General features: G+C 41.8%; 8 protein-coding genes, 10 non-coding genes and 1 pseudogene across 27 annotated transcripts in view; 10 read left to right on the top strand and 9 right to left on the bottom strand.

The window, feature by feature from the left end:
- Positions 1-8,749, bottom strand: part of TBX19 (T-box transcription factor 19) — a 14,258-nt gene extending 5,509 nt beyond the window's left edge. The window contains exons 1-4 of the mRNA XM_072347412.1: positions 8,662-8,749; positions 8,239-8,465; positions 2,564-2,828; positions 572-706 (exon numbers count right to left, since the gene is read on the bottom strand). Coding sequence (XP_072203513.1) covers positions 572-706; positions 2,564-2,828; positions 8,239-8,435 — 597 coding nt within the window. The 5' untranslated portion in view covers positions 8,436-8,465; positions 8,662-8,749. The remainder of the gene's footprint in view (positions 1-571; positions 707-2,563; positions 2,829-8,238; positions 8,466-8,661) is intronic.
- Positions 8,750-13,670: 4,921 nt separating this feature from the next.
- SFT2D2 (SFT2 domain containing 2) lies at positions 13,671-23,695 on the bottom strand. The gene is made up of 8 exons (XM_072360611.1): positions 23,537-23,695; positions 23,235-23,321; positions 22,982-23,067; positions 22,243-22,324; positions 19,338-19,373; positions 19,164-19,222; positions 18,493-18,522; positions 13,671-18,163 (listed from the first exon to the last, which is right to left on the bottom strand). The coding sequence occupies exons 1-8, from the start codon at positions 23,597-23,599 to the stop codon at positions 18,124-18,126; spliced, it is 483 nt and encodes a 160-aa protein (XP_072216712.1). The 5' UTR covers positions 23,600-23,695; the 3' UTR covers positions 13,671-18,123.
- Positions 23,696-25,706: 2,011 nt separating this feature from the next.
- TIPRL (TOR signaling pathway regulator) lies at positions 25,707-33,116 on the bottom strand. Its single transcript, XM_072326416.1, has 7 exons — positions 32,883-33,116; positions 30,446-30,625; positions 29,529-29,628; positions 28,501-28,632; positions 27,986-28,081; positions 27,224-27,286; positions 25,707-25,971 (listed from the first exon to the last, which is right to left on the bottom strand). The coding sequence occupies exons 1-7, from the start codon at positions 32,981-32,983 to the stop codon at positions 25,819-25,821; spliced, it is 825 nt and encodes a 274-aa protein (XP_072182517.1). The 5' UTR covers positions 32,984-33,116; the 3' UTR covers positions 25,707-25,818.
- A 496-nt stretch (positions 33,117-33,612) lies between these two features.
- GPR161 (G protein-coupled receptor 161) lies at positions 33,613-43,791 on the top strand. 2 transcript variants are annotated; one of them, XM_072339601.1, is made up of 7 exons: positions 33,613-33,683; positions 34,695-34,805; positions 34,899-35,310; positions 35,582-36,306; positions 37,955-38,059; positions 40,181-40,312; positions 41,005-43,791. In XM_072339601.1, the coding sequence occupies exons 3-7, from the start codon at positions 34,943-34,945 to the stop codon at positions 41,250-41,252; spliced, it is 1,578 nt and encodes a 525-aa protein (XP_072195702.1). In that variant the 5' UTR covers positions 33,613-33,683; positions 34,695-34,805; positions 34,899-34,942; the 3' UTR covers positions 41,253-43,791. The 2 variants fall into 2 exon arrangements, with proteins under 2 accessions (XP_072195702.1, XP_072195708.1); XM_072339607.1 differs by having other exon boundaries at positions 33,619-33,683; positions 40,181-40,300; positions 41,005-41,583.
- Positions 43,792-44,238: 447 nt separating this feature from the next.
- TTF2 (transcription termination factor 2) lies at positions 44,239-61,212 on the top strand. Its single transcript, XM_072337981.1, has 23 exons — positions 44,239-44,283; positions 44,367-44,478; positions 44,715-44,801; positions 45,285-45,351; positions 45,854-46,825; positions 47,580-47,706; positions 48,356-48,544; positions 48,777-48,934; positions 49,051-49,132; positions 49,402-49,515; positions 50,194-50,344; positions 50,957-51,062; positions 51,314-51,504; positions 52,274-52,427; positions 53,150-53,241; positions 54,108-54,190; positions 54,795-54,934; positions 55,644-55,814; positions 56,275-56,333; positions 57,173-57,326; positions 58,887-58,969; positions 59,980-60,054; positions 60,811-61,212. The coding sequence occupies exons 1-23, from the start codon at positions 44,256-44,258 to the stop codon at positions 60,950-60,952; spliced, it is 3,537 nt and encodes a 1,178-aa protein (XP_072194082.1). The 5' UTR covers positions 44,239-44,255; the 3' UTR covers positions 60,953-61,212.
- Positions 61,213-62,437: 1,225 nt separating this feature from the next.
- TRNAL-CAG (transfer RNA leucine (anticodon CAG)) lies at positions 62,438-62,520 on the top strand. Its single transcript has one exon. It is a non-coding gene; the product is annotated as a tRNA-Leu (tRNA).
- A 358-nt stretch (positions 62,521-62,878) lies between these two features.
- TRNAI-AAU (transfer RNA isoleucine (anticodon AAU)) lies at positions 62,879-62,952 on the top strand. Its single transcript has one exon. It is a non-coding gene; the product is annotated as a tRNA-Ile (tRNA).
- A 189-nt stretch (positions 62,953-63,141) lies between these two features.
- TRNAT-AGU (transfer RNA threonine (anticodon AGU)) lies at positions 63,142-63,215 on the bottom strand. Its single transcript has one exon. It is a non-coding gene; the product is annotated as a tRNA-Thr (tRNA).
- Positions 63,216-63,488: 273 nt separating this feature from the next.
- TRNAS-AGA (transfer RNA serine (anticodon AGA)) lies at positions 63,489-63,570 on the bottom strand. The gene has a single exon. It is a non-coding gene; the product is annotated as a tRNA-Ser (tRNA).
- A 216-nt stretch (positions 63,571-63,786) lies between these two features.
- On the top strand, positions 63,787-63,860 carry TRNAI-AAU (transfer RNA isoleucine (anticodon AAU)). The gene has a single exon. It is a non-coding gene; the product is annotated as a tRNA-Ile (tRNA).
- A 243-nt stretch (positions 63,861-64,103) lies between these two features.
- On the bottom strand, positions 64,104-64,175 carry TRNAH-GUG (transfer RNA histidin (anticodon GUG)). Its single transcript has one exon. It is a non-coding gene; the product is annotated as a tRNA-His (tRNA).
- Positions 64,176-64,309: 134 nt separating this feature from the next.
- TRNAD-GUC (transfer RNA aspartic acid (anticodon GUC)) lies at positions 64,310-64,381 on the bottom strand. The gene has a single exon. It is a non-coding gene; the product is annotated as a tRNA-Asp (tRNA).
- A 992-nt stretch (positions 64,382-65,373) lies between these two features.
- On the top strand, positions 65,374-65,445 carry TRNAD-GUC (transfer RNA aspartic acid (anticodon GUC)). Its single transcript has one exon. It is a non-coding gene; the product is annotated as a tRNA-Asp (tRNA).
- Positions 65,446-65,623: 178 nt separating this feature from the next.
- On the top strand, positions 65,624-65,697 carry TRNAI-AAU (transfer RNA isoleucine (anticodon AAU)). Its single transcript has one exon. It is a non-coding gene; the product is annotated as a tRNA-Ile (tRNA).
- A 323-nt stretch (positions 65,698-66,020) lies between these two features.
- Positions 66,021-66,092, top strand: TRNAD-GUC (transfer RNA aspartic acid (anticodon GUC)). Its single transcript has one exon. It is a non-coding gene; the product is annotated as a tRNA-Asp (tRNA).
- Positions 66,093-66,696: 604 nt separating this feature from the next.
- CPOX (coproporphyrinogen oxidase) lies at positions 66,697-74,254 on the bottom strand. Its single transcript, XM_072340390.1, has 7 exons — positions 73,774-74,254; positions 73,549-73,695; positions 73,031-73,141; positions 72,045-72,186; positions 69,542-69,760; positions 68,097-68,201; positions 66,697-67,224 (listed from the first exon to the last, which is right to left on the bottom strand). The coding sequence occupies exons 1-7, from the start codon at positions 74,174-74,176 to the stop codon at positions 67,137-67,139; spliced, it is 1,215 nt and encodes a 404-aa protein (XP_072196491.1). The 5' UTR covers positions 74,177-74,254; the 3' UTR covers positions 66,697-67,136.
- A 9,493-nt stretch (positions 74,255-83,747) lies between these two features.
- On the top strand, positions 83,748-84,105 carry LOC140252470 (inhibitor of growth protein 3 pseudogene; annotated as a pseudogene).
- Positions 84,106-110,448: 26,343 nt separating this feature from the next.
- Positions 110,449-150,184, top strand: ST3GAL6 (ST3 beta-galactoside alpha-2,3-sialyltransferase 6). 9 transcript variants are annotated; one of them, XM_072350772.1, is made up of 12 exons: positions 110,449-110,588; positions 110,759-110,925; positions 128,328-128,427; positions 129,205-129,273; positions 130,545-130,622; positions 134,018-134,121; positions 135,437-135,500; positions 141,986-142,081; positions 143,668-143,854; positions 144,555-144,692; positions 147,603-147,755; positions 149,356-150,184. In XM_072350772.1, the coding sequence occupies exons 3-12, from the start codon at positions 128,339-128,341 to the stop codon at positions 149,434-149,436; spliced, it is 1,059 nt and encodes a 352-aa protein (XP_072206873.1). In that variant the 5' UTR covers positions 110,449-110,588; positions 110,759-110,925; positions 128,328-128,338; the 3' UTR covers positions 149,437-150,184. The 9 variants fall into 9 exon arrangements, with proteins under 9 accessions (XP_072206873.1, XP_072206863.1, XP_072206920.1 ...); XM_072350762.1 differs by lacking the exon at positions 110,449-110,588 and having other exon boundaries at positions 110,601-110,925; XM_072350744.1 differs by lacking the exon at positions 110,449-110,588 and having other exon boundaries at positions 110,911-111,104.
- A 5,258-nt stretch (positions 150,185-155,442) lies between these two features.
- Positions 155,443-240,987, bottom strand: COL8A1 (collagen type VIII alpha 1 chain). The gene is made up of 5 exons (XM_072350833.1): positions 240,896-240,987; positions 225,133-225,263; positions 185,842-185,954; positions 159,443-159,758; positions 155,443-157,792 (listed from the first exon to the last, which is right to left on the bottom strand). Exons 4-5 carry the CDS (start codon positions 159,753-159,755, stop codon positions 155,886-155,888), a joined length of 2,220 nt encoding a protein of 739 aa, XP_072206934.1. The 5' UTR covers positions 159,756-159,758; positions 185,842-185,954; positions 225,133-225,263; positions 240,896-240,987; the 3' UTR covers positions 155,443-155,885.
- Between the last annotated feature and the right edge of the window lie 27,770 nt (positions 240,988-268,757).

The following is a 268,757-nucleotide window of genomic DNA, read 5'->3' on the forward strand; positions in this document are numbered from 1 at the left end:
CTGTGGGACTGTGAACCCTCTTGAGAGAACTGAGAAGAGAACCAAATACAAATCAAATACAAAAGCCAGGAGATATGGCATATGAGCAAACAATTGTCACAATCCAAATTATCCCTCAATTCCAACTTTAGGGTTGGAAAATAATTTTCCTTTAGAATGATATGCCTTTCCAGAATTGTATGCATTTCAAGGAGAGGGAAGAGCTAAGATTATCATTAAACTCATTGGTCATTGTTATAGAAAGATATTTGATCTGACTGTAGGGTTTTCTTTTGTGTGTTTTTCTTTTTTACAGTAAGAGATTGGGATGCCAGGACAGATGGACCAATCTGTAATAAGCAGTGGTAAAATATGAGGCTAAATCTGGCTTAGTACTGCAGAGCCAGACCCTGGACTGAATAGTTTTCAACTACAGAAAAAAGACAGTATTAGACTGGATGGAGCATTACACTGCATGCAACTAGTGGCGAAATGAGGAAAGAACCGGTCTATTCACACTGATCTTGTAGTTAATAGGCTTCTAATATGTCTCATCAATGATATTCAAGAGCACAGAGTGGCATCTGCCTACCTCTTCATTTTGGTAGGCAGTCACAGCTATGAACTGAGTCTCAGGGAAGGAACAGTTCATCACCATCCGGTGGGGACCTCCTACACGAACTATGTGTACTTGGGGCTCATATTTATGCAGTGAGTTCAACATTATCTGCAGAAAACATAACAGAAAGACCTCAGTGACACTCTGTATCTGTCGCACAGCTGTTTTTTTTTCATTCTTGCACTATAATAGACCAGATTAACGCTCTCCAGTTTATTGTTATTGAAAGCAGAAGGGCAGGTGCCTTCCTAAGTCCTAGCAAACCACAGAACTGAACAGAGTGGGCTTGGATTTAAAGATTTTGATAAAGCAGCATATGTGTTAGTAGCCATGGCTTTCATACCACTGGGCTTCCACTGCACTCAAAGTTGTTCAGGCAGTTAAAGGGCAATCTCTGTCCTGCTTCTGCTATCTGAAAGAGTCAGAATTATCAACACAGGAAACAAGGCCAGGATAGAGCTAGGGTAGTCATCTCTCATCTTTCTGGGCAAGATTTACCTAAACAAGCCTTGGCAAATGTTTCTACTCTAACATTTAAAGCTATGCGTAATGGTAATTCTACAGAATACCTCCCTCAGGAAGCCTGTTTCAATTACTTAATTATCTCTAATGCAACAAAATATATGTAAAATTAAGAAAAGAGTGTATTTTGGAATGTGCTATGTGCATGTATATAGGCAGAACAGGAGCCAATAGCTGACTAACAGTGCTTTCTGCTAATACTTCCTAATGACACCACAAAAGGGGAAGCTGAAACACAGCGGAGGCGTGGTTTACCTTAACACTGCTGCCAAAACTTAAAACAAGGAGAGCTTCAATTGTTTGCCATTTAGTCAACTTTTCTTTGGATTGTCTCTCCTTTAGCTTTTCCACCTTTCCTTTCTACTTCCTCCTTCTTCCTTTGCCCATATATGCAGATCTTGTTCTCCTGTCTTTCCCCTCAAGGTTTCTTAGACCTTCCAAGTTGTCTTTAAGTTGTTCCTGTCCCTCTCTTTCTATAGTGCATACATTTGGGTTTTTAACTTTTCTAAGGTCCTGGATGCAGGATTACAATTTGCAATTTCAGATCTTGTTCTATGCTACACACCAAGTCCCGCGTGCCAATTCTACGTGTTACTTTATGAAAAGTCAGGTCATCTTTCTGTTCTTCAGCCTCTAAAAACTGAGATAATTTCCTACCTAATTAAGTCACTAGGCTTACGAAGGTACCTCACAAACCAAATTGAAATAATGGGTAGAGAACATACAAAATTTATGTGAAAAAAATAAATTCTGGGCTGACAAGTATCATCCCATGTGGGAGTTTTGTGCAAAAACAAGCAAACAAAAGGTCTTGTGCAATATTTTATCTTTAGATGCATCATCAAAAACAAAACACGAAGCAAAACTAATTTTCCCGTTTGCATTTTTAAGGGGTTCAAAGAGAAAGTCACTTATTTCTGGTACATGTGGTTTCTTTCCAAAGGCCAAAGCTGATTCAATAGAATATTGATAATTATCATGATGCAGAAGCAGACATAGTAATTATTTCATTTAGGAGCAGCCTTTTATTCTGCTATCTGACTCCTGCCAACATTCCACTTACACCAAACAACATGGGGGAGCACAACAAAAACCTAATACCCGTGACCATTCTTTCCCCCTTCTCTGAAGTCCTATGTAAAAGAAAAAAAAACAACCACCACAGCACACAAGACCAACTCTCAAAAGCCCCCTGATGATTAAGTAAACCACAGCACTCTGTTTCTCTTAACATCAAGAAGTCCATTAAAATCTGAAAGCGCCAATTAAGGCCTGTTTATTCCTGTTTACATGTGGCCTCCAGAGAATAATTGGCATCTGTGGGTGAAGAGGACTGTAAGGGCCTCTATAATTACATAAATGCACCCTTGATATTTCTTGATTGGTAGGTGCTTGCAATCGAAGCCAAGAGGTGTATGGGGAAACATCAGGCCATACCCATACCTGCCCGCTCCCATTGAGCTTGTTGGTAAGTTTGACTTTGCTGAAGGAGATGGCAGCTTTCATCCAGTGGGCCCCAAAGTTGGGAGAATCTGGGTGGATGTAGACACAGCTGTGGTTTGGCGGCTCTGGTTTCCCAGCTGGCACCCATTCTCCATTGACATACTTCCAGCGGTGGCCATCAGTCGGGGCAAAGTCTAACAGGAAAGAATACATGGCATTTGGGTCCAAGCCTGATACGCTGATCTTCAAAACAGGGAACATCCGCCTGTTCAAGAAACAAAAAGCGAAGATACCATTAGAAACTGGTTTTGAAAGCCTCGTCTTAGTGAGTTTGTGGCCAGCAACCCACAGATTAGGTCAAGCTAAAAAACATCCTCCCTCCCCATCTCTCCCTGTACAGCTAAAGAAAAGTCTCCTGAAGTTTAATCTTTCTTTTTATTTTTACAATTTTGGAACAATATGTTGCTGCTGAAGCAGGGCACTCAGGAGGTCTTGATCTAGTTTTGTGAACGTGTTTTATTTACCAACTCTGCACAGTGTCAGCAGCATCTGTTGGATATGGACATGCTAAATACATCCTTAGGTCTGAGACAAGAAGGCATGATTGAACAGACTCAAAGATGGTAGAAAACGTGAAGCTGAACCACAGATTAACTGCATTCATTACAGAATCCCGCAATAAATTGCAATTTGATGCTTTTATTCTCCTCCAGAACATTGTCCAGCGGCCAGGTTCTACTTTGTCTCACTCTGCATATATCCTCTAAAATCACCTTGCCATTTCCAGCCTTTAGGACATAATCCCAGGCAGATAAGCATCACAATATACAAAGATTTTTCTTCCTTCTTTGGAAGAGATGGCTCCATGGTCTCTGTGAGCTAAATGATTCACTTTCCTCTGATTCATTTCCTTTGGTTTATCTGCTAAACCCCAGAATCTGTCACTTAAGTAATAGTTTCCAGGTAGCAATACTCAAGCGCACTAATAATTTGGCTTCATTTACCTTGTGTAAAATTATTTATTTCCTTTATCACGGTTAGTAAGCATGACTTAATATTTAGTAACATGCCTTTTACTGTAGTTTTCTCCCTTTTTTAAAAGAAGTATTCTCATACTGTTCCACCGTCAGTCAGTATGAACATTTCCAGTTTGAGAAGTCTGGTCCTTGCTTTCCAACCCGCACTTGGCAGTTCTTCCAGTCATCTGCTCCCGTCCTTCCATATTCCTCGTCCTCATCAGTTTGATCACATTCTTCCACTTATAGCTCTACCTTAGATGCAATGCTGTCCATACTAAGAGCTCTGAACGTGGATCATCCAGACTTCCCACCACCTTGTGCATATAAAACTGAAATACTGTCTTCATTTAGTCTTGGGAAAACACTTTGAAGCATCTTTGTCTTTGATTCCAATGCCCCTTTTTCTTAACTCCCTTCTATTTATTATGCCTTCCTTTGTAAAGGAGATTTGCAGCATTTCACAGCCAGACTTTTGTCAGTTTTCTTTCTTTTCCAATACCTGTGATTACAGCTTTGAATTGGCATCTCAGTGCCTGAACAAGTCTATGGCAAAGGAATTAGTAGGGCTCTCTCAGTTTCAGGGACTGGGAAACGTAGCAGAACAGACATTTCCCATCAAAGATACCTTACTCATTACGTTTCTTAGGTTGTGGCATCATACACATCATTACATGGAAAATTACTGTAGGTGCTATATGTCACCTCCTACTGTTCATATATAATCAGGAGCCCTTCTGGCCCCGGAGACATCCACACCGACTTCTGGAAACCAACTATTTGCCACATTTTTATGCACACGACATTAAATCTTCAAGCTTCTTTTCTCTAGATATAGAAAGATTAGTTACGTCTCAGCCACTGCCTGAGGTCCATGGTCATGGTAGCTCTCTAGGCTTGGTTCGGTCGCAGTGCAAGATGTTCAAAATACACAAGAAGGGAATTGAAAATTCACTCCCTCTCCAGTGACACCAAAAGGCCCCTGCAGGCTCCACCTGCAGACTGCTGACCATCCCCTTTGCCTTTTAGGACATGCTACTCACTTCTTACCTTTCTAGACATACATTCAGCACCTTCTGCACACTCACTCTGAGAAAGTTTCCATTTAGTATGAGTACTTGGTGACTCAGTGCCAATGCAACACTTGAGACAGATATGTTGAACCATGATCTTTCTAAGTAGAAATTTAGCCAAGAATCTATCCACTACATTTAACATGTCTTTCTGACCAGGCTCCCCCTCCTTTCAAACAGGAACATGACTAAATTTGTGTATGTGCTGCTCCCTGCACAGCCAGGTTACCTGCAGCCCACCTTCAAAGTAACAGGCTTACATATTTAGCTGAAATTGAAACAGAGGGGAAAACATCCTCAAACAATTTGGTTTTGCCAGATTTCTCAGAATGATTTGTTAGTTCTTCTGCACACAATGCAAAATTCTCTGCCTTCCTACTGGAGAGGCTTTAGTTTATCCCCAAGAGAGCAGAGTCAGCATCAACTCTAACCTCCTGTACCACACAAGTTACAGCGTTTTCCTGTATTAATCTCTGCTGTACACACAATCCCTACCTCATTTGGATCAGCATGCTTTGATTGTACAGGCATTAATGATGGAATACCTACCACCTCACTTGCTGAGCAGACAAATGGCTTTACTGTTCAAACTGCATGCTGTAGCATTGCAAATGAAAGTCCGAAACAAATTTGTTTCAGTCAGACTTTATCCCAATGATCAGGTAGGTGCACATGTGACCTCTGCTACTGCAATAGTGGAGTATTTCAGTCTTTTACATTTATTTAGAGAAGATCTGCTACAATTACTTCACGGTACAAAGCTCGTGTGGGAAGATGTTCGGTATCAAATCTGCATGCGTAGTAGCGAGTAAAGCTGCTTTAGCATTTAAGCCTTTCCCCACATCCCTCTCCATGTCTCTCTGCATTGACCCAGTACTGATTCTCCCCACATATAAAGAGGAATAGTGCACCTTCCCTGCCTCCACACAGTAATGTGGATGTTTCGGAATACCGCATAGCTGAAATGGTATCAACACTAGAAGAAAACTTGCTCAGTGAGCAAACGGGTTGTGTAAATGTTGAAATGCCAATAGAATATGATAAATCTGAGTAAAACAGGAGACTGATTCTCAGCACATCATCTGCACCCTTTGAGATACATCTTGTGATACAGTACACAGTTCAATTTTACTGGTATCTGTCCTGTTAAAAACACATCCATCTTCCCTTGTACCTGCTTGTTTTGCTGTGGTGGGCGATTCATATAATGAAGCACAGTGCAGCTATGGAGAAGTTTCTATGTATTAACAGTGAAGGTGGTTCAGAACATTTTGGGATCCTCGCTATGAATTAGGGATGACTCAAACACAGCAGATAGAAGCGTGCATACTAGAATCTTACATTTGAGGACCGTATCAGACAGCCTTTCATTCTCTGATAACATTCCCACATCGAGTTTCAGTTTAATTTCTGAATTTGTGCAGAAATACTGTTAGCAAAACCCTCCTTCATTCTCAGACACCCAAGTTCAAACTGGCTTTTCCTGTTAATCTCGGAAAACAGTTTTTGAAAGTGCTCACATATCCTTCAAGAAGAATGCCCGAGTTGGTTCTATTGCTGTAAGCAGCAGCAGCAGAATTAGGTCAATGTTTTTCCCTTTAAAGACTGTCACTGAAGAATTCTGAGCCTGAAAAAAAAAGTTCAGGACTCACAGGAAACTGTCCCAAGTTTGTCTCCTTTTGAAAAGCATGGAGTCGTTCAGAGGGTTTTGCAGCAGTCGCTGTCTATTCCATTTTTTCATTGTGCCCGTGTGTTTGTTAAGGGAAAACACTTTCAAAAGTGAAAGAGAGCCCTTTATTTTTGTAGTCACTAATGCTACAGGAACTTCATTACAAGGGTTCATGCAGATTGCTAAAATACTCTTAAAAAGAATTCAGTTTGAGACTGCTACAGTTTGATCAGATAGAAAGAACACAAACCTGCCCCCACTGGCAATGGCTTTTGGCAAAATAAGAGCAAGCTGATTAGGACAGCGCTAAGTTAGAATGAAGTAAAATAAATAAGCTTCCACAAATAAAATGTAACACTGCCTATTCAAATAATGAGGGATTTTTCTTCTCAGCAGCAGCATAAAAATCTTCTGTACTTGCACTCACCTGGACATTTTAGAGAGAAAGAGCATCGCCTGCCATCACAACAGACATTAGCAGCAGGGAAAGAAACTGAAAATAAAATAACCCACAACCTGCTGGTGAGGCACGATCCTTTGAATCCACCTCATTCGTTTGGTGCAAATTTATTCTCATCTTGGTTACTTGTGCTGATAAGGAATCGGTTTGAATCTACCTTATGTTAAGTGAAAATCCACTCCGAAGTTTGCTTTAGCCTAAAAGCAACTATAAGCATTCAAATCAAGCAAAAGCAGCTTCTTGGTGAATAGAAGAACAACAGAAGACAGCATCTATCCTTATAGGTTCCTAGGAATCAGAGTGGCAACGAGCAGTGATATTTTGGGAGCAGAACTGTTCTCTTAGCAGAAGAACCTTGCTGAGCTAACAGACAAGATTTTTCCCCTTCTAATTGCTTTCATCTATGTCCCTCGTCAGGCTACAGGCAATAGCAATCTCGTCTGCAAGTTCTGTTCAACCAAAATCTCGGCAGAACTGATGGAACTCACACCATGTGAGTAAATCTTTTCTCTTGTCTCTTAATCCTGCTCTCCCGTGCAGATCTTCCTTGTGAAAGAAACATGCATGGAGGGAGGGATAGGAGGGGGTGGCAGAGGTAGCAAGAGTAAAGTAAAAACCTCAGTACTACTGTACAGGAAAACTTTCCTCTAGTTCCTCTAGTATCCTCTGTTGCCTTCCCAGTTCAGTGCAGAGCCTCTCTGGAGAGCCTCCCTTCAAGCCAGTATCCAACTCAGAATTAACATTCTTCTCTCCAGGTTTTTGCTCTCAGAAAATAGTAAGATACGTGATCCCCTTACATCCCAATGTTATCTTTTTAAAGCTCCGCATGTCAGCCAGCATTCTACAGTGGTTACTGTGTACACAGCGGAATGGTAACAGTGGTTACTGTGTACACCAGCAACAATTACAGAGTGATACAGTTGTGGGACCACACAGATCTGGACTACACACACAAGCCACAGAGCACAGCTGGATTGTATCCCTTTCTAGTACACATTGTGCGTGCAAACTGTTAATCTCCAAAGCCTGAGAAACAAGAACAGCAACAGGGGGATAACAGCACTGGTCTGCTTCTGTACAGTCCTTTGAGATCTACAGGTAGGGATGCAGTGATAAACGTTATTGACTGGTAGCACAAGAAGCAATCCAGAAAATTTTGAGCGATACTGTCCACTCCTTGGTGAAAGTTCCCTATTTGTCAGTGTATTTCTCCAGCATGTTTCACAAGCAAGAATAAAGCGTGACACAAATGGTTTTGCAGAAAGGAACACGGACACCCCATTCTGTCCCTACTTTGCTTTTAGGGGTCCAGACTGCTACATGCTCACTGCAGTTCTCTCTAACCTAGACGCACACTACTTACTATTATACCTCCTTCACACCTGCACTCACCTGGACATTTTCACACCCCCGGCTGTCACCCACCCTTAGCCCACAGTGCTACACAGATCACTCACCTGCCATTTTTGGTCACAATCATCTCGTTGGTGACTTCTCTGAATCTCTGCCAGAGGGTTGCATCCTCTAAAACAACCTGGAGCTGCTTCTCAGTGGGGTCACCTTTGTCTCTCCCTGCTCGGAGTTCGCTCTCCACGACGCTGAGCAGCCTGGAGACAGTGCAATCACTGGGCTTTTTGCAACCCAGGTCTGCCATGACGACTTTACAGCCAGAAACTTCGGGTGGCTGTTAAAAGACAGAAATCGGAAGCTAAATCAAGAAGCAAGTCAGATTGTTGGGCACAGCCCTGAGAAAGGTGCCCTCCTCGCTCTTTTGCCACTGACTAGCCCTTTCCTCTGGAAGTCCCAACGGGCAGTGACACCAGCGCGTGCAGGTTTATGCACACACTCCACACACAAAAAAAGGACTATCTCCTAATTACCTGTCAGACGGTCAGGTGGGTGGCAGGCTGATGACTCAATTGGCTGCCTTGAAAGAAGAGTCCTCCATCCAAATTAGCATGCTTTTATCTTTTTTCAACCTGAAGTGGGTCTAATTGTTCTGCTTGAGAACCAGGTTTCCATTAATGAAAATTATTTCATTTCCAGACTGAAACAATGCATGGAAATTGCATTCCCGCTGATGCGGACTCTAGCTGAAGGAGCTAGAAACAGTCAAGACAGTTAAACAGAGAAGATAGTCTTAAAGATAGAAGAAGATAGTCTTATTTTCACCCAGCATGCTGGATAAACACACTAACTTCATCACTCAACATCCTCCAAGTTCCTAAATTAATATGTTAGATAGTAAAAGGAAAAAGTAGCACCCCTACACTCCACTGTTGATGTCTGCTTTGTCCATCCCTTGGTCCCCAGCTTCATTCACAAAACTCCTGCAGCACCTTATAAGTTCCTTAACTCCCCTCTGGTTGCATTTCTAGGGACAGATCCCACACTTCTGAGGCTGGGTATGGGCATAACTCTCTTGAGGCCTGGCACTGCTGACCTATGCAAGATCTCTTCATCCAAAAGCTCCCTCATTGTTCCTAAAACCAGAATTCCCTCTCCTCTCAGCCTGAGACCTTATCTGGCAAGTCTCTTCGAACTGCGTATACTTTCCATGAAGGACAGTTGTAAAAGAAGCCACTGTTTTAACCAAGAAATCCATCAACTTCAGCAGTGAGACAGGGATCTGAGAAAACTGGGTCCAGTTCCATGCTAAAGGGTTGAGTGAAGGTTAAGTTATGTGAATACCACACCCAAGAGGTATCATCGCCCCCACTGGCAACAGCCAGAGCTTCTAGTTGCCTCCTTTCATTGTTAAGCAAACGAAGAATGTATATTAAAACCTATAGGATATTTAGGTACTTTGAAGTGTGCTGCTTGGCATCTGGAAAAATAATTGCTTATCAGATAACGTGATGTAACACTGAATAGATCAGTGTCTGGGCTTTCCTTTACAAATGCTCAGAAAGCAGAGAGGAGCTCTATCATTTCTCCCTGCACATGCTACACGAGATCAAATGGCATAGCAAACACATAAGAGACCACAAAATACTTGTTTGCTTTCATTATATTACAAAATGTGAATGAATCAGAGCTCCATTGTTATTGTATGCTAGGAAGTTTTTGGGTTTTTAACCAATAAGAATGGATTTTAACAGTTATTTGTGGCTGCGGGAGAGACACAAAGGCATTTTCTTTGTAGTACCGTATTAAAACTTGCATCCTCCGCAACAATAAAATGCAGAGATGCCAAAAGTAAGTTACACTTGGTTGCTTTCAATTACCACTTAAGGTGCCTGATCATCGAAAATTTTCTCACAGAAAGAAAAACACCTCTTAAAATACTTCATTTCCACACAGTTTTAATGTACAACTTTGTTACCATGGCTCAAGCTATATGCAATCTCAGTATTTTCCAAGAAGTGTAGTTACCTGTTGTTGGCTAATGGGCATAGGCCAATTGCTGGTTTTGAGCATGGGGAAGGTATTTCAGCTCCTTTGGGCTCTAAGGGCAATTGGTGATGCATGTCACAGTACATTCACAAGGCACATCTCACCACCGATGTAACTTTATAGCCCAGAATTAGCCAAAGAAATAACAAATTTGCATGCATGCCAGAGAAGCCATCAGCCTGATATAACCAGACCAGAGTTTACTCAAAAATACACATCCAGACCTATATGAATCTCACCTCATGCACTGGTCTCCATCACATCATACACTGCCTCTGCGTTACATACAGACTGTTGCCATGAGGAGGATCTACAGGAGAGAAACCAAAGCGATAGATTCATAGAGTTGATTGCTTATTGTTGACTTTTGATTTCTAGAAAATACTATGGGTGGGAATCCTTCCTACAAATAATTGGCCATTTTGAGGAGACACGCTTTACATTTTAAATGTCTCCTTTGTTCACCTAAACAACAAACTTGAATACTTCCCAACCATCCCTTCTCCTTCCTACCTTCTCAAGAGATGAATTTTTCCAAGTCTGCAGATGCTGAAAATGAGACACAAATGGATTAACATCACTAGATACTCCTGGGACACAAAGAATAACCCATTCTCAGGTATCAGATGGGTTCTTTCTTAGCTGGAAGCCTTCTCATACTTGAAATTTTAAGTAAAAGGTAACTGGACTTACCAAGTAATAGAGTAACAAGGTGACTGACAGTCACTGCCACTGAAAGTAGGACACAGCGTGAATTCGTCCTCTTGCACTTGCCATCTGTAGCTGTGCAGTTAAACAAGTAGATGGGTTTGGATGTCTCAGGAAGTAGGAAGTGTTCGTACCAAACATGCAACATTGAAAACTTCTTCTGAAACCCCAGGGAGAGAGCCGGGTGCTACTGACCAGGAAGCGGCCATCTTGTGGCTCACAGCCACCCAGAGCTAACCCCTTCTAGTCACAAGTGCAAGTACAACACTTAGAGACACCTCTAGTTGTGTGCAGGACTTACCAATAAGAATTCAGTGACTTGTATTTCTAGTTGTGGCGACAAGATCTGGAAACAGCAGGGACAGAACAAACCTGAAACACTGAAATTTATTCACCAAGTTCCAGAAGTAAAAAGCGAGCGCGCTGGTTTTGACTTCCTAATTAAAATAATCCTAAAACCCGTTCCTACCACCAGCTGGTGAGATACAGCGGAAGAAAAAAGAATAGAGAAAAGGTAATTAAAGAGGCCCCTCCTTGCCTTGACACTGGATAGCTGTTTTTTGGCCTTTAGGTGCATGTTTCCAAAATAAGCCAAACCTTCATGATGCGATGCAATCACAGAGAACAAGACTCACACTTTCCATCCCCAGAGCTCTCAGTGGAGCACTCAAACAACTCAGCGCCCCTGAACATTTAGTCCCAACAACACAGGGAAACGTAACCTCTATCACCATGACACTCCCAGGAAATCAACACCGATTGACGACCAAGGAATAATTACGAGAGGATAAAAAGACAGCTGCTTTCCCTCTGTTTTTAATCACGGATCCAGCCCCTTAAGAGATTGCTGGGTTAGAAGAGACTTAGAGAAGATTAGCCTTTTCATTAATGCCGGGGTGGTGGAGAGGACAGTTTCAATAACTTCAGCCAGGTACGTTTTAAGCAGTTATTCAGTCTGCCTGCTCAAGTAGCACCTCCCTGTCTGCTTTTATGATCAACATCAGCTCAGAAAGCACGGGAAGCTTTTCAGAGCAATTTTTCTTCTTTCTTACACACAAAAAAGTCCTCATCTAGTCAGATTGGTGATACACATAAATGTATTACAGAAAAAAAAAGTAATAATGCATACAGTTTGGGGCACCACAAGATAAGAAGGGCATAAAACCATTAGAGAATGCAAAAGGGGACTATGAGGATGGTGAAGGATCTGGAAGGGAAGGTGCGACAGCAACAAGGCCGGAGGGAACAGCATGGAGCTGTGTCAGGGGAGGGGCAGTGGGTGTTAGGGACAGGGCCTGCACCACAGTGTGGTGGGCATGGAACAGGCTGCACAGGGCTGTGGGCACAGTTTGCATTTTGTTCTGGTTTGGATTTTGGATGGTACTGTATGGGGCCAGGAGCTGAACTTAACAATCCCCATGGGTCCCTTCCAGCTCGTGATGTTCTGTGATACCAATAATAATTATACATGGCTGAGATACTTGCTTCTCTCAAAAGTAACAAGACTTATACGCCCTATTACACACAACTAGAAAACACAAGAGCAAATACTCACAACAAAATAATTTGTTTTCACTTCACATATTTGGAAGTGACATCCCTTCATGGATGCACTGAAATCATGCTGGCCAGTCCATACTTCTAACGTACCATTTTCCAGCTACATCAGTGTTACTCCTCGTTTCTGCAGATTTTATATCACAAACCCTCAGGAATAGCCTCTTCTAGAGATGCCACATGGGAGCCTGAGGAAAACTTAAAAGGGTTTTAAATAGGTTGGCTTAAAATAGCAATCCCAAAGATTGGATATTATTATTATATTGGCAGCTTAGATATTCTATTCCATCTCTAATTAATCTGAAGTTTCCTTCAGAAAAGAAAAAAAGGGAAAACAGAGGTTTTTGCTTTCTTCAGGAGTTTCTGCAGTTCAGTACAGATGGACATTTACGATCCTTTACCCTGTGGATACTGCGACCAAGACTGAGCTCAATATGAAATAAACAAGTAAGCAAAGGGAAAAAATTCCAGCTACATGCATCCATAAAGCACTCTCTTACAAATCAGACTTCAAGAAGGAAGAAGGGGAAAGGGTAGACATGAGGTGTGTAGCAGCCTTCCAGTAGTCTCATTGCTAAATTCAAATCAATCACGGATTTGCTTCCAGGGTGCTGGTATTCACAGCCTCTCTAAGCAACCTGTTCCAGCTTCTCACCACCTTCACAGTAAATAATTTCTTCCTGATATGTATCTAGTCTAAATCTGTCCTCTTCCAGTTTAAAACCATTTCCTCTCACCCTGTCGCTAAGTGCCCTTATAACAAGTCCTCCCAGGCTTTCCTGTAGGCCCCCTTCAGGTACTGGAAGGTCCCCCTTGAGCCTTCTCTTTTCCAGGCTGAAGAGCCCCAATGCTCCCAGCCTACGTACATAGTGGAGGTACTCCAGCCCTTTCATCACCTTCATGGCCCTCGGCTGGACCCGCTCAAACAACTCCAAGTTATGCAGGTTGAACTAGGCAGAGAAAACAAAGCACTAAACATTTAAAGAAAGGATCTATTGCATTTGTAGGTTTAGATTCATACTCATAGCTGTCTTGACAAGAAAGTTAAACGAGACTCCCCTGGTTCCTGTAAGCTCTACTCAAACAGATAAAATATAAGCCACTAGGTTTCTGCATTACTGAATGACAAGTCTCTTCCATTGGGAAAAACAACACAACAAAACTGGACCTTCCTGTGAAGCAGTCATCGTCATTACAACATCCAAATTCACCGCAAGAGCCATTTGTTGAATGCAATTACAACTTTATTGAAGAAAAAAACAGCACTCGTAAGTGAGGGCTTCGTTACAGAAAAAGTTCTGAAAAGAAAATTATTTATCAAAGTAGAAATCAAACAGTGCAAATACACAGAAAAGGAGCAACAAATAGAATCAGTAACAATACAAAACATCGTGGTGAAATTCTGAGAGTCCGGGTTTTATTTTACAAAACAATTCCCACAGCTGTTAAAAAACGTGTTGTCAAAAGACAGCAAGGCACACACCTTTAAGAAAATACACCATTTTTGTGCTTTCTATCCTACGTGGTCAGTATTTGCTATGCTTGTAAACATCAACAGTTAAGAGAGACGTGTGTTTATGTGTCATCCTCCTCCTCAGTTTTGAAGTCCAAAATAGCAACAGTCATCTTGTCTTCATCAACACGACTAAGTACCAAAACAGATTAAGAACCACTTTCATGAACTCAACAATCTTAGTACACAGCAAAAGCACTCAACCCTCAAGGATCCATGTTTATCCACAACGGAGTTTCCTAAACATCAGCTTCAGACTGCATCTAAGGGACAGCAGTCTAAGTGTATTACAGGCACAGCTAACATCTGCCCACAAGTTAGAACCAGTCCAGGCCTACCCTCCTGCACCTTGCTGGAAGCAACGACTCCCCTCTACTAAGGATTTAAACAAAGCCTTATGAATTCTATTATTTTTTTCATGATTTCTTAAAATTCTTTTAAATCCATTCAGAAATTTCTTCCTTGGGTTTCAGAGCAGCTCATGGGCAGTCTTACTACAGCAAATACTAAGCAAGACCACCTTGTTCACATCAGCATGGTAGAACCATCTCAGACAGCATCAGTATTCACAATCACACCAACCAGAGCAAAACCCTGGAGTGATGAAAAAAAAATCCCACATTTACATGTTCAGAATCTCAGTGCTATGGGAACAAACACCCACCGTCACCCATTTCCATTTCTACTGTATCTGAAAAGTCAGCTGATCCCAGATACGCACATTTCATGCTAAGGCTGCTTGGTTACAGTGACAGTACTGCAAAAAAAGAAAACAACCCCAAAAGTCATTGGGCAAGTTGACCAACAGTGAGGCTTTCAAGAAGTACTTACTGGTAGAGCACCAAACTCTGCTGAGATGGGCATCCAACTTTCTGAAGAAAGTCAGCCTTGAATTAAGTGCTGTAGGCAACTGCATAAGGCCTTTATTAAGGAAGGAGCCTTACAATTTAAAACACAAATATCTCTTTGCAGCAGAGTGCACACGGCAAACGTTTCTGACATGGAGGATGTTACAATAGAAAGCTAGAGGGCTTTAAAAAAGTCCACCACACTTTCTGGTAAACAGATAACCAAAGCTGATGAAATCAACTCCAAGCATATAGAAGTCTTGATGACAAAAATGGTATAACCTAATTCAGACTGAAACTGGTCAAGAGGGAACGCGCATATTAGTTTACCTATCAATCATATAAATTATTTTTAACAATATAGATGTGTAACAAGATAGAAGAATGTTCTACTGCTATACTTGGCAACAGCCTGTGTACAACTATCACTATATACGTGATTAGGAATCTACAGTGTTTTGCTCTGATAAAGAGGAACTACCTTTAAATCAAAACTGCTTGTAGATGAAGTGACAAACCCTGAGTAGTTTTCACATATTGACAAGGGCACAGTGAAACTCCGCTACCACCTGACCTTCACAAAAATAGAATACAGCACCAGAAGGCAACACGAATCCTAACAGCACTACGGTGATCACTTATGTCTTTGCCATCTCCTTTGGAATTCCCTTCCCTTCTGGGCACTATTGCTAAGCCTCGCGTGCTATGCAGTCAAATAAACCTTTGTTCTTCTTTATTATTGTATCAAACTGTGGAATTGGAATTACAGCTTTAAAAAAAAAGTGTGTGTGAATCCATTCAAGTTTACCATTTCTTGGTAGTGAAAAAAGAAATTCCTTCTTCCAAGTGGCTGAGCTCACAACACTAAAAGGTCCCACTTAGCTATAGTATACAAGTTGAAAAAGCAGTATGCAGCATACCCAAATCTAGTGTTTTTACAATGAAAATGCTAGAGAGCCATGGTACTACAGCCCTGCAAAAGCTAGTCAAGGACTAAGCAAAAGGCTTTTTCTCTTCTAATCTGAACTATTAAAAAAACCCAAACAAAACTGAACTAAAACTCCATTATGTTGGCTGCTGATAGGCCTGAAATGATTATATAACTTAACAGAACTTTCCCAGGGGAGGGAAGGAAAAAAATACCATAAGCTGTACTTGTAGAGTTCTTTGGGAACACCCAGAGATATTAAAGCTAAGCAAACACTGGGATGTGAAAGGCATGAGAGTTGTACTTCAACTGGTCTTACACAAAGGAATTCTGTATATATTATCCAAGCCCTAATGGAAGCCTGACCTTGACAGGCCCTTTGACAGATACACGTTAGGTTTTGAAGCTACTCCCTCATTAAAAAAAAAGTCTTACATCCATTTAGATATCCAGAGCCAGGGAAAAAATGTACAGGCATTCTTTAATTCTCAGTCTCTCTTGGGCCTTTAACTATTTATTTAAAAAAAAGAAAGTAATACTAATAGTCAATGCAGTCATTTCAACACTAACTTCCAGAGCCTACGGAAAGAAAAAAATAGCAGTGGGAAACAGCACTTGGGGAAGTCATCCCACAGAACTGATTCATCTCAACGTACCACATTTTCAAGAAGGCAATTACTAATGGCTCTGTAAGAGTACCACCAGCCAGCTGGAAACAGAGAAAGCCTCTTGAAGTTCCCCCTTTTCTATCCTGAAAAGATACTTTTTTGTTTGTTTGTTTTTAGAGAGGATCCTCATGGGGGGTTGTTACCATGTTTTATAAATTACCAGATGGACAATTAATGTTTAGAGTTAACTCTGTTTCTAGTAACTTTCTGGCAACCACAGAATTATTGTGCTTCACTGTGGGCCTGTACTATATTGCTGAACAGATCCTGGCTTTTGCTGCACCATAGTCTTTGTGGTGCAAGTCAAGGACATGCTTGCTATGCAAATATAATGCAGTTAGATGTCTAAACTCTATGTAGATGAGGAAAGAGGATTCAGATCATACTGAAGTTCACTGGCTAATGATCTTCACAGCCATCAGTTCAGACAGCTTGCTAATAGGAAAGGCAAGAAATGTTAAACAGTATCCAACGTAGTACAAGCAGGAACCTGCATTCAGATATTAAAACTAGTGATTGCTGAAATGGTCTGGGAGTACATGATTACACATAGCTCAGAAGAACGGGGCAATGGCCTTGGAACCTGGATACTGACCAGTCAGTGCTTGTTTGAAGCTGGCAGCGAGACTGCTGCATGCTTCCTTTGGTTAAACAACCACAGAACAATAGAAAGCTGTACTTCCTTCTCAGAGCAGAAGATATTCACAAGTGCAGAAGAGAATTTTAGGATCAATGAAATTGATTTCACTTACAAAAAAGGTTCAGAAGAAAATGTCTTTTGCCAGTCCTGGACTTGCTTAAACACCAGCCTGCTTCTACCTTATCAACAGGGACTTTGTCCTTTGAGAAAGGACACATACAGGCTCTTTCTCAGCTTACCAGTTGTGCCCTCAGCCTCACACTGTTCCTGTGCTACAGCTGGAGAGAAGAGAACCACATCATTTCAAGTGATAAATTCACTTCCTAGCTTGAATGTATTGCATTCAGCTGGAGTCAGGGCGAAGAACACATTTCTGGCAACTAAAAAGCTTGATTAGCGTAATTTTGCAAGTGCTTCTCTTGCAGGAACCAATCTTTGCAGATGAAAATGTCCCTTCCATGTATTTTAAGAAAACACTGCCAATCTAAACTGGAAACCATTTTTTCATGTAAGAAAACAAAATCAAACATTCCATAAATACTCTAAAACAGCCTTTTCATTTGGAATTAAACTTTGTGTAAATATCATAGGCCTGAACTGTTGCAAGAGAGGCAGAAATAGAACACCAGTATTCCATTATCTGATATAAATAGTGCAAAGATTAAGTGATGTAAGGCTACGACAAGAGTTCTCAGGAAGGAATCAGCTAGCAAGAGATTTCTTTTTCTTCTTTGAAAAGGAATCCCACCATGGTCCCACCACAATCAAGGTCTCCATTTTACAGACTTCACCTGTTACTCTGTTAATTTTGCAAAACCAAATAATTTTATATGAGAATTATCACAACAAAGTCTGAGTCTCAGCCCAGTTCTTCCTCCAGGCTGAACTTCATTTGGTCACGTGAGTGCTCTGTCCTACAGACACCCAAACCATGCAATTGCATTCACTGCATTTAACACAAGGAGCCTCTAACAACCAGCCGAAAGGCACGCATTTAGGACGGAAGTAGCAAAGTACATACACAGTGATCTTAACACAGTTCTGCTATGATTCCTAGAAGTCTGTGAAGCGTCCAGCTTTCCTCTTAGGACAGACAGACAGACACACATTTCTTCACAGCATCCCTATGGGCAGGAGAAAGAAAAAACCAGTCACCTTGGTTAGCTGCTGGACGACTCACTGCATGCTGGTGCAGCACCACCAACACTCACACCTTTAGAGATCAGCTGACCAGCTGTTAACTTTGCTTACATGGCTTGCATGACTTGCACAGGCAAGCACCCTCCACCAGAGAAGAGGCTCAGTCCCATTATTAAGCAACTACAAGTATTTCCTCCCATTAAAACACTGCCGTGAAAAAGCTTAAATCCACACATTACAGTGCTCCCATATAGAAATCTTTGGTACCATGAAGCTTCAAGACAACAAAAGGTATGGGAGCAGGGAAACTTACCTTGCATATGGTATGAAGGAAATGCTGTACCTAAGAAGGAACATCATAAAGGTTACTCTTGTCAGATTACACTGGAGTCACAAAAAGCATAACTGTGTTGCTCTAAACAGGGCTTCAAGATACAAAACTAAAGTGAAGACCTGACGTTCTGAAGAAGGAGCATCATTGCAAGTAACCTTAGCTCAGCCTCACTGAGAAATGGCAAAATGAGAGGGCACGCTGCAGAGGCAGGTGAATCAAGTGTTCCTGCCCCAAGCAGCCCTCATGTTCCAACACCTACAGGGAGATAAAACTGCTTTTGAGGGCTGGCTAAGCCTCCCTACCCGCTCCTGTACTAATTCAATAGCATTTTACAGACCATACTGTAACTTAAAGAAAACTGATGCTTAACTTGATTGGCACATCTGGGTCATTTGACCTAACAAGTACAGAGGCTCAAAGAAATTAAACACATTCAAAAGGAACCTCTTCCAGAAGTGGAAGGAGAGAACAAAGAGCAGTAATACGTCACCTCTTCATAGATGCACTATCTTGCATCCAGGGGAACGGTAGGGTACAAAACCTTCCTTCCCTTTCATGCATCCACGCTCAAGTCCCACACACAGTCCTTCTATTTACTCTCAGTTACTCCTAAGGCCAAGTGAGGTGCATGCACAAGGGAGATCACTTACCATGCCAAGGCAAAAAACTGTAAGATACAGAAAAGGAGCGCGAGTCCTTCCTTACGCCACTGAGGGAGAAGGGCAGGGGGAAGGGGAGGAAACACAGCAGCCAGTGAGACAACCATGCAAGAATCTCTTAAATATACTCCAGTATATATACGCATACGGGTCTCAAGTACTCACCCAAAAAGCAGAACACAGCGTTAATATGAGACACAACTGGAAGAAAACAGATGATTTCTATTAAACATACAAACAACTCTCCAGTTTCCACAGATATTCTAACACTGCAGTGGGTACCTTCAGAGACAGATAACATAATTTCATAGTTCTATCCAATGACATATGAGAGCTCCCTGTATTTAAAACGCTTGTGCTACTATGCTTTTGAAGCAATGGGAAAACACCAGCCTGATATGTCCAGACAACGCATTAATGTCTGCAAAGGAGCAAGAGCAGCAGATTTCCATACTCATGCAACACCAGCACATTCTCATACACTTCTCAGCGGAGCAGGTATTCACTGCATTTCAGCTTTTAGCACAAGTCAGACCTGCCAGTTAAGACCGTTTCTTCTGACGCTGTATGTGTCACATTTCCTGTTCATTCTTAAGGCCACTACTGTAATGAAACTAGAGGTAATTACTGAATTAGTAGAATCAGAGAATCATTTTGAGTTGGAAGGGACCTTTAAGGTTATCTAGTCCAACTTCCCTGCAATGAACAAGGACACCCACTGCTACATCAGGTTGCTCAGAACCCCGTCCAGCATGACCCTGAATGTCCCCAAGGAAACCACCACCCCTCTGGGCAACTTGTTCTAGTGCCTCACTTCCCTATATCCAAACTCTCTCTCTCTTCTTTTAGTTTGAAACCATTTTCCTTTGTCCTATCACCACAGACTCTCCAAGAGTCTGTCTTCTTCTTTCATCTTTAGACACTAAGAGGCTGCTCTTAGGTCTTCTCCAGGTTGAACAGCCCCAGCTCTCTCAACCTGTCCTTGTAGGAGAAGTGTTCCATCCCTTGGATCATTTTTGTGGCCCTCTTCTGGACACACTCCAATAGGACCACATCTGTCCTGTACTGAGGACTCCACATCTGGATGCAGTACTCCAGGTAAGGCCTCACCAGTGCAGAGCAGAGGGGCAGGATCACCTCCCTCAACCTGCAGATCACACTGCCAAGGATACAGCTGGCTTTCTTACATCCTCCAGCTTGTGGGGAATACACTGATAATGGGGGTTGCCACAACCCCGGTGCAAGACCTTGCACTTCAATTTGTTGAACTTCACAAGGCTGACCTGGGCCCACTGCTCAAGCCTGTCCTGGTCCCACTACATGGTATCCTTTCCCTTGGGCATGTCGACCACACCACACAGCTTGATGTCATCTGCAAACTTGCTGAGGGTGCACTCGGTCCCAGTGCTGATGTCATTGACGAAGATGGTAAAGAGCAGCAGTCCCATTACTGAGCCCTGAGGGACACCACTTGTCACTGATCTCCATCTGGACAAGGAGCCATTGACCACTCTGAACAGGCTCTCACAACCAGTTCCTCATTGATCAAACAGTCCACCCATCAAATCCATGCCTTTCCAATGAGAGGAGATGTTTGTCAAAGGCCTTACTGAAGCCCAGATAGATGACATCAGTGGCTCTTCCCTTGTCCACTGATGCAGTTATGACATCATAAAAAGCTACAGGGTTGGTCAGGCAGGACCTGCCCTTGGTGTGCCCATGCTGGTAATCCCATATTACCTCCCATTCTTCCATGTACCTTAGCATAGCTGCCTGGAGGATCTGCTCCATGATCTTCCCCTGCACTGAGGTGAGTCTGATGGCTTAGTAGTTCCCTGGGTCATCCTTTCCACTCTTAAAAATTCTCATCAATTAAAGTCACAACATACTTTCAAGTGCTTTCAGGTATTGCTTTGTAACATCCCTTTTTAACACATAGCCCAACACAGCCATTCAAACAGGCACTGTTTTCTTTTTACATTACACTGTGTCTTTGGGAACTGGTAGTCTATTTCAGATCATCTCCTGTTTTACTACTACTAGTAGAAGATACTTTTTAGTATCTGATCATGAGCATACATGGTCAGCATCCTAAGCTGTATGTGCTGCTTGTAGCTTCACAGATGTTTAAATACAAACTACAAAACGTGAATGCTCTGAAGCCATTCACAGTGAAAAACGGGAGGAGTTTCCTGCAGGTTAAATCACCTTCTTGATTTTAGACTCTCCAAGAGAAAGTACAAGAGCTTAAAAAGCCTGAAAGCACTTTAAACAAGTGGAAATCTGAGAATTACCAGCAATTCTTCCCCACAATAAAAGACTGTCCACAGTTCCCATCTTCAGAAGATGAAAACTGAAAGGGCTGACTTCAGCTCAATGCTATGTTTGCAATTTTGTTGTGCCGCATGCATTTCAAAACCTGAACCTATCAGCCAACTGAGATGACGTTATGTTTAATGCAAGGTCACCACAGCACAGGGATTCCACCCCTTTTTGCTGTCAGAAACAAATATTTTATCAGGGTGGAAATAGCAACACTGCTTTTTAGAGCAATCATATAGAGTATAAATACAAAACTATGCAAGATAAGACACACCTACCAACTTCCACAGTGCGACTCTAAGAAAGCAGCTTCCTGCCTTTCATCTTTAAGCAACACGAAAATACCATGACATGACATCAAGCACCCTAAAAACATTTGTGCAGGACTTACACACAGCAGCTACAGATACTTAATGCTTATTTAGTGTTAAGGGGTTCAGCCCTTTCTTACAGGAAAGTGCTGGTGCTACACACACCTTGCCACCACAGTGTACAGAAAGAACTCCACCCACAACATATCCTGAGACATACATCACACCCTACAAGGAAGGGCTCAATAGTTGGGCGCTGGAATGGGCTGCCCAGGAAGGTGAGTCACCATCCCTGGAGGTGCTCAAGAAACATTCAGATGTTGGACTGAGGGATGTGGTTTAGTGGGGAAATACTGGTGGTAGATGGACAGCTGGACTGCATAATTTTAGATGTCTTCTCCAGCATTGGAGTTAAAACCGAGTCCTTTGATACTTACTAACATAACAACAGTAGCAATCAATCGGGTAGGCTCAAACATCTTTTTCAATTGTTTCATCGGTCCCATAAGAAAGAGAGTGCTGTGGAATGGAAAAACAAAACAAGATGAACATCTAAGGCGTTAAAGGCAAAAGCGAAACCAAGCCAGACTCCTGAGGAAGGGTGTTTATTTTGTAAACTTTTCTGTTGTCACATGGGATACCAGGACACCGTGTTGTTATGGCAATCAGTGCACAATGAAAGAGAAGGGATATACAGTGAGACAAGATCCATCCCTGCTCTCCTTTGTCTAAGCTATTTGTTGTCTAACTTTGCAAATATCATAACCGAATGACTAATCCTGGAAGAAGCCTCATGCTGAAGCACAGATCAAGGTCAGCTTCAGTTTGACCATTCCAACAGATGCTTTTAACCCTCTCTTTGAAACCAGCAGCCACAGAGGCTGCATGGATTGCCAGGCAATTCATCTCCGTTCCTCTAAAAAAAGTTGTTTTCACACCTGCATCCATTCTCTGAACCCCACTTAGAGCACTGAGGATTCATGGTGCATCAATTAGACAAGGTGAAAGTCGAAACTACATGATCATTGTGGTCCTTTGCAACCCAGGCCATTCTATGACTCTGTAGATCTCCATAAGCAAATGTGCACACTCAAACAGGTTGGTTTTTACTACTTCCACACAGGTTGGTTTTTACTACTTCCACACCTACTCCGAACTAATATAAAAGATCATTACCTTCCAATCGATGCAATGTTCCCCAATGTGTAAAATGCTGCAAAGAGAATCAGCCCTTTCCTTGGTACCCAAAGCAGACAACTGCCCTACAAAGGAAAAGAGAAAGAGAAAAGTGCATGCGTTAGCATTCTCGTTAGCGATTAGCTTGCTGTAACTAACTGGAACCAAGCCTGGTGCTCTCAGGGACCCAGAAACCTCAGCCTGGGTACAGATCCTCGCGGGCCCTGCCCAGTTCAGAACAATCAGCGCTTACCAACAGGGAGAACACGCATCCCAACGCAAAGCAAGCGATGAAGCCTTTCACTCGGGTGCCCCAACCCAACGAAGTCGCGTCGATAACCTGCAAACGAGGAGGGCAGAAAGCGGGCGTTACCGCCGTTAGTTACCGCTACAACCCCGCCACACACCGCGCTCCTCAACTTCCCGGGGGCCGCAGCTCGAAGGGACGCCGGCTGGCGGTAGAGGCCCGGCGGCACAGAGGCCGAGGAGCGGCCCTGTGCTTTCCTTGAGGCGGCGGCCCCCGCGAGGCGGCAGGTGCCGGTAGCGGAGCGTTACCTCCGCCAGAGCACCGGGCTCCTCCGCGTCCCGGCCGCTCAGCACCCGCTTCAGTTTATCCATGCCGCCCGTGCGCGGCCGGACGGCTCTCCCCCTCCGCCCTGTGTACTACGAGCCCCGGCAGGCCCCGCGCCGCCTCGCCTACCTGCGCCCGGCAGGTGGGGGAAGGCCAGCGGCCGCGCGGGGCCTGCTGGGGCGTGTAGTCGGCGGGGAGGAGCGGGGCAGGCGGTGCGGCCTATCCCCGCCGCCCAGCTCCCCGCTTCTGAAAGCCGCTGAGGGGGGGCAGGAAATGGCGGAGCCCGGCGCCTTGCGGATGCCCTAACCCAGGCACAGGCATCACTTGCCGTGACTTCAGTTTATTTTACTCAGAGAAGAACAGGGCTGTGAAACGTCACGTATATTTTATTTATTAACATACAAGAATATAAATTGCCGTGTGTTCAGCTCGCTACAAAACAGCTGGAGAATCACCCCGCGCCCCCCTCCCAGCGTTACATATCCACAGCAGTACCTTTCTCAGACGAAGCTGTACCAAAGTTTCTCTCACTGCTTCTTGATAATCTGTGCGGTGTAAGAGCAGCAGGGATGGTGGTCTGTGTTCTGCTTTGTGCTAACTGACTTCCTAATGACGTTCTTGTGATTTCTCCACTATTCGTGTTCCACTTAAATGCACGGCACCCAAAACAGATGGATATCAGAGCTATATATTCAGGATTCGAGTCTATTTGACTGCATCAACAGGTCACAGATTAGTAAGGACGATGGAGGAGGTCAAATACACATCAACTAAACATGCAGAGCACCCTTTTCAACACCAGGTGTCAGTTCCATAGGTCCCTCCCAACTAGACTCCAGCTCAGAGAGCTTCATATTAGCATCACAGAGTAAACCCACATGGTAATTTTCATTAATGAATGCAGTTATAGTTTCCTTTGTGTTAGCACAACATCAGCTCTCCTCTCAATTACCACCAGCTTTGACTTTAGATTGTGCTTTTATAAGCCAGTAAGGCACATAAAATAGCAAGTTCTTAAGAGGAAAAGTGCCCTGATACACTCCCACCAGCAAAATATCTCTTCTCTCTGTTGTTCCCTTCCTTTTCCTTCTCTGCTCGGATCCCTCTACCACTGGAGGAGACCTCAATAATATTCAATTTCCAGATGAATTTGGATCGCTTTCACTCTGCATTCAGTTCCAGCCAGATAAACACTTTGTCCTGACACTGCAGTCCTTGGGAACCAAGCGCAGTCACTTCAATAGTAAAGCCCTTTTCATAAAACCATCAGCACTGTCTTTAAATGAAAGCCATTTCTCAAGACGTGGTTAAGAGAAACAACCCACCCCGAAACTTATTTGAAGACACACAGTGTAGAATAGGAAGATTTAATTAAAACAGTCCATGTCATCAGAATCTACATATTCTTATTAGCCCCTGTCCAATCAAAAGGCCTGCTTTTTGCTCCAGCTCTCAGCTTCTTGCACCTGAGTGTAAGCAGCAAACTTAGACAAGCCTGTTTAGCTCCCCCCATCTTAGACCAATGTAATTTAAGATTTCCAAAAGCAACGGAATTACTTAAAAGCTTAATCCACAAAATGTGAAGATAGAACAGTGACTGCACACGTGATCACGCTTCTATTGATATCAGAACTTAAAGATCATAAATAAACCAACATTATGCACCTGGAATCCACGCTAGCATCCTTTTGAAGCTACGTCAGCTCCTCTTTCTCAAATTGCAAATACCAGCATCTTGGAGGGACTGAAAACAATAAATGTCCTTTCTCCCCAGCCAAGAAGTAACTCGATGGGTTATCAGCTTGCAGCAGGAGAAGCCAGGCAAAGTCTATCTCAATTTTTACCGTAGATGATTTCTCCATAGAAATAAAATGACACCAATTTTATGACTAACGTTGCTGCTTCAGAGACTAACAAAAACTTCCTGGAAGCGTTTGCGTTGGATGGCCCAGACAACAGTCCTGCCTCACTGGTGAAATGAGCAGAACCCCACACTCTCTAATTGCGTAAGTCCTTCTCCAGCGCCACTGAAGACTGCAATTTACCACCGCTCAATCATTAACTCCAGATACAGGTTTAAAAGAAACAAACAAAAAAAGACAGAACAAACATCAGCAAAACTTTCTTGAAACGAGTTCCGTTTTCTTTCAGGGCTACAGAAAAAATAGCCAAATTCTTTATTCCACTAGTAGTGAAAACGCACCCCCCAGTAATGCCTACATGATCACACCATCTCCAGTCTAATTCAGTCCAGATAGAGTCACATTTATTTTGACTTAACACACGTGGTTTCCAGTGATGCCTCCGGATTATTAGATTCCTGCGTCCCTGGGAACTCTAGTTTTTCACATATTGTCTCCTTTATGGGTAGATACTGAGAGATCTCGTTAGGTTCCGTGAACAGGGAAGGCGGCACATGCTAAGGAGCAAAAAATTGAGATGAAGTGAATGAACAAAAAGGAAAGGATTCCAAAAAACAAATAATTACGGACGGCTGATCTTTACCTGATTTAAACACCTCGAAGTCACATGGCACAGAGAAATTTAGATTACTACTTCAAATATAACACATATGATCTCTTACTTCTTGAGTGTCATCAGTAGGTTAAGGAAAAGTATTTCATATTTCTAAATAACAGATTTTGTCTTCACACAAAAGTCAGAGACGTTCCAAAACATCTACAGTGTCCATATTTCAGTGCTGCACACTGTCATTTTGAGAGTTTAATTCTGGATGAGACCAGGATGGCCACAACAGATTTAACGTTTAATGTCTTCTGGTCATCGCTGTACATTCCCCAGAGCTACTGGTAATTGATATTGATATGTCAGCCTACATCTTGGTTTGAAGAAGCCCGGTACAGACAATGTTCAGCTATTTATGTGGAATAGTAACCGAGTGGATTTTAATTTTGCATCTGAAGCAATCAGTTGGTCTAAGTTGCTATCTTTCCCTCTAGATTCCTGCAGATTACGCAGCTTCACACACAGATGTTTGTCAGGACAAAAAGAAAACAACCACAACCTACACCAAGTGCACAACTTTCTAACAACATCCCATAAGCAAGAAGCATAGAGATATTTAAGTACATTAAGTACATTATTTAAGAACATTAGTATCACATTAGTCACATTTTACAGGTGAAGAAAAAAGGGAGGGTACCTACAAATCATACATTGGGGAAAGAATAAAATGTCCATGTTACAACTGTAGACGTGCCACAAATGATTCCGAGTTACTGCTCAGGTTTTAAGATAAGCTATTAAAATTGTTCTGAGAAAAAACCCAAATGAATCTGTAGCAGCAAACAGATTCTGACTTCTAAGACAGGTTGTGAGCACACAGCCAGCGCTGAAATTCAACATCACGAGGAATGGGCTACCTGGTTTTGTGACTGAGCAGTTCCAAAATAACAACAGAACCAGCTATTCACTCAAAAGTACAAAAATTAACCCAATCCCATGTATTGTAAATGGGATCACTGAATCACATACAAAGGCCAGTCTGCCCTGAAATGCCTAAAATAGAAACTGCACATGCAAGAGGACCTCTCCTCTGCCTGGATTACCAGCCTTTCAGAACAGTTACTGACAGACAGTGTTTTCTTTGTGGACCATTAAAGAACGTTAAAAAGCAGACAAGGAAAAAAACAACATCAAAAACGTAATACCTTTAAACTTGATATTTTGCTTTCTCTCGATGTATATTCTCGTAACATATAAGCCTTGTCAGACTGATGGGGAAAAAAAAAAAAAGACAAAAATCATTACCAAATTATCAGGGTGCAAAACAAGCACTGTAAAAACACCAAATTCAGGAAACATTTGAATGTGACTGACCACGGATCTTCAGCACAAACGGACATTCAGACTCCCAAAGAGAAAGAATGGCACCTTTTCCAAAAGTCACCTTTTTGCATGCAAGAATTTGAAAGCTTATGACTGAACGTGTTTGTCAGCCTTCTCACACAGCTCCTGCATCAGTTCATCATCAGCAAATCTGCAATGTTCTGTCTTACTGATGGGATACCTGAACTCAGCATGGCAAAGATAGTTCTCTGCAAGGTTAAACTTACAGTCATAAATACTAGACGAGCCAAAACGAAAACAACCCACCCAACCCTGTAACAACAACATCACACCATTTACTGTTGTCTATTTTTTGTCTTGTACTGCCTCTCTAGACTGTGCCTGTCAAATATATTTAAATCATTATTTAGCATAAGCTATAGGCTACTCTGCTCATATAATATCTAGCACTTGGTTGCTACTTCAACACCAACATAACAAAATAAACTTAAAAGTTCAGTTTGGGTAACCTCCATGCCCCAAAGCATCAGTACTGAAGTATAGGAATATCAGCAGGTCTTCTCTGAAAGCAACACTGTAAGTGAGCATCTGTAAAACATTCATAATGGCGAATGAAGGCTTACCTCGTGATGAAGCCTCGTGTCATTCATCCTGATAAGAACTCCATCAACTCGCAAGAAAAACCTCAACAGCACAAAAAAGCTGGAAGGCATCACTCTCTGGAAATACAAAGATGTTCCATTTAGCACGTTACAGAGTTTAACTTTAGCCATGTGTTTACTTGTATCACAAATTCACAATGGAAAACTATATAAGCGAGCTCTCAGGAGTAAAATTCCTAACTTGGGTTGGTGATAAACTACAGCTATCAGTGGGCAGCAGAGCAGGCTGTTTCTAAAGAGCTTAGGGATGCAGAAAGGAAGACAGACAAGCAACTGACAAGCTCCCTAATGCAAGGGACAAAAATATTTCAAGACAACCATTTTCAGTAACACCAATTTAAAGAGCAAGAGTAAAGAAATGTTCATTTTAAACTCTAGAAGGAATAAAATGCAAAGGAGTAACTACATTGTGCTACATCAGCTAGCTGGGTCACCGAGCCTCTTGTATTCACCTCTCAGTGAATACCTCTACTCACTATTTTTACACTCAAACTTGACACTCCGTGATCATGAAGTTCGTCTTCAAACAGAAGCACTTCTTCAAAAAACATGATTTGTTCCCTGGCTTTCAATTTCTCTGTATTTATATGTTCTGTTGTAGGAACAACCTAAAGAGAAAGTTGAATAGTTAATATACTAATTTGCTGTCCAACTGCACGAAGTCTGCCCTGATCGTTAAAATCCTCTATTTGCTAGCTTCTGAAGGAAAAAGCTTTCAGAGCACTACGCTTAAGACACCCAGAATTCTAAGAGGCAAAGTTAAAACTGAAGCCAAAGTTTCCAGGAGGAAACACTGAGCAAAGCAAGAACCGAGAATGGAAAGTTCTACATAAACTGTCATCTGAGTACAGGTTTTGTAGCCTTCAGCAGCAAGCTGAATTTGATAATATTCAAAGATGCCTTATGTTTAACATGCAATTGAGACCTTCTGGGTTGCAGTTTTCCACGCAATTGGCTCTTCTAGCCAACTGCAAACCCTGAATTCCAATAAAGCCTTCCCACAGAAATCAAGTAACAAGAGCTCTTCCATCTTGTGCTCTACATGTGCTCATACATTTCTGCTGCCTAAAGAATATGGGCCAACAAGGCAGCTTACTTTTATGCCGCACATTTGATTCCAGAGTAACTCTAATGATCTGTAACCAGCACAATCCTGGTGAAGTAATACAGATTATCTGCTTAGTAGCAAGCAATCTGTATACAGTAACGAGAAGCTGGGAACTTTAACCTTATTTTCAAATAAAGTCAAGGGAGGGCCTGTCACTTAAATTACTGTTGCAAAAACAAACAAACCAAACAACCACTAAACCTGAAGTTTTTTTAATAAGCCGTAACTAAGAGAATATGATGAGAAACATGAAAAACTGAAGGTATACTTTGAAGTCAGAAATTAAGAACCACGCAGAATTTATAAAAGCCTACTGACAGGTTCAAAGCCAGAAAAGTGCTCTGTGTTTGACTGACGCAACACGTAATCAGCATGCAACAGGGGAAGAATGCTTACCTTTAGTGTTGCAGTATCTCCCAGCAATGTTCCTTTGTAGTCAGTTGTGTAAGTCCAATCATAAGGCTTGACAACTTCCTTCGTGTGCTCAGTCTCACTCCTCAAGAAGTGAAAAAGAATAAAGCACGCTTTGTAGTAACTGTTAAAAACTTACAACCTCACATAAGGTTATAGGATATCCACACTCATGTCCTAACTATTCAAGAGAAAGAGTAGTATTATCTGTACTGGACTGATGATGTCAAGACTTCAGCACACAGTATTGGTTCTTCTGCAACAGCTGTTTTCAGAGGGAATTAGAAAACCATTGCCCAGATTCCTCTGCTAACATTGCATCGGGCTTGTGAGGCAAAATAAGCATTTTTAAACACTGTTGAAAAGTCTGTAGTTCACAAGTATTGCTTCAGTAAGTAGGCAATCATCCTGCTGACAACACACAGCAATAATGAACAATGTTACCTGCTTTTAAGACAGCTTTCATTTCTCTCCTTGACTTATTCCTAGGAGCTCTGCCACTGATTTGGTGAATACTAAGCAGTACAATAAGTTCTCATGCACAGTGATTACCCTAAGGCTAAGATGTTGAACTACAGCATTTTGCACTTTTGCACACCAGTTTTGTAACATGCAAGCCCCCGTGAACCTCAATTAACAGAAACAGAACTAAACCATGTTCAACATGCAGTTAGTTTTAAGAAAGCCAGGAAGCAATTGAAAAATGCAGCTGACCCCCAGTGATAGGATGACGATGGCAAAAAAAAAGAAAGCTAAGTGATTTCTACCATCACACACTGATTGCATCAGAGGCAGAACTAAATACAACACGGTCTTTAAGAGTCATTTGTTGCTTTAACTACTTTATAACAGTTCTGCATACAACACACCAGTACTTGCCCTGTGGTGATAAAATACTGTACCTGCTCTCTTGCCACTCCTCTGCACAAGCCACTTTGATCATACCTTGGCAATTATTGACACATTTTAAAGCATCTGTTGCATTGAACTCAATTCCAAAACCATGTTCATGCTGTATTCTCAGGATATTGTCTCCAAACATCATTTCTGGCAGGGAAGGCATGTGCAATTCTTCAGCCAGTCTGCAAAGAAAAATAGCAGTCCAATTAGGAGACATCAGTCAGCCACAGCTGAGTGAAAACAATGTGTTTGTAAGTATTCTCTAGAGCACAGCATGCGACAAGACACACCATCAGTATGTCTTAAAAACACTGTTACCCTTCCAGTTAATCATTTCACATGAGTTGCAGAATCGATGACCCTAAGTTTTCCACCGCAAGGTTATTCCTAAAGCTTGTCTTCTCCATCAGGAGAGCACAAAAGGCTCAAACACAAGAAAGAAGAAAAAACAAACAAACAATAAAAAGGTGGTAAGGATGAAGTAGCAGATTTCAGCCTGTTGCAGACAAACCTCTGCATGGACCAAGAGCTACTTTCGCAGATAGTCAGAAAGTTTATGAAAGGGTACTTATTGTCAGCAAGTTTTAACTCATTACACAGCAGTTCATACTTCCAACTTAGAAGGGCACAAAACAGAACCTGAAAACAACCATGGCGGAGCATGTTAAAAGCACAGTGCAGAACACACACCTACTTTAGGTTTAGGTTAGAGATTAGGAGGAAGTTTTTCGCACAGAGGGTGGTGACACACAGGAACAGGTTGCCCAAGGAGGCTGTGGATGCCCCATCCCTGAGGCATTCAAGGCCAGGCTGGATGTGGCTCTGGGCAGCCTGGTCTGCTGGTTGGTGACCCTGCATACAGCAGGGGGTTGGAACTACGTGATCATTGTGGTCCTTTTCAACCCGGGCCATTCTGTGATTCTAATGCTCTACTGACTCCCCAGCTTTGTAGAAAACGTATGCTAGTACTCATAACATCCAAGCATGAAAGCTGTGGAACCAAATGAACTTTTTGAACAGAATAAATACAATTCCTGCAGAAAATATAAAGCCATTCCAGCTTACATTTTGTTTTACATCTTTTTTTTTTTTTTTAATATACATACATTGTATAAATATATACACACACAGACAGCATTTAGCCAAATACATACTTCATACACTTCCGCCATTCCCACCCTACCGCTAGGTGCTTTATTCATTAAGATTAAGGAGCTTGTGTATAACCAATCTACCTTTGCTTTTCTACCTTTTTCAACACATTGTGATCATCTCAGCATCCCTGAAAGTCCTCTAAAAAGACAGAGGTAGTTTCTGAAATGTTACAGAGGCAACTGTTTAATTTAAAATAGGTACTATGAAAGAAACTGAGTAGAACAGAAAACATGCACAGCAGGTAGGCTGCTTTCTAGACTGGCAGTTGAGCTCTCTCTCTTGCTTAAACAAAAAGAGTTAACGTTCTCTTGAACTTTATTCCTAAGATCTTCATTTTTTAAGAGACAGCATTTTGTGAAGTCAGTCTTGACAAACACATCAGAGAAATGGGGCAGTGCAGTAACAGTTCTCCTCCTCCTGCAGGACACGGGCACTGCTCAATTGAATGCTGAATCCTCTTCACAGAGGAATCAGTACAACACAGGATTCGAGTTTTCTTACCTGCAGCTACAAAAACCTGCCGGATCATTAGGGAAAAGCAATTAGGGAAGATTATTGTATTGAGCACAGAGTAAAAAAGAGTAACACTATTCCCACATGTCTGGAAGTGGATATAAAGTTTAAAAAATGAGCATAACGCTGCTATAATACACATTAAAAAATGAAGTTTACTCAGCTTATTATAATCTAGAAAGAAAGTGTAAATTTTCACAACAGTGGACACACACACAAATAGAAAAACTGAAGGCAACACGACTGGATTTTTCCCTCACAGCTCCCCATAGACTTATTCTGGAAACCGAAGCCTAGAATTATCTGTCAAACTCAGCTGCCACCGAGGTCAGCTACGGCCTTAACAGCTGAACCGTTCAGCTCCACATTAGCAAATCTGACTTAAGCACTCAAAGCTGACACAGCAGCATTGCATCCAGCGGTCTGACAGCAGTGGGAATTACTGCTGCAACCAGAAAGCAAACAATACATTTTTAATGAAGCCCTTTATGTTATTATGCAGTAGCTTACAGGATATGTTATTATGCAGGAGTGTGTGCACCACATATAAAAGCATTTTAATGGTCCTTAAAAGATAATCAAGAAAATCCAAGCTTCCAGCCAGCCTGACGGCTGCGGGCCGGACCTCCAGCACCGTGAATCAGGAGGTTCTGAGAGCTGTCCGTAAACGAAACCAGCTCAGACTCTTCAAGAAGGAACACCAACTATCCGCCAGATGCGGCTGTTCCCCCGAGTAGCTCCGCTCCCATAAGCGCCCCGTTCCCGCCTCACCTCTCGGCCTGCGCCGACTTCATGATGTGCGTGCAGACGGCGCTCAGCTTCCACGGCCCGAAGGTGAAGTCGCGGCGGCTGCTCTGGAAAACGGGGTGCATGGCGAAGGCGGACAGCGCGACCCCACCGAGGAGAAGGCCGGCAGGGGCAACGGCGGCAGCTCACCCTCGCCCGCCCTTCCCGGCCCCTCACCGCAACAGCGCCCCGCTGTTCACTCAACTTCCGTTTCCGGGAGAGCGGCGCCGCACGCGCAGGCCGGAAGCCATGCAGCAGCGGGATGCTGCGCTGTGGGGGCGGGCGGTGGCCGCTCGTCCCTCCGCCTCTGCCCCACTTACGTCGGCGCCCGGCCGGGGAGAGGCCCTTACAAGTGACCGTGTGTGACGGCACGGCGAGCTCCGAGTCCCGCGTGGTTGCGGGGAACGTTGGAGCTAAGGACGGGCGGTGCGCCGCACGTGGTTGTCCCTCGCACCTTCGGCCGCACCCGTACCGCGCTCCCTAGGAGGCGGCAGCGGCCGGCGCTCGGGGCTGGGAGGGCGGTTGGCCGCGCTCTGCCCCTTGCTGTGCCCGCTAACGTCTCCCTGTGTAAAACTAGCCTGGTCAGCGGGACCTGTCAGCCCTGCTGCAGAACCACGCCAACCCCGCGGGTTGAGCCCCTCCCGGCGCAGCTCGCACCCGGGGGCGGTGCGAGAGAGAGAAAGGAGGCGGTGGGTGGGTGGGGAGAGGGGCGAGCGCGGGGCGGGGGCATGGCGGGGCTCGGCCGCCGACACCCGACACCTCCCGCTCTGGCGGAGGCGGCGGCGGGTGAGTGAGCGCAGCGCGGCCGTGCGGGACGGGGCGGCCCCCGGGAGAGGCGAGGGATGCGCGGCGTGGCCTAAGGGAAGCGCTCCGTTCGCTTCTTCCCCACCCCACCCCGGCCTTTGTTCGCTGCCGGAGGGAGCGCGGGGGCAAAATGGAGGCGATCCCCCGGCCCTGCCCGCCGGCATTGGGGTGCGTTCTCCTTCGGACGGGGTGGGGGCGGGACGGGGCAGCCCCGAGGAAGAGCTGAGCTGTGCGGCATCAAGCGTGGCCACGCAGCGCCTTCAGTCAGAGCCGTAGGGAAAGCGCAGATAAAAAAATGACTAAAAGATGGCTCTGCGGCCTTAACGGCGCTCCCGCGGCCGCAGAAGCCTCCCGGGTGAGAGAGAGGTGCCCCCAGCGCTCCCTGTCCTCCTTGGGCTTCAGGTGGGCACCGTGGGCACGTCGGGGGAACTTCAGCCCCTCTGTCTCCAGAGGGTGTGAATAGCAACTCTCCGTAGTGAAGTTGAAACCAAACTTTTGTTTTCGTATTTGCACTTTAAATGTTATTTGTTCTGCTGTGTTGGGCTGCAGATGGGTGTGGGATTGGATGAAGGAGGTGGGAGCACAACTGAAGAGCTTGGGGGGGAACATCGAGATTTTGACCAAAGGAGGTGGTGAGGCAGCAGGCTGGAATAAGTGCAGTGATCCCCGAGCCTTTGGACATTGCTTGAAAACTGTTAAGAAAGAGTCAGCAGGATCTGAGTAGCCAGACATCCACAGACACCAGCAAATGCTGGATATGCAAAACAAAGCGGAACAGTCAGGATCGAGTGGCCAAACTTAAAGAAGAAAAAAAAAGAAAAGTTAACCTTCCTTCAAATAATCAAAGATTCAGTTACATTGCTGTCAGTTCTCCCAGCCTAGACGTACAGCTGGCTGGTATGGCTTAGAAAATAAATTACTAAGAAAATCTGTGAATAAATGCTAACTTTCTTTTGTTTCCTCCCATTCCACTTGCCTCTTTCTGTCTTTCAGATAGCTTCTTCCCTTTTCTAGGCTTGGCTCTGCTACCGACCTCCAGCGTACCCACTGGCAATCTCCTGCCCCTTTGGTTTCCCACCTAAAATGGTTTCCCGCGTCCTACAGGTAAGGTTTAATTGATGCAGACAAAAGAGTCTTTGGAGAGAGCGTGAGGAAATGTTGCTGGAAAATTTCTAAGCGGTGTTGTGCTGCTTCTAGGTGCTCAGCATGCCTTGGCCGCTCCTGCTCTGCTCACTCTGACCATGAGCAGCAATTCTTCCCTCGGCAATGGGAATGGTCTGAGGAACCTTACCACGCAGGAAGACGGTGTGGTCAGAGTCACTGAAGCCATCGCTATAATTGTCATCGCTGTTTTCATCTGCTTGGGCAACCTCATCATTGTTGTCACCCTCTATCGGAAGTCTTACCTTCTCACGCTGAGCAACAAGTTTGTGTTCAGCCTGACCCTCTCCAACTTTCTGCTCTCTGTCCTGGTGCTGCCTTTTGTCGTCACCAGCTCCATCAGGCGGGAATGGATCTTTGGAGTCGTTTGGTGCAATTTCTCAGCCCTGCTCTACATGCTGATCAGCTCAGCCAGCATGCTTACTCTTGGACTCATAGCCATAGACCGGTAAGTGGCTTTTCATAATGAGCGGTAACTAATTGCGCAGTCATTCCATAGGGTCACTTATTGGCTGTAGGCTGGAGAAGCAGTGCTGTGGATGACATTGCAGTTGCAATGTCATTTTCCTTCAGTCCCACATGAAATTTTGACACGGAGAAGAAGAAAACACTGTCATTGATAATATAGTAGTATACATTATATAGTAGTATACATTAACATCATTCCAATATGGTTTTTGCTGTTCATTGTTTGTGACATTTTTGTTGTTGTTCACCAGGTACTATGCTGTCCTTTACCCTATGGTATACCCGATGAAGATTACAGGCAACAGAGCAGTGGTGGCTCTTGTGTATGTGTGGCTACACTCCCTCATTGGCTGCCTCCCTCCCCTCTTTGGTTGGTCGTCTTTGGAGTTTGACCAGTTCAAGTGGATGTGTGTGGCAGCGTGGCACAAAGAGGCTGGTTACACTGCCTTTTGGCAGGTCTGGTGTGCGTTGTTGCCTTTTGTGGTCATGATGATCTGCTATGGGTTCATATTCCGGGTGGCGAGGATTAAAGCCCGCAAAATCCACTGTGGCAGTGTTGTCATTGCGGAGGAGGACTCCCAGAGGAACGGGAGGAAGAACTCCAGCACCTCCACGTCCTCCTCAGGAAGCCGAAGGAACGCTTTCCAAGGGGTTGTCTACTCTGCCAACCAGTGCAAAGCTTTCATAACCATCTTGGTTGTCATCGGTGCTTTTGTTATTACGTGGGGACCTTACATGATAGTAATTACATCAGAAGCGCTTTGGGGAAAAAACAGTATTTCCCCTGCCTTGGAGACGTTAGCTACGTGGTTGTCCTTTTCCAGTGCCATTTGCCACCCATTAATTTATGGACTGTGGAACAAAACGGTGCGCAAGGAACTACTAGGAATGTGCTTTGGGGATCGGTATTATCGTGAGTCGTTTGTTCAGCGGCATAGGACCTCGAGGTTATTCAGCATTTCCAATAGGATCACAGGTAAGACATTCTTAGTACCATTAAGAGCAATTCTTCATATCTGTGTCCAGTTGGCACGGTTCAGAACTCTGTAAACAAAGTGGGATGTTTCTGGAGGCTTCAGCAACCTTGTTTGGCTTATCACAGACGCTTGAAAGGAGAATGTACTTTTGGTGGGAGATAACTTCATCCTCTTAGCCCACTAAAGTTTTCCCTGCCAGAGAAGATACAGCAAATAAGTGAAGAAAAATAAGCTCTCTCAAACTCTTCTCATGTAACTGCTGTTTTGTTCTATAGAGATTTAAGCAATACTGACTGCACGTTTTGTGAGGGGGTTCAATCACCCTCCCTGAAGATTTTGAAGAGCTGTGCAGGTGTGGCATTGAAGGGCATGGTTTAGTTGGCGTGGTAGTGCTGGGTTGATGGTTGGACTAGATGATCTTAGTGGTCTTTTCCAGATTCTATGGTTTTGCCCCATATGCTGCACACTAGCTCCATAATACAGCGCTTTCAGATTCACAGATGTTATACTGCTCTTATTGCATTACAGTATTTCTGTAAGCTCAGATTTTATGATTGTGAAGAAGAGATCCTAAACACTGTGATACTGCGCAAAGCAGTAAACATATTTGGTGTGTCCCTTAGTTGCAGTCTGAGAGCTTCAGCTGCTCCGAACTTCTTTAAGTAGTAATGCAATGAAATTCTGATTATTAATTTTTTAATTAATTTTTTTATCCTTTTTCTGGTCCTGCTTAGAATCTTCCCCCCCCCCCCAAAATAAAAAGACATTTTCATGGGGTTCCTTGGGACATTCCAGTCAGAGGTGATAAATAAAGTTACCTAACTGGGAAAATATATAAGGAAAGGAAGAATGGCAAAGCTTCTGTTGTCTTTTTGCAACCTGGAGTCGCTGTTAGAAACTCCCATCTAAAGGAAGGAGTTGTGCAGCTGCATCACATCACAAGCTGCAAGTGATTTCTAATTCTCTACCCTTTACCAAATCTGTATCCTGGAGGTGATGGGGATGAGTACATTGGAAAGTGAGGTGGGAGGGAAAAGATAGGAAAACTTTCTCTTTCCAAGTGATAAGAAACTGATGATAGTTTCAAATGTATCGGGCGTACCAGCTGGATAGTGATTAAAACACACACACACATATATATATCTTTGTGCAGAATCCAAAGACAGCACTTATGTAAGAATCCTAGATTCTCCTCCTTCCCATATATGAGGATTAGAAAGAAGCCAGCTCTCTCAGTGCCCTGGTATTGCTATTAAATTCCTTGCTGTGCTAATGGCCTGTCTCACCTGCTGGTGGCCACCAGGCAGTTCTCTGGATAGAAGGTGTCTGGCAAGTGATCCCATCTCTCTGGGTGTGTGTGCTCAGTGTTCAGCCTGGCTTGCTGATAAAATGTGCAAATGGAGTGGGAGAGAGATGGTGTGGGTAGAAGAGAGGCTTGCCATATGGAAGGACTCCAAAGATACTTGAAAGCAACTCGCCTTATATTTCTACTTATAAGATGGAAAGTCCAGATGCTGCGCACTCTGGAAGAGCAGAGTAAGTTTTACAGATGTAAGAGTAAACAAGGTGGTAGAGTTGGTATGATTGTAAGTTCTTACTCTTATAGACAACCATCTACTGAGTAATGAGCATGAAACTCTCTTGCAGATTTGGGACTATCCCCTCATCTCACTGCCCTCATGGCAGGTGGGCGGCCATTAGGAAACAGCAGCAGCACAGGAGATACGGGTTTCAGCTGTTCACAGGATTCAGGTAAATAAAGGCTCTCGCTCTGTCAGGCAGGAGTTTGCACTTGTAGCTTGGCAAAACTCTCTGGGATAATCAGTGTGTTTACATACTCAGATGTCTCTTGGTGGATGGAAAACATGAAGAATCCGTTCCAGCTGTCACAACAAAATTGCTGCAGTTCTTTTCCTTCCTTGCTCTCAATATGTCTACTTGCAAGGAATAATGACCCTCCCTTGCTAATGCTTCCCGGGAACGGGGCGTACCACTTATGATTTTCTCCTTCGGTTTCTGTCATTCTTCTTGAACTTTGCGTGTATCTGCAAGGAACAGAGCAACAGAGTGACGTGGAGAATGCTTCTCTGATTCCTAGTTTGTAATAGGCTTTGTCATGTTGACCCTACAGTCTAAACATAACTGCATCAGATGGTTTCAGCTTGTGATTGTGTCACTACTTAAGATCTTTCGACTGAAGGTAGTTTGGAAAAGGGAAAAAGAGTTTTGACAGTAACTTTCTATGCAAAACTGTAACTAGATTTTTCTGGCAATTATTTCAGCTACCACTCCTTAACTGAACTGTAATTATTTTAAAGAGTAGTTCTGTTCTATAGACACCAGAGGGTGATCTTTTAACAATTGCTTGGTACCAGAGGTTTGTTTCTTACATTTCTAAGGGAAACGTATGGAGCTGGGTTTTATTCAGGCACTCATTTTCTGCTGGCGTTTTTATGCCTGCTGTGAGTATTCTGCAACTGTGTGCGACAAATGAGAGTAACGTCACGTGAAACCTGTTTTTGTCTGAAATCATTGTGTGTTACCACCATTTGAGGAATGATACCGAGCATCTTAAATGAACAAACCAAGTTTGTACCTTAGGCTATTAGACGTTCTGCTTCAAGGAAGAAAATATTTCATGTATATATCAGTAGGAGTCAACTGTTTTCGGTAGGCAGGCTCATACCCCAGCTGATCCACAGAACAACACAGAAAGTTGTTAACTTGCTTTATGCAACAGCTCCTTGTGTCCTTAAGGGAGTCATATGGCAGCACACGCACATTTCACTTTATACAGTGAACTGATAAACTTTTTATCAATGAATTGTCAACAGACACTAGACCTATGGAGAGGTATGTTGTCTAGACATGCATTTCCAGCAATGTCTTTCTCTCACTTTCTGTAAAATTGGCACTGGAAACATGTCCTTATTGTAAAAAGAATAGATTTGGGAACCAAAAGTATTGAAATGAATGTAGAGGGATGTGAAGTCACCACCTGGAGGAGTTAAGAAACCTGTGAAGACTCTTTGTCCCAGCCTGGTGCCATGTCACGGGATGCCATGAGAACAGTGGTAAAGATTACGCATAAGGAAGCTGTGCCTTGCAACACTGGCTTCTCTGAGGGCTGCTCTCAGCGTTGTGTTGGCATCTCCCCAGAATGCTTGCTCTGCCTCTGTCACCAAGATCACAAGGATGGACTAAGCTGCAGTCTTGCAGTTTGTATGAAAGCACTGATGTCAAGGTGAATTTCCTTGTGCTCGTACGCTGTTTTATATCGAAAAGATGCAAAGCCAAATACAGAGAGGTGAAATAACTGATAAACTGAAACCATTTTTTTCCTGCTAAAATACACTTAATGGAAATCAAAATAGGTTGTGAAAAACTGAATTGTAGAGGGAAATTCTCCAATTTGGATTTCCACTGAGGTCTGATTACAAGCAGGACATTTGGCAGCTGTTGTCTGCCCCTGAGGTGGTCATGGGCAGCCTCTGTCCTGATCAGTTGTGGAAGATGTCCTTGGCCTTACCCTTTATTTACAGAAGGCAAGGTTTCACCTTTGCATGATGTTCTATTGATGTTATAATCTCTGCAGCTGAACATTTTGGAGCCACTTGAGGTTTTATATCGCTAATGAGAAAAGAATTCCAAATCTTTTCAATGAAAACTCCAACCTCATTCACTTTGTGTGCAGTAATTAATTAAAGCTTAAATTTGCCTGCAAAATCTGGGTTTAGGCATCTTTTGGAGGAACTGTTGCAGACTGTAAAGATTTTGCCCCCACTTAACATTCTGGTTTCTCTCTTCGTGTGATTTTGTTCTTGTATCTGAGCATTGCACCTTTTCACTTTGAGAACACTTGCTTTGTTTCAGGAACAGACACGATGCTCCTTGAAGACTATAGCTCAGACGGCCCTTCTCTTCCACATTGTGTCTGTCCTCCTAGAAGAAGGAGTTCAGTGACATTTGAAGATGAAGTAGAGCAAATTAAAGGTGGGCTTAGGGGTAAGTATGAAAACGCTCAGAACAAAATACTTTACCTTCTCAGGAAGTCTCTCGGGACCTTTAGAATTGCCTGAAACTGTATCATAGAATCACAGAATGGCCTGGGTTGAAAAGATTCATTGATCTAAACATAATTGTGTTGTGTCTATTTTTGTTTTTAACTTTCTTGACTGGGCACATTTCTCGGTAGATATAGCTGGAAATGGATGAATCGTGCAACTTTTTTTCAGTCAGCTCATGTAGATCCTGCGGTAACAAAGTGTTACTGTGGTGATCTGGAAGTGTTGCGAGGTTAGTTTAAGGTAGACTGATAGTATAAGCTAGAAGTCTTGGTAATGAATGACTGAATTTACTGAGTAATAAATTATTGTGGTCAATGCACAAATGAGCAGAGTACCTCAAAGCATCGAGTACTGATAAAACCTAGCTCATTTTTACAATTATGAAATAATAAGAGTGCACATAGATCAGAATCATAGAATGGCTTGAGTTGGAAGGGACTTCGAACATCAGATAGTTCCCTCCTGTTGTGGGCAGGGCTGCCACCCACCAGCTCAGGATGCCCAGGGTCCCATCCAACCTGGCCTTGAACATCTCCAGGGATGGGGCAATTACAAGTGAGTTGATATTGAAGCCTTTGGATGGCCAGGCTGTTTGTTCTTATATACTGTTCTTTGTTTTTTCCCTTTCAGAAACTGCAAAGAATTCCGTTCTTCACGTAAAAGCTGATGTTCATAAATCTCTGGACAGCTACGCATCCAGTTTAGCGAGAGCTATTGAAGCTGATGTGAAAATCAGCTTGTTTGGGGAAGGTGCTTTACCAGGAGCTCTGTTTCCTGTGCGGACTCTGCCAGGAAGCGGAATGAACACACGGCGTGCCATCAGGCCCCATGCTAGTCAAAGACTTCAGCTTCAGAGCATCGATGAAGGGAACATTTGACAGAAGGAAAAGAACTGAATGAAACCACTAAGCAGGACCTACCATGTCTGTTACTGTTTTAACAGAAACAGGATACCTCGTTGGGACGTTTTCAGTGTTTTTTGAGCACTTGAATGTCAGTTGAATACTTGCATCAGCATTTTGCAGCAGTATTTACTTATTGTTTAGGGTGCTATTGGACTCCTTTTTGCCACATCTTAAGCCTGTCGTGCAGAGCATAGGAACACGGAGTTTGGTTTTGTCAACCAAATCATTAGTCCATTGAATCACATTGTCTCGTTTTGGCCGTAGCTGACACAGAAATGAAAAATGAAAAGTATGTGCAGTGTTTAATAATTGTAGTGACCCTTTTCTGAACATTTGGATCATCCATTTATACTTGATAGCTGGAGTGTTCTGATGAGAGCTTGTACATTGGTTACTACATGCAGCCTTACTATCAAGATTCCCAAATAACAGAGCATGGATTTCACTAAGGGACGACAGTTGATCTTTACAGGGAGCTCATATACATTATGATTCTTCTTACCCTAGCTAGTAGATATTTCTGGCCGTTTGTCAGGCTGCTAGGTATGAAACCTAATTGCGATTGCTTCTGCTTAACGAGACACCAGCTTCTCCAGATGCAATGGGTGGAAGCAGACCAGTGTTGGAAGTATCACAGAAGTATTAGAGAACACAACATTGCAGAGTTCTTAGTTTCTCTGAGAACCGCAATTCTCTTCCCTGCTTTTGCTTTGACTAAAAGATCACCCTACAGCTTCAGGAAGCTTGACAGGACATAAGGTATTACCACTTAAATCATATGTGCAGGATTCATCTTTTCTATAGAAGGAAATTCTATGGGTTATTTTTTAATCATGAGAGAGTGTAGAACTTAATAGTTACCTCAGTGCGTATATTTTTCGGAGTTTTAATTCATTAGTCTCTAGAATAAGACCGTTTAGCACTTACATTGCACCTTGCACATTCTAAGCACTGCACAGAATTTACCTTGTTAGGCCTGTGTGAGAGGGCTCATCAGCCCCGCTTGCCAAAGAAGAGGAATGCAGCAACGGTTGAGTCAGAAATGAAAGCAGCTGCAAGATGGAAAGATTTGTTATGAAAAGAGGGACGAAATGGATCTTATGAGAATGCCTAGTGTGAGGAACCTCTCTGTGCCTTCCTAGCCTGGACCTTTTCGTCCTTTATGGAAGTTACTGCCCTGCCTTAATGTTTATTTCAAGGAGATGGATCAGTAAGATATCCATTTCTTGAGTCAGTTTCTTGGGTGTCAGTAGCAAATGGACTTTTGGACCAAGGGCTGTATTTGTTTACTCTTATGTCTATTCCCCACTGTCTCTTTTTTTTTCTTAGAAGTGATCTGAGTTTTCGCATTGGATTCTTTGGAAATTGGAGGCAGACTGTTTATATCTGGTCAAAAAATCAAGGGCATGGTTGTTAAGTTATGCCTGCTTGCAACTTGCTCAAAGGCACAGAAACAAAAATAAAGTAGGTTTTGAGGCAAAGCCTCAGGTCTGTACTGATTTTAGATATCATTTTTGTCCATCTTCTCAATTCAGAAATACATTTCAGCACAAGCTTATGTCTATCTGTGGATAAAGCAGCTTGTCTTTGAACTAGCCTCAATCCATGACATTCCCACATAAGATTTAATTGCATGCTTAAAATTCAGTACATGGTTTGCTGATTAAGAACAGGCTCTTAAATCAAGAACACTTAAGTACCGTAAGATGGCTCTTTGAATAATGCAGAATGAAACGAGCTGTGGACTGGATGGAAAGCTGATGTTCTGAGCAGCAGTGTGTGTGTACCAGCTTCACACGCCTGTATTTCTTTTCACTTTTTGTGTGTTGGTTCTTTGGGGCACTTCAAAACCCAGATCCAACTGTTTGCCAGGAAATGCCCTGCGCTGAGGTTGTTATTGCTGTCATTAATGCTGCAATTGCAGTTGTTCATACTGGTCAGCGCTCCTTAAGGTATGTGCTTCCCTCAGAGGGCTTGAAGTGTTTTGTCTGCATCCCTTTTCTTTCACATTCCTGCTTCCAAATTAGTCGAGTCAAGTGCCTTTGAATGCAGAAAGGGCAAAGGCGGGTGAAGACCGTGCAAGGCCAAAACTAGTGGGGTATTTAGAAGCAAAAATGTTCCTGTCATGTGTGAATGCACAAAATCAGCTGTTTTCTAAAAAGGACATTTTTCACAATGATGCTGAGCCAAATTCAGTCTTCAGGCTGATCAGCGAGGCTGTGGCTGTTCACACCAGTACTGAATTGGGCTCTCAGTGTTCATTTCACTAATCCATTATTTAGTATGACCGTTGTTAGTATTTTTGCTAATGAAATTATAGCCTCTCTGTATTTCTGTTATTGCCAGCATCACTTTGTCATAAGTTAATGCAGTAATGCACACAGTTTGTAAGATTGTATCCCTCCCGTCTTAAATACAGAAGGAGAAAGTTTCTAATGGTCCAAGATGTTTGTTTATAATTAATTTGTTTATAGTTAATTTTAAATTAAAGCTACTTAAAATGCTTCCATGTAAAAAGAAATATATTGAGCTTAGTGTATCAACTTGGCAACGCCCTCCGGTGAAGAACGTGTCCCTGTGTAGGAAGGCTGTGTGGCGAGCCCAAGGGTCTCGGCGAGTCAGGAGGAACACCAAGCTTAACAGTAAGACAGCTTTCTCAGCTGAGAGGCGTAAATCGGGGCCTCCTTCCTTTAAATGCTCGCAATTGTGGACACCCAAGTGAAAAGCAGGCGGCTTTTCGAGAGCTGGAGCGCCTGAGGCGACCGTAGGGGTGCCGGCAGTCCCGCCCCCTTGTCCGCGTCAGCCAATAGCAGTGCCGCCTCCTCCCGCCCTGTCGAAAAGAGGAACGGAGCGAGGGGCGGAGAGAAGTCAAAGCGCCGAGGCGATTGGCTGTTCCGTCCCGATTGGGCGGTCCATCCGCAGACTCTCGGTGTGATTGGTCGGTTTGCAGGGAGGGGGCGGGGCAGTTGTGCGGCGATGGAGGCGGTTGTGTGCGCGGAGCACGGTGAGGGGCGGCGGGGTAGGGCGAGTTTGCGGGCAGGTTGTCGTTGTCGTGTCTAATTCGTGTCGCTCTTCAACCCCCTGCAGGCTCCCTCTGCCTTCTGAAGACCGGCGTCCGCGATGGCCCCAACAAGGGGAAGAGCTTTTACGTCTGCGGGACGCAGGCCCCGGCGCCGTGCGGCTTCGTCCTGCCGGCTGAGTGCGTGCGGGGCCCGAGGGCGGGAGGGACCGAGGAGGGACCGAGGGGCTGAGTGAGCTGGAGGGCTTTGGATGTTGACTTCAGGGACATTGGGCGTCGTGTCAGGAGTTCTGGGCTTTATTTTCTTTGCTAAATGGTCTTTGAGAAGGTTCTCCGAGTGTTTTGTCCCAAGGCAGTCTTTGGGCTGTCGCTGCGCCTTTGGTGGCTTGTGTTTATTTTTCTTTTCCTCGTTTCAGTGTTCCTCCTTCGTACTGTTTGGTCCATGAGGGGTACATGGTGGAGCTGCAAATCCTGGTTCAGCAGCAGCTCAAAGATGAGTACCAGTAAGTTCCTATGAGTGAGAGGTCAAAATTGGCCGTACAGATGTGGATGTCTGGAACTGCACAGGGATGGCTGACCTGCACATCCCTTCTACAGCTAAAAAATGGCCTCAGGTCTTGAGGCCTTTGCTTAGTCTTTTCAAAATGCTCAGGTTTTTTATTAGTGAATGGGGTCCCGGGCAGCCTGATCTGGCAGGTGGCAAACCTTCCCGTGGCAGGGGGTTAAAGCTTGATGATCTTTAAGGCCCCTTCCAAGCTAAGCCATTCTGTGATACAAAACAACCCCCCCATATCCTAAGGAAGTATATTCAGAGAATAATAATTGGGTAGCAAGCTTTGTTACCATCATTCATGAGTTTGGTATGCACAAGTCTGGATGTGAAGCTCAGATCCAATAACGTTTTCAGTGCCACACCAGTTTTTAAGGAACAGATAGGGCTCCTCTAATGGCACTTTCACTTCAAATCTTGCTTTATTCTTTTGTAGGTTGTTTTACCGATGCGTTAACAGTAAGTTGAATGGGAAGAAATGGTGTGGAAGTGTGCCATGGCAGGTATGAGTGTTTCCTTTATATCGCAGTGTCACCTTATTCCAGCATGACTTCATTCTAACTGCTATAATTGCCTCCGAGATCACATAGTGAGAGACTTTGTGTTTGCCAGTAGAAAACCTTATTGGTCTGTTGTCCTCCATTTGAGACTTCTGACTGCTAAATTGTGGGAAGTAATCAGTGTTCTCCAGTCTTCCAAAGCAACCAACCAAACAAAAAACCCCACAAAAATAACCTTTGGGTTTGCTTTCCAGCCATCCTCCTTTCCTGAGAATAGCGCTGTTAGGACTTGATCCCCAGAAGCCATGGGAATAGCTGAGGGAGCAGGAAAACAGCAATGTTGTCTCTTTTTTTCCTTGCAAAATGTTTATCCTGCCCCTGCTAAATTGTAGGAAAGATGATGTTTGTAGAGAATGAAGCCTTGCTTGAAGTAACTGGATTGTGTGTCTAGTTAACTAGCTTTATTACTGGCGTATTAGCACTTAGCTACTTATGTGTATTGCAGGATTCAAAAGCTGCCAAAGCATCGAAAAAGTTAGAATCGCAGCCGAAGGCGGCACCTGTCTTCAATCCCAGTGGCCAAAGAAATCCATTCAAAGTGATAGACAAAAATTGTGAAGCATCATCCTGGAAAGAAATTAAGCAAGGCAGTGGAGGGGAAAGTAAAGCAAAAGGAGTCGAAGCGGAGAAGGATAATGTGGTGGAGTCACATAAAGAAAAGAAGTCCAGCTCTGGGTCCTCCACAGAAAAGGAACATCTAGAAGGGCTGAAAACTGAAAAGGAACAATCCAAGGGGCGCAGCAGTGGTCCAGAACTTAAGGAAAGCACAGTATCCAAATCTCAACTTTGTCCTCCTGAGACTTGGAAAGGGAAAAACAGCCATGAGGATAAAGAGAAGTACGGAGGAAGTGGCAGGGAATCCAAGAAATCTGAATGTGTGGAGAAAGAGCCAGATGGCAGAGCTGAACTCCTCCCAGTCAGTTTTGAAAAGCAGAATACAAATAGCAAGTGTCCAGAGAAAGAGAAGTATAAGGATAAAAGCTTAAAAAACTGTGGGGATAGGAAAAACAGAGAGAAAGAATGCACTGGTGGGAAGAATGGAGAGATGAAACCAATGCCCAAAGAAAACGCGACTTCCACAACAGTACCACAAGTGGCATCACAGTGTGCTCTACCAAAGCAAGGAGCAACAGCAGCACCATTCAAGACACAAGTCAGGCCAAGTCTGGAACAGCCTGCTGATGAAGTTTCTGACAGTGACAGTGATGAAGCAGTACTTGTTTATTCCTCATCGGATGAAGGTGAACCTGAGAAATCAGTTGAGGCTTTGCAACCAAGCGTGGCTCCTGCAGGAGCATCAGGGAAGAGTACCCAGGAGATGTCTTTGCTAGGAGCTGCAGCATCGCTTCACATGGAAGGACCACAAGACCCTAAGGCTCTTCGTAACCATCTGGAAATCCAGCTGAGGCAGAAGAAGGTAACTCATTTACCTCTTATTCCTTACGTTGTTTTGTTTTCTACTCAAGTTGACTTCCTTCACTTGCGACGGCAATTGTAATATTATATCCCAACAGAGTAGAACTGCTGAAATATTTGGAGCGTGTGAGAGAATGGGCCATAGGGAGGGGAATAAAAAAAACATGCCAGTTTTTTTTTTTTAAGCCACTTATGAGACACTGACCCCTAATGTAACCATCTGCATTTAGATGTGCTTAATTTTAACTTGCCTGAGTTTGTGTGTGCCTTATATTTAGTTTGTGTAAGATGTAACTGTGCAGCCAGCTTAGACTTTTTCAATAATGTTTTTGTTTCTCATGGGCTTGTGTAGGAAGAGTGATGTAGCCACGAAAACCTGCACTAAGATTAAATAAGCTTTCTGTCTGTATAGAGATGTGCAAGTAGTTTGGATGCTGGATGCTTTGTGAGATGTTAAGATCATCCGAGCTACTTGATTACCTGGTCATCCTGTTTTGTAGGACTATGATCCCTGCATCCTTCCATCTTTTCTGAAGTATACGAATGGCTAATTTCCCTTCTGCTAAAAATACCATTTAATTGCACTAAATGGCATGTAAATGCTTTTGGAGGTTGTAGAACTGCATTCAAGTAGGAATTACTGCGGTAGAGGATGAATGTTTCTGAACCTTGATTGTTCCCTACTTGGCAGAAGGCTTGGTAAAGCACATTCAGGTTTGGGGTTCATTTTTGTTGTTGTTTGTTTTCCTTTGCAGAGTACCTTGGCTACAGTGAACATTCAGGTGCTGCCAGATAAAGGGCAACGGTTAGTAAAGCAAGTACAGGATTTGGAAGCTGCACTCAGTGCTCTTAACATTTCAACGACAGATACTACAGAAAAAGGTAAGGCTACTTTTTTTTTCCCCAAAAAAACTTTGCAAAATGTTTTGTTTCTCTGAGAACTGGGCAGGTAGGGTTTAACTTCAACTTTGTTGCAGTGTGGAGTTATGCTGCTTATGTAGGAGGTTGGTTTTGGAATCTGTGTCTGGACATAAAAATTAACGTGAGCAAGATAAGCAACTTCTGGTTACTCCAGACAACAAGCAGTCGCAATGCCTTGTGCAAGATCTGATTTAAAGCAGGATTCTTCTCCAATTCTTCCAAGGGAGGGAACGAGTCAGATTTCTTGAGCCATTTGGTTTTGAAAGATGTTTCTGACAGGAACTGTGGAACACTGGAAACATTGTGCAGAACTGACCTTATGTAGGCGTTAATCTGATCACAGTTGCAAAGCTCGCTGTGTTTGTATAAACTATACACTGAGGCCTGAGCTGAACTGCATTGGCTGTCTAGCAGGACCAGGCTAAGAGCATGCATGTGAACAGCTGTGGTGGCTCAGCCAGTGTGCTAACCCACTACCTTGCTGTTAGATCACTGTGGCGAGTTAACCTTTTGCAAGCCATTGGGCTAAATGAAGACCCTTCTTTGGGCTGTAAAGCAAGGCTATGAGCTCCATTGTGCAACCTTTTCACCCTGCAATTCCTTTCTTAAGGGGAGAACAGTTCAAGCAGTGGCTGTTGTGAGGAACCTTTGCCTAACTCGTTCAGCAGACCAGGTGGTACGAAGCTGATAACACCGCTGCCTCTTGGGGATCATAAGGCAGGGACCTCTTCAAGCTCACACAGTCACCCCTCTGCTGCGACCTTGGGTTCCAGTGAATATTTTGGCCATGGTTTTGGAAGTAAGTATTGAAAGCCTATTCATTAAAGAACTCTGACAAGGACTAGGCCTGACAGAATCCCGCCAACTGTGTGTATGTAACAGTTTCTAAACCTTTTTTGTTAGCATGAGTTGCATATTTTGCCCTGGGCATCTGTAGCTAAGCTACTGCAATAAATGCTTGAGATGAAAAACCTCCAAGGGAGAGTTAGCTTTCTAAAAAACACTTCATATATAATACTTTATCTTTTCAGTGAACTCTGGTGTGCAGAATCTGTATGGAGGAAGAATGACAGAAAACCGAATTAAGGCTGTGCACAGTGCAACAAATGATGCTATTAATCATCTTCACAAATGTCTAGAATCCTGTCCAACAGAGCAGACGGTAGCTGAGGATCCCTCCGGTTTGAAAGTGAGTTGGCAAGGATGGATTGTAGTAGGGCAGCTCAGCTGGATGATTTGCTACAGGAAGCAGAAGCGTCTGAACTTCTCAAGGTGTTGTCTTCTAATTCTGTCTCATCCTCTCAGGTTCCATTGCTGCTGCACCAGAGGCAAGCACTTGCATGGCTGCTTTGGAGAGAGAGTCAAAAGCCATGTGGAGGAATTCTGGGTGAGTGACAGAATGGGAAAGTACCTTTTTGAGGAGAAGAGATAGAACAGCAAAAACTTGACATGTAACTTATTCTGAAACTGATAGTTATTTTGTAGATGCATAGAGGGACTATTAACCCATTACTGTATTATATCCTGAAATAGACGTGTATTTTTGTTTTCAGTATTGCCAGGGCGTTTGCTGCTCTGGTAGTTACTTCAGCGTAGATGTGAGTTAGGCAGGCACATTTCTGTTGGTCATTGTAACGTGCATGTCTCTCTTTCCAGCGGATGACATGGGCCTGGGGAAGACTCTAACGATGATTGCTCTAATTCTGACCCAGAAGCAGATGAAGGCAGAGAAGGGAAGCAAGAAGTTAGAAATGTGGCTGTCCAGAAACGGTACAGAATCATTTATATTGTACAATACATGCGTTCTGATATAATGCCATTTGAAATGCATAAAGCATTCTGGTTGTAATTTTTGTAGGTTAAAGCCTACTAAACCAATAAGCTGTCTGCGTTTACTTCCCTTCTGTAGGAGCATCCCATTGGGAGTAATTTTTACTGTAGTCCCTTGCAAAGCCTTTTGCTAGCTCAGTGGCAAGTGATTGAGTGAGTGTAGGATTTTCCAGCTCATTACTTTATATACTGCAAGCATTTTTGTTGGTTATTTCACCAAATCAGGTAAAACCTGCATATGCAGTATTGAAAAAATACTGGATGTTTGCATCATTTTCTTAGCGTGAGGGCTTAAGTGACTCCTCACCCCTCTGTGACTGATCTTTTTTCCTTCTCTTCGCAAGATTATTTCTTTGTTCGCAGAGATACAGAGTTTTTTGTTTGGGTGTTTGTTTTTAAGAAAAGTTATTGCTTCTGTGTCAACAACCTGTCACTGTCCCCATATTCATGCAATGACTCGGGATGCTTTCTTTGTGTTTGAAAGTTTCCTTTTTCTTTTAAACGTGGCTCCAAATGGTGACGTCAGTCCAGTTTTCTTAACTGTTGTGACTGTTGGAAGTTTTGTTTCTGTGGAATGATGTGAAGATGCTAGAACCTGCCTGCAATATTTTCTTGCAGATTCTACTGTTATCCCTTCATGCGGCACTTTGATTGTTTGTCCTGCATCCTTGATCCATCACTGGAAGAAAGAGATTGACAGACGTGTGGCCTTTGGAAAACTGAGGGTCTACTTGTACCATGGGCCAAACAGAGATAAACATGCAGAGGTGTAAGTGCTAAATTGTAAACATGACCAAGAAAAGTTAAATACAACTTAACAAGAGATTATGTACATCAGAGTTGAAATTCATTGGTGGTAAAATGTTGGAAGAACCTAAAAGGGTCAGGCTGCTGTCTGCCATCATATTTTACATAGCAAAGCCTTTACAACCTATACCCATGCCAGGTGGTTCTGGTGCAGGCTGTTATTACTCCTGATAACAAAAACAGTGTATGTCTTTTAATGCACATCTCTTGCTTGCAGAGAATAAGTAGCAGTTTCTTCCACACTTGTGCTTTGTAGTTATATTATCATCTTTATGTGTACACCTGAAAATTTTCTATACCACTTCAGGCTATTCTGAGCAGCTTTTCTGCATACCACATTCACATGTGGTGTGGATTCTTTGTCTCTTACTGCCTTCTTGAATTTATGTATCTACATTCAGTGTCTAGTGAGACCTGAGATAATGGAGACCGTCTGGCATTCCTGCAGTGAAGTTCAGTCTTCTATAGAATTGCATATAGCTCTTGTAGAACCATGTTGTTCTTAAACCTTGAGCTTTGCAAAATGGATTCTTCATTCATTCTTGCTTCTGATTCTTACTGTTCCTTGATGCAGGCTCTCTGAATATGATGTTGTTGTCACAACCTACAGCCTTATCTCTAAGGAGGTTCCTACGAGCAAAGAGGAGGGGGAATTCCCTGCTAAGGACCATGAAGTGGGGGTGAGAAGCCATGTTGTTGATAAAAGATTGTCCTAATCTTTCTGTTTTGAGGTGATACACAATGTTATTGTTTCAGGGAGCACCCAATGCTACAATGAGCAAAGGACAAGAATCATTTTTCCATAAGTATACTATTGTGATTGCGCAATAAAAACAAAGTCATGAGAGAAAGTATTGTGAGGTGCAGAGAGGCACTTTAGATTGCCTAGTAAGGTTATTGCTCTATGTTAAAAATAGTCTTTTTCTTTCAGAGCGGGTCATCTCCCTGTTCCCCTCTGCTCAGAGTAGCTTGGGCTCGAGTTATATTGGATGAAGCTCACACTATTAAAAATCCAAAGGTTCAAACCTCCATAGCTGTGTGCAAGCTGAGAGCTGGTGCCAGATGGGCTGTCACTGGAACACCAATACAGAACAACTTGTTGGACATGTACTCTCTTCTGAGGTGAGGAAACTGACTGTATGTGAGGCACACAGATAGGGCTCCAGTTCCAGTGATTCTTCATTGACAAAGTGCTGAAGTTGTTTCTATGTTGGAGTGATCCCTGAGGTAAAAGGGATAGTGAGGCACAGGATGTAAATGAACCAACCCATGTGCCTACTGCTGTGTGAAACTATTCTGCTTTCATGGAAGAAAAAGGGAAAATTACTTAAGATCTCCTATGTTTTCAAGGAGAATATCCACAAAACCAATGTTAATGATCAGAATTTTTGTGCAGTAATACTTGTTCCTAATAAGTCTTTAAAGAGAGATATGCTATTAAGTGGAAAACTGGCTTCTCTAAGCAAATGATCAACAGGTTAAACTCTATGTTCCCTTGTTGCTGAGGAGAAAAAGTAAATGGTATTGGAGAACCAGAAAACTTGCACTTAAAATTAATTTTGGAGAGTTGAAATTAATTTTCAATTAAGAGGTACGAAATTTGGAATTAACAAATGGGGAGGCTTTTTGGCAAGTGGATGTGCTTCTTGGTGTGCGTTGTTTGAGTCATAATGGGCTAAGAGGATGTTATGGGTACAGAATCAGAACTTTTGCTATGCTAGTGATGGTCAGGCCTTTGACCAAACAAGTTATAGATGTCATTGAAATGGAAGTGTTTGGTTGCTTCTTGCTGAATTAGAAATCGTTTGCTTTAAATAACAAGGAATTTTGTTTTGGTCGCTCAGGAGTAACTGAAGAGCTTGGTATGAAGTTTCTTTACCTTCTGTTTTAGGTTCCTACGTTGCTCTCCTTTTGATGAGTACAAGGTGTGGAAATACCAGGTAGATAACAACACTAGGAAGGGAGGAGATAGACTAAGCCTTTTAACTAGGAGCCTCTTATTACGGAGAACTAAGGACCAGCTGGATTCAACTGGAAAGCCCTTGGTAAGACCTAGACAATCATCTCATCACTTTCCTTGCAGCAGCCAGTTAACTCTTCACATGCATATGTTTGCTAATGGGTGGGTTTTCCTGTCTGCTGCACTTTCTTGAGCAAGAGGAATAAATCCCTGTGGGATGCTGTCTGCTTATCCAGAATGCAGAGATATATGGGAAAATGAAACCTTTTAGTTATAAATCAAATGCAGAAGAGAATGTGTCAAGCAATTGCAAGTAGACATCCACATAATAGTGAGCTAATGTAGGTCTCTGAGCCAAATCTCTGAATTAAAACTGCAGTGTGAAATGGGTTTGGTGTGTACTGGGGCATTGGCTTTCTCCATTATTCCTTAATTATTCCTATTCTGTTAATCTGAGTTATAGGTTATAGTTTTGCTTACTGTCTGATTCTGAATGGGAAGCTGAGAAGCTACTTTGGCAGTGCAGTAAATTAATTCCTCAGTCATAGCTATACAGCAGCCTATCCGTAGTTTTCGTGCCTTTTGATATGACTTGGAATAAAGATTTTCATCCTGAGTGTTAACCAGGTTACTCGGAATTCTGTGCATGTCTGTGTTGTGTCATAATTCATTAATATAAATGACTTCATAGATAGCTGTTTTTTTCATTAGAGACATTGAATACTATGTTAAATATTGGGACACTGGTTTTTGTGATGCTGTATAAGATATTGTTGCAAATGTATATCTGGTGCTGTCTATCTTCAGGTATCTTTGCCACAACGTAGCATGCAGTTGCATCAGTTAAAACTTTCAGCAGAGGAGCAGTCCGTATACAATGTGATCTTTGCAAGATCCAGGTATGAATGTGAAAAGAAATACAATACGTTGTGATTTTGTTTCTTACTGATATGAAAAATTAGAATGGTTAATCCATTTTAGATGAGAAAATCTTTTGGACAAGCTCAGACTATTCTTTCCCCATTTCTGACTATTAGTCAAGAGTAGAATTGCAGAATAGTTTTCATTGGAAAAGAAAATGTGGTTCCAGCCCTCCTGCCATGGAGGAGCACTTGGAACTGTGACAGTAATTCTTAAACAGTGATGTCCCAGCACCTGTGTAGAAGACAATTTGTCTTCTGTACCTTGTGATATTATATGGTCTGAAGTTATGCTGGCCTCTCTAGGTGGCTGTAAAGCAAACCAGCAGCACCTTGTGTTCTCATGGGGGTCTCTTTCACCAGTGCTACTGTAGTCTTCTTTCCTTGTAACTGTGTAATTAAAGATATCCTTTTGTATTTTTATGAAGAGTGCTGTCCACTGGGCCATGGCTCTTGTTATACTCAGGGTATTCTGATAATCAGACTTACTAACCTTATGCTTTCCAAAAGCACGTTTGAAGAACTGCCGCTTGCAACACCAGGGGCCTAGGTTCGAATCCCCCCTGTGGCGCAAGTGGTAAAACTGCCGCGCTGCTGCACAGAGGGCTCGAATCCCGGGGGTTGGACTCAATGATCTCTAAGGTCCCTTCCAACTCGCACGATACTATGATACTATGATCTTGTTAATATACACTCCTGAAGTCCGAGTTTTGTTTAAGGGAGTATGAGAAAGTAAATAATTAAAGAAACGCTCCTTAATTCACCATCAGCTTGCTTGTTAAGCTCAAGTGCCTCTTGCCTTTTTTCTTGCTGTAAATTCCACAGTCTTTATCTTATTTTTCCAGGTCAACGCTACAGTCCTACCTAAAGCGGCAAGAGCAGAAAAATGAAGGCAAAGAGCATGCTGGGAATAACCCATTTGAGAGAGGTTTGAGCATGCTCTCCCATGAAAATAATTGCAGAAGTAACTCTTAAGTGCACAGTTAGTGAGGAACAAACCTGGCCCCATGGGGCATCAAGATTTAGACATTCTTAGGAAAATGTTTAGCTGCTTCCATGCTCTTGTAAAGAATCTGGCTTGGGGCTTGAAGCCCCTGTGACACCTCCTCCTGCTTAGCTTTCAGGGAAGTCCTTTTTAGTTATTGAAGAATCTGCCAGTCTGTCCATTGGCTGTGGGTAATAAAGGAAGGTATGAATCAAGGGATACCAAAGCAATTATCAAAGTTTGTTGGTATTCCAATGGTCTGTTCCCACTTTTGTGGCTCTGGGAAATTTTCTTAACTTCCCTGGCTCTCCTTCTGAAATAAAGGTGTGATTGCCCAGACAAGAAGTGTCAGTATAAGAAATGTAATATTTTGATTTGTGTTGTCATCTGGTTTTGTTTGTTTCTTTGTTAGTTTTGCTTTTTTAAGGGAGATTGAGTACCCGTGTTAAATCAAGTGTTTGTTTGTGTGCTGGTTAAAAATGCTTGCTGGGCAGTGCTTGGAAGTGCCTCCAAGATCTCTTGTTGTTCTCTGTTCCTTCCTTGGCAGTTGCACAAGATTTTGGCTGCAGTCAGAAGGAATTCCTAGCAAGCTCTCAAAGTGCTTCCCAAGTCTCAAGTACTGCCCATGTCTTGTCTATGCTGTTGAGGCTCCGTCAGTGCTGCTGCCATCTCTCCTTACTGAAAGTGGTAATTGCATTGTGTTGCAATAGTGGTGGTGTGGAGGGGTTTATTCAAGCGTTTGTGTAATGCAGTGAACTTTTTAACACTGTTGGATCACTTACCTAGGGGTTTATGAATGGACACATTCAGTAGGGTGAGTGTACACCTTAGAGAGTTTCCCAGTATGACCTGTGAGGGGAAGCTGTGGCTCTGGAAATAGCTTTATTCACATCAAATAAATAAATAAATAGGCTTTTAATGGCAAAGGATAAGTCTTGATCTTAACCAAATCTTGAAAAGTGTTTAAGTCCACAAGTACAGCCTTTATCAATGGCTTGTGTGTGACTGAGTTCAGTAAGTGCCTTGACTGAAGTTACCTCGCATTAAGGAGACTGATCTTTCAGAAGCTTGTTACTCTGCAGTATAAAGCAGCTGCCGAGTAAATCCAGATTCCTAGAGAAAGAGCATAGATTTATCCCCTAACAAATCTTGAGTGATGTGGGATGATTCTGAGACCAGATCACAGAAGATGGCTGGCCTCATATACTTGCCCTACAAATCCTACTTGGGCTGGAATATGAGGATAATGTTTCTTTATGGTGTTGTATCCATATTGTGTAACATAGCTCCTTTCCAACTTGTTGACCTCAGCAGACATTGCACAGACTGTAGAGAAGCACTGAGCTTGATCTCTGGCTTGGCTGACATCTCTTACTATATTGCATTTTTCTTGCAGGCTCTAGACCAAGTTAATTTGACCAGTGAAGGCCTTTCTCTCTCCATTGAGGAGCAACTTGGTGCTTTGACCCTGTCTGAGCTTCAGACTCCTGATTCCAAGTCAACAGTCTACCTCAATGGCACAGCTTTTAAAACAGATCTCTTTGAAATCACCAAGGAGAGCACCAAGGTATTCTGATCTTCTGGCCTCCCTTGAGAAGCTTGGTTTCAGAACTTCTCCTTTTAAACTGTTAATGAATTGTCACACGTTGCTAATTGCAAAGCTGACAGTTTAGGTGTAATCACAAGTTTGCATCTCTATTAAAGCTATGAGAACTTGATGCTGATAAAACATCAGTGAAAATCTTGAGCACTGGATTCATAACAGGCTAGAAAATGGTTAGGTGTGAGCGTGGTGCTTGTGCAGAGCATGAGGAGAGGTTGCAGTAACTTCTCACAGAAATGCTGGACTTTGTAAAATGTGTTTGTATGACTCCGTTTCTTACTTACAATTATGAATGTATCTTGAAAGTCTGAGCATGGTAAAAGATAGAGGTGAAGAGCTATTTTGATCACTTTCTGTTTCGTGAAGAATAGTTAAGCACGACCTAGGTTATGATACCGAGCAGACATATTCTTTTTTCTTGCAGGTATCTCACCTCTTAGCTGAACTGAAAACTATTCAGAGTCACTCAGAGTCTCAGAAAAGGTTTGTAGATGTCCCCTTTTATTAAGTCTCATTGACTGAGAGAAGCATGTCTTTTGACAGCGTTTGTAGTTTAAAACAATTGAATACAGACTCCAGGAACGGTGAAATGGGGAAGCTACTACAACATATGAAAGATGATTGAGAAAAATCTAATAAAATGTAAGAGAGCAAGTTAAGAAGTAGAGTAGTGTAAACGTAGCAGGGGAGTGCGTGAGGAATATTGAGCTTTGAGGCCCAAGCAGACTCTTTTCCTCCTAAAATAGGATTGAGAAGAATTTGGTCCTGCTCCTGGGGCTTTGTGATTGTTTTTGGTAAGCGGTGTTGAATGCACTTAGAGATATGTGGCTGGAAAGTAGTAACAGTTGTGTCATTATGTACAGGGCCTGGGGGGCGCAAGCTCTCTTCAAAAGATTATTCCTACCAAAAGAATGAGAACACCAACATTAATTCCATTCTCTCAGAAAAAACTTAGTGAACGATGACCGCCTTCCCTAGTGTTTAATCCAAAGAATGTGGGGAGAGAGAGAGAGACCTTGAGAAATCCAAGTTTGGTAGAAAATGCTACAATTTGAGATTGGTGGCTGGCAATGTAAAATCCAAAAACAGTGGTGAAAATAGAGTTACTTTGACTCAAGTTTGTTGGTTATTAGCCCTGTGCAGCAGATTGTGTCACTAAACTTAATAGTGAATCTATTTCTGAACTGGGAGGGGACTTCTGCGTCCAGATTGCAATTGGGAATAGTGCCTGTCTCACTGTCCTCTTGGGTGAGACACTGCAGTAACCAAGCTCTCAGACTACACATAGGATCTCTTCTAAACTCCTTGTTCTCTTTCTCCAGTGTTGTTGTGTCTCAGTGGACAAGCATGCTGAAAGTTGTGGCTGTGCACCTCCAGAGACTAGGGCTGAAGTATTCAATACTGGATGGCTCTGTTAATCCTAAACAGAGAATGGATGTGGTAGAAGAGTTCAATAACAATCCCAAAGGGCCTCAGGTATGAAATCACAGCAGGGAAGCAGTTGCTGGTACTGTTATGAGCAGTTACAATAGGTGACTTCATGATTTCATTTACTGCCACTGCTTTCATTTAGAATCTAGATGTCAAGATCAACAGGGAAAGGGGTAGCTGTAAAAAAACATATGTAGAATTCTTGACTAGGAGCAGTTGTGGGAAGTTCCTTTGGATGTTAACTGTTCTGAACTGGACATCTGACTTAGAAATTAGTACAAAGGCTGTCCAAATCTTCAGTGTTTTCAAAAGATGTAGTGTATAAGCTATGGGGCCAACTAGCTCCACTCAGAACAGATTGGGTGTTTCCAACTCCTGTCGCTGCACTGGAGGATTTCTCTTTCTTTATATCCCCTGCTTGCCAAGGAACCTGTAAGATTGTCTTGCTGTTCTGCAGCACTGCAGATACCTTGTGCCAGGCTAGAATCTTTTTTGAGAAGAGAGGATGACAGTTCAAACTGTGAATGAAGGCAGGTTAAGAAGAACATATCTCACCCCAGGATAAGAACAGGGAGATAGGAATTGGGGTGGGATTTCAAAATAAGGTGACCTCGCTGTAACTTCTTTCACTGTCAAATATTTTGTTGTTTTTTTTTTTTAATGCTAGTGAACTACAGTTCTGTCCATGAAAATAGTTCCTAGTTTGTTTTTGCCAAGAGAAGGAATCTTGCCAAACATCTAAAGAAGTCTGAATCCAAATTCATTATTCATAGTGGTACACTTTGATCTAAACACTGACATTGCTGTAATTTAGGCAGGACAGGCTGCCTCTTCCAAGGGCAGATCTGTGACTGGGAGGGGAGTAAGTGATGCATTAGCTTGTTTAAGAAATCTGGAAAACAAATTGCTATCTGGAAAGCATCTTTCTCCTTCTGGATTCGAACGTAAACAAAAGACAACTTGTACGAGCTATATGAGTAGCTAAGTTCTTAAACAAGATCAGTGTTTTTAACATACTAAGAAATTTAGCAATAAAAATATATAACAAATAGCTCTGTACTTAACAAATTCACTTCTTTTCTTGCTGTACAAGAATCTTCTCTCGATTGATCACCTGTTGTCTTCCCTTTCTTCCCAGCTACTCATCTTTTTCTAAGCATTAGGTTATGTGTAAGCAATGTGAAATGAGTGGCAGGCCATTTCAGTCCACTTGCTTGTGTTTTAAGTAATCCTGATTCTTAATTCATAGCCAGTGCTAATTGGTGCCACTGTTGGCAACAGGCTGTTGTCATCAGAAAGGCCAGTCACTTAAGTGGGGCATAGAGAGACAATGAACTTTGCAGTTCTTTCTCTAGTCCTTAAACATTTGTCAGTATAATAGATATGGAATGTCAAGCTTGTCTCTCTTAGAGCCCTAACTTCAGTGTCCAGCCTTCTGTGCCTCATTAAGTAATATCTGGCAGGCTTCCAGACACATAATAAATAGATATATAGATATATATGTATAAATAGGATAAACAGATCCTTTGGTATGGACTTTATTTCAAATTAATGTGGCATATATGAAGCATTAATTTTCTCTTATCTCTGTTTTGGCCTTTGAAGGTGATGTTGGTCTCTTTGCTGGCTGGAGGCGTTGGCCTGAACTTGACTGGAGGAAACCACCTGTTTCTTCTTGATATGCACTGGTAAAGAAAACTAAGATTTCCATCTATGTGGAAGTATGTAGGGCACGCTGCTTTCTTCCATACCACGTGTGTTGTGACTTCTGATACAGCTGAGTAGGAAGGAATTGTTCAGCTGAGTGTAAGGGCTAATGATTAAGTTGTAGAGAAGTGTTTTACTACGGCCTTCTTCCAAAATACTCTATCTCGGATTTGTCTACCCAGTGCTCACAGCCACAAAGTACAGTCCTGCTGGGCAAAAATCCCTGGCTTTAATTTCAAGAAGCCAATAAATAAAGGTGCAGTAATGCCTACAGGGAATTTGTATTGAAATAAATAAGATTGTCTTGAGAATCATCGGTAAGCATAGCTAGCGTACATTGGGTTTTACAGAGCTATGAAAACAGTACATATGAGCTCCTGATATTTATGCTGTCCATCGTCATTCAGAACTACATTTTATTTAGTTCTATTTTTTACTACCCATTTGTGAGTGGGAACCTCCAAAGCAAGCTAACTTGCTTTTCTACGTAATCTAGCTATCGGATTGCATTAAGGAGATATTTCTACGATAAGGAAGCGACTCCCTCTGCATACCAGCCATTTCTTATGTAGTATGTAATATGTAATATTTTTGAGCAAAAGCCTTTTTCAGGGGATTTGCCTTCCTGCTTCACTCTTGGCTCAGCAGCTACTCGGCTTCCTGTCAGCATTAACTATTAGTCAGAAGTGAGGGGCTGTATGGAACACTGGTTTAATTCAGATGGCTGATTTTATGTGGAGTTGCAGCAGGTTACTTCTCTGGGAAGTAAAGTAACCTTCCTGGTTACTGGGTAACCTGCGAAGGAAATAGTGTTGGATGCATATTGCTAGTAAAGCAATATGAGGTAAGCTGGGAGGAGGCTGTAGTTCTACAAAGGAAGGAAACAGAAGGCTCTGGTGGTAGTAAAAAGAGAGCAATGTAAAGGCACCAGTATTTCAGTAATTCCTGAACACAGCTCAGGGGCTTATGTGAGCTGTTTCTTTTCTTGCAGGAATCCTGCACTCGAGGAACAGGCCTGCGACCGCATTTACCGTGTGGGGCAGCGGAAGGATGTTGTGATACACAGGTCTGGACCTCTCAGCAGTAAATGGAGCTGCTAGTCATGCACTGTCATGTCTGGCTTTAGCTTGTGAAACAGCACCCCTTTCTTTTGAGGCTGGTTCCCTTATGTGAGGCTGGGCACAAAGTCAGACAGTGGGACTGTGAGTTGGGCACTCAGAGAAAGTGCACATTGTCTTGGAGAATGCAGTTCTATAACTAAGCATTGTAGGATGGTTGGGAATCTCATGGCAATAAGCACTTGAAGATGCTTCTTGATGTTTCTTAAATTGCTATTCCAGAGGTAGCCACCATGCTTCCTAAGCCTGGACCTGTCTAATATAAGTAACATATAGAGCGCTTCTAACAAGTAACAAGGTTGGCTTATAGAAAAAAAGCTGCAGTATCTGTAAGGTTAAGGTAGGGAAAGATAGCTCTGTTATTGTGAACACACAGCCAATTCAAAGCAACTGAAATCTGAGACACTGATTTGTGTATAATGCTTTTAGTGTAATAGGTGGCATCTGTTATCAAACCACCATGATGGGAATTTATCACCAACTTACTGTTGCTTCAGATGGACAAAGTTGTTGAGGCTTAAATTACATCAGATTTGAAATGCTGTAATGTCTATGTGGGAACTGCTATTTTTGGTGGACAGGTCTATTTTTGTCAGTCACATACTAAGCCATTAATATTTGAGACAAACTTGTGGACATTCTATACATCTATAAGCTGTAATTCTTTTCCTAGCAGTTGATGTGATGTGGCTTTGGATTTTCAGGTTTGTCTGTGAAGGAACGGTAGAAGAAAAGATCGTACAACTCCAGACCAGGAAGAAAGGTCTCGCCCAACAGGTGCTGGCAGGCAAAGGGGAAACCTCCAAGCTCACTCTGGCTGACCTCAAAAATCTCTTTGGCATCTAATTGTCCTTTGCAATAGAACTGGAAAGTGATATGATACCTTCAGGTAACTGAGCAGACAGGACTGCTGTGTTAAGGCAGTTATTTTAAACAAATAACTACATTTTATAACCGTTCTAGAAAAAAAGAAAGGTTGCCAACATTGGTAATGTAGTTCAAAAATGAGATTGTGTATCCAAAAGTTAATAAAATTGATATAAATTAAGCTATTTTTAAACACTTTTAGGAAAATATTAAAAGCAAACATTTGCATTTTTCTTGGATTCCTGTGTGTTTTTTAGTTAGAAAACTTTCTTTCCTCTTCAAGACAGGCGGAACTGTCCGAAAGTCCCAAAGGACACAGTGAGAGAGATGAGTGTGAGGGAGGCAAGATCAGAAAGCAAGCAAGCTGGGTTGGCTTGAAGAAATCAGGGGGAAAAGAAAGTCATTTTGAGGATAATAGTAAGGACAGATGATAGCAGCTTTGGAATGTGCCAGTAACAAAATGAAGGATGTAGGGGAATACTTTTTTTCATTTTTGCTTCTCATAAGGGCTTTTTATATCTAAGTGAAGATGCAGTTTCTCTACTGTGCTCAAAATGTTTATTCAAGCAGAGGAGTGGGTTTCTCTTATGTTTCTATGAGACAGAAAACATCCTGAGTTTCTGATTATTTCATTATTCTAAGTATTAAATAGAGTGAGGTTTCTCAGTGCAAACCTTTCATTCCATAGAATCACAGAATGGCCTGGGTTGAAAAGGACCACAATGATCACGTAGTTCCAATCCCCTGCTATGTCCAGGGTCACCAACCAGCAGCCCAAGCTGCCCAGAGCCACATCCAGCCTGGCCTTGAATGCCTCAGGGATGGGGCATCCACAGCCTCCTTGGGCAACCTGTTCCAGTGCATCACCACTCTCTGTGTAAAAACCTTATCCTGCTACATCTCACCTCATGGATTTATTCAACACGGATTTATTCTTTCTTAAGTGCTGCTTTTTAGTTATTCAGTTGGAGATGATTTTCAAATCCTGTATGTCATATCAGAAGCAATATGTGCAGCTGACTGATAATTCTATGCAAATATTCTTCATTGGTAGCAAAATTTCCCTGCTCCCATCTCCCCCTTCTTTGTAACTACAATATATTCTGCTTTCCAATTGATTATTCATTCATGTATGGCTCAGCATTGTTCCTGAGAGTTCCCTGCCTTGCTGGGGCCTTTGAATACCAGAACATACATTCAGCTCAACAAAACAGGAAGACTGTGGACTAACTTTCCAAAACCATTTTGAGTTGGAAGTTTACACGAGTAGAACTTGGGTTATCACTTCTCCCTTTCTTACATACCTGTCTGAACTGAGCTCGTATCCTCGCAGTGACTGCAAGAAGGCCAGAGGCTCTAACAGAAACGTTTGCCCACCGGCCCCCAGGGCAGAAGGAATCGAGGCGGCGAGGCGATGGGGTCGGGCAGGGCCGAGGTGGGCCGGCTGGAGCGTGCCGTCAGCGCGTCAGGATGGCCGAGCGGTCTAAGGCGCTGCGTTCAGGTCGCAGTCTCCCCTGGAGGCGTGGGTTCGAATCCCACTCCTGACAACCGTTTTCTGCTAGTTTTGGGTTTCTTTTTTGTTTCTTTTTTTCCCCTTTGCTCCGCGGGCGCTCGGTTGTGGGGCCGCGAGACCGCGCCGATACGGAGGACGGGCGGAAGGCACCGGAGGGCAGGGAAGGCACAACCGAACCCCAAGGGGGTTGCGAAGAGGGCATTTCGCAGTGCGGCGAGCGGGTGGGGCAGGGAGGACGCTTCGCCGAAGAAACACGTTATGGCTGAGCTTTTGTTCCTGCCGTGGGCAAGGTGCTGCCCGACCGCCCGAGGGACTGCGGCGGTGGGCGCGGAGACACCAGGGCCCGAGCTGGAGAGCGGGATTGGAGGCGGCGTTGAGTGGGGAATCAACGTGGCCGGTTAGCTCAGTTGGTTAGAGCGTGGTGCTAATAACGCCAAGGTCGCGGGTTCGATCCCCGTACGGGCCAGCTAGCGTTTTGAAACCTTGTGGGAGTTTTTTTTTTTATTAATACAAGTCAAAACATCGGCACGCTGGTAGAAAGTGAGGGACACCCCCGAGGTGAGACCCGGGTAGGCACCTCAGCCGCTCTGCCAGGTGCACAACAGGCGGCGGCCGTCAGCGGTTATCTTCGGCGACAAAAAACCGCTGCCCCCACAGGCACCGCTGGGATTCGAACCCAGGATCTCCTGTTTACTAGACAGGCGCTTTAACCAGCTAAGCCACGGCGCCGGGTAGGCCGCCACCGTGTGGGCCGCGCCCCGCCCAAATGGGCCGCGGTGCGGTTGTGGGGGAGGGGCCCGCGGGACGGGCGCGGAGAAAGGGGGGGCATCGCAAAGAGCAGGGTGCCGTGCTTCGAGACGCCTTTCGGGGTGGGCCGGCCGTAACTCTCCCACTTCGGAGAGAAAACGTTTGTAGGAGAGATGCGGGAAAATAAATAAAGAAAGATACCGAGCGGTGCGCGAAGGAAGGCGGCGGCGCCGCTGGGTGGAAAAATAAAGGCTCCGTAGTCGGCAGGATTCGAACCTGCGCGGGGGGACCCCAATGGATTTCTAGTCCATCGCCTTAACCACTCGGCCACGACTACCGCACACTGCGCCATTTTGGCCTCCCGCAATTGAGCGCGGCTCCGCACCGTGTCTCCGCTACCGCGTGCAGCCCCGGCCCTTACCCCGATGGCACCGAGCCCTCCGGCGGCCCCGAGCCGTCGGCAGCCCGTGGAAACGCGCCGTGTGTGGGCCGGGGAGCGGGGGAACGGCGTGTGAGGCCGGCGGTTGGGGGCGTGGGGCGAGGCCGTTCGGTGGGCCGGTTAGCTCAGTTGGTTAGAGCGTGGTGCTAATAACGCCAAGGTCGCGGGTTCGATCCCCGTACGGGCCACTACGACGGTTTCACTTTTGTTTGTTTGCTTTTTTTTTTCCTCCTGCTTTCGCGTTTCCTGTCAGAAACCACCAACCCCGGGCGGCGCCGGCCCAGAGCTCGCCAGCTGCGTCCCGCCCAGCCAGCCGAAGGGAGCGTGCAGCTCGTCCCAGCCACTGGCTCGGCACGAAAATATATACAAAAATAACATACGGAAAGGAAGAAAAAAAAACAACAACAAAAGAAAAAATGCAGCTTTTTTTCTGCCGTGACTCGGATTCGAACCGAGGTTGCTGCGGCCACAACGCAGAGTACTGACCACTATACGATCACGGCCTCTTTGTGCCCGGCGCCACCGCCGCACACGCTGTGGCGCTGTGCCGCCATCTGCCTCCAGCGCCGCCGCCGGCGGGACGCGCTGTGAGCAGCAGGGATCAAAAGGGTAGCGGGATGCAAAACGGCAACGCTGTCTCCCCGTCGGGGAATCGAACCCCGGTCTCCCGCGTGACAGGCGGGGATACTCACCACTATACTAACGAGGAGAGAACTGATGGTGCGCCTCGCATTCCGAGTGCCGTGAGGACGCGGAAGGGCGGCAGCTGCGTTGCCGGGCTGCCGTTTGGCTGCTTGTGAGACGGCTGAGGAGATTGTGACGTGCAGGTTCTTCATCTCTTCTCACTCCAGATCTGTGGCTGTATCCTCAAAGAGGAGATTCTGGGGAGACCTCACTGTGGCCTTCCGATACTTGAAGGGAGTGTATGAACAGGAGGGGGAAAGATTGTTTACAAGGGAAGATAGTGATAGGACAAGGGGGAATGGATTTAAACTGAGACAGGGGACGTTTAGGTTGGATATTAGGAAGAAGCTTTTCACTCAGAGGGTGGTGATGCACTGGAACAGGTTGCTCAAGGACATTGTGGATGCCCCATCCCTGAAGGCATTCAAGGCCAGGCTGGATGTGGCTCTGGGCAGCCTGGGCTGCTGGTTGGTGACCCTGCATATAGCAGGGGTTGGAATTACATGGCCATTGTGGTCCTTTTCAACCCAGGCCATTCTGTGATTCCTCATGGCAGTCATCTGGTTTTGAGTGAACAGCTGTGACGCAGTTGTGTGCTTTCTCTGTGCAACTTCTATCTTTCTTTTGCCTCCTAAATGTGTTATTTGTATTATCACATTTAATGGTAGGCGATACTGGTGGGAAAGAAGATGGGTGAGGGACCCAGCTTTGCACTCATACCACCAGCTGATGAAGCTAAGGGCTGGAGTTTGGTGACGGCCTCCTTCACTACTAATTTTCCACAAGGTGGAAGGGATTCCAACCTATTTCCTGTCTGTTTTCCCAGCGTTTTGTTTGTACACGTTGTCTAAGCGGCTTTCTTTCCAGCTGGGAGGGATCCCTGGTTTCCCACGGAGGCTGGCACAAAGAGGGCGGCCATTTGCGTCCCCTCAAGGTTAGCGGGATCTCCTCACACATCGGGCTGCTTTCGCGGGCTTCTTGTGGCAGGCTGGCAGGACGGCTGTGAGCGTGCCCAGTTCCTCGTTAGTATAGTGGTGAGTATCCCCGCCTGTCACGCGGGAGACCGGGGTTCGATTCCCCGACGGGGAGATGGCTTTACGTTTTGGTCCTGCAATGTAGTGCCCCACGAGTAATTGTGAAGGGACTTTATGCCGCGCGTAGCAGCGAGAGGTGCAAATATCAGGTTTTTGGGACATTTTGCTTTCTCCCTCACCGGGCCTCGGAAGGGCCGCTGAGCTGTGGATGCAACAAAATAGTTGACTACAGGGGCCGGTTAGCTCAGTTGGTTAGAGCGTGGTGCTAATAACGCCAAGGTCGCGGGTTCGATCCCCGTACGGGCCAGCTAGTATTTTGATGCTGAAGATGGTTTTGTTGGATTTCATTGATTACTGAGGAAGAACTGCAACACACGTTATAACGTTTCCCTACGGAGAAGTATGCATGCTTCCTGCGCAAGGTGTTTCTTTGCAGAATGGAGAGAAAAAGCAGCAGGTCCGGGACGGCCATCCGGCTGAGATGTGAGAGTGGCCATCAGTCCCGCAGGGCCGGAATAACCAGCTGGGTCAGTTTAGGGTCAAACCTGCACGGAACCCATTGTGCCACCTCACGGCTCGGAAGCGCTGACGTCATAGGATGTGCCAGCGGGAGCGGCTGCTGTTAACTACTCCTCGTTAGTATAGTGGTGAGTATCCCCGCCTGTCACGCGGGAGACCGGGGTTCGATTCCCCGACGGGGAGACTACTGTTTTTTTTCCCGCAGGGCAGCTTTTAGCTTTTCTCTTTGAAGGAATCAAAATACCACTTAGTCCTGTTGTCAATCCATCACTACTATGCCCTCGATCCGTGTCCCTCAGTGCCACAAATGCAATAGTGAACAAGGCACAGAGCCTACCCTTTGGTCTTGATTAGGTACATAAAACTGTCCTCAGTACCTCTGTCCAACCTATCCTGATCCACGTGGAACCTTCCTCCCGCTTGATGTCAGCTGCAAGTTACTGAGGATGCACTCAATCCAAGTTCACAGTGCAGGCAGAAAGAGCAACCAGAGCAGCCAGGTCTGTGCAGGAAGCCCAGGGCCACATCCAGCAGCTTCCTGACCAACCCAGCCCTTCCTGACAAGGAATGGACAGAGAGGTGGTGTTGGTGTGGTTTATCACAGATGAGACAGAACTAGGGAGAGCAGCACTCAAGAGCTTCTCTTTAAAGCATACAGCCAACTATTGCAGCCAGCGGGCACAACTAGGTGTGGGTCCTGGTTTCCACTGTTCCCCGCCTCTGGATGAAACATGGTTTTACTTGTCTTTTTCAAAGGCTCATGAAAGCAGATGTAAAGATTTAAAAATCATACCAAATATTCATTTTATTCTTTAAAAAAAGTATTTCTAGAGCATCCCAACATTATTTCTCAAGTAAGCAGTGCCATGTAGGCACAGATAGTGCTTTAATTCCACTGGGGGAACGCTTCACAGTAGTTGAACATTTTCAATCACACACAAATCGGTTGAAGTTGATAAGCATGCACACTAGCCCTGGGAGGGTATCACCAGTCCTTCACAAGGCAACATCAACAAGGGATGACAACATCAGCTGATCACTCTTAAAGAAAGAGGTCACATATTTGCAAGTTACAACAAGTCTACAGCATCATCATTAAGGCACCAGGTAAGAGTATAAATAGCTATAGTAAGACGCCGTGCAGCAGCAGTTCAGAGGATCTGGCTTGCAGGCTTTCCTCTTCTTCTGTAATGGCTCAGTATAAGCAATCCACCTTCACGATCCACGTCAGTGCACCCAGTCTTTGGGATTGCGGAGAACCTCTAGCATTTTAGCTTCCTTTGAGCTCTCTGGAGGTGTGTTCATGTATTCCCACCTGCAGAGAAAGGGGAGACACATTCAGACTGTCCTGCTGCCTGCAGTTGCCTCTCCTAAGGATGCAAACCTACAGGCCTAATAACTGAACATTACTAGGTGCAATTTGATGTTCTAAATTAGTGCACAGAGAGAAAATACCCACACATTGAGACACTGGGTTAAGTGCCCAGATAAGACTGTGGCGTAACAGTTCTATGAAAAAGCCAACTCAAAACCAGCAAGCAGCATATTAGGGTTAATAATAATGAACAAAAACATCCTTTTGCCACAGTACGAATCAGCAGCACACCTGCATCTCAGATATACAGCTTCTGTTGTCTGATCCTTATCCCCAGCTCAGGAAGGACAAAGAAAACTGCCCAGAGAAAAGTGGCAAGTGTGATGAAAAGTGTGGAGCAGCTAATGTACAAAGACATAAAAGGAGGGGCACTTATCAGCTTGGAAAGTAGGCAATTAACATCAGAAGTCTATGAAATAAGAGCTGTTACAGAGAAAACAAATGAGAAGAAACCCTGAGGAGTCAAACAAAGCTGCAAGTAGAAAACAGAGAGGCACCTTCTCAAACAATATACAGTTAAACTGTAAAGCTCCTTGCTTGTCAAGACTGCCAGAAGTTCACCCAAATAGGAAGCAGGGGATATCTATCAAGAGGCACTAAGTAGGCATTAAGAAAAGCATCTAAACCATATGTTACTGGTGAATGAGTGAGCATAGCGGAAAAGACCTGCATATATTTGGCTACTTCTTGTATTGGGCACGAACCAACCAGTGTTAAGAGACTAGAAACCAAAACAGGCCATTGATTTAATCCTATAAAGTATGTTAGTAAAAGCAGTCCCTACCGATAACTCCATACAACTATTCCCTTACCTTGCAGTCAATGGAAGAGACATAAGAATGCTTTCAATTCTCGATCCTGGTGTTAGCAGGCCAAATTTTGTGCCTCTGTCATAAACCAAATTGAATTCCACATACCTATGGGGAGCAAAGATACAGCAGAAAAACATGTTTATTATCAGAAGTTGACTGCGCTTTCTTCAGATAGCAGACCAAACAGAAACAGATTTTCAACCACAATGAGTGTCAGAATGAACCCCACTTCAGAGCCAATTGTTCAGCATACAAACAGCAGTGACAACTCAGCCTGGTTTATCTCAACAACCAGAAAGGAGGTATTAGCACCTAAGAGACAAACGGGAAGAGAGGAATCCTTACTATTTGCAAAAACAGACAGCTCTGACTAGCCCAGTAATCTGCAGACTGGTTCAGTGCAATAAGCAGGCTGAGCTAGTCCTGGATGCAGCTTGAAGCAGCTACTTCCCCTTATAATCTAACCAGGTTTGCTAAATTCCATTCACAGAATGGATCTGGAAAGCCCAATGCTTCAAGAAACAGTTCCACCAAATTAAGCATATGTGCCTATTTGGGTAACTGTTGCAGGCCAGTGATTGAAACTTGAATGTTTATGCCTTTTTCATGCCACTTTTACAGGTTTCTTTGCAGAAAAGGCAGCAAGCAAATAATTCCTATTTCTGCAGAGAGCACATACATGATTTCTCCATATGCTCAGATAGGAAAGAGACAAGAGTAACTACCGATAAACTTAAGCTTTTGCAGCATTAATAGTCCTTCATTGTAATACACATCCTCTGAAGTCTTTTAAGTTCCAGTGACTTTTTGCCGCCACAGAAAAACAAAACCCCTCTGTATCTTTGTTCCTTTGCAAAGGGTTCATGGCATACTCATTTCAATGAAAGAGAAATATCAGAGTAAGTATGGAAGAAACTGAAAGCACCTTTGGGTACAGTAATTCAGTGCCCTTCTGGGGTTTAGCTTCACTACTGAATAGTAAGCACGACCCCCTTACCCTTACGGTCCTCATGTGACAGGGCATATCACTGGTCTGCAGAAGGTGGAATTCAGGGCACCGTGCACACATGCACCCCTTTGCTTGTTAGAAAATGCAGCTACTTCTCTTGTTTTTTGTTGTTTTTTTTTAAAGGAATCTGAGAGAAACAGTGGCATTTTGTATGGGTTGCTTATGCTGTTGCAACACAAGAGAGTGAGAGGAACAGATGAGGGTGTGCTGGTACCTTTTCTACATCCTCCCCAGCAAGCTAGCATTGAATACTGAAAATTGTTCTGTACACAGAAATGTTGCAACTCTGAAGTGTTTGAGCAAACTTACCCCACACCATGACAGGATATAAAATGCACTTGAGGACATGAGCCCCGTGACCATGAAGAACTAGCTCATCTTATTCTACCCACTCTCATCCGCCTCCTGTGTATTCTTTTGTACCTTTGATACTCACCGTCCTCTCCGAAGCTGCTGCCACAGTTTCTCCTCTGGTGTATAGGAGTCATGGCAGTGCTTCTTCACAATGGGAACATAAGAAGGCACAACAGCTTTGGCACAGCTCTGTACAAACTGGAATGCTTCCTCCTTGGAAGGAGAGTCCACATCATCAAAGAATATGCCTCCAATCCCTCTTCGTTCATCACGGTGCTTGATATAGAAGTAGTCATCACACCTAGATGGGCCAGCAGACAGTTATTAATAGGACCCACAAAAAAAAATCTCTTAGCTGCTACCCGGCACAGGACAGCACTAATGAAATATTGATGAGATGCCAGTTCTTACAGTACCAGGTGCCTCACTGTTTCACTGACTGTTACAAGCAGTATTGTGCAGCCCCGTGCACTGAAAGCTCTGATTAAATGGGCATTGCAAAGCTGTGGCCACTGAACTTATAAACAGTGGCAAATGTTTTCATGTGTAGTCATCTAATATTCATCTGATCCACCTTCTCTACCTACAAGGAGCAGGGATATCCGATTTCAAAAGCTCACCCTAGGAGATCTTTCTAGATTTCACTCCCTGAAATATATACAGATTCCAGACTATTTGTCCAGCTTTCAGACAAATGTGAAATAAATCTATGAACTTAGAAATAATCTATTCTTTTTGCTATTATTGTGGAAAAAAAAATTGATTTTCTGCATCAAAACTAAAAATAAAATAAATCAGCAACTCAAGACTGGATAAAAAAAGCCACTGTCAATTACAGAGAAGGAGGGGGGAAAAAAAAGTGAGGCAGCCTTCCTTGGAAAAACACTTTATAACAGTTTAAGTTTGGAAGATGGAGTCATTCTAGCAGTGGCTATTCACAGCTCAATGTCAAGTTTATGAAAGAATATGTGCAGTTTATCCTATAATGAGGAGGAAATTATTCTGTATTTACTGAGAGCGTGTAGGTACACAATTACTGTAAGTCACCTAATTCACTGTATCCATGCCCAACTTGCAGTTGTTTGTTTAGGCAACCATGTCCTGCAAGTCTTCACCTATAGGGCAGTAACAGAAGGGAAGCAGAACCCAGCAAGAAGGAAATCCTGTCTTCCTTTAGGACTAGCACACCATACATGTGTCCATCCGCAGTCACTGATAATGAGCAATGCAGTGGCACAACCATAGAAGGAGAGACAGGCAGATAGATAACCTAGGCTATTTTTTTTTCACTCACTGAGATGATCAGCTTTTTTATTTTATAGCAGCGGGAAGAGTTTGGAAAAAAGGCTGAGTCAAAAACACAACCTGACCAAAGTTTTAAAGCTGGATCAGGAAGGTGATGTGATAAACATAACAAGACCTTTTCTGGTTGAGAAAAGATGGAAAAAAGGCAATACGAATTAGTAGAAGCACAGAGGAGATTCACAGTCCTCCAGCAATGAGAACGCCCTACACAGCTGTTGCTTACAACAAATGCTCATGCTGGGATCGGGAAAACTGCTTTTGTCCACTGGACACAATGGACAAATGTCTTCCTTTGAGCTGCCCTCAAACTAAGAACAGACATCCATCTCTCTGATCTCCAGCTGCCGGCATTGCTTGCCTCCTTGTCCTGCAAACAACATGACCATTAGGGTAGGCATTCTGAACCAGCATGTAAAAAATTCATCAGACAGACTGTAATCTTAACATTTTAAGGTGTGCTCCTGGACTAAGTGGTTCACACCCAAGCTACAACACCCACGTTATCTCCAGTCCTCAGGCAAGACCTGGTAGATGACAAAAGGCTAACGGTCCTTTCTGGATAGCATAGCTGGCAGCAGATAGGATTATCAGAGACAGAGCAGCAAGCCCCTGCACTGAGCAGGAGGGAAGGATCCCACCAACTACATCTCTCAGCTCAAGAAGAACATTCAGAGTTCACATCTTTAGAGAATACGCTGTTGAACACTATGTGAACGTGTCACCGGGAACAAAACTACAGCTTCATCAAAATCATGAGGCCTCTACATTAAGGAAAAACACCTTTACCTGCACTGCAAAACATAAAAATAAATAAATAAAAAACAATGAAAGACACTTTGAATGCAGAATAACTTGAGTGGAATTTAGTCACACACATTTACCGTGAGTTCACTGTAAGCAGGATAAGTGCAAGTTCAAAGCCCACAGAACTCTGAGGCAAAAAATCTCATCCTAGTTTGACACCAGAGGGTAAAAAGAACATTTAAGATGCCTAATGAGGTCTGTGGCTTACAAAATCTTGTAGAGGCAGCTTATTTTTTTATCCAGCTTACAGATGTAGGATCCCAGCTGTCAGCTCTCTCAGGCTTCTGTAAATAAGAGACTGCTTCAGACTACATTTTGTCCCAGAGCGTGTATCTGCTGACTTTCATTGAGGTCTGCTGAGGCTTCCCAGAAGGCAGAAGTGAACCTGCTGTTCCTAGAATACACTTAATTGGCAATTTCTAATGCTGCTTTCTGCTCTCACAAAGTTCTGGAGTCTGAGTATCTGTCTCACATACCATTTCTTATACTTGGGATACAGCTTCAGATCATGCTTGTCACAAACTTCTTTCAGCGTCTTATGGAAATGTACAGCATCTTCTTCATTCAAGTAAGTCGGAGTGAGGTCTGTTCCGCCACCAAACCACCACTGTTTAGTTCCTATAGGAGAGAGGCAAGCAACAACGTTAAAAGAGAACAAGCACAAACCAAAAAGCCCACCTTCCAAACAGAAATACGCTGCTGGTGGTTCACCGAGAACAACTATTGTATGACACAAAATAAAACCATTATGCCGTGATAGCCTTAACAAGCCATGAAAAATTTGAGGTCAAGGCAATGCAATAACCAGGAAAATATGAAACTAATTTCAAGGCAGCGAAAACTGCTTGTCGGATGCTCTACAGCATCTGATAGAGTAACAAGCCTATTATACAAGGGCTGCCCAATGCTACTGTCACTGTTACCTCTGCTGGTTATATAAGACAAGAAAACTGCAACTTCTTGGATACTTCAGTAATCCAGAAACATTACTGCATATCAAAGAAAGGAAACATTATTAAACCCAGGGGAAGTAATCGGTTAGAAATCATCCCAAATGCTCTGGCAACTTAATTCAAAGCCTCTCTGAAGCTTCCAATCTGAATGATGGGTGTATGTGCAATCACAACGCACAAATGACATCCCCATTCTAGACTGTACTGCATCAACAGCAGCATGTTGCACAAACTCAGGGAAAAAGGCAAGTAGAGGGCTGTTTTCCTGACAGCACATCCTCCCAGCTTTGGAGACCAAGGTTGTATGTACCCTAATCAGAATGCTCATCAGTCCTTCACAGACCTTTCTTCTATTGAACTCTAGAAAGCGGTGCTTCTCTGCAGCTTCTTGGCACAGCTGGGAAAAAAAAGCCCGCTGGTTCTTGTCATCTTAGCCTAGCCATGCGTTCACAATTCCTTCATATGGTGTGGTACTCGTCAAGTGTGCTACGCCGCCTTATAGTTCTTACCATCGGCTTCCTCAATTTCAAAGTATCTGTAGTTGAAGTGCATGGTTGGAACGTGAGGATTCTTTGGATGGATAACGGAGCTTACACCCATGGCACAGAAAGGCAGTTTTCCTAGGTAAAAAGATGCACAGAAAGAAAATCTATAGTTCTCCAAATACCTTCATTTATTGCCTTTTAAGGAACATTGCTATCTATCCTTAGTTTTCAAGCTGTCATTCGGCTACAAGAGAATTTCACAATCATTACTGTGTGAAATTTGCTTCTTGTCCACATATTTCTACGTGTCTTGTTAAAGGCCTTTTTCCTGCATTTGTCCTAAAAATGCAAAAAAGGGAATAATTACAGAATCGTTAACATAGGAAAAGACCTCTCAGCTCACCTAGTCCAACTGCCAACCCACGCACACCAACCACATCCCTCAGTGCCACATCTCCAACACCTCCAGGGATGGTGACTCCACCACCTGAACCTCCCCTGAGCCCCCTCCTTCCCTCCCTCCCCATTCGCGGCCCCCTTACCGTCCTCGGTGGCTTTCAGGGCCTTCCCCCTACTCCTCATCTGCCGTGCCGCCTCCTCGGAGAGCTGCCCGAACACCACCGACACGTTCACTCCGGCCTTCTCGAAGACCTCTCCGTCCTGTAGCACACAGCTGATACCGCCTCCGCCTGCCAACGCCGCACCGTGTCACCGAGGGCCGGGAGCACCCCGCGCCCCGCCGCCCCCGTCCAACCCGTCCCCCGCACCTTCCTTCCTCTCCCAGGTGTCCACGGCGAAGGAAGCGCCGGGGTCCAGCGCCGCCAGGGCGCGGCACACCTCGGCCTGCGTCTCCATGATGAGCAGCTCCATGCGGCTCCCCAGCTCCCGCCGCCGCCGCCGCAGCTCCCGCAGCCCGCTCACCGGCGGTGCCATGAACCGCCGTCGCATCTCCTCCTCTTCTTCCTCCTCGGCCGCCGCCATGGAGGCCCGCCGCCGCCACAGCCCCAGCCCCAACCCGCCCAGCGCCCCCGCCGCCGCCAGCGCCCAGCGCCGCCCGCCTCGGACCGCGGGGACCCCCGGCGGCACGGAGCCCAGCCAGCGGCGGGACGCGACGGACAGGGCGGGCGGGGCGCGGGAGGCCCCGCGGAGCAGCTGCGCGGCGGCCGCCATGACGGACACCAGCGGCGCTCTGCCGCCGACCGCGGTGGGGCGGGATCCCAGCAGAGAGGGCAGGGCCGGGGCGGAGCGGATGGAGCCCTGCAGTGTGAATATCGTCTCGTATTTTCAAGAAGACCATCCCCAGCGTTTTCTTGTTTCTTCTCATGTCTTGTGGCTTGTTCCACTCGGTAGGAGTCTTTATAGGGCAAGAGGCGCCGGGGAGGTCATGAGGAAATGTTTGTTTTCAGGAAGAGTGATAGAGCACTGCGTAGAGAGGTGGTGGATTCGTTGTCCCTGGAGATGTTCAAGAGCCATGTAGATGTGGAACTGAGACATGCTTAGTGGGCATGGTGGGGACAGGCCGACAGCTGAAGTAGGTGGTCCGAGAAGTCTTTTCCAACCTTAACGATTCAGAGTCTGTGAGGGTCAAATTACAACGTCTACATAGTAATTATGCACGGCAGTCTGTGTGGTTCAAAGGCAGGAGCTGACTTGTCCTCTCTCACGTAGCACATTTCTCCGTGGTAGGATCGTCACCACGGCTGCAGAGCAGCTGTGGTGTGAGTAAAGACTTGAGCAGGTTCTGTGCTGCATAGCTGCTTTTCATCCTCACTGCTGGTCTTGTTAATGCCTGACCAGCTTGTGGGAATGCCTGCTTAAAGCAGTCGGAATGCTTCCCTCAGATCCAGGGGGTATACACTTACAGAATCACAGAATTGTAGGGGTTGGAAGGGACCTCTAGAGATCATCGAGTCCAACCCCCCTGCCAAAGCAGGCTCCCTACACCACGTCGCACAGGTAGGCGTCCAGGCGGGTCTTGAATATCTCCAGAGAAGGAGACTCCACCACCTCCCTGGGCAGCCTGTTCCAGTGCTCCGTCACCCTCACCGTAAAGAAGTTCTTGCGCACATTCGTGCGGAACTTCCTATGCTGAAGTTTCAGCCCATTGCCCCTAGTCCTGTCCCCACGCACTACTGAAAACAGACCAGCCTCGCCACTATAGCTCCCACACCTCAGGTATTTATAAACCTGGATCAAGTCCCCTCTCAGCCTTCTTTTCTCAAGGCTAAACAGACCCAGTTCCCTAAGTCTCTCTCATAGGGGAGATGGTCCAGGCCCTTCACCATCTTTGTGGCCCTCCGCTGGACTCTTTCCAAGAGATCCCTGTCTTTTTTGTACTGGGGAGCCCAGAACTGGACACAGTATTCCAGATGAGGCCTCACCAGGGCAGAGTAGAGGGGGAGGATCACCTCCCTCGACCTGCTGGCCACGCTCTTTTTAATGCACCCCAGTATGCCATTGGCCTTTTTGGCTACAAGGGAACACTGCTGGCTCATGGCCAACCTGTCGTCCACCAGGACGCCCAGGTCCCTCTCAGCAGAGCTCCTCTCCAGCAGGTCTTCCCCCAGCCTGTACTGGTGTATGCAATTATTTCTACCTAGGTGCAAGACTCTACACTTGCTTTTGTTAAACTTCATCTGGTTTCTTACTGCCCAGCTCTCCAGCCTGTCCAGGTCTCTCTGAATGGCAACACAGCCTTCAGGCGTGTCAGCCAATCCTCCCAGCCTCGTGTCATCAGCAAACTTGCTGAGGGTCACTATCCCCTCAAGGTTGTTGGTGAAGATGTTGAACAAGACTGGACCCAGCACAGACCCCTGGGGGACACCGCTAGTCACAGGCCTCCAGCCAGACACCGCACCGCCAACGACAACCCTCTGCACTCTGCCAGTCAGCCAATTCTCGATCCACTTCACCGTCCACTCATCTATCCCATACTTCCTCAGCTTTGTTATAAGGATGTCATGGGGGACCGTATCAAAAGCCTTACTGAAATCAAGGTAGATTACATCTACCGCTCTCCCCCCCATCCACTCAGCGAGTGACATCTTCATAAAAGGCCACCAGGTTGGTCGAGCACGACCTCCCCTTGGTGAACCCATGCTGAGTACTCCTGATAACCTCCTTTTCTCCCAGTTGCCTGGAGATGGCATCCAGCACAAGCTGTTCCATCACCTTCCCTGGGACAGAGGTGAGGCTGACAGGCCTATAATTACCCGGGTCATCCTTCTTGCCCTTTTTGAAGACTGGGGTGACACTGGCCATCCTCCAGTCTTCAGGCACCTCCCCAGTTCTCCAAGACCTCTGAAAAATTAAAGAGAGCGGCTTAGCAATAACCTCCGCCAGCTCTCTCAGCTCCCGCGGGTGCACCCCATCAGGTCCCATGGATTTATGGACCTTAATGTTTCCTAAGCACTCACGGACCACCTCCTCCCTGACTAAAGGGAAATCTCCCATTCCCCAGATTCTCTCATCAACCACCGGGGGCTGGGATTCCTGGGGGAGAGCCCTTTCACTAAAGACAGAGGCAAAGAAGGCGTTCAGTATTTCCGCCTTCTCAGCATCCCCCATTACCAGAACACCCCCCTCACTTAGTATGGGGCCCACATTCTCCCTAGCCTTCCTTTTGCTGTTAACGTACTTAAAAAACCCTTTTTTATTATCCTTTATCTCCTTAGCTAGATTCAGCTCCAGGTGGGCTTTAGCCTTCCTGGTCGCATCTCTGCAGTCCCTGACTACATTCTTATATTGTTCCCAAGTGGCCAGACCCTTTTTCCACACATCATGTACTTTCTTCTTTCTGCGGAGCCTGCACATGAGTTCCTTACTCATCCACGCAGGTCTCCTGGCACCTTTTCCCGACTTCTTAGTTACAGGGACACACCGATCCTGAGCATGGAAGAGGAGCCATTTGAATGCTAGCCAGCTCTCACAGGCCCCCTTGCCTTCTAGCACCCTGGCCCACGGGATAGCCCCAAGTAGGTCCCGGAGGAGATCAAAGTTGGCTCTCCTGAAGTCCAAGGTAGCAATCCTACTTTTTGTTTTGCTTCCTCTGCTCAGGATCTCGAACTCCACCATCTCATGGTCACTACAACCCAAGTTACCCCCGACTTTTACTTCCTTAACGAGTCCTTCCTTGTTGGTGAGAATAACCAGCAACACCCCACCCCGCGTTGGTACCTCGACCATCTGCATCAGAAAGTTATCTTCAACACACTGCAAGAATTGTCTGGACCGCACATGCTTGGCCATATTGGTCGTCCAGCAAATATCTGGATAATTGAAATCCCCCGAAAGTACCAGCACCTGGGAGCGTGATGCTACTTCCAGTTGGTTACGGAAGGCCTCATCAACCTCCTCCTCCTGATCAGGAGGCCTGTAGTACACACCCACAACAGTGTCCCCCTTACCAGCCTGGCCCTTGATTCTCACCCACAAGTTCTCGACTGCTACATCACTCTCCCCCAGGTGGAATTCAATACACTTCAATTACACTTCTCTTTTTCTCACTGAAGTACTGTTCTGTTGATTTTTATTTTTTCCTTCTACAAGAGCTGCTCTAAAAGTGATGCCTCCTATTTCATTATGTTGGCCCACGATGTCAGAGGCAGATGTTGGTGGGATGGCAGCAGAGGTTGAACCTTCCCACCAATATTCCCTTACACGCTGTTGCCGTGTGATAGATGGCAGCAGAGGGACAGTCTGACAGAATGGCATCTGACATGGAAGCGCAGGTGAAGCAGAGGTGTGTCACTGAATTCCTTCATATGGAAATAAAGGCCCCCAGTGACCATCACTGGCACTTGATGAATGTTCTTGGAGACCAAACAGTGGGTGTGAGCTCAGTGAGGTGGTGGGTAGTGCATTTCAGCAGTGGCGACAGCAGCAGTGGTCACCTCTGCAAGTGGAGATTATGACAAATGTGGCATTTCTGTTCATTGCTGTTGATAAATTCACAGCTAATCGCAGTGCCTGTGTTGGAAAATACTGTTTCTTAGCCAAGAAATAGTCAAATACTGTTATTGTCCTCCTTGTATCTGCTATAGTTTCCATGGAAATAAACAGGAGATACTATCTATTTTCAGAGTGTCCCACATAGTGAGTGATAAGAAGTATGGTTATTGTAGAGCCAGATATGGAAAGGCACCAATTTACAGTTCTGAGTTTGATTTGTTTGTTTGCGCCAGTATTGGCACTCTGTTCATTAAACTGATTTTCTCTTTTCTCAGCTGCTCTGAAATGAGCTACGTCAACCATGAGACAGTACAATGAAGGGCAGGCACAGTGACCAAAGGCTTTAGCAAGCAAATAAAGGCACAGTTTTCCTCAAGCCAACATGTAAGTGACAACCATGGGTACTGTGTTGATCTATGAGAGTTTTCTTTCCAATCAAGAGGCAGATTTAAATTAAGCATATTATTGACTGAGGACCCACATCAGAATTATCCTGAGAAAAGTATCAGCTGTGTCAAAAGTCTGATCCTGCAAGATTTGTATGATGGCATGTGACAATTCCTGTTAACAGCGAGCTACTATTAATTAAGGAGTGTTTTACAGCAGTAGTCTCAAAGAGGAGATGACCCTTGCCACCCTTGATGTCCGTAACATGGACTGGGGCTTCATTATCTGCTTCTTTTCCTTGTCAAGTAGTTTGAATAAGGGTGTAAAGTGACTACATTCACTCAAAGGCTTAGGCCGTTTTTGATTTGATTCTGTTCTTTGGCAGCAGAGGATGCTGTGAAACTGCTGAAGCTCTGCAAGTAAGAAGGAAGAGACCTCTGGGCTCGGCTGTTTTCTGCCACCAGCTGTGGAGGACAGGATCCTTTCAAGATTCCAGGATGAACCAGGAGACCTGAACCACTAGCAGCAGGAGTGAAGGAAGTATCCTTTGCAGTAGAGATGTGAGGCTGAGGGAGAACACTACATGGGCTGTGGTAAGATTGATTAGTTCAGCTGCACTAAGCAGCTCTTTGTACCATTCTTTATCCACAGAGGGCTCACTTTCTTCTTGAATTACATACAGTGGATTTACTTAAACAGTTTCATGATAACCAGTGTGCATAATGTCCACTTCATGTTGTGGTAAAGCTCTGCTCTTCTAGACACAACTATATTAGAAAAAAATAATAATAGTAAAAAGAAAAGCTGATGCAAAAATAAAGGAAATATAAAATGCATTCACATGTATGAGAATTTCACTGATGTTTGTGTTGGAAGTTGAGTACAAACTTTGATTCCATATGGCAATTCAGGCTGGGCAGGGCCACTTGATGTCTCTAGTCCAGGAGCTCATGGTTCCCTGTCTGGATGAGATTGCTCAGGACCTTTCTGTTCATCTGCTTTTGTGTGCAAGTTTCCTGTTGTGCCTGGGCTCCTACCCCAGCACTCCAATGACATCATGGGGAATATTTTTTTTCCTCACATCTAGCAAGAATTTCCATTGCTGTTGCCATATTGTCAGGTCAGCATTTGCTTGCTGCATGAAAGCATGATGTCTTTACTGAGTAGGATTTCTCAGGCTGGTTGCTGGAGTTTGGTTACACTGCAATTACTGGAAAAAGTGAGGGGGAGTGACAGACTGTAAATGTGATACTCCCCCTATTTGTTGAGTCCTCTCATCCTTAGCAGTCTCTGAGGTCCTCCTTTGTGAGGTCCTCCTTTGTGAGGTTCTCCTTTGCTGTAACAGCAGGTTGAGGTTGAAACTTCAAGCAAATCCCATATAGTTTCCTTTTGCAGTAGTGAGAAAGATGCAAGAATGATTATTTATAGCCTTGTTTATGTATGTACAATCAAACTGTGCTGGCCAGTAAAGAAAATGTTGTTTATTTTTCAGCATTTGAATTAACGTTCCCCACCACATTATTGTGTCTTACCTCACTCTACAGTACTGAGAAGGGTAGCACATATTGCACACGTGTAAGAAGCTCAACAACTATAGTGATAAGACCTTAAGAAAAGTAGCTTACATTTTTATCTGTGCTTTCAGTGTGTACTGTTGATTTGAAGCTTGGGGAATTTCGACTTGTGTGTGTGCCATTGAATTTCTATGTGCTTCTGACACTTCTGGAAATGAAGAAGACAGGGGAAAAAATAGTTCTCGTGAGTTTAGGTCAAAGGCAAAAAGAAACTTTGGAAATAGGTCTTGCATTTGCTTAATTAAAAATTGAATCAGCAGAAATATACTTTAACCTTTTTTTAGTTGTCTAGATGAAATTCCAAGATCTTGGTTTCCCTATGGCATCTCCGTGTCAGTTTTGAAAGACTGAAACCGAAATTGAGCTTTGAAAGTTTACATGACTTTTAATATTGTATTACTTAGTGGATCATCCATTTAGATGTTTTTCATACCTGTATGTAGTGTGATAGCGAGACTCTTATGCTTTTTTGGTTTTTATTTTTTCAGTGAGACTGACACTATTCAGAGTAGCCATCATTTCTACTAATACAAGCCAGTGTGATTCTAGAGAAGACTGAAATGACTCCAGTGACCTCAGGAGCAGAAGAGAGTCGTAACTACATGTTTATGTAAGGGGATCTCCAATGAAGAAAAGAATATTGCAAGTTCTCTTCCTTTGTTCTTTAAAAAGAGTTCTGAAGCTTTCCTGTTGCCTGTATTTAGGTATTGTCTGTCTTGTTTTTATTTATGAGGATTTGTGCTCAAGTAACGTAATAACAAAAGAAAAGGAGATACTGTGAAGGAGATACTAACTGGTCTAAGGAAGTGAAGCATGATCAGGTCTGATTCAGACTGAGACAGGAACAATGCTTTCACTGACTCTGTTTGACACTTTTGTTATGAGCACTAAATTAGTACAGCTGCTTATCAGAAAATTAGAAGATAAGCAGAAAAAATTGCTTTCAAGTTGGCGTTGCTTGTGAAGTTAAAGGAGCCGATCTTATCCCATTTACTGTGTTACACCAAGTCTTGATTGTGAGTTCTAAGTGCCGCTGTGAACTTGCAGAATTTAGCAAGTACTGTTGTTTAATAGAGGTCATCTCAAAGGCTTTACATGACAATATAAGAGGAATGATTTTTTTCTGGATGTATGAGGGAAGTAAAGTCTTTGAGAATTGAGCTGAAACAGGAGGTGATGTGAAGGTTGTGAGAGAAAGCTGATAACCTTTCCTTCTCTATCTGTGATCTCAGCAATTTGTCTGCTTGGAAGGTTCCTACTAATCACTCTTTTATTCCTTTTCTTTTCTTTTCTTTTCTTTTCTTTTCTTTTCTTTTCTTTTCTTTTCTTTTCTTTTCTTTTCTTTTCTTTTCTTTTCTTTTCTTTTCTTTTCTTTTCTTTTCTTTTCTTTTCTTTTCTTTTCTTTTCTTTTCTTTTCTTTTCTTTTCTTTTCTTTTCTTTTCTTTTCTTTTCTTTTCTTTTCTTTTCTTTTCTTTTCTTTTCTTTTCTTTTCTTTTCTTTTCTTCCCCCTTTCTTTCTTGTTTTTTAATGCAGAAATTCAGGATCGATTCTCTTGGACATATGAAGGAGGGAAAGAGAAACTACAGAACAGAAACTGCTGCGTTGAAGTTGCTTTAGTCTACCTGCAAGAAGGTAAGAGAAGTTATAAAATACCCCAGGAAAGACTTTCTTCCTCCTAATGTTTTATCACCTTTATAGTGTTAATAGAAGAGAACAGAGGAAGGAAAATGTAGCTTTGCAATTAGAGTGTGTCCCCTGGAAAGCTTTCCACTCTCAATCAGGTCCCAAAATGTGCTGCATTCAACTTCATTTGGAAATGTACTGGCACTCCAGGTCAGGAATTATAGTCTTCCCTGCAATGAGAAGTCTGTATATTATTTTCCCACTTCCTCTACACCCTTATTTTCAGCTCTGCCTTCAGATTTGCCTTTGCGTGGTACTGTCTTCAATAAAACATCAGTAATTATCCAAAGCTCATTGCGTAGCTACTGCATTTGTGGATTCACTCAAGGCTAAGAAGCCAAATTAGGATCTGTCTTCCAGGCTTCGAAAGAGCGGGAAAGTTCAAGAAGAAGTGATCTGTTGGAGTGGATTTCCTTCTTTCTTTCCTGTACCAAAATCCAGGTCAAAAACACTACTCTCCTGCCCAAGGGGGAGTGTCACAATATATTTTTTTGCTTGCATGCCACTGTACTCATTTTTACAGCCTAAATGTAATGTTTGCTGTTATGAAAGTCCGTTCTGAAGCCAAAAGACACACTGTTTCATCTTTCCTGGAATTACTGATACATTGTTTATGGTTAAACTTCTGGACTAGATGAATTAGCTCACAGCTCTTAAGAGACTTGTGTGTGCAGCTAATTCCAAATAACGGGTATATACTGTGTGATTGAAACTGCTCTGCAGAACTCCAGTAAAATCCTCCTATATATAACCACAAGAACTGAAACTCAGGATCTGTAGATCTAAACTCATGAGCTTCTTCTCCCTTAAGTTCAGTAATGCTTTTGATTCTAAGGGTTTCAGAAAACAAGGATAGAATGAAATAAGGTATTTCTCTTCCCTTTCCCAAGAATGCATCTATTCTTAACCCTTTGCAAAAAGCATTCAGGAATCACAAAACCATACTGGTGGTACTTTTCATTTTTATGGTAAAAGTGAATGGCTTCAGAAACTTTGGAACTTCTATTTTATTTGGTAAATGCAGATAAGGTCACCAGCTGAAGAACACTGAGAAACAGTCCACAAAAAGGTACTGCCAGACTTACACTGAAGCAAAAAGATACTGTCAGATTTATACTTCTCCAGCTATTATTTAACCTCTAGAGTATGGACAAAACCTTACAGTGTTGAATGAATTAGCTCTGCATCTGTTGAAGTATTTTTAGTAAGATAGTAATGTAGCAGAGCTATAACAGAGACAGTGTCACAGGAGTTCCCATCTGGTTTGTCTCTTTAAGGAGAAAACATGCCAGAGCCAGCAGGAGCTTCTGCCCCTCCTGAAGTCACAGGAGAGTGATTAGTAACATTACCCCCAAGTCTGGAAAATGGGGAAGAATTAGCATGCTGAAAAGCTGCCAGAAGAGGAGTGCCTGGTGCCTGTTTCTGGAGATGAATTGTAAAAGAAAAAGGCAAGAGGAAGAAGGACCTTCCAGATGCTAAAACTGGCCTCTGTGTAACTCCAGTAACAGTAACACCAGCAGCTTGGGTGAAGATTGCGGAAGTGTTATCTGCTTGTGTGCCCAAAACATTTCCCAGCACAAGGCATGGTGGCAGGATGAAAGCTATGCCATTAGGTTCTAGTTCATCTCTAATCAACCGGACTAAATTGTACTCAGACCAGTAACTTCTAATAATTGTTCACATTCCTTTTGTACAGTTTATTGCAGTGTTCAAGGCTCTGCATTAGCCTTGCAGTCTGCATTTACTTACATTAACAGACCTCTCTTCTAAATGCTCATTCAAGGTCCCTTGATTTTCTACAGCTAGAAAATCATCTCCTCAGGAATTCTGTGGATCAGCAGGGCTTCTTTAAAATCAATCTCCTCTTAGTTTCATTGATGTTTCCTCTCTCTTGAATATCTAAAAAGACAGTGAAATTCTTCTTCATGCCACCAGGACTCCCTAAGGTGTCTCTTCACCAGGAGGTGGACAACTCTAGTCTAATAATTGTTTTTATGCTGATGACTGTCACTATGTGCAAAGTATATGCCAGGAACACATTGCTTAACCTTGACTCTGAGCCACCATTGTAATTGGTGTCAGCACCTTACTGGAAGGGATGAGCTGCTGATACTGAGAAGCCCACTAGCATTGGTCCAACCATTGCCATGCTGTATCCATAGGACTGTCTGGACATGATCAAGCAGCTGCCCATGAATCTTCATGACAAGTTCACAAAAATACACAGGATGGACCTGCATGTGCAGGATGCAGTGGATCAGCTTGAACAGAGGGTAAATGATATTTTTAATGAACATAAAGAAAAACAATCCTGAATAGAGAGAAGAACAAATGACATCAATCAAAAATGATTATCATAAGGCTTTGGAAGATGCAGATGAATAAGTACAGCTGGCTAATTAAATATATGGTTTCGTAAACCATCATGTGAGCAAACTTGACCAGGAACTTGTTAAATTTGGAGTGGAACTTGAAGCAGACAACTCTGGAATCACAGAAATATAAAGGAAACAGTTGGAGCTGGATACGATGCTTAAAATACACATTCTTCTCAACCATCAGCATTATATAACTTGGGTTCATTACCTTAAGGGTTTGGGGTCAATGCAATTACCATGACAGCAGCTCTAACAGTGCAAGTCACAGTGCAAATGAAGGAAGGAAGAGGAACATCTGGTCTAAAAGTCAGCTATGAAGCATTTAAAAACAGTGGTCTTCAGCTTGGAAGAAAATTTTCATTATCTAGAGATCTGACTGTCATTATTGTCAGCTCTGGCATTTACATGAACGCAAACATTAAATTCATCTAAGAAAGATTACAAAATAGGAGAAAAAGCAAAAATAACAAATCCTAAAGTCAACAATCCTCATCATCTTCCTCTCCATCCTTTCTGTTGTTGTGTTCTTAGTCTGCACTGGCACAAGATCTTTCCCAGCAAACAGCAGTAATACCAAAGTCTGATCTAATAGCTGGGTTGACTGGACCTACAATCCAAAAAGCACACTAAAGATTTTACAGGGGACTTAAACATGAGCAAGAATCCCTACCACACTTCTTTGCAACCATTTAAAGAAGGTGTAGTAGTCATAAGATCTTGAACAACTGGTTTTACTGTTTGTGTTTTAATATTGCACATAAACTGTGTACACACATCCGTGCGCTACTGATTCTATTCCAGTGAGCCTTGTATTGTTCCAGTGGACAACATATACAGACGTTTGTACTATCAAACCATTTTATCTAAGCAAAGAGAATTCTACAATCATTCAGTCTTTCAAAAAATTCAAAGGGGAATGGCATTAAACTAAAAGATGGTAAGTATAGGCCAGGTGTTAGGAAGAAATTCTTAGAGAGTGGTGAAGAACAAACAATGTTTTGTTATTGTGAACTTCTGGGTCTGGCTTGTGAAAGAGAACCTTAAAAAGTCAATCAATATGTGTCTGTTTTTAGTGTTACCAAAGAGGAATCACCACCTTCTGAATCACAGCTTTCACTTCCTTTTTTGCTAGAGTTTTTTAATTTTTTCTCTTATGTTAGTCTAGCTCTGTGGTCTTGGCATTATGACCATTATGACACTTCCCACATGAAGCTGGGGTGTGTAGAGGCAGGTCTATGGGCAGGGGCTTTGTGGACTGAGTTAGTGTGGAGAAGTGGAGGAGCCTCCTCTGTAGATTAATGTAAGTGTTGTACTTTGCAGGACAGTGGACAGCAAAGGACAGAGTAGAAGCTTCTGGGGACAGTTTGTTTGGAGACCAGTAACGTTTTAAAAGTTAGTTTTCCAAAGTGGATTGAACTCTGGGGGAACTCTGCCAGGTGTGGTGTGGCTTGCATGGACTAAAATGGATTTGTGAGCTTGCTAGCATGCTGAAATCCATTACCATTTACTGGTACTACTGTTTTCCAACAGCTTGCTCTGTATGACCCCCTATGACAAGGTCTTGGAAATTCTGATGAGGTAAAGGTGCACCACCTCAGCATCTCAGCATCAGACTTCCTTTCTTGCCTATTTGTACAACTCAGCCTTCTTTCCAGAACATGTTTTGTCCTGAGTCCTGTGGGACTTCATTGTCTTTTTTAGCTTTTAAGTGAAACAAAATGTCCCAGACAATACTGGTCTTCAGTGCCACAATATCTTCCCCTTCTGGGTACTTCTTCAGTTTCATTCCTTTTTAAATGTAATAAAACCCAGAGCACTGTCCTGATGCCTTTCTTCCCCTGTTCTTTAAAACTGCCTTGAAAGTCCCTAGCTAGATAATCACATGTTCATCACTGGTTTTCCCCAAGGGCCTTTTTTTTTGACCATGTACACAATTCTTATGACTATCCTGAGTCTTCTTTTGCAGAGAAGAGCATTTTTCTACTCTTACTTGTTGAAAACACCAATGAATTTTCCTCTCCCATAAGATTTAAATGTTTGCTCTCTTACAGATGTCCTCATTAATGTGAGATACCAGGCAGTCACAGAAGCATTTCTTCCTTAATTTGTTTTTTAATAGGAAGCTTTGGGAAAGTTCTTATGTTTTCATCTCTCTATAAATGGTAGATTTAAAGATGGCTTTCATTTTTAAAAGCAGGGGCCATGTGACCATTATGGGGTATAGAGACCCCACCTGTCTTTGCTGCTTTTAAGATAGGCTGTCACTTTGGTTATGAAGTTCAGTTGCACATTGCCAAAATGCATTTTAGAACTGCGCTTCGATCCATTACTAGCATTTTTACAGTCAGTTTCTTAAATATGTAAAAGGTCACATCTGTGACCTTGGGAAAGTGGAGGATATAGATATATTACACTAACTGAATATTCATTCAGTTCCCACATCCTGGTATCGCTATGTCCCTCTCTCATTGTGGTCCGTTTATTTCTCCGTTTATATTTAGCCACAAGAAGGAAAAGAAAGGATATTAGATTTACAACAGGAAGTTGGCAACGATATTAACCTATCCTACAATTGTGCATTGGGTCCCATAAAGTTGTGAAATACTAACTGAACCATCCAATGTAAAAGAAAATTGAGTTGTTTTTTTGTTGTTGCTAGATAATCCAAATTATATAATAATCCAATCCACTTATATCAGTGAAATAGTCTATTAGTCTGTAGATATTTCTCTAAAAACATATTAACTCGGTTCTGTTGCATTTTCAGGGCAGTTTGGTCACAGAGGATTACGGAAATATTATATATTATAACCCTGGGCTTCATGAAAAAGCATGGGTGTGTTGGGAAACAACCCTATTTTTTTGGGGGGGGGTGGAATTTTATACTATAGAAAATAAGCAAGGTTTTAAAGTTATTATTATTTTAAAACTTATTGATTTCTTGTTAACTTGAAGACAGTGTTACATTTACTGTCCTTGTCTCAGCCATTTCATTTGCACTTATGTAAAAGATTTCCCTGCAATTTGTGGGTATAGTATCTGCAAAAGGTGAAACTTCTGTTATCCAATTTGTCTCTGTATCTCCTGTTGCTTTTATCCAGCCCTTGCCTCATTGCTGGGACAAATAGTGGTTCTACTGCTGATGCCCTGATATTGACCGTACGTCACAGAGAGTTGTTAGGGAAGGATTATACTCTCACAGTACCAAATGTAGCTGAAGTTCCCAGGCAGCAGGCTTAAATCAAAGAAAAGCAAGTTGCTTTTATGGATCCTTGTAGAAACAAACTAAAAGACTGAGTGTCTCAGGGTGTTACCACAGGTGGGAGCGTAATTGGAATCAGTAAAGGAACTGAAAAAAATAATAACGGAAAAGCTTTCAAATGCACAGATGCAAAACCAGCCTCTGGCTCTGGCTGTCCCCAAACAGCAAATTACCTCACTAGAGTATTAGGAGAAGAGTCAGTTTTGCCCTGTTTTTTTGTACTCTTTCCCAAAGTACCCATTATTGGCCACTGTCAGATAAAGCAGCTTAGGTTTTTAGAGATTTGATCCGAATCACTTTGGGTGTCCTTACGTTATTCATCCCCCACATCTGTGAAACAGGAGTAGGATTCATGGCCAAGTATACATTTCTCAATGTACAGGAAAAAAAATAAAATAAAATTCATGCCTTTAGCCACACAACAGCATGTTTTCATTTTGTTAATGTAAATACTAGGTTAATGAGCATAAACACATCCACTTAACTTAAGCATATTCTCCAGATAAGAGTAGGAGTACATTGGATCCTTGGATCTAAGTTTGTCGCTTAATATTCTGGTAATGCATTGATGGTCTAAGAAGCAGAAATAAAACAGCACTGAGTTATTCTTCATTCTGCTGCCGCCTTGTTTGTTTAGTTCACAAATTTTCAGGAACAGCAAGAAAAATGCAGGCTTCCAGTGCAGCCCAATGCCAAGAATGTAATCCGCAGTTTGTCCTTAATCCCATGAGGATCATCTCAAATGTTTCCAGTGCTTTTGGCAGGAATATTAAATTACAAGATCTAGGCTGCTTGCCAGAAGCAGAGAAAAAAAAAAGATTCACAATAAAGGCAGTGTCCCCACTCTATGTTTCAGCAGCAGAAAAATGACGTTAATATGGATGATTGGTTCGAAAAAAATAAGATTGAGGGCAATTTTTCACAAGGGTCTCATGGCAATCCATTCTATTTAATTTTTCAGTGCTAAAATATGTACTCTTCAGTGTCTGCTGACAATTCAGGGTGACTCTTTTGTTTGTATATTGAGGTTTTCTTTTATGCGATTGAGAGTAGTTATCTGTCTCTTCCAGCTCAGGCTGGAACCTGGGCCCCAGATCCTGACTTCTGTTTTCTCTTTGTATGTGCCAGGAGGAACTCACAGAGCACAGTGGGGTTGTTTCTGATTCACTGTGATGCAACAAGGTCCTGAGGTCATAGACTGATATTTTTGTTCAAGTTACCATGTGAGAATACTCACACACTTATAAAATAAGTCATTAGCTATACAAAGAGTTCCAAGGAAAACTGTAAGACCTTGTTGTATGTGTGCCAGACCTTCTGTGAAGATTACATGCAAACCAATACTTGCTGTATTTGTCAAGATTAAGCCCTGCTTGTCTTCAGAGAGTGAATCCAGTCATTTCTGATAAAATTGTTACACAAAGCTACTTTTGTGGGTAGAACAAGAAGACAAATTATAACCAATTAATTTGATACTGGAATAATTTCATTTTACGTTAGATGTATTACTTGACTCTTTTCTTCTTTTTCTCTTTTCTTGCTCTCTGTCCCACATAAATGCATTTCTGTGGGAGGATCTGTAGGAGTGTCTGACATTCTCATCCCTTCTAGGCAATATTCTTGTTGCTTCTGCAATGCATACAAGTACCCGTGATTTATTTAGAATTCATTTGAATTTTGTCACTCTGTTTTTTTTCTTCCTCGTGATTTATTGAAGAGTTGTCCTTAAGATCAACTAAAGATTTGATTTTGAAGTTCCATCTGTACTTTATGTGAGTTGGTCTTGGCATTTTTTGTGTATGTGTTTTATTCAATACCTATTCTGTTTTGGGTCTGTTGATGCTATGATGATACAAACAAAACTAGTAGAGCTACATAGAGTTGAGAGAAGTATTTTATTACAGCAACGCTTAGTTCTGGTGCTAGAAAGTCTTTGTGGTAGGTGCCGTACTCTGCTGGTGCCTCCCACTCAGTAAGTGTCACAAGTTTAGTCACAAACATGACAATCCATCTTTTATTTTCTGTCAAGAATGGAGTGACTGAAAAACACTTCCCTCTTTCACATGAGGCAGTTGAGCTTTTCTGCAGTGGCAGGAAGGGGTAGAGAGGAGGAAGTTGCTTTCATGCTTATCTTTCTTGCCCTCTCTTGGTCTAGAGAACATTTATGTCTGCCATCTGGGAGTTAACCTGTGTCTGTATTGTTACCTTCTAAGGCTAATTAACTTGTTAGGATACTTAAAAAAAAATATTTGACAGAAGACACATCCTGTACCACATACGCAATTGTAGCTACAAATAGAAAGTAGGACATATTTTCCACTTGTAATTCAAGTTCTGACGAATCTAAACATTAGACAGCATCTAGCTTGTTATCTTGATTCTGTTTTCAGTTCCTTAAAGATGAAAGTATTTGAAAGGATACCAAAACTAGAGGGAGAATGAGAGACAGATCAAATGTATTGGAGAAGTAATGCTCACTGCATATCTACTTTGTGAAATAGGCAGATATGTGTTCTGATAAACTTTGGAGGCATAAGGCTCATGAAGTTCCTCCAACACTTTTTTTTTTTCAGAGGAAAATGGATGTGTATGCAAGGAGATGTCACTGGCTTTGAGGACACCACTTAAAGAACTTTAAGCTGCTTAAAAGCAAGTTTGTAAATTGCTCAAAAAACAAGCAAACAAACAAGCAAACAAAAAACCCCAAACCAATAGCACCACTTTCCAAATTTCTCTTTCTTGTATTTATAAAACATGGGTTACTTACATCAGGAGAAACCATAAGATAATTCCTTCCTGTTAACCTTTATACCTAATGAAACCATATTTTGTGTTGAAGATCGACTTGACCTTTTGTTAAAAGGTCAGGCAACTAGTTAGCGTGTTAATAAGAAGTGGCAATGCAGCAGCTTTGGCAGAAAGAAGAAAACTGGGGCTGCCCATTTGTTAGTTTCAAAAACGTATATGACTCAGTATCAGCCCATTAACTATTTCCATACAGCAGTTATTTTACTTGTGGCCTCCATTTTTAAAATGTGGGTGCTTATCTCCGAATATATGAAAGCAACTTCTGCACATTTGCTAAAAATTCTTTTCAAAGTATTTCTGGATATTTAGACCCTCACATAAATTCCACTTCTATAATTCCCATTTGCTAAGCAACTGTGAAGGAGTACTGACTGCAGAGGATGGCCATTTCATATCTTTAGGTTTGTGCTGCACACAGTGTGGTGTTGGCATTGTAACACGAGTGATTACAATGCATAAATGGGTATGTAGGATATCTGAAGTTAAAATAGACCCACTACGCACACTGAGAAGTTAGTTAGTGAAATCAGTAGCAAAATACTTAAACAACAAATGCTGACCTCTTTTCTGTGTGATATATCCAAGTTAAAAACGAAACAAAGTCAAAATCAAGCCTTGAACCATAAACTCAGGTAAGCCTAGAGTCCTAAATGAGGGGGGTTAGGGGGAAGGAAAGAAGTAAAAAAAGGATACAAATATAATAACTCAATTCAAAGTCTCCAGTATGTTCCAGACTCAGCGCAGGAGCACTGAGGGGTAGTAAAATCCAAACCTACTTTTGCAAATGGGTAGTAAGCCTTACTGGAAGAAGGGAGGGATAACATAGCTGACGTGTTTGTGTTAAACTTGGCAGTCAGCTGAAGAAAAGTCCTCACTGTCTGCAGTGGAGTTTTGCCAAAACAGAACCATATCAGGCACTGGATAGAATTTCAGAACTTCAGGTTCATTGATGTACTTTATGGCCACCGGGAAATTTTGGTAATTACCTGTTCCATTTAGAACGTGTATTTGGAACAGCATGATCTGATTCTTACACTTTGTCCTGCAAATTTGGTAGCAAGCATTCTCCCCAAAATTTCAGCATGCTCTTGCACTGCTTAGTGCTGAAATGAGGCACTTTGGGAATCTCACTGCTTTTTCTTCTTTCAGTAATTTCTGTGCTGTCCCTGCTTACTGCTTGTTATAATAGATGGTGTGCTTTAGTTAAGAAGAAGTTGATCCCTCTTTCGCTTTCTTTCTTTCTTTCTTTCTTTCTTTCTTTCTTTCTTTCTTTCTTTCTTTCTTTCTTTCTTTCTTTCTTTCTTTCTTTCTTTCTTTCTTTCTTTCTTTCTTTCTTTCTTTCTTTCTTTCTTTCTTTCTTTCTTTTTCTTTTTAATGAATCTTCTTGAGTCATATCAGTCAACTGTAAAATACTAAACAATGAACAATGAACCCTTTGGAGAACGTCGGCTCTGCTTTACGTTATACATTATATATGTAGACGAGAACAAACAGGACCGTTTTCAGAAGGCTTAATAGTGCTGTGATCTTTGACATCTGGGGGATTTGCAGTGTGCTAGGCCCTAGTAAAACAGCTTAGTTTCCTGTTAGCAGACCGTATGCCTTTAAAAAAACAATGCCAAGCAGAGGTGCTAGTCCTTAGAGTTTGTTTTCTTCCTTAGACTTGTCTTGAAGGATGCTGAAGACTTGCAACTCTAGTTCTTCTTGCTGAGAGCAACTGCTCCCTGGGACTTCGGAAAACTAGCATGTTGTATTTCAAGCTGAGTACCCCAGAATAACTGCATGGATCATTAGATAGTAAGCTTTCTGGGGGATTAGCCTATCTTCCTGCTCTGCTTTTATTCAGGATGAAACATTAAAGGGGTGTGAACCTGAGTGTCCTCTGAGGCCTCCTTCTGCCATGCATTAAACAAATGTCCTGGAAGGTAACGTCTTTTCACACAGTTCTCTTAAAATGATATTGCTTGTTAAGTAAAATGTTATCTCAGGCACAGAGATTATCAGCAAAGCAAAATGACTGATAAGGAGGTGTGACATTACCCAATCCACCTAGCTGAAGATGATAGCAAAGTCACAAGATTTGTTTAAAATATGTAATATTTTGGAGGTTTTTCTCTATCTGCCTTGTTGCCAAGGGATTCAGATTTTTCTGCTTTAGATCTTTAACCAGACTGATGAAAGACTACTTTTGCCAAGGGAGTTGAAGGTCATGTGCAGTCATCTGATCAAGTGAGTTGGCCTTCAGAAAGAAATACCAGTATTACATGACTTAGCAACAGGGTGTAGCATTTTTGTCCTTTTAAATTGCTTTTCAGCACTAGGAAAACAAAGAATTTCTAGTAATTCCTCATAAGAAAATGAAAGAAAAAAGCTTTGTTTCTGTATTCTCAGGGAGTGATAATGATTATTCTTTCTAGCCATAGGGCGATCACATTTTGTGTCATGTGAAGGTAAGAAACTTCTTTGAGTGGCATACTCTAATCAAATGGATGCTACATCAACAGAATGCTCACATTTCTTTGAAGGACTCTATGTATGTCAAAGCAGGGCTTGCGAATTACCAGCCATGGTTCAGACACTCTCATATCACTGTAAGAATGAAAGTGAATTTTACTGAAGACGATAAAGAACTACAGTGTGTGCCCATCCTTTTTTTAATCTAATCTTGATGTCTTATCCTTCCTCTGTGTGTGGCAATATTTATGACATTAAAAATGTTGTAATTACTGGGTGAATTAGTTCCAGAATCTCCTTAGTGGCCTCAAAGTTACATAACATCTTCCTAAGCAGTGAAAAGCAAAACGTATCTTAATTTATTTCTCTTGACCAAAGTAAAATTTGTGCCATCTATCACTTTTCATTGTTGCCCAGAGGCTTGAAGATGCATATATACAAGAAAGCTGTATGTGATGAGCTTATGTTGACATTCAGCTATAATAACAGTAAAGAAAGAGCAATTCTGAGTGGAACATAATAAGCCTCTTCTGCCCAACTCTGGTCTTCTCTATAAGCTTAAAAACTTCAGCCAGTCCAGTTCACACTGTCTGATTATTATCTTAACCTGAACTAAGATTCACCCTTAGTTTTGTGCTTAGAGTGTTGGTGGTTTTTTTTGAGAACTACATTAAAAGATCTCAGTTCCTTTAATTCCATATAGACAAAATGAAAGAAATAGTAATTAGAAAGGCAATTAGGAAGATAGGTAAGTGTACAGTTTTATGGGTAGAAAGATTTTAAATAAGGATGGCATGACTTTCTCAAGGTCCCATCAGGGTTCCCAGCAAGGAAAGGATTAGATCTCCTGGCCAGTTTTCACAGCTGATTCATGCATTGGTATAAATCAGGGGGAAAAATTGAGAGTCAGAGAAGGCTGCTTTTCTCTTGAACCTCTGTGACTCACAACCAGTCTGTGGTTGTGTCTACAACTTTTCAGATACACTGAGCTCAGTCTTTCTCTTTGATTAAGTAGAATTCAGATCCAACCCTCAGAGCAAATATACTTTTAGACGTATCCTAATCTTGAACCATTCATTGGTAGAAAATGCTACACCACAGAAGCAACCTGAAGTCTCACATAGGGCCCTGCTGAGCCCATGTTGCATAGTCTGCTGCAAAGGGAAGGGAAAGCAACAGATAGCTGTTTCGTCAGCAGAAAACAACCTGTGCCCTGGGTAAATTTTTCACAAGTGAAAAGTGAGTTGCTTAAGAGTGTAACTTGGACTGAGTTCTGGCCCCTTCTGGTAATTGTATGAATGATGTTTTTATTGTTTTTCTAGCCACTGAGGGAGTGGGCATTATAATCAGAGGAATTCTAGAGTGCTTTGCCATTTTCTCCTCTTCAAATCTATATTATTCTTCTAATTTATCTTCAGTTTATGAATGCCTTCCTTTTACCATCTCCTTTTCTTCCTTTCCTTTGTCTCTTCCTATCATTTTCTTCTTTCCTCCAGCTCACCTTAATTCACTTTGTGCTTTCTACGTTCCTACCTGAGCAGTTTTCTACTTAGTGTGCACTAACTGCAGTATGTTGGTATATGCTACATAAATATGATCATGCCATAATGTAGGGTGATAGGAGAACTGCTTTTGAGGTCATTAGGGTTCATTGGTGCTGGTAACTTTTTAAAGTATCACCTCTTAGGAGTACAGAAACAGACAGTTCCAAAATGTCAGAAGTCATACAGGCAAGGCAGATGGCTGACTTTCCTGAGCAGGCATCTTCTAGAGCTTAGGAAATTAAAAATGGTGTATGGCCACTGGAAGCAAGGCTGGGTGAACTAATAGGTCTACAGGGATGATGTTCTCCATTGTAGGGAGAAAATCTGTGTGGCCAAAGCTCAGTTAGAATCTGTCCAGTACTGTGGGGACAAAAAAAAAGGACTTCTTAAAATACGTTAACAGCAAAAGGAGGCCTAGAGATGTTATTGATCCATTAATTGGTGAGGATGGTCACCTCACAAATAGAGACACAGAAAAAGCTGTGATATTTAATGTCTTCTTCAGCTCTACCTTCAACCCAATGATGGATGTTGGGAACCCCAGAGCCATAGGACCATGCACTTATTTTTGTCCCATCTGTATTCATTACAGTGCTGTGAAATCTAAAGGGTAAAACTAATTCAACCTAGACATCTTTAATTCATTTAACTCATAACTCATTTTGTTGTCTTTTTCCTTCTATCTCTGCCATTTTTCAGTATTTACTGACCCAGACAGAGCAGAAAGTGTCAGGATTTGAAGGAAATGTCTTTAAATATTTTCACTTTCAGTCTGGCTAAGATGATACGGCAAGTACATAATTTTGATTAATGAAATCACACGAAGGCAGCTCTTCCTAAGCAGCGTCAGGCTTGGAACATAAGTGGTTTCATACTCTTTATGTCTGCTCATTCTACCTTATCATTATCTTTTCCAGATGATCACCACATGCACTCTAATTAGAAGAGTTTTTTGAGCAAATGAAGATAATTGTTTTATCTGTGTTTCTGTTTAAAATCCTGCGCCATGGCCCCTCTTAAACAATTGTAGGAATGAAAATCCAAGAGGAAGATAAGTATCATCATTTTGACTCGATTTACTTTAAATAGTACAAATACCTTTTGTGTGCTCTTTCCTAAACGTACTGTAAATAGATTAATCTGATTCAGTCTCTTATCTATTGTTAAATCAGTTTCAGTTTGTCAACCTTTCAACTAATCAGTCAGAGTCTAATGTTTGAGTAGACCTAAATCTTGACTAGCTGTCCTCTTCCATGGTGTGAAAATCATTGCTGAGATTCTGAAGGTAAGGAAAGGAGCATCTGTCATTAAAAAAAATCATTCTTTCCCGTTCAGATTGTGGGGAGAATTATATTGATCAAAATGGAAAGAACACCAGAAAGAATAACAATAGATTGGAACAATTGTGCTGAGACATGTATCTTTCCCAGTCACTGGCTTTGTAATCATCAGTTTGTCCCCAAGAAAGCCTACAAATTAGAGGTAAGAGAAATCAACAAGAAATGTTATCCAGCAAGAAAACCTAGAGCACGATGTAGTAATATGTCTGTTTTTATTTCTGGCAAGAAGTGCTTACTGAAGAGCCCAGTAACCCAAGGTTTGAACTCACTGACTCACAAAAGTGTTAGTCTGTGTAAGATTTGCTGGTGAAAAATTTTCAAATACTGCCTCAGTATTTTTCAGGGAAAAGGTAGTTAGATGAATTACAATTTCTTGGAGTCTTAATTAATTAAAGACTGGGAGAACCCCAGGTCCTTTTAGAAATGAGGCCTTGTCTTCTTTGCTAAGAACTGCAGTTGTAACACTTGTGTATTTGTGCAGAGAACCATAGAAACATGGAATGTCTTGGGTTTAACGTGTAAAAGTGTTTGCTGGCATTGTCCCCAAATATGATAACAGACTGAGTCATTGCCAAGAATTTCATAAGTCAAGGAAAGAAGCTACAGCTATTTATGGAAAACTGCATACTGGTTTCCAGCTACGCTGAAGAAAGTAACAGAAGAAAATGGCTAAGTTCTACAGTGACGCTGAAGCAACAGGTCTTATCTGTGATGGCACCTGCAGTTTCATGCATGCCTGTCAACCAAGCAGAAAACTTGATCATTGTTACATTCTGCTTATATTTTATAAACCCTAATCACTAGTATGAGCACTGTTCTTACTGCCTTGGTGTTACAGCTGTGGAGATATAAATACTACCTTGTGGGACAGGGTTAATTACATACAGTGCCATTCTAGCACATACAGTGCTAACAGTTGTTGCAAAAACAGGACTATTACCTACATGCAGAACTGCCCTAAAAAGAAGAAAAAATCTGAAGATCGTAATTAATTTTAAAGACAGGTTAATAGCCAGAGCTGCAGTCACTGTTGCTGAAAGTGTTATGCGGCAGAGACTGTAATGTCTACCACTGACTGTCATAGTGACAGGTGTATCCATCACACCCACACCAGTAATGCTATCTCTTAGTCTGAGACAAAGCATACGTTTCTTGTGGATTCAGTGCTACATCAATAGCAAAGGTCTAACAGAGTTCAGGGGAAAAGAAGTATTAAAAAAATAAAAATGCATTGGGAGGCTGATAACAGATCAATAATGAAAAAATTTTGTTGAAAGATTTTTGTTTTCCTTCAAAGATGTTCCAAGGCTGGAGCCAAAAAAAACTTTGGACAAACTGAGGCACCAGATAAAGGACTGAGAACTCTATAAAGAATATGCCTTTCTTGGGGCTTCCTTAGTAGAACAGATCTTAGTAGCAGGGCAATCTCTTTGGAGCTGGTCACAGAAATCAGGTACATGGATCATGAAAGGATGACTGAGGAGGGAGAAAAGCCTGTTGGATACGTGTTGTTCCTTCCATTGGGAGAATAAAAGAGGATAATGAAGGTTAAGCTGCTTGAGGAGAGAAATGAAGTTAGGAGAATGGGCATGCCTTATATCAGAACAGAAATGAGGGAATTTGGTGAGAGGATATGAGAGAGAATTGGGCTACCAAATGGATATCAACATGGGAAATACAAGATAGGAGTAGATTAAAGCTCATTTATGAGTAAATACAGACATCACAGGAACAAATCGTTAGCACAGAAAAAGAGAATACAGCTTTTCGTTTGTGTAAATACTGACCTAGAGTACTCTACCAGTCTTCTCTGTTGTTTGTTGTTTTCTACTATAAGTAAGTCTGTGGCATACCAGATGTACCTTAATCAAAATGTCTGATTTTAAATCAAGAATGGCCATTGTGAAGGGAAGAGAGGGAATAGTGTGTTCCTTGAGTGTGTATTGTTGACTGTGTCACAGGATTGTGTATTGTGGTACTGTGGTTTTATTACGGAGGGTTAGTGCATGAGGTAGTGGGTAAAGCAGATTAACAAGAGCTTAGGGATTCTCTGGGTAGCTGTAACTGTTTCTGAAGATGGCTACTTATAATGTCAAAACTTCATAGCTTCTACTCCATGGGTGGAATGAGAAATGTATATATCAGTATATAAATCAGTATATCATATATATATCAGTACTATAAACTTGAGTTCAATATGTAATGTCCGTTTTTCCTTAGGTGGTTACTTAGAACATTGTTGGCCCTCCAGTAGTGCTGACTGGTCACCTGCTGGGAATCTTACATGGATATCCAAGTTCAAACAGAAATACATGGTTTGTGAAGTTGTGCTGAATAGCCAGGGCACAAACACTGCATTAGACAAATACTACTTTTTTCATTTCATTGCAGTTCCTCCTTTCCTGAGGAGGTGTGGAGCATCTAATAAGGATCATCCTAGAAGTCCCTAATGTTATAGAGATTATGTTCAAAACTTTGTGTAATCTCATCATTGGTATCCAACCAACCAACTGAGTTAAGTGGCACAGAATAGATAGCTTTAATTTCCTTAACGCGTTTTTGGTTGTGCTGCAACTTTACACTGAAGCAATTCAAGTAATTCAATGTAATCATGACTGTTTTTGTAGCTACTTACATTCATGACGTATTTAGATGGTTTCCTTCCCAGGTAGTGAACAAGATTTTGTCTGAGTGACAAAATGCTTACTAGGACTCTTCAAGATCACGTACCTTACAAAGGTATGACAGTTCTTTAAAATCTGAGCCATGTCATTTCCTGATTCAGTGTTTCACTGATGAACTCCCTCTTGCTACTTGTTATCTTTCCACCCCAATACACACCTGTGCCTGTATGCCAAGTGACCTATCCCTGCAAGTATTATATGAATATTATAAGCAGTCAAGGTCCATTTTTGAACAAAACTTCAAAAACAGAGCTTGACTCCCTTGTGTTTCTTTCCTTTATTTCTTTTTCTTTTTTATCTTCTTGTTTGTTTTTAGTGATTAAATTCATACGTACTAACCAAAAACAAATGTGAACCAAGGTGCTGCTATTCTACCTGTAATTTTTCTCCACAATATTACAGTGTTTTTTACAAATTAGGAAATCTACAGTATCAAGATCTGTTTGTAAGGAACAGAGGAATAGGACAAAAAGATAAACTTGCTTAATATTCCTAATTCTACCAATATACTGTTGTTTCCAATGATTAGGTTTGGAACTTTTGCATATTACAAGTGACTTGCATATTTGGTATTGATTAACAATACTGTGTTTGGGGATAAAATGCATTGTCTCTCTCATCAGAGCCTCCTGGTGTAAAAGACATAGTGGAAAATTTTCACTGTAACTGTGATTAAGCTTTTTCATACTGATTTACCATGGGCATGTTTTTATTCATAGTTGATGAACAGTGTTCACCAGCCCAAGTACCAGTAAATTATCTGAGGAACTACATGTCTGGCAGTCTGACCTCAGTGCCAGGTAAGATTATGGAGCAGATCATCTTGAGGGAGATCACATGGCATGTGCAGGGAGAAGAGAAGGCTCTGGAGGGACTTTATAGTGGCCTGAAGTATAGTACCTGAAGGGAGCCTACAGGAAAGCTGGGGAGGCACTTTTTAAAAAGGCATGTAATGACAGAAGAACAGGAAATAGCTTTAAACTGGAAGAGGGCAGATTTAGACTAAATTTAGGAAGAAATTCTTCTTTATGTGGGTGCTGATGCACTGGAGCAGATTGCCCAGTGAGGTTGTGAATGCCCCCTCACTGGAAGCATTCAAGGCCAGGCTGGATGGGGCTCTGAGCAACCTGGCCTAGTGGAAGGTATCCCAGCCTGTAGCAGGGGGTTGGAACTAGGTGGTCTTAAAAGTCCTTTCCAAACCAAGCAGTTCTATTCTATTCTATGATCCATTCCATTCCATTCTAGATATGCTTTTGCAAATCTCCACATATGTTGGGTTGTTAGTTTTTTTTTTTTTGTTTGTTTGTTTTTTGTTTTTTTTTTTTTCACTTCAATTTTAAAATTATTTTTCTTTTAAATATCTCCTCATGACAAAAGTCAGAGATGTTTCTGAATATGTGTTTGTTAATTTGACAGTGGTTTTCTTTCTGCATACTATCAACCATGATATCTGCAGACAGTTATTAATCACTGGTTATTCAGACCTATATTCACCCATCTTTCTCTCCTCAGGTGTTCTGACACCTTATTAAACCAGAGACAAGGAAACAGAATGGTAAATTCACATTGCAGAGGACTTTGAAAATCAGCAGTTTTGTTTAAACTGCAACTACAGTAAAACATAATTGCTAAGCTCTCCACAGACCAGAAATGTGAAAAATGTTGGCTTGCTGATTTCAACAAACTAAGGAAGTGCAGGCTTCCAGTTTCAAAAACTTCTGTGTTTGCCATAGAACCCGAGGCACATTTGCTTCCTTTTTGCCCACGTATTGGGATACTCAAGGGGTAAGATGGGGGGGGCATCTGTGATTCTCTTATTTCTAGTGGTACGAGGAATAAAAAAATCCTGGAGTCTCCTGCTCAAGAGTGCTGCCAATATCTAGAAGACTCTTGTTATTCCTAGAAATACTAAGAAAATTCCTGGAAAAAAAAAATAATAATAAAATAAAATATGCTTAATAGGGCTGTCAGGAGGCCAAGATACCAGAAGCAGTCCCCGCAGTCTGTCTGCTGAACTTCTGAGGAACAGAGTGAGTAAAACAGCAAAAGTTCATATGGCTCTCTGAAGGAAAAGTGCCTCTTGTCTTTGAAAATATACAACTGCAATTGTAGATGAGGAAAAGCAAGCAGAAAGGTGGACTAGTTAATGATGGTTGAACACTCCCAGGGAATGCTGCCAGGAGTGACTGTCACCAGTTAAACGGAGCTATTGCAAATCACTGAGAATTTCTCCCTTTTGGTGACACAGATTTACATCAGATCTACACTGGCTTAAAACAACACCAATCCTCTACTCCAGTTTCATAGCTGCAGTGTACCTCAATCTTCCTGTTCCCAAGCTCCGAAATGTTTTCTGAGTCATCTGAGAGTTGTTCACAGAACCCACAGATACCAAAAACTGAAAATAGATCTGAACCATGATGTGCCTGAACTGAAGCACTGGCTCAAATTCTCACTTATGAACAACATCAACATAAGAAACAAGCAATATCTGTTGAAAAAATATTTAACCAAAAAGCCTGCACAATGTCAAGAAGACTTCAACTTTTTCTTTTTTCTCTTTCTAAAGCCACCTTCCTTGCCTACTGGTCTGAAAAAACTGAAAAATCAAGATAAATATCATCATTTCTATGGCAGCAGTTTAGTGTTCTTCCTCAAGGTATAATTGTGCATATGTGTTGAAAAATGAAACAAGTGGGGCTTTTTTTGTTGTTGTTCTTGGGAAGCCAAATGTTTCCATTTAAGGAGCAGTGTATTTCAAGACTCACCTGCATTTATTTTGCTGAAGCTACTTAACATTTAAAGGCCTAAAAATATCAGTTAAGTTCTGCTAACATGTGATAGTTTGGCATGAAGGTTTTAGTAATCATCCTCTTGGCAGGCATTTTCTATAAAAGAAAACCTGTCCAGAAAGCAGATTGAGTTACCTGATATATACACTCTTCACAACTAGACCCAGCAACAGATCATTGCCTGTTGGAAGAATAATATCAGCTTCAAGAACAAAACTGGAAACTGGAAATGCTGGACAGAGTTAAAGGTAAGAAGTTGCATCTGGGAAGGTAAAGACTTGTGAGCTCTTTCTGAAAATATACCTTTACTTCTTGGCATGAGTTCTTTAAGAATGAGTTTAAGAATCAGAGATGAGTGCATGTAGCCACAGCTATTTACATCTCTCATGCCATTTGATTTTTCTGGAAAGATTACTGGAGTCTTCTTTCCAACTAAGTGGACCTTTTGGCTTGCAGGATCAGTGTTTTCATAATGTCCCCTTACATTTCTCTATTGCTGTTTATCTGTTGTTTTCTATCGTAAAACATCGTCTGTGATTGCTTGTCAGCAGTAGTAGCACTGGGGTAGTTCTGTATTTGTTCTACATTTTCACAACACTGTAACATCAGAATAGTTACAAAAGCATTCTATTTCCACGTGCAGCATGTGGACCCTTATATTGATTTCAGACCAACCTTTCTGTCATTTAAAGATGACCGTTCACTTTATAAAGTATCTTCTGAATTCAGTTGTTACTGTCCTCCAAGACGGTCTTCATGGTTGTTGTGGGTATACAGAGCTACTTCTTAGGAGCTCCCTCCAAGTTGTATATTGGGAAATCCTTAACAGAACTATTCACTTAGATAGAATTATATTTATTAAAACAGGCAATGAGATGGAACTGCTTTTGGTGGTACTGATCTCAACAAAACTTGTCTGTGCACTCCCAGGGTAACAGACACTTTTACGTATTCTTACCAAGATCAACGGTTCTCTCAAAAGCAGAAATATGGATGTAAACCTCTCTCTGGCACAGGGAGAGTGTATCTTAACAGGAAATAATCTGGTCACACTTCTGTAAGAGAAGATGATTTTGCAGCCTTTTTTTCCTTTTTGGTCACAGTAAAAACCAGGCAGCTAAAGAAAATAAATGTGTTTATAGGTATTCTGACTTAGATCACCTATAGTTTTATGGCAAGAAATGAGAGATTTATCCCACAGGGCTTTAAATGATGCACATTATGTAGGGAATGTTTCATACTAATGAGTTTTCATCCTCTTGCCTGTACACTTACATAGCATGTTGAGCCAGACAAATATGTCTGCTTTCTAAACTTCAGAGACATCAGTGTGCTGGAGTCAAACATACTGTAGAGAGGCTGGCTCTAAGAGAGCTCCTAAGGAAGATATAATCTAATCTTGTAGCAGAGCTGGCGGCAGTGAAGGAGAGCTGCAGGCTGCACCTCCTTCAGTTAGTTCAAGGAGATGACTGGTAACGACACAACAGTGGTCTCAATTCTGATCCCATTGTGCTTTCCAAACTGGCAGCTCCATGGAGACTGGAATCCAACTCTGAGTGTTCTGGGTCTACCTTTGCTGCTGAAAGAACACACTTTTAGTGGAGGATCAAGGTTAAATATTTCTGCAGTGTCATTAGTTATGGTAGAGTGTAGTTCAAGCCTGTGCTAAGGTCAGCATAGGACAAAAGGACTGTGTGAACTGCTTGAAAATTGCAGGCAGCACTTTCAGCCTTTGTGCAGCAAGGGCTGACTGATAAAGTGAGACTCCTCAGCTGGGCTAAAGCCTGGCTAGAAGTACTTGTACAGCACAATTTGCCTAAGCATCACTGAATCTGGGTTGAGGACACTGCCTCTCTATTATATACAGTCTTTGTTTTCCTTCACTTCAAGTGGATCACCCTTATTTTTTCTGCTTGTAATACAGATCCAGAACAAGGACAAAAATACCACAGAGACAAAGAGAAAAGGAGAATTGAATCCCTTCTACCAAAAGCACAGGTATGCCGATTAATAGGAAATTAGATGGGCTTCTGCAAGGGGAATCGCCTGAACCCTACTTATGACTTTCCTTAGAATTCCTTTAATTTCCAGCTTTTCTATGTGAATTATTGTTCTCAGACTAAAAAGATCACTAGTGTCATCAGATCTGGTCATCCCATAGCCATAGATGACCACATGTAGCAGACATGTGGATATTTTAGGTACTCAAAAGGGCAGTTGTTTGGGTTACGATAGGTGCAAGAAAGGAAATTAGCCCTAGGATCTGACTCCTGCCTAACAGGCTTAAGTAGGCTTTATCCAACAAAGCAGAAAAAGGCAAGAGGTACACCAATGCCTCTAGCATAGTGCCAGTTCTTTCAATGCTTTACAACAAACCTCAGGCTTGTAGAAAAAGGCAAAGGATAATGTGCCACAGACAGAAAGTAGAGCAAGAGCATCAACAAGTTTCTAGGTTTGTGCTATGACAAGGAATTCATTACATTCACAGCCAGTTTCTTCTGCTTTGTTCTTATGCCAGCATTGTTCAGCTCTTCTCTCAAGACGTTCTCCATGTAACCCATCTCTGCATCTTTTCCAGAGTGTTTTTTTCTTCTTGAGCATGAGAGCACATATCATATACTATGTCCTGAAGGAAAAAACAAAGTTTTGTACAACAGCATAATGGCTTCTCTACCTATAGTAGTGTCCTTCCTGAGGCATGTTCTCCTTTTCTGTGAATAGCTGAAGATTTACTTACTGTTTAGTTCAATAGCCTGTTTGATGACCTATCTCACTGACTTTGGCAAATCTGGCCTTAATCCTGTGCACCTTGATCTCTACGCTACAGCTATCCTTGCTGCCCAGCACTGCTTGTTATTTGTGACTTCTGAGAGCAACTCTGTTGGTATTTTTTCCCACTTAATCAGGCCTAGAGTGGTTCCCAATACTGTTTTCTCCTGCTTTCCATATATATACAGGATAGATTTTATATCTTTAATTAGATATTTCCTAAGCTCCTTTTTCTAAGCTCCTTCAAGTCTTTCTGCTCTTCAGTCCAGGTAAATTCACTACTAAATTTCCTCGATTTGACCAAGTTTGCTCTTCTGAAGTTGATAAAAGTAATTACTAACCCACTTCTGTTTGTTACTCTGTTTAAAGTAAATGGAAACAGTTGCTGGGTACTCAGCCCATGCTATTTTCTACTACCAGCTTTTTTGAATGTCTTCATTACTTACTAAATTGAGTCTGTGTCTTGTCTCAGCGACTACAGTCATCTGAAGAAATCTGGCAGCTATCATACCCATGGTTAGCTGGGCCCAAATTTATTATAAGCATTTGTTTTCCAAGTGGTGTTGGGGAAGTTAAAGTTGACCATGACATAATTCCCAGTAATGTTTCTATAATAACATTTCAATGACAGTCCTCTGCTTGCACTTTTGTATTTTAACAGTAGACAAGAAAGGCCAGGTTTCAATGAGGTGTACAAAGCAAAACCAGCCACTCCTCATGAAACAAAGGCTTCAAACAGGTGGTCTGGGCTGCTGGAAGTTGCTCTTCCTGTTCAAGTACAATGGAGAATTTATATGATGAATTGAATGATGATGAGCTGACAGACAAATGACTTATTTTTAAATAAACTGCAAAGATCATTTGGTGTTATCCTCTTGGCTATGTGAAATGTCTAAACACTGAAATAGAAGGAGTATTGTATTAAGATTATAAATGTTTTGGATATTGGTCTATGAGTCATATTCACATGGGTCAGGTCTGACTCCCATTTGGAAGAGGGGGGGAGCAGTAGAAGGAGGGTCCCCTCCATGATCTTCTGTGCATTGAGGAGACCACACCAGCCTTTTCTGCTCTAAGGCTGCTCTCTTCAGCCTGGAGTACCATGATGACGGGAATCCCTCTTCCATGCTGCCAGCCCTATTTCCTTTGGGTACATACTGGAGTCCTCTGACCTGTTGCAAGAGGAGACCACTTGGCCCAAAGCAATAGTCATTATGTGGCAGAAGCTGCAAGCTAAGTCAGTCATGGGGTGAAATGCATTTTAACATTTCCCAGCTGTTGTGACAGGAATTTGAGTACATCTTGAGCTTCTAAATGTAAGAATTGTGCAAAGTCCTCTTTATCCACATCCTTCTCTCATTGCATTTAGTCTGCTGTTTACATACTGTGATACTTCTAGCATTCTTGACTTATATAGGTTCCGTTAGCATTCTTAACCTTTTTCTTGGGCTCTAACCATGATCGGTTGTATCATTTTATATTCCTGTCTCTTATCCTGTACTGCTACATCATCATCATGTCTTCATGCATAGGCCCAATCTGAAGAATACTCCCAGTTTTTTAGCTCTTACAAGCCAGTAAAGATGTGCAGGCTGGTTACTGTCAGCCAAAGAAATGTGCCAAAAGTGTGGGACGTTATATAACAAGACCTGCAGTAGCTGCCTTAGTGCTTGCAGTAATGGCTTCAGCTGGATAGGTGAAGCCTGCAAGACACAGTACAGAAACTTGATGGGCTGGAGGCCAGAACAGACTGTGCAGTGGGGAGTCAGAGGGAAAAACAGGGAAACTTTTTCATAAAATGCACAGAAGGAGAATCTGGATGTTGAGCTGTGCTTAAAACAGAAAAGGCATCTCACATGCTGTCCTGCTCTTGAAGTGGCAGACAGGGAACAGTGAGTCCTGCAGGGCACAGTGTTACTGTAGGAATGACAGAGCTGCATAAAAGGCCACGTATTTCATCTTCCAAAAGAAGCTTATGTCAGTGAGCTGAGCACATGATGCTGAGTAGGTAGGAACCCAGAGCCACAGGAACAAGGACTCCTTGCTTCCTCTGAGCTCAGAGCCCTGCTTGCACTTAATGCTGTGGCTGTGACATAGCAGCAGACTACAAATGAGGGTCTGCCAGCACCCTACCACCCCATTGGCTGGTTGCTCTCTCCTGTGCACTGTGTAATTCTCTCCATCCCCCCAGGTCTAACTCTTGCTAGACGCCCTGGCCAGCATTGTCTGTGAACAATAGTCTAGGTGTGACTGCTGCATCTCTGTTAGACATGTGGGAGAAGAGGATCTTGAAAAGTCTGTTTGCTGCAAGGGGAAGAAATGTCATCCTTTGTTCTCTGTCCCTGAGAGAAGTGCTGTTCTCAGCACTGTAAAGCTTTGGTCTGTATTAGCCTTGGTGGCAGGTATAAGTGTGAAACTTATCTTGAGTTCCATAAGACAACGTAGTTTAGCAGGAATGAGGTAACAAACTTGGGGGGAGGAATCTGTGGTTTAATATTATTCTTGATCTGGTGAAGAACACTAGCTGCTTGCGATCCATTCTCCATAATTTTGCAAACTCACTCTCCTTCTTCCTTTAGTTTTGCTTACACTGTTCTTCAGGTGGGTGTGTTAGACCTATTTTTGCCTCTGCACACTCCCAGTGAATCACAAGGATGCTTAATCCTTACTGGATGATCTATTTCTTTACGGGTTTTGCAGATGGTCTTATGTGTAGATGCATACCTTGAAGTCTTCATTTTGCTTGGCAGATGGTGCTCTCTGGTGTCCTCACCACTTCAGATGGCACTGAACTGGCTGGCAGGGAGGCTGACCCAGGCTACCTGGCTCCTGGGACAGGCTTTGTAAAGTTGTCTCCCTGTGGAGAGTCTCTGGTAAAAATATCATGTGGCCACTAAACAGTGAATAAACAAGCTACATGAGGACTGGTGCTTAGCACAGCTCATGCAGTCAGAACAGTGGTTAGCAGACCCCTAGCACTTGGGGCCATGGGACTAAGAGAAGCTCTGTGAAACAGAGATGTGCTAAGTTAGGTTTTGGAGCTCCACAATGGAGATTTGGGCATGCATGGGACTCAGGGCTGTCCTCATGGTATGATAAATAGGAGATTAGAATTAAATTGATGATAGGCAATAAGGCTAGAAAGTGAGTTGGAAAGGGATGTTGTGATATCCTATATCTCTGTGTTCATCTCTTAGAGTCATTAAGTTCAATTGCATTTTAATTCTAGGATCAGGGGTGTATGGTAGGATGTGCACAGTGCCAGATTACCAAATTGTCTCACTTACCGGATTGCAGCAGAGGAAATCACTTTCATGATGGTGCAGCTTTCCATTCTGTTTTTTTTCTGTACTACGTACAGCTTTGCTTTTTCCCATGTCCAACAGGTTTTCCTTCCATTTCCTGTAATTTTTCTCTTTGTTTTTCTCTCATTTAGCAAGCTGGGGTAGAATCTGGCTGTAACCTTTTTCTCAGCATCAGCAAGGCCTCAGGTCTGCGTCTCTCCAATTTATAGGAGGGAGAAGAGGTTCTTTTAATATATGTACACCTGATGGTGAGGTTAAGACACAGCGGGTCAAATGTTAGCCCAACCAGTTTAATACAAATCCTAGTCGCTTAGGGATGTGGGGAAGGGAAGATGGGTGATAGAAAAGAGATAGGAAATAAAAAGCAAGGAGTCTTTGTAGAGAGCAAGAGAGAGAGAGTCACACACTGTGGGTCCCACAAGGTTCATAGCAGGTCTGTTGATCTCAGGAACTCATCCAGTCACTGCAAGGGATGGGAGAAAGCCAGTAAGCTTCAAGGCAAGTATGCATTGGGGGAGCGTGGAGGGGTGGGGGGTTTCCAAAGAGGTTTTTCCCCTCGGGCAATTCTCCATCAAAGGTTTCTTTGGAAGTTTTTTTCTTCAGAGTCCTTAGTTTAGTGATGGACTTTTATCCCCCATTTCTCAGTTGTTTTTTTTTTTTTCTTCTTTCCTCTCAGTTTAGTGTGACATACCTGGCCCAGCAGATAAGCCTGCAGGGACTAGTGCCTTCCTTGCCATGCACAAGCATTATCATCTTCTGCAGTGGTCAACTCCTTCAAGCCGCACCCCCCCAAAAAAAGACTGCTTGTCCACTTCTGCTTGTCTTTACTCTCATAAGCAGAAGTACTGTGGCACGGTAACACTCACCACTCACTCCCCTAGAATTCGCAGTTGTCAGTTAAAGTCTTATCACCAAAAAGGCCTCACGAAGCAAGCTTTCAGACAAACAATTTTGTCTTTCACAAAGAGGCACACAGTTTCCTCTGGCACTTAAATGTGACTCCTTTTTATTTTAGCTATTGCTTTGCATTTAGAGGCTTCTGTGGCTTTTATGATTGGTTTGGGGAAAGGCATGTGTCTCAGGGGAGTTTAATTTTGAACAGAAAAAGCAAAAGAGTTCTGTTGACTTTTGGTCACATGCATTGTTTTTGCTTGCAGGGGCATTCATTTGACTTCCTGCTTGTCATCCTTTCACAAAGTATTTTGTAGGCTACTCATTGTCAAATCATTGCTGATACTGTTTGTGTGCAATGGGATATATCCCAGAGAAGTGATTTCTTGTACTTTCTTCCAAATAAATCTGTCAGTGCTACAGTTCAGTTATTAACTTCTGGACTGTGCAGATCCTTTTGAAAAAGACTAGGGACCAAATGCTGCATTTTGTTTTGCACCACAGCCATTGTTCAAACTGGCACTTCAATCCTTGAATTCAGTCAGAGGTGTTATTTGGATTACAACGAGCAGCACTTTCCATTCTGCTGCTGGCCTTGGGTAGGTACAGTTGCCAGAAGAAACTGAAATGAAAGAATTGTTAAGCAACTCTGTCATTACACTGTTTAACCATTGTGGTAGAATTTGGGATGTCACAGATTTTTATTTTTATTTTTATTTTTTTTTTCCCAGAGAGAGATGTTTTCAGGTATCTTATATATCCTTCTTTACATTTATTCTTCACACACAGAGCCTTCATGCAAGGGAATCAGTCTGTCAGCAACAGGTCTTCTCTTGGGTTCACTGTATGGCCTGTGGACTTTAGAATCATAGAATGGCCTGGGTTGAAAAGGACCACAATGGTCATCGAGTTCCAACCCCCTGCTATGTGCAGGGTCACCAATCACCAGACCAGGCTGCCCAGATTCACATCCAGCCTGGCCTTGAATGCCTCCAGGGATGGGGCATCCACAGCCTCCTTGGGCAACCCATGCCAGTGTGTCACCACCCTCTGTGTGAAAAACTTCCTCCTAATATCTAGCCTAAACCTCCCCTGTCTTAGTTTAAAACTATTCTAACCTTGATCCCCCCTTGGTTTAAAACCATTCCCTTCTTAAACTGCAACTATGAATGCTTTGCTCTTCCTAGACTTACACACATTGTGCAAGACTCCCACAGAATCCACAAGCCAGCTGCTGTCTTCCTGCCCAGAGACCCATACTGTGCTGTTATTAATACCCAGGCTAACTAATGTGAAGTTAATTTCATGCTCATGAACTCATGTGCAAAAGATGCAGCTGCAGCATAAGCATCCTGTCTGGAACAGAGACAGGAATAGTATCCATTTCCTCAAGGTTTCCTATGCTCCTTTGCAGTGAATTGTCCCACTATCTTGTGCTGTAGAAATCTGGCACATCCCTAAGCTGGCCCATCCTGTGTCTTGAACAAAGGATGTGCCTCAGCAAGCAAAGTAAGGCCAAAGCAACATAGTGCTGGGCTGTGTAATTTAAGCCCATGAAGCACACATGCAAGAGGATTGAGGTGAAGTCATACAGCCAGTCCTCTGCTATTTCCTAACTTCTAACTCCTTCATTGTGCAACCATAATGTTTTTTTTGTTTTTGTGCCCATTGGGGTGAACTGAAGTGTATGGACAGAAAAGATGAGAGGTGATAGGAAAAGGATAATAACAGCATTAGTAAATAACGTTAGAAGGCAGATATTCTAACTAGATGCTGTCATGGGTTAACCATGACAGATGCTTTGAAGAAGCATTGTTTTAAAGTTCCGGGGTGCAAAGGGTGAAAACCTGAGGATCCTCTCAGGAGAAGGGATCAAAAATATGAAGGTATTTTCAGCTCAAGGCAAGAGAAATTACAACAGCCTGAACTTTGGTTCACAATCCAGAACACGCTAAAGCCACTTCATTTGGCTTTGAAGAGTCTCTTAAGAACAGACTGAATTTCCCATCCATTAGCTGTGATGTCATGGCACGTACATCTAGATCATACTAAAGTTCTGTTTCCCAGATCCCACCCCTGGGCATTCTCTGTACTTTCTGAGGCTGACCACAGCGGTGGCAATGGTAACCACCAAAAATACCCAGGAGCTGCACTTCCAGTGAAGGAAGTAATGCTCTCTCGTGTCGCTAAAGCACTCTTGATGCACCACGTAGAGAAATTACAGATCAGCAGCACTGAGGATCGCGATGCTTGAAGTAGGAAACGGCAATGACAGGAAAGGACAATTAAATATTAGCAATCCCTCCGCTTTCCCGTAGCGCGATACAGCTCCCATCACAAAAATACAACAGGGATGCAGTACGTGTGTTCAAACAAGGTGATTTTTTGCTGTTGGTTTGTCCCTTGCCGCTGGCAGAGCCATTGAGTTGGATCTCATTGCGGCGAGCAGAGACTTTCCAGGAACCCCCGGCTGTCTCCGGGCCGGTAATACAGGGCGGCAAAGGTGCAGCCTTGTTCTATAGCAGCTTTCTAGAACCAGTTCCTCCCCCGGTGCCCCGTGGGCTTTCGCGTAGGTGGCAGTCGTCGAAGGCAGCGGCACGGGAAGGGAGAACCCTGTGCCACTCAGCTCGCCTGGCTTTTCAGTTTTTACTTCTCAAGCGGGTGCCCTGCTTCCCCTCGCTGCCCAGGCGGGAGCCAGTGCTTCCCGCAGGCGGCCGCGCGGACGGGCAGGAGGAAACAGCAGTCGCTGTAACCGCAGCCGGTGAGGGAGGACGCGCGGGGGGATGGAGCAGCGCGGTGCCTTCCCTCACACGAGGCTCTCCTCCCCTGGAAGGCTTCGATTTAAGCTGAGGAGGAGCTTCAGCAGACGCGAGTCAAACACCACCTCCATCCTAACGCACGGCATGCTTCCTTCCACGTTTTCTTTTGCAGATGGGGCTCAGCTGAACGATGCCCCGCTCTTCTTCCTCATCACTGCCCTAAGCGTGCGGAAGTCGGGCTGGAGCTGCTTGCGGCCGGTACAGCCCCGATAAGAAGCTGCGTGTTATCTTCTCTCTGCGGTCTGATCTGATTTGAAGTCCCTTCCCTGTTGACAATTGGTAAGTGGACGCGTTTGCTGTACGGAGCCCGTTTAGCTTTGCGTTCTGTTGCATATGCTCAGAGGGTGTCGCACCCACAGCGGCTGTCGAACAGAGCGCTTGTTTCCGAGTTTTCCCCATGGGATATCTCTCCGCTCTCCTGCGTTATGTCAGCTGGGGAAGCTCCAAGCTACCCTCAAGTAAGTTTACAGCTTTAGAGCCTCCTCCAGGTACGCACCAAAGGCAGCAGCCGCTACCGCTCCGTGTAAGTCACCGCGCGCTCAGAGGCAGAGCCGTAAGGGCTGACGCTGCTCCGCGCGTCCCTCGCCGAAAGCGCTCCGGGAACCGAACGCGCTGCCAGAAGGACGGAGCCTGCCTCCGCAAGCCGTCTCGAAGGCGAGCTGCAGTCGTAATTGGCTCGAGCTGCCGAGATGAGATGTCCCAGACCTTTCCCAGAGGTCCTCGGAAACTTCCTGGCAAAGCCGAGCTCCGCGCGGAGTCACGCCGTGGGGCTGCCGCCGGGATGAACGCCGGCGCCGAGCGGCGGTGACGGAACACCCTGCGGCCCCTGGCGGCTGCGGGGCCCCCAGCCAGGTGGGGCAGCGGCGCGCGGCGGGGGGCCCGGGGGCGGCCCCCTAGCCCCGCCCGACGGCGGAGCGGCGGAACGCGGCTTCCCCGCGGCGGCCCCGCGGCGGGGCCGGGGCGGCGGGCGGAGTCCCGGGCGCCAGGAGCCCCCGCCGGCGCCTCGGGACACCCCCGGCGGGCGGTGAGTGCCCGCGGCGGGCGAGTAACGGGCCGGGTGCGGCGGGCGGCGACGGCAGGCTCCGATCGGAGCCGAGGAGGGAGATCCGTCTCTAAGCCGCTTCTGCCGGTAATGCTGCCGTGAGCGGGGCTGTCGCGGGGCGCCGGGAGGGAGGCGGCGGCTGTGCGATCGGCCGGAGGCCCGGCGCGGGGAGAAACAATGGCTGTATAGGTGCCTCTGCCTTGAGCTGCGCGAAGCCATTAGTTAGTGTGCTTGCGGTGAAGGGAACGAGCCTTGGAAGCTTCGTTCTGCCTGCTTTTCAGTGTTATTGCGCTGAATTGTTATTTAGCAGTGGGGTCTGTGTTTCTATTTTAGCTGCTGCAAGCCGTGTGCTCAGCCCTGTTGCTCTTGCTCAACTTGAAATTTCCATAGAGAGGAGCAGGAACTCTTCCTGATCCGCAGTTGGAACCAAAGCTTTTGGGAGCTATCTGTTGCTTTCTGTGCACCTTGAGCTCCTGTTGCCCTGCTAAAACCTCGTTTGTTTGGTGTGTCTCTCCTTTACTGACCCTATGCAGAGCTATTCATAGGAACAACGTGGCTGCAGGGCTATGTCAGAAGGGCCGTGCTGTGGGATGAGATTACTTGGTGCAAGCCGGCAACTCCTGCTGCTGGATGGTGTAAAAGTTGCCGTTTGTAACAACATACCGATTCTTATGTGGAGAATGTGGTTGTACCAGACCTGTCAGTCCAAAATGTTGAAAACTAAGTTCGAGGAAAGCGTAGAGACAAAGGAAATGTGCATGAGCACGGCTTCTTACCAACCCATTTCAGGAGAAGAGAATATTCCCACCTGATTAGGTCATGGATGTGATGTTTCTGAAGGCAAAGTATCTCTGTCTGTATGTCATATTGCACCAGTGGTAGCTTTGTTTTTCTTCCCACCTACGTGAAATAAATCCATGGGTCTTTCAGTCCAGCCTGATGAGGTGCCTGCATCTTGGGCATATCTGTGTCTGCTAAGCTGAAGCAGTCAGTGAGGTCATTCTTCAGGCCTATGATAACTGCCTATGGAGAAAAAACAGCAGCAGTAAGGTCCACGGGATAGGTCCCATGATCTCCCCGAGGGTCTTTCTGGCTGTGAGAGACCCTTTCTGCATGTGGAATGTATGAGTCACCCCCTGGTATCCAGGCACTCCTCTGCCCGAAGCTGGACAACTGCCCTGGGGCAGTGCCCATGGAGCTGTTGCAGGGGCGGGACAGTGCAGGGCAGTGGGACCCCAGAGCTGTCTGTGGGATCACAAGGGCACAAACTGTAAAGGTGGAAGGAAATAGGTGAGTTACGGTGTTTTGGTTAGATGAGGAGATGGGCAAGAAGCTGCTTTGATATCTCCCATGTGCACTGCTAAATAGAGCCTTTAGAAATTACATATGGGTGTTGCCTCCCTCAGAAGGAAAATGCCGTGGTCCATGTAGTGAATGACCCCATTCACAGAGCCAAATGCTCGAGGTCCTTCACCTTCTCAGACTTTTGAAAAGTTACAGAGATAGTCCTAGAGAGTTTTGCATGACAGCTTTCTTCTTTGTGTTGCTCGTTTTTGGGTGGAAGAACAGTTGTCTTTGTGATGGCCTCTATGTACCATGAGTATCTTTTTATCCTGAGCTCATTTTTGGTGGTTGTTTCTGGGTGTTCTGATAAACACCTCTCAGTAAACGACTGATCTGTCCTTCCAAGCCAGCTTTACAAGAGCTCTCCCAAGTCTGCCCTGGCTAGTTTGTGGTTTTCTGCCCTCCATGTGTAGCTTCACGTGCTGCTGGACATTCTGGTTCAGGTGCTTTGCCTGGCAAAAGGATACAAACCAGTAGGTCCCTTATAAATGTAACTTGAAGACTGCTGTGAGTCTCTGTGAGACTGTCCACACCATTGCCTCAAAGGAGTCTGTAAGGAAAAACTCTTTGTTTTGCACGGTATGGTTTGCACCGTAGCACAGGATCTTGTTCTGCTGATCTTTGTGCCTGAAGATTCAGGTTATTTTAATTATAAGCATGGTTTTTGTTTTTGTTTTTCATTGTCGTATGAGTATGAGATACCGTACTGTGGCCCTGTAGTTAAGGGCATTTTAGGAACAGATTCCAGATGACTTGAAACGCTTCTTCAGATACCTTTTCTTACTGATGCTTACAATATTATAGCATGACAAATGGAAATATGCACTGTGTTTTTAAGAGGAGTTTGATTTACCAAGATTATGACAGCTCAGCTGTCGTTTGTTTGAGTAATATGTTCCTTATTTGTGCTAGCTTTATGGACAAGGTAGTGAAAAATACAAGGAAATGAATCTGAGGTAACTGAGGGTTTTTTGGTTTATTTCAGAGCTTCTATTTTCTGCCATGTGTTTACGTAAAAGCCCAGGAGCTTAGCAGCAGAACAACAACAACAAAAAGCCCTCAACTTTCCCATTAATCCACGTTTCTTTCTGCTTCTACTTCTGCAATGTTACGTACTACTAACCCTCTATTTGTAATCTTCAGGGGGAAAATAAAATAAAACTTGTTTTTTTTTCTTCTTCTTTCCCTTCCTCCTTATTGGTGTGTGAACTTCTGGAGGTGTTAAATCTTCCCTATCTGCCTTTTATCCTCATCCTACAGAAGAATCCGAACCCTTAGTTTTTCACAGTGGTTGCTGAGGTTGGAGGGAAACATCACATGCAAGCTGCAGTTGCCTTTGCAGGTCACCTTTCTGCAGTGTATAGAAATTAATCTGCTGCACTTTGTGGTTTGGTGTTTCAATCACTGCTATCGGTAGTTGGTCTTTGTGCAGGAAGCTTGAAGAGCTGAGGAGTGATAGGCAGCGTGTGTGCTGTTAAATAGAAACAGAAACACGGAGCTTGCTCATGGTATCACTGCCTTTTGAATAAACGTATGTGCAGGTTATGGTAAAACGCTTCAGTAATGCCGTGTTCAGGATGTATCGCCTTAAAACATCACATCCTCAAAATTCATTTTGTTAGGGTGGAGTAGCTCTTTGGTGTTATGAATAGAGTCATAATTTACTCTTGATGGCAAGACTGAAACGTTGGTATCTCAACAGGAAGATCTTTTGCAGCACTGCCACAGATTGAGTGAATTTTAAGCGTCTCCTGGATAATAACTGAAGTCTCTGTGTAACTGTTGGTGTTGTTCCACTCCCAGCTCCAGCAGCAGCAGTAAAACCCAACTGCATTGTACTGGAGCTATTCTTTACATTCCAGTATCTGTGGGGAGCCAGGAGGAGCAAGGCAAAAAGTTGAATAGCCCTCGTGTGCCCTGGCTGGGGAGGAAGGGCTGGAAAACTTGAGAAGCTATAAAGCTGATCTTTCCTCCTTTAGGAGGAGGGATGGAGTAACCAAGGGGCTGGTTTTAAGACCAGTGAGGAATGAAATGAAGTTTTGTCTAAATCAGCGAAGCTCTTCTTAACATCTGTTGGTTCAGAGTGCAAGTTACCATTTCTTTAGCAGTATTGCTTTCTTTTGGGCCACTAGCCAACAGAAAGCTGTTTGGGAAATGGGTGGCTAGCAGTCTTAGATTTCCATAGGCCCTTCAACTCACTTTTATAACAATGTTTTCTCACCCTTGAGAGTACGAGATGGAAATTTGAAAATGAAGATCAGCGGCTGCACAGCTCAGAGCAGCTCTTTGTTAATCTGGATCTGCAGGCTGGTGCTTCTCTCACACAGCAGTAGCCTAGTGCTGCTTGCTTGCACTACCGCTTTATTTGGAGCCTGGCAGTGAAATGAGTGTGGTGTGAGGGGCTTGTCACCAGCTCAGAGCCCTGACAGAGGTAGGCAGTGGAAATATGCATACAGAATGGCTGTTTAATAGTAAATGATGTGTATGTGCCTGTGTAAGATATCATACAGGGGGCAGGGGAGGAGGAGTCCCTTTTCCCAGGATAAGAAAGGAATGGAGGTTGTCTTTCTGCTACAAACATCTTTTTACCTCCTTTCAGTTGTAGGTGTTGACTTATGCAGCTCCTTTCTGTGCAGACTCATGTTGCTGCTCTGTGTTGTGCTGGTGCAGTTCTTAGGCTACGTGATGACCTGTGTGGGAGAAATGATCTGCTTAGGGAAAGGGTCCTGCCAGCACCCCAGCGTGAAGCAAGGGACGCAAAAGGGAAGGAACTTACAGATTTTTGTTCTGTGATGGGAAGTGAGGAGGCTACTCGATGGCTTAAGAATTGCTGTTGCTGAATGAAACCACGACCTTACTCATCTTTTGGCAATTAAAATAGATTTCCTGTTTCTCTGAAGTTCTTGAACCTGCCTGTCTATGTCCTCCATCAATGTCATGTCTGAGCACCTTGGAAACGCTATCACCCCAATCTCCACAGTGCTGCAGATAGTCTGAAGCTGATGTGTGGAGCTGAAACCAGGAGCAGGGTTAGTGGCGTAGATGAGAGATACCCTGTAGGGTTTGTTTGAACATAAAATTTGCACAAGATTAAGTGGAGACACAATATTAAATCCACTTGATGAAACACCAGAGCAAGTCAGGATTTGTCTGTATGGTGAACATGCACAAGGCTTGCTAGCATGTGGTTGCTAGTCTTGGTCATGCCCTGCATGCAGACAAGTTACTGCTTTCTCATTCAGTTAACCGGGGAAAGCCTGTTTTTCACTGAAAAGAGTTAAGGGAAAACTACAGCTCACTCTACTTGCCCAGACGTTTTGCAATATTTAATGAGATGAGGAGACAATTTTTGCTTCAGCTGAAGATCTGGAAGGCTGTGTAGGGCTCTCCTTCCCACCCACATCCACTAGTTTTGTAACTGCCTGTGGTGGTTTTAATCTCCAGTTCTCAGAGGAACTCGGTAGCGATTGCCACGTGGTTCAGCAGTTCTGATGTTGCAGTACCGCTGCAGTCCCTGCAGTCTCCTTTGGTGGTTGTCCTCTCCTTTTGCTGTGCAGTTCCCAAATGTAGATGTTGGCAGGTTCGCAAAAGTATGCTAAAATGGGTGGGCAAGGATGCATCCTCCAGCTCCTTTGCAGAGCAATTGTAAATGCTGTATGTGTAGGAGGGGAATGGACCACAAAGTGTCCGCTGTGTGCTCTCCCTAAATAGCATCTCCCACTGCTGCTGCTGGAGGCAGACAAGACTGACATAGCCGTGTGTTTCTCCTGCTTGTGCTGCTCAGCTTGTGTTGCAGAGCACAGGGCAGGTGTGTACGCTGTGACCTAGAGAGCTGGTTCAAATGCTGGCAGTGCAAATAACATTTGCACAGTTTCTTAAGACTGACTTTTTCTTGCAAAACATGTTAAGAAAATACTGTTACTTCATCACCCAATCCATTCCATGATTCTGTGATCTTAATTGGAGCAGTTTAAGTGGAGTAGCTGTTTTCATTCTTTCTGTGTTGAAGACATGCCCTAGGTTGTTTTCAACTTGGGACATAGATGTTTTTGTGTTTAAAGATTTTTAATTTAAATGAAGAATGCTGCTCAGAGGTTCCCTGGAAAGGGCACTGAAGTAAAATAGAACCTGCATCTTATTCCTTGGACTTCATAGGGCTTATTTCTTGTTACAAACTTGGTGTCTGATTTATTTACTTATTCATTTCTTTTTGGAAGTTGAATGACTGAACTCAACTAAAGCCACTTGGTAAGTGGCTGAAAGTGGTGCTTAAAATGTTTAAATTCAGGCAACAGTGTTGAGGAAGTTTGGACCTTTCTGCAATGCAATAATGTGACAAGCAGAAATAGTTGAGTTTCTGATGTATTTTTGCAAGTAGACTTTCTGATCTTTAATGGAAGACAAGCTCAGAGGGTTTCTTTGTTCTACAAAACTGCTTGCTAGCTTTCTCAAAACTTGTGGAGGTCTCAAATATGTGAAGTTCTCGATCTCCTGGCAGATTTGTCTGAAATTAGCCAAGGGGGCTCTGAAGCTCTGTAAGGAAGGATAGGTGCATGTGCATGCAGAATATGATTGCACACATTTGATTTTGTGCTCCAAATGTGTGTGCTGTAACAGAACAAAGCGCCTGCTACTGTACTGCGTTTCATGCTCTAATGGCGTTCTGCGCCATGCATGAATAGCAATGTGATAGATCTTGGTGATGCTGGAAGCTGAGCTGGGTTCAGTGTGCTTTGAGCAGCAAGGAAAAGACACTGATAGATGCTGCAGTTGTTCATGCTTACAGCATACCTTGCTCCGGAGACTTCTAGTTGTATGCTGAAACAAACATCAGACTTCATCTCTGCAGGAATATGCCATGTAGTCAGGTTTGGTTATGGGGAGCATATCCATGCTGCAGGAAGTCCATGGCGCTGCTGTGACTGGCGGGGAGTTGAGCAGTGTGCTGCCATGGGGATGGCTCACCTGCTGCTCTTATCTTCAGGTAGGAGACTTTATGCATACAGCTCTGGACAAATCTGATGCTTAGCAAAGATGAGGTAGGGAAGGACGGCTAACATGTTTATAAGTATCACAGCCATGAGAAAGCTCCTGCTTGTTTTGCTGTAGCTTTGAACAGCTGTGGAAACCAAGAATCAGACAGCAGAAATAGGTGCTGTTTCACTTCCAGCAGATCAGAACTGGCTGAGAAAGTGACAAGTGAAAGCTATGCCGGGAGCTGACAACCAGCAATGTGCATGGGGTATGAAGGTGGTGGGCTGTGGGAAGGACAGGGCTGTGTGCCTGCAGCTGTCCCACTATGAGAGCTGGCCTGCATACATTTTGTGCCCAACAGCTCTCAGCAGGGGTGGTAGGTGTTGAAGCTATGGCAGGAGTAGGAGGACTGTGAGGACGCGAGAGTGTGTGGTAGGGTGAAACGTTCCTCTGGGCCACTGTGGTTTTAGGGGTGGCTCTCCTCTTCAGAAGCAAACAAACGTCCCAAATGCTGATACATAAATATTCATGTTTTAGAGGGAAGAAGGGATCTCTGTGTAGCACTGAGAAAAGCATATAAGCCTTCCCAGCATTCCCTACTGACTGATTTAGGCAGCTTTCCTCTCAGACAGATGGCAACTGAAGATTACCATCAGAGGTAATTAGCTTTCCTTATGTACAGGCAAGGAAACAAAGGTGCATAAATCAGGGCAGAGAAAGCCAGCGCAGGCTGACTGCCCCTATCAGGCTGTTGTGTTGTCGCCTTATAGCAACACATCACTGTAACTATGACACAGAAACATGTAAATGAACTTGTGTGAAGTATTCTTTAAGAGCCAAGCTCCTGTGTAACATCCAACACAGCTGTGCTGTGAACAATTTCAGTTGTGAATTTGTCTTCTTGCCCACATCTTTGCCCTGGGTTCTTATTGTGAATTGGATCTCAGCATTGTCTAAGGAAGCATGAAATATGTGGTACTCCTAATGTTGAAGTCAGCTACAGCTACATCAATGAAAGCTCATGAGTTTTGAAGAACATCCTTTTGTACTTTTTATTACCTTAGAGTGAAGAATGCATTGGTATGAACTGATTTTATTCTGAGATGTAGAATTCTTAGTACCTTTGCCCATTCCGCAAATGTTAGTAAGATTTCATGTTCTGCATTACGTGTTCTTTAGTACCGTGTCTTTCAGCTACGGCATGAATCTCGTAGCTGTGGAAATGCTCAGGTTAAGTACTGTTCGAGAATTGTATTTGGTGGCTTTTCCTATATGCACATTCAAGAAATGAAACAAAGCACTAAAAGCCTGCAGGCGCTCTGCTGCTACCTGTACAACCGTTCTTTGTTAGCTCAAAAACACTTTATACGCACAAAGCACTCTCAGCTATGAAGTTGCTGTTTGAGCTTTTCTTACCATGTGTGGCGTTGGAAATGTTTTTGAGCTTTAGGTGGTAAGAAAATGAAGCTGTGTGTAAAGAAAGCTCTTGGAAAAAAAACCCCATACTTGCAATATTTGAACTTTTCCAATTTCACAGTGTCTCTTTGGATTTAGTATTTAGTAGTTAGCAGCTAAGGGGAGTCTTCTGATTAATGTTTGTGACCCTGAGGCAACGTTAATGTATTCATTGTAGTGATGAACTGAGAGTACTGGAAATGTCAGGCATTCATGTTATCAAAGAAGCTGCTGAAACTGTTGGTGGCCCGAAGCTTCCTTACTTCTAACCAGGAAGGATCACTGCCATGGGAAGCTTCCAAGACCTGCAAGCAGTGCAGGGTGAGTGCTACCACTTGCCTCCATTCCCCTACTCCCTCAATTAATTTAGCATTATGCATTTCACTGACTTGTTTTGCTACATTCCTGCTTCTACAGTCTCTGAGCTCTCCATTGGCACACATGCACCACAGCAGACTGACGTGCCAGGTCTGCTGTTGGGGGTAAATACCATCCCCAAAAGCTAGCTTTTGATGGTGGGGGTATGCATAGTGTTTGCTGATATTGTTACTTTTAAGCAGCTGAGGCTAGACTGAAAGCAGCATGGTGAAAAACAGTGACCGCAGTTTTCTCGGGGCTACGACTGCATGTATGTTTTGCGCATTATATCGGTGAAGATGAAACTTCCATTTTGTATGCTAGCACAAGCATGGCCACACCTATTTGCTTGCTTATTTATTCCATGCAAATCTGTAAAAGGTAATCTCCACAAACTGGTTGCACGATTCCCAGTTGCTTTTGCGGTAGCTGAGATTAAGTCCGTAACTCCAAATCAACCAGATCTGGGAACATTCTAGGTATTGTTAGAAGACGTGTATCTGAATGTGCATTTATCATACAGATGGTAGAATTCTCTGTTCCTTCTCTGTCTAGATAGATCATGGTCTCTGGGGATAATCTGGTGATCTGATATGGTTTGTAACTGAACCATCTTGATACCTGCCTAATTTGGCTATTTCCAGCTTCTTCTTTTTTTCCTTCTACCCCTCCCCACCTTTCTTATCTGGGTAACCAAAGGACTATTTGCTTGACCTTGAGCTTCTGATTCTGCAGGCACTTCTGAGCCAACACCACTGGCTGTGAACAAGCAAGTGATGCTGTGATGGGGTTTGTCTCTGTTAATTGATTTCTGTTTTCTCAAGCAGTGTGTAGTATATGCGTGTTTTCTTTTGTCTGTTTGTTCACTTTTGAGGACCTGGAGAGGCAAAACTAACCAAAGCTATCATGCTCTATGTCTTCAGGTCCTAAGCAGCAGAAACCTTTTCAGTTTTGCATGTCGAGGTATGTGGAGAAAAGGACTTGAACTCCAGCCCCCAGAGCATGTTGCGAGACTTGTTTGTATTCCAGTCCTTCTGGAAGCAGATCTGAAGAAAAAGGGAAAACATGGACTGAGAAGGAGACATGTTGGCCCCGCAGAGTGTGGGAAGAGTCTGCATGGACTCGGACCTCCCATTCCCTTTGTGTTTTGTTCTGTTGGGTACACACTGACAACTAGAATGTGTGATATATAAATAGGAGTCCATCTGAAGGCTGGATACCTTAGGTATTGAATCCAAGAGTACAACAGAGCTGGGGAAATCATTTTACAGCCTATCAGTGATAGGACAAGGGGGAGTGGCTTTAAACTAAAAGAGGAGAAATTTAGATTAGATTTTAGGAAGAAATGATTTATTCAAAGAGTGATGAGGCTCTGGAACAGGCTGTTCAGAGACACTGTAGATGCCTCATCCCTGGATGTGTTCAGGCCCTGGGCAGCCTGATCTGGTGGTTTGGGTTGTGGCAGAGGAGTTGGAACTGGATCATCTTTAAGTTCCTTTTCAACCCTGGGCCATTCTATGATCTTTCCATCAGGACTGTGTTACCTAATGTGTGTTTTATTATTATTTTCCTATTTGTTGCAGTTAGAACTAAATTTATAGCGTTTGCTTAGATTGAAGCTTTGAGTGTTGAGGAGGCAGAGCTATCTCTGCTCAGCTTATATGTGCTTTGGACTTTGCATAGGCTATAGGTTAGTTTTGGACAGAACTCAGAGGTTTTTGTGCTGCATTGGAGCTCTATTGCTGCTGGGCACGTTCTTGTCAGTGTTCAGATGCACAGGAAGAGCTTAAAAATAACAAAAAGAAGTATTAGAGAAAGGCCTGTGGAGAGGCAGGACAGGCAAAGTGTATGAAAGTCTGTTTCCAGTTTATGTGTATTTTTTCTTGTAGAAATTTGGCTTGTCCTGCTAGTCCTCATCTAGTGGCATAAACATAGGCAAAGAAGCTGAGACAGTGGACTTGGTCTTATTCTTGATTGTGACTATAGGCAAGGCTTTGAAAATATATGATACTTAGTACCAATTAGATGAGAATCTGGGAGTAACTGTTTCTCTTCCTGCGCTCCAAAGCCACTGGTTGGATTTGGGGTTAAAAGGCAGCCCTGGGGAGATCCACATTAGCGATGTTCAACTGTGCTGCAGAAGATATGTTACTTATCGGAATGAACCCTAAGCCAGTTTAGAACATTATGGAATATTGTTTTCTTTCTCGGATGGGAAAAAATAATTTGAAAACAGCAAACCAGTTGGCTCTTTAATGCTTTCAGTTTTGATTATGTCTATACTGTGCTACAGACATGGATCTGCGTTGACCTGTGTCAACTGAGTCCAAATATTAGCTCAGATGTCAAGGGTCACCTACCAACCCCACTGTAGTCTCAAGCTGGAGGTAACGTTTTCTGTCTCTCAGCAGGGCTAATTAGCTTATCACAGAACCATTGCAGCAAATGGTGTTACTATTTAAGGGCGCATTCAGTGGTAGCTGATGCCTGTGTTCTGTTGTGTTTTGCACATAAAGGTTTTCTGGCAGGATACTCTGGCTCATGCTTTGCACTGCTGTGTTTCATCTGCAGAGCGGGTACTTGGTCTCAGTGGCAGTGAATTCAACACAGTGAGACCCCAAAGTGATACGTCTGTGAACCAATGTGCATCACTAATTGCTGTGGTACCTCTGAGCACAGGATCACAGCAGCCTGAGAGGCATGTTCTTTTTGAATAGGTCTAAAAAAACCCCACACTTGTAATAACTGACCTCAGTCTTGTACTTGTGTTGTCATCTTCTCCAAGAAACAATCCAAAGAGTGAATGCAACCTCTTTTTTTCTCTGTCCTGTTCCTTTTTGTTGTTTCTGTCCCTATGCCTGCTGCAGGGCATCTAAGAATGCTGCTGAGTGCCCAGGCAGACGGAAGAGGAGTAGATAAGGGCTGACATCATTGAAAAGACTGGAGAAACAGGAGGGAGGAGCAAGAGCCTGGGCCTTAGTGATAAGTCCAAGAGTGAATCGGGTCATGCGTGCCTTTGGAACATTTTGCTGAATTTTTCCTGTTGATAGCATAACTTATGGCTTGTGTTTCTTGCACGTGAGACAAAGAGAGGCTGTAAAATCATGTGTTACAGGTCTTGTCTGAAATGAACAAGGGCTTGGGTTTGGCTGAATCATGCCACCATACCTGCTTTCTTGTATTTGAGGGTGCTAGTGGGGATGAATTGAGTGAGAGAGGCTGGAGATGATGGTTTGGGCAGGTCCTGTGTTGTCTTCTATGTCCATGAACTATGGCCTTCCCTGGACCTGCCTGGAAGGAAGGACTGACTGCCTGAGACTTCTGGAAGGAAGCCAACCTCTCTCTCTTCCACCAGCTGTCCCACATAAGTCAATGAAGATTGCTGGGTGAGAATACAATAGATGTTTTGACTGGACCTGAATTCCTTATCAACACATTTTAGCTGAAGGATATGCTTGCCTGGGAAAGGTGCTTGGCACATAAGTAGGACTGGAGAATCATGGAAGAGCAAAAGTGATGTAGAAATCTTGAAGATTTTGAAGAGAAGCAAACTGAAATGGCACTTAACTGTGAAAGATACAGCTGAAGTTGCTGTTCCCAATTGTTTGATCCAGCTGGCAGGCATGCTTTGGTGAGGAACAAAAGTACTTGTGTCTGCAGTTAAAAGACAAAAATGAAATCAAATGATAAACTTGCTGCTGTCCCTTGTAGTACAGAGTAGGGCCCACCATTAGTGGGATGATGAAAGAGCGGGAGGCAAGCACTTAAGCCAATCTATGAACTCTCGCATGCTATCCTTAAGCACTATGCAGCCATGAAGAAGGTCCAAGGTAGGTACAGCTCCAGTCTGCACCTCTCCCAGGTAAAGTCAGCAGAGGCTGTGTTTCAGCCTGTAGTAGCTGGTAAAAAGCAAAGGCTGACTAAATCTACTGAACTGCTGAATCTATGAAATGTTACTACTTCTGTCCTACTGAATCCACTGGACACCTCTGCCTGCAGCTGAGTCCTTAGAGAAGAGACCGTCTTGCTACTTCTTTCCAGATCTTCTGCCGTTGTTGGAAAATGTAAAGCTTTACAGGAAGCTCCAGAATCCCTCCTTTCTGTGGGAGATCACCATCTCTTCCCAAAGTAATGGGGATGCTGTGGAAGAAGATGGCGAGTGTTTGTGTGCTGTTGGAGTGGAAGAAGGCTCTAGGTTTCAGAGTCAGATAAGTCTTTTTGGTGCTGTCTGTTTCTACTGCTTAGACCATCAGTGGGATGGATTAGGGCAGAAAGAGTCTGAAAATGCCTTATCTTCTGGAACAGTTAGAATCTTCAATTGCTACATGTGATGTTGGAATTCTCCTGTGCTGTTTTTGTCAGAGAAAAAGCTTTGGTCTGTTATGTTGTGGTTTTGCAGATCTTCAAGAGGAATTCTGTTTTGTAATAAACTAACATTGAAAGGGAGCATTGGAAATGATGAGAAACTTCCTTTTGAAAGTATATGAGGGAAGATACTAGACTGACTCAGCTACTTCAGTACCTTTAAGACTACTGCAGTGCTATTTTATTGTCTGTTATGGCATTTCATGGGAAATAAGGGAAATAATAAACAATGCTGCAGATTCTAAGGGCAAGCACTGGAAGAGTAAATGGTGAATAGTGTGTAGATGTAGCAGTAGAAATACATAGATGTGTCACAGTATGCCCACGTTTTGGCAGCTTAACTTGAGAGAAATGATCATGTGAGAACGGTGGCTTGTTTATCATTCTGCTGTGGGGCTGTTTCATCACCTGTAAGTGCTGACAAAAAGGTAACAGTATTGCAGGGCTGGCAGTCACAAGTACTTCTTTCTTTTTCTTGTTTCCCCCACTGTTGCTTTAAATTGCGAGGTCCGCTCAATGCACGTTTTGAAGCTTGCTGCCCTTCCTCCCCCACAGCTACAAGGGTAGGAATGTGAGGCCTGAGTGAGCTGAGATTTTCATGCTGTCAGTTAATTGCAGCAGCAAGAAGTTAAACTGTCACAAGACTGTGTATGGAGCAAAGACTGTTTTAAGATGAGTAGTACTTAATTTAGTAGCAACCATTTTTTTAGTTAAATATTTGTTAATGGTTTACTAATCCTCTAGGGCCCTTGGTAAAATAACTGGGATAGATAGCAAAGCTTCCAGTGTTATATATTGCTAATAGTTTAGTATTAAGCATGAAAACAAAAATAAAGCTTTATAGGGGTTATGAAGGAAGATGATTATAATGTGATCCTGTGGTTGTCTGATCAATCAGCTGTAGCTGCCTGCATGATTGTCCTTACCCTACAGTCCAACAGTATAGTACCTACATCAACTGCACATGTGACTGTATGTGAGACTATGAAATACTGGCTCCTGTCAGACACAGCACTTACTGAAGTAGCAGATTAAATACTAGTGTAAATAAGGATGTATTTCTGGCAAGGATGTTGGTTCCCTGTCTCCACCAAGTGGGAGAAAAAGATGCCTCCAGGCTTATAAAGCTGATGTATCATACACCTAGTGCACCCCATGGTGGTTTGGGGGGGAGCTGGAAAGAGCACCCTCTAGTTCCAAGGATGTGTGGGCTGATCCTGGAGGTCTCTTAATTCCATAACTCTTGGTCTTGCCTAGTTCTGTCAGCACAGTTCTGCTTTGGCTAGTGTGGGTAGTTGAGCAGCAGAAGTTAGTTTAGATTCCCGATAAAAAGTGATCATTATTCTTTTTCTTAAAAGTACTTACTTTCAGAAAACAAGCATTGTGCATGTCAGGTGCTGTTGATATACTGGATTCCACGCCTCTTTCATTGGAGGCTTTTGAGAAAGAAGAGGGGATTGAATAGTTGAGTTCCAGACTTGCCCTTCTTGCTTTACTTAACCTTGGTCAACCTTGACCTAAGGGCACCATGAGCTCTGTCAATTATATAGATGTACTTACATCTAGATGTCTAGTCTTGTAATAAGTAAGCTGGAACAAGACTGCCTTTTACAACCAAAACATATCTTTCCAGTTCCCTATTTTCTTGCATCTCTCAGTATGGGAATTTTCTAGTGCAATATGTGTGTCATATAAGTTTGTTTTTCCTTGACTAACTTTCCCTAACAGTCATCTATTTTAAAAAGGGGAAGGGAAAACACTGTCACTATTTAAAAATAAACTCATAATTTCTTCAGCAAACAAGGCAATGTTTCTATTTACTAAACCAGTTTAAGAAAGTCTTCACTTAAAAAAGGGTTTCCTTGATTACAGAGCTGTCTCCTCAGAGCCCTGAGTAAAGCCAGGCATGGGGGGATGGGATGGTGAGGAGGCACTTATGTAATTAAAGACCATTCTGTGTTCCTAAGAGCTGAGTTAGAAACACCCTTAATGATGCTATGTTTGTGTGCATGTGCCAGAATGAATGTCCTACATAAGACATTGAAAGTTGTTACAGATTCCTTATGATCTTGTTTGAAGAACCGTGATGACTTCTTATTTTCACTAATGCTTTGCAGACTCTATCAGTATCTTTGTAAATACTTTACAGGAGCATCTGTTTTTCCTTTCTGCGAATAATACTGATGTGAACAATATTTTTGATGCTGTGGTCCTTTACTGGGTAGCTTTGCCTTGTCTTTGTTACATGCAACTTCATCTGACCTGTCAGCAAGGTTCTCTGTTAATGGAGCTTTATCAGTTTACACTGAAGTAGGTGAAATCGGCGATACAATCAGTTGAACTGATTGAATTACGGGGTAAAATGCGAACTGTTGATTTCTACCTTAGTGGTATATTTTAGCAATTATTTGTAGAGTAGGAATACGCAAGGATACCAACAATTATATGGAAAAACACCCACCAAACAATAAAGCAGAACAGTATATTTTCCAAGTAAATAAGCCACTACTTGCATTTAATGAGACTTGACTAAAAAGGTTGAAATGGTAATAGCTGCCTCCTATGGTAGTCCATCCAGAAGAGAGCAGGACAGCCCTAGGGAGTATACTTGAGTTTGATAGATTATAGCTTGCTCACTGTATGACTTTGTTACTGGAGGATGCTGTCATAAAACCTTGTCCCTGACCCTACAATTCAACCTCTGCAAAGGATGTAGAAATAAAAAGAAATAATAAGGGAGTTGTTGGCTTTCTGCACTCACTGTGACAAATGGGTCACTGATAGGTGTTTCTTCAGGGTAGAATCTGTGAGTGGCAGTAGTTTGCTTTTTAGCTATTAAACATATTGCTATAAATTGCTTTGTTTATACCTTGGGATTTGTTGTCTTCATGCTCTTAAGTGCAAAGCAGCTCTAAATATTCTATGAAGGAATATGGAATTAAAAAATAATAATAAAAAATTGCCCCTGAAATCCACATCAGAAAGCCAAAGGGTTTGTTTTTGGAAAACACAGCAGTACGGTTGTTTGGATATGGCTTGCTTCTGTTGGAGAGCTATTTGTTACCTTTGCTTTAAAATAACGTAAGTGGGCAAGTGGGTGTTTACGTATTGTGTGCTCTGAACCTGCTTTCCCTTACTGTGACAGGGGAAGAGGTCAAAATAATAGAAGGATGTAGCTCTCAAGTAAATTTCCACAGTAATTTGTGGCCAGAATATCTATTTTGGACTTTCAAGAGGGTAAAGCTACAAGGGTTCATTCATAGCTCCTGAAAGGGCAGCTCAGTCTGTTAAGATGTGAGCAATGCAGAACTTTTCCCCTGCGTGTCTGTAGGAGCACGAGCTTCTGGTATTTCTCTGGTTTTGTTTTACTAATCTGTGCAATGAGGTGAAAACTTGACTTGAAAAGCAAACACTTTCTCTGCTGTTTCTCCCAAACTCACCAGTTCGTAAGTGCTTTACGCTGATTGGGTCTTAACTTCTCTCCCTTGCTGTACTATGCATAAATGTTGCGTTCTTCTTTCATTAAGCAGTGAAGCCTGGCCTGTGTCAGGAGCTGGAGAATGAACAGGCAGTTTTGTTGCAGCTCTAAATGACCATAACCAGACTTTAAGAATATTCAGTAGTCCTTGAGAAGCCAGCAGCAATATGTGGCAGATTCAGCAGCGTCAGCCTATCTGCATCCTGCAGAGTGTGCGTGCTGGTTTGGCAGTGTAATTATGAAAAAGACAGTGGGTGGGGTAAGCAGGAAGAATAGAAAAGGTACCTGCAAAGACTATCTTTCTGTCCCATGAGGCTGATTCCTTTGAGATGCCAGTTGGGCAAAGTGGAGCTCGTTCTCTGACACACCTCTGGAAGAGCCTGTCTTTCTACGCAGTCTTCACAGAGAACCTAAAGTGAGCCTTCCTCAGTGTTTGTGTTACTGTGCAGAGTAAGTGTGTGTCTTAGATGAGGAGCAGCATTCGACTCCTGTCACTGGGACTCAGTTTGAAAAATCAAACTGCAGTGGTCCCCTGTGAAATTTGTGGTGATGGAGCATGGCTGTAATAATAGTGGTTTCCTTTCATCGGTTGCAAGATGTTTTCATGAAAGTTCATTTTGATATTGTAACTTGGATTTAAATTTCTTGTTTTCTTTCTTATTTCAGGTCTACCAGTCATGAAACGAATTCTTCTGTTTTTCATCCTGGCTGCTGCTGTTATGTATGGTATACTGCATGGAAATCTGTGGAGAAATAACTTCTACTGGTATGGTGACACTTTGTTCACTTATAGTGCAAATACCCTCATGGCTGTATGAGATACATGGCTGTTAGTTGCTGCGTTACTGAACGGTTGTCTGTGAGTAATAGATAGAAAGTATGAGTACTGCGGACGTTACATGTGTTTCTGTTATGTGTACTTTGTTTTTGGTTTTGCTTTCTTGTGGATGCAATGAGGGAATGAATGTGATTGTTCTGTCCTGTCACCCTTTCCCTCATGTCATTTTTAAGCCTAGCAGACAACGTGAATCTAGAGTTAAAGTCCTCAAAGATAGGAAGCCACTATTTCAGTGAAAATAGGTGCTCCTGTGATGAGAAAGGTCTTATCTGTGTGTCATGTGTCTACATTGTGTCCGCTCCTGCCTTGTATGTTTAGTGTTAGCTTGCTACCTTAGATAAATGACATGGGAGTGACCTGTCCCACACATGAGAATGAATGTCTGCATGTGGAGTGAGCACCTTCTTGCAAAACTGAAGCTTACCAAGTCACATAGGCAAAATTCTGGAAGGCGAGCCTTCCAGGGCTCAGAGGACAGGTGGCCTGGGACCTAAACAGAAGTTGAGTTTCCATTGGAGTTTGCACTGGTGTAACCAGGGCTGACAGTTGTGTTTGTGTTATGAAGACTATCGTGATGGCTTTTAACAGTAGTGTTTGGCTTACTTGTGTTTATCTCACTTAGAGCATACAGTTGATATGAATGGCTCTCTGTTGTGGTTTCTGTATATAGCAAACCTCAGTGTTACACCATTTCCCCTTTTGCAGGATTAGCTTTTATGGACAGACTTCTTCTGTGAGGGGTCCTTCTTCCAGTGAGGCTAGTGGAGTTACCCAGTAAGTTCAGCAGCTGAGTGTTTTTTTTTGTGTGTGGTCTTGTTTTTGTGTTGTTGCTTTTTTTTCCTTTTGGTTTTTGGGCAGGTGGGAGGGAGTGAGTCTAAATTCCATAGCCTCAGTTCAACTGGTCTTTGTATATTTGTGCCCGTGGAGTGTTATGAACGTAATTGTAGCATGTCTGAAAGAAAGGATCCTAGAATCGTTTTGAGTAGGGAGGCACCTTTAATGGTCAACTAGTCCAACTCCTCTGCAATGACCAGGAACTTCTACAGGTAGATCAGGTTGCTCAAAGGAATTTGCTCATATTTCCAGTGTTTGTTTAATATTTATGGCCACTTAACTGTGGCTATCTGTGGAAATCAGCTGTGAGGGCAACGTATGTGTTTAATTTTAGGAAACCAGAGGAACAGTTCATTTGTGTGATACGCAATTGCTTGTATAAGCAAACCCTGTGCTGGTAAATTCCTGCAACTAGGTTTATGAGACTAATGAGAGCCTGCGCTAAAACTTGAAAGAAGGGCTCCATTGCCTCTGAAGCTATCTTGCAAAATGCTGTCTGCGAGGTTGGTGCTGGAAAGCAATGAGCTGACCAGCTGATCCATTTCACGGGATGCTTTCTTGGTGTCAGTATTCACATGACAACCTGAGGTTACTGAAACAATTAACCTTAATGGTCTGTATGACTTGTGGCTCTAATGTGGTATTTTCATCCTTCTGTTCCTAATGCAACCCAGATGTAGGTTTTGCTCTCTCTGAACTTTACCCTCCCTTCTGGGCTTCATATTCTTCTTAAACAAGCTAAAGCACTGAGCTGGGAATGTGTCTAGAAGTATAAGTCTTGGCTTTCTAGTCTCATTAGGAGGGAATGACTTATCTTCGTGTAATTTAGTTTTCCTTGAAGCACCCTATGTGGTTCCCCTCTCCTCTCTGAGGAGTGCTGGTACAGCTATCTTGTAGGCTGCAGGGATGATTCAGCTGAGGTGTGCTGCTGCTCGTCTCCAGGTAGGTCTGAGGTCTAACCTCTACTTATGGCTACTTTAGGTGCTGCCTAGCAAGGGAGGCTGCGGACTGTGCAATAAAAGCCTTCCTAGAGACAATAATCATATCGCAATCAGGAGGACCCATCTTTGTGGTACCAGCAAAGGCCAAGTTTTCCCATCTGCACAGTGCTAACTCAGTAATCAGCTTGTTAGTTCTGGTTGTCCAAGTTTCCCTACCTTGTTGCCACTACCTATTACTCTTCTTATCTCTTTGAAATTCTTCTCTTGTAGGCTGCCACCTACAGCTGTGGAGAGAAGGAATGCACTAGAAACCTGCCTTCTGAAACCAGCGTTTGAATCTTTACTGGAGTGAGTACTCTGTGAGAAGGAGTAGAGAGATGGAAAGGTCATACTGACTTAGGTAGAAATATTTGTTATTTATGTGTTCTGGACTATTTCACATTTTGATTTTTGTAAGTACATCTTCTGAGTTTGTATTCATTTCTGTTTTTTTTTCTGGCTATAGCAACACAAATGCTTTAGATTGTCATTATTCAACATCAGAGAGGATACAGCACAAATAACTCAATTTGCTCTTGTATATATTGCGTAAATAAATACCACTTCATGTATTGTAGTTAGTAACAGTGGAACTACTTTCTTGATCAAAAGACAAGCCCTTATTTTTTCTGCCCCACTCATGCTTTTCTCACAGAAGAAATCTTTGCATCCTAGGCTAAAGCTCAGTTATTTTGCTGTGAAGAGCATTGAATTAAGATGAAGGGTTTTTTTGGCAGCTAAGCACTTCTTTAGCAATCAGGAGCCAGAGAAGTTTTAAAAGTCTCTTCCTTTTATTTTTATTTTTTTTTTCCCCCCAAAGAGAAGAGAATGAAATGTGCAAAAAATTCATTCAGTCTTTAATGAAATAGGATTTCCCCCCCCCCCAACCCCAACCCCCCAACCCCCCCCTAGCCCCCCCCCCAACATTTAGTGGATTTATAATCTTAGTGAAATTCAGTTTTCGTGAAGCTTGGAGTAGTTCACAGCTTTGTTCCTCTTATGGGTGCTGTTGAACTGCATGTAGCTGTCCTTTGCTTTAGGATAATAAAAGAAACTTCCCTTTAGTAAGAAGCATTCAACTGAAAAAGAGAAACAAAACCCAAGACATAGGAGATGTCTAATCACAGACGTGCATCCAAGATGTCTGTGAGGAAATGCCAGTAGTTTATGTTATTGGAAGTGCGTCTTAAAGATCAAAGAAGTGCTGCAGGAGCAGAAGCAGACAAGGCTTATTGTTGGCTTTGACTTTGTGTTTTATCTGAGCAAGCATTGAGTGTGGCCTGAGAAATGCTTGGGAAGATGTTTAGATCAAGTCCTGGCCAAAGGACTCTTAAAAGATGCCATTATTACTTTTTTATTTTTTTTTTTTTTCTCTTATTTCTTTTAGGACTTCAGAAATAGTAATAGCACTGAATCAAAGAACATTCAAAGATCTTGAGCTTTTTCCTCCTCAAAGCTTGCTATCCCTTAGTCTGTGGGTCTTGGTTAGCTGCTTTGCTCAGAGAGACTGTCCGAAGTTCCTTGCCTACTGCATTCCTTGATGACAGGTACACAACAGGGTAGATCAGCTCCTGATCAAAGAGGCAGGGAAGGACTTGGAAATGCATGCTCCTCCTCTTCTGGAGGGAGAACTGAATATCTTGGATATTTCCATAGCTCCTTTGCAGGAATAGCTTTTGTGAGCTAAAGATCTGGTCTGTGCACTTTGTAATAGCCTGAGGGTGTTCAAGGGGTGCCTAACAAGTTATTTATTGGAGAAGAATCAGTGCTTGAAGAGCTAGAATTAAGAATCCCTTTGCAGTAGGTAAATTATTAATAAATAATTTTATTATTTTTTATGAATAATAATTAATTCAGCTTACCAGCAAGACAAGTTACCAGTTTAGCATGGACATTTAGCGCATGTCTCAAAGTTAGCTGATCTGCTTGGTTGACCTATAGCCCAGTTTTTGGTATGTAGAGTAGTTTTCGTTGTTTTTATTCTCGCATACCTTCTGACTATGTGGAACTTAAAGAATGAAACACTTGATTTGTGAGACTGTTAGAGGGAGGCATGTGTATACGGCTATTAATACTCTTAATGGAGTAGCGAGTCATATGCTGGCTGTGGCAGCACTCCGTTTTTCTCCCTGTAGCTTCATGCTTGTGTTTACATTTTAATACATTTTTTAAGACCTTGTATGCAGGATCATTGAAAAGTCAACCAGTTTGATGAGCTCAAGTTGACTAAACTATGAGGTGAATCTGAGGGCATGGTAGCATGTGGCAGGATTTGGACTGATTCATTCATTTCGTTTGGTATTTGGCAGATGGAATAATAGAGTCCCTTCCCTGCTGTAAAATAACCCTTAGCTGTGGCTATTGCCTTTTGAAGAAGTGACCTGTTCTTGTTCTTGCATACATCTTGATGCCTTCCTGTTCCAGTCTTAAGGATATGTTTTTTGAGGGAAATCTTGTGATTCCCATGTACTGTGCTTCCCATTGCAGAGCAATTGTGGCACAGATGGAATGGTCTCTGCTCAGACAGTGCTATGTCACAAGGTGCACTTCAGGAATGTACCTTCTGTGGGTGGGACCCTCCTAGTGTTAGTCCAAACCAAAATGGAAACTACATTCGTTTTGGCTGTGTGGATCTACTCCTCTTACCCCCAACTACTTAATAATGTCAATGCAGCCATAGTGTGACCTTTATTTGAAATGGGTGCACTTCTCCTGAAGAAACCAGCTTATTTGAGGTAATAATTTCAAGTTAATTATGGGGACTGCTCCAAAAGTGATGCCTCCTATTTTGTTATTATGTTGGCCCATGCTGTCAGAGGCAGATGTTGGTGGGATGGTAGTAGAGGTGGAACCTTCCCATCAAGAGTCCATTACATGTTGCTATGTGACTGATGATAGCAGAGGGGCAGTCTGACAGAATGACATCTGACATGGAAATTCAGATGAAGCAAAGGTGTGTCATCAAATTCCACTTCTCACTGACCTTCACTGACCATCACTGGCACCTAATGAACATTTCTGGAGAACAAACAGTGTATGTGAGCTCAGTGAGGTGGTGGGTGGTGCGTTGCAGCACTGGTGACAGCAGCAGTGGTCACCTCTGCAAGTGGAGATTATGACAAACGCAGTGTGCAGGCTCTTGTTCTTCACTGGTGGGAATTGTTTCTATCAAATAGTGTCATTGTGCTCCTTGTATCAGTTGTAGTTCCCATGGAAGTTATGAGGAGGCATTGCTTTTAGAATGACCTGCCTCAAGTCCTGTCCTTCCTTATTTAACTGTCGTATATAATAATAACTTTCATGTTTTTGTTGCTATCTCTATTGCTTTTTTTCCTCAGCGTGATTATTTACTTTTTATACCAGCAGTAACTCATTGTCTTAATGGATTACAGTTTCTACCAAATATGCTGTTTCACAGTGTGAGCTCTTTCACTGCACAGAATTTTAACGAATTTATGTAACTTACACTAGCAGAGAGGGCCTTTTATTGCACTCCCTACAGAATTTTTCCTCATAATAACTTCTCCTTTTCTGTCACTTGTTTTCTTTCCTCGTTATCATGAGTTTTTTGTTTAAAACTTGGCGATACTTATCTGTTTTCAGGTAGGGTAAGAAAGTATATTTAAAAGCAACTACAGGAATTATTCAAATACACCATGTGGCTTTTTGAAACTTCTTGTTGTTTTTTTTTTTTTCTTCACTAGTGTTGACAAAATATACCCGTTCCTGTGTGCCAGTGATTTTATCAGGGTGGCAGAGTTCCATGGAAGTGATAAGTTCGAGCTACCTTACGGAATAAAGAGAGCAGGTTTGTGTTCCCTGTGTAGTTGTATTTTTTTATTTATTTTTTTAATGGAAACGCCTACGTGTCATGTAAGGCTATCTCAGTCTGCAGGCCTGGTGTTTCCTTCTCAGTGATGTTAGTGATTTTGGGGCACCTACATCACCTAATGGTTTTGCTTCATTTCTCTGACCTCGCACCTTGTGTCTCTTAACAAAGGAAGTGTTGCAGGGAAGAGACTTCTCCCTCTTGTGAGAGAAGCTTCAAAAAGGTGGGAGTGAGGGAGGGTGGAGTTTATTCAACTTCCTTTCCTTGGTAGGTGGGCTGAAATGCTGATGATAATTAGTTGGTGTTTTGTTAGGGAAAACTTCAGCTGAGTGAGAGTGAAGGTTCAATCAGAACACCAAAACTGATCAAGGTCCAGAGTCCTACTGAAGTAAATGCTCTCCCACTTGAGTCAGTTAGGGCAGTTACATCAGCAATGTTTCCCTTTTACAGGACTGGCTTCTCCCACTGAGCGGTATCACTGGGGCTGCAGAGGATAGTTCCTCCATTGTGTGGCTGCTGCACCCATGCAGCATTTGCTTACTCGTGCCTGTGTTGGTTGAGACAGACTAGATGGGGTTGGAGAACCCAGGCATTAGGTATCCTTATGGAAAGGGCTGTAAATCTCAAGTGGCTTCAGAGTTATCAGTGATGTGATCAGTGATCAGTGAGTGCACTGTCCTAGTACCCATGCAAATTTGGGCTTAAGCCTCTTGCTTTGCCCTCCATCAGCATAACAAGGATAGTGCATTTTCCTGCACCTCTGGAATTGTGATGAAGAAAAAAATGCATTTGAGATTGAGAATCGTTCAGACACTCTCTCAGTGAGAAGCACGTGAGTGTCCAGCAGGCGTGTGCCTATGGTGTTGGGCTGGAGAGGTGCTTCTGCCCATATTTCTTAGTGAGTACAGACTGGTTTGATATCTTCTCCCAAAATATGTACTACAGCTCCTGTCCTTAGCTGAGTGGTTGAGGCTGCATCTGTTTCAGCTGAAGGTGGGAAGAATAAAAAAGATCATGAAATCCCTTCCAGTGCTTGCTTACTTGTAACCAGAATTGTTTTGGGTGCAAATCCTATGCTGTTTTCCAGCAGTGGAGTGTGGAGTCAAGAAAAGCTTCTAAGTGAGCAGCTCTGATGAATGTGAATTTTTGAACAGGTTTTATTTTTGAGTTCTTTTGAATAGCGCATAAAAACTATTGTGTCTGAAAAGGCTTATAGTCATGCTGACATACTTACTTTTTTTACTGCAAAGCTCTGAATATTTTAATTCAAATCTTATCTGTGTTTGCTTTCTAGAACAATTTTTTCGTTTAGCCCTTTCAAAACTGCAACATTGTGGACTGTCCAACAAAGGCGACAGGTGAGATGTTCTTTTTCTACTGGTTCTGTTCTTTGCATTTTCAATATTTGGTATTTGTCCGAAAAGCATCAGAGACGTTATCCTGAATTTGCTTAAGTTAGTTACGATGTGAATCTAACCTACAGTGTTCGAGTAGTACATAATTGATTCCAAGGTTTAAATAAGTTTAGTTTTAAACAGTTATAGTATCAACATACAAAAATATTTTTTCCAGTGAGGGAGCTTAAAATTCCGGATCTTTTTCTCCTAAGAACTTTAGGATTTTGCTATCTGAACCCACTTCCAGCTTTCTCTAGTCTTTCCATACTCAAGAAAAGTGAAACTTAAACCCTTATAAATTGTATATAATCTCTTTCGAAGTCATTACTGGTGAAAGTGGATTACTTTTACTGTCCTTGTATAACTTAAATATTTTCAGGAGACTGGAGATTGACCGTTTCTAAACAAGAAATCTTACCCAAATTCCCATCTGCTGTCCTGGTGCAAACACTTACTCATATGCATGTTCAGCTTCCTTTTCCCATAAATGACTTCATTGTATTCCCAAAGGAGACTTATGCAGCCAGGAAAGATCTTTCCTGGCAGTTTGGGAGTTTGGCACAGAGTGGAGCGTGCCCTTGATAACTCGTGTTCTGTTTGTTAGATTGTCTTGTTTGAATCTTGGATAGAAGCCATTTCTGCTAGGTTTCTTTTGTTCTTTTTTGAAGGTTGTCTTTTTTGTACACGTGTGTGTTTTCTCTTGTTAGATTTTTTTTTTTTTTTTTTAATGTAGGGCGATAGGGTTGACAAGTCTACTAAAATCATATGTTTACCAAGTGACGCAAGTGATTTTTCAGACTTACAGTCAAGCAAATCATAGAATGACTTGGGTTGGAAAGGGCCTGGAAGATTATCTAGTTCCAGCCCCTCCCTGCTGTGGACAGAGTTGCTAACCACTACATTGGGCTGATCAGCAACCCGTACAACTTGACTTTGAACACTTTCAGGGATGGGACATCTGCAGCTTCTCTGGGCAGCCTGTTCCAGTGCCATACCACTCCCTAAATAAAATCTTTTCCACTGTCTTCTAATATAAATTTCTCCTATTTTAGTTTAAAACTGTTCTCCTTTATCCTATTACTATCAGAGCATGTAGAAGTTCAGTCTCCTTCCTGCTTCCACAAGTAGGGTGGTTGGGTAAACTTGCACGGAAGTGACTGAGAGAGGCTAGTCTAGAATGACAATACCAAAGGTTGCATTAGAAGTCTACTGAAATCACAAGTTTAGCACTAATAGTTCAGGCTGTAGCAAACATTGTAGTACAGCATGACATTTCTTGAATTGTTACCATCTGCCCTGTATCTCAAGAGTAAAGTGATACTTTGAATGCAGGTTCTTCATTTGAAACAGAGGTGTATTTAGAATTTCTGGGAAGTGAGATTCATTTTATTAATAGTAATATACCTGAGTTGGTACTGAAACAAAACTGCAGTGGTATGAATGTATTGAATGTTCAATTACAACATTCAGTGTGTTTGTCGTTAACCATTTGTTGTGTATGGCACTGATATAGTAAGAATCACTGTAGGGGGGAAAGAAGTATACATTTATTTAATATATGGTGGCTTTTTAAATGCTTTGGGAATTGTTCCTAACCATGTTTTAGAATTATTAGGCAGTTCAGTGTTGCTATCATTTAATTCTCAGTTCTCGACAGAATAGAAACCAAATTTTCCTGTAAACTTTTTTTGGGATGGGGACGCAAATATAAAGTATTTCTACAGAATTTGGGCTAATATGAACATCAAATGTATGTACATGAGCTGTACTTGTGTGCAGAAGGAACAAGGAAGTGATTGTCCCCTTGTACTCAGCTCTGGTTAGGCTGCACATTGAATACTGTGTCCAGTTTTGCGTCCTTCACTGCAAGAAAGACATTGAGGCCTTGGAATGTGTTCAGAGGAGTGCTATGAAGCTGGTGAGGGGTCTGGAGCACTGTCTTTATGAGGGCCAGCTGAGGGACTTGGGATTGTTCAGTCTGTAGAAGAGGAGGCTCAGGGGAGACCTTATTGCTCTCTATAACTTCCTGAAGGGAGGTTGTAGTGAGCTGGGGGTCAGCCTCTTCTCTCATGTAACTGGTGATAGGACTAGAGGGGATGGTTTCAAGCTGCGCCTGGGGAGGTTCAGGCTGGATGTTAGGAAATACCGCTTCTTTGAAAGAGTGGTCAGGCAGTGGAATGGGCTGCCCAGGGAGGTGGTGGAGTCACCAACCCTGGAGATGTTCAAGGAGCATTTGGACATTGTGTTGAGGAACATGTTTTAGTGAGGCCTATTGGTGATGGGTGGATGGTTGGACTGGATGATCTTGTAGGTCTTTTTCAACCTTGGTGAGTCTGTGGTTCTGTGATCAGTAAAACCACAGTTTGCTACAAAAGGATTTTTTTTCTGGTCAGTGCAGTTTTTTTTTATCTTAGTTCAAAATCTCACTTTAAAGGTCTAGTTTTGCAAAGCTGTTCAGAAGGTAAGAGTGTCATTGTCTTCAGTAGAGAGGCCTGCCCGGGAAGGTTTTTCCATGCTAACACTATATCCTCAGAACACCTTCCAAACATGTGCTCCACCCATTTTTTTCGCAAGTATTCAGTGAGCACTTTTCAAGTTTATCAGCAGTAAATTCTTACGAATACACTTACACAATACTGAGTCAACAAGATGTGACCTCTGCATCCTCCTTTTACCAAAAACAACCTTAAAGGAAATGATTTGCATTCCTCAATAGGCTACTGTGGGTGTATGCTAAAGCAGCTGAGGTCAAGATATTTTTTGTTGTCATTGTTTTTTTCTTTTTTCCTTTCCAGAAAAACAGGAATGCTGAGGATGGAGTCTTTATTTGCACTTTAAAGGCTCCATTGACATTGAACAGTAGTTTTCTCTTATGGGGCTAGGAAAATGTTCCTTTACCACGTAAACATATTACGCAAATTCATGCCTGATCTATATGTTAAGAGGCTCTTGTACACAGTGTGAATAGAGGGGCTTGAGTGTTTGTTTTAGGCGTTAAGTTTTGGTGTTAGAGATCAATTACTGTGCTGTTTGTATCAGGATCCGTGTGTACACTTATATGCAATCCCTTAGTCAGCCATGACATTGCTATACCTGAGATGTTAATCCTTTTCCTTTTCTTAAGTATTTGTGCTTGTGGAGAAAAGATGAGCATTGTTATTATTATTATTATTATTTTAATGAAAATACAAAAAACTTTAAGAAATGAGATGGGTAAAATATCTGGAAGTAACAAATTGCTGAAAATCAGTAGTTTACTTCTATAATCTGCAATAAATAGAAGTCAGTTGAAGTCAAGTATCTTTGTATATAGTCCAGGCTTGCTACATACTTTTAATGTCTATTTTGTAACAGGTTTCTTATACGGTTATGTTCTGTTTTCGTTGGTCTTAACATTTACACATATGCATCAAGTATATCTGGTCTCTAAAATAAACCATTTCATCACCTGTTTATCAGTGGACTCTGTTACTGCACATGTAGGCCTATCGTTGCAAGTGGAGGCACTCAAACACTTAGGGGAGGCAGCTAATTCAAAAATAGTCTGTTGTTGCCAAACTTTGTGTTTGACTTGGCTGCCTTTAACTTCCTGGGCACTGAGATTTTTCTAATTTGGGTGTATCTCTGACTCTACAGCGATGTGTACAAGTCATCGTGAGTATTTCACCTGCTTTTTGACTGTGATATCAGTTTCAGAAACTCACATTACCAACACTAGATGCATGATCAGTTATTTGAAGGCAGCCAATAACATTTTTTTACAGTATTTATGTTACTGAGGGTGCTGAGGTCTGAAGCTTTATCAAATGCCACATTTCGGTCTGTTTCTCTGTCCAAGTAGTATTTCAGTTATTAAAAAGCCACTGGCAAGATGTGGTCTGAATCTCTCAGCAAAAAGCAAATGGATTTCACCTGAGAGTGCTTGCCCAACTCTGAAGTCCCATTTTATTTTACCTCCTTGCTCTGAATGCCATGCTACATCACAACTGCACAGTGCAAAGTAAACAAACTGAAGAGCTGCTTGCTTTTACACCAGAGTGTAAGGCATTATTTCAATAGGTATCATCTGAAATCTGGGAAGCCTACGTTGTAGGTAGGATGGATATAGCAAAGAAGCTTCTTAAATTGTTACTTTGGTCGAAAGTAGGAAGGTACTTAGTCTAAGGAATAATTTACAATTCAGCTACAGAGGACAGAACAAGAAGTGCAGCTTCAAGTAACTTCTTGTCTGTTTGCCATGGTCAGAAGAATAGGAGTCACCTATTTGAGTTTGCAACTTGTCAGGTTTGTACATCACAGTTACCCAGCTGCAGCCCAGATGATTGAAACGCAGTGTTTTTGAGACATGCTGTAAATGACAGAAAAGCAAGATGTGCTTTTTTCATCTTTCCCTCATTTCACCTTAATCGCTTAGATTATGGTTTTTGTGTGGTTTTCCTTTTTCCTTCCCATTTCTCTTTGCTGCTGCTTCGTTGTGCCCTAGGGTCTTGCACTGAGCTCTGTGCTTTAGTTGCAAGTAACAAAGCTATAAGGGTAACTTCTGCTCCCTTCCTCCTGCTGTAATCTTTGCAGGAGTTCATCTACATGCATTGCAAAGTATATCCTGAGAAAGCACACAGATGAAATGCAAGTAGATTGAAAAGAATAATTTGGAAATGAATGATCTATGAAGCAATCCTGGAATAAAGGGAATGACTTTGTGGTGGTAGAGGGAATGGGCATACTGAGAACAAGAGGGTGCAAGAGGTTCTATACCTCTGGTTTCAGAGGTGTCAAGTCATGTGGAATTGTGGCATTAGCTGGAGATCTCTTTCATTTTGTGAGCACTTGGAATCTCCTAAACTGTTTAGGAAACTAGAGAAAAGTAGGACAGCTTTTTCTGGTATCTCTCCACTCTCAGAGCTGTATTTAGCAATGCTGGATTTTGTTGGATGTGTGTGTAGTGATTTAGAGATCTTTAACAGCCTGATCAAAGATGAATATAAAATATACATGTAGTATGTATATATACATATTTAATTAGAGGCAGCTCCCTCTGCAGATGCGGTCCTAGGAGCAGCAAGTGAGAGCCTGCCACCTCAGCATTTCTTTTGAAGTGTGGCTATTTTAACCACAGGCGTTTATTTTCCTTTGACATTTTTAATAAGCTTTAGGTTTTCAGCACTGGTTTTGCATCCTGTTGATTTTCCTTAGCTTGTATGCAGTGCAGCTTAACTGTGTTTACAGTTCTGTCAAGAAAAATAGTAGGGAACTCCACTGTCCATTGAGCCTGGGACCATCTGTTTTCATTGCTGTTTAACAGTACTTTCCTCAACTGAGAAAAGTAAGTTGGACTGAGGAGTCTGCATAATGTGCCATACTGAGCATTTGACACAGGTTACAGTATTCTTTATTGCTTCGTATTGTGATCCCCAGCAGTCAGAAATGGCGCAAAGCCTTTTTCTTGCTTGAAGAACCATAGGAATTGATACCTGGTTTTTAGGACTGCAAACATGCTGTAAAGGTGTCCTGAGTAAAACAAGATCAAGCCTGTCAACTCTTCTTTTGCAAGCAAAGCACACCTTCTGCTAGTATTTGAAATATGCAATAGAGGGCAAAAGATACCATTAGAAGATATGGGACAACTCCTTGGAAAATTTTACTGTTTGACTTCAATTTCATTAGTTTAGCATTATAGTTTACTTAATTTTTACGTGTGCTTTCTAGCTGTGAATATGCATTAAATTCAAAAGGATGGATGTATCATAAAATCTAATTTTTAGCTCGGTGTTTTGTATGCCTAGAATAGTGCCTGATTTGAATTTAGTGATATAGAAAGATGTCTTTTTTTCAAGCACATCCCTATTACATGCACTTTAAACAAGTTTAGCACATTTAAACATGTTTAGATGACACTTCATCAGTGGATGGAAAAAATTCAACATGTGAAGAGCCCATCATGAGTCATTGGGCTAAGGTTTATTTTACACTTTCAGTTTGGAGGTTTGTAAGCTAAATTGTGAACCTAAATCTTCCCACTGTGGCTTTCCTTGGAGGTCTCTAAAGTTGTGAAGTTGTATGATATTGCAGGAACATCACCGTTTGAGGGAGTTTTTGAGGCATGTATCCCAGAGAGAAAAATCTGAAGTGTTGTGGGAGATGGTTTATTGAATGGCACCCGCATCGCAATCTGGTTGTGCGTTCAGTAAGCTGCTAGAAAACAGCATGTAAATCCTGTTTTACAGAGGAGCAGCCACTACCTGTCTTTTGTAGCCCCTGAAATAATGCAGCAACACTCTGAAATATTTAGTGTATGAAACAGGACTGAGGCCCCTGTGTAGGAGACAAGGAGTGTCCAAGATACAGCATAGATAAACACATCAGCTACGTGCTCTTGAGACAAATGTATTCATCGCAATATTGAAACAAGAGGTGTAGTGCCTATCAATGTTCTGTTTGTTTCACAGTGTTGCCTGTCGACGGTGTGTTGTGGTCGGTAATGGAGGAGTACTTCGAAATAAGACACTGGGAGGGAAAATTGACTCATATGATGTGATAATAAGGTAAATGGTATTTATTTTTCATTCTTTTTCTACATGTATAGATTAATATATATATATATATATATATATATATAAAAGTCAGTAGCTTTAGAGTCCAGCCCTGCCTCTTACCTTCCACACCGCGCCTGTCTTCCCTTTGTGCTGATACATTCATTGCTTGGAGCACATTACAAGTAATGCTGTGAGGTCTACCTCAAGGCACTCATCATCTGCAGTGTGATATCGATGTTTGTTCCCTTTCCTCAAACATACTGTCTCATACTGGAAGTATACCAGAGGATGCTTGGTCTGAAGAAGAGTTGTCTGCTTCAGGGAAACAAAGGAAGTCTTAGAGAGGAACAGACAAGAAGGGGGGCTGGGGGTGGGAATTCAAGCACCAAGCTTGAATAGAATATAATAGAAATGGAGATAGTAACTAATCAGTCCCTGTGCCAGCAACTGTCCTGTCTGACGGTGTGTCCCCTTTAAGCAAAACCTCTGAGCTGCCGTTTTAGTTTGTGCTTTGCTGTTGTCTCAGTCTCATTTTTGTTGCTTTGCCATCACTAATGCAAGGAAGATCCCCATTAATTATTTTGACCTTATTTTCAAGTATTTGGATTTAAATGTTCAATTCAAAAGCTCCCCTTAGGTGCAGCTACTCTTCTTAAAACTGGAATCCATGTATACCAGTGTTACACTCTTTAAAGCAGTTATTTCTAAAACCAAAACTGCTTTGGAATTACAGTACCTATTTGTTTACTGTGAACAAACAAAGAAGTGATGTTTATATTCTGTATTTAAAACTTATTCTGATTAAAACTTTGAAGTGTTCCCTTGTCTACATGCCTTGTTTTGTAAATGTTTGCTCCAAAGCAGCACACCTCCTATTGTGAGCAGTCAGTTGTATTGGCAGGAATAGGGTATAGAGAAACAGTGCCTGAGTGCTCCAAAGAATATGCAGTGCAGCCACCAAGCAAAATCTACAAGATGAAGAGCTCAGCACAGCCTCTTTGGTGCCTCAGAACAAAAGATACTTTACCCACCTGCCTGCTGCTTACTAATCTGTTGCATTACAAAGCAGAGGCAGCTCTGCAGGTATTTTTTAAAGAGAGGGGGGGAGAAAAGCTATAAACAAAGATGAATGAGTATCAGGTATACAATCATAAACACTACTGCCATGTAGATAGTGAAGAGTATTAAGACTTTCTTCAGTTGCTTCTCAAATCATCTAATACTTTGAATGGAGCGGTCAGTAATTCTCCAAGCCAGGTATTCTCTTAGATCTTCTTCAGTTGCTGTGTTTGAGACAAAATCAGAAGGTCTTTTGTTCGAGTGACATACGATAAGTAATTGTACAGTTGTACTCTAAACCACCTTGGCCGAGTTCCTGTATGTTCTTGATCCTACTGGATTAGCAGGTGAGTGCAGGAGGCACCTGATAACTGCTCATCTGCCATGTAATGTGATAAGTGAATGCCAGAGCACTAAACCCTTGCACAACTGAGCATGCTGCTTGCCTTTCGGACTTCTGTGTGTGCCAACCACTGCACAGTAAGGATGCATGTCTGGAGTAGTCATTGCCATTTCTGTGTCTCTGTTCTTTCCAGAATGAATAACGGCCCTGTTATAGGGTACGAAGAGGATGTTGGGAGAAGGACGACTTTTCGCCTTTCCTACCCAGAATCCATCTTCTCGGATCCAATCCACTACGACCCTAACACTACTGTTGTTATTATTGTCTTCAAACCACGCGATTTAAAATGGCTTTGGGAGATATTAGCCGGTCAGAAAATTGTGAGTTTAATTCCTTACGCATTTTTGCACTCAGCTTGCCATGCACCTCTCCTGTGAAAAGTACTTGGTTTGCTTTTAACCTCAGCCCTCCAGGCTAGGGACCATACTGGATCTGTCAGTCTGTCTGCTCAGTTTCCCTTTCCCTTATATGCCTGTGTCCTTTCTCACAACCATGTTTAATCAGTTCTTCACCACAAAGCAATCTTCTTGGAAATTTCTTCTTATTCTCTTCTAGCAGTGCTTCATATTCTAACACAAATACTGAGCTTGCCCCTGTTCAGTGCTCTCTTATGTTGTTACTGTGGGCAGCCCAAAATGGTGCTTGTGAGACCACAGGAACGTGCAATACTTTGAGAATGATTGCTTCTTTCTAGTTGCTCCCTATGCTCTTGTTAAAGGAGCCAAGTGTACAGTGAGAACTTGTTACCTCCAGGGCATGGTGATGGCGCGTGTTGTCCACCATGGACCTTTCTGCAAAGTCAGTTAACCAGCCCAGCCTTTGCTGCTGCAGGGGGTGATCCTGTTGCAAGAGCGCAATTTGGCACGTGTCCTTGAGCTCTGGAAGGTTCAACCTTTATTTTCTTCTTCCTCAAGTGCCTACCTTTAGGTTTTGCACTGGTTTGAATCAGAGTTGCAACAAAAATGAAATCAACTGTTAAAAAGTAGCAGTAAATAACATGTATTTATTTGTCCATTACAGAGTGCTAAAGGCTTTTGGAAGAAACCAGCTCTGAACATGATATACAAATCTAATCAAATCAGGATTCTTGATCCCAGCATCACCAGAAAAACAGCTTATGATTGGCTTCATTTCCCAACAAGATTTCCTAAAAAAGAGGTGAGCTTTCTAGTTGCATGCAACCAAAGAAGTAATTATTTCTTCATTATAGCACACCATTAGAATATCATTTGGGGATCATATTACATTAGCTTGTGTTTAGGTGATGCTCAGAGATGAAAAAACTGAGTTGAGGAAATAGCTAGTCTTTTATGTTAACATTCTCTTATGGATTCAGTCACTAGTATTAAATAAGACAACACTGTAGACAGATAATTCCTTTTACAAAACAGGGGAAACCAGGCAGGCATTGGAATATGGTAGATCTGTAGAGACTCTAGAAAATATTAAGGAGTTCTGAGTTACTAAATGTAGGGATTTTTTTTTTCTTAATTAAAAACAGAATGAAGCCATTACCAACAAAAAGGCAAGGACAGCCAGTAATTCTAACACTGCTGCAGTTTTATTCTGCTGAGGGTGGGCAGGGACTAGTGAGCAGCCCCATGCTAATGGCATATATCTAACAGCCCTATGCTAATGGCATGTATCTAAGTGTTCTTGTACTCACTGATTTGATGCCAAGCATTGTAATGGGTAAATTGACAATTTGCATATTAAAAAAAAAAAAAAGTTTAACCTCTTATCATCTGGCTGAAAGATGTTCTTGCTGAAAGTTAAGGCTTCAGGTTGGAGAGCTCATTCGTGTAGTCATGACTGACCATGCTCTACGTAATGCTGATGCTTGTACAAATATTGTTCCTTGGGGGTCATGGTCATTACACAGAGCTGCTTCATCAGGATTACCTGACAGTTGTGGGAACTTCTGACAATTTGTTTGTGGAGTATCTACCACTTACTTGCCAGGGCTTCTTGGTGTTTTAGTTCTAAAGCTGAGGATAAGTGGGCAATGTAGAAGCTGGAGGTCTATCAGTCTCCTCAAGGGCCACAGTGCATCCATGGCTTTCATGGCTTCAGAAATCCATTCTGTCAGTTCATGTGCTGCTCCCCTATCAGTGTGAGTAAAAGTAGGACTGATGCTGTCAGTGAGCCAACCAGATGTGTGTGATGTCCCAGAGCTAACACAAAGGTGGAGGCTTTTCTGTCACTTTGAAGAAAGGGCATGCTTTCTACTCCCCTCCTGCTCAAAGCTAGAGCAGAGCATGTCCATGATAGGATGTAGTTCCCCTTTCCACCTCCTCCACATCCCCCTTGCTCCATCCTTTGGGGTTTTGGAGCCTATCATCCCAGACAGCAGCAATGGCTGAGTTCAAGTCCTCAATTCTCTCATTTTACAGAGGCGTGTTGTGTAGCATGTCTGTGTGGTACTGCCTTTTGCTGTCCTGTGCTTCAGCCCCCTCTGCCTGGGGGAGATGCCATAGACAGTTGTTACTTTCCCTGCTGTTGTTGCCTTTTCCATTAAGCCAAAATTATATTCTTTGTTTGTACATATCTGCTTAGTCCAGCAACACTTCTTCTCTATTAGTGACTATGATGGTGTTAACTGAGCCAGGAAAAACAACTGTAAAATCAGATGCGAACAAATGCCATTGTAAGCCAGGATATTGCTAGGGTATGCTAGGAACACAGAAGTGGTAGCAATTCTGCTTAACAGAATCCACAGAAAATCAGTTTGCGTGATGAAGGCTTCTTCCTTTGCCATGCTCAGGGGTTTCTCTGAGGTTTGGTTGGACAAAAAAAGCATGCTTAAAGCATGACAATATATTTTAAAAGCAGTTTTGATTTTCATTAGTATATTCCTCTGAGCTGTGTGCTTATGATAACCAGAGGTGAAGAGTTAGTTTGCAGCTGGTGATACTGCTGAGATTTCCGACTAGCGGTATTCCTGACATTTTTGGAGTACTCCAGAAGTAAGAATAAGAATCACAGGATCGTTAAGGTTGGAAGAGACCTCCAAGATTCATGTAGTCCAACCGTCAGCCCATCCCAGCCATGCCCACTAACCACGTCCCTCAGGGCCACATCTGCACAGCTCTTGAACACCACCAGGGATGGTGATTCCACCATTTTAGACAGCCAGTGCCTCAGCTGTTTTAGCCAAGCCAGGCGTGTCTGCCTCAACATTTTGTCCATTTCTGGGGATTTTTTCCTCTAAAATTTGTCAGCTGTGATCTAATGAAAAAGGTCAGTTCATTGTACAAACTTTGCCTAATTTAAGTCCTCATCATTTTAGCTATTGCCAGAACAATTGTGTATGTAATCACAGAATAACACAGTTGTAATGAGTTGTTCTCTGGTCTCTTATAAGAAGTGTACATTTCCAGTTAGATAATTTTACTTTTCAGCAGTTGAATCACTTGTTTATCACCTGCTCTTGACATTTTATGTTGCATTTACTTCTGAGCTACCAACTGTAGGGAAACACAAGCAGTTTTATCTACAGTTTACTTTCCTCCAATGAAAATATTGCGGGAATGTCTAAAGCTGTTCCTCAGCAATTTCATTGCTCTGAAGAAATTGAAATGTAGCCAACTTAATGCAGCAATAACATCCGTGTTCTTTAGTTTGGCTATGTGAAGATTTGAGATGCGTCATGTTTGGTTGGATCTCCAGCATCTAGAAACATATGGACACATCTGAGAATTCAGTCAGAGTTAATGAAGAAGATATATTCTTCATTGTGTTGAGGTCAGACCAATTTCATGAAAGCAGGTTTCTGAGCAGAATGATGGAGAGACTTGGCTGGTTCCTCTACTGAGGGAAGGCCACAGTAGGTGCTCAACCCTTGTTAGAAACCAGAGAAGCCCATGTGGTGCTGACCTGACAAGTGTACTTGCCATGGTATCGCTGCAAGTAGCACTTTACTCCTTAGGAGGCAGGAGGGGGTCCAAATACAAAGTCAAATGTCTGTAGAAGAGGTTCCCTGATATTGACTGCCTTTTTTCTTATCTTTGCTATTCATGTGAAGCTGACTGTTGTTTATGTATGCACCTTGTTTGTGTTTCATTTTAGAAACCCAAGCATCCAACAACGGGGCTAATTGCCATTACACTAGCATTTCACATTTGTCATGAAGTCCACCTGGCAGGCTTCAAATATGACTTCACTGACAGGAACAGTTCTTTGCACTACTATGGCAACGAAACAATGTCTCAGATGATGCAGGTAACATGCGTTTGTTTATGCTGAGGGGCATGCTTAGGGAAATACAGCTGGTGAGTGTGGGAGGCAGTGCAGTTAGATAAAAGGAACTGCAGGTTAGAAAGTCTTCCCATCTTCTCTGCTGCTCATGGGTTTTTATTGCTTAAAGTCTCTTAATCTCTGCTGTTGCTTTTGAAAAATGTGGGTAATGATATTTGTGTCCCTCGAGCTGCGCTTTATTCTGTAGTGTGTCTGTGTTAATTTGTCCATTTGTGTGTTCTGTTTTCCCTTAATGATGGCTGGACAGCTCTTATTCGTTGAGGCGTATTTGCTAGCACTGTTAGAACATGAGTAGGCACTGTTCACATTTCCATTCTTTTTCTTCAGCAGCTGCTTGCAAGTGATCACAGTTATGAGATTTCTTTAAAAAGGAAAATTGAAGGATAAAGGAAGGAGTGAAAGACTTATAATCTTGCAGTTAGGAAGAGAGATGAATTTCAGAAATGAAAAGCAGCTCGTAAGAAGGGATAGGAGAAGATGGAAGCGCTTCCAGGAGGGAGAAGCCACAGCTCACCAGGGGAGGAAGCAGCAGGAGGCTGGCAGACATCAGCAAAGCCTCTTGTTCCTGCAGAGAAGGGCTTTGCTGCAGCTAGTCTCTGGTTTTTGTCTCTGCTCTTGCCTTCAGCTCTGCACTCCAAGCATTTTCATCTCAGTCCTTTACCTCAGTGTGAGCAGTTTTCTCTTCCACATGCACACCCGGTGTGGTACACTGGTTCCATTTGGGACCTATTTTATCTCTTCCTCCCTTTCCTGAAGAGGAAGGATGAGGCAACGTTCATAGGACATCATATTTCTCTGAGGAGTTGTAGGTGCCCTCTGCTCAAAGGTGATTTTCCTTTGATGCTGAACTCACCTTTATTTTGAGGTTTCTCTCTGCAGATGCTTTTAATTAATTTATTTATTTATTCTAAATATTATGCATGTTTAGTCTTTTATGTGACATTTACACAATGTTTGTCATAATCTATTGGATTTTGTGTCCAAGATTTCCAGTAAGCTAACCTGATGTATCAGGCTCTTTGTGTTCTCTGCTGTCTGCAGTGGATGCCTTGTAGTTTTCCTTGTGTTGCCTCCCACCAACCTCAGCGATCTCTTATATATTCAGGATCCTGCATGATAGAGCACTGAAAGTGAATTAGTTTTGGCTTGTAGGAAAGCTGACTGGCAGGAAACGTTTAAGCTGCAAATGAGCACTCTTTGAGAACTATGAGGTTTGAGAGCTACTTGTTTTCTGATTGCTTATGTTGCAAATGTGGTTAAGCAGCTGTTGCCTATGAGCACAGAGATGAGGTGGGAGAGCTGGTAAAGGAAGGATATTCGTGAGACCGTTTTCTTATCAGTTTGGTTTGCATCCTAATAGAAAATATAGTTTAGTTTTGAGCTGTGGGGTCACTCATCAGTTTTCTTGGAAGACTGTACTAGAGCCAATACTAAGAAGTCTTCTCCCCATCTCTTAGTGTCTTCCCTCACAGGAAATGAGGAGGAAGGAGCAATGAAGTGATGTTTCTGGTAATACACTGAGTTTAAGTTTTTTAATGATGATTATTCCCTCACGTCTCTTTAGAATGAATACCATGACATCAGTGCTGAGCAGAAATTCTTGAAGAAGCTTATAGACAAGAACTTTGTGGTCAATTTGACGTGAAAGCTGGATGGAAAATATGAAGAACAATCACTATTTTCAAGATCTCAATTTTTTTTTTATTTTTTTGTATGACATTTTTATTTTTTAAGTGCAACGTAACTGTTTACTGCTGAAAAACAGCATGGAAACCTCAGAAGGCAGAAGCTTCTTCTAAGTCGGAGGATGACGGACTATCCCAAGCAGAGCTAACTGAATTTCTGTGAAGCTATTTAATGGGAAAAAACACAAAACTTTCAGCTGAAAGTATCAGGGATGTATAAAAATGTGATTCACGTTACTTATTTATCAGCAAGAACTTCTTTTTCCAAATGGCTACTTGTCTGGAGTACCTTCTTTTCTAACGTCCTCCGAAAGGATTACACTGTTAAGAGACTGAGACAACTATTTAAGTAGGGGATGGATGTCAGTGCTTGAATCTTTTTTGTAATACAAAAGTGGCTTTAAAAGCAATGCCTTTAAGTCATTACTTTGTGTTTGGGAGAAGGGAAAACATGCGGAACACACAGACTTCAGTCTGCCCTCCTCCTGAGCAGAGGACATCCATCTTCTGTGAAGAAGCCACAACCTGCACTGGTCATCGACTCTGAACTGCTGTCTGTGTGTGCCAAAGGTGAAGACCCTTTGGTCTGTTTACTGGAGATGCTGGCATTGACAATGCTCATGTTGTACCGGTTTATGGAAAAACAAACGAACATATGACCTGTGCTGTGCTTCCAATAAATTTTACAATATTTGACTTCTCTTAGAACAGAGGAATTTTGAAGACTGAAGCTTTGTCTTGGTTACTTGTGTCTCTTGCTTCCCCCAGATAACAACAGGAATGTGAGCTCAGACAGAGGTGCTCATGCTTGAGTTTAACCTTAGAGGCGCTGGTTTGTTGGATTCCCAGACCTCCAGGATAGGATCTAATATATCTTTCTGTTCTCCTCCAAGAATGACAATATGTTTTTCCAAATGTAATCCCCTTTTTAGCGTGCCGCAAAGCATTTACAACTCTGAAATGCATCAGTATGAACAATGAATGTTCCTGTCTTTGGCAGCAGAATGTGCTAGGGACTATGTAAGATTGCAGCAGCTGAATTATTGTTTGGCTTCCGTTTAGCTCTCTTGTTTTCACTTATAGGTTTAAATGATGTGGATGAGCTAAATCAGTGGGCATTTACATGGGAATTTAATGGAGGCGTTTATTGGGAAGGTTGTGTTTCTTCTATTGATTTGTTTCAGACAACCCTGCCAAATAAGTTATATTTGCCTGGGAATGTACTCGACAACTTTCAAAGATGAAAGCACAAGTAAAAGTCCATTCTAAATCTTTCACAGGGTGTATTTATGTATAAACAGGAGAGAGAACGACTGTTTGCATGGGTTGATAGTGACAGGAAACGGGAGGGATGGTTTTAATGTGAGACAGGGAGGTTTATGTTTGATATTAGGAGGAAGTTTTTCCACACAGAGAGTGGTGACGCACTGGAACAGGTTGCCCAAGGACACTGTGGATTCCCCATCCCTGGAGACATTCAAGGCTAGGCTGGATGTGGCTCTGGGCAGCCCAGTCTGGTGGTTGGCAACCCTGCACACAGCAGGAGGATTGGAACTGATTGAGCATTGTGGTCCTTTTCAACCCAGGCCATTCTATGATAAACTGGTTGAAGGGATGTTACTTAGAAAGTTTGAACAGAAATAGGTGGAGTTCTGTGCCAGAAAAGAGCGATGCTGCCTTTAGCGCTATCAGCATTTATGTCTCATGTTACCTCAGTCATTTGAAAAGGTTTGTGCATGACTGTGCAGCACCAGCCCTGCACTGATTCTGACTATGGTCAGCAGCTCCACAAGAAAACAGAAGGCCAAGGCATCATGCAGCTGGCATCGTTGAGCTTTGCTTGTACAGAAGTCCTTGCAGGAGTCTCACTGTGCTGAGGGCAGAGATGGGGGCTGCATCGCCTTGGTGCCCACGGACTAAATAACTGGATAAAAGGACTTCATAGTAAACAGATGGTGTCCTAAAATTCTTTTTTTTTTTTTTTTTTTTTTTTTTTTTTTACTTATAATAGTCTCCTTTATTCTCATTTTTAATCACATCAGCATTATAGTCTCTCTAAGCTTCTTTTCTGACATTTGATATTGTAAACGTGCTCAGGATGCTGCCTGCAGGCATTTATCCCTATCAGCTGCTGTTTTTTAATTTCTTCTCAGTAAGTCTTTCCATGTTTATGACTTTCTCCTTCCCATAATTAGGCAGTACTCCTGTGCATGCTTTCTCCCCACATCCCTCTCTCCTGTGGGAACAGTGAGTGTGCATGGGCTGAGGCTGCTGTCATGGCAGGGTGACTCTCGGTAAAGTTCAGAGCCAGAACTGTTTGCTCAGGACTGAGGCAGGATTTGATAGTATCGATAAACAGTAGGTACTGTTGGTTTTGTTTTTTTTTAAAGCACAGCTTACAGTCCAGCAGCCTTTATCTTCAGCAATTAGCAGTGAGCTATCTGATTCACTGGTTTCCTCCCTTAAGATGTTTTGGTAGGGTTCTGTGTATACCAGCCCTGCTTTATCAGCATCACCCCACCTCACATGGCCATTTCTGCTATTCTGCCTTGAGAACAGACAGCACTTTTGTGTGGACTTCTGAAGGGCAGGAATTAATGTATTTACTTTGTCAATAATGTCTGCAGGTTGTGGTGCCTATTATATCCGGGTCTACATTTTCAGTGGTTGCATGTAAAATCAAAGGTTAGCCTTAGGGCTTTAAAATTTTATTATAAGAAAAGGCAATAATGCATACCTTGAATACTTCTTATTTTTTGCCTTTCCTGAAGGCGAGGTTTCTGCACTGAAATTTTCCTTTGAAAGCTGCCCGTTGTGTTGATCACATCATCAGTGGAGAAGCTGTCAAATTGTGAACCTCAAGGTGCTCAAGCTCTGTTTTCATGTCTAGCAGTGTGACTCCATAGATACCAAGTACCCTGTGAAGTTTCTGTATCTATTACAAAGTCAGACAGTTTCAGCGCTGCTTCCTCTCTTCCCCTCCCTCAGCAGTGGACTGAAGCTCACACAGGCAGCATCTTGCAGCAGAGGTGCTCCTGTGTTTTATCTGCTAACCCTACAAAATGCTGCACCATTAGAAAGACCTTGCTCTAAAGTTCCAGAGTGCACACAAGCAGTAAGCTGGATAACATCCATCAACCCATGTTCTGTTTGGCCTGGACCCTTAGGGTGCCTGTTTCTTTTTGACAGCATCTTTACTGGAATAAAGAAAATACTGAGATATAAGGAAGGTCACATATTGTTACACTAAATATGAACTGGACAGTGCTTAATGGATTCAGCTAAATCACATTTCTCATGGCTGCATGTTAAGAATAATGCAGAATCACAGCTTTGGTGTTTACTGCTCAGTGTACGGTACTTCTTAGTTCCTATGCCAGGGTTCTTTTCTGTTTAGCAGTGCCCTGGCAGGTAGTAAAGTGCTGTCACTTCTAAGTGCTGCCTGATCCTAAGAAACATGCAAAGCTCAACATCCGTTTCTGATATAGATTAATACTTCATTATTTTATTTGCCATTTGTCTTAAGTTTACGTGCCTTTCAAGTGTCTGCTGTGTTTTGAAGACTTTCTTACAGCTGTCTCATGTGAAATTTTGAATGCTACAGATGGAGAGCAATTCTTTTTCTGTGATTAAATGGTGTTAAGATGCTACCTTTCAGCTTTTTTTTTCCCTTTCTTTTATTTTTTTTTGGCAAGGTCTGTGCTGTGCGTGCCTGGTCCCATTGTTAGTGCTGTGTAAAGCAAATACAGAGTTGTCAGATGTGGCATCATGCTTCAGAACAAACCTTTGTGGTTAGAAAGGCAAACGGGGCTTAAAATGTTCGAGCCTTGGTTATGCCAAGCTGTGCTGCAGGTAGAAATATTGCTCTGGGCTGATTAACAGCAAAACTGGATATAGTATTTGTGGGTAAGATCAAGACAAACATCCTCTTGACACCATTTCTTGGCTTTCTGATCTTATCTTACTTGTTTCTTTCAGGAGAATGCTAAAATGAGTGATGTTTAACTAAGAAGATGGTGCGTGATGAAAGACTTTAGGTAGGAAGGGATGGGTACTGATTGCAATGTTCCACTCTTTTTCTTTTCACTCCTGCTTTGCCAGAAGCTTCAGTGCGGTTCAAAAAGCAGTTTCCTGCCACAAGTGGTGGGTATTTAATGTATTCATTTTGGTAGTGCCCTTTCAGGAGTTCGCCAGCAAGGAGGAAATGCTCATCGTTGAAGTGAGGTCAGGGGTGGCACACCCTGGGCTGTAACTTACCCTCTACAGTGGAATTGCAGTTTATCACTGATCTAGATCAGTGACAAATTTAGTCGTCGCTTTCACATCGACTTTTTGCCATGGGTAAACAACAGGGTGTGGGGAGGTGGATGGAGAGTGAAAAGTTGTTTCCATGCTGTAGGGATGTAGCTCATGTCTCCTAGCCTGGTGTCCCACAGCCAACTTCGGCTTTTTGGCCAAGTATGACCACCTAGCAGCACATCACAAGGACATCTGATCTCTCCGCTCCCTTCCTCTCACACCCCCATGCCTTTTACAGTGGCAGTCCTTCACAGTGCTGTCCCAGCTCTAACCTTGCTGTGTGCTGAGTAAGCTGTGCCACCACAGGGGAGCTGGAGGAAAATCAGTCCTTGAGGCCTGGCACGCGAAGTTAGTGGGTTGAATGTTCCTTCTAACAACCTTGTTTGAATGAAGAGAGGATACCTTTTCCTTTTTCTTTCTTTTTTTCTTTTTTTTTAAAGATATTTAATAAGATATTTATTTATTTATTTATTTTCAAATCAGTACAAAAATTTTAAATACAAAATTATTTGCTTTTGACATATCTCATATATTCTGGAAACATACCAAAGTCACCAGTGGCTGGTAAACTGTCCGTCTGTTCCTGCCAACGTTCCATAAAATTTCTGAGATAAAGCACCACATTATATCACTGGAGTCCTTAGTCAATGTCAGACTGCATTAAACTCTGTATTTAAATAACAGTAATGCCAGTTAAATCCAATTTTAGTTCTGCGTGAAAAAAAATCTAGTTCATTTTTGAATCAAAAGCAGTAGCGTTAGCTAAGACATGGAGGAAGTGAGGAGCAGTTAACTCTTTCAACTAACGTAGGTGTGTGATGTGCAGCACTGTACAGGGAAACACAGAGAAGGACACTGTCGTTTCTTAAATTAATACTCTTGAGGTGAGATTAGCACCATTGATGAACAGACAGTTCTTGCATAAGAGTCGCTTTTCCCAGATACAGATAAGATTGAGGCCTGCAGATTCTCCTAGACAATTGGTAGCGTATAAACAGGGACTGGAAATCAGCCGCTAGATAAAATGAAATTCTCGGATAAATCTGCGTGATCAGCATTGTGGATAAGGTTATTTGTTGATCTCAGGTGATGAGTTAATTGGTTAATTAGCAAACAGAGCTACTTCTGCTTCGCCTGGTCATGGAAGAGTAAACAGATTCCATTTGGGGCTGAGTGGCAGAATACATGTGTCCTGGACAGACTGCAGGTTTTTAGCACGAATAAGGGAATCCATGCTAATTTATACCACTGCATTGCCATGTGTCGGCCAAGATGTCTTAATCACATGGCATAATGCAAACAGTCAAGTCCTTAATGTTTTTTCTGACCTACCGCATCTGCTTCAACAGTGCGAATACAGGATGGAAGCTTATTGAAGGTGCTGTGGTGTTTGGAGGGGAACCCAGCACCCGCTGGGTGAGTAAAGTGGTGTGCTGAGTCCAGAGACCCCTGGAGCCAGCTGTCAGGGAATGGTTCTGCTGTCACTATTCCTTTTCCATAACAAACAGATTGCTTAGAAAAAAAACCAAAAACCTGCAGGTATATCTTACATAGAGGAAAGAGAAGGAAAGCTCTCCAGTAAGAGAACCTCTGCTTGTCAGGCAGCCCCGCTGTCAAAAAAACCCCCCCACCACCAACAAAATCCCCTAAAACAAATAAAAAGCCACTCATTTTTTTTCCCATGTAATTGGAGACTGACCTACTCTGTTTTCAGTCACTGTTTTTTTCATCTCATAACTATGATCAACGCATCAGTCAAATACACAACAGTAGTGAGTGACATAAACTGATTTGAACCTTAGTATTGCATTATTGTGATGAAATGAAGCACGGCATCACAGGAATATATAATGTACAGCTAATATGTCCCCCTTGGGTGCGAAACAACTGCTTACGAACCTGATACACGCCTTTAAATATGTTCACCACACTTGTTTGTTTTTTTTTTTAATATCTAGCTGTGCATGTTAAACTTCGTATTTTTTTATTTTTTTTTTAACAAAATGGTCCAAAACGGTCATTAAATGCATCTTTTGTGGTATAAGAGTTTGAAGCGAAGAAGAAAGGTTTAGATTTGTGTGTGTGTGTGTGTGTTTGTCTGGTTTTTGTTCTACATGGGATACAATAAATATCCTGAAAAAGATGAGTGAACGTATTGCCCAGCATAGAGTCCTGCTGCCTGCTCGGATGGCATTTGAACGTAAACCTTGTCTCCGTGCATCAGCTGAACGACAGCACTCCCAGAGGCTTGGTCCAGGAAGCCCTTCTTGTACTCATCATAGGTGTACATCAGCGGCTCGTTGTTCTTGAACAAAGCCACCCAGACGCTAGCGCCTTTACAGTGAACGTGGTAGGCAAAGTAGTAGATCCCAGGGATCTCACAGGTGAAGATCCCTGTTGCAGGGTTGTAGTTCTGCCGGCCGTTGTAGAGGAGCTTGTCGAACTTCACGGGCACACCGACCCGGGGGAAGGGTGTAAGGAGCTCTGCCGTGAATGCAGGCATCTCGTAGACAGCGCCGCCGGCCTTGCCCTTCTTGCCTGCATAGCCGTAGGGGGGCTTGAGGCCATCTATCCCTGGCCCCACGTCGGGCAGGTACTGTCCCGCAGCCGGTGGAGTTGGGGGGATGACTACTGGGGGTCCAGGTGGCCCAGGGGGACCAGGAGGCCCCTGGAGACCTGGCTGGCCAGGAGGACCAAGTGCCCCAGGCTTCCCTGGAGGGCCCTGCAGCCCTGCGGCCCCAGGTTTTCCCACACCAGGAAAGCCAGGAGGACCGGGTTGGCCAGGCTCCCCCTTGGCCCCTGGCAGCCCTGGGGGGCCAATAGGGCCGCTGGGCCCTGCGATGCCAGGGATACCCGAGGGGCCCTGAAGGCCCTGGGCGCCAGGCAGCCCTGGCTCACCTTTTGGCCCCACAAGCCCCGGGACACCTGGCATCCCCGGCAAGCCCTTGTGCCCTGCTTCACCCTTGGGCCCAGTGGGGCCTGGCAGCCCCCTCAGCCCAGGGGCTCCCACTTCCCCAGGAAAGCCTGGCTTCCCTGGGAACCCCTGAAGTCCTGGTTCTCCTTTGGGGCCCACTGGTCCTGGTGGTCCCACAGCGCCGCCTTCTCCTTTGGGTCCTGGGAAACCAACGGCACCAGGGGGGCCCATGATGCCCGGAAGGCCTGGTTGGCCTGGCTCCCCTGGTGGCCCCCCCATGCCTGGAGGCCCTGCATGGCCTTTCTCCCCTTTGGGCCCCAGAGGACCAGGCAGGCCACCTACCCCACGCTCACCTTTGGGGCCAGGGAAGCCTGGCTTACCAACCCCAGGGAGACCAGGAGGACCTGGCAAGCCTGGCAAGCCTTGCTCCCCTTTGCCACCTGGGAACCCTGGCTGGCCAGGGATGCCATCTTGGCCAGGTTTGCCAACGCCAGGCAGGCCAGGAGGTCCTTGCATCCCAGGGACTCCTGGAGGCCCCTGCAGCCCTAGCTCACCTGGGGGACCAGGCTTTCCCACAGGGCCCTGAGGGCCAGGGAATCCCACCATGCCTGGTTTCCCCACCCCTGGCAGACCCACTGGGCCAGGGGGACCGGGCAGGCCAGGTGGGCCCTTCAGCCCTGGCAAACCTGGGATCCCAACACCCTTCTCCCCTTTTGGACCAGGGATTCCAGGGACCCCTGGGGGCCCTTTCATCCCAGGTTCACCCTTTGGTCCTGGCTGTCCCTGCAGCCCTGGAGCACCTGCCTTCCCTATTCCTGGGAGTCCATGAGGTCCTGGTGGTCCCTGTGGCCCCGGTATCCCCATGGGCCCAACCTCTCCTTTTGGCCCCATCTCCCCTCTTGGCCCAGGTGGTCCCATCACCCCTGGTTTCCCAGGCATCCCTGGCAAACCCGGCTTCCCAATTCCTGGATATCCTTGTGGACCCGGTTTTCCTTTGGCTCCTGGCACGCCATGACCTGGTAATCCTGGTGGCCCTGGTGGTCCTCTTGGTCCAGGCTCACCAGGGGGACCTTGCTCGCCCCTCAAGCTGCGCATGGGTATTTCTGGGTGGGAGAAGAAAAACGAAGAAGTAGGAGTGTGAATATATTCACAGCTCTTGAAAAACACAAAGGCAATTTTGAACTGAGCGTGCTTCATATGGTACCTCTTGGTTTTGTGGTAGCTAGAAAAGTCCAGAAAATTACTGGCTGATGTTTGCAATTAAGAGGATGTTCTTGCTGTTTTGCTTACTTCCAATTTGTGTGTGTTTCTGTTTATATAAAAGAATTGTGTTGCATCCTCTTTGCTTTTTTTCTCTCTTTTTTTTTTTTTTTTTTTTTTGTTTCCTCACATAAGAGCCATTTAATAGCATTTTCCATGTGTACAATACTAAGCTGTGAAATCTGACTTTTCTCCTGTATTACTGTAGGCTAACTTGTGAGTTTCAGAAGGACACAGAAGCTGCGTGCTGTGACTGTGTGGAAGGAGTAGTTTTGGCATAAGAGTACTGTTGCTGGAAGGGCAAGATCAAAAAAACATATGGTTGTATTGGTCAGAAATGCGTGCATTGGTATGGCTTCATTTTCACCAAGGCTTTAGCTCCCTTTAAGATGTTAATGGAAACCTGCAGCCTCACTCAGCATTGCTAAGCTCTCAGAAGTTTTTGGAGTAGGCATGGCTAGTTAGAGCTCGCTCTAAACACTTCACAAAATGCTTTATATTATCCCAAACCACGTTTTTATTTGTGTACGTGATCATGCAGCATTTCAGGTGAAAATGGTGCCACCTGGGATTGGTTGTGCTGGGGTCTGGTTGCTTTTTTGTTCTATACTGGAAGAAGTGAAAGGTTTGGGGTTCAATTAAAGGAGAGGTTTCGGAGCAAAAGATTTGACTATTCTTTGGGAGGGGAAAAACCTTCTCTCTGCATGTTTTGTGTTTTATGCATGTAGAAAAACTCTTTTGCTCACAAGATGGGTTGGTTTTACTGCAGAGTTATTCTTGATCAGATACTCCAGAAATAGACCCTGAAATCCTCCCTCTGCCACTGAAGCAAGTGGACCCTGTAGTTACTCTGAACTTTTAAAACACAAAAGAGTTAACCAGCTGGTCACACAGACACATGCTGTCCCCAGAAGCGTTGTGTGGGCATTGCTAGTTTGGATGTTTTCTGTTGCTTTCTTAAAAAGCCTCATATTTTTCAAACTTTCTTTACTGAATACTGAAAGTGTTTGTAGGTGCAGAGTTGTGCAGTAAGTCCTGTGTGATCAACACCTCAGTCCCATAGATAATCAACAGAAAGATAACTTAGTGTATGGGAAACTGTTGATCACAGTGTGAACTTCTGATTGACCATCTGAGGCAAGTGATGAGTCAGCTGCGGGAAGGTAATTCAGCTCTGCTCCTAGAAATGGTGGAGCTTGACTTCACCTCTCCTAGATCCCATTTAAGGGCTGACCACCACTAAAGCAGCATCTCTTCCTGGAGATTGCTCCTTTGTGGAGTTTCTACAGTGAGCCTTAGCGTTGGTAAGCATCTTGACTGTGAGCCTCAACATTGGTGAGTCTTTCCTGTATAACCTCTGGCTCCATCTACTTTGCCTTTGTATAATTGCAACTGTACAGTCAGAAAAGCAAATCTACAGCAGCCCACTCACCCAGGGCCAAACACTGATGTGTGGAATGTGACAGGGCCAGGCTGGTGAGAAACATGCCTACCTTTTTCTTTCTTGGGAGCCATGTCCTTGCCGAGCATTGGCACCTGGGGAACCTCCTTCATGTACTGAGGCAGGTGGGGATACTCCTTGCCATATTGCATGTGTGGTACCTCCTTGCCCATGTGCTGCATCGGGATGCCTTCCTTCCCCAGTGGCATGTGAGGTACTTGTTGTCCGAGGGCTTGGTACTGGGGCACCTGGGGTGGCAGCTGCTTGATTCCATAGTAGACACCACCCTGAGTGGACCTCACCAGCTGCAGGGAAATGGCAACAGCCACTGCCAACAGCTGTGTGGGAGTGAGCAGCATGACCATCGCCTGTGGGAAAACAGAAAAAATCACAGTTGGCAGAGATTGTTTTCTGCTGTTATGAAGGTTTTGGACCATGTAGTGACATCTCACTTAATTCTTTGTTTTGCTCCTGCTCTGAGTTCTCTATTAATTTGCATCTGGAGAAGGGCCTGCTCTTACAGAGCGTTATCCCTCACCTTCTCTGAAATCTAATCTTTCAATGGTGATTAGTATGTCATTATTATTGAGGAAGGGTAACTTAAAACCATGTAGAAAACAAGGATGTAATCACCATCTGGGTGTACGACGGGAGAGCAGTGCATGTTGTGTACCTTAACTTCTGCAAGGTTTGGCGCTGTCTCCTACAACATCTTTGTAATGAAACTTAGAAAGTGCAGGATAGATGAAGGGACAGTGAGGTGGACTGAGAAGTGTCTGACTAGCAGAGCTCAGAGGGCTGTCATCAGTGGTGCAGAGTCTGGTTGGAGGCCTGTAACTAGCGGTGTTCCCCAGGGGTTGGTGTTGGGCCTGGTCTTTTTCAACATCTTCATCAACAATCTGAATGAAGGGATGAAGTCCACCAAGTTTGCTGATGATACAAAGCTTGGAGGAGTGGCTGACATATCAAAAGGCTGTGCTGCCATTCAACAAGAGCTGGGCAGACTGGAGAGTTGGGCGGGGAGGAACCTGATGAGATTCAACAAGAGCAAGCGTAGAGTCTTGCATGTCAGGAGGAATAACTGCATGCATATGTACAGGTTAGGGGCTGATCTGCTGGAGGGGAGCTTTGCCAAGAAGGACCTGGGGGTCCTGCTTGACAACAGGTTGGCCATGAGCCAGCAGTGTGCCCTTGTGGCCAAGAAGGTCACTGGTATTCTGGGGTGCATTAAAATGAGCACAACCAGATGGTTGAGGGAGGTGATCCTTCTTCTCTACTCTGCCCTGGTGAGGCCACATCCTGGAGTACTGTGTCCAGTTCTGGGCTCCCTGTTTCAAGAAAGACAGGAGTCTCATAGAAAGAATCCAGAGGAGGGTAACAAAGATGATAAGGGAGATGCTCCAGGTCCCCCATGAGGAAAGGCAGAGAGACCTGGGACTCTTCTGTCTGGAGAAGGCTGAGAGGGTATCTCAGAGCTGCTTGTAAACATCTGAAGTGCAGGAGTCAACTGGATGGGGCCAGGCACTGTTCAGTGGTGCCCAGTGGCAGGACAAGGAGCAACAGATGCAAACTGGAACACAAGAAGTCTCATACAAACACTGGGAAGGACTGTATTGTGTGGGTGCTGGAGCAGTGGCACAGGCTGCCCAGAGAGGTGGTGGAGTCTTCTCTGGAGATATTCTAACCCTGTCTGGACACTTTCCTATGCAACCTGAGGTAGGCAACCTGCTTTAGCTGGGGGGTTGAACTCAGTGACCTCTAGAGGACCCTTCCAACCCCTGTGACTGTGAGCTGTGATTCTGCCATTTCCCTATATCTGCTCTTCAGGAGGCTTTTCTCTCCATCAATGTTGACACTGTTGTCATTAAAACAAACCAGCGTTAATATTTTCGGTAACGATCCTAAGCAGACAAAGCAATCCACAATAGTCAGAACGGAGGGCAAACGAGCCGAAGAAGCAGCGACGTACAGGCGAACTAACGCTAGGTGGAGCGGACGTCCCACGGCTGCACTCCGCGCTGCTTATCGCGCCGCAGCGGCCGCGTGGCGAGCAAAGCGGAGTGCAGAAGCTCTGGGGTTGCTGTGCAGCTCAGCATCAGGCAGCTGAATGCTGTGGCCACGAGCCCTGGCCGCGTGCAAGGCCAGCGTGCACCGGGGCAGCGGCTGGGGATCGTCTGCTAGTTTGAGCTGCGCACGTGGCCCAGACAGACCTGCTCGGAGGGAACTTCCGTTGGCTTTTTCTGTTCCTTTCCACAGCACAGCTAGTAACTACCCTCCATCTGCCTGCTGTCGGTGGGGTGATGCCGGCCTCGGTGTGCAAGGAGCACTCCCTGTTGTTGGAGAGCGTGCAGCTCTGCCGGGGTCTGCTCTGGATGAAAAGCATTGCTGGTGTGATGGGAAAATCGCCGCGGAAGCTTTTGAAGAAAAGCAGTACAAGGTGCGGGATAATTTGAGACTGTTGTTGAAACCTACAAGTATGAAGGGCAGGGCGGGTTTGGAAGAATGAGCTTATTAAATTAGTGTTTTTGGCTACTTTGCTGTTCTGGTGGCCAATGTTTTATTTTATTTTATTTTATTTTTTCTTTCAAAAGGGAAAAAGAAAAAAGATTGCTTTGGTGGAATTAGTGGAGAGGGAAAGAGGTAAAATTCCTTTGGACTTAATTTTTCTTCTTGTTTTTATTGCGAGATGTGGTTTTTGTGTGCAAGTGGGAGCCATTTGAAGTAATCGAAGTAAATTCTTGCGGGGAGGCACCAGTCTGTCCACGGTATAGAGAGAACTGAACCTCTCTGTGCTTGCCACCGAGCCCTGGCCACACCAAACCTCTCACAGTGCACCTGCAGGCACGAATGTGCACACGTGAGGTCCTTTGATGTGCCTGCTTGTGTGGAAGTTCTGAGGGCGATCCAGCTGGAGCTTTGAGAGATAGGAAGGCTCCAGAAATGAGGTGACCTCACTACATCTGCATTTCCTTTCAAGTCTTTTTGACTCATCATAACCAAAACAGCGTGGCCTGGAAATGACAGATTGCTTCTGATCTATTGACTTTGGCTGGGGCCGGTGGCTGTGGAGTGGAAAGTAGGGGGTGTATTTACTGAGTGACCTTGGGCCCCATAAGCCTTGGCTGACATCGCTGTGGGAGGAGGTCAGTGTCTCCCCGGCGGCCTCACATATGCTGTCGGGGTCTTGGATCCGCTGCAGGAACCTGGTAAGGGGCCGTGCTGGTTGGTGGCTGTACAGCTCCCACAGGAGAAAGGGTCAGGCAAAATTAGCCTGGATGAGCATGATGAAGCCATGTGTTTGACTGCTACTGCAAAGTACCTCTCAGCTGCTAGGAAGCTATTACCTAATGCCTAAAAGCTTCTAAGGACCTTGGTCTTGTTTAGATCCTAACTGTTGGTTAGGTCCATTGGTGCTTATGAATAGCAAAGGCAGGTTTTGACAACAGTGGCACAGTTTAAGGACAATACCAGAGACAGGAAGAGAAAAATCCATGGTGAAGACGCAGCCAAAGTGTAAGATAAGATTCTGCACACCCTTCACCCATATCTCAGCAATTTCAGGATGATCTCCAAACACAGCGTGATCCAATATGCTTTCATATATATCTGTCAGCAGAATGATAAGCTGACTTTGGAAAAGGAGTTTCCCGGGCTTCCGTCAGAAAGAAACAAGAATGTGTCTCCATGTTTATGACAGGTGAATCCATGTGTGCGTGTGCCTGTAGAGGATCCAAAGACTTGAAGCAAGCAAAAATTTACCTCAACTGTTTAAATGTCTGAAGAAAGAGGGAGGAAAAGCTGCTGTGTCCTGATGCACAGCCAAGCATGTCTCTCCCTCTCTAGCAGATGCAGCGTGGTACATCATTTTGCTCCTGTCGTTCAGATAGTAAATATTTTGCTTTACCCAGGGTGGGGCAAGCAACTGGAAGGCAAAGGAAAACCATCCCAAGCCATAATGTTTAACTGCTTGTATGCGAACGCATGTGGATCACTCTGTGGGTGAGAGTGTCCATGGAAAAAAGAGAAAAGCATTTTTATGGGCAAAGCTCAAGTGAGAACATTTCTCAATAATCTCTTTGGTAGAGCTTTTCTCCTGAGAAAGCTGGGGGCCTCCCTTAGGCTGTTTGTGTTTGTCAGCAGAAACCGAAGACAAAACAAAATGTACCAGCACTCATAATTCTTATATTAGTGTGAAGAAATAATGGCTGTTTAGCCTAATTGGGTGAAGAATGTATGGAAAGAGTGATGCCCGTCTAGACTTGGAATCTTAGGTGGTCTCGCAAAGGGTGGAAACCGGACTTTGATTAATCAGTTGTTACAGGGAAATGACTGCTCTGCAATCAGTTTTTGGGTTCCATATAATTTACCAGTGTCTCACGATCTCTAGGACGTTTGCCCCAAGACTAGTTCTACTGGCTTAAATTGCCAAGATGATTTTGAACTGCTGGGTTTCTCAAAACTCCACGATCAAATCTGTATTACGGTGACCTGAACTCTTCTGCCTTAGGGTCCTTTCCAATGGGGAGCTGTGGGGACTTGCTCCCCACTGCACCAAGGGCATGGGCTGACCATTGCTCAGATTGCCATGTGGACTTGACTGCTGGAAAACTCACAAAGTAGGTGTCCTGATGTCTCTGGGTGGTTGGCACCCAGAGGAGCGCTACTGAAAATACTTGGTGCCAAAAGGCTACATTCTCCACAATGTTTTTTTGGCTTGAGATCAAGAGTTGTTAGGAACTTCCGGCTACTTCAGGATTATCCTTGGTAGCTAATCACATTATCAAGCATTTACAGCGGTGTACTCAGGGATGGCTCCTGTCCTGGGAACTGGGGGTTCCAATCCCACCTGGGAGCTCCTGAACCTCACTCGAGTCTCTCCCTGTCTGCAGAGGAAAACAGGGACAGCAGAAAGCCATGGAAGCAGCCATTAAAATGCTTCAGGAGTGAGGAGTAGCACAGCTGTGTGGCAGAGCACTGATAGGATCAGAGGCGCAGGAGACCTCCCCCTTGGCTCCCAGCTCATAGAGGTAAGTGGCAGCTGGTGCTGAGCCAAAAAGAGGCTCACTACAGATGGTAGGAATTTGCTGTCTGTTTTCATTTCTGATGTTACACTGGTAACTAAAAACCTATGTTTCTACCATGTTGTGTGACTTTGTTCCTTAAATCTCTGGGTTACCTGTAAGCATGTGGATACCTCCTCTAGCAAGCTTTCTTCTGAGAAATGCATCACAAAATGACAAGAGTAGCCACTAGAGCTTTAGATAGGGTGGTTGCTCAGCACCAGGGAGTGGCTGGGGTGACTGCCACTGGGAAATGCCTTTATTTATGAAGAGTCAAGTAAATGGGGCCGTAAGTGACTTGAGCAGTGTCCTTCCTAGCACGTTGTTGTCTGCAGTTTTTAGACTTGATTTCAAAACTCAATCTCAGCTAAAATTAATTTCTGTATCATTAGTCCTCGGTGCTGTTGAGGAGTAATTTGTCCAACACTGAATACTTTCTGAAAGGATTTGGGCATGTGCTGTGCTGCACAGAGGTTGAATTTTAGTTGTAACTTGTATTTTCAGGAGCAAGAAAGACTGACAGCCTTGCCAAATAATTTTTGTTTGCTTAGTGCTTAGGATGCCATTTAATACTTGCTTTACTGCTGGAAGGTGAAGTACTCTTCTGCCTTTCTGTGCCAAACGATGCTTTATGTCACTTGGACAGATATTTCCACATTTGCAATCAAACTAATTAAACCTCTAATTCAAAGTTTCTTTTTGAACGCTTAGTCACAACCCGCATATAAACAGGAAGTAAGGACAACAAAATGCAGCTTGGCACAAAAAATCCCTTCAAACTTCCAGAACACAAATTTAGGCTCACTCTACCAATTTAATCTTAAACCTTATTTTTTGCGATAGAGAGCATGAAGGAGGTGGGGAAGTGACCCCATCCATGGGCTCCATTGTACTTCCAGGAGGATATAGCTCTTTTGTGCCAGGCTTGGGCTGTCCTTTACTGTGCTGCTTCTGACAGTGCTCAGTGTTACTTGGGACAACAATGCCTTGTTCCTGTGGGTGTAGAGTTTACCTTGCTGAAGGGCCTGAGTACTCAGCAGGGAAGACCAATCATGGCAAAGTGGCGTTTGTTGAATGTGGTCCTGCATTCTTGTCTCCTGTGAGATTCTCCCACAAAGATCAGGTTTGTTTATTTTTTTGCCTCTCTCTTTTTCACTGCCCCCTTCAAGGAATCAAAGTAGTGTTGAGTGTTTGTGCTCTGTTTGGGTAACTGAGAAACAGCTATTGTTCAGTATGTTAAAAATAGATGGTTTTGCTGAAGGTCTACAAACTGCAGCTGATTACCATGTGGTATTTAGTAAATCTAAGACAGTCATACCATGGATTGTCACAATAAACATTTTTGAATGCACACATGCATAAACTTGCTGTGAGTGGGGAGTGCTCAATATGTGGCAGATGCTGTTTCTGTCTTTTTAAATCAAAATGATGCCTAAAGTTGCTTTCCTGGAGAAGCATGAAAACATCTCAGTAAATGGTTTAATCTTAATAACAGATAATCATCTATAAGCTGCCTTTTGCTTCATGGTAATTACATGATCTCTTCTCTCAGCGCCTGGGGATATTTCCATTTATTCATTTGTAAATCCATTTCCAAAGATGAAGCAACCGTTCTGCTCCAATCTTTTTCCAAGCAGATTTGTGCATGTGCTCAGGCTGGATAGTGAGCTGGCTACCTGGATGGAAATGGCACCCTTTAACTGACCTCTTTCCTACTTTCAAACAACTTACATTTGTATGCGTATGTCTGTAGCTACACATATAGTATTTGTCTACCTGCAGACAGGTCTGTGTGCATTTGTATGAAAGCACATCCAGTGCTTGGAAGCAGCAGGTGGGAAGGGGAAGTGAGGCCATATAGACCTCACTGTACTGTCCTCAGTCTTCTCTGTGCACCTGGAGGGAGGACCAGTTTAGGGGAATGTTAACAGAAAAGCATGTGACTGTAATTGTGGGATTAGAATTAGTTATGGGTTGGATTTAGCAAAGACCTGCATTTGAATACATTTTCCTGCCGTGCATCATGTTCTTGAATCCTCTGTTTAATGTTCTCTTCTGGGCCATTTGCCTGCAGTCATGGACAGATGGCTTCGATGGATACATCTTCACCACTGGCCACACTGCTGCCCCATAAGGCATCCCCACACACAGAGTGATCAAATCCTGGTGCTGCTTGCGTGTTTATCAGCTCTGGCCACCCTCCTGGTGCACTGCCCAACACAGGCTGAACCTCGCACCATTACTGGCCACAAAACAGCCTCCCTTTTCGTCTGCTCTTGGTTTTACTCCGCCCCTCATGAGGTTATTCTAATAGCATGCAGGAAAAGCTCTCCAGATTGTAGTGATCTGCAAGGTATTTCTTAGTATTTTAATACAAGTGAATCCCTCTAACAGTCCTGCTATGAATTTTACTCACTGTAAGAGGTGAAAGAGTTTTGCAGATTGGTGCCTTTCTCTTCAGTCAGCTGCAGTTGACAGGGGCTCTCCTACTTGTCCCAGCTCAGCTGACTGTGGATCTGATGCTGGTCTTGGTCTATGGGTTGGCAATGAAGTGGAGGGGTGGAATGCTCCATTGTATCAGGTGTGTGAGTAGGTAGAGAGAGGCAGGAGGCTGCTCCTGGCTCTGGCAATTAAATTGAACTAAATGTGACCTGAATCTTCATCCAAATATAACTGATAAAGAGTCTCCTCAGGGTTATCTGCTGGCTTTACTGCAGAGAACTTTTAGTTGCTCATTTGATGAATGGAAGTATTGTACTAAATGTAGGAAAAACAAAATATATTCTTTGTGTAGGTGCATTGATTCCTACAGAGGCAAACAAGGCTCAGCTAAGGGTACATGTGTATGCAAGATAGACTGGTTTAAGATTTTCTCTTGTCACTCTGAGAAGACAGCTTAGAGGGGTAGCCTGTTACAAGCTAGCAGCTTTCAGTGCTTTTAGGAAAGCCTATCTGTATGTGTAAAAAAAGGGGTGTGGGTTAGTCTCTGGTATCAGTGACAAAACAAAGGCTGCTTAGAAGTTTAGACCTGTAACTCTTCACCCTTCCTCTTTTTGGCATTGCACGTAGATGATGATTAAGTTTGAGCTTTTTCCAGTGCTCTAAATGGGAGCCATTAACATAAAAAGGTGTCAGCATCATGAAATCTCACAGAGTGTCTAATTCTGGGTACAGTCTTCTTTGATTGAAGCCTTGAAAACCAACTATATGCCGGGCTGCATTAAAAGAGGAGTGGCCAGCAGGGAGAGGGTAGAATTGTCCCCTTCTATTCATCTCTTGTGAAGCCCCATCTGCAATACTGCATCCAGGCCTGGGGCCCCCAGTATGGAAAGGACATGGAACTTTTGGAACAGATCTAGAGAAGGGCCACTAAGATGATCAGAGGGCTGGAGCGCCTCTTCTGTGAGGAAGGGTTGAGGTAACTGGGCTTGTTTAGCTTGGAGAAGAGATGGCTCTAGGAATGCCTCATTGTGGCCTTCCAGGAGCATATAAACAGGAGGGGGAATGGCTGTTTATGAGGGTGGACAGTGATAAGACAAGGGGGAATGGTTTTAAGACAGGGGAAGTTTAGGTTAGATACTAGGAGGAAGTTTTTCACTCAGAGGGTGGTGACGCACTGGAACAGGTTGCCCAAGGAGGCTGTGGATGCCCCATCCCTGGAGGCATTCAAGGCCAGGCTGGATGTGGCTCTGGGCAGCCTGGTCTGCTGGTTGGTGACACATAGCAGGGGGTTGAAACTGTATTGTGGTCCTTTTCAACCCAGGCCATTCTATGATTCTTTGTTACAGAGAAGCTTCATTTTATGTGTCCCTTCCCACTGATTATATTGTAGTCTTTGCAGCTTGCATTTACTATAGCAGCCCTGGAGTTCTTGAACTCTAAAGTCAGAAATCTGTGCAGGACTGAAGTATTTGGCTTGATTCATCTGAAGCAATTTATTGTTCTCTGTGACTCCTGTTGCAATCCTGTGGCCTTACACGGCCTTCTTGCCATAAAATTTGCTCGACTCCCTCTTTCTGAAACTAACAAAGCACAGCATTGCCTGTTCACTGCCCTACTTCAATGGTATACAGAATATTTTTTCTTTGCTCTTGCCCTCATGCTTTTTTGTAATTTTTTCTTTCTAAATAAAAGCAAAAGGCTTTGGAGACCCCATTTTGGAGATGAATTGTTACCATTTGCAGTATTTCCCTTTGTTCTGCTTTGATGAGCCTGTCAAGGGACAGATCAGCTCTTCTCTCCCTTATTTTTTCTTTTTTGTTGTGTTATGATTTTACAGCACTTCAGAACCCCAAAATCCCAGTCCAAGGGAGATATGAAAACAATAAGAAATGTCTGTAAGATCTTTTTCTTGAAAAAGCCTCCTGTCTTTTGTGACAGGAGGGGTAGTGGGAGGGTATTTGCCACTATCCTTTGCCTCCTTTCCCCACCTTTGCTTAAACAGTGGAAGAGATTATCTTGCCTTAGAAGGTTAAGTATACAAGACTATGCCAGTCAGATAGAAATCAATAAAGGATGTTTTAGAATTATTTAGCAAGAGAATTTTCCCTATTTTATTGTCAAATGCTGCAGATACTGTCATATTTGTTAGAACATGCTGATCTTAGTCGTGACCTGACACTGCTTCATTCCCATAAATCAAACATATGTTATTCCCTAATCCTACTCCCTAAATGGGCAAGTCTTATTTTCATTCTTATATGTCTAGATGAAGACTAAGATGACAATAACCACAGCTGAGCACTCATTCAGTTAAAATGCTTTAAAAACTGGGCTGTTTTTTCTTTCTTTCTTTCTTTCTTGCTTTCCTTTTTTCCTTTTCTTGCTTTCTTTTCCTTTCCTCTTCCTTTCCTCTTCCTTTCCTCTTCCTTTCCTCTTCCTTTCCTCTTCCTTTCCTCTTCCTTTCCTCTTCCTCTTCCTCTTCCTCTTCCTCTTCCTCTTCCTCTTCCTCTTCCTCTTCCTCTTCCTCTTCCTCTTCCTCTTCCTTTTAAACACCCTTTGTTTTCTGGGCCAATTATGTGGGCTAATGTAAAACTGGAAGTTGCTGGATGGTTGTCTGGTGGATCTACCAGTGCATATTTCTTCCCAACTTGGCTCTCTGGGTGCCATCTCTATCAAAAGCTCTAACGTACATCTCTGCACTGCTGTCGAGGCTGAACTGTGCACTGGCCTTACGTTGTACCATGGGAGGTTCAGGTTGGATGTTGGGAAGCATTTCTTCTCAGCAGGAGTGGTGAGGCAGTGGCACAGGCTGCCCAGGGAGGTGGTGGAATGCCCATTCCTGGTCATGTTCAAGAACAGTATAGATGTGGCACTGAGGGACATGGTTAGTGGACATGGTGGGGATGGGTTGGTGGCTGGACTTGATCAATCTTAGCAGTCTTCTCCAACTTCAGTGATTCTATGATTTCTGTGTATCCCCATACCACTCCAAACAGATCTGCCCATAAGGACCACCATCAAATATCTATTAACCTGAGTTTTGAAACACTCATCATAGGTTTGATTCAGTGAATACTGACAGTAAATGTTTATCAGGTCTGTCAAGAGAAAAATAATAGTTCTGAAAAAAACTCATATATGTGCAGAGCTCTCCTTCACCCCTGACAAACTTATCCTGGATCCATGGAAAATGGATCTGTGCAAAATAAGGAATTAATCAACTTAAAGCCAGATTCTCTTCTCATAGAAACAAATACATTGTGTCCCCTCAACTTAATTTGCTTTGGATTTGACCCCTAAGATGCTACAAGACGGTATTTATTTCCTATATGCAATCCAATGTGCTGTGGTTCAAAGGACTTGAAATTACTGTATCACCTTGGAATAACCCAACCAAGAGCCAAGGGAAATCAAAGCCAAGCACTGGAGACTAAATACTATCACTTGCTTAAATCTCACAACGTCGCTCCAAGAGAAACAATACAAAATGTTCAGCATAACCATTTGGACTCATGATCGGTAACTGTGATACCAGTGAAAATGAAAGGTCATAAAAAATGTCTGCAGTGGGAACTGGCACTTGCATTTCATGAGTACCATGGCCAGGATGGAGGACTGCACTGCTAGTGGTAGGCTGAAGAACCTGATGCTACCAAACTTCTCCTCTGGAGCCAGTGGGGAACACTAGCCTCATGTTGGTTGCTGACAGCAATATGAAGCAGAGGTGGGGTTGGAACTACGCAGAGTTGAAACTAGATGATCATTGTGGTCCTTTTCAACCTAGGCCATTCTATGGGTCTATGATTTAGTCCATAGATGAAATTCAAGTCTCTGATCAGGGACTGATTAGCTGTTGCCAAAGCTTTGAGATGAACTCTCTTGTGGATTTGGTCCTCCTTGGCCTGCTGCACACCATTGCAGCTTACCATCACCTGCAGCCAGCTGGCTGGGTTGTGCCTCAAGGTGGAGAATGGGCGTATTGGTGCCCTTTGATGAAAGAAGGAATTAAACCCCTCTGCTGCAGCCTGAGGAAGCGTGTGCTTGAGCTGCTGATGGCACCTCATGGTTTGAAGGAAAAATTTGGCACCCGCTTTTGAAAGAGGATTATGGGCCATGAGCTGCACAGGGGGGTATTTGAGCTTGTGTGCCTCATTCACCAAAAGGCTCTTAAAACCACAAGAGAGCTAGGATTTAGGATGAAGTGCAGTCTTCAGCTTTTCTTATTTGGCTGGCTTAGGCATCTCCTCAAACAGTGGCTTTTGTGAATCCCCTTCTGAGGCGCTTAACTCCCTTTCGCACATGCACGGAGTCCAGGCATCTAATTTGGGCATGTGGACTCCATTATGGAGCCAGATGCAAACATCCCTTCATGGATTAGGATCTGAAAGATTTTAAATCCCGTATTGTCAATCAACTAAGGCCTCTGTTTTCCCTGCCTGGTCCTCCTTTTGTTTTAAAATCTGGATTATTATTATTATTATTTTTTGAGGCAGATATGCATGTCTTTAATTCTTCTTGTATCTATTGAAAGGAGTGGTTAAAGCATGTGCTAGCTGTTCCCGGGGTGATGTGGTTAACACAACAAAGACTGACTTCAGAAGATCTACAGTTACAGAAATCATTGCACCTCAGTAAAATCCTCTTCTTCCCCACAAACTTTTTCCACCAGATTCTTACTGCTGAGTACTGGAGCAAAAGATTCATGGCAACCTCCAGGCCATGGCTTAACCAAATCCAAAATAAGTCCACTAGACAAATATTTCACTTGCAGGGAGACAGCATTGGTTCTCCAAACAACAGAGTGTGACTGTCAGCAGTCTTACAGGGACAGCTGGTTTGTTTGTGACTGTGGCATGGGGTACGCAGTCTGTTTTTTTTGCTAGGTTGGGAAACTTGCTCAGATTTTCAGATGTTAGCAGAAATCATTAATAGAAATACCCCTGAGGTTCTTTGTGAAAGACTTGTTTAACTGTACCGGAGCAGTAGGTACTATAGGGTACATAATTGTAGTCCACAGGCTGAGAGTTTCGTTAGAGAGCTGCTTTTTTAGGGCCGAGGTTTTTATCAAGTTTGCAAATTTTCTAATAAATTCAATAAAAGAATTGATAGGTTGGTTTGATCTTACAGGAGTGAACTTTACAGAACCCTACTCGCAAGTTGTGCTAATGGTTATCCAGGTACTGATTTTCCCAAAGATGTATTTGCAGCCTTGTGAACCCCAAAAACTTTTGGCAAACAGCAGCACTTGAGTGAAATCTGGCCTGTGTGTAGAGCTGCATTACTTTGTTGCTAAAGTAATGCTGGTTGGCAAAATGCTTCTAGCTGAGGACGAGCCATACCAGCAACCCTTAACTGTGTGGGGATGAAAGTCCCTGCCTATATGTGCACATGTGTATACATAAAGATGAAAAGCAGTTAGAACAACAATAATAATGTAATGATAATAAAACTAAACACCAGAAACTCGATGTAATAATAATAAAACTAAACACCAGAAACTCCAGTCAGCTTTGCTGATATTGCTGCATCTTTACCATTGTGTAGCATGGCCATGTTGCAGCACTTCAGCCTGAAGAATGCCTCAAGGAAAGCTGGGCTGAGATCTGAGGGGCAGAGGTGAAGACATTTCTGAGCTCCTAGTGGTTTTGAAACACATCTGCTTGCAGATGAGGGGCAATCTAACCTCTTTCCTCTGAGAGCTCCTAGAAGGTGAGGGATTGCAGGCATCCTTATTTGCAATGGATAGCTGTTTCTTTTGATACTGTTTTCATCAGAGGTTTTTGAAAGTAATGTTTCAGAGAGGGGATGGAAGGCAACATTTTTTCAACACCTAAAACATTGTATGCAAAATGTGTAAACTACTGACAGAAGGCAATGCCATGGCTTTTAAATGCAGATTTGGAAGGATCTGTAAGGAAAAAAATATGTATGCTTCTCTTTTTCTTCTTTTCATCCCCAAAGGAACACTGGTCATCAAAATTGCCAAGAAAATAAAAACACACATATACACAAAAACAACCAAACAAAAGTCCCCCCAGACTCAGCATGCAGTATCTCATATTTTTTTGTCAGTTTTATTTTTGCCTATTTAGGTTCTGGACTTGATTTTCTCCTTATGTGCGCTTGTACAAAACTCATAAATCACCTTTGAGAACTGCAGTTAACTTTTCTCCTGCCTCTCCTCTTCCCTAATTCCTTGTATTATCTCTCTCTTATGTATGACTAACAGCTACACCTAGTTTCATCCTGTCTTGTATTTATTCCCCAAAGGAGGCAGAGTCTCTTAACAATGGTCAGCTGAAAATTATTTCTGTTTTTGATATAATATTAATGATTAGGTGCTGTTAGGCCTTTAGTTTTTGACAAAGTTCTTATCTTTATTAAATTTGACACTTACGATAAACTTGTCTTCAAAGGACTGAAACATGATAAATGATCCAGAGTAGGATTTGTGCCTTTCTCCTCTTCCTTCCACTTGCAGTAATCAGTACACTGAGACCACACAACACTATTCTACATTTACAGTATACTGATAAATGGCAGAAGAGAAGATTAACCTACTTATCTTTCCTTTGGAAATGCGAACTTATTAACACAATGTTGTTGAAGAATTTCCCTGGCTAGTAGGAAACTTGTGTCTTACCAGTCCCCAATACATCGGTAAATATATGTATATATAAATACATATGTGTGTGTGTGTATTTAGGAAAAAAAACAAAAAAAGAGGAATAAGATTTCCTAGAGTTCAGTAATTTATGCCTCTACAACAGCAAAGAAAACCCCATATGATCTGTAACAGATTTTTCTCAAGTGACTTGATTAATCACTTCCATGTGGCAGTTAGCAACATTAGAAGCTAGTGAAATTCAGCAGCCAGGGTCACTTGTGCAGATTGGCAAGTTGACATTTATAGACAACCCCATTATTTTTTTAATGAGATCAAACTCGATAGTTGTTAGATATTTTTATACGGCCCTCAAACTATACGCTTAGATACCCAGGCAGTTAGCCATGCATTTGGCTGTGGCCTGTCTTTCTTGATCAAGCAAAACTACAATGAGAAATTTGCTCAATTAGGAACTGAAGAATTTGGCTGTTTTACTAAATTCTTGGCAGTAGGCAAAATCTGGCCTTTCCAACACTAAGTGCCAGTGCAAAATATTTTGGCAAGGAACAAATGTCAAATTAGATCTACAAAATTCCCATTTTCAGGCAGTAAAATAGGAATCACTCTGGTTTATATTAGCTTAAGGACTCCCAGACCCCGGACTAATGTGGAGCCCAGTGAACAGGTATCCACTTCTGGCCCCTGCTTTATGGTAGCACGTGGATTGCAGTGGAGGTAATTCCTGCATATATGCAGAAAAACCAACATTACAGAGTCCAGATATTTCCCTAGCTGAATTTACTGATAATGGTAATATTATATCAATTACGATATTTAATTGAATTATAAATCATAGAATCCTAGAATGGCTTTGATTGGAAGGGGCCTCAAGGATCATGAAGCTCCAACCCACCCACCACCAATCTCCATATTTAATACTAGACCAGGCTGCCTGGTGCCTCATCCAACCTGGCCTTGATGCGGATCAATTGGATGTCTCAGATGAACAATGTTATTTGCCTAGTGCCTCTGAGCTAGAAGAAAAACTTCCAAAGATTGAAGAGTTGGGAGATAAGTGGGGGAAAGCCTTCCCTTTCATCTTTCTTTCTTTCTTTCTTTCTTTCTTTCTTTCTTTCTTTCTTTCTTTCTTTCTTTCTTTCTTTCTTTCTTTCTTTCTTTCTTTCTTTCTTTCTTTCTTTCTTTCTTTCTTTCTTTCTTTCTTTCTTTCTTTCTTTCTTTCTTTCTTTCTTTCTTTCTTTCTTTCTTTCTTTCTCTCTCTCTCTCTCTCTCTCTCTCTCTCTCTCTTTCTCTCTCTCTTTCTCTCTCTCTTTCTCTCTCTCTTTCTCTCTCTCTTTCTCTCTCTCTTTCTCTCTTTCTCTCTTTCTCTCTTTCTCTCTTTCTCTCTTTCTCTCTTTCTCTCTTTCTCTCTTTCTCTCTTTCTCTCTTTCTCTCTTTCTCTCTTTCTCTCTTTCTCTCTTTCTCTCTTTCTCTCTTTCTCTCTTTCTTTCTTTCTTTCTTTCTTTCTTTCTTTCTTTCTTTCATTTTTTTTATTTTATTTTTTTTTAAGGAAGTGTTTTTTCTTCTTATCACTTGTTTCATCTATTCAAAACTGTCCCAAAATCTTCCTGGAAACAGGGCTGAAGATGTCATGAGAACAGACATTATTTCACATATCTGGTATCTTTTATTTTTTTTTGACTGGCAATGAAGATCCCCTTTAATTAAATGAAAGCAGACTTTGAGTGTTTGTTGATGTACAATCCTACAGGCAGTCGGAGAAGGAGGGAACAAAATATAAAGTAAACCTATAAATTAAACTAAAATACATACTTATGTTCAGACATGACTATTGTTTTACAAGGAACTCCCTAGAAAACAAGTACACGGATCCCATTTCCTGCAGGAGTTTGCTTAAAGAGCTCATGGAACTGACGCATCATACTTCAAAGATTTCTAGTCCAGCAAGGAGCAGGGCTGTAAATATTCTGCCCGTATCATTCACCATGGCTTTGCTGATGCTATCAGCCAGCCCACTTCATACCTGTGGAAAGGACTGCTTCTCTTTGGCCTGCTAGAGAGTTCTGCAGGCCAACTGCCAACACTGCAATCAGCTCTATAAATCTAGATTATTTGTGCTGGAATTTCTTTTGCCATTGTGATGAAGAAATTATTGAGTTGCAGGACTCCACCAGTGCATATGAAGCTCATTGAATTTTATTTTCTAATGAAAGCATTATTTCGTAAATGGAAAAAAAGTATAAATGTAAGCAGATGCATATGGTTTTGATATTTGGACCCATTTAATTATATCATTAGTTTTGCCAAATTACATGACATGAACAAGTTAGATGTTAGTCTTTTTTATAATGGAACCAAAGTGATCACGTATATTGTGTGCTGGCTATGCACAGTATTGTGTTTGATCATTGTCCAACCCAAGAAAACTGGTGCATGAGGGGACACAGGTCTTTGAAACGTGTTGAACTCATTACAAAGACATTTCAAACTTACTCGTTGTTCAGTCTTGTTCACTCTTGGTGATGATGCCTCGCTGACTAAAAGCAATAAGGCAATGGTCCTAAATTGAGTTAGTTTGGAAAGAAATGCAGCAGTGCCACACTTTTTCCTTGTAATATAGTATGGATGATTCTTAATGAAGTTAGAAAGCTACCATGTTCTAAAACACACATCCATGGCCTTGCTCAGCTGTGTGCTGCCAAAGCACACCCATAGAAATGAGCTGAGGTGCCAGAGTCCAGGTCCTGAAAAGCCAATTTGTTTTGGTGTTTCTTTTTTTCACTTCAAGTATAATACAGCTGCTATCCCTGAATGTGAGGCCAATGCTCTGAATCAAAAAGGTGAAACAAGCACATGCTGAGTCTTCTGTTCTTTCTTTCCTACAGTGCTGGAGGGGAAGGGATTAGAAAATGATAATTGTAAGTTGTGATAATTGTTCCTGTCCCCTAATAGGAAAAACTGCCCCTTGAAAAGTAAAGAAATACCTGGTTGATATTTTTTTCCCTATGAACTTTTAAGGACAGACTTAGATGTGCTGGAATCGCTGGAAAAGAATAAAGGCAGATTATAAACTGTCTAATATCACTGAGTTAGAGAATGGATTGTCCCCTGCCTCTGGGAAAAATGACTACACAGGACTTGATTCCCGTTTGCTTGGTCACATCACAGCACGATGGCATGGATGGCAAAACTCTGGCTGTGAGCCCCATGCTGGTCTGTCCAGACACCATTGCTCAAGCTGCCAACTCAGATTTTAAAACTAGAAGATTTTAAGCATATATATAAGGCTGTTCAAAACCACTCTCTGATCCTGGGCTAGTTGCTCAGAGTACCATGTTTTTATTTAATTATGGAAAAAGCAGACCTAACCCACCAGCCTCCGCTCTGTCTGCACATGTATATACGTTCCCTGGTATTTCTCCCCAGCTCTGGCATTTTTCGCATGGTCCAGCCTGTACTGAGCATTGAGGTGCTGCAACCTGGCTGCCTGGTGGTACCCGTGCTGCTTGGTTTAGAGTTGGACTTAAGCTTTGATATCCCTGCAATATGCTACAGATCCTCCTGGACTGCGATATGGGTATTGCCACATGTCACCATTCTCCTTCTGTTCCTCATCTGCAAAATGGTTCTGACGCTCTTTACTTAACTCTGAAAAGCATTTTAATGAGGGTTGGAGTGTGTAATCAGCCTTCTCTTATCATTCTCAGGCTTGTCTGTGTCTAACACATTTATGCGGAGAAGAAACTTGTGTTGGCATTAAGCTCTTTCATGTACCACGTTGTTTCTTGGTCTCTGTGAGCCTGACTTGAAATAAAACCACACAGAGACAACAAGCCACACTTGATGAGCAGACACATTGATTCAGGTTCTCTTCAGGGCTATGAGACCCAAAAGAATAAAGTTCCTCAAAATATATTTGTCAAGAAGATGAGTGCTCAAGATAAACAATGTAGTAGAGGCCAAAAGAGAAATTAAAACAGGACATTCCGCCCATATGGCTTGCTTAAACAAAGTCAGATGGATTTGTCTCTTGGTATCCCAGGACTGGAGCTGCTTTTAAAATTTAATTTCATACTAGATGCTGCATTTTTGCTGCCTTTTTTTCCAGCCTTACTACAGTATGTGCCATATTGCTATACTGCATATTCTAATTGGTTCATGCAAGCTGGACACTTTATTTGCAGTTAATATGGACCTGTAGGTGCTAGACACGGTTTTCCTTAAATCCTCACTTTATCACACAGCGTCTATATGCTGTTGCTGCTTCTGCATTAATTGCTTGGTCTGGGTACATGCAATGAACTGTTGTTATGCTCCCACCCCTCACCATGAGCACTCCCCTTGTGCCTTTAATTAATATTGGCTTTCAGGATCATTTGCCTTTGCTGTCTTAAAGGGACACTTTTCTTTGTCTTCACGTTATCATTTATCCTGGGTTGGATCTCTGTTTTGTATGTTTTGGAGCGTCCTGAAGTCGTCTTGCTTTTGTCCATTAACTATTAACTCTGGCTTTAAATCCACCCATGTACTGTTTTAATTATATATTTCTTTTAGTAGAAATGTGCCAATTGGTCTTTATCCAGAAATGCTCGAGTCCCATCTGGCTGCCCCCACCTCAAGGCTCAGCTGCTCGGGCTGCACACTATTTTTGGAGTTCGCTATGAATTAAGGGCCAGGTAGTGTTAATGAAAGTGAAAGAGTGACAAAAGAGCTAAAAGGGATGCTGGAAAGGGGCCTCTGAAGGCAGTGGAAAGGTTGGCAGTTGCACAGTTGTACAAAGGGAATGCTGTTATTCCTAAGGACGAGGTGCTGTGTCTACAGCTGTCATTTGTCACATTTTTCTTTTTGGCACCACAGCCACAGGCTGGTGTACAGCTAGGCTCAAAGCTACGCTGCATGGAGCAGCTCAAGGACAGCCAGCTGGTGTGAGCAGTGTTGCCTTTGTAAGCCTTGCATCAGGTTCTATCTGATTCCCTGTGGCAATCTTTAGAAGATGAAATGGAATTGACGTTTGAAGCTCATTTTCTATGATTTCTCTAATGAAAGTCTAGCAGACACCATAACTAATCTGCATCAGTAATCAAACAGAAGATGTGATGTTTATGAATCCTTATTCGTAACCAAGATAAAAAATGAATGGTTAACAAATACGCTTATAAAATCAAGCACAGTGAATCTCTGATGCTTCAGCAGTGCATCTGAAGGTCAGGCACTTCTAATCAATGCATACGTATTAGTATGTAGTAGTATAGCTACTGATATGTACTGCTGCCAATTCGAACCTTTGCTAGAGCAAGCTTTGAGCAGTATCAGAAATGCAGCGGCTTTTCCTGGGGAGTCTGAAAGCTCTTAGAGCACACAGACAGCTCCTTACTAAAGCTGCCCCTTGGTGGCGTGAGTGATCCACTCGAGCGCAGGTACAGCCCTGACAGTTGCTTGACGTTATTTTTAAAGCAAAATAATAAAGACGTGTCCTCATAATTGTTCTTTATTTGGGTGCTACTGGTGTCATGGCTACACCTTCACATAGTGTTTGCTGGGATGCAGCTGTGTTATACTGCCTACAAGCCAGAACTATCATGTAATGATTAACGAGAGACAGCAACTTCAAAACAGCATATTCCTGGTGTTGTCCAGGGAAAAGCTAATACAAGCTGAGCCTTAACAAATAGAGAGTCATAGAATCATTTAGGTTGGATAAGATCCTCAAGATCATCAGGTCAAACCACCGACATAACATTACCAAACCCATCACTAAACTGTGTCCCTTAGTGCCGTGCCTTAAATACCTCCAGGGATGGTGACTCCACCATTTCTCTGGCCAGCCCTTGCTAATGTCTGACCAACCTTTCTATGAACCTTCCTAATGTCTCATCAAAACCTCCCCTGTGGCAACCTGAGGTAATTTCCTTACATCCTGTCACTTGTCACCTGAGAAAAGAAATGGACTCATTTCTCCCTTTCAGTCCTATCTGGCTTTCTGTCTTCTAGTCTTTGTTCAGTTTTTCAGACACTATCTCTTGTTCATCAGGAGGCAAGGGGCTTTGTTTTCTATCTAACCCAGAAGGGGATTGTGGTGGAATGTGCTCTGCTTTGAGCTGGAAGAAAGTGTTGAACAGCAGCCCTTTGATCTTAATCTTTTCATATGTCGGGAAGAAAGAAAATGAATGTTGAGAGTGTCTGCGGTTCTTTTGCAGTTATACTTCCTATTTAGGAGTTACATTCATTCCTGTCTAGGTTTAAGCCCACATAAAAGGGTGTTTGTATCCCGCACTTGACCATGGTAGGAGGAGGCAAAGTTATGCTGTGTGTTTAGGTGTTTATTCTGCTCCATTCAGTATTACTAAATCTTACAGCAAAATCCTCCATCTGTAGGTAGAAAGTGAGGAAGGAGAGTTAATAGAAAAGAAGGGAAAATCAAAGGAAAGGGCCTGGAGAGACCTGCATTTAGCTCCTCACAGCCACTAAACACTTGTGTGTGCAGTACTGCTCTTGTAAGCCAGGTGGAAGAAACAACTGGTGCAGTAAAGAAAATCCAGTGAAGGAAGAAAACAACAAAGTATGGTTTGAACTGTGTTTAGTAGCAGCTAGAACAGTTTCTCCTGCGCTTGCAGGAAAAGGTTCTCAGAGCAGCCAGGCAGCTGGAGCTGGAAGCAGATCTCTCCTAATGCTGTCAGCAATGGCAGGGAAACCCCCAGATACCTCTCTGCACCTGTAGGCACAACACTGGCTCAGGTGGTTGGCCCTGGATTACCTACTGTCCTATTTTTACTGTTGAATCCTATTCACACTCGTAAGGAATCTCTGGATATTCTATCACCCATGAGATGAACTCAAGAACAGGATGAATATGATTTTTTTTTTTTTCTAATTTATTGCTTCAGCAACAAAGCAGCAACTTCACAAAAAGCAGTGATTGCACTCCTAGCTGCAGAGGTAGTAAAACTCTTCTTTAGTTTTCTGAGGTTACGTACTACCAGCAAAATAGTCTTCATTTAAGTTTAATTGAGACCAGGAAATAAAAATGTCACCATCGGTATTTCGAAGGCCAAGGCTAAGCTTTCCCTAGAGGAGATGTTATATGTAACAAAACCCAAAGGAGACTGAATTTGGGCAAAAGTTGTAAAATACATCAGACTCTTCCAAGTCTCCTTTGTTTCAGCTGAGGACTGTAGAATATTTCTCATAAAGCATTTGACATTGTAATGTGACCGTGCACTGGATGAAAGAAGAGGAATATCACCTCTTAAGAGTTAACATTTTTGGACTCTTCCTCCCCATGTTAAATTCAGTACTGCATTTTCAGCAACAAAACTGCAGGCCACTTGGATTAGCTGAAGCAGGGTAAGCCTTTTAGATTATCAAATGTCACATGAAAAAATACCAGGGAATCTGGGAATGAGTACGTGTTAATGCTTTACAAGGGTGGCATGTCCTCAAATAATTGTAGACAGTGCTTCCTGTGTTCCTCAGGCTGAGCTGAGATGCCAAGTATACAGAACTGGAAGCTGTCTATCAGAGTGTTTTGTTTTGTTTTTTAATTTGCTTGATACAGGCAGCAGAGACAAAATACCAGAAAACGCCTGAAATCCTTCTGACCTTCCACTGCAAACTGCGGACTTTGTCCAGTGAACTCCAATTTCTATTTACTCTGTCAGCACTGTCTCCACGCTGCTGCTTTTTTTCTGTCTTCCCAGTTTATCGTGTGCCAGGAGACAGCTTCACAGGCACTGGGCAGGAGGGGGAGCCTGAGCACATTCCAGATCCTTTGCAGGTTCAAAATACTAAGTCTCTGCATCGTGGATTGCTTAAAAATACCCGTAGTGCAAGCAAAGCAGCATGCAAGCAAGTATTCAGCAGCTATCAGCTGGCATGGCTCACATTCCCACGTTGTGTGCTGATGCCATAGTGCTCCCTAGCTGGCCCCATTTACACTGTCTCCCATTTATGCCAGAAATACTCAGGCTACTATGGAGTAAATGGTCCAGAAATGTGTCCAGTAAACTCCTGCTCCAGCTTCCCAACTAAAACATCCGTGATTTCAGCATTGTGCCTGGTATTCCTCTACCCCTGGTAAAGCATGAGCTAGACTGCTGCAGGGAATAAGTACGGGGGGGATTTTAGTTGTGTAAAGTAGAAAGTGTTCCTATGGAATACTACTACAAACTATAATATTGGACACAATGTATCAATTGCAATTCAGAAAAGATATCATTAACCTGTTACTTAAATAAAACCCAACGGCTGCATTGAACTCCTTTAAAACTAATCAGAAAGTTGAAGAGTATAGCAAGTATTTTAGCTGATGGTTCACTTACCAACCTGATATATTTGTGAGCTAACTACTAACGGGGTATTCTCTGTGACTGTATTTCAAGCTTTACTTTGTACTGTGCTAGTGTTCTCTGAACTTTGCAAGACTTTGTATCTGAAGCCTCTGGGTCTAGAAAACAGGACAAAAATGTGACATTTCTGGAGAGACTCCTGCACAGAAAATGCAATGGTGTTTCCTAAAGAAACCCAGCTAGTCCACAAGGAATTGCTGCATTGACAAATCATGCTAATGAGGCTTCTGAAAGAAGGAGGTGTGCTTAGTGCTACTTATCTCTGGACATAGAAGCTATGGGAAAACATATGGAATACATTTGCAACGTGATGACTGCAGCTATATGTTCTATATGTTGCTGTTACTGAACTATCTGTTATCAAACCACACACTTCAGCACATAGCCAAGGGATTTATGCTTACTGCAAAGCCCATTAAAAGACTTGCAGCTTCCCAGATCATACAGACACGCCGCCTTCTATAACTTGCTGCTATCAGGATAAAATTCCGCCTTTTTTCAGCCTAAGCACATTGATTTGGCTGATTCTCCTCACAAAACACTAATGGCAAGCTTGTCTCCACAGACCAGATGTGAGGTTGTCCATGTGTGCATGTGTGAGGTGGGTTGGGGAGCAGGGGACTGAAGCAGCAGAGAATCTGCAGAGCAGCAGGTCCTATGGGGCTCTGCTTTGCATAGCCTGGGGTCATAAACATGTCATCATGGTTGCTAACAGCAAGCAGGAGGTATCTGTGGAATCACCCCAAATGGAATGATTTGTGAAGGCAGGTTCATCTCGTTGTTTTTCTGTGCTCACAGTATCAGAGCTTAATGTGTCAGTTATCACTACCAAAGCCTGAAAGAAGCCCCTCTTCTTCAAAATGCAGACAAAAGCAACCCTTGGGTATGTGCACAATAATGTTTGGATTAGTTAAAGAAACCACATTTGCCAATAGGAAAAGAGAAGTAAATTTCTAAGCTATTGAATAACACTGCTATGCTTGGAAGGGATTTTTTCTTTTGTAATTCTCTTTTAATTTCCTCCCATCAGAACTGCTGGGAGGAATCTGAAGCTAGGTTTTCCAGAGTGATTAAATGAGCTGGGCCACTGACTTCTGTTGAAAAATCAATGGACCTGGAAATGTGAGATAACATTTTCATAAATGCATGAATGATTTGAGGTTTAAATTCCTTAAAACTCTCTAGGACTTCCAAGTCCCCAAGTCAGACAGGGAAAAGAATGATTAGCAAAGTAATCCCTGTTAGCACATATGTGGAGATTGCATGGAGGAACGTAAAGCACGAGAAAATGAGGAGGAATCTGAGGACAGAGGAGAAAACAACGTTCATAAGATTTAAACACAAAGTATGAAAGGCACCAGGAGAAAGGACAGAGAGAAAGAATATCAAAATACACAAACTGAGATATTACTTTCAATCGCTTAGATTTTCCTTCGATTTCAAGATCAGACCTCAGTAAGACCACGTTAAATTGAATAACTTCATCACCTGACTCAGTGCCGACAAATTCAGCACAATACATTTTTTCATTCTCCTTCTTGATCAGATTATGAAGTGTCTGAAGTTAAACTAAACTCTGCATTCTGGTAACCTTTCCGAATACCTTTATTTTCTTCATTTCACTTGTCTTTTTTTTTTTTTTTTTTTTTTTTTTTTTTTTTTTTTTTTTTCAGTTTAAAAATATTATTCAAATACCGCCTTTGGATGTGTAGTGACTACCACGACACTGTGTAGAAAACCAAAGCAATCTGAAGCAAGCTAGACATTCTGAGTACATTTTTAAAATACCTTATTGCTTAAATAAAATAAACTTAAATCCCTTAGTCTAGCAATTACTTTCAGATGTCTGATTGTTTATTTTTGAAGAGCTGTCATGTCAACCATTTAGAACTGACGAGCTCTGGTTTGATATGTTCACAAGCTTCTCTGCTCCCTGCCTTACACTGGGAACTATGTGCTCATCTTCATTGTCTCTTGTGTTTATCTTAATTTTGCCATATTTTGTTATACTGGAGGAAAAACTTAGCAGAGCTGTTTGTGGCAGGGTTTAGTTACAGGAAACCCAAAAGCTAAGCCCCAGTTTCAGCTGAGACAATTAGACTGTTGATTTTGGTAGGAGCTCAGGGCCCAGATGCCTTTCAAGTCTAATTGCCAGTTGATGCTCAAGTCAGGAAATTTTCTGTATTCTCGCTGCAGGTTTGGGACTTTGTTTCCTTTTAATTTGAGGGATATTTCTATCCAAATCTGAATGTTTTGCTGAAATTCTTCTTTCTTCACTGGAATAGATTAAAAAGAAAAAAAAAAAAAAAAAAGAAGGAAATAACATTTTCCAGAACTTTCAACCTTTCTCTAGTTCTCTCTTTTTTTAATTCGCTGTGCCTTGATATCTCTGTGTTGTAGAGGACAGTATTTTGTTTATATCCTGAAAGCAATTTTGCCATGCGTGAAAAGTAGCAGGTACCGATTTGCAATGACCAAGTTAAGCATCGCATTTTACTGCCTGGTACATATATTTCGTAGCTCATATTCCCATTTCACCAGCTATAGGTGAAGAACTCTGAGGTAGTGAACAAATGGCATGTTTTTGAAAGTGATCAATATTATAATATAATGCTGGATAATCTCTCTCAAAAGCTTTGAAGTAAAGACTAATAAAAAAGGCAGTGTTCTCACAGAATGTTTTAATCATCTCACAGAATGTTTTAATCATCTTGAGAGGGTTTATAACCCTCTCAACCAAGTTATCAAAATCTACTGCCGTTCTTGGATGGATGTTTTATTGCTAGGTGGACTGGGCTCTAAAACTTTCTTATAGATGTTCTGGGATAGTTTAAATACTAGCAGGAAAGTATTTTATACTCTGTAACATTTGTGAGCTTGGCCCCTTGGTTTCATTTTTTCTCCATTTTTTTTTCTTTTTTTCTATGTGTTACACCAGTTTAGCACCTTGCCTTAGGGCCAGTCGCAGGATCCTCACCGTATGGTGTGGGTCGCATGGCTGGCTCCAAGAGCTGGCAGGCACGTGGCATCGGACAGCCTGGCCCTGGGCCAGCCCACCCCAGTGTCTGGAGAGGCCATGTTTGTATGGACCCGTGCGTTTCCTTTCAGGCATATCCTGCAGGATTACTTTGTAAGACAGATACATGACAGAACAAGGAGCTCGTCTTCCCAAAGAGACATTCAGAAAGTCTGAGTAACTTTTGTGATTAATTCTTAACATTTGGAGGCTTTTAATTAGCCATCTATAAACCAAAACGGAGCTCAGGACACTACTGCAATGTAGTTTGTTAAGCAATAATGCATTTTTTCTTCCAAAAGTCACACTTGATAACAAACAATAGTCATAGGCTTAAGATGACTGCGGATACTATGAGCTAATGTCTAGTTGTCAGAAACTTTTCCATTAGGGCTTAAAATGATGTTTAACATATTCCTCCCATTATTGAACTAAACTACACATTGTATTAAAAGTGGATTTCCAAATGAACGTTACTGCTGTTTGTCTTCACATACACATACGTAAGGAGGCAGACACGTGTACGTACGCATTTTGGATAGCAAAAGTACACCAGTAGCATACTTTGTTCTATTCCCAGGACAGAATGTTTTTTGCCATCACCTTTTAATTAAACCCACCCTTAATCTCAACTGACTGTAAAACAGATTTTTAAACAAAGTTCTTTAAACATAAAATGCCAAAATTACATGTTCTTTCCTATTAAACTTCAGGGAATGTCTAAAAGACTAGATCTTTTAATTATCTAGGAAAAAAACACGCTGCTGACAATAATCACCAAAATATGTGCACCGTATATTTTTCTACTTAAAATTCAAAACCTTGGGTTTATAGCAAACATTTGAGTAATTTATCAAATCCCACTTCATGCTAGCTTTAAGACAACTTCAGTTTTAAACCCTCGCGCTTTGGTTTTGGCATTATGCATAACTCATTCAGCATTTCAAAGCTGGATATACTTACATTCAGATTTCAGGAAAGGGCAGAAGGACAGGTTGTTTGCTTTTCACTGTAAGAGACCTAGATTTCCTGTTTGCGTAAGGCCCGTTGTTATTTTGTTGATTTTAAGATGGTCCCTAGAGGGAAAAGAAAGCTTATAAGAAATGTAGGAGCACACTGGCCTTCTTTTGCAGAAATATTGAGGAATTTTGCCCAGGATTTTCAAACATAGCGGCTTAGCGTGGTTTCTTAATTCCATATTCAGACTTCTTATTCAAGATCTGCTGTTCAGAAGTATGACAACCTGGCAGCTCATTCACTTTAGGCAGCCTTTTAAGTGCTTGCAAAAACTGATGTAGCAATTTGAATACAGAATGAAAATCCTAATGTTTGATATTTTTGTTGGCAGTCCTGTAATAAATCAAAGCTTGGGTCTGGATTTCAGGAAAAGTTCCTTGATTCTTGTTTCCACCCTTCTGGAGAGATGCTGTGTAGCTTTTTCAGATTATTAGGTACAAAGTTATCCGTTTGAAGGAGCTGAAAAACATTTACTTATTCTCATCTTTCTCCATGTGCCCCCATAAAAACGTACATACAAATCATGCCTTGCAATCATTGGTCCCTGAGAGGCTTGGACTGACAGGAAGTGCTTTGGAACTGTCATACACACTTCTGAACATCACTATACTCACAATTTGGAGGTGTTAGCAAGTGGAACCACAGGCAGTGCTGGCATCCCAAGTAAATATAAACCATGCCTATCTGTTTTATAGGCTGATCACTCTCACGCAACCACTACCACATCATAACACACTTTAATCAACCACATCCCTCTGGCATGGCAGAGAAGACAGTGTTCTGGTGGACTCAACTGCCACCTGAATGTTTAGGATTTGCTCTGAACCATGAATTCTGAAGATGTTGATGGTGTTTGAGTACATACGTGAGTGCTTTGCTGGAACAGGACTAGAAAGAGACCAGCGCCTGTTTGTGTAGGCCTGCCCTGCGCTGCTGCTGACAGCATGCTCCTTTTGCTGATCGACGTTCATCATGCACTAACAGCCAGACAACTAGAAAAACAGCTCTTTGATAAGCAGGGTACTGGTTGGCCTTGTAGTTGAAATTTTAGGTATTTGGCCTAAGATCTCCCTGGCCTGTTTTTTTCCTCTCTGAAGTCACTTGTTTCCCTAATAGACAGAGTAGCTCCAGAAAGCCACATACCCAAAGGTCTCTCTCAATTTACTTGCTGCATTTTATCATCCAGGACAAAATGAAAACTCAAGAATAGAAGCTCTTAACCTTTGTTCAGCTGAACTCCCACAGTGCTGCCTGCCCCAGGACCTGGTGTGCTCCAGGAGCTGAGCCCCAGGTGGCCCATACACCACCAACCTGCATTAACCTTAGAAGAAGAGAGCATCTGGAAAGGGAAGACAATCAAGAAGCAATACTGAATTTACAAGGGAAACCTGCAGGTAGCCTGTCTGTTTCACTTCAGATTTATTCCAGCCCCTTTGAAATGAATGAAGAAATGTGCATCTGGCACCTTTCCTGAGAGGATACCACAGCCTGGAGAGCAGAAATTGCCAGTTTCATTAACACTTCCTTCCTAGTTTAGTGTCTTTTAATTGTTTATCTTGAGAAACAGGCCTTTTCCTTTAAGCAATGATCTGGTAAGTCAGACAACATCTTCATCACCTTCATAGATAGCCCTGGGCTCCAAAGCTTGGCTCTGGATGTGAACTTCTCCACAGCTTGCAGGTGTTTAGGTTTGGGCTCTAGCTCAGCTTCTTGTGTGGATGAAGGCAAGTCACGAATTTGGAGGAAGCTTTTAATAGTTAATGAAGTGGAGAGCTGCCAGACTGGAGGGGATGGCAAGTTACTTTGCCTGTGCCTGAGAAGAGAGGGATTAGGCGTTTCAGCCGAGCAGCTCATTCCTGCTTGCAGATTGTACCATCCATGTTGCTGTTACTGCCTTTGTGGGATTAAAGGGCGGCTGAAGGAGTGCCAGCATGTACCAGCGGGTCCCAGTACAGTAGCAGTCACACCTGCCCTTTCTGCCTCCAGGAGAAGGAGGATTTCCCTGGCTTTCTGCCTTGCTCCTATCCTAACTCTTGCTCCTCCAAACCTGTACCAACTCCTCCTTGACAATCAAGAAGCTATAGAAAAATGCATAGGTGGTGATGGTGGAGAGAGCAGAAGGGAGCAGAGAGTCTCTGTGTCCCATCCAGGAGGAGAAGGACCAAGTGGTCCACACGATAAAATCCAACTCTGGGAGCAGAAAAAAGTGTCCTGCTCTCTCGCAACTTCCTCACAGTGTCCCCTCTTGGTCCTCACAAAGCTCCTATTACATCACCAATGGTCCCCACCCTTTCTTTCTCATGCACCTCTTTCCTCTTTCCGTGCCACCACTGCTGCCCTTGCCTTCCTCCTCTGCTTTGTGGACATCCCTGGCCAGTGCGTAACCCAAACCAGTTGGGTTTTGCATAACAAAAAGCCAAATTCTGGCTCCTGATGAATTTATGAGAGAAAATTCTGTCTGCTTTGAGGTGCTGTTCTCTACGAACCCTTCTAATATTGTTATTATTCAGCTCTTCATGTCCTGAGACTGATGGCTGCACGTGCATTTTTTTCACTTCTTTCAGAACTGAAAGCTTATGATGATGCAATGACTGTTTTTTTTTTATCTCAGAAAATTAATCTCATGAAAAGTCTACTACGTGCCCTGTCTTCCCTGTGTTACTGGGACATGTGGAGATCCTGATATATAGATTAAGGCTGCATGGAGATGTTACAAGTGGAAAGCCACAGTGTTGGAAAGAGCAAAGCAACACAGGGCAGTCATTTTTGTTTTGTAGAAAAGAGGGCCTGTTAAGGCTTCCTAGAGGAGCAAGGGGAGAAGGAATATGAAAAGAATGAGGGAAATCATTCCTAAGAGGAAACTTAAGCATTAGATTTCCTGATTGGTACAGTTGCATTTCATTGCCCTGCTAAGAACCCTTTAGTGCTAATCTGTAGCTGAAAGGAGAGTGGAGGATTTGTTTTCCATGTACAAAATCTTTATATATAAGAGGTGGCATGCATTCTCCTCTCTCCCCCACTTTGTTGGCTGCAGGTCTCAGCCAGGTGTGGAAAACAGCATTTGTGTTTTCAGTGCAAGTGCAGAAAGGCAAGAGTGGAAATGTAGAAAATTGCGGTCATCTCTCTTTAACACAAAAACAGCATGACCCCTGGTTCAGTTATATAAATACAAACTCTATTTTAGGCAGAGACCTGAGTTCCTCTGATTCAATATTCAGCCCAAATGCAAATGACTTTTGTGGAATGAGGTTTGCAATGAGCAGGATCTATTTAGTAAAGTATTTCAGTCTGGTTTGGTGGAGAAAAGAAGAATCCGGTCAATTGCTGCAAGTGCTTCTGTAGCAGAATTGCTGCTGTACTCAATGTTTGGGCTATTTTCTACTGAATTGTTCGATTTTTTTTTTTTTTTTTTTGTGAGAGAGAACTATCGTGGAATAGAAGGCTGGGTTTGGAGCAAAGTTGCAGGAATGTGTGCACATAATTATGCCTTTTGAAAGTAGCAAACTACGCAGGATTTCCTAAACAGTACCAGAAAATGTTGACATCCTGGAACTGACATTTGCAATTTCAAATAGCAGCTTTCCAGGCATAATTAGTGTTGTTGTAAATGTTTCACTATCACATTTGGGATTCACTTTGGGCACGCCAGTCCGCAAAGTCTAAATATATATTGTTTTGCCATTGACTGTTTCCTTTTCCATTGTTCCAGGAACTGACAGCTGTGATTTTTAAAGCTGGGAAGTACTAAACTGAAATAGTGTGTTATGAAGGATTTATTGTGTTTAATTACAGCACATAGAACTTGCTTTTGTTTATAATTCACTGTTTTCTGCTGCCATTGTTCTTTTTTTGTTTCTTTTGATTAAAGCACCTTAGATTCCCATCCTCCCTTATTCAGAGAACACTAACACATTTACAAAACCACACGCACTAAAATACAGTCGAGGATATGAGAATTACTTATGACAGATGAGTCACATTAATATTTTGTTCTAAGCCATGAGAAAAATGAGACACGAGGGTAGGAATCAGAACAGATCAAAACCTTTGGTGCTTTGTGATCCAAAACCACAGCCATCCACTGAGGTGCAAAATGTTCTTTTTTTCACATAAAGTGTGAGAAAAACACAAAGAGTTTTGTACTGCAGATGCTGGCGGCACACAATGTTGCAATTATTCCCAATATTTTGAGATGTTTGAATCCAAACCAAGACTTTAAGCAACACTGAGGTAAAAATATTTTTATATTTCTCCAGCAAAGAAGAAAATACCGTGTTTGCCACGATTGCTTCAGAAACGATATGCCAAATTTCTACCAGTGACTGATTATAAAAACAAAAAGGGGAATGTCATGGCATCTGCGCTCTTGAATCGCTTTTGTCATCCTAACTCCCTTTGGGTCTATCAGACTTCTGTGCTGCTAGAAAAATCTTGGCTGTTCTGTTAATGGAAAAGGATTGTTCTAATCCCGCTACTTTCCTACTACAATGCACGTGGCTGATTAAGGCTGGCTATGGGGCATGGTCTCATGATCTCACTCCCTATTTAGAAGGTGGTAGATGGGGTACGTCCTCAGTAATTTCCACTTGCTATTAGACTTCAGAAGAATCATGGATCACTGCATCTGATATGATCAGGTGATACTGTGTAATTTGAGTCACCAAGTCTTCTGTTCTCAAAACACGAGGAAAGTTCTTCCTCATTCATTCTCTCTTTCTGATGTGGTACTTATGGGGAGCTGAGGACAGCGGGATGCTGGTGTTCATAGAATCACAGAATAGAATCATAGAATCAGCAAGGCTGGAAAAGACCTTTAAGATCATCCAGTTCAACCGTCTACATATCACTGATATTTCCCACTCTCCATACAACTTCTAAATGTTTCTTGAACCAGGTTTGGTGACTCTACCACCTCCCTGGGCAGCCCATTGCAGCTCCTGATCACTCTTTTGGAGAAGCATTTCCTGTTCTGAGTGGGCTCTCCAGCTCCTTCCAGCCCTGAGAAGGACCTGCTACTTGCAGTGTCTCCTCTGCCAAGACACTCTCTGAGGTGCACAGCAAGGGCTTCAGGTGGGAAATGACAGAGGCTTTGGACTGCCAGACCCCAAACCAGAAAAATACTTTGGCACGGAGAGATCTAAGCACATGCATCATAGCAGATATTTCTCTTGCCTGTGATAGCTTCAGTGCCACTCTTTATGTGCTGTATGCTTTGTACAGTGAATTACTCTATTGGACTTGAGCCATGCTGTGGCTATTCTCATCCTGAAAGTAACTGAAGTAGGTGAGTGCTAGTTCTGTTTGTGCCACTTGTTTGCTCTTCCAACTGCTTTGGGGCCCAGCTTCTATCCACTGCTGCCCAGCTCCGTCTGCGCACTGTGAGATAACACGAGGAGCTGCTCACAGTGCATACCTGGGCTGGGCCGGGCCACTTTCATGCCGCCTTCTCCTGCTGTGTGGGAGAGCTTAACTACGGAAACTGAACACACCATTTGTGGAAAATCAACATGAAAGATTAAGGATTAGAATTTAAGAACTAAATGGGTGGTCTTATCCAGACAATTCCTGCGGACTCTACTGGAAGAAATACATGGCTGTATAATTAGGAACCAGCACAGTGCTTTGAATGTCTAGCTGCAGAAGTACCGCCTTAAGCCAATGAAATCACGGTCTCTGTTTTCTCCAACTTTAATTTGTCTAAGGAATTTTTCTACCTTCTTCATTAATGCACTACTTCGGATTTGTTCTGATATGGAACACATTTCTATTGTTCAATGTCAGCAACATTGATTCTTTGTGATTAAACTATTAGAAGCTATTTGGGTGTGATCACAGTTACCGTACAAATAGGTATAGATGTTGCGCTTTGTTTAGTCCTTGAAAAACCAGCGTTTCAGCTTCTGCTTGCCAGGCAGCATGAGCTACTTACATTGAGCTAAAGGTAGATACTGGGTTAGGGCAGGTGATTTCTTTGCTGCTATTGGGAGTATCACAAGACATGCTTTTGGTTAGTAGTGGTTTGTGACAGCGATAAGTTTCTCAGGCTTTTCAGCCAAAGTTAATTCCTACAAAACTGCCTCCCAAGAAAGGGTTTGTATGAGCATGCTGAACTGCTTTAATAGAGTAGGTGGAAAGTGCCAGGGAGATTATAGGGAGATATTATTGGCCCAGACTGAAATTTTGCCAGGCCTCCAGGACAGAATTAAGTATCACTGTGTGTTTCTCTCTGGTATGTTTCTACACCATGAACTTGGACAGAATTTCACATTTATGATGAAATCTAAGCCCTGTAAAGACTACTGAATTTCTTTCTTGATTTCCCCCCGCCCTGATTTTAAATAATACATGCAAAGGTTTGCTACTGCCAGCCAACACTGGCTATTCTGGGAGAGCTACCTGTAGAAGGAAACATAAGGTATAAAGAGCACTGTGTAATTTTAGTCAGGTTATTTATACGTGCTTCTTTAAAAAATAAAATAAAAATAAAATAAATCAGAAAAGTAAACTTTCCAGTTCCTTGCTGCTGCCAATCTTAACAAACCAATCTTTATCCATCCTGGAATTTTTATCAGCTTAGTCTCATGTTATAAGGAGAAATGAAGCAAAATGCACATTTTTGATATAAGTCGGAACACAAATTGCTAGTATGGAGTGCAATGACCAAGGTGCTTGACTCACCACAGCAATAGGTAGTTCTCCTTGCCCTCATTGCCCTAGCCAGTTCTTGTTCCTTTGTTTATTTGTTTAGCAGAGCACCCTGAATCACACCATATCCTTTCATGTAATTTACCATAAAAGGCTGAACTGCTGCTGTAAGGACTGTGCTAACTTCCAAGTAATATATTTGGAACAATTCTCCCAAATATCTTAAATATAATCACTGTGAAATGTCAGAGCTCTTTATGGGCACAAAAATGAATAAACAAAAAAGCAAATTGTGTCCTCCTTTGCTGATGCCCAGATAAGTGAATATTGGAAACTGCATATTTGACCTTTGGTGAACAGTTATAGAATCATAGAGTCACTGGATTGTTTGAGTTGTAAGGAATCCTTAAAGGCCATCTAGTCCAACTCCCCTGCAATGAACAGGGACACCTACAGCTTGGTCAGGTGCCTAGAGCCCTATCCAGCCTGACTTTAAATGTTTCCCAGGACAAGGCATCCACCATCTCTCTGGGCGACATTGTCAGTGCCTCACCACTCTTACTGTAAAAAACATTTTCCTTATATCCAGCCTGAATCTCCCCTCTTTTAGTTTGAAGCCATTTTCCCTTGTCCTACCACAGGGTAAGGCTTAAAGGACATGAGCTTTCCAGGCAATTGCTATTCTAGCCTTATAGGATCTCACATCATAAAGGAAATATTTTCTGTTTCAACTCTCCAGAGAATAGATTTGATGAAGTAGCAAAACATGCATCTCTTTTATTTTTGAGAGTAACTATATTAGATTGCTTGTGTACACTGTATTATGTGCAAGATTAGTTCCTTTGCTGAATCAGGGCCTGAAGCTGGTGGAAATGCTCCCATACTTAGCAGAAAGCAAAATATCATTTACAGAAAAGCATGTTTTTATTTTGTTCATCATCATTTTTTCTCTCAAGTAAAATCAAAACATTAAAGCACTTCTCAAACAGATGGGTATTTTCTACTCAGGTTGGGATGAGAAAATGGAAAGGAACATATTACCATTAGTAATAAAAAAGTAGAAACTGTGTGTTTCATCACAAAGTGAAATGCTTTAAGGCTTATAGGAGAAAATGTACTGAGAATATGTTCAAAATGCCACCCTTGTAAGTAAAATGCCTTTGCGAACTGCAGCGTATGATGTCCCTTTCATCCCCCTCAGGGATTTTGGCTGTTTGTTGTCCACTCCTTTTAAGGCCAGATTTTAAAAGTTTCCCATTACAGGCAAGCAGGAGAATTCTTCTCTGTGCTAATATAGTACAGGATAAGCTCATACCAGTGGCTTATTTGGTCACTATCACAGTAGTACCTAAATATTCAGATATTCATCTTCACAATACCTTGTGAGATAAGGAAGAGTCCCTGCTGTCTATTTGCTGGTGCATGAAGACAGACATGCCAAATTCTTTGTCCAGTATTAATCTGGAGGGGTCTTAAAGACATAGGCAGGTGAGAGCCATTCTCTGCTTGTGTCAGTGGGTCACCCACCTTTCTGTGGCAATAGGAAGCTTTATCCAGAACTAGCAGCACAAGCATTGCTTGTCTACAAGGAATCTGCAACACAGCCCACCTCCTGAAGTGTGTTGTACCTGAGTTGTGTTCTGCCATCCCAGCCAGATCTCATGTCCCCTGGCCCCTTGCCTCCCCAGCACCAAAAGGCCTGCATTTTTTCAAGTGCAGAATAGTTTTTATCTTCAGATCGTCATTAGGTAATTCAGACTTACAGTACATGCTGTGTTTCCACCATGCCTGGAATTTCACTTTCAAAATGTTAGAGATTTATAGGGGTGGTATTTCTAGGTGAGGCTATACTAGACTCCCAGCTGCTATGCAACGTAAATTCAAGGCTGCAATGACACAGCAGTTACAAGGTCAAGTGTGCGAAAAGGCAGAAATGGTGCTCACATCCGTCATGCGTAAGTACTGAAATAACCGTTTCAAATGCCATTGAACGAATTTAATTAATACAGTGGGCTGGTAAAAATGAGAGCATTCATGAATGACTTTAAAGGAAGTGTTTAAGGATTTCCTCAAATATTTATGCAAGAAGAGACAGCACAAGCACCGCAAAATACGAGTACTTTGACTTAGATGAACTTCCACACGTAGTGTAGGAACAGAAAGAACATTTCTATAGAAATATACCTAAGCAAATATTCTGGAAACAAGTCAGCTCTAAAAAGCAACAGGAGTCCAGATATGGATGGATTCCTTGGACCATCCTATAGAGAATAAGAAGATATATTAATGGTACTTCTAAGCGAAAAATATCTCTTCTGATTTGAATGGGATGATTTTGGTGATAAGAATGTTTCTAATCATATTCCTAAAGCTTCTGGAATTATGAAGAGTGTGAAAAGTATAGATCCTGAAAACAGGTAGACAGCAAAATCTGGGCAGTGGTCTGGCAAGCACACTTGAAATGATCTTCTCAAGTATAAATCAAATGTATCACTTTAAATTAATTGAGAACCAGTTCATAATGATGGTAGATCACTGCTTTCATTTAACATTTTCGTAAATGTATTTAGGTTGCTCTGAAAGTAATGCCTCCTCTTTATTTCCACAGAAACTATAGCAGGAACAAAGAGCACAATAATGTTACTTGATAGAGCAAAGTCTCAGCTACAAAAAACTATTTTCAACATAGGCACCACCTTTAGCTGTGCATTTTCACCAGTGATGAAGAAGGGCATGCATGCCATGTTCCTGAAAATCTGTACGGCCATCCAAAACATGTCTTGTCATTCATGTTGTCAATGCCACTGCTGAAATGCACCACCCACCACCTCACTCTGCTCACATCCACTATTTGGTCTCCACAAAAGCCCAGCAATTGTTGATAAATGTCAGTGGGTGCCGTTTTTTTCTGCGCGGAGGAATTCAGGTCCACTCCTTTGCTTCATATGCACTTCCGTGTCAGACATGGTTTTGTCAGACTGCCCCTCTGCTGCTATCTGTCACATGTCAACAACATGTAAGGGAATATTGGTGGGAAAGATCAATCTCTACTGCCATACCACCAGCATCCACCTCTGATGCTGTGGGCCAACGTAATAAAGTAGGAGGCGTCTTCAGAGCAGCCCTTTTAGAACAGAGTTTGACATTGGCCTTTTCTGGAGGTAGTGAGAAGGATTTCAATGGAGTGAGATGAGCTGGTTATGTCCAAAATGTTCCCTGTACTGGAGCTATCCAAATATGGCAATAGAGCTTCTCTGCTGTGGGGTTTGCACTGCACTGAGGACTGAAATCAAATTTGCTTGCACATGGAAAAGCAATTCTAGCAGTTAACCCTTCTTTCTGTTATCCATGGTATTTTATTCTGAATTCACTTGAAATTGTGTGCTATATTGGTTATAAAACCATTTTCAGGATAAGTTCCACCTTTCTTTACAATGGCCTGAGAGTCAAAGTGATCTATATATATATTACATCCAGAACGGTTCTACTATCACTTGTAGATAATCTACATGGTACATGTGGTAGAAAATAATTTAAGTGTAACATTCTCCTGTTTAGTATCTTTACTGATGACCTGGATGAGGAGATTGAGTGCTCCCTCAGTAAGTTAGCAGATCCCATCAAGCTGGGAGGAAGTATTGATCTGCGTGGGGACAGGAAGGCCTTACAGAGCAAACTGAACAGGCTGGATTGCTGCACCAAGGCCAATGGGCTAACATTCAAAAAGACCAAGTGCCAGGACCTACACTTTGGCTGCAGCAACCCCAGGCAGTGCTACAGGTTTGGGGCAGAGTGGCCAGAAGACTGTGTGGAAGAAATGGACCTGGGATTGTTGATTGACACTCAGCTAAACATGAGCCAGCAGTGTGACAGGGTGGCCAAGAAGGCCAATGGCATCCTGGCTTGTATCAGAAATAGTGTGGCTGGCAGGAGCAGGGAGGCTATAATACCTCTGCATTCAGCACTGGTGAGGCTGAGCTTTGAGCACCATGTTCAGTTTTGGGCCCCTCACACCAAGAAAGACATCAAGGCCCTGGAGTGTAACCAGAGAAGTGCAACAAAACTGTTGAGGGGTCTGGAGCACAAGTCTTATGGAGAATGGCTGAGGGAACTGGGGTTATTTAGTCTGGAAAAGAAGAGGTGCAGGGGAGACCTTATCACTCTCAACAACTCTCTGAAAGAAAGTTGTAGCGATGTGGGGGTTAGCCTCTTCTCCTGCATAACTAGCGATAGGACTAGAGGGAATGGCCTAAAGTTGCATCAGGGGAGATTCAGATTGGATGTTAGGAAAAATTTCTTCTCTAAAAGAGTGGTCAAGTGCTGGAATGGGCTGCCCAGAGACATGGTTGAGTCACTGACCCTGAAGGTGTTCAAGAAATGTTCAGATGTGGTACTAAGGAACATGGCTTAAATGGGGAAATGGTGGTGGTAGGTGGATGGTTGGACTGGATAATCTTGGAGGTCTTTTCCAACCTTGATGATTCTATGATTAAGTGTTGTAAAAAATATCTGTCCTCTTTTTCCACGCATTAAACTACTGAAAATTTAACAGACCAATACCTTCATTGGTATCCAAATCATAGGGTGGTAAACAATTCCATGGGACTTAACTATTGGTAGATATTTCATATGGAATGACCATAAATGGATACCATATTTGGAAGTGGTAGAATAAACCTAAATGGGAGCACAGAATTAAAAAACATGGCTTTTGGAAACTGAAAAAAACCCAGCCCTTTCTTCCTTCAAGAACAGATGGATGCAAATGAAAATATAAAATAGCTTATCTTCCACAGCAGCTGGTTAATGCCTTTAGTTTCTTAGCCAATAACAGTACAAGGCTGACAGGGATAAGTTTTGTCTGGCAAATGTTAAAAAAAAAACATATTTCAAATTTTAGCAGGATAGCTGGCTGGTTGATTAGATACCTGAGAGTTTAAAACATTTGGTTATGATAGCAATAAAACAAAAGATGTGGTTGTTCTGATTTAAAATTTGACTTAAATAGGATGAACTCTGGTGCAGGAAGATGGGTCACATAGTGAGTCTGACTGATAGGTGTAACTGTGCTAGAGATTAAAGCTAGTAACAGAATTCCACATCTATTAACATCCTATTTGTATATCAGTATTTCCAAGTGAACTTTTAGGGGGGAATGAAGCTTAAAATTTCTAAACATAAAGAGATGAATCTGACAAAGGATGGGGATAGGCTTTGACTCTCAGAAATGACAAGAGAAAACAAATGTTTTGTTATATGGAGAAAGATAGTAAGACAACTCTGTGAGTAGCTTTTTCCCAAAGATGAAATCTGTGTTACTTAGATATATGAATTCTTGTATGGGTCACCAGTTCAGTGAGCACAAATATCTCTAGCAGGGGATGTGAAATGGGATGGTTCTAAGAATTCCTTTTTCACCTCTATGGTACATTTTATTCCTAGCCTGAAATAAAGGAGCAAATTGGGCAAACATGTAGAGATAATAGCTTAGCAACACATGAAAACTAATCATTAGAGGAAGGATCCACCTTCCACAGATACTGTATCAGCAGGTGGGCAAGTCTTTTAGCAGCTTTTTGCTAATGTTTCTCTGTCTGCTAAATGATAATACCTCATAGTGGATGCTGGAAGAAATGCATTAATGTGTAGTTATCTACAGCTCTAAGGTTGGAAGCTGAACTAGAAGTCCAAAATGCTTGTTAGCATTGTTAATTCCACACTTAGATGATTTGCTCAGATTTGCAATGTTAGCCTAAAATGTGACCGCATGCAACGTAGAATCAGGCAGTTCACCACATGAGAAGATCAGTGGCATAACAAATAGTTCTAATTGGCAGGACGCTTTGGTAGATCCACCAAGTTTTTGTTGCAACCCTTGGGCCATGTAAATTACAAATCAGCTTTGATTTATTACTTGGTTAGCTCCAAAGCCACTAAGAGACAGAGAGCAAGAGCCTGGAAAGGAGCCAGGAATTTATTCCAGCGGTGTGCAGCCTCATTTGGGTAGATCTCACAGCCTCCACCTTTGAGCTGAAAGCTCAGCATGAGCAGGCAGAAAACAGATTTCTAATGTACTGGATAATAAAGAAAGTGATGTACTTGGAACTGCCTGCAAAGACACCTGATGGTAATTGGCATTAAAAGCAATGGCACCTGCTAGACACGTGGGGTGAGGTGAAATTCAATCCTTGTTGAACTCAAGGGAAGTTTTGCCATTGACTTTAAACAGGCCAGAAACTCCCCTACAATGATTAATGATTTGTAAGTGTATCTAAAAGCTTTTGGGTATTTTATGAAAATTTTAAATACAGGCAGCGCTCCCTGGACACCTAATGGAATGCTGAAATGCTGAAGGAGTATAATTGACATAATAAATACCTAGTAGAAAAAATAAGATTGATCACCGCATGGACTAAACATTAATTGATTCCAGAGTTTAACCTCTTCCCACATTTCAATGCTCAGATGGTTTGTGACTTCTTGTAGTAGGACACTTTCCAAGTATCTGGGGAGGCGAAACGATTCCTATGCATTCCCTATACTCAGAAAACAAGTGGCCTGGCTCTTCTTTAAATTCATGCAAATCTATGGGCTTCCCTGGAGATCATTAGTAATTTATCCAAAGCATGCTCTGAGGAGATCTGGCTCTGTTTTTTGCTTATGCATTTCTCCCAGTGTTGCTTTCTTCCTCTTGTTTTTGTATTGTCAGTCTCCTGTAAGCATCTGTATTTTTTTTTCTTGACATTTTATCAAAAAAATGAAGCTTTTAATCACCTGCCAATAAAATATTTGCAGCTGAGTCTGCTAAAACATCCCAGCTTATTCTCTAAAGGGAGTAAATTTGCATGCAGGTTTTTGAATATAAGAATGTTTCTGTTAAAGTACTTTTTCCCCAGCAAAATTCCAGGGTGCTTATTCTAGAGGTTGGCCTGACAGATGAACTTTCACTAGTTGGAAAAACATCATACTGGTGGTGTGCTTCCAGAGCATATATTATTAGTTCCACTTAGGGACACATGAGGCTTCTACACCAAGCCTGGGCAAGAGCCTGATACCTTGTTTCATACAGTTCACATTGAGCTATTGCCCCGCAGCATCAGGCAGGTAATCCACCCCTAACATACTATGAACCTCGGACAAGAAAACCATTGTGAAAGCACTACCAACCTGTTCCTACCTCTTGATGCCTGTATACGACTCTCTGGTTATCTTGGTGTGGTTTAACTTTTATCTTGGAGAAACACAGTGGTCTGCCCTTAAGAATATAAGTCTAAATGGTTCAGGTGAGAAAGTCCCAAAACTCCCTGCACGTAGACTTCACGTGGTCAGTACTGCACAGGAATAAGCAGGCCCTGGATATTTAGGAGCACTTATGATGGCTGTTCAGTCTCCATATACGACTGCAGTTTGGTGATTTCCAGTGATAGTTTGCAGATATTTTATTTAGGGAGGCTGTGCGTCAAGTGTTCTTTCTGTGTCATTCTGATCATGCTCATTAGGATTACCAGAAGCTACATCCTGTCACAGTGAATGTATGGCATGTGCATGCACTGCTTCAGCTTCAGGTGCTGAGGAAGAAAGGTGGTGGACAATCTGCCTGTGCATAGGAAAACACAGTATGGTGTTTTGCAGTTCATAAAAAGGGACAGAAAGACCCAGCAGCCTCATTACTCCTCCCCTGATGTAGTGGATGGTGGTGCATAGGTTTAAAAATGTGACTGTTGTAAAGGAAGAGCCTAACTATAAACAGGTTTCACTTTGTGACACTCATTGCATCACACATACAGGTAGCACAGTTTCACCTGCTCATTATCTGATGCAATCATGTCACATGTCGCAATGTCTTTTAGGTTTCAATAAGTACACTGTTTAATTTTTTCCTGCTTTATAGTATTTTCTTCCTAAGTCTACCTCTAGATCCTGTAATACTCTTAACATATCTGCAAATCTACTACAGTAGCTACTTTATTTAAATAACAAGACTTCCACTTTACTGAGGAATGAACCAACCTTTGTTGGCAGCAGTCTGGTCGGGTGCTTAATTCGGACAAGGTTGCTCAAAACCCAGGCTAAACTATTGAAAGAATGTTTCAAAAAAATCCAGAACTAAAGGTTTACTCTGTTGCAGAGCAAATAAACTTGCTCCGTCTCTTCAAAGCAGACCTCATTGTTAATGGCTCTGAGGCTACTGCTGCTGCTTTCTCAGCAGAAATGCTTGTGATTCAGTTCAAAGCAGCCTGCTGGCTTTCTTTTTTCAAATATGCAGTGCTCTATGTGACCCAGAAAGCATTCTATGATATTCCAAGTCTCCCTTTATGGTAGAAAGTTATCAATATTGCTAACGCTCTATTTTTATGGCAGATTTCAGGTTTTACATTGAACCTCAGCCTACTAAGTTGAAAATCTTTGCTAAACAGGTCTTCTAGAAAGGTCAACTCTTAGGAAAGCTATTGAGGAAATCTATCAATTTTCCCATGATATGGTAGTTATTGGGATTCGAGCTCCTAGCATCTACTGCTAATCTTCCAAGGTATTTATTTGAACTATCTTGCTTTGGCATTCACTCTTAGTAACAATAACACTGCACTTTTTCCAAAAGCACATCTTCAAGACATTTGGTCAGGAGGCTCAATGCGTATGCACTCCATATTTGACAGCAAGCAAGATATCTGTCTTGTAGGGGTATATGATGTGATCTGTTCTTCCACTTGTCTCCAGCATCTGGTTATGTTAAAAGAACAAGCTGTCAGACTGCCAAGGAAAAGGGCACTGTGGGTTCTGTGTAGTAAAGGCAGGTACACCTAAAAGATTTTCTGGCCTATGCAGTGTAAGTGAAGGTTGATCCACAAGGAGCAAAGGATGAGAAAGGACACCTACCAAGCCAAAAAATTACAATAGACACTAAAGGACAGTCGGCTAAGAAGCAATGAAGAGTGCTACAAAAACAGCACCTGCCTGAGAAAAAATGAAAAGAAAGGTATAGCATGATAGGGCAAGATGAGAAAACTCGAATCTCTTAAGGAAAAGACTGGAAGTCTCACATCTGAAGGTGGGAAGAGCAGCCCCCTCAGAAAATATCATAAATTGATATGGGGATATTATACTTGTTAAGCCTAGGTTATCTTAGGTGTGTTGTATTTCTGTTCCCCATACATAGCTTCTCTCAGCCTGAGCAATTCCTTCCCTATCAATTAGTCTCAGTGACTCTCATGAAAGAGCTTGAGGAGTTTTGTACCAATGCTGCCTAGTGGTCAAGAACCAATAGTTTACAGGCACAAGAATTTCCAGAGTAAGTATGAATAAATTTTGTTATTAGCAGGGAAGAACAGGAAAACAAGGGAAAAAAAGAAAGTAACTTGCCTAAAGGTTCCTGGGAAGTCATTGGCAGTGCCAGGCTTTTGGTCTCATGATTTATTTGCACAGGTCTCTTTTCTCAGGACTTTAGGAGCCCAACATTGTTCCTGTTTGATGGAAGAAGTCCAAATCCTAGCAATTCCTGTTTAATTTTGTGACATGGCCTTGTTTGTGGTATGACACTAAGTAACAAATTCTCGTTTTGGTACTGCTCAAATCTGTACTAAAAAACTGAATCAAACTTTACATTTACCATAAAGTGTGGGTAAATGACTACATATATATACATCAGTGGGGCTGGAGCTTAATGATCCTTGAGGTCTCTTCCAGCCCAAGCCATTCTACTATTCTATGATTAGTTTCCCAACGTTTATAAGAAGATATCATATATACGGATAGCCCATATCACCAAGTAATGCTATGTATACTACCTAGGACATTCACTGGTGATGGTGCAGTAATGTGGAATTGTTATTTCTTGCATAGTTTCCCAATAATTTAGTTTTAATGATAAGAAAACACTGAAACTTTGGATCTGTTTCTCAATCCTTTCACAGAAATGAAAGCCTCCCTTTGAAGAGCTGGTGGTGTCAGATATTAGGGAGTTAAGCCATGCATCCTTGCTTTAAAGTTGCTAATGTCTATCTCATCTGCTCTCTCCTATCATCTTCAATTTGTCAACAGAATGTAGTAATATGTTTGATTCATTAGAGGTGGAAAAAGGATGGTGAAAGCAAGTAAATATGCCAGATATCAGTCAGTGAAACCCCACAAGTATTAAGTCACCTCAGTTTGTTTGTCTGGTAAAAGCTGGCCTCTTGTTGGGTGAACTGAGGCCAGCTTGATTCACCACCAGAATGTGAGTCTGGAACTGACATTGAATTCGCAGATGTGCATAAGAGAAATCCCTCAAGTTTTAAAATAATTGACTCAGGGGGAGGCAGGAAGAATTTAAACAGTATTGTTAAGTAGACTGAAGTTAATCAGTTACCATCATTACTACTGAAACTAGTCTCAGTTTGACGTCATGTTCATTTTCTAATTACTTTGTGTAAATAAAGATTACATTAATATTTTTAGTTCACTGAGAATACACAAATCTGGGAAATTTCTGAACAATCTTCTTGCTTATAAACAACAAAAGGAAGTGATATCATACATGAGACTAATAGTTGAGGAGTGAAGTTTTTATGTGCGCAAAAAATTTCAATTTTAGAGCTTTCTGGGAAAAATTAAATATAAACTCTGAAGGAAAGCCAGCATGAGTTACAGCAAAGAATGTTGAAAATATTAAGCATATATTGATAATTCTAAGCCCGTATGTATATGCAGTGCTTGTAGAAAAAGCCCTGGAACTGTACATTTGGCCTTTTGGAAGGGATCGTAAAAACAATGCTGTAGTTCAAAAAAAAGAAAGAAGAAAAAAGAAAAGGACAATGTCTCTTTCTTGCCTCTTTGTTTATGCAGGCTGTCATCCAAAGCTGTCAAAGAAGCAAGCCCTCTTAGGAGAACTTTTCCAGGTGTTTTCTGTCTAGTGGAAGTTTACATACAGGCTGATTCAGGGGTGCAATGATTACAACTGAATTACCAGTGGTCAAATTCATTTATGCTTCTTTTCTCTGGTATTCAGTTGAGTCACAGAGAATCTTTTGGGTCATTTAGATCCATGTCTGCCCTACTAATGGGTGTGATGTTCTTTGCATGTCAATGCAGACTAACTTATCTGGCTCATACTTTCTTGGAATGCAAAACTTAAAATAGATGCCATTTAATACTTGGCTTTCAGCTAAAGACCCGTCTGTAGATGCCTGATGGAAACATTTTTGAACACTCCATTTAGAGATAATTTTGCTCATATGTTGTAGATTTCTTCTATTCTTCTTCCTCCAGCTTAACTCAACAGAAAAAAAGAATTTTGTATGACTACGATTTCAGCTTTTCATTACTGGTTCTAGAATGTCGTAACTTCCAAAGCAATTGATGATGCTGTCACAAACAGAAAAATTGCAACTTGGTTTTAAAAAGCAGTGATCATTTTGGTCTCAGCTTCTTTAAGGTTTTTAATACAAACTCTAGTTTTATACCTGACACAAATGATGATGGCTTTTGCCTATGTACATTTTGAAAACAGACCAGTGCTCAGTTTGAGATACTTTAAAACAATCTTATTCTCAGAACTAAGTGTTCAGCACTTTCTGAAGGGCTGGCCTTGCTGCACAGTCTGCAGTTGGGCACTTGTGGAAAGCCAAATGTTCAAAATCACTGTCTCCTTTGAAAATACTTATTCACAGAATCACAGAATCATAGAATATGCTGAGTTGGAAGGGACCTAAAAAGATCATCAAGTCCAACTCCTGGCTCAATAACAGACCACCCAAAATTTAAGCCCTATGTCTGAGAGCGATGTCTAAATGCTCCCTGAACTTTAGTCACCTGATGTATGTGGAACTTGAAGCAGTGAAACAAATGTGCCCACAAACAGTGAGTGAATGACTGACAGCAAGAACGAAAACAGATATCAGCTTTGTAACTTAGCAGTGATTGTTCAAATGAAAAGATGTAACTACAGGTTGTTGAAGAATTCGGTAAAAATAATCCTGTTTCTAACAACTGCAGTCAATTTTACTATCACTGTTATCGAAACTAGTTAAAATGGCAAATGGTCTTGAGTTATAGAGATTGGACAACATAGAAATAGCATCTTCAAATTAATAAAAAAGGTAAAAGCTATGATGAGTAATGAGAAATCTCTGCTTTTGCAAAAATACTGCCTAAAAAATTCAGAAGTGAAGAACCATTTGCTACAAAAGAAGAAGAAAAGGGTCAAATATCAGCTAAGTAGAATACAGTTGGAGTACCTAGGCCTTGTCTAAAAATTCTTCTAAAAATGTCCTGTTCCCTTCTTTCCAGCACTGCCTATCCTGTAGGGAAAATGTCAATTGTTTATTTGAGTCCTTAAGTATGCTATAGAGGTCTTCAGGCATTTAACCTGTGTAGTGGGAGAAACAAGACTTGTGATGATGAAAGAGTAATACATAGAAATGAGAAACATCTGCTAAGGGTGCATTTGCATTTGTCAGTCATCTGGTGGCCTCCTCTTGGCAACCTCAAGCTAATGTTGACTTGGTATCACATCCTTTAATCAAAATACTCCTTTTGTGTGCATCTCAAAGAGTGTTCTTCAGCCCACACAATGACTGCTTGTTGCTTCATGTTTATGAACTCCTTCAACAAGATCCCTTGAGCTTAACCAAAGAGCTTTGGCCAACATTTTCCAAATGTCAGTGCCTAAAACTTGGCATCTAATAAGCAATCTTCTTTTCAGAAGCTCTGAGCATCAGAAACTTTCTAGAGAGAGTTGTTTCTCAGCATTTTGTGGTCTTGTATGGATTTGAATATATTAGTTTAAGCACTTGGAATTTATATATTAGGGATAGGAACTGAATGTTATAATGCCTAGCTACAGATTTTCTATCATATGCATACAAGTAAGCTGACTTTTTAGGATATGCTCAACATTACATTGATAATACTTTATGAACAGTAATACCTGTGTGTAAATAATGCTGGTTTATCTTGCAGGTATTTTTCAGTCAGTCTGGCTTCAGAAGAAAATGTAGGTGCTAAGGAAATAATAAATACTCATATGTACTGGGACCAACTCTTCCCCAGTCAAACTGTGCCAGCAGTTGGACATGCAGGTTCCAGTTTTATAAGGTCAAGTTTGAATTAGATATTATATGAAATGGCGTTAAGCAACAAACTTTGCTGTTGAGTTATTATTGCAGATGTTAGTTGGAAGAGAAGGCTTGACTTCACATTTCAAGTCTGAGGCCATTGGGACTGTCCAGTGTGAAAAAATGTAAGGTTCATGTGAGTGTGACTAGCTTCTAGGATTCAAGCACATTCTTAACACAGGAATGTGGGATGGGAAAATGTAGCACTAATCTGTTGCTTTCTTTAAATTTCAAAGTTTGCCTTTGAAAAAAAAAGAGCAAGAATTGTTCTTCATAGTGAATGTAATAACAAAAACAGGCCATGAAAACCAAAGATGCAGAAAGAAACTTGCGCACCATAGAAATTTCAAAGAGGTGTTGCAACGAAAGAACTTGCTAATTCCCCACATACAAACCTAAGCCTCTCAAATAATGTGCAACCTTGTCTCACTCAACTTTTCCCTCAACTGTTTTTTTATGGTTGATTATTGCCATTTCCCTATCACTGCAAATGATTTAGATGCCAGAAGCCAAAGGATTTTTTTTTTATTTTTTATTTTTTTAATTGACAATTTGTGCTTATGTTTGTATGTAAAAGTATATTTTTACCTAGCAGATTTGGGTTCCTCTTGTTTACTTTGGTTTCTGATACTTTATGATGCAGTACATACCTCTGTCCTTGCAGAAAAAGTCTACACGTGCACTTCGCTGTTTCTATGTAAGAACTGTAAAATCATATATTCCCTTGAGGACATATAATGCATAGTGAACCATACCAAGTGGCTAAGGAGCTGGCAAGACTGTGACAAGAAATCTTCTTTCTCCACTATGGTTTTTTTTGTTGTTGTTGCTTTCTCTTTGTTTTTGGTAGAGCAAAGCATCTACAGCTCTAGAGGGGTCATTTTCAAGCTGGCTGCAGCTTTACTGTCCTTGCTTCTCCTGACTGATGTTTTGGATTCTTGGTACATTTTTTCATACTTATTTTTTTCTTTCTGCCACTCTCAAAGAGGCAGAATAAGTTTCTGAACTAGAAGTAATACTGAGTATTTTGAGGTGGGTTTGTATTCTTGTTTAACTATAATTCTTCAAGGGGAGGAAGTAATAACAAATACATACATGTATATAGTAGTATATCTATGGACATAAAGATTTGTGCTCATAACATTTTATGTCATACTGCAGTTTGGAAAAACAATCAAACAAACCAACCTCAATAAAGAATCCTTTTTCTTTCAATACCTAGAGATGTATACTGTATCTCTGAGTCTATGAAATGAACTAGAAACTTAAATGTGTATGAATGAACAGGAATGGAAAGTGAAATATTTTCATGAGTGAAAAATGTATTCCAAGTTTTCTGAAATTATTTTGTTTGTAAAAATGTTGATAGATGACCCCGTGCCCTGCTTTTTGTGTATCTCTGGGCCCCTCAAAGCTCTGGATTTTTGGGGTGTACTGCATGTATTTAGCCATTTCTGAAATCATTTGCCAACTGTTTGGTTGTCTATACCATGTAACATGCATACATACATACATACATACATTTTTTTCCCCCATCTTGTATCCAAATAAAGTTGATACAAAAATAATACTTTGATCTTCATCTCTTGGGATCAGTGGACCAGATTACTAAATCTGCTTATGACCCTCATGCTTCAGGAAGTCTGGAAATACATCTGAAAGGTATGAACTAAGTATAGCTCAAATGCAATAGTTTTTGAAAAGACAGAAGAAACAGCTTTGATTTTGGTTAACAGCTTTATAAATTTTGATGGCTTGTCTATTTCACAAACGTTACCATTGTCAGCTCAGCAGATGGCTGCAGAGCACAGAGCACAGTAAGCTTGCTCTTATGCTTACTTGCTCTGTTTATTTTGGGGCTGGGAAGATGCTGTGTATCTCCCCTGAGGGTAGATCCCTTTTGTCAGTTCCTATGGGCCAACTAATCTACTGGGTGTCTCCCATGTTTTTCTGGATTATAGAGGTGGATTTATGGAACACAGAGAGACATGCTGCACTAAGGACACTTGAAATGCCTTGATTTGTTGCATCTCTCCCCTTCATTTTCTCTTTTGGCTTTAATAACAACAAATACATTTGTAACGTTTGTAACGTCTCTGTTTTTTGAAGAGAGAGTTTAAAGAGTGTAGTCCCACACTTCTGTTTTTAATCTTCTCGATATTGTTTCCTGAACTGAGGCTGCATTCTTGGGAAAAGCACTTGTGGATACTGTGAAGGGTGCCTGTACCCGACTTAAGGAAGCAAAGCACTCTTTTAAAGTAGGAGTGTTGGCTGAGGGCAGAGGGGAGAAACTGGGCCCCATAAGGATGGCTTTCATATTATATTAAAAGTGCTGGGACTTACTTAATACAAATGTTTGAAAATTACAAAGCCTGAAACATGCCTGCAGTGGATGCAGATTCTGAACTACATAGGCAAAACACAGGAGACTGGGTTTGTGCTAAAGAGGAAGATTTATATTGCTGTGAAGACATGATGACAGTGTGGAGACCACTCAGTATCATATTTTTCCTGTAGTCCAGCAAAACTCTGATAGTTTTAAGGATGTTCTATTATTTTGTAAGGCACTCTGTGATTCATTTTGCTTAATCCTTAAGCTGTATGAGTGGAAGTAAAAAAAAATTAAAAAAAAAAAAGTGTAATAGAATCAGATGTTTTAATGATAGTAAATATAGTAAACTGCATAGCAAACTTTCAAATTCCTTCTACCTGTACAGCAGTTTTTCTGTTTGTCAAGTATTTCTTTGGCAAGAGAACAATGATTCCTTCACCTTTTCCCTTGAGTGAATTCAGTATGTGGTCATCCTGCCAGACAACAGCGTTACACTGGCATACATTTTAATGTAAATGCATAGCCTAGAAGTGTGTTTTCCATGTTTTTCTGTCAACTGGTTCATTTTACATCCATGGTGCTTTAAATTATCTTGCAGATTACCATATATTACAAAATAGGAGTTTAGGAAGAGGAAGAAAACCAAAAGAGTGATGGGAAGGACTAATTCTGCCTTTCCTTCCCCAAATTCTGTACTTGTCTTAACATCCGACTTGTATTCAGGCAGTGTGTGTTCCTGGTGTCCTATGGTGAGGATGGGTAAAACATTTGGATGGTTCAGTTACTGTATCACCCAACTGGACTGTCCGAGTTTCTATGTGGGCAGCAAAACCAATGAGTTCTGATTTCTTCTGGATTTACATTCTTTACTTTCCTGAGGCTAAACTGAATGACTAACAGATGAATCTTGTCTGTCTTTCCCTCTGTGGTTGTGTTGCCAAGTTGTCTCTACCCACTGTTCACCCACTGGTTTTCAGGAACTTGTGCAAGGGTAGAATTCTATTTTAGACCTCTCTCAGTTTGAAACTCATATTGCCCAGCAAGCTTGAATATTATCTTGGGTTGGAAGGAGTAGATAAATGGATGGATTGACAAGGAAACAGCATATTGAGATAAACTTTGCTTTCTATAAAAGATCATAAAATGAAATGTAAGCCTTGCATGCAGTAATCCTCAAGAATAACATTTTCCACAAAAGCATTAGGGACTTCTTGGATTCAAAGTCCTGAAATCCATGTAAGAGGCTGAGAACATTAGGAATGATATCTGGCATCAGCGAACACAGGCTCAGCCAAGATAATGTACAAACTATCAGACTCCTTTAGCATTTTTGGTAGGATGGTGAGGAATTACAAATCTTGCTGTTGGAAATGTGTGTATACTGTTTTGAATCACACCTATGTGTAGAAACATTCCAGATCCACTTCAGAGGTGCCAAAGCTTTTGCTATCTAGCCTGGAGGGTATGTCTTCTCACTCTTTTCTCTGAAGTGACCTCTTAGTTTAGCTTGCACATACTATACAGTGATTTAACATTGTTTTTAAACAACTTAAAAAAAACCAAACAAACAACAAACCAAAACCCAAAAAACCCATTCAGTTGTAATTAGAAAAGCATATGTGTATCACTTATTCCTTTAAACCTTTCCACAGAATCACAATTCCTAACTTTTATACACATGATCACTTTAACGCTGCATTTAAAAGAGGTTTACTGCAATAAATCAAACGACCTGTTGGACATCTTTCCATTTGTTTCTGCTTCAAAATAAATTTCTAGCAACTTTGAAGAGGTGTCAGTATTGTACCCAGGCAAAAAAGAAACTCTCAAATGTAATGGAAGCATTGAACAGCTGGTTTTTTAATATATTTTAAGAGGTCGCTTCAGGTAAGAATCACCTTTGTCCTGTTCCTGATCTAGCCTCTGCAAGGTGGGAAAACCCATCTTGAGGTAACACAGAGGAGTAAAGGAGATATTTCTCCTGACAAAAGCTGAAGCCCTAACTCAAAAGCTTCTAACTGTGGGAATGGGTTTAAAACCTAAAGGAACGGGGGAGGTTCAGAGATGAATGCTGCCAGTGTGTCGCTCACAGGACTTAGCCTACGCCTTTGCTTTACAGAGGAACTGGGCTGTAACTTCCTCCACTGCTGATCCTGGCTGAAATGTAAGGATGTGATGGAGAGTTAAAGGGAATTTTGCTTTGACAAATAAGCTGCATTTCATGACTTAGTGACCTCTTCTTCAGCATTTATATGTAAATGTGTAATGATTACACCTAGAAAAATAAAAAGATTGTACGTGTATAATGATACCAGCAGAGTTGTTAGCAATTATTGTCTCCATTTTTGCTTCTGTAGGTATGTAGGGCATTACAGCCTTTCACTTTCAATTTTACACAGGGAAGCTGCTATAACACTACCTATTAGGGGAGACTAAAGCACTGGTAGGTGTTCATTATATTTCCAAGGAACTCAGAGATGTGAAAGAAAATGTTAAGGGTTATTGATCAGCTAGAGGCTGAAATTATAAATTCCTGTCTTTCAAGAGTCTCAACCTTTGTTCCCTTACTTGGCAGAAAAAAAACAAATCTAGTTCTTTTTGGCCTTTGTTATGAGTGTTATATCATCTAGAGTAATGACTGGCTTTCTTCAGTTGGATGGTTGAAGTCTTATCCTAAGCATGGACTAGAAGTGGTTGTGAACAGGATGAAAACAAGTCTACTAGCTCAGTTACTGTTTATTTCCTGATAACCTACCATTATTGCATTTTTAGCCACTTATCTGTTTCTTTTCCAAGATGTGACTCACTGAAGTATGTTTCCTAGCTGCACTGCAATTTTTGTGGCACAAATCAGAAACAGAACATGTTGAGTTTCAAACTTTATCTCATAAACATTGTGCAAAGACCCCGCATAAACACCCTGATAGAGTTAACTTTTAAACAATTGATTTATCCTTTAATAAAGGTAAGATCTTAGGGACTCAAATAAAGCAGACTGTTTCATGAGCAAAGAAAAATCACATCAGGGTAGAAATAAATGAATTCTACAGTTTTCTAAGGTTTTTTTGGCTGTAGAAAACCAAGAATGGTGTCCCAGCAAAGGAAGTGAAAGAGATTGTCTCATTCACACCTACTGCATTATTGAGATGCTTCCTCCTCTCAGGGAGTGCTTGTGGTAGGATCTGCACTTTTGCTTTTCTGGCTAAGTTTATAACAAGAAATAACCTGAGTATCCAGTAACAGAGTATTTTGTTTTAAATACAAGAAGACTTGTCCTCACTTTCCAAGGTGGGTTTTAATGTTGTTAGCTTTGTGAAGCACACTGATGAAAGAGGAAAACTGAAAGAACTGGAAGATCTAGTTCAGAATATAAAGCCTTTTAGTTCATAGGCTACCTTCCTGCTATATGTATTCAGAGTACTACAGATAATTCCTGATCCATAATTGAAGAGTCCAGTATTACCGGTTTTGAAATGTTTCCTAAAATTCTACTCTTTAAACTGTCTCTTGCATGGGATATAGAGGATGTGTGCATATGAGTAAGAAGTATGCACGTCCCTTTTATTGCCTGTAATAGTCTCTTTTCCTATCTTGTCTTGTATTCAGCGGTGGAAGCAGGAAGACTGAAATATATGCTTGTTCTCTTTATGAAGACTTTTATTTCTCAGTTTGGTCTGGCAAGGAAGTGACATAAAGCAAAAATGTGTTGGCAAGTCTAGCGACCTGTGAAATCAGTCAGAAATGAGATAAATCAGCTGAGGAATTAACAGCAGGAAATAAATTACAAAGTAATAAAGCCTTCTTGTTGATGATTTTGATATGTTTCTTACTGCATTGGACTCCTTCCATGAGATGCTCATAAGAAACTTAGTTCTCCTACCAAACCAATAAAATAAATGTGGACTATAATAGAAGAACTTACAGATAGTTCAGAGGAAGCATTTCATTTGAAATGCTCAGAAAGACCTTACCGTAGAGAAGTTGATCTAAGAAGCCATATATCTTATCTACAAAATACATGACAACTATATATATAATTTTGACATGTAACTTTACGATAAATACAAGATATCTAAAAGAAAAAAAAAATAATAAAAAAGCAAAATAGATGACAATTTACTACAGTAAAAAGAGATTAGAAAGAGATTAGAAATTCTTCACTCAGAGGGTGGTGAGGCAGTGGCACAGGCTGCCCAGAGAAGCTATGGATGCCCCATCCCTAGAGGAGTTCAAGGCTAGGCTTGCTGGATTCCTGGGCAGCCTGATGTAAGTTGGTAGCAGCCCTGCCCATGGCAGGGGATTGGAACTAGATGATCTCTGAGGTCCCTTCCAACCCAAGCCATTCTATGATTCTGTGATTCCATGATTTGGAGTTCCAGGCTTTATGATTCTACTCATTTGTTCTCTTTAGTTAGCTAGTATATCAAAACCTTTATGAAGAAGAGAAAACAATCTGCCTGGAAGATACATCTTTCTGTGGAACACTCCGTTGGAGTGCCCATATCAGGTAATACAAAGAGGGAGTCAGAGCATTAAGCAGTTAGCCATTCTAGAGTCTGAGGAAGTTACTTTCTTCTGTAGAGACTGATTGTGTCATGCAAAATACTACTACTCACATTAAAATCATTGGACAATATTAGTACATATTCCATGAGCTTTGGTAGATTAATGAAAGGAGATACAAAACTGAGGTCCCTTTTCTACATGTCAAAAAAAGCCTGCCATGTTTTATTTCCCCTTTTATTTTGGAAAACCTCAAGAACATAAATAGTGAGGGGAGCAGAAGTGGAAGTAAAGGACTCACCAGTGGGACTGCATATTTATTTTAGCTGTTGTTATGGAGCTGGCAGAGTTTAAGCATCAGACAGACAGAGGAAAGGCTGCATGTTATCAGTGACTAACACCATATTTGCTTTGCAGGGAGTTAAAAATTCATTGACATATCTTGTTGGAGGGCTTGTCTATGACCTCTACAAACATAACTTATCCTCTGTCTCTCACAGATGGGTGCCATCATCTGTCATTTTACATCCAAATGTCTGTGCTGCTGTGTACAGAGCTGGGCAAGCAATGGTTTCAGTGGTGTTACTGTAACACCAGAGGAAGCACTTTGCCCTGAACCAGTGCACAGCATGAGTTACAGTGAGTTTTTGCCAGCTCTTCCTGCCTGCCATGCACTGCATTTCCAGTGCCCTCCATGATGTGGAGCTGGGATGAGGCAGCAGCTGAGAGACAAATGGTATAGAGTAGCAAATGAAGCTGAAATGGTTTATGTCAAGCTGGCTTCTGGTGGCATATGCAGGCTGACAACTGCTGAGCCACAGATTGTCAGTTGTTCTGTTGAATGTAAACCCCTCAAGACTTATTAAAGAAGGTGGTTTTCTCACATGTGAATACAGAGCCATGCAGTTCCTGAAGTTAAAAGGCAAGCATTCTGGCTGATGAATAGCAATTCTTCTGTCTGGAAAGAGAATGCAACAGAGCGTAATCTGGCTCTGCAGTAGGTCTTTCCAAGAACAACATAATTGCATTATAGAGAAGTTACTTTAGACATTACAAAATTAAAAAGTTAATTACACTTTGCTGTATTTACACAATTTCATCCTCTTTGCTGGACAGTTTCAAGGCAGTGTTATCTGTGAGCTTGGAAACTGTTACAAAGTCTGCCTAGGATGCCTGGTGTGCTTATTCATGGGAATCTGGACTTAAGAAGCTTTCTTGTCCTCTGCATTTATCAAAGCAGTACCGTAGGCTGTGGAATTATCTGCCCTGACGAGAAGAACCATCCCTCCTGTAAGAATGAAAGGAAAACAGGAAATGTAACACAAGACGATGTTCTTTCCTTGTAGGAAGAAAAGAGCTTGGCTCATTAGAAGGAAGGACTCTGTCTATCTTAGATGTGCTAGGATGCAGATTGGTTAGTTTAATGTCACTCGCCCGTATCTCTGTTTTTTTCCTTGCCAAATTCTTTGTGGTGTATTTGGTGTGTGTGGGGGGGTGTGTTGTTGCTTTTTCTTCTTTTTTTCTTTGATTTGTGTGAGTGTAAGGGTCCAGACCCAGGAAAAAGAAGCTTCTACTTTTTTTGGGTTGGAGTGAAAGTGATGGAAATGCCTAAAAAAAATTCCCTTTCTTTTCCCAATTATTCTGGTGTTTGTAGAGGGTAGAAAGTCTCAAACCTGATTTCTCCCCCCCCCACCTCTGAATTTTGAGGTAACTTGTGCTTCTATTAGTAAGTTTTCTGATTGACAGTGCATTTAACAGAATAAGAAGTATTACGGGAGGTAAGTTAGATGCATTGCACTAATGAAGAGGGTATTCTTTATATATATATATTATTTTTGCTGTGACCATTGTTTGAACATAAAGTTTTGTTTTGTTTTTTTCTTTTCTTTTAAGCTTAGGACAAAACACTGCTGATAGAGAACGCTGGGTAGATCCTAAAGATCCTGAGGTAACATTGTGCCATCTTTACTCTGAAACTAACTTGAACCCTAACAGGGTTTGCCCAAAGTGTAACGTCATCCATTAACAACTTTCAAGTGAAGAACATGGTTAATCTTCACTTGACTGGTTGTCAGTGCACCGATTTAAAGTTTCACTTATGCTGTCTTGTCATCTGTTGACAGAAGAGATTTGTGGAATGAAATTTGGTCTTTCACTGAAATGGAACAAGTTTTCCATTGCCTTCCCAGGCTCCCCCTGAAGAACAAAACCTAAAGCTACTGCTAAGCAGAGAAGCCACAGTGTGCCCAAAAGGCCTACTCTGCCTGTCCCCAGGGAATGCTCTGAGGCAGTTTGGGGAAGTAATGCTCCTCTTTTTCCCCTTCTATTTGTAGTCAGTATAAATGTGTCAAAAGAGAAAACACATCCAAGAATATTTCTGTGCCTTCAAGGAGGCGGACAGATTTACAATCAAATTCTTTTGCTTTTCTTTTATATTTGTCCTTTCTTTTGAATTAGGTAATGGAAATTTCATTCTTCTGTTGTGCAAATTGTTTTGTATGACCAACTACCAAGAAGTCCACTGGCTCAAATATGAGCAAAAAGATATTTAACATTTGTTGTTGTTCTAAGAAAAAATTTCTGACTGCTCTGGCTAGGTCTGTAGAAGGCAAAATTAAACTTATTGTTTGGGAATGACATTTATCATGACCTATACTACAGTGTTTTCATCAAGGTAGCAGACTTGGACTGCTTATGTTAGAAGTCTGTGTTACTCAATCTGACAATGTTAACACGAAGACGCTTCCGTTCAGCAAACCACAGTTAAATTCCTGCCTTGACCTGACTCTTTAAATGTCTGAAAATAAGCAGGCTGTCTTGTCCTGTGGTTCCTTGTGAACCACAGCTTTGGTGGGAACTACAGGAGGAGCTCTTCACAAACACACGTAAGGATTCTTAGCTTGCACACAGGCTGTTGAATGGCAGTAATTCTTTTCTCTGTCAAAAACAGAACTCAGTGATCAAGCTATGGGTCTAATAAATACTCTCTCTGAAGTTTATCCTGAAGAGTTATTGCATTAAAGATGTTGAAAAGTGCTGAAGCAGTTTACAGATGTATTCTTCCCATCTGGCTGTAAACAGAAAGATGTTACAGCAATGTTCTCCTAAAATTATTTGCGGTAGGTTCCATAATATGGAATATCCTTTTTTAGGAACGTGTTATTCCTGTTGGCAAATCATCCCCTCTGAATTCATGGAGGGTGCTGGCACCAAGGAGGAAGAAGGGTTCTTTTGTGGAAGAAGAAATAAGGAGGGAAAAATGAAGGAACAGGGAATGCTTGGCTAAACAGGGAAGGAAAAGCCTCCCTGGTAGTGTGCCAGCATGTATCCAAAGGAAATGCTGGAATCTCCCTTTCCAAGGGACTTCAGACAACAACAAAACCTAAGCACTAGAATATGTATTGCAGAGAACAATATTTTGTGTTGGCAGGGAAATGGGGCTGGATGATCTAATTATTTTCCATCTTCAACTTGTCTGAGAATAATCCAGATCTGTGTAGATGCTTCTTTTTTTTTTTTTTTTTTTTTTTTTTTTTTTTTTTTTTTTTTCCCTTTCCTACTTATTTCCAAAATACTGTGAACTGGGAATTATTATTTTTTCAAGATAATGATTTTTGACCCATCAGTCCCAAGGCTTATCAAATCATAACCTCTCATGTAACTTACTCTGCTTTCCAGATCTGCTAGGTGAAGTATGAATAGTTACCTCTGGTTTCTGCAATGGACACCTGCAGTGTACACCTGCAGAGTTTTGGGAGTAGTAGGACTTAGAAACTGAACTTTCAGTCTGAACTTCTGAGTCTGAATTACTTCTGCTTACTGCATTCATTACATGAACAGAGTTGTTCATTGCTTGTTCCAATCTGTATTTAAGTAATAGTTATTTAAAAGGTAACTGTGCCGGTGCTGCCAAGTCTTAAAAGGTGAAGATTTAATTATATCAAGTTCAGATCTTGTGAAAACTATGGCTTTCATTTTAAAATAAAACATGGACCAAAGCTTGGAAAATATTAGTCTAATGGTTTCAACATGAGTAGATAACTACCAAAATCTTTTTATCTTATGACTCACAACATAGTTTTATGTTTTCCTACCAGAACTTCCCTTAATCTGATAAGTCAAATAGAGAGGAGGATTGGTGGGTTTGTGTTGTTTGCAATCAGTCCTGAATAAGAAGACCCCAGTAAATTTGTGAGAAGTAGTCCGGACAGGTTCCTGCTATGATGGCTTGGCATTTGTCCTTCTGTCGTGTCTCAGAAAACTATTGCTGGAGCTCTACCAAAAACAGAACAATGGACTGATTATAATGCACTGCTGAACTCAAATTATCCTGATGAGTGAGTGCGATTGACTCCTTTTGTCCCATTCTTAACTTTCGCACCTTAGAGTAAATGGCAACAGAGTATGTGTCCAAAGAAGTGTAATTCAGATACATTCTGGAGAAACTTCCATACAACCCAAACCCCAAGAGATGGTGAGTCGACACATGTTCTCATTGAAGGGAAGGCTAGTTGGTTGCTTCCTGGTTTTGTGCATATTTTACTGATTTCATGGAAATATTTATATCTTTTTCAAGAAGCAGTAAGTTTGCTAAAAATAACTACTGCTCAATATCCCATTACAACATACAGCATAAGGGAAAGTTGCTGAGTTGATTAGCCTTTAAACATGAATTCTTAATTTTTTTTAAAGTGAAATACACAATTCATCATAAATATTAATTTTATAGAAAATGCAGAGCAAAGGGCATCTCTGATTTCAAAAGGGTAGAGTGTTTCAAGGCATTGCACGTTGGCTTGTAATGAAAAAACATTCAGTTTGACAATCAAAAGAACTTAGAGTAGGAAGTGTATGACTTTCTTGCTTATTCTTTTGTAAACTTGTGCAATGCCTTCCATAAAATTTCCTTATGAAGTATGTGTTGCGAAATCACATTGGTAAGGTTGAGAGGAAATAAATACATTATCAAGGTATGGTATTTACGAAGAGTAAAATTGTAGCTTCTGATCAAGCCAGATTATTTGGCTGACATGTAAGTGAGCCAAAATTGCTGTGGAATGTGAAGATCACAGGAAAGTGACTTTTAACTGGAACTTCTGCAGAATTTAAATGTCTAAAATATGTTACTGGTTTTCTCCTTCACTCCCTTACCATGACATATTTTTACTAAAATAATGTCAGTAAGTGAATATGTCTATATGGATCTGAGCTGGTGTGAGCAGAGTTGATGTAAAGACAAGCATACAACACCTGTATCATCTTTAGCTGGCTTAGTTCTCATTCATTTAATAAAGGAACAGAAGCACAGAGGATATTTTTGCTGGGTGGTTTTAGTGTTTTGCCATTTACTACAAGGTTTGTGATAATCTACTCTTACAAAGAGCCATCATCTTTTCTATCTCTTACTCCTATAGAAAAAATACAGCATAGATTGTTTTGTTTCAATATTGTTTTTCATTTTACTTGAGGTGTTTTATTGTGCCTATTCCCCCAGTAAAATTTTTTAATGCGTTCTCATGTATACAGGCACATGTGTACATTTCCATAAATAAAGGACTCGGGTCAACAAATTAAAGGTTAAATCTCAGCAGATAGTTAGTTCTATCCCAGTTTAAAAGAATTCAAATGAAAGAGTCATACCAGTGACAGCGACTCCACTGGCTGAACTACTCATGGCTGTTTGGAATCAGGATTATGGGACAGCTCAGGCAGGGTCCTGCTATGTCTCTTGCAAATTAGTAGTAAGATTGCAAGTTCTTTATGGCAGAAATTATGTAGCTCTATCCTTGCATTCAATGAGTATTAGTAAACAGCTTTCAGCATGTCATTACTTCACAAACTATAAACAGTTTACCATCCTAACCCTGATGTTAAAGGGCGTGCTGTAGCTGTGTTTTAACAAATGGGAAACTAAGGCACATGAAAAGAACTTGCCAGGTACTTTTGCTATATTCATAGAAGTGCTGATAACTTTGAGAACCTCTTATGGAGAACTTGAATTAGCCATAATGAGAAATAAGGCCATTGAAATGTCTGTGCTGGAGATCATGGTGCTGCTGAGCAATATGAAAAAAATAAGCATTTGGTTAGCTCCTGCTACACTGAAACTGTCATGAAATGCTCAAAAGGAGAGCATTCAGCAATATCATGGTATTATTATTGACTCTTAATTGAGTCAAATTTACTGAGCCTGGGGACAATGAAAAGAAGGAATGCAAAGCTTATAGCTCTCTTTACGAGCTTGGCAAAGCCTATACGTTAAGATCTGGTTGTGTTCAGCAGTCACTCATTCGAAAACATTTTGTATGTTTTTACAAGACACAAACGAAAAATCAGTCAAATTATAACAGAGTTTATACCTCCATCCAGTATATCATAACTTCCATAATTAAATTGTTTTATGTATTTATTTTACATTTCTTAAAACATCTCTATTTTAAATAGATGCAGCTGAGGAAAATATTGGTTTTAGAGCAAGGATGGCTAAACCAGTGAATAGCTAATAAAAATGCCAAGTGCTAATTCATCTCTCAGATTTAAGATGAATAAATCACACCTGAAAGAGCTGACTAGAGGAAATAAATTGCTGAGTCAGTTTCAGTGGGATTTAACATGTGTCTAAATCATTGAAGAGTTTAAAACAAAAAGCCTGACAGGTTTGGGTTGGGGAGAATTCTTCTGAACTGAAAATACTTCAAGTTTCTCTTAAATTTCTCCTACATTCGTCTAGCTATACTGAAGCACACCAATATGAACAGCACCCTATTTTGGTCGCTACATATGTAAGATCTAAAAGCTATGGCTACTCTCAAAAATAAAATGTTACTGGAAGAAATGATTAAAAAAGTGATTTTTTAAAAAGTGATTGTTTTGAGTAACCCAGTTATTAAATCCCTAAATTTGGACATCTGATAAAAAGAGGGAAGGTTTTATTTGTTTAATAAATAAATAAAAATGATCTTTGAGGCTAGCTTCACTCTGCAGAGCAATAGTCTTGGGGCTGTTTCAAGTGAAGGACTTGAATCTCCAAGCATATTAGACAGTCTTATTTATCTCCCTTCTGCCTGTGCAGAAACATTCTCCTACTGAGGATGTGATTTCAAGCACACAGAACTGACAGACTGTCTGGATATAGATTCAAGCCCTTTACAAACTATTTAACCTAAAGAATGTGTGGAACCTTCCTTAAAATGTCTATGGTTACTAAAACAAGGGTCTTGGTATGTATGCATATGAAATATGTAATAGAAATGAGCTATATTTCTCCAAGTCGGAAAAAGGACTGTGCAGAGAAACTCTGCCAGATGACACCAGGTCGTTAAGTGCTTTGTGAGAAAACTCTTGGCCTCCCCTCCTTACTGATGAAACTTGCTTTCCACTTCAGTGAGGCCAACACTTCACTCATAGACGATGCCCTGGAGATTATCAAGAACATTAAGAAAAATTTCCCATCACCTCTGATTAATTATCCAGAGTAACAAGTTATCCCTTGGGCAACCAGCGTCTCAGCTATAGATGGACACTGCTATGTGAATTTTAATCCAATGCAGTCTGCAACTAGCAGGATAACTCCATCATTACAGCAGTCGCTGCTAGGCAATAAAGCAGTTCAGCAAAAATTAATTGAGACTACAATTCTCAATGTCTTATCCAAAATATTGGTGCCAGTTTGGGCTGTGCTGAATAAGCACACAACTTAATATCTGCTGGCAGATTTGAGAGAAGTAGTCCAATTGTAGAATTATAAAGCACACTCACTAAAACTGACTGCTTTCTATTATGGAGTTGTATGTAAATACAACTAAATGTAAATACACACCTATGTAGCACTGTCACAGCCTAGATTCTCCCAGGGACTAATATTCAGCCCTTGTGTAAAATGGTCCCATATGTTCAGGAAAAATGAACGTGTTCTTCTACAGTTAATGTGAAGAGTTCTCTGAGAGTTTTAGCTTTCTATGCTATAAAGAACTCAAAGTTTTACCACCCTGTGTTCATGTTGGCAGCCTGGTAGCAAAAAGCAAGAATAACTGTCATTACTCTCTAATGCAGTAATGCTAAGAACACTACAGTTAATGACTCAAGTGTACTTGGGTCTTGGGGGCAGGAGGTAAAGGAAGGGAAGAAACACCCTAAAAAGGCTTTAGGAGAAACTAATCTCACGCATCAGAGTTATTTGTAGAGGAACTGAGGGAACTGTATTGGCAAGAATGTGGAATGTCTCAGTAAAAATCTCAGATCCTTTCTATAGTACAAATACTGTTGTTTTTTTTGTGTTTTGGTTTTTTTTTTCCTGTTTGTTTGAACATTCCTATTTATACTTTCCTACGAGTTAATGCATTTAAAGTATTTTCTACTCAGTGAGGATATACAACCAATTATCCAAAATATTGTTTTTCTTAATTAAAAAAATAAAAGCCAAATACAAGTACCTTCTTATAATCATGTTACGGCGTATGATTACCTTGTGAATGTCTTGTTCTCCTCAGGTTCGTACACTGGAAATGACTCCTGAAAGTTGGATCAGTTGGTAGATTTGAGATATGAGTCCTCCTTTCATTAAGTCAATAAAGCGTTTCCCTGCATAACATCCTTAACATTGACTTTTCAGTCCTGAACTGAAGATGTGGTTTTCTTGAAACCGATGTGAAGGCTGTGTATATTTTAAATGGAACCTTTCTTTTTTCTCTATGGTTTCTTTTGTGCCAAATGTGAGTTTGAGAGAGCTGGAAAATTGGAGGCACAAAAAATCTGCATCATTTAGAAATGTTGTGCGTGGACCTGTCTGTAGTTCTCCAAGAAGCGCTCAGTAATAGGGAAGTGTAATTCATCTGACTTCACGGATAGGTAAACATAAAAGTGGGAAAGATAAGTAATGTAAAGACAAATGTGTTAGGATATTGAGAGTTGGCCTTAATCTCTGACATAAAAAAAAGGAAGGGGGAGTGGGGATTTAAAAAAAAAAAAAGAAAAAGCTATAAAACCTATCAGGATTACTACTCCAGTTTATCCAGGGAATAGTTTTGATGATTCAGAAGTGTCTCCCGAGCTGCTAGTCTTTTCAGTTTGTTCGCCGTGCACACAGTGCTCCCTGCCACCTGTTCTTAATTATAACATCCTATAAATCTCATGTCAGAAGACTAGCAATGAGACGCAGTGCCTGCACTGGCTTAGTGGATGCTCTAGGAAAAAAATCATTTTTCAGGAGTTTATTCCTGGATGAGCTTCTGCAAACCTGGCATTGTCATGTACTGATATTTCTATTAAGAAAAACACAAGTGGATGCCTTTAAACAAATAATGTCCTGGCTTTATATAACCATTGTGGTTTCAAGCACCATATAAACAAACACTCTGATGGGAAGCTGTCATTTAATAAATCAATACGGCTTGCTCGGTAATAAATATTTTTCTTAGAAACCACATTATTCTCTCTTTTATGGATCATATGACTTTGCAGTTCCTGCATTATTTTTTTTTGTACTTTACTGGAGCAACAAAGAAACGTGGGAAATAACTCAGCATTGTGAAATCATCCAGCTTAGGACAACCTACACTGTGGTTAGAACAAGTTTAAGATGTCTCTTAAACTTAGATGGCCAAATTCTTCCCTTTTCCAGGTAGCCACAACTCAGCTGAACTGCATCGTGCCACTTTTCTGAGATGAGGAAAGCATTTAGCTCTGGCTTAATCACTTGGGTATCATTGTCTGTGGTTTTGCAAAGGGAGGTAAACAATATTTCCATCTCACAGGATGGGGACTAAGTTCTTGCCTGTATGACCTTTGGATACTTAAATAATAATGCTTAAAAAAAAAGAATGCCTTGAATCATGGCTGCTCACTTTGTTTATACATTGGCTTCCATTCAGATAACTTCCACTTATATTGATAAGTAAACCTTTGTAGTCAGCAGTAAAAAGAAACCCAGTACAACAACAACAACAAAAAGACAAAGATTTATATTCTGTTGTCATGACAGACTGGTTCTAAGTACAAGTTCTATGAAGACATATGCAAGCAGGTGGCATTATAACAAACTTCCTATTGCATTTAAACTGATGTATTCATGGGTGTTGAATAAATTGCCTCTCTATCTGCATTACCAAAAACTGTAAGTTGGTCTAAAATATTTAGCATCAAAATATACTAAAAACACATATGATTTCATACATAAATACATGCAAGTATGTAAGGGCAAATATTTCACCTAAAGAATATGAGCAATTAACGCGTCTCCCATAAATAATACTGCTCAGTATAAAGTCCTTCAAGTTTTCTACTGAGTGCTAAGAAGGTCATAAAAATTGATAAAAGTAGGAAAACGCATCTTGTTTTACTGGCATGCTTTTATAATTTGCTATGGATACTGAAATTTTGTATTCTGTGCTATGTGGGGAAAAAAAACAACAGAACTTCAATGGCTTATTTGCTGTACTAGCTAACAAAAATATGATTTTGATTATTCTTACAACTCCTGATTCAACCTATTTTGGGTAAGTTAAGTTATATTATCTTTTACAGTTCACATGACTTTATGTGATGATGTGATTGGGGGCTGGAGCACCTCTCCTATGAAGAAAGGTTGAGGGAACTGGACTTGTTTAGCTTGGAAAAGAAGAAAAGGCTCCAGGGAGACCTCACTGTGACCTTTCAGTACTTCAAGGGAGCATATAAACAGGCGGGGAATGGCTGTTTGCAAGGGTGGATAGGGACAGGACAAGAGGGAATGGTTTTAAACTGAGACAGGGGAGGTTTAGGTTCAATATTAGGAGGAAGTTTTTCACTCAGAGGGTGGTGACGCACTGGAACAGGTTGCCCAAGGAGGTTGTGGATGCCCCATCCCTGGAGGCATTCAAGGCCAGGCTGGATGTGGCTCCAGGCAGCCCAGTCTGATGGTTGGTGACCCTGCACATAGCAGGGGGGTTGGAATTCTATGATCAGTGTGGTTCTTTTCAACTCAGGCCATTCTATGATTCTGTGATTCTATGATTCTATGTGCATTCTAGTTCAACTGAGATCCATGGTAAATTACAGTGGACTTCCACAAAAAGAAAAAACTTGCAGCAAGCCTTGAGTGGAAGCTGAAAAGTAACTTAAGGATTATTAATAACAGAAAGGCAATGAAAAGAGAGTTCTGGTTTTATGCAAACAGTTTGTCAGTGGTTCAAAATGATAGTTTAAGAGACAGATAGGACAAAAAGTATGCTGCAAGTATACAGGAAATATGAATCCTTGGAAGACAATTCAGAGTAATGTTTTCTTAACAGGAAAGCTTTAAATGACCTCAAAAAATTATGTGCCACGTTGGTTACTGCCCTGTAATAGAATTTCATTGCTTTGAAAGCAAATGTGGAGCCTGAGGCAACTTTGTTAGAGATACTAATAAGAATCTCCCTATGCACCTACATCTGTATTTTTCCCTTCTTCTCTTTTCTGCGCTGGTATTTATATAGTATCACATTTACTTGAACATTACCTAAAACAATTAATTATTTAAACTAATAGCATATATATATTTTTTCTGATTCAGTTTACCACAATTCAGTTACATTGGTGTGCATTTCTAGAAACTTCTTGATTTTAAGCTACAAACTACATCTTACATTGTGAAAGATGCACATTTCTACTAGGGCAACAGAGAGAATGCTGCCAGTGTCTTGACTACTGATGTACAAGAAAAGGAGGGGAAACACCAAAGCTGTGTGAGGGTATAAATCTTTATGAAAATGTTTGCTGTGTACCCTAGTTCCAAGACTAATTGCATCTCTGCATTCTTAGACAAGATTCAACAGAAGCTACCTCCTATTTTTGGAATACAGCTTAGTGAACTGATGTCTCCTAGCCTGCACCCTAAGCTGCATGTTCCTGTTGCTAACTTTGATCGCATCAGTCCTACACTGCACGATTGTGTCCTTGGGAGGAAACGTGATGCTGCTGGCCAGGGACTGGTAAGCTCTCATGAATGCAGCTTTTCATGCTGAGTGAATAATATTTACAAAATAACCTGAAGTAGGAACATCCATCTCACTAAGCAGAATCTTATCTCAGTGTGCAAGTGCCTGAGAAGCAGATGATCTCCCCAAAGAATATGCTGAGAGCTGGCTTTGGACATGTAGGAGTTTTCTCCTCGTCTGACTTAGGACAGATACTTTCACGTAGCTTCTTCTTTTTGTCTTAGAACTTCTGACAAGATTGATTCTTTCAAAGCCTACAATTTTCCAAAGGAAACAAAACTTTGAAAGACTTAATTGTTCCAGTATTACACTTTTCTCTGTGTCCTCAGTGACTTTATCTCTTAATGCCAGTGTATCACAAAATGTAGTCTCTGACATGTCCCTAGTGGTTGTACAGTTGTCTTCTGACAGGCCACGAATCCAGAATGTTGCATCTATCATGTCAATATTCTATTTACGAAGGGGTAGGAATGGAGGCTTCCAATTGCTCTCAAAACCAAAATCCATGTGCTCATAATGCATTACTGCTAAATTTGTAATAACAGATGGGGCTCAAATCTGCCTGTCTGGTAGTGAAAGTGTCAGTGTTCCAGTCTTTTGGGCCGACTTATGCTATACTTCACAGCAAAATGTTCTGCCCAGAAAAACGTTATTGGCAGGGAACAGAAGACTTCTGTAATGCTTAAAAACAAGTTGTTAAGATGAAAATTACCTCAGCTTAATAGAAGAGTGCTTCACTGAAGCTGTTCTGATATCGAGACTTGACATCCGGCAATGAAAAGAACATAATAGTGCTGAGTATCAAATGTGAAGGGCTCTGACTGTCTGTACTTTCTTCTGTTTCTGAAAAGGAAGGAAAGAAAGCATGTATGTTAATAATCTTCAAAATATTCAGAACATCAGAGAAATAGTTTTTACTGTAGTTGAATAAATAAACTACTGAAAGTTTATTTTATTTTTCTGTTCTAATATTTTTTGAAGCAATCAAAAGTTAAACAGGAGACAGAAGAGAAAATTGTGTTTAAAACTGTTGCTCAGGTTACAAAGACACCATGAAGGGCTCACATTTTCTTTTATTTCATTTTTATGAGTAAAATTTGTCTGCATTCCCACATGATGCTTGTGCGTAGCTCTGTAATTCACAGCAAGCTGTAAGTTATTTTCTCCCCGTGGACTACTTTGTGTACTACAAATAACGACTATTCAACGATTTGAAGAAGTGATAGCTGGAAAAATGAGGGTGAAGACTGGAATCTTTCACTGTAGAGTGACACAAAACCAACAGCAGAAAACAACAAATCGCATCAACCAAACCCTAAAACCCAAGCAGAATTTTTTTCTCCCCCCCCTCTCATAAACGAATAACAGTCGACAGTTCTGGAATGTGCACTCCTCTCCCATGAAAACATTTTTCCGCTCTGCCTTTTCCAAAAATCAAAAGTTCAAAGCTAGACTACTGCACATTATAAAAGAACAAATTTGCCATGACACTTAAAGACATGAGTCAGTGTATTCAGCTTTCTTGAGGCAGGAAGGAGTTATGTTTCTGGTTAAGGCAAATTCTGAAGTAAAGAAATTAGTTTTGTAGTTTTCTGTATCTCCTTACAATTATTTATCCAAGTAGATAGTCTATTTTAATGCACTTTAAAAAATTTAATTCATGCCCTGTTTGTCACAGTTATATTAACTGAGGATTACATCTCTTCAGAAAGCAAAATATTAACATTCTTATTATAGAAATGAACGTATGCAATCACAATCACTAATAGTATTATTTAGTGTATCGGTGGCATTACGGGAGCCTCAGCTGCTTTTCTTTACTATAAAGGGTGCTGCTTTTGCTCCTGAGAATAGCACAAACAAGGTGACAAGCATGTATGTAGAGGACAGAGACAAAACGAGGTGGCTTTGGACTACTGTGAATAAAGCAACTTTTATTTGGTTTAAAAGGCATATGATTTTGCGTTGTCTTAAGTGTGAGGTGCACAACCCAATATATCAAGCAGCTGAATTGCTCTATGTAGTTTTTGAAGCTGTCTAGGAAACTTGGAACACCATTACCATTTATTTGGAGCAAGTGGCTGACTCATTCGTCTGCCTTAAAAAACTCTACTTCTGTTCCCGAGTGAAGCAAGACGGATATTCTAGAAGTCACTCTTGTTGAACAACAGGAGAAGTGCAGAAAGTCACGGAGCTCCTGCTAGTATTGAGCCCAGCTGTTTCCAAATGCATATTTGATTTGGAGCATGTTAAAGGATGCAAACTTCTGCTTGATAGCTTTTATGTGTTCAGTTCTTTCAGGAAGATTGGCAGTGCAAAGTCCGTGGTTTGTGGCTGAGACAGGCACACATTTGGGGTTGCTGGATCAAAGGTCTGGTCTAGATTTACACCTTTGACACAGAAAGTTATGTTTGGTAGGATGGAGCCAAAATCGGGTAATCTTTGAGCCTGGAGAAAGCCAACATCTGAAATGATACCCAACAGTCTGGGTCCACCATCAGGATTAAATTTTCCCTTATTAATATATAAAGATTCTTACGATATTCCTTACAAACAGCAGTGCTCAGCAACTGTGGAGAAAATACTCTCAGACTCAGGGACACTTAAAATTTCTATTTTTGAGCAATATAGCCTATCTATGAGGCTATAATTTCTACAGCTACCTCTCTCTTCCTGTTGCTTTTGTAAGATGGCATGAAAGAACTGCAACTGGAAGTTACACGTAGTCATAAATTCTCTTTAGCCTTTTTATAAACTCTAACGGATTGTGCCATTTATGTTCGTTGTGCACAGGACTGTAGAAAATGAAGGGAAATTTTGGGAAGCATGTTTCTGGTAAGGATGAGTTCCACATGCTTATTTTCAGGTGTATACATATACCGGTGTCAACAGCTAGAACAACAAGGCTTCTGAAGAGAGCAGTCTGCATTAGGTGAGATGCTCATTAGGTGAACCATATTTTGATAACCACTGCGATAAAGACAAAACAAAAGCAAACTCCAGTAGGTAGACACTAAGCTAATTTAGTTTTTGGTCATCATGCATTAAACGCAATTATGTGGCAATGCCTTTACAGTAAGAGGGCAGTCAATTTGTGACAGCCTAGAAATGATGAGTATGCTTGCTAGCTATGGGCAGATAAGAGAGAGAAGAGGATTTCCTCCCCTTTCCTCTGGAGCTAAGCATAGTCCTTGCTTGTGTACTCCTTGGTTTGGATACTTGGGCAATGCAGGCAGTAATACCATTTATGTTCTGAAACAGGCAGAGCCACAGCTCAGCCAAGCTTCAGCACCCGCCACAGTTATAACTATCACACAGGGCAGATATGTAATTATCTGGCCCGTGCTTCCGACTCCCACGTTATGCAAGTGAGCAGGAAAGAGACTCTCACCAGAAGTTAGCAAAACTGTGTGATTTATAACACTGGTGGTAGGTGGAACGGAGGAGACTGGAACCAAGAGAGCCAAATATTTTAAGCATCTGCTACAGGCCTGTGCCAGATGCAGGATACCAGACAAGATGTGCCATTTGTCTGTTCTTGAATGGAATTTCCTATGTCCCTAATACCAAGCAAACTCTGTTTATTTATAATATAACTCCTTCTGGTTTTGGAGAGATGATATACAGCACATTTCATCTTTTCACGCTCACAATGATATTTAAACACTTGAAAAGTGATTTATTTAGCTGTATAAATTCAGTCAGGCTTGGCAATTGTTTTGCTTTGTCATGGGTAAATCTGTAAAGGCTGGCAAACTCTTCAAGGAGGCTGAACTGTGTAGTTTACAGAAGTACAGCTTTCCATAATGCCGGTCTGGGTTAAGAATGAGACAGAAGTTCTTTTAAGACCTGCACCAGTGGGCACTGGTTTCAAGTGACAACCGTCATGGGCACAGAAAGAAAAAAGCAATTCTACTTCTTTGTGGTTATAGTTAATAATTATTTCCCAAAGAAATCAGCAGTAATTTCAAAGCAAAACTTTTTTTCTTTTTTCTTTTTTTCCTCAGGATACATCAATTCAAAACTACAGCTCTTTGTTGAAAACAGATGTATTAGTTGTAGTTTCCATGTCCTGGAGGGAATTTCTAGACAAAATTAGAGAGAAACATAACCTTCCCTGAGTAACAGTATCTCATAAGGAGATCAATTACCTGCAGGTTGAGTACCCCAGTTTGTACAGTACTGCTTTGTTGATACTGAAGACACAAGCCCCAAACTGCTCTTAAGACCAGGTAGAAAAATTGGTGCTAGAGTGATTGAAACTGTAAGGAAAAAACAACAGCCCTGCAGTAGAAGTCCTTGGCTCCAGTACAGGCCAAATGCAGGGTCATTCTTCATAAGCTTTCACTAACATTTGCACCCTTTCCTGCCAGTGTGGGTACCTTTGCTTGCTCTGCTTACAGGCTCACCAGGCTGGGGCTGTCACACACAGTGGGTTTCTCCCGGGGCCATTTTTGGTACCTGAGCTCTATTGCCACATCCCCTAGTCCTTTTACAAGTGGACTGTGTTGTGCTCACCTTGCTGGTTTCCAGACTAAACACCTTTTTTGAACTGTTGCTAGATGTTGTGTTAGGAGGAAATAACAACTAAGACAGACTTGTTGACCTGGGCCCTCAATAGGAGAGAGAAAAAGGGACAAGTTCTAGTCTCGAATTTGCTGACAAATATTGAAGGCCTACAGAATTACTAATTGTAATCTAAGTTCTACCAGTGGTGCTGCCTAACACTTTCTACATTAAAACACATGCAATTAACTCCCTGCATAAACATGCTGCATGAGGTCATCCCTTTCTACCTCAGTTTTACCATTTATAAATGCTGTAAAACTTGCCTGTGGTATTGCTCTGAAGTGACCGTAACTGTTATTACAATAGTAACTGCAACAGATGTCAGAGTGAAGTGAAAGCACTGTTGTTTAACAAAGTGTAGACCACAGCCATCACTTTCTTTGATTCACTACAGGTATGAGACCCCACAGAGCAGGAAACAAATGCTCACACTTGCTTCCAGACATAGTCCTTTATTAGGACAGTATCCTTACTATTTTTTTTTTTCTCCAGTCAAAGGTTTTTCCAGTACACGTAGCTGTTCCTAGGTTCGGCTAGAAAAGATGCAGCTGCATTTTTTGGCTTACATAGCTTGAGTTCAGTCCTAAGCAACAGCTTAGTCAGAGCTGTTTTACAAAACTATTTCTCTGTGAATGTTTTCATTCAATAGTCAGCGTATGATATTTTTGCTTCTTAAAGCCACGACAGACTGAGTGCCTTATCTTCTTATCAGCAGACTGGTTAGAGACTAACTTGGGAGGTGGTCTGAAAACTTGGGCCAAAGATGAGGAAGTACTTAATGACAACTTGATGCTGAGATGGGGTCCAGCGATACTCAGCCCAAAAAGCTGATGTTGAGTGACAGCATCTCAAGTGGTCAGCCTGGAGAGGAATTTCTAAAGTAGCTTTGAATGCATGGCTTTGGAGAGTGTTGTCTGCAAACAGGCCTCAGGTGAACATAGTATGAGATGAAGGATCCAGACTACCTTTGGGTGTTCTGTCTGCCTTCACATTAGGTGATTCTCAGAACCTGGAAGCATGTCCTTGCTTGAAGTTTAGGACAGTCACAAGCGTAGCTAAATCATACAGCCGACAGAGACTCTTGTAAGGAGGCTGCTGCTGCTGCTTCCCACAGAGGTACAGTCCAGCCAAGAATAGCATGTGTTTCCTCCTCTGCATCTAGCACAACTGCAGCTAAGTGGTTGCTTATGTTCAGAAATGAATGAAATATTCCACGAAAACAAGAAGCTTCACTGACTCGACCACTGCTTCTTAATAATTACACAAAATACTTCTGTCTTGCCCAAGTGTGCCTGGCTCTCTAAGGATAATGGAGACAGCAGAGTGTTTGGATAGCTGCTGTTTTTACTGAAGAGCGGTGAGGGTGTGCCTGAGCATGTTCACAAGAGTTTTCTCCCTGAAAGAAATAGGTACATCTGGAAAGAGCATAATCCAGGTTGCCAGACTCTGGCAGTGCTATTGGGAATAATCCCTTCTCAGGAAGGTACCGAAATGTGGCTGTCTGGTTTGCCCACAGGTATCTGGGCATTTTTCTTGGCAGGCATGGGGTACTGGCAGTTATTCGGCATTTTGATTCCTGCCCCAACTAGTGCCTATTCTTTCCTTGCTGAGGATGGAAGGATACGCCTGTGGTTAATTCACTGGCCCAGGCATTAAGCAAAGTGAGGTCTGTTCAAATTTTCGTCTGCATCCTTGGCTGGGTCACTTAAGCAAGAATTTTGAGAAATGCTCAGCACCCACAGACAGGATCAGGTTGTTCAAAAGCTTTCTGCTTCCATCAAGGCAGTGGCCAGATGATCAAAGGGACTCTTCAGAAAAACTGGCTGCGAGTGCCGTTGTGAGAGTTACTGGGTGCTGAGCACTATTGAAAATCTGGGTCTAGTTGAGGTGCCCTTGTAGGAACTGAGCTCTCCCACCCATCTCCATCGTGATGGGAAGACACTTGAGAATCTGACTTGTCACTTGGAATACTACACAGCAAATTTCTCTGTGTCTCAGTTCCTTCTAAAAAGAGAGAGAGGGTTGCCAGGGTGCTTGTAAGGATAAATTCATTAATCTACTGTAGGTGATGTTCTGCAGTCAGGAGAGGGAGGTGAAGTGTTTGTAGCGTCGTATCTTTCCCGACATACCAATCATCTATGTAAGAAGGAGTCTGATAAAGGGAATAGAGCAGGATCCAGGTATCAGCTTTGCTGTATGCAAGATTTACAGGCCGTCAAGTTCAGGAGCTGCTGCTCTTTATTTGCTTTAAACTCCCAAGAGTGAGTCAGGGCTCCGCCATGCTAGGGGATGTAACAAGGAGATCAAAATGACGCACCTTGAAAAACCTTTGCGTCAAACAACTCAGGGCAGGCAATTTTCTTTGGAAAGAAATGATAAAGCTGTTCCGTGCAGCTGTTTGCCTCCTCCCTGCCTCCGAATGCAGGAGTTTTATCATTTTCTTTCATCACAGCAGACAAGAAGTGTCTGGTGGTTCATGTGGGAGTTTTGGTGTTTTCGGATTTCTACTTTAAAAGATCGGCTGCTCTCCTTATAGACTGGATACCCACATACGGCATTATTTTGGGGCTTTCCTGGGGTTTTCCAAGAACCTTGCCTTTGAAATGGGCGCTTTAATTCTAGTTTACTTTTAAATTCACAGTGGCCTCAATTTTGTCTCCAGATGGGAGAAATCTGAAAGGCCCCGCACCTCCCGCTGTGCGTGCTGAGCGGCCCTCTCACAGGATGCGACATTTTCTTTCCAGCTGACAGAGGAGCTTCACCTCCCTCTCCTCCCCCATTTTGGCCTTCCAGTACTGTCAGCATCTGCGCGTGCTAATGCTGCCCAGATCCTTCTCCGAGGGGCACTGAGGGCTGGCACGCAGAAGCAAAGCCCCTGGGCTGTATATCCCAAACCCAAAAAAACCTCAAACGCATTGTTTCCATAAACTCTCCTCAGCTGACTGGGCTGCAGGGAGTTTCTGCGCTCCTCAACCCTCACCCCTCCTTTTGGGAAAGGGAAGGGCAGGCTCCACATCACTTTTCTGACCGCCCTGTGGGAAGATGTGGCGCTGACCCCACCATAGCACAACAACGGGAGACAGAAGGCGTGAACATAACACACAGGGTCTGATTCAGCTGGCAGGGGCACCAAGCAGGGCTGCCTGGTGCTCTGGCCCTGCCCACAGTGCACTGAGAGTGGGATGCCCTGTTGCCATGCGATTGCAATTAATGGTAGTGGGGACACCCTGCTGCTGATGGGATGGGTTGGGGGGCAGGTGCTTAATGGCCACTTATGGCATTTTCGACAAAAGTAGGGTTTTCATTGTTGTTTTGGATTATTTGGTGGGGTTTTTGTTTGTTTGTTTGTTCGGTTTTGGTTCCTTTTTTTTGTTTGTTTGTTTTGAAGTGCAATCTAGCAGGTTGAATCAGCTTCACAAAACACCACCTTGAGAGCAATGGGGCTTCAGGTATGACAGTTCATGTCTTTTTGGAGGCCTCAAAGACATTTCATATTTGAGCGGGCTGAAATGTCTGTCCCTCTGGTGCTGGGCAGCAGGGAGAGGAATGCAGGAAAGAGAGGGAGGGCTGCACCCCTCTGAGCCCCATGTGCCCTGTGGAGCAGCAGGTGAGTCAGCCTCAGTGGCGGCTAAAGGAGCAGCTTCTGTTCTTGTGCATGTGGTTAGAGCACCTTCATTATTACTGAGGGTTAAGGCTGGATGTTGTGAGCATCCCTCACACTAAAATTTTGTCTCTCAGTACATGTGATGAATTGAACACTGAAAATATAATAGACTTCCACTTGTTTATTCTTCAGACCCTTGTTTTCCTGACATGAGCAGTTAATAGAAAGTTAAAAGCAAGAGTAGCAGAGAAAACATCTCTGAGCAGTTGCAAATTAAATTTGTTTAACTTGTGTCTCACAGACCTTTTGTATTGCGTTCTTGAGAGCATTCAGCATACGAGTGACAGATGTGATGTTGAAAATAGGATGTTTCAAAAGGAGAATAAAAAATATTCATTGCAAGTTAATACTGAACTCAATGAAAGGCAGTTTTCGTGCTCCAAATTTGAATCAAAGAGCCATCTTGCTCTGTCTGTGGAACAGAGCTGTGCCTTGAGAGTCATGTGCCAAAAAGAACGAGTTGGTTAGGTTTTAGATACTGCTTGCATCTTGTTTTAGACTGCTCTCCTGCAACCAAAAGGCAGTGCTTGTGACATTACAAAAGCAGAGCAGAGTGGATTTCCTTTAAACTAAAGCTTTGAAGTCATCTGATAATTTTATACCAGTACAAAAATAAAAACTTTACTGCTGGAAAATGAATCTTTAATCAAATACCAGGCTTAGATGCTGACATACACTTTTATTACTGGGATATTATGAACAAAAGTTTTAGCTGTGGCTGGTAATGCAAGCTTAGAGAGTAATCCTAAAATGCTTTCTGTGTTCCCTGAGGTAATGCGTTATGCTCGGATCCCCAGAGATAATAGTAGCCTGTAGGAGTTCCTGAGAGCAAGAACCAAGAAAGCACCCCTACAGTGACAACTTGGGTTGTGCTGCATAGACCTCCTAATGTCAGCACAGGACTCCTAATGCCAGCTGCAGGGATTCCTGTAACTGGCACAGAGCATGCAGCTACTGTAGAACTCTTCAGTGGGAGACAGAAGCTGCTGCTACAAATGTTCTTACAGCCAAACAGTTCAGACATCTCGCCACCCAGACTTGCATGCAGCTTGTATGCACAGTGGGAACTCGGTTCATCACCAATACCTTCATTCTTCACTGGAGCCTATTTCTGGAGCTATTTTGTCAGGAAGGCCAGAGTAAGGTGGGACAATCCTTTTGATGCATCGTCAATTCATTTAGGGAATTAATAAATAGACAGGGTAGCTCTTGTGTGCTGATGCTCAGCTTGTGAGTTCTAAATTACATAAGCACTGAGCCTTGTCCAGCAACCTACAGCAGCACCTCACCAATCATACCCAGAACAAGTATTACAGTCTCAAAATACCTCCAAGAGGAGCCTAATAGCGATTACAGGCATTTTTGAAAGCTCAGCTGGATTTTGCTAAGCTCTGCCCACCCTCAGCAAAAATCTTTTGATTCATTGGAGGGTTGTGCTCTGTTTGAGAGCTCTATTTTTTACTTTATTTTTTACCCACTTTGAGTTGACCAGAATTTGGCTTTGGCCCTTTAAATCCTCCTCCCTATCAGTTCAGCAACCGCAGAGGCAGTTTGTTACTGAAAAGAAATCTAAGAATCGGTTTTGGCCAGCATTGTCTTGGAAAGTTCACTTTATTAACATGCTTTTGGTTTTATTTCAAAAACACTTTGACAAGCACTGACATTTTTGGAACCAGTAAAGCACAAGAGACTTACTCCTAAAGGCCTAACTTTGCATTTTTCTGCAGCGAACAATGTGATGTGCTACTATGGTAAATTCAATTCAAGCCACTGACTGAAAGCAAATAAGTACTGAGTGTTGTCTTTTTTTCCTTCATTTTCTAAAATACGTTATGTGTGACTGCTAGTGCTTGTGGGGTGTATTTGCTTAACCACTCTTAGCTTATTTGCTTTTTATCCACAGTGCAGGTGACAGATATCGGTGTTGGCAACATAAATTTCTCCTGCAAGCCTGCTTTTTTTTTCTCAACTTTGACCTAAATTAACTACTTTCTGACTTTTTTTTTTTTTGCTGAGCTTTGCCAAGAGAGGTCCCAGTTGTGTGTTTCATATTAATGTCCATCATCTGAGAGTTGGACTAAGTTCACCTTATTCTTTTGCTGGGAAATATATGAACACTTTCTTCTTTTTTCTTTTTTTTTCCTAAAGGCAAACTGAAGGAAAAGTTCTGGTCTCTGAGCTACATAAAAGATCCTTGTTCTGATATTCCACATTCACTGGAGCTCTGCATGTGGTGGGAAGAATGGAGGAGCAGAACAGAGGTAAGCCCTTTGCTGGCATAAACAAACTTGACTGCTAGTTTCTTCAGTGGTAAGCTGATTGCAATTGGTTTGAGCATCCCTGGGCCCAGGGCTGTGCCATCATCATTCTGTCCCACTGAAAATTATATCAAGTAAATGAAAGACAACATAAACGTTTCCATTTCAGTGACTGTATTGCATTTTATGTATATATGCTGTTGCTTCACCTCTTAACACTGAGTCATGTTAGAATGTTGATTTGCTTTCTGGAATTTTAATTTTGGAAGTGGCCAAATGCTTTGCTTGAAGGACCCTGTGCAACTCCTCAGTGTACCGTATGTCCACTTCTTACTCTGAAATAAGAACACAGCAGTATCTTGGTCTAGAAAGAACAGTTCCTTTTATAGTTAGCAGGAAACATGCTGCAAATGTTTCAAAAGTCTGACTTGTAAAATATATTTGTTTTCTAGTATGTCAGACTGTTAGTTCTGACTCATTCTGATTTCATAGTATAGATTTGTGTATCCTATACACTGCTATGAGAAGTTTCCAGGAATTTAAGTGAAGTTGGCTACCTGACACAAGAGCTTTTTACTTCTAGTGGTATAGATGTTTATTTAAAATAATAATAATAATAAAATCTCTCTTAAGTTTGCAATATACTTTAGTTTTTCCATTTCAGTTTTGTTTCAGAGAAGCTGAATAAATTACACACCCTGTTTCTCCAGTTGCATAACCAGAATATGTAGGCCTTTCCTTAAGAGAAAGGAAAAGATTGATATAACTTATTTTTGTGCTCATCTGTTGTTGGGTTTTCTTTTCTTTCCTTGTGGTCTTCTTAATACCTCTTCTTTCCTTCTTTCTTTCCAATTAGAGTGTTCTTGCTGTGAATATTTCTGATAACTGAACGTAATGAGCACAGGTGTGCTTGTCCTGAAGAGGTGGAAAAAGCAAGGAGTGAACCTGAATGTAGAGTATGATACATAACAGAATGATGCTCTTGCTGCGTAATATTAAGAATGGTGTAGCTGCTAGGATGCTTGTAGAAAGCTTCTTACCTCCCAGGAACTCCATATTATTTTTGAGTGCCCTCATGTTGAACTCAGTATAGTTTCTGATGAGACCCTATGAAGAATGATGTCCACATACGTGCATAGACACCACAGTCATCAGTTTACCACATGCACACAGCACTGGGAATAGAACTTAAGACCTTCGCCTCCGCAAACACAGCTGCTCATCTGGCTGTGGGCTTTGTAGCCAGCAGAGGGAACTGATAAACACTCTCATAGGGCTCCTTTATATATAATTTCTAACCAAAAGAGGGCACTGATTCTCACTCACTCCATTACATGTCACCCCTCAGCAATTTCACCTGCCATCCAAGAAGCAAGAGACTTATATTTGTCTTGCCTTTGCTACGAGATGTGGGCTTGCATGAAGATTTAATAATCAAAAGATGTCCCTAGACTGCACAGTGGTATTAATCTCCTGCGGTGCAATTATGAGACATGAAGTTCATTACAAATCAAGACAATTACAGAAACACATCCAACATTTCAGGAGTATGGGGAGACCAAGCACAATTGCTTACTGATGTGTCCAAAGAATAGGCACAGTTATTGCACAAGACCCGCAAAAGGATTCAGAACCAGGACTCATCATTATCTTTTTAAACTCATTACTTTTGCCGAAGCAAAATACTTTTAGCATAAAGAATAGATCTCACTTTCTTCTGGAGGGAAAGCCACAATAAGGAAATATACATTTGATAGGATTTCATGTCAGTGAAGAGGTAAAAGTAAGAAACTTCTGTACAGTTAAATACAGATATTTGTTGGTTTTAATCAAAGACAGAACATGCCATCACTATGCTTTTGTCTTCTCTTGTTCCTCACTGCAGTAACTCCACTGAAAACCAGTGCTCTTTTAGAAATATGACACCAGTGAAAAAAAAAACAATTATCTCTCTGGTGAAGGAAGGAATCCATGTGCAAGGGTAATTGAAAGGCCAAAAGAGTAAGGGCAAATACGGGGATATATTTAAAGCTCAGCAATAAAACGTAATCCTTCCTCCCCTGAGATATATAACAGGACAGAGAGCGAACGGGCTGAAAATGCTGTGTTGCAGGTTTTCTCACTTACTTACAACAACTGTCCTACTTCTACTGCAGGTAATACTATGTCAATTAATCTTTCCCCCTCGCCCCCCCTACTAATTTTCCAGTTGCCTCTTGAGCAGTGCAAGCTTTGTGGTAACTTTCCATGTAGAGGAATGATAGACAAGACCTCCAGAAGCAAGTAGGGCACTTACTTCAGAAATCAAGAATAAGCATGTGTTAATTTTATTTATTTATTTATAATGCAACATTCACAAGACCAGTCTTGTGTTACCAAGATGGCATTGTTACAGTCAGGTGTTGCTGCTTATTCTGGTCCATGGCAGTGAATCTGTGCTTGCTCATTCTGACAAGAGTGGGCTAGTCTCAGGTAACCATAGAAGATAAGAAAAGGGAGGTCATTTGATTATTTATTTGTTTCTGTATCTATTTCCCCTCCATGGATGACTTTCAAATCCTGGTAAGGGGGTTGCAAATGATTTCAAAGGAAGATCCAAAGTGTTAGGATTGAATTACCTCTGTTAAGATGTGGCACTGAAATCCTCCCTGCTGTTCAGCCGTATGGAAGTATGCAAAGACAGATCAGCTGCAAAGGGGTGTACTTCATAAGGCTGAATACAGAATGAAGCTTGGGATTAAAGTACTGGACTGGAACCCTTAAGAGCTAAATCTGACTCTCTGTTCTGCAATGAATTTCCACTGTGACCATGAGCCAAACAGTCAATGTATTTGTATAGATGGGCATCACTTTCAGTGCTATTTATTTCCATGGAAACTACAGCAGGTACAAAGAACACATTCACACTATTTCATAGAGCAAAGTCTCAGATACAAAATACTATTTTTCAACATAGTTGCCAGCATTAGTTTTGTATTTTTGCTAGTGAGGAACAGGAGCTTTCACGACACACTCGTAACTATATCCACCAGTAGAGGTGTTGATGTACTCTCACTGTTGCTGCTGCTGAAACATACCATCACCTCACATTCACCATTTGGACTCCATAAATGTTCAGCAAGTGTCGATTAATGACAATGGGTGACATTTTATTCCCACACAGAAGAATTTAATGATACACCTTTGCTTTATCCACACGCCCACATCAGATGCCATTTTGTCAGAGTGTACCACTTCTGCCATCTGCCACACAGCAACAACATGTGAGGGAATGTTGGTGGGAAGGTTTAATTTCTACTGCAATACCACCAACATTCACCTCTGATGTTACGTACAACATAAAATAGGAGACAGTGCTTTTGGGGCAGCCCTAAGAGTGTCAGAATGGCCAGAGGAAACATATCTCTGCATCACAAAGAGGCGGTGAAAATAAATCAGTGTAGATCAGAATGTCTCAGAGCCAGTGGAAACAGCAGGCCACTGACTGAGTAGTTCAGCCTTCACAGGTATAACTTTTTCAGGCATCTAGCCTAGCATTTGTAACAGAAGTAGGAATTATGCTAGTAATTTCACTGAGTATTTGTGCCCTAAAGGAACACCAGAATAAAACAACAACTCTCAAATGCCACCACCAAGAGAAGTGGCTGAGAATGCCTTCTGAACACTTGGCTGGTCTGTAGTAGAAAATAAATAAATAAATAAATTTAATATTGTGGTCATCACTCAAAAAACATACACATATATATGTGAATTCCTTTTTCTCCCACTGAATCTCTTTTTTTTCTTATTGTGGTTATAGGATTATTTTAAAGTGATGATGTTTTTATCTTACTATCAGTACATTTTGATTTTAAAATAGGAGTTTCAGATGAGCACATAAGTCAATAAAGGCATTTCTAGACACCTAAGTACTCTGGGAGATGAGCTGGTTACAGTTTCCCTTCACTCCCTGCTGCCAAGTGATGCTCAGCCGAATGATCTATTCAGCCTAACAGAGAAATTGCTCAGAGGAGATTCTGATCTAAATTAGATACATTCCTTTCAGTGGAGTTTTCCTAATATGCCCTGCAATCCATTTTTGAAATGCCAAAACATCACATTTCACAGCAGGCTTTAATAAAAGGTATTTTGCTATATACACATTTCTTGTGGCAAATGAAATGCATTTATATATATATATATATATATATATATATATTGAAAAGAAATGCTCCAATAGAAATTGATTTATCTGTTAAAGTTCTGTATGAAAGTGGAGGCTTCACTGCCAGATTTTAGATGTAAATTCTATATGCTTCGCACTTAGAATCACATATCTGTGCTTTACAAAAGGTGCATTTTTAATAGATGGAAGGGGGGGGGGGTTACTATAAAAACCCAGTGTTAACTAAGGAATTAGGGTTATAAGGAATAAACTTTTATAGCTTAAAGACAGAATACCTGTTATAGGAATAGAATCCAATGATTTTGCTCATGTTTTCTATAGGCAACTTGCATGGATTACCTGGATGCAAATGTAGTTTTCCTGTAATCCTGCTGTAGAAAGCACTGTACTTTGTTTTGAATAGTTACTACTTTTTTTTTTTCTTAAGCAAAGTGACTTATGTAATCTTCCAGGCAAGTAGCTGAAGGCAATGTTTTCTTTTCTCCATTAGATACAACAAATAACATGTAAAATAAAGAGAAGAATCTCTTACAGTATGCAGGAAAAGGCCTTTTGAGAAGAGTTCTGCTGATGTTGTACAGAGTTGTAGCTTTAAAAATTCCAGCTACTGTGAGTACAGTTATGCGTGGAGATCATTCTTTCTTAGAAAAGACTTATATATTTGGGGAAAGAACAACAGAGGGTCAATTTAGGAAGAGAACTGCTTGGCTTTCAAAAAAGAAAGCCACATGAACAGCAGAGTGAATTACATATAATATAAACAAACTATTTACAGTCAGCATGCACTGCTTGCATTCAGTAGTTCATGCTCTCTCTCATCTCAGTAGTTCATGCTCTCTCATCCCTGAGCACTGTAGAAGCATTCTACAATGAGGATTGATTTCTGTGATGGAATTTCTTTAAGCAGGTGACTGTTAAAAGTGCACTGACACAACATGAGAACACTACACAGTAATAGAATCATCTCTGGGAGAATGATATATGAACAGAGGGGAGTGCAAACAGTGTTTTGAAAGCACTTATATTTTACTGTTTCAACTGTTCAGCAGCTGTCTGCATGAGACAGTTAACTGCTCCTTCCTGTGGCATTAGAAATACCTACATGGGCAACCTTGATAAAATGCAATTCAAACTGATTTACAGATTTCATAGACAGAAGAGGTCTGTTCCAAGAAGCAGAATTTTGCTTGTGAAACATGTCCTTTAAGCATATTTGACACCATATAGCAAACTCCATTAGCCTTATTACTGTGCTCCTGTGGGAGCCTAAGTTCAATGATATGTTTTTTTTAAAGGGCAGTGAAACCTGTGAAGGTGCACTTCATTCCCAAAACTGTTTCAGTCTGCCTCGTATATAACAACAGTTATAGTACTAAAAAGATCCTTTCTTGAGTCAAGAAGTTTTTGACTTATCACTAAGCTATTTTTTTTTCTTCAGACCTAAGGCAGCTCTAAAGTGTACTTCCCCCCCCCCCCCCCCCCCCCCAATAACTTTGACTGGACTGAGACTACTGAGAGGGATAATAAATTGTTAGGAGTGGTCAGAGGATACTAATCTCTTCAAAAAAGCCATCAGAAAGGGAGAGAAGACCATTTCTCAGCCACACAGTGTTTCCCAGCAAGGTCTGTTTTTATTTCATTGCCACAACAACAGATTGTTACTAACTTAACTGTCAGATGACACTACATCTTAAAAAAAAGGAAAAAAGCAAAGCACCCTGCCAGCACCACCCAGCAAGGCAGTGCTAGAGTTCGTTCACATTAAGACTTCCTCACGATAGCTGGTTAGAACAGAAACCTGAAGCAGCGGTAACCTTACCTTGAGTGCACAAGATCCAAGGAGAGAAGATCACTGGTTCAAAACAGTGGAAGGCTGAGAAAGTGCTCTGATCAGCTGCTGGTAGCATGCACTTGGCTTTTATGTGCAGGTGGGAGGAGCTGCTCCCTACGGTAGGTGGGCAGTAAGGACAGCAGGCAGACAGCCTTCAGAAGGCACTGCACAGTAGGATTTTGCTCTTTGGGGACGGAAGGAGGGGGGAAAAGCAAGCTGAATGGCATTCACAGGAGAAACAGTGTTGGATTTATTGGTTTGTTTTCAAATAGTTTAGTTAACTGAAGATTTTCTACTGTGTTTGTTTCTCCGATTCTGGTGCATTATTCTGGTTACAGTTATAATGCTACTAGGTCTCAGTCTTTTGGAAAGATTTTTACCTCAGTAGCAATCATAGATAGTAACACAAAGTAGTTACCAGAAAAGCTTGTATTTCTCTTTCTGAAAAGGAATAACTACGAATAAACAGCTTGCTTTATATTCAAAACATCTATTTGATCACGGCTCTGGAACCCCTCCTACATTTCTCTCGTGCACTGCTACCCAGCTTTTCCTTGATGCAGCTGTAGCTTGTTCCATCTACACACTAACTTTCTAATAGTTCAGTTTAGTGGTTTCATTGTTCCGTGTGTCTGAGTTCTAAACAATTTTCCCAACTGGTATTCTCAAAAGGCAAATGTAGCCAGAAAGACAAACCAGTAGGAATACACATTCCTGGTGGTTTCTTTATAAAATTATTCATTGTTCATTTTAACTCATTCACTGCTTTTAAGGCATGGGAGAATGGGTGGCACAGCATCCAGACACTGGCTTCTGGAGGTGAAACAGACAGCTGTACTCGTCTGGAATACACTGATTCTGTATTTGCACTAATTTCTGAATGAGCCATTTGGACCCTTGTTGGTGTTATTTACCATAATCCGTGAGTAATGTCTGTGTCATTTTGGAACATGCGTGAGTGGAGAAAGCCATAAAGTTAGAACAGGGAGAGGAGGACAGTGGTGTGAAATCAAGGGTGAGGCTAGAGGTTCATCCTGCTTTACAATCTGGGCAAGACCAGGAGGAAAATGAATGGCAATCTGAATTTACAGAATGAAGATAAGCAAGACAGTAGCGAATGCAATGGCGAATCAAGTGTAATACATGCCATTTCTTGCACTAAAGGGCCAAAGTGATCACCGTGTGAAGAGTTATGAGATTCTTATAGAACCTTGGCACTTCTGTCAGTATTCTGAATTTGTTCTTAGTGGTGGACTCTTGTGTCTGTTTTCTGTAATCTGATTATATATGTTATTATAAGTCTTACTAGGTATCAAGTCCTGAGACATTTATGCTGGGAATGCAGATTAATTCTTAATACGGGCACAGGTTGAAATTCACATTACTAGTTTTCTTCTCCTTTTCTCTAGATTATAATAAGCATTTTTGAAAAAAAGAGTCATAGAATGGGTTGAGTTAGAAGGGACCTCAAGGATCACCAAGCTCCAACCCCCTGCAGCAGGCAGGGCCACCAACCCCATTTAATACCAGGCTGCCCAGGGCCCCATCCAACCTGGCATTGAACACCTCCAGGGGCAGGGCATCCTCTGGGCAGCCCATGCAAGAAGCACTGAATGAGTGAGTTGACCAGGCTTGCTTGCAATTCTATTTGGTTTTGTCTACCTACAAATCACTTGTATATCAGTGTTAGGTGGTAGAAATTGCTGCATAACCATGATGATGCAGGCTGAGAACAATAACTGACTGGTTAAGTTGCTAAGGTTTCTGTGGTATCTGGTGGCTGTTGGATTGGACAACTATGTTCTTGCAACTAATTACCAACAAAAGTCATGTTAATTATTCCTGCAGCACTCAATGGATCTTTATAGTTCTTATGAAGAGATGAGCTCTCTGAAGAATCAGTTTGATTTTAGGAAGGCTACATTAAGTAATGACAGCAGAAATAGGGTTATAAAGGGTGTGAGTTATAGCAATAAGGTTATGCAATAATTAGTTCAGTCATGGGCAATTTGTGATGGTTTGATAGATTAAATAATGCACATAAACTGGGATTATACTCATCTAACATCTGGTTGGTTATGATCTTACAGAAATCTAGGTCAAGATTTTCAGAAATTAGAGAGTAAATATATACCTAAGTCCTTATTTAATGACTAATTGTTACTGTCTCAAAATTGCTGGCCTTTCTCCACATCCCTTTTAGAATCAGTGGATACTTATTTTAAGTTCAATACCTTCTGAAGGTCAGGCTATTTTTTTTTCTTGGAAACAAAAACATAAATGTAGAGGATTATCTGTAGAATTATTTTATTTAAGCTTCCGACCCTTATCTTCAGATGCTAAGTACCACTTTTTAAAAGTGAGTCAATACTCAAGTGAACTCATATGCCATTGGCTGTGCACAGATGATTACACATCTGGCTGCATGGCAGACTGACGGGTAACCTTACCTTCTAGTACTTACAGAAGAGAAGAAATAAACAAGTTTTTCTTTAGTTCTCTCCTTCAGGCAACGTTAAAGCACTTTACAAATATTAAATTTAAATAGATGAAAAGTATCAGACTGTGTTAATGATTGTTAAAGCACTACCATGGTATAATTATATGGAAGCTTACCTGATAAGACTAGAATGTTAGGTATAGTCGTGTATTTACCTAGTCACTGCACTGTGTTGCTCTTCCACTTTAATGAGTTTTTTTTAGTAGATGAAAGCTTTACCAAAAGCTTGGTGGGAAATTTTATTTAGTTTGTCACACGATTAAGTAGATTTCAGGGCATACTGCCAGGCTATACAGTAACATCAGTGTGGACGTGTCTTGTCCCAGTGACCAAGAAAAACATTCAGCCCGTCTAAAATGGTTATATCCTATCTATTTCTTAAAAGCAAAGTTATCCTTCCATGAATACTTTCAGTGGTGTAGTCCTCTTGCTCCATTCTTACCCTAAAATGTCCAGATTGGTTTACTATTCATTTCCAAGAATCACTTGGAGTAGCCCATGCTTTTAGCACATAAAAAATCCATATCATGCACTCATGTTATTTTATAGTAGGTGTATTATTTTTGTACAAAATGGAACTGCTAGCAAGGGAATCAGCTTCGTGAAAGTACCTTAAACTTGGGAAGAGTGTTTTACCATGCTTTTGGGAACTGTACATGCTCAGCTAAGAAATACTTTGTGGTGGTTCAGAGAGCAAGACCATCTGGCATAATTCAACTGACCTTTTTGTTGTGGCTCCACACAGAGCTCTGTGCAAAGTCTCTTGAAATACATTTAAATTCATTTGGGAACTCTGAACTCTTCCAAGAAGGGCTGGAGTGCCCTGACACTTTTTTATCATTTAGCAAACTTGGCAATGATCCTATAAAAGAATTCCCCCAGGCAGTCTTTGCAGCTTTCTTATGGCATAAGTGTTACTACACAGAGTATTGGTATAGCCAACAGTATCCCTGGAGCACGTTACGATTATGAGACAGATTACAGCTTGCTAGTGGGGACACAACTTTAACCATAATTGCTATATTTCTGAAATCACATTAAGTATATTTGCTCTTCAGTCAGAGTCTTCTATTAAATTAAATTTGGTTCAGCACACAAACTGTATGGTAAAGAATAATTATTAACAGAGGTGGTTAAAAATACAGCTGTGTAAATGAGAGATATTTCACTCCAGATCTTTTAAAAATAGATATGCCAAAATTCCTGCATTAATTCCAATAAAAGAACCAAGTGATTAACTCCCAGTTTGAGTGTTGCTCCACTGAAACAAATGTAGCTGAATGTTTTGGCTGTGGATGCCGAATGAATGAATGTGCATTGATGAAGAGTTTGACTGTGGGTAAATCCTAATTCATGTGGCATTTCAGCAACAGCTCATGTAGGTGATTACTTGCTGTTTGGTGGTTGTGTCGAAGGAGGAAGGTCTCTATCCACTTAACTGGCATGGCTGGCATGGCAATGGCAGAAGATGAGTTATTGAGATCAAGTTTTCAACACTCTTGTCAAACACAAACCAGATAGAATTAGTCAGATCTCCTAATATAAAGCAGGATAATATAGAAATAGAACCCTAGTGTGGTACTCTTCCAACTTTTATCAATACGTTTAAAACACCATAACTTTAAAAAATAGAAAGACATGTCAAAGTTTCTTTGTGACATTCTATGATTAGGTAGTAGAAAAATACTCTGACCTGCTCATAGGTAAACTTCTGTTAATCTACACCACCCTCATGGAAATGTATTCTTCTTTTTATTTAATTTTACTGTAGGACATAAGACATGAATGATTTCTCCTCTTGATCAGCAGTGTGCTTTATTAACCTGTTGTTTCAGGAAACATTCTGTCTTCTGTCGTGCTTCCCATCATTGTAAGATCTATCCAAAGTCTTTCCAGTGTATTTAACTTTTAGAGAACTAAATGTGGTTGAATTAAATGAGTCACAGTTTTTATAGAACATTGTCTATTCCACGGTAAAGATTCACAAACCTGGGGGGAAGGACAAGGGCAGAAAGCGAAACATTTTCAGTTTATATTCTTCACGTCATGAAGAATGTCTGAATTCCATTTTCAAATTTGTATCCATAGATTAAAGAGTCGCTTAGGTGATCTGGCTACAAACTGTTGTATGGCATTCCAATGTAGGATGCAAAATCAGGATACATTTTTAAAGTGCAGGTCTTGCATTCTAGATAAGCGTACAGCAAGGTCTGAGTGTGAGTACAGAAGCAGCACCTGCCAGCCTCAACCAATGTTTTCACCTGTTTGACAGACTTAACCACATAACATGATAGAGACAGAGTTAAGAAAACTAGAAAGAGTTAATACAGAACACTCTATAGCCATAACTGACGTCATTCTGAATGTGTCTTACCTGTTTAGTATTGCGTCCATGAGTGAAAAGGGAATGCAGTCCAACACTGCTATTATTTGATCAATCCACCCAGCTAACAATTGTTTGTGTTGTTCATGTCCTATATTTACTGACTTCCTATGTCTGAGGATCAGCTCTGGGGCTTCCATTGGGATACACTAGCTGATTTTCATGCTCACCATATCATTTTGATAAATGAAAAAGAAATGCTTATTAGAAAAATAATGCTTATTATCTTGGCAATGTTTGCTTAGACTGTCTGCTTTTCAGAAGGTGTATGATATAACATAAGCTAGATTTAACATATGAGGGTTGGAAACCTACTGGCTGGGGTGCGTTTATGCAGAAAACATGGGAGAGTCTCGATACACAGCAAACTGAATGTGAGACAGCAGTGGGCCCTGGCAGCAAAGAAAGCCAGCACTACCTTGAGTTACAGGAGCAGAAGCATAGCCAGTAGCTTAAGAAAAGTGATCATCCCCTTGTACTCGGTTCTCACTAGGCTACATTTAGAATACTATGTTTGATTTTGAGCCTCCTGATGTAAGAAAGATATCAGTGAACTGGAGTGAGTCCAGAGGGGTCAGAACACTTGATCTGTAAGAAGAGACTGCAGAAGCAGGGCTTATTCAGCTCGGCCAACAATTGGCTTGGAGAGAATATAAAAAACAGTGGTCCCCAGGTACCTATGGCAGGTTTATTGAGAAGTTGGAGTAGATCTCTTTGCAGTGATGCATGATAGAAAGACAGTAGACAGAGCAGGTTTCTTGGTGAGGCTGTGCAGCCTCCATCCTTGTAGGTTTTCAAGAACCAACTGAACAAAGCCCTGAGTAGCCTGTTCTGACCTCATGGCTGACCCAGCCTCAGGGAGGGCATTAGACCAGAGGCCTTTTGAGCTCCTTTCCAAACGAAATGAATCTGTGACCCTATGCTATCAGACAGTAATACTAAAACTTCTCACCTGATACTGTGGAAATGTTCAGATTAGTTGATTTTCAGTTCGCCTGCTCTTAAGAGACTGAGGCACTGGCCCAAAGTACGATCAAAGTTGATAAAGTGTCCATGTATTTAAATAGAGGCTGTGTACGTTTCTGAAAAAGAACGCATTGCAAACGAAGGTCTTAACTTTCAATGTATGAATGGGGATTAAATAAGACTTGTCTTCAGTTCCACCAGAATGTGCTTGGTGGCAGTATTATGCATTCTGTGTGTAGATTTGAGTATTTTTCTTTTAAATACGTTTCCTGATAGTTTATTTAATGAAGCCAAGTGGCATGCATCTTGGCTGTAATATATACTCTTTTAAATCTCTTTGCCAAAAGTTTATATAGCGTTTTTATTTTATTTTATTTTAGGAAGCTAATTTGTGCTCTGTTTCAAATGAAATATAGCATCCTGGGGAAAACATGTTTCTGATCAGAGGAAATATTTGCTACACTGACAGCGAGATTAACAATGGAGTGAAACGGAATTTGAATTAAATGTTGGTGTTTTCTACTCCAGCTCTACTACACAGAACCCAAGCCTTATTTCATAGATATCGCTTATTTTGTCCCTATACAATTCATTAGTTTCGAAATGACAAACATTTTTTGCTACCTTGATTACATCATTAATACATTCTTTCTCCCTCTGCACCAAACAAACCTTCCTGCTGAGACAGGATTAAATTATCTTCATAAAGCTGCCTAGTATTATTACCATTAAACCATAGGAACCCGAGTCTGAACATCTTAACAGTTTTGGTTGTGTTTTTTTCCCCTGAAAAAGTGTGTATTTGGTCATTTTCGAAATTAATTTTGAAGACTGATGAGTGTTTTGAAACTTAAAATATCCCTAATTGTTCTGGAAAGGAACAGTTTTCAGAGAACACCAGAAGCACATAATAACAATGATACACACTTCATTCAAATTATATCATGTTTTAGTGCTGGAGCAGACAGTATTATTTGTGCACAGAATACCGTGTCAAGGAAGAAGGTCAGCTTTCGTTCTCAGATGTGCTGTTGTACCATTGTACACAGATACGACTGGTAGTGCTCATACGATTTCAGTGGATTTGCTTTTCATTCCTTTAGTTTCTTTTTCAGGCTTCTTTCTTTGCTGTAATAGATCGGAGCATGGTCTGTGAATTGTCTAGCAAAGACTCAGCTTGATGCCATTTGCAAGTGTTTCATCAGTTTCACTATTTTTACTATACATAAAGTTGTAGACAGTCATATCTTTTGATCTTTGCTTCTTAGTTCAGTGCTTCCATTACTCTTTTCTAGTGCAGACCTTAAACCATGCTAATTTGTTCACAGGAACAGTAAGAGTTTAAAAAACAACAAACCCACAACAAAGTACTTCAATGAATATCTGAAAGAGCAATAAACTCTGCAAGCAAGTATTGAGTTCACACTAACATGATGATTAAGACAACGTTTGAGTGATCTGTTCAGCTCGTAGCTCAGATTTGTCATGGAAAACCACTGAAATCATTACCACTGGGCAACAACTAGATTGAAAGAAGTTCTAGTATGAATTGAAAGCTTTCCATCACTCTTGGTGGAAAAATACCAAACTGAAGTAAATTTCAATAATCCTAATTATTTTTTTTTTCAAAGTATCAGCATATCACTGAGTAAAAAATTGCTTACCAGCATGTTCCTCAGGAGGAGGAAAGGAATATAAAATGAGTGCTTCATGACACATTGGCACTTTTTGCATGCATTCCCAATTGTTACTTGGCACTTCTGCACTTTTTTTTTTTGGTGTGTGTTTCATCTGGAAAAAGCTCTTTTCACTATTCAAAACACTAATGGGAAAGAGTGTGTAGAAAATGATCGCTTCTATGTATTATGTTCTGGACAGTCAAAGGCATTTTCCTAACTGTAGAAATTCTGTTAGACAGCTCCTTAAAGTTTAAAATAATCTCCTTGGTTTAACTTGTCTCCTTGCACATCATGGGTTCATTCTTGGTGTGTTCATTTGCGCCTACTGAAACTGGAGGAGTTAGATAAATGTGGGTTTTGTTGTTTTTTTTTTTTGTTTGTTTGTTTGTTTTTTCTTTAATTTAAATCCATACTAAGCTTTAACAGCCTTTCGCTAACGCATTGTAATGCTGTGAGTTATACAAGATGAAAGAGTGATGAGAGAGTAGGCTCACCACCTACTTAAAAAGGGCCTTTTGCTTTTATGATGGTGGTAGTAAACTTGGTTTTCATTTGTGTGCTCCTGCTGGGTAGACTTCAGTGGCAACACAACAACCTGCAGAAAGGGCTTCCCTCTTCTCTGATCTCCCTTTAGCCTAGACATTGAGTGGAGCTGTAGTGAAACAGAAACATACTGTATGTGATTAATTAGAGAATTCTTCCCCTAGTGCAGACGGGTTGTGTTACTGTCAGAGATGAAGCATCCAGAACTGTCACAGCTTCACAGCAGGAATGTGCCTCCTCTATTCTGCAAGTAGGTGAGTAGACACTACATTCTCCTGTGAGAGATTCATAGACCTCTGCTGTGAGTCACTGAGCTAACAGTGCAGCGTTCTTGTACCAGAATACTTTTAGACTGTTTATCAAACTACTTCAACTACCAGTTTCCAAGCCAGAGCTCAACGTTATAAATGTTTTAATTTATAGAGAGGTTGACATTGTTTTATTTCTGTGAGTGCTCAGTTCAGACTTATTTTAGACAAGGACAACAACTCTGCTAGCTAGGATCTGTCACTCACCCAAGCTGCACCAAGAAAAGGCAGACTGAAATACTGAAACTTCTCTAGGCGTAGCATGTTCTTTGAAAGCCTTTCTGCTCAATCCAGATGCACAGGCACTTCGTATCTTAAAACATTTGTTTCTATTTGTGTTGGACTGGATGGAGTGTCCAAGCATCACTTTTTCTCAAACAGTTTCATGTTTATGTGTTACTGTTAACATTTGAATAAGCACAAAGCCAAAAGCATTTTGTCTCACAGAACTCAGATGAAATTTATGCCAACTAAGGAAGCATTAAAAAAAAAAAAAGAATGGAATCAGCTGCATGTAGCTCCTTTGGGCTTCTCAGTCCCATTTATGGAGGAATTTTTCCCAAAAATGATTAGAAATGAGGTATCAGACATACACCATAGACTGTGCAGAGAACTAGGCTGTTCTGCAAGTCAGCTGCTGTTTGGCAAATCATACCTGCACGTACTTGACGTGCAGCAGAACAGAGGTACCTGAATAGTGTGCTGTTCAGGGTAGAGGACTTTGGTGTAAAATGCTGACCAACTTGTTATCCTGTATTTGTATGTACGTGCCATTGCTTATTGCATTGTACCTGATAAATCCTATCTATCCATTCCAGAGAAATTCCGGGTGTACGTTCTTGTCCAGTTTCTGGTTTGGGTAGCTCACTACAGTTAGAGATACTTGTATATACTATCTGATTCAGGAACAATGAGAACAGATGAATAGCCTTTCTCACAGGATTCTCTTCTTTTCTGGTGGCAGAGGAAATACTGTGGCTACAGCCTTTCTCAGGCTTTTATGATGTGTGGTTTTGGATGACAAGGACATTGTCTCATGTGCTTTCTTATTGATTTGGAATCTTCAGCTGGTTTTCTACAGAACTTTTATTTAAGAACATTTTCATATTAGTTGATTTTTTTTTTTCCTTAATCTTAATTTTTCATCCGTCTTTAATGTATCTGGGTTAGTAGTACAGTAACAATCACCAGGGTGTGAAGTTTCTTAGCAAAAAAATGCTTTTATTCTCATTTTTGTGGTGTTCAGTTCCTCAGGCCTCATGGCACTGAGGACCAGCTTCCACCAGGCCTTCCCAACCATGTCAACTGTAGGCCAATGGAATGGTAGATTTCAGCGTGAAATTTGTGAGAACTAGAGAAGTAGAATTGGTTAAGGCTCTTACAGGAAGGCAAGACAGAGCCCATTTCAGATTGCACTCCAGAAATCTGCTGATAAAAGAAAAAAAAGATGAAAAAAAAAACACTACTAAGGTTCAAAGTTTTTCAAGATGACCATTGACTTTGCTATTGAATTGTCTTAAAGAAAGATTCAGATGTGGCTGTACTTCAGAGATATTGGATTTAATGTTGTAAAAAATGATGTAGTGAGCCCGTCTTCTGTAGATAAGGTCCCTACAATGAACATTAGGCTGGATACTGAAGTTTGCTAAACATTTTGTAAACTCTGCTAACAAATTCATATACCTCCCACATGTAAGAACAAACAAAAAACTGCACAAAAACAAAGTAGCAAAGAAAGGTCAATCTTGGAGAGGCAGCATACAGAACTTATCAGTATATTCTATGCAAGTAGATAGGATCCAATCAGAATGGCTGGATAATACTTCAATTCTGTAGTACTTCTGTCGAAAAAAAGCCAACTAACTCTAGCAACTATATCCATATCATCTTTTTTTGGTGGTATTCCTGTGCACCTCTGACTTGATGTTACTTCAGTATATTTTTTTCCAGACTTGGGAGAAACAGGGAATAGAAAGAGACCTTGAAGGATTTTTTTTACTTGTTTGACTTTGAATCTGTAGAAAAGTGAACAGTGTATCCCTACTGTGACTGACTGCTGGAGGTACTTCCAGAATGTGAACTATTTACTTGAAAACAAGAATCAGAAACCAGTCATGATCTACAGGTTGGTTTGGAAGTAAAATAGGAGAGCAGTTATATTTAAAAGTGCCATTTGAAAATATCTGCACTACTGGCTTCAGAAGGAGGATCAAGGGTATTCACTGAAGAAAAATACCAGACTTCTACAGTACCCCAAATAACATTTTCTGGCATAACATCTTCCACATTCCTAAAGACAGCTGAAAATGAATTATGTTATGTATGAAGAAAAAATCTATGACTTTTTATGTAAGAATATGAGTTAGTTAGTTTACCTATAATTATTTAAAGGCAGTGTGTGTATTTAAAAGTATGCACTGACATATGTAGCTGTCCTATACAGGATTGATGGGGAATGACTTCATAGTGAGTTATGAGAGAGATGGCACATCATTACTGGTAATCTATATCCCCCTTTATCTATGTTAGAGATCCTGGTATTTCATAGATGGTGTCATAAATGGAAACAACTACATTACGGTGCACTTGCAGGAGAGAAGCCAGAAAATATTTATTGATATAATATGGAAGAAACGCAGTAATTTAGCAGATCTTAATTGTAAATAAGGCAGTGACCTAGCAAGATTCAAGATGGTGGGATACACTTGATTAATTACTGCATAGTGGGTAGGGTAAACCCACACATAGAGGAGACTCTTCTTTTGGGTCACATCATTTAGAATGGATACCCCTGCTTTCTAAACTTGAACCACAGAGGTAAGGAGCCTAGGTGTGACTGGATCCCAGACATGTCCCAGGCTTGGTCCACAGTTTATGCTGAAGGGATTATATGTACACAGTCAATCTAAGATATAATCTTAGTGAAGTTAAAAAAAACCTTTCAGTCAGGCCAGGACATGATCTTACAAAGCCAAGAAAGCCTAAAACAACTATTAGTTACATAAGGAGAATCTGTGTTAGCAAGACATCTGGATGTCAAATTGAACTCTGCATGGGCATTATCTCAAGAGGCATCCCTGCTCAATGGGAGATTCTGTCAGGCAGTCTGCTGCCTCACAGAAGAACTCAGGGGGCTCTTGGGCTGCTCACTGTTTATGGGCTAAGACCTTTGGCACATAGTCATAAGTTATTTCTTTACGTACATACTCAGTTGGTCCTCAACTGTTGAACCAACATCTGCTTTCAGTTCTTTTAGCCTCCTTTAGTTTGAGACAGATCTGTGGTTGTTACCAGTACTGTTGCTTATCATTGTCTTCCTGTGCAAGGCTTTCTGTGTAAGGCCAGTCTGAAGGAAGAAATTGAGGGAAGTAGACAGGAGGGCTGGGGGAGCACATCACCATAGGTGGAATGTAGAATCACAGAATCATTAAGGTTGGAAAAGACCACTAAGATCATTTAGTCCAGCTGTCAGCCCATCACCATTATGCCCACTAACCATGTCCCTCGGTGAAACATCTACGTGTTTCTTGAAAACCTCCAGGAACCTCCCTGGGCAGCCTGTTCAAATACCACATGACGCTTTCTGAGGAGAAATGTTTCCTCATATCCAGTCTGACCTTCTCTGGCTCAGCTAAGGCCATTACCTCTCATCCTACCACTAATTACCTGAGAGAAGACGCCAACACCCACGTTACTACAACCTCCTTTCAGGGAGTTGTAGAGAGCATCTGAATTTCTGCATCTCCTACACATGCAGGTATTCATACTTTGCCCAGTGCTGAGAAGGTCCAACTTCAGGCATCTCACTTGTAGAAAGATGTATGCTAATTGCAGAGGATTCAGAGCACAGCAAGAAGAATGTTCAGAGCCCTGTGGCTTTTGATTTCCAAAGAAGTAGGAGAGTGTGGGCTTTTTGGTTGAAAGAGAATGTTTGAGGGGAACATTAACTAACATCCCAAGCATGTGAAAGGGCATTGCAGAGAGGAAGATGCAAACAAATAAATAGAATCAAAATTTGGAGCAACAAATAGGAAAGTTTGCTATCTTCATTTATTTATTTATTTATTTTTTAAATTATTATTATTTGAAGAAGGATCTCAACTAGTCTGCTTATTTACATTGGAGCATTTGTGCAGCCAACTTTAAAGACTTCTGTGTTGCACTGGGAGTTATCCAGACAGTGTGTGAATCACTGTCAAGCACTTGAAATGATGGATCACATGCTCTGAATAGCAAGTACTTGAAGCCCTTGTTCACTGCAAAAAAAATAATGGCGTGCAGTCCATAAAGTGGAGTATGGTCACGTAAAAAAGAGTTAAATAATTCGGAATGTTCGAAGCCTGTGCAGTGATTCTGAATAATTCCAAATGCTTGAAGTCTGTTCAGTGATTGATTCTGACCTTAAGCAGGCTAAGTTATTCCTATATGCTGTCCAGCCGCATTCAATATTTATTTTCACTTCTGAATCATTCAGTATTTATTTTCACTTCTGAATCATTCAGGATTACTGTTTCCAGGTTTTCCCCTATACTCAATCCTTATGTTTCAGATTATTTCCTCTCCTAGTACAAGCTTGCATTAATCTTTTTAAAACATAAATGGTTATTTTGTGCCTATGTTTCCAGTCTCTGTGTCTACATATTTCTCACTCCTTGTTCATGGAGTTGTTAATAAAGAGTTTTAACGAGTGTTGCTTGGAAAAAGAAAATGTACAATCTTTCCCAAATTATATCTTAATGTATTTCAAAACCATTAACATGATCTTTCAGTGTCAGCTCAGTCCCACATAACTGGGAAACAAACAAAGTATTGGTGAGATTTTAAAATAACTCTTTCCAACCTGTCAGCCTCCTTCCTCTCCCTGGAACATCTTCAATAGACGTAACCCACCCTCCCCTTCCAAAATCCAGTCAGTATCTACAGAACATCTAGAGTTCCAGGTAATCAATTTAATTCTAATGATGTTATACTGCTGCTTTTAATTAGAGAAGAAAACCTGCTTAGTGTATGAGTCCTGTGTCTTTATAAGTAGTGTGATGACTTGCGCTAGATAAGGGGAATACTGTGAAGCTAGGGCCATCGCATATGACACTCAGGATTGTGAAGAATCCAAGTGTAAAGTGGGAATTCAGCATCAATATCAGAAGACAGTAAGCAATTAAAAAATAAAAACAAAAGTGGCTGCATTTGTCTCTGAAATACATCCAGTATTTGTCATTTTGTAAATGATAAGCTGCTGCAGCTACAGTTACTGTATGTGTGTTTGATTGCTTGTAGACATTTCTTAGCAGTTCAATAGAATAGTGCATGCTGTAGGCTTGTTAGGACTAGTAATGGGAAAGAACAAACCTAGTTTATCAATGAACATGCAATGGAGACCATAACTGAAAGTCACCAATTTACATAAAAAGCTGGAAGGGCAGTTTATGTCTTTAATAGAAACAGTTCTTCACAGACTGGAAGAAATGTTCACTCAAAATAAAAGGATAAGAATTTGGGAAATATGGCAACACAGAAGAATGGAAGTAGAATCAGTTGTTAAGAGAGAACAGAAAAAATATTGGGAGAAATGTTGGTGATTCCAATAGTCCACCCATCCATTTGTTTTATTGCAGTCTCTCCTTCTCTCCTTCCCTCCTTCCCTCTTTCCCTCTGTCATTTTTGCTCTCACTTTCTCTCTCACGTGAACTGCGAAGATGTCTGGACATATAAATATATCTGAGAATACAAGAAGCAAGTCCCGTTATGACACAAACCACTTCCAAGTATTTTAAGAATGGTCTCTCCCCAGTGGCAGATGTGAATGTTCGAAAGTTTGTTCTATTGCCTGATTCCTTTCTGTGTGATAGGATCATTTTCCTAGCCCCACTACCAGTGGCTGGAGGAAAAAATACCATTGTATTTTTGTGTCTGAATGCCAGAAGTATCACCAAAAGGAAGTCTTGGGATTACTGTTCTTGCAGAGAGGCTTGCTAGTCACTCTGTCTCTTAGTCAAGAAATAGGAGAAATGCTACTCCTGTGTTGGTCTAAAAGCCTACAAAGGAAGGATTTCCAGGTGGTGTTTATAAAACGCTAGAGAGGACTGAGTGGCACCTTTAGATGATTTTTGGAAGCTGTTGCCTTTAATAAGGTAAATTTGAATTTCGTTGTATGTGACAGTAACTGGGGCTCAGTGCTTTGTGTGCCCAAGCAGTGATGTGCTGTAATACCTGCACATTCTGTCCAGGGAACCACAAGTGCTTTTCAGGGTCATGTGAATGTCTTAGAAGTGGCTTGGTCAGATTGTGGAACTTCCTTCTAGTTGTATAGAATTGCAATATAGTGATGGATGTAGAAGTGATCTGTTTCTCTGGGCAACTTCTCTCTTGATAGCTGGGTGTCTTTGCATGCAGGCTGCTTCTGTGTGCAGTAAACCTCCTGTACATGAACAGATCCATAATGCTACTATCCAATTATATATACAGGAGTGACGTGGTAGGTACAAAGCTGTTTGTGATGGATAAGTTACAGTCTGGATTGTTTGACAGTTATCTTCAAAAGTTGTGCCTCCTCTCACGAAAACAAATCCTGTGATTCTTAGATAATACAATAGGTCATTATTAGGGTTTATCCGCCAACTCGGATTTTGAAGACATGCCTGTATGTAAGATAAGGGAGAAGGAAAGCAATTTTTTTCTGAAGTGACAAGTGACAACACCTCCTTTTTTTTTTTAGTCCAGTTTCCCAGGGATGTCTTGTCCAAGTGGCCCCACACTTTCCCAAAATATTTTGCTCTGGCTACAGACCAAACACAAGAACTGTAGGCAGAAAGTATATATATATATATATTTTAAAGAAAGACTGAAAGGCATCTCTGGGGAGGAGGAGAAGACTTTTTAAGCTTATTGTGATATGTACTGTATGGTAGATAACATTGTTTTATTTAGCTCCTAGAGCTGGAAATTGTGATTAAAATTGTGTTACAAACGTAAGTGATTTTTATAAGGGTGCTATGGATTTTCTTGTTATCTTGTGCCTGTATGTATAATATGTGGGGAATATCACATACAAAAGATTAGTGATATGGCAGGTGTTTCCCCAGCTAGATTATAACAGTATTGTCCACTCATCCTGAGTGGGGAAGGTGGAGGAATGTGACACTGGTCTTGACTTGCTGGCCTCATCACTCTTAGTCACATGGAAGCAACATCTGGTCCAGTAAACAGCATAGGGTGGTGTAGCTCTTTCATTTGCATGTTTTGATGCCTTTTCTGACTGGCTGTCAAAAAAGCCAATTTTATCACCCTCAGTGAGCATAGGTTGCAACGGTTGCTTATTCCAGAAACTTCTAGAGTAGCAGCCACCTCTGGAATGGACATGTGCCAGGGGAGAAAGTGAGGTTCTTAGATTTTGTTTTTAATCTTACAGAAATGCCTGGATGCCTAAGATCAAGCCCTCTTCTTTCTTGGCCTTATACAAAAAAACATGGTATGAAACAGTCTGTCCCCTGGGAGAATTAAAATCTTAACAGATTTTGTAATCTCTGTCTGAGAGCATAGCCATTGAACTCTTCTCCGTGGGAGATTTGCTACAGAATGAAATAATACCACCACCTCCCAGCCACTGTTGTGCTCTTCTCTTGCAGTTAAAGAAGAGTGAAGGGAAGGATGTAGTTAAGCTGAAAAAGCAACTTATTGCAAGCTACTGGCAGAGATGAAGATGAGTAACAGCATTTAGGGATTTCTCTTAATAAAATACTGGCTGGTGATGAAACTTTCTGTCACTGGACGATGTGTAGCCCCCACATATCTGCAGCATTAATCTTAAATAGGAACAAAATAATCCTTTGGGTCTGTTGCTGGATCTCAAGTAGAAGCTTGGTGTTTAGAAGATCAAGAGAAAGAAATGGAAGCCAAGCTTATTTGCTTGGATTTTCTTTGCCTCTGTGGGGTTAGATTTTCTGTGACCCGTGGCTTTGCTTGAATGGTGTTTTGTGGCCCTTTCCTACTTGTGGAGGGGAAGACAGGCAAGTCCTGCTGTCAGTCACAGCCTGCTCTTCTGAGACACTATGCAAGTGAATATTCACCAGCAACTTTACAGTCAGGCTGTTGCAGGTGTGTACTATTAAGACATGGAAATGAGTAATGCGGTCCTCATAGTTAACAGTTTTCTCGTATAAGTATTCATTGGAATCAATTGAAAATGATGGAGTAGAAGGGACTTAGTCCTTCTGGTTATGAAGGAGATTGCATTTGCTTTGCCTGTGGTGTGTGTATGTTGTGGCTTACAGTAATTTATTTCATGTTTAAATATGCATTCTGCTAAAATGTATAACGTATATAATGTATCTGAGCTCCTGCCAACACAATTTGTTATGAATCACTCATGCTCTGATAGACACAAGCTATTTGCCACTTAAATTTCCCACAGATGTTATCTTCAGATTCGGCAATGCCCTAATTTGGGCATTGGTATCATTTTCCTTTTTTAATAAAGGAATTGTTTAAAAAAAGAAGTTAACCAAGAGGTGGTTTTATTTTTTTTTCCTCATTCTCTGCTGAGGCAGCTATATAAGGTGTGTAACTCACAATAAGCGCTATAGTGCCACCAAGCATGGGTGGCAAATGATGCTAGTGTAGTTGATTTCTAAAGGTTTTTCGCTTCTTTTTAAGACATAAGGAAATGGGTGAGGGCATGTCACTTACTTGAAAGCTGATTACAGACTGAAGTAGGTGTGGTGATGTATTTGGTGGATTTAAATATCTTACCTGGAAAGATTTAGCAGTTTTAATGTGTTACTATGGCGCTATGCTACAGAAGAACCAGCATCAGCTGACAGCAGCAGGGGGCACCAAGGTTTTTTCTTTGCCAGCAGAGGCAGGCGATGGATAGGCCATTAGAGGGAAATGGAGAATGTTTATCTGGGAAGTATCTGAGCTCCTGTGATCCCTGCTGTCACTGCTGGGTTAATTCTCTTGGGTGTAGCTTTAAGTAGGAATCATGTCAGTTACAGTGAAAGTAAATGGCATTTTTCACTCCACTGTCAGTTGAATGAATGATATCTGTTCAGCTAAATGCTGGTAGCCATGGAGAAAAGCAGCAGCTAATTGAAAGAATCAAAAAGGAATACACATGGGTCTTTTTTGTTAGACAAACCAGTTTTGTCCAAGAAAGTAAAAGGCATGTGGGAACTTTTTTTTCTTCTTGCTTTGAGATGGTTACAGTTATAAAATACTCTTCAATTAACTATTTATTTCCACTGAAAGAAATTGCTGTAGGGCGTGGTAGTCTCTAAATGCACGAGTGACACCCAGGAATGTAATTATTGCTGTCTTCCAAAACTTCTCCTTTGGTGTTTTCTACCACTGCATGTGCTTTTCTTGGGAGCAGAGACTAAAAGCTGCCAAAGGCATCCAGCTTCTCTGACAGCTTTGCGCTTCTCAGTCTGGTGCTGCACACCCAAAGTAGTTTTTTTTGAGCCCTGGGTGTGAGGCAAGAGAGCAAATATTTGTGCCATTAGATAGAAACTAGGAGAGGAGGAGTGACTTGCCAAGCAACTCAGTGGAATCCTTTCATCTCAGGAGCTCTTGCATGGCTTGTGGATCTGAATGTTGATGCCTGGACACTGCTGTTCTCCAGAAGGGAATAAGTGAAATTAAAACAGACCAGGACAAACATCTTGGTCAGAAATGTGTTCAAAAAATGTTGAATGGGAACATTTCATAAGTATGTGCTGGTATAGGTCAAGGTTTTTGGCCAAAATAAATGCTTGAGAAAAAGCAACAGGGAAAAAATGGTAGTCTGAATTCTAGTAAATAAAACATTTTTAAATGAATTGCTTCAAATGTAAAAGATGACTGAAGATTTAAAGTATGTTTCCAAAAACACCATCATTCAGAAAGCCCTTCTCATTAGACCTAAACAAAGAAGAAATTAAATGCATCATCCCTTTTGGTTGTCTGAAAACAAAAAACAACATCTTCAGATTCTTTCTCTAGCTTTCTGTCACTTTCAAACCACAGGTCAGGTGTTTGCACAGTTTGAATTAGCAGTTCTTAGATCAATATGAGAGCTCAGATGTTCTCTTTTTCAGGTGAATACCTCTATAAATAAGTATTGCTTTTATTACTGGCTTAGCTCTTTATCATGTTAGTTTCAACTTCATGGAAACAGTTAGAAAGTGGGAAAGGAAGTAAAGCAGGATTTACTTACTTTAAATGAGGTAGACAACTATTGGAAGACTCCCACAAAATTGTGCAATGTTTCTCATGTTGAAACATAGTTTCTTTTTTTCCTTATGGTAGTGTTTGATTGCATTATTTAGTATGGGGATGCTTTTTTTCTGTTTTTTGGTTTTTTTCCCATTTTTGTTTACTGTGTGCCTATGAAAGGACAAGGAGAAGAGTAACTTCCAAATAAAATGGGCAAGATAACTGATGGGAAGAGTGGGAATAGGAGGAGGTTGCCAGCCCAAAGTCTTGAACTTGTATGCATGTGTACCCCTTCGCACTGAGCTTTAAGAGTCCAGAGCTTGAATATTGTGGCTCTGGTTTGGCTTCAGCTTGCCTGTAACCCAACTTCAAGTGTCTGGGATCACAATTACATGCAAGTTTTAAGAAGGTGAAGGCACTGACTGAACATGCTTCATGAAGAGGTTATGAGAAAAGACTTAACTACTCAGTACATGAGAAAAGACTTAACTACTCAGTACTGCCAAGATTTAAGTCATTATTTCAGACAAGAAGCATCTGGTAACATGAGGGGTTTTTTTCCATCAGAAAGGAAACTCTGGCTTGTTATTCTTGGTCTGAGAATAATTTGTTTCTCTGTTAAATGCCACTCATTTTACCAGCAAACAGCTGGCAGAAATGCTAATTAGTACTGGCAACTGCTGCACAGCTTATACCAAGCTGACTTTAGAAGAAATGGTGATGCTTTTAATCCTGTTTATGGGTTAGATGGGGTAACTGTCAGAGAAGGAAATATGGGGGGGATTTTCATGAAAAGAGTCTATCTTTAAAAAGCATTCAGATCTTCTTCTTGCAAGCATGTACAAAACTAGTTCTGATTTACAGCATGATTAGTGGCAATAAATGGGAACATGTTTTGGTCATAAAAATGTTACACATCAATTTAGTCTGTTATAACCATGTATGTTGCTGCTGATTGGGAAATTCCCATAAATGTTGATTAATCCTCTTATCATTGTTATGTAGCTGGATTATCTTGTCAGTGTTCTTGACTAGGAAGTTGTTCACTTAATACATAGCTTCTGAACAAAAGTAGCAAGCATACTCACCAGCTACGGTGACCTGTATTTTCAGGTTTCAGGTGTATTTTGAGATGCCTCTACTTAGGGACATAGTCCAAAGAGCGTAGTATTACAAAGAATCAGGAAGGTATGTATCAATTTGAGGTCTATCCAGTTGTCACTGAGTGTCACCTGTCACTTTTGAGAAAGTGGCCAGTGTAGCAGACAGGCACACAATTCTTAGATCCCAGGATTTGTACTGTGAATATAGTAAAACAGTTTCTCTGCAGCTTCAAATCCTGTATCTTCTCTGCTTATTTTATCATACAGAGAATACCTTTTATTATTACTTGCTGCTTCCAATTTATTGAATACAAACTTACTTTGGAGAACTTGCAATATCAAAGAATACCAAAACAACGTGACAGTAACATTATCTGTATGTTTTGCCAAATAGGTTGGCTTCAGCTACCCACATAAATTTTCTGGATCTTCTGATCAAATCCTCCACCCTTTTGGGAGCTTGCAGTTTATGCCAAATGCAGCATCCAGCAGCAGATAGGTCTGAATTCTTTCATGTGAAATAATATATTTTAATATCATTTCTGATAAATCTTTTGGGTATATTGCTATTAAAGCTGGTCAAAGAATCTATTCATCAACTAAGATGTATTTTAATTCAACTAGTTTAACTTAATTTCTCAGAAAACTGTCTTGCCAGCACCCATTGCAAATGCTACCATTTTTCATTTCATAATTATGTGCAAATACATATTGCTAGCTTTTGTTATTCTCTAAATCTTTATCAGTTGAGGAAATCATATTTTTTTACTGCAGGATGAAGTCTGGACACTGGGAAAAAAGTTGACAGAGTTCACATACTTAAGTCAGTGGGACTCTTGCTGAAATTTCCACTTACTATGTCTAATAGCGACGGGCTTAAATGGACCAGGCTGCATCAATCAAGATGTTTCCAAAAGCTTTGTTGGGGAAGTACTGCTGCAAGCAGTCTTTATCAGGAATACTGAGTAAAGCCAGGATACCTGTTAATTAAGAAAACTTAATTCAAACAGAGACAGGTGCAAAAAGTGCTCAGAATATCCAGGGCTGGAGAAATCAGGGAGAGAAAGAGCTGAGCCAGCCTGGTGAGGCCAAATAAAGAGTGTTATGACTGTATTCTATAAATACATTAGAAAAAGTGCTATTTAAGCTAAGGGAAATTCTAACACAAGAAAAGATGGGTATAATCTGAGTGCAGTTATTCTGGATTTTAAAGCATTTCTCATCCTGAAAGAAAAGAGTCTAAGACAACTTTCCCTAAGAGCACCAGGAGCAAAACACAAGAAAAACCCTGCCCCTCTCCCCCCCCCCCCAACACACAGACAAAAAAAATCTCTTAATTGATTTTAAGCAGAGCCTGAGCGGCATATGAAAAAGATTATATGGCGTGGCTGCCTGCAAAAACAAGGGACTGAACTCAGTGACCCAAAAGTCCCTTCCAATCTGCTGTTCTTAATTAGATATATGAGTATCATGGGAGCTCTTCTAGCCTCCAGCCTAGTCCTGCAAGAAGATCCTTTTATTTATGTAACTTCCCACTGAAATCCCTGCAAATCTGCTGATTCTTACTGACATGTAGGTGATACAGATTTTTTGGATCGAGTTCCAGGGAGGGTTCTTGGTCTCAGAAGAAAATTCCATATCTGGTGTCCTTTCTCATACTTGGTTTTGCATGCAGCTCCTCTTTCAATTCCAGAAACTCCCTCATACTCATTGTTTCATTTTTCCTAACAAAGATAACTTTTTGTCTTGAAGAATTTGAATGATAATAAAGCATGCACTTATTTCCAGACATGTGGCTTTTGATTTTTCTTCTACATGCAGATTACCTGCTGGCAAAACACTGAAATCAGTGTGTAGAGAGCACTGATTTTTTTTCAGTCCCTTGAACCAGCCTTATACAGTTCCTGTATAAGGACAGTTTGGTCCTGTGCCGTGAAGCTTCAGACACGTAGTTCTCAAAGGATCAGTGAGTAAGCATTAGGTAGCCTAAGCTCCCATTCTCTGAAGGAGAAGTTAATGGGACCCTTGGAAAGCTGTTCTTGTTTGGGTAGCCTTATAGGCAATCATGCAGATTTTTTTTCTGCCTTTTATGGTGCTCCAAGAAGCAGTAATTTGAGACTGGATCTCTATCTTAATGTTTATGATCAATTAGAAATACTCACTGAAGTCTTTCCTTGACACAGGGTAATCTGACCATCTCTGCTTCAGTTGCTTCACCTAAATTTGCGTCATGGCAATGAAAGCCTTGGGGCAATGTGTTGAGCACTGGACAGCTTTATTTTTTTTTGTAAGGGGTGTCTGCAGTCTCTGATAAAGTTCTACTTGTAAATTATTATGATAAAGATATTTCCTAGAAATTTAAGATTGTGTTGGAAGTTCCTACTCACTATGATGACAGAAGGGAATGGAATGATTTCCACAAATTGGGGATGGCTGGTAATAATGCTGGACAACTTAAATTATTGGTTTCAATTGTTCAGCGCTTCTCTAACATGCTGTTTTCTTGGGGAAGTTCACCAGTAACAATAATCCCATCAGTTCTTACTGTTTACTAGCTTCTTTTATGAAAGTCATGACCTAAAAACCTTACAAAGTGGTTCAGGACCATTTGCACATACCAGCAGCCATACCAGAGTTGAACACCAGGCACTCAGAGCCAAGAGGGGAAGGCCTGAGAGGAACAAAAGCAAGAATCAGATCTTGAAAAAAAAGATGAGTGACATTTTTCTTTTCCTTCCATCCTAAGAGGGAAGGGCTGGGTTCTGAGGCAATATTTTATCTTAGGCTTTGTGCTGAAAATCATGTAGCATTTCTTCATATTCCAGACACTATACTAAATAACCTTAGAATTTATTACATTTAAAAACTGTTATGAAACAAACATCTGCCTTTGACGTGACTTGTGCCATTGTTAAAAGTTTAATTTCCACCTTGATCATTTAACCAATGAGGAGCCCACAAGATCACTATTCCCATCTGCACTGCAGAAGGTGGCTGGGTATATCATGTCTCTACTGTCTGGGGCATGAGCAGTAAAATCCAACAGGCACAGACCAAGAACATATTTCCATTAGAAGAAAAAAGTTGCAGCTCAGCTTTGAGCGACCTGATCTAGTGAAAGATGGCCCTGGCCACAGCAGAAGGGTTGGAGGTAGGTGAGCTTGAAATGCCACCCAACCCAAACCATCCTTTGATTGTGATTCAATTCATGCAAAGAAATGTATGCTGGGCTGTAATGGGAACATAGAAAGCATCATTAAAAAAATGTTAAATCTGTCTTGGAAGACGCTTTATCTATTCTTGTGGCCTTAGAATTCACTTCTTGCAGAGGTCAAGGCTTTATTATTTGATTGGTGACTGAGGTATTGATTTCTTTCTGGATAATTTGAGATTAGCTAGCAATTTTAATTGCTTCACTTCCATCTCTCAGGTTGATATCCGAAGCAGAACTGGTGGGATGAAACTGCTGCTGTGTTCCTTTTGCTTCCCCTATGTCATCTGGATTTTCATTGCCTTGTGGTATAGGACTTTCAGCCTATTTAAAGCATTAACTTCCTCATGACTTTGATTACAAAATCCTTAGTAAGCAAGAAGCCAGCATTACCTCAGCATCCTTATATTCTTACATGAGGGCTCAGCATTGAGGAGGTGAAAACAGTTTGTGTCTCTATATAAAACTATCTTGAGTCTCAAGTAGGAGGTAGAAGTTGATGACTATTGGTGTTCTCTGCTTGTGTTATTTCCTTCGTATGGAAAAACCTATTCATTTAATGTTACTCAAGCATCTTGTAAGCATATTAACAGTACCTGAATATCTTTGATTGTTACTGTTTCTCCTTAGCTGAGGCTCAACTTATTTGCCAAGTCACATAACCCTTGAAGCAGCTACACTTGGGGAAGACCTTGAGTTAAGATTTTGTGAAGGTGAAATAGCAGTTAAAGATGATCTGTAGTTAGGCGGCTAAAATTGGATGCAATGCAGCCTCCGTTAATGTTTCAGATAAGCTTATGCAGTTTTATGGACAGTGAAGAGCAGTAGTAGTATCAGGAGTAGTCAACGTGGGGTCACCAAGGGGGAAAATCAGGCTTGACCAGCCTAGTAGCCTTCTATGATGCCATCACTGGCTGGGTAGATGGGAGGAGAGCAGTAGATGTTGTGTAACTTGACTTGAGCATGTTGTTTGGCACTGTCTCCCTCGACATACTTGTTTGGAAGCTTTAGCAGGGGGGTTGGACTTGATGATCTCTTGAGGTCCCTTCCAATCCCTGAAATTCTGTCAATCTGTGAGTAGTCATCAGCTTCTTTTTAACTCATCCAGCCAGCAAGTTAGGGTGTGTTCCAGCACTGTCTTTATACCTCCTTCCTTCCTATACGCTCAGCCTGCAATGTCAGAATGCAGGTGGCTGCACTGCAGCCCTGCCTTATAACTTCGTCTTAGGGAGACAATAGCAAGCCAGTGTTTTGGAAGCACTGGCTTTTAAGAGCTGTTTTTCATAGACTCTCCTGTGGATTCTTGAGAGCAGCCTAGTAGTTGCATACTTACCTGTTCAGACATTATTGCTGTTTGTCAGAAGTTGCATCACCCTAAAGAGCAGTTACTAGACTATAACAGCTAAGACTGTGTATGTTTTAATTCTGGATAAAATTCCTGTTGACTTCAGGAGATATCATTCACTTTCTCAGAATGAACAACCTTTCATTGAAGCCCAAGAGATTAGTTTTTATGGCTCATTACAGATGGCTGCCTGTATGGTTTACATTCACAGTAAAAGCTGTGGTATTTGGGGTAATGCAGCTGCCTCCTGAATACTGTGTATTCTTGATAAGCCACATAGAAGGGACTTAAGAAGTTAATTAAAGAAGAACTGTAAAACTGAATAAATGAATACTGAGCTTTGCATGGAATAAGAATTCTCTTGGTATTGCCTGTCTACCTTTGCTTCAGAACTGCTCTCCTCATTGAGCTGTTACCACCAGGACAAGGTGACTTCAGATTTTTTTCTTTCACTCAGTGAAGACTGTGCTTCAGATGAAAGCAGGACATTAATCTGCAGCAATATTCAAACTCTGAAGCCACCAGTGTTTCTTACACTGTTACCTGTTCCTTTCCTTTAGCAAGTGGAAGAGGCTGTAGTACAGCTAACAGCCTTTGATACTCTTCACAACTCTTACAATACTGATAATTAAGTCCTTTATATTTGTCCTGATAATAAAAGGTCCTTGATTTTATGCATCACCATCTGAGCAGTATAAACTAAAGGATGGAGGATTTAAAACTATTTTCTGTAACTTGTGGAGGCAGCATAGTATTGTAAGAATGTCACAAAACATTAATTTCAATGTCACCATTTTAACTGACTAAATGAAGATTTTTCACCCTTACTTCCTTGGTGTGGAAATCTATACCAAGGACATCATACCACTACCTATTGAATCTGTTCTGTTCTGAACTTCTCAGTGATATTTAGAACTGTAAAATAATACTTTCAGTTAAAATTACTAACAGTAGTTATTAACATCTTGCATTTTGGCTTGGGGGAGACCTTATTGCTCTCTATAACTACCTGAAGGGAGGTTGCAGTAAGCTGGGGATCAGCCTCTTCTCTGGTGTAACTGGTGATAGGACTAGAGGAAATGGCTTGAAACTGCACTGGGAAGGTTCAGGCTGGATGTTAAGAAGTACTGCTTCTCTGAAACAGTGGTCCGGCAGTGGAATGGGCTGCCCACAGGAGTGGTGGAGTCACTGACTCCAGAGGTGTTCAAGGAACATTTGGATGGTGTGATGATGGTCAGGGTTTAGTGAAAACTATTGGTGATGGGTGGATGGTTGGACTGGGTGATCTTGTGGTCTTTTCCAACCTTGGTGATTCTATTATCTTGTACTTTTCAGTCCTAACACTACAGAATTGTTTACATTCTATCCCACTCTGTTTTCCTTTGCATCCCAAAGAAAGCCCTTTAATTTTACCTTACAATATAAGTACTTGAGGATCTGTGTCCCTTCTCTTGGTGGTGCAATGACTTAGACGACTTTAAGCAGGACCTTAAAAAATGAATGAATGCATTTTGGGAAAAGGAAAGACATTAAATGATTCACATCAGAGTTCATTGTAAGTATGTTTAGAATTAAGACAGCAAATTAGGAACTTGTCACTCACGCTGTAATTGCACAAATTCAGTTTCCCCCACATGAAACACAAAAGAATGTATGTTGGCAGGAGCCTTGGTGTGCACATTATTTGGCATATGATACTGACAGTGCTTGTTAACTCATGTCAGAAATGTGTTATCTGATCTGTTTTTTCCATATGATCTAGAGCACACCAGCAATATTCTTCAGGTTAGATGTGTCAAAACAAATAATGATGATGACCAAAACAATAATTCTATTTTAAGATTTATGTTAAAAATGAATGTTCCCACATAAGAATTGACCTCCAGCTTTTAATATATTTATTTATTTACTTTGCTACCATTATGCCAATCCTACTGGGAAACAAAGTCTATCAAATAGTACCATAGCCAGTCACAGAGATGCCCAGATATTTATAAGAATAAAATGTTGCCTTATTTGCTTATGTACACATCCACAGAAGTTCGGCAATGTGGTGATGGCTTCCACAGATGAGTTGCTTTATACTGTTCATATTTTGATGAGGCAAAACAAACAAACAAACAAACTGGGGTAGATGCAGCATCATTCTAGAAGGCTGTATGGATTTTGGTCTGTGATTGGCTGCTGTCCAGTATGCTCAGAGCACAAGCAGAATGAGGCTGGATCAGTCTCTACCCAGTGGAGTAGATATATTCTGTATAGTGTTTTTAAGTATGTATACATCTGTGCTATGGAAGAATGAAAATCTTGGCAAATATTCCCATATGCATCTTCTACTGCATAAATAACTTTGTCAGCTTTGTTGAATAAATCAGGATTGACTTCATACATGAAGTCCTTGAATGTTTTCCAAATGTGTTCATATAAATCACTTCTATTTCACAACCTGTTTATGATGAATCTTGTACTAAGCCATTTGGCTCTAATGAGAGCATTACCCAGCATCTGTAGATGTAGCACATCTTTTTGGTATTACAAAAGAGCACTAAGGTAACCACCAGCACTACTGCAGCTTCTACTAGTGAGCTATCTTTTATACTATCTCACTATTATTCAGGATATTGTTCTTCAAACCAAAGAAACACTGCAGGAATTTGACAAAATGGATCTGTGCCAAGGAAATCTGCATATGGTAAAGCACTACATCAGATGTCTTACTGTACCTGGTTTTGGACTATATCTGTTTCCCTGCATGTGTGAGCTTATTGCAGCTGTAATTTATAATTATTTTATGTAAGATATATATTTTATAGAAAGCAGTCAGCTGTACTTACCTTGCCTAAGGTCTGTTGTCTTACAAGGCCTCAGATTTTTCTATATTTCTGCTGTTTGTGACTAGGTGAAGGAAACCCTTTTCTCTGCTTAGCTCATAATGCTTTTGGTAAGGTTCAGTGCAAGCAACAAAATCACTTTTGAGAATGAAAGAAAATAGATTTTTTCCATTATCACAGAGTTTTCTTTTGACCAGCTGTACTGCTGTGGTGGGTGTGGGTAGAAGGATGAAGTCTGATGGGAAAGGTGCCAGAAAGGGCAGTGCATGTTTCAATGTGCTTAGACAACATAACTCTGAATTCTAATTTCTTTTTCCTTGGGTGTTGGGGAACTAACGAAGAGTATTCTGGATAGGTTATTTTCCTTATTTTCTGTATTTTCCTGTTAGTCTGGGATGATTTTGGCTTGTGAACAGTGCAAAGCTAACTTGTCTTTGAAGGAAGAGCAGGAAGACTCTGAAATCATGGTGGCTTCAGGAGGGGCCAAGTGCACTAAGAGAGCTTTACAGAAGGTTTCTCCTTCTTGTTGCAGATGAGACTTGTAGTTCAAAAGCCTGTTCTCTGCCACTTCTATGGCAGGGCAAGCTTCCATAAAAAGAATTAGTTAACTGCTGTTGTACACTTCTGAGTTTGGGGACAAATGCTTTTTATTCTCTTGCCAGCTCATAGGAGAGACATATTCTTACTTCTGACAGATTGGACAGAAATGTGTAAATTATTCCCTTTCTTGATTTTTTATTTTATTTTATTTTTTTTATTTATTTTTATTTTATGTTGCTTGTGAATGCAT

This window comes from Excalfactoria chinensis, chromosome 1 (genome assembly GCF_039878825.1).
Source record: "Excalfactoria chinensis isolate bCotChi1 chromosome 1, bCotChi1.hap2, whole genome shotgun sequence".
Taxonomy (NCBI): Eukaryota; Metazoa; Chordata; class Aves; order Galliformes; family Phasianidae; genus Excalfactoria; species Excalfactoria chinensis.

Bases quoted from the DNA above. Each gene is read 5' to 3' on its own strand.
- TTF2 (XM_072337981.1), top strand. From the start codon at position 44,256: ATGGAGGCGGTTGTGTGCGCGGAGCACG. The intron at 47,707-48,355 runs GTAAGGCTACTT...TCCTTTCTTAAG, and splicing joins GACAGATACTACAGAAAAAG to GGGAGAACAGTTCAAGCAGT. The intron at 55,815-56,274 runs GTATTCTGATCT...TTTTTCTTGCAG, and splicing joins TCACCAAGGAGAGCACCAAG to GTATCTCACCTCTTAGCTGA.
- TIPRL (XM_072326416.1), bottom strand. From the start codon at position 32,983: ATGCACCCCGTTTTCCAGAGCAGCCGCCGCGACTTCACCTTCGGGCCG. The intron at 28,633-29,528 runs GTAAGCATTCTT...CTTTCTCTTTAG, and splicing joins GAGATACTGCAACACTAAAG to GTTGTTCCTACAACAGAACA. The intron at 27,287-27,985 runs GTAAGCCTTCAT...TTTCCCCATCAG, and splicing joins ACACGAGGCTTCATCACGAG to TCTGACAAGGCTTATATGTT.
- SFT2D2 (XM_072360611.1), bottom strand. From the start codon at position 23,599: ATGGATAAACTGAAGCGGGTGCTGAGCGGCCGGGACGCGGAGGAGCCC. The intron at 23,322-23,536 runs GTAACGCTCCGC...CCTCGTTTGCAG, and splicing joins AGCCCGGTGCTCTGGCGGAG to GTTATCGACGCGACTTCGTT. The intron at 18,164-18,492 runs GTAAGTTTCCCT...TCCTGCCCATAG, and splicing joins TCCTTCATACCATATGCAAG to GGATGCTGTGAAGAAATGTG.
- ST3GAL6 (XM_072350744.1), top strand. From the start codon at position 111,044: ATGGGATATCTCTCCGCTCTCCTGCGTTATGTCAGCTGGGGAAGCTCC. The intron at 134,122-135,436 runs GTTTGTGTTCCC...TTTGCTTTCTAG, and splicing joins TTACGGAATAAAGAGAGCAG to AACAATTTTTTCGTTTAGCC. The intron at 144,693-147,602 runs GTGAGCTTTCTA...GTTTCATTTTAG, and splicing joins CAAGATTTCCTAAAAAAGAG to AAACCCAAGCATCCAACAAC.
- GPR161 (XM_072339601.1), top strand. From the start codon at position 34,943: ATGAGCAGCAATTCTTCCCTCGGCAATGGGAATGGTCTGAGGAACCTT. The intron at 35,311-35,581 runs GTAAGTGGCTTT...GTTGTTCACCAG, and splicing joins GGACTCATAGCCATAGACCG to GTACTATGCTGTCCTTTACC. The intron at 38,060-40,180 runs GTAAATAAAGGC...GCTTTGTTTCAG, and splicing joins CAGCTGTTCACAGGATTCAG to GAACAGACACGATGCTCCTT.
- CPOX (XM_072340390.1), bottom strand. From the start codon at position 74,176: ATGGCGGCCGCCGCGCAGCTGCTCCGCGGGGCCTCCCGCGCCCCGCCC. The intron at 68,202-69,541 runs GTGAGTATCAAA...TGCTCCCCATAG, and splicing joins CAGCAGCTTCGGAGAGGACG to GTATGTGGAATTCAATTTGG. The intron at 67,225-68,096 runs GTAAGGGAATAG...CTTTCTCTGCAG, and splicing joins TCTCTTCCATTGACTGCAAG to GTGGGAATACATGAACACAC.
- COL8A1 (XM_072350833.1), bottom strand. From the start codon at position 159,755: ATGGTCATGCTGCTCACTCCCACACAGCTGTTGGCAGTGGCTGTTGCC. The intron at 157,793-159,442 runs GTAGGCATGTTT...TCTCCCACCCAG, and splicing joins GGCTCCCAAGAAAGAAAAAG to AAATACCCATGCGCAGCTTG.